This window comes from Sylvia atricapilla, chromosome 17 (genome assembly GCF_009819655.1).
Source record: "Sylvia atricapilla isolate bSylAtr1 chromosome 17, bSylAtr1.pri, whole genome shotgun sequence".
NCBI lineage: Eukaryota > Metazoa > Chordata > Aves > Passeriformes > Sylviidae > Sylvia > Sylvia atricapilla.
In genome coordinates this window covers 1,066,655-1,310,447 of record NC_089156.1, presented here as the reverse complement: position 1 = coordinate 1,310,447, position 243,793 = coordinate 1,066,655, and the positions used below count along the sequence as shown (strand labels likewise).

General features: G+C 56.7%; 16 protein-coding genes, 1 long non-coding RNA gene and 1 pseudogene across 21 annotated transcripts; 8 read left to right on the top strand and 10 right to left on the bottom strand.

The window, feature by feature from the left end:
* Positions 1-7,004: 7,004 nt before the first annotated feature.
* LIF (LIF interleukin 6 family cytokine) lies at positions 7,005-9,116 on the bottom strand. Its single transcript, XM_066331074.1, is given in 4 exon segments — positions 7,005-7,467; positions 7,608-7,786; positions 8,859-8,895; positions 8,897-9,116. Coding segments are annotated over 4 exon segments (801 nt in total). The 5' UTR covers positions 9,044-9,116; the 3' UTR covers positions 7,005-7,029.
* A 5,273-nt stretch (positions 9,117-14,389) lies between these two features.
* OSM (oncostatin M) lies at positions 14,390-15,285 on the bottom strand. Its single transcript, XM_066331793.1, has 2 exons — positions 14,948-15,285; positions 14,390-14,833 (listed from the first exon to the last, which is right to left on the bottom strand). Exons 1-2 carry the CDS (start codon positions 15,122-15,124, stop codon positions 14,390-14,392), a joined length of 621 nt encoding a protein of 206 aa, XP_066187890.1. The 5' UTR covers positions 15,125-15,285.
* Positions 15,286-18,118: 2,833 nt separating this feature from the next.
* Positions 18,119-23,482, bottom strand: CASTOR1 (cytosolic arginine sensor for mTORC1 subunit 1). 3 transcript variants are annotated; one of them, XM_066331129.1, is made up of 9 exons: positions 23,326-23,482; positions 23,158-23,228; positions 20,767-20,960; positions 20,533-20,665; positions 19,945-20,068; positions 19,286-19,399; positions 19,116-19,198; positions 18,904-18,994; positions 18,119-18,818 (listed from the first exon to the last, which is right to left on the bottom strand). In XM_066331129.1, the coding sequence occupies exons 1-9, from the start codon at positions 23,436-23,438 to the stop codon at positions 18,686-18,688; spliced, it is 1,056 nt and encodes a 351-aa protein (XP_066187226.1). In that variant the 5' UTR covers positions 23,439-23,482; the 3' UTR covers positions 18,119-18,685. The 3 variants fall into 3 exon arrangements, with proteins under 3 accessions (XP_066187226.1, XP_066187224.1, XP_066187225.1); XM_066331127.1 differs by having other exon boundaries at positions 18,900-18,994; positions 19,286-19,402; positions 23,326-23,480; XM_066331128.1 differs by having other exon boundaries at positions 18,900-18,994; positions 23,326-23,480.
* A 1,292-nt stretch (positions 23,483-24,774) lies between these two features.
* Positions 24,775-35,745, bottom strand: TBC1D10A (TBC1 domain family member 10A). The gene is made up of 9 exons (XM_066331126.1): positions 35,472-35,745; positions 32,230-32,329; positions 29,032-29,139; positions 28,780-28,886; positions 28,134-28,248; positions 27,855-27,920; positions 26,693-26,882; positions 26,265-26,419; positions 24,775-26,072 (listed from the first exon to the last, which is right to left on the bottom strand). Exons 1-9 carry the CDS (start codon positions 35,669-35,671, stop codon positions 25,680-25,682), a joined length of 1,434 nt encoding a protein of 477 aa, XP_066187223.1. The 5' UTR covers positions 35,672-35,745; the 3' UTR covers positions 24,775-25,679.
* A 2,323-nt stretch (positions 35,746-38,068) lies between these two features.
* Positions 38,069-51,073, bottom strand: SF3A1 (splicing factor 3a subunit 1). The gene is made up of 16 exons (XM_066331125.1): positions 50,886-51,073; positions 48,645-48,757; positions 47,340-47,544; positions 46,304-46,561; positions 45,814-45,888; positions 45,116-45,266; positions 44,463-44,656; positions 43,743-43,860; positions 43,462-43,647; positions 43,037-43,158; positions 42,609-42,851; positions 41,799-42,009; positions 40,924-41,078; positions 39,917-40,018; positions 39,737-39,808; positions 38,069-38,717 (listed from the first exon to the last, which is right to left on the bottom strand). The coding sequence occupies exons 1-16, from the start codon at positions 50,949-50,951 to the stop codon at positions 38,616-38,618; spliced, it is 2,373 nt and encodes a 790-aa protein (XP_066187222.1). The 5' UTR covers positions 50,952-51,073; the 3' UTR covers positions 38,069-38,615.
* A 435-nt stretch (positions 51,074-51,508) lies between these two features.
* LOC136368759 (coiled-coil domain-containing protein 157-like) lies at positions 51,509-51,761 on the top strand. The gene has a single exon (XM_066331123.1). The coding sequence runs from the start codon at positions 51,509-51,511 to the stop codon at positions 51,758-51,760; it is 252 nt and encodes an 83-aa protein (XP_066187220.1). The 3' UTR covers position 51,761.
* A 1,728-nt stretch (positions 51,762-53,489) lies between these two features.
* LOC136368760 (coiled-coil domain-containing protein 157-like) lies at positions 53,490-57,711 on the top strand (annotated as a pseudogene).
* Positions 57,712-58,183: 472 nt separating this feature from the next.
* On the bottom strand, positions 58,184-62,138 carry RNF215 (ring finger protein 215). Its single transcript, XM_066331122.1, has 10 exons — positions 61,847-62,138; positions 61,129-61,260; positions 60,792-60,863; positions 60,633-60,718; positions 59,966-60,020; positions 59,623-59,727; positions 59,428-59,544; positions 59,209-59,346; positions 58,968-59,070; positions 58,184-58,854 (listed from the first exon to the last, which is right to left on the bottom strand). The coding sequence occupies exons 1-10, from the start codon at positions 62,132-62,134 to the stop codon at positions 58,832-58,834; spliced, it is 1,119 nt and encodes a 372-aa protein (XP_066187219.1). The 5' UTR covers positions 62,135-62,138; the 3' UTR covers positions 58,184-58,831.
* Positions 62,139-65,230: 3,092 nt separating this feature from the next.
* On the top strand, positions 65,231-70,025 carry SEC14L2 (SEC14 like lipid binding 2). The gene is made up of 12 exons (XM_066331145.1): positions 65,231-65,310; positions 67,113-67,188; positions 67,272-67,315; positions 67,474-67,533; positions 67,635-67,823; positions 68,438-68,533; positions 68,693-68,753; positions 68,828-68,911; positions 69,034-69,140; positions 69,216-69,355; positions 69,440-69,609; positions 69,691-70,025. Exons 1-12 carry the CDS (start codon positions 65,257-65,259, stop codon positions 69,819-69,821), a joined length of 1,212 nt encoding a protein of 403 aa, XP_066187242.1. The 5' UTR covers positions 65,231-65,256; the 3' UTR covers positions 69,822-70,025.
* A 478-nt stretch (positions 70,026-70,503) lies between these two features.
* MTFP1 (mitochondrial fission process 1) lies at positions 70,504-72,642 on the top strand. Its single transcript, XM_066331073.1, has 4 exons — positions 70,504-70,590; positions 71,648-71,775; positions 71,848-72,071; positions 72,436-72,642. Exons 1-4 carry the CDS (start codon positions 70,539-70,541, stop codon positions 72,509-72,511), a joined length of 480 nt encoding a protein of 159 aa, XP_066187170.1. The 5' UTR covers positions 70,504-70,538; the 3' UTR covers positions 72,512-72,642.
* Positions 72,643-73,033: 391 nt separating this feature from the next.
* LOC136368707 (uncharacterized) lies at positions 73,034-75,853 on the bottom strand. Of its 3 annotated transcripts, none has more exons than XM_066331070.1 (8): positions 75,794-75,853; positions 75,117-75,263; positions 74,455-74,638; positions 74,208-74,322; positions 73,950-74,032; positions 73,571-73,674; positions 73,406-73,486; positions 73,034-73,308 (listed from the first exon to the last, which is right to left on the bottom strand). In XM_066331070.1, exons 1-8 carry the CDS (start codon positions 75,843-75,845, stop codon positions 73,049-73,051), a joined length of 1,026 nt encoding a protein of 341 aa, XP_066187167.1. In that variant the 5' UTR covers positions 75,846-75,853; the 3' UTR covers positions 73,034-73,048. The 3 variants fall into 3 exon arrangements, with proteins under 3 accessions (XP_066187167.1, XP_066187169.1, XP_066187168.1); XM_066331072.1 differs by having other exon boundaries at positions 73,580-73,674; XM_066331071.1 differs by having other exon boundaries at positions 73,950-74,029.
* A 1,908-nt stretch (positions 75,854-77,761) lies between these two features.
* GAL3ST1 (galactose-3-O-sulfotransferase 1) lies at positions 77,762-83,470 on the bottom strand. Its single transcript, XM_066331144.1, has 3 exons — positions 83,392-83,470; positions 80,441-80,574; positions 77,762-79,279 (listed from the first exon to the last, which is right to left on the bottom strand). Exons 2-3 carry the CDS (start codon positions 80,563-80,565, stop codon positions 78,130-78,132), a joined length of 1,275 nt encoding a protein of 424 aa, XP_066187241.1. The 5' UTR covers positions 80,566-80,574; positions 83,392-83,470; the 3' UTR covers positions 77,762-78,129.
* A 2,768-nt stretch (positions 83,471-86,238) lies between these two features.
* PES1 (pescadillo ribosomal biogenesis factor 1) lies at positions 86,239-93,590 on the bottom strand. The gene is made up of 15 exons (XM_066331119.1): positions 93,438-93,590; positions 92,950-93,029; positions 92,146-92,299; positions 91,963-92,072; positions 90,820-90,991; positions 90,542-90,631; positions 89,252-89,368; positions 89,040-89,117; positions 88,628-88,717; positions 88,339-88,469; positions 88,073-88,198; positions 87,794-87,978; positions 87,546-87,706; positions 87,003-87,170; positions 86,239-86,712 (listed from the first exon to the last, which is right to left on the bottom strand). Exons 1-15 carry the CDS (start codon positions 93,459-93,461, stop codon positions 86,626-86,628), a joined length of 1,773 nt encoding a protein of 590 aa, XP_066187216.1. The 5' UTR covers positions 93,462-93,590; the 3' UTR covers positions 86,239-86,625.
* A 154-nt stretch (positions 93,591-93,744) lies between these two features.
* On the top strand, positions 93,745-97,568 carry TCN2 (transcobalamin 2). The gene is made up of 10 exons (XM_066331120.1): positions 93,745-94,890; positions 95,395-95,584; positions 95,659-95,700; positions 95,781-95,914; positions 96,007-96,165; positions 96,242-96,417; positions 96,622-96,796; positions 96,887-97,079; positions 97,245-97,366; positions 97,463-97,568. The coding sequence occupies exons 1-10, from the start codon at positions 94,830-94,832 to the stop codon at positions 97,522-97,524; spliced, it is 1,314 nt and encodes a 437-aa protein (XP_066187217.1). The 5' UTR covers positions 93,745-94,829; the 3' UTR covers positions 97,525-97,568.
* Positions 97,569-97,681: 113 nt separating this feature from the next.
* Positions 97,682-101,812, top strand: SLC35E4 (solute carrier family 35 member E4). The gene is made up of 2 exons (XM_066331121.1): positions 97,682-99,068; positions 100,129-101,812. Exons 1-2 carry the CDS (start codon positions 98,468-98,470, stop codon positions 100,545-100,547), a joined length of 1,020 nt encoding a protein of 339 aa, XP_066187218.1. The 5' UTR covers positions 97,682-98,467; the 3' UTR covers positions 100,548-101,812.
* Positions 101,813-115,038: 13,226 nt separating this feature from the next.
* IQCD (IQ motif containing D) lies at positions 115,039-121,061 on the top strand. Its single transcript, XM_066331069.1, has 4 exons — positions 115,039-115,823; positions 117,014-117,247; positions 119,433-119,504; positions 120,401-121,061. The coding sequence occupies exons 1-4, from the start codon at positions 115,170-115,172 to the stop codon at positions 120,677-120,679; spliced, it is 1,239 nt and encodes a 412-aa protein (XP_066187166.1). The 5' UTR covers positions 115,039-115,169; the 3' UTR covers positions 120,680-121,061.
* LOC136368706 (uncharacterized) lies at positions 119,013-122,469 on the bottom strand. Its single transcript, XR_010744892.1, has 2 exons — positions 122,377-122,469; positions 119,013-119,172 (listed from the first exon to the last, which is right to left on the bottom strand). It is a non-coding gene; the product is annotated as an uncharacterized lncRNA (long non-coding RNA).
* A 214-nt stretch (positions 122,470-122,683) lies between these two features.
* OSBP2 (oxysterol binding protein 2) lies at positions 122,684-218,113 on the top strand. Its single transcript, XM_066331118.1, is given in 18 exon segments — positions 122,684-123,030; positions 130,402-130,479; positions 149,806-150,014; positions 188,701-188,951; positions 202,660-202,858; positions 205,135-205,255; positions 206,167-206,233; positions 206,570-206,737; positions 209,391-209,468; positions 209,470-209,517; positions 209,519-209,638; positions 211,668-211,788; positions 212,456-212,559; positions 212,838-212,933; positions 213,273-213,457; positions 214,591-214,790; positions 214,793-214,810; positions 215,220-218,113. Coding segments are annotated over 18 exon segments (2,472 nt in total). The 5' UTR covers positions 122,684-122,764; the 3' UTR covers positions 215,363-218,113.
* Positions 218,114-243,793: the final 25,680 nt, after the last annotated feature.

Here is a 243,793-nt window from a genome sequence, read left to right as displayed (position 1 = left end):
GCGGGGTAGGACCTGTCTTATCCCGGCTTTTCGCAGGTCGTGGTGCGGCAGGACGAGGCTGCCGCGCGGAGACTGCACCCTGCACCTCCATTCCATGAAGTGCAGCTTGTTCTGCCCCGGCTCCGGCACCGTGGGGCAGGTCCCTCCCGCTGCTCGGCCGAGACCTTCTGGGGGAAGAGCCCGGTCACAGTAGCTGTGAAGAGGCACAGCTGGGGCTTGTTTCCTCCCGGGCTTGGCTGCGAGGCGAGCATGCGAGGATGTGGATGCGCCCGGGGTCGGGGCTGTGGAGCTCTCCCCGCCGGCACTGGGAGCCGGGCTGGGTCATTCTGCCCAGGCGTGCTGGAGGGGGCAAAGGAAGCTTTAATATTGATTACAGCAGGGTTAGGAAAGGAGAGAGCATTCCAGTCTGTCACTAGGGATTGGTAAATCCTGAGGGGCTGCAGCTCCTGGTGCCCCGGAGACTGGTGGTGCTGGGGTGATGAGGGCCCATGGTACTGAGGTGATGGGGACCTGTGGTACTGGGGTGATGGGGACTGACCCTGGAGGTTGCTGGGATGATTTGGACCAGGTTGTCAGGGTGATGGGGGCCAGTGGTGACAGGATAATGGTGACCAATGGTGCTGGGGTGATAGGACTAAAGGGTGGCCTGTGAGCCCAGGGTGATGAACACCTCAGAGAGCCAGTGCTGGCCCACAGCAGGCTGATACACAGCAGCACCAAGGTGGAGTGTTTACCAGCACAATTTGGCAACACCAAGGTGAGGTGACCACAGCTTCCTCATGGAAAACCCCATCCCAGCACCTGGCAGGCATCTCACCAGGGCTGCCAGGAAGAGACAGACTTCGCCCACCCATTACTGTCCTTCCTGCCCAAAGAGCAAAGCCCATGAGGGAAATGCCAGGCTGGGAAAAAAGCAAGGAGAAATCTTTCTAGGAGCAGGTTTGTACCTCAGTGCCCGGCTGCAGGGGAGGAGAATCTCTGGTGGCTTTTAAGGGCTGGGTTCATGCTGCTGCCGCGGGGCCTCGTTTGGAGCTTGCTCCTCTCTTGCTCCTGTCTTCACAAGACGTGTAGGAACTTCCTATCTCTGGAGCCTCGGGCCCTTAGTCAAATTTGGTTGGCAGCCACAGGTGCGCACACGCTCGCCCGGCAGGATTGCACGCACACCTTGTCTTCTTAGGAAACTAGAGGGGAGCGTGACCCAGGCCGGGTAGCACTTCATTCTGCTGTAATAAATTAACTTGTCAATTGTTCTGGCCCTAAAACCTGTCACAGATGCAGTGAAAGCCAAGGGGGAAGCTTGGCATCCTGGTGGTGAGCCCAGCCAGGTGGGGGACATGCAGCCAAGTTTGGTGGGACACTCAAGGTGCCCATCGAGGCTCAGTCCCTGCCTTGCTGCGGGCATGGGCTGGGGGTCCTCAGCAAAGGGGTCCTGCTGGTGTTGGGTAAAGCCCTTAGCATGGAAATAAAGGGTGGGACATCCCTAGTTCTAACTGGAAGTGTCCCTCTCTTCCCCTGTGGTGCCCCTGGGCTGGAAGTGCTGCTGTTCCCTAGGGTGTGGGGACAGCAAAGAGCAGGGACAGACCCATCAGTCTCACTCAGGGCTGTTGTCCATTCCCTGTAATAGCGACAGTAACCTCTGCTTTCCTTTTCTCTTTTTCTCCAGGCATCTCCACTCCTTTTTGCTGACTCTCTGAATTACCCTTAGTGGGAAAAGGACAGCAGGAGCTCCTCTTCCCCCAGAGCTGCACTGGTGTGCAGCCAAAAGTGGCACAACCCCCTGTGCTCCACAGGGCCAGAGGCCACCAACTAGAGCAGCAGGAGGAGCACAGTGGCATGTGCACTCTCTGCAGCCCTGGCTCCAGGGACCCTGGGGACCTGCCACAGCTCCTGCTTAGTCCCAGGGCTGGTCCTTCCTGGCAGGTCTCTCCCAGTGTTGCCTTCTCTTCTGGAAGCCTGCTTAGGATTTGCTTCCAAACACTTTTCTTCACATCTCTTCCTCCTTGCCAGCCCTCTACCCCATCCCAAAGTGCTCTCTCCCTTTCCTTGGGTGAGATCTTTCCCTTGAACCCCGATTTTCCCCTCAGTGCCACGAATTATGTAGGTTCAGGCCATCTGAAACGCTTTGTTAAGCAGATGTGTCTCAAACAGCCTCACAGGTCCTGCTGAACTTTGGGCTTTGGGCTCAGTCTCCAAGGCAGATTCCACGTCCCGTGAGACCTGAGCAGGGGTAGAAGAGCCGGGATGTTCACTCTCTTTTGGACACTGATGGGTGCTCTGCATGCTGAGGATCTGGTCACTGAGCATTTATCGAGGTTCCTCCATCAGTGCCAAGGGCAGCCGGGGCTGCGGAAGTGTCCTGGTCTCTGTTGGAGGGCGTTAGCTGTGTCGAGATAACCCCGCTATCAGATCCTCGGGGCTGGCCCCGCCCGTCGCTCCAAGGCAGCCCAAAGCATCCCCTCCTCGAGGGAGAAGGGTCCCTAAGCCCCGTGCGGGGGTTCCCCGGCCAGCCCCAAGTTGGGGTGCACCAAGGAGAGGCCTCTCCAGCAGCTCCACAGGACTGGAGTTGACCCCGCTCCAAAGCTCACTCACTATGAGACTCAGCACTTGCTGAGCAAAGCTGCCGACAGGGGTCTCGGGGGACCACTGGGGATGTGTCATCCTGCTGCCGAGCCAGCCCCGTGCTCCAGCCGTGTCACACAGAGAGTGGCTCTGCCGGGGGGTCCGGATCCTGGCCCCTGCCCTCCCCCTGGCTCTTGCAGGCCTGTGCCAGGTCCCCCGCTGGGCACGGGGGCGGCTCTCGGAGCCGGCTCCTGCGGCAGAGGTTGCGTTCGTCCCGCCTCCAGCCCATTGTCTTGTTTATTTGTCACGGTTGATCCCCAATTAGGGGTTTGAGCCGTTTGGGACAAGCGCTGTTTCTTCCCATGTGAACGTGCGGTTCCCGCTCCGCCGGGCTGTGATGTGGCCGGCGACCCGCAGGAGCATCTGCTATTGCAGCAACAGTGCCCGAATGCGTTTCAGATGGGCTCGGCTCTGCTTTCCGTGCTCGGGCCGGCGGCCAGCCCGGGATGGAGCCTCCAGCCGGCCCTGGGGATGCGATGTTCCCGTCCTCAGGGACCCGGCCTGGGGACCTGCTGGGGAGATCGTCACCAGCCAAACGCGTCTGGCCAGTGCCCAGCCTTGGGGGGACCCTGGATGGGGAAGGCGCTCTGCCGTGGGCACCAGTGGGTCCGACCCCAGCCTGGGTACACCCCGGGGAAGGAAGGAAGGATGCTCCTCCTGGGATCTCTCAGGGAACGACCCCACCGCCACTCCCGGCTCTGCCGGTGACTCGGCCCCGCTAGGAATGGTCCCGCCGGCTCAGTGCCGGGGATGCGGCGCGGGTCACCCCGCGGAGGGGACGCGCAGCCGGCGGTGCCCCAGCCCCGCACCTGCCCCTGCGGACGGCAAGTCCCGTCTGGTCGGTGGCCCCGGGGCGGCGCAGGGCCCGTCCGGCCGGGTTCGCGCGGCGTCAGGCAGCACATGATCCGCGCCGCGGGGCCAAGGGCTGAGGTCAGTCAGTCACACCCAGGCAGCGGCACTGACTTCACCGCGGGCAGGAGCAGCTCCTCACGTATCCCGCTCCCCGAAGGCACCGCTGACCCGCCGCTCGGGGCCCATGGTCAGGCCGCTCCGTTATCGGGGCGCGGGCATCACTCCCATCGCAACGGATGGCTCCCCGGAGCTTCTCCTGGCTCCCGTCCCAGCCGGCATAGTTCCCCTGGTCCTGGGGCCGGAGGGCAGTCACTGACAGGGTCCTGCCGGTGCCGCTGGGGAAGCCGCAGCACCGGTTCCTTTGCGGTGCTCCCGGTGCGGCTCCCGGGGCTGGCCCGCTTCCCCGGGGCGCCGGCTGGGTGGGATCAGCCGCTGGCTGAGGTAATTGAAAGCCCTTTCCATCTCTCCCGAGTCTGGGATGAGCAGAGCAGCGCGTCCTGCCTCGCCGGGGCGATGGCACGAGCCGGGGGCCGCCGCCGGCCTCCACTCCAAAACCTCAGGGGAGGGTAGAGGAAGGGATTTGGGGAATTTTAGGGGCTTGTCCACGCTTTTCCAGGCAAGGAAGAGTTAATCCCCCGCCTGCTGCTAATGAGCCTTAACTGGGAATGACCCGACACAGGGGAGAAGTGAACCCATTGTCCTCGCCTGTGTTTGACTGTCTTCCAGGGAGACTCATGAAACGCAGAGCCGGGGCGTGAGTTCCCGATTTATGTCAGGAGGCTGTGATTTATTCTATTTATTTATTTTTGCCATCTGGTTGAGGAGGGATGTTGAACGCAAGCGTGAGAAATCCAGATGTGCACAGCTCCTCGCTCCCGCGCAGGACATGGTCCCCAGCCCAGCTCCCGGCCCCGCCGAGCCCGACCCTGCCCCCGGGCCCTGACAGCCCTCCAGCTGCCCGGGGCGGGTTGGTGGCACCCCATGGCACCTGCCACATCCTCGGCGGGGATGAACTGTGGGTGTTGACACAAGGAAGGGCTGAGTTTAGATGTCCAGCCCTGGACTTCCCAGCATATGAAATGTTGGCCATATAATGCCGTGGTAATAATAGCCAAGGGGACACTTTTGTGTCCCCGGCTGCAGGGTCAGGGTGAGCTTGGCAGCCATCAGGGTGCCATGGTGCCAAGTGCTGCAGGACCTGGCCCTGGGTCATAATGCCCATCCTAAGGTGATGATGCCCTGCACCATGCCTGTGTTTTTGGGGGAGTTGTTTTTGAGATACAATGCACTCAATTGCTTTGAGTGCATTGTCTCCCACAATGCAGGCAGGAAATGGGCCCCACAAATGGACTGCAACCCCAAAATGGGCATCCTCCAGGGCAGGGACACAGGGGACACCCTTGGGTCCCTTCCCTGCTGGCAGGCTGGATGATGGAAAAAAGCTATATGATGTGTGGGGACACACCATGGCATCCAGGGACATCCCTGGGTGCCTCAGCTGTGGTTCTGCAGGAGCCTGGCATTTGCTCCTTCCATGAAGGGGCAGCAGGGCCAGGCTGGAAATGGGCACTGCTGGCCCTGCTGTCACCACTGATGCAGCACGAGGCTGCCACTGGCACAAGGCAGTGCCAGTCTGGGTTCAAACCCATGCCATGAAACCTCCCATAGGAGCTGGGGGACACAACTGGGCAGCACAACCCTGCGGGGTAGAGGAAGGGGGCTTAGGGGGCAACTTCTGTGATGATCTTTAGGTTGGGGCTCCTCTGAGACACGAGAGATGATCACACAGGATCTTAGCTCATCCGCTTGCTGTCTCATGCCTGGGAGGTTTGGCCAGTGGCCCAAGGGCTCCGGAGGAGGAGGAAAATTTCATCATCCTGCTCCAACGTCTCCTGTATAATCAGCCTCTTGTTAACCGATACAGCCCCATGCGAGGCGCTTGCTGAGGACCGGGGCACTGCTGCAGCCTTAGGTGGTCTTGGCCCCGGCAGAGCTCTGCTGAGCCTCTCCCAGCACAGCCTGGGAAGCGGCTGTGATTTTATCTGCTGTGTCCCCTCCACCTCGCACATGCTCACTCAGCTCCCTCAGTCTCTTCCCAGCCTTTCCCAGTTTCCCCAGGAACTTCCAGGGTTGCCAGAGTGAGGCTCCCCACACCAGAGTGCTCCACGCCCTGGGATGGTCCCCTTACCACGATGCTCCCCATGCCAGGACAATCCCTGCACCACGATGGTCCCTGCACCACGGTGGGGCCCACATCATCCCAGCACTTTTGGGCACCTGGTGAGTGTCAATTTAAACATTCCCCTCTGGAAAAAATGTCAAAAATTATCGGAAAAATACATTTGCAATCAGCCGTCACATAGCAAGTGGGAAGGGAGGAAGGAGCAAGGTGACAGGGGACTGTGATCCACAGCGATGCCTTGAGTGGTTTTGGGGCAGCCCTGAAGGTTCTTTGGGGGAGCAGAGGTGACTGAGGGTAAGCACAAAAGGGACCAATGACGAGCAACCAAATACAGTCTGTTTCTATTGGTTTATTTTAAAAAAGTAGCCCAAGTAGTATAAAAAAAATAAATATTTAAATAAAACTTTTTTAATATATTACACAAATCTTATTAATAATTATTAATTATTATTACCAATAAAATTATTAAAAGTCAGCTCTCAATGAACTCTGGGCTTTCCACAGAGGCAATAAATAAGTCTCACATGCTGCTCTGGTGCCAGGAGCGAGCCAGCGCCACCTGCCACCGGCCTGGGGCCCATCCCTGTGTTCCCATGTCCCACATTCATATGTCTTCATGACCCTGTGTCCCATGTCCCCTTGTCCCTTGCCCCCATGCCAGGGCTGTGTTCAGCTGTGAAAAGCCCAGCTCTTGGCCGTTAGTACATTCAGAGCTTTTCCAATGGGAAAAGCACTTTCCCAAAGAAGAAGACATTCCGTGCCCCACCGTGCCTGCGGGGGGAATGATGCTCCACGGTGGGGTGACTGTCCCACACAGGTGGCCTTGTCCCAGACAGTGGGACCCAGCCCCAGCCACCAGTACCCTCAGTTTGGCTCCTTGCAGGCGAGCCCAGCCTTGAAATGTGCAGGGGGAGCGTGTCCCCATGTCCCCACATCCCTGCCAGCCACTGCATCCCAATGTCCTTCCTCACAGTCCTTTTTCCACGGAAGTGACAACTTTAGGATGGTGCTCAGGGGCATCTGTCCAGTTGCTCTCCGTGATGACCCTGTCTGGGAGGGACAGAGTCCGGCCCTGCCGCCAGCCCCCACAGCTCCTCTTACCCCGTGGGAGCACTGGGGTGGCAGAGGCACATCCCGGGACCAGCCCCATGCTCCAGCATCTCCTCAGGGATGCGCCGCCTCGTCCTGCTGGATGCTGGCTCTGCTCTGCCCACGACAGTCCAGTCTGCGACATTCAGCCCCTCAAGGGGCAATAAATCACTGGAGGGCAGTTGGGGCCAGCACAGGGTCCGGGTAATAAATAGGAAGGCGGAAATTCAGGAGGCAGCGGCGTGGGCCGGCCAGCAGCACAGAGGCAGAGTAGCTGGGGCGGACACTCATGAGGGGCTGAGATGAGGTAGGAGGACACGTGCCGCCTGGCCGATGACCTGCACGTACTTCCTGAGCACCTGGCAACCCTGCTGCTTCTTCTTGAAGGCGCTCTTGCCCTTGGAGCTGTCCCCATACCTGACGTCCACCTGGAAGATGTTGTAGTTCTTGCAGAGGAGGCAGGTGAGGTTGGAGATGAGGCCTCGGGTGGTCTTGGTAGTGTTGTGTAGCCGCTCGAGGAGCTCTTTGGCCATGGGGTTGAGCTCCTCCTGGTCGCGTGTGATGTTCCCCAGTGAGGTGTTGAGGAAGGCGAAGAGCTTGTACATGGCCACCATCACCTCCTTCCTCTCGCTCGTCCGGTTGACGCGGAAAGCGGGGAAGAAGATGCCAGCAGGGTTGCAGAGCTTGTCACTCTCGCTGCTGAACGGTTCTCCCTGGCACTTCAGCTGGGAGGAGAGGCGAGCGTCACCCCACATCCCCTGTGTCCCCCCTGCCGCCGTCCCCGCGGTGTCCCCAGCCCTCCCGATTCATGCACCCGTGGCTCACACTCCCCCGGGACCCCTGGCCGTCCCCAAGCACCACTTACGTAGAGGCTGAAGAGTTCCTGGGCGGTGGCGTTGAGCACGGCCACCTGCCTGCGGGTCTGCTCCAGCACGTTGGAGCGGCACAAGCCGTGGCCGGGGCAGCCGGAGCCGGTCACCAGCAGCGCCCGACCGGCCACCGGCCGTCGCTGCAGCAGGAGCAGGGCCACAAAGGGCACGACGCCTGTGTGGGGAGAGAGGCCGGGGTCACGGTGGGGACCGGGACGAGGCGGTGGTGGCCGATGCAGAGCATCCACCGAGGATGACCCCAGTTCCAGGCACCCGAAGGGAGGGAGTCCAGCTGGAGCGGGGACTCACCCCGCTTGGGTGTGTGTCCGGCTCAGCTGGAGCCCCCAGAGCCCCCACTCTGCCGTGCCGCCGCTCCCTCACCTGCCCTCCGGCAGGCGCTCCCCCGCCTCCCTTCCTGGCGGGGGCCCCCGCAGCATTCCCACATTTTGCAACCGGCCCGGTGGCGACCTGTCGGGTTTAATCACAACGTGCGAGACCCTTTTTTCTCTCTTGTCCTGGTCTAGTCCGGGCTCTTCGGGAGCAAGCCCCACCCCGGCCCGGCTGACTCAGCGGGGCTCCCGCAAGGAAACCTGCTCTCGGCGTGCCCTCCCCTTCTCCTTCCCGCCCCCGGCCCCACCGCCTGCCTCAGTTTCCCCGTCTGACAAGCGGGCGCAGCGCCGAGGAACCCTGGAGAGAGACGATGCAGCTGCCAGAGGCTCCAGCCAGGAAATCCCTGGACGCGGAACAAGGGGACCCTTGAGCCTCCGGCAGCTGGGTCGCCCCGGCATCCCCTCCTGAGAGAGGGGCGCTGCAGCTCCCGGTCCGCTGGGACTCCCCCAAACCGGGATCCATCCCTGCTCGGGGAGGCCAAACCGCCTCTGGAGCCCGCCACTGCGCTGGCATCCTCGGGGAGGGTGGCCCCGGTGTCACCGTTGCTGGGTGACCTGGATGCCACCAGCAGGGCCCCGTCAGGGTGGGGGTCCCGTTCCCCACCGCCGGCTGCTGCCAGGCGAAGTCCCCGGGCCGTGACGAGCGCCGAAATCACCCGCACTTGTCAGCGCCTCGGACGTGCCGGGTAATCCAAGCCTCGATTTATTCACCTCGCCCAGGTGGGACAGGACTTACCCGGGCGTGTTTCCGATCCCTGACCCGCCGCTCCCCTCCCGCACGGGCCGGGGGGACCCTGCCTCCCCTCGCCCCCGGGGCCCCGGCTGTTCCCACGGGATGCAGATTCCCTGACCCCTCACCAGCCCCTCTCGCTGTGTCCCCCCATCTCGCAGCTGGGCAGCGAGAGGCTCGGCCCCCACGTGTGCCACGGGCTGCGTGGGTGGGGGGTCCCAGGTAGGTGCTGGCCCGTGGGACCCCCCAGAACGCCTTCTGGGGTGGGGGCTGCTCCCTCCGACCCCCCTCCTGCACTTGGCAGCTTCTCCATCCTTGCAGCGCTCCCGACACGGCTGCGGCTCGCGGCATCGGGAGACCCAGAAGGAGGAAAAGCAGGAGGGGGGGAGGAAAAGTATTTAAAAGTACAAAAAAGAAAAAAAAAAATCCCCCCCTCCTTGAGGTTTTTTTTTTTTTTTTTTTCCCTTGGAAGCATTTCCAGTTATATAAGTGTCCAGATGTTGGCTGCATCGCGCCAGCGCCGCGCTCCGCTCCCGCTGCCAATTCCCAGAGATGCTCATCCCGGGGGGGACGCAGCGCGGCGGGAGCCCTCGCTCCGGCTCCAGCGGCGGCATCCAACCAGGACCCGCCTGCACCCGAGCATCACCGGCAAAAGGAGGGGAGGGGGAGGAAAAAAAGGGGAGGGGGAGAAGGGGAAATAGTATCTCCAAAGTCGATTTGTTGGTTTTTGGGGTTTTTTTTTACCTGCCGGCACGAACTTCATTGTGAGCCGCGTCCCGGGAGCCACTTAATAGGGATTGGTGTTGGCAGAGGAAGTTTTCAGAAATTCATGTTCATACGGGGGGACTTCTCGGGGTTTATATACAGGTCCGGCAGCCTATGTTGTAAGGAGAGGGAGGAGAGGGGGTGGGAGAGAATCACCCGCTATCGTTAGTTACTTCTATTGAATCTCGAGCCTGGAAATAAGGAAGTCGGGATCAGATGGTCAATGGTTCTTAGAAGTGAATTTCTGGATAAAAGTTGATGTCACTCAGGATAGTGTCGTCTTTTGTTCCACGTGCGGGCTTGGAGAAGTGGGTGGGCTGGGCACGATGAATTGAAGCCCCCCAAGGGAGATGCGCGGCCGCGCGTGGGGTTCGGGGGTGTCGAGGCGCGGTGGCGAACGCGCGGTGCTGAGTCAAGAGCAGGAAGGACTTTCATCCCCGGGTCCCCTCCCCGGGCCGGGGCTTTTATTGCCACAGCAGGCAATAAAACGGAGGAAGTAAAAAAATCAAGTTTGGGGTTTCTTGAGAGTTTTGGAGGGATGGAAAGCACAAGGAAGTGGTGGCGGGATACCGGACTCCTCGGTCACTGTGGGGTGGCCGCGGTGGCAGCGGTGTCCCCCAGCCCGCCGCAGGCGCATCCCTTCGGGCAAAAGTATTATCACTAAAGGGTGGGTTTTCTGCAAGAAAAAGGACAAACCCACCCGGGGGAGAGGCCGGACCGGCCCCCCCGGGTTAACCCTTCCCTCGGCGGGGCTGTCCCCTGCCCGGAGCGGGCAGAGGGTGCTGGAGCAGACAAGAGGGCCCTGGCTCTAGTGGGGATCCTACGGGATCAGAACTGCGGGACTGTTCGCTACCCGGTTTGGGTGAAAAGCAGGTTTAATGGATTTTTTTTTTCTTTTTTTGTCCTCCTCTGTATTTTTTTTCTCACCGGGGCCGAACTGAAACTTTAATCAGGTTTAGCAAGTTTGTGCCCCGGCAGGTGAACCAGCGGTGGCAGTCCGGGAACGATGACGCAAGAGCCACCACGACCCCGGGTGTCCTCCCTTGGCGAGTGGGACACGGAGAGGGGGGACACGAAGACTCCCCCTGTGCTGGCGGAGTTGGGCCATAGCTGCTGTGTGCCTCAGTTTCCCCACGCAAGGACCAGCCTGGTTTGCCGGTGGCATTGGTGCCCCAGCCCTGTTTAACCCAGTCTAGTCTAAGTGGGACATCAGCGATGAGCTGGGGACTGTGGAGGGCGGGGGCCATGAGCTCCATCTCCTGCCCTGCAGCCTCATCCCAAATCTTTTTGGGATATGGGGAGCAGCACATCACATATTGATGGACTTCTGATGGCCTGACGCACTTAACTAGCTGAGGAATTTATAGCACTTAATTATTAGCATAGGGACCGTCCTGGGGGGGTTGTGTGGCGGGGTTGGCATGGATTTGGCCTTTTCCTGGATTTCTCAGGAGCGACTGAGTTCAGGCTGGAGCTGAGCTGGCGTCCCCTGAGGGGTGTGGGACCCCTGCTCATGGTGGGATCATCAAGCTGTCACGGGTGTCCCCATCGGTGTCCCCACCAGCTCAGCCCTTCTGGCAAAAGCGTTAGAATTAAAGGGTGGGTTTTCTCTAGGGAAAAAAAGACAGAGCCTCCGGGAGACGCTGGACCTCAGCAAGGGGGGGGATGCTCCGGTGGGAAAACCCGAATTCCTGGTCCATACAGGCTGGATAGGGAGATGGCAGAATGGGAGATACCAGGGTGGGAGGTACCAGGACGGGAGGTGATGCCCGGGAATATTCCCTTTCCCAATCCCTTTGGTAGCAGGAATATCCCCGCACGGATCCTGTGCCGATGCCCCGTGGAGACGGGCAGCAGGAAGGGGGGTGCAGGAGCGTGAGGAGACGGGGACAGGGGCGGGGGTCCCGGCGTGTCCCAAGGAAGGAGCAGGAAGCGGGGACGGGAGAAGCCAGCCCTCCCTGTCACAAGAGACTGACGGTCCTTTGGGGTCTGGGGTCCCCAGGAGGAGCTGGGGCAGGTTGTGCCAGCTGTCCCCACTGTCCCCACTGTCCCCACTGTCCCCTCCATCCCCACCGCCGACCTGCCCAGGGTGTTCCAAGGCCACCGCTGCCATGCTGCTGCTCTGTGCCCCTCGAAGCGGTCCCCTCTGTGTATCCCTCAGCTCAGCTCCCGTAACTGTCCCCAGCTCCATCGCAGACACCGCACCCCGTCCCTGTCCCCGTCCCTGTCCCTGTCCCCTTCCCTGTCCTCATGATGCGTCTCTGCCGCATCCCTGTCCCCTGCTGTTCCCTCTTCCCTGTCCCCACGCTGTCCCCTCCTCATGCCTGTTCCGTGCCCGCTCATCCCTGTCCCATCCCGGTCCCCATCCCTGTCCCCGTGCTGCCCCCTGCTGCCCCAGCCCAGAACTGGCCTCTCCCCATCCCGTAATTGCCCCCGCCGCCCTGTCCCAACTCCGAACTGACCCATCCCCGTCCCTGCTCCGGAGTGTCCCCCTGCCCCTTCCCCATCCCAGAGCTCTCCTCTCCCAGCCAGCAACTGTCCCCTCCTGCCCTTCCCCATCCCATCATTGTCCCCTCTGTCCCAGCCCCTCTCAGAACTGCCCCAGATCCCCCCATTGCTGCCCCCCCACCCCCCCACAACTGTCCTCCCACGCCCCATCCTTACCCCCTCTGGCTCCCCTCCAGGACCCCATCCCGCGGTGTCCCCGTGCAGAGGGGACATGCAGATTCCAGGGTCACCAAAAGCTCCAGGTGTCCCCCAGATATGGAGCTGGGGCTGGGGTGGGATGGGCGTGCCCGGGGGCCATCCCGGGGGCTGAGCGAGGCTGGTGCTCCTGTCCCGGGGAAACCCGGAGACAAACAGTGGAGAGCACCGAATTCCCCTTTGAGTCATGGTGGGGCCTTGCTGCGGCTGCCTCATCCCATCCCTGCGCCCCACCGGTGTCACCCCACCAGTGCCACCCCACCGGTGTCACCCACAGGCTTTTCCCATAAGTGGGCACTGGGGTCCCCTTGGGTATCTCCTTGGGGACACCAGAGAAGCCACCACCCCTTGAGAGGCACTCAGCTGGCGTCACACCGTGTTTGGGGTCCTCAGCCCTCCCACAGTCCTGGGGGTCACGTACCTGTGCCCTGCCCTCTGAAGCCCTCTCCAGAGCTGGGTGGGCAGCTCGGTGGTGACACAGTCACGGTCACTGTCACGGACATCCACAGCATGCCAAGCTGGCCCAGGCTGCTTCATGGTGACATTGTCCCAGCACAAGTGTCCCCAGGCGGTGGCCGTCCTGGTGGCAGTGCTCCTGGGACTGAGTCAGTGCCGGCGGCAGAGCCGGGCAGTGCGGCGGCACCGCACACGGCACCCGGGGGGAACGAGTGACTCCGTGGGGACACATGACCGGGTCTTAGGATTTTTGACTCAGAGGGACTGGTGGCAGTGGGTGGCCCATGGTGGCCCTGGCCAGGCTGCAGGGCCCTGTGCTCGACGTGGCTGTGGCACCGGCCCAGGCAGAGCTGTGACATGTGGCACGTGGTGTCGTGTGGCCTGTGGCGCACCATGGCACGGCGCATTCCTGGCAGTGCCAGGCCCTGTCGTGTCACTTGCCCTGTGTCGCACTGTGTTGTGTGCCACATCCTGTGCCACACTCTGTGCCATGCCACGGGCTGCATCCCAGCATGTGCCATGCCATGTGTCACACCATGTTGTCCCAGATGCCCCCCTCCATGTCACATCCCATGTGACATCAGGCTCAATCTGGCCACCAGAATATCTGCCCACAGCCACCAGGACAGACACAGGGACAAAGAGACAACATCTCACTGGCCCATTGGCCAAGGTCAGCACTTTATTTCCTTCTGCCATTGTACAAAAATAAAGAAGTGCCACATGGGCAGGGGCACTGCCCTTCTATGTGTACCAAAAATATCAATATACATAAATAAATCCTTGTGATCTTCATAGTTTACACTGTACCAAAAATATAATAAAAATAGATATTTATATATTACCAATGTCCTTAAATACTTCTCAAGCTGCAGGGGTTAAATTAACCCAAATAATCAATAAATACAATAAACACACAAATATTAATGTATAAATTAGGGGGGAGGCAGTGGGGGCTGTCACCTACTGTCACAGTGCAGCGGCCAGAGCCGAGTCCCTGCTGGGCACAGTCAGGGTTGTGGTGGCCCCTGTCCTCTCCGTGTCCCCTCCTGGCCTGGGATGCTGGGAGTGTGGGAACATCCATTGTGCAGGACTGAGCTTGGGGACACTGAGAGCACAGGGACACCGAGCACAGGGGACACAGAGCATAAAGGGCTGAGGACAGGGATGTGCAAAGGGACCCTGAGCTTGGGGACACTAAGCACAGAGGGACACGGACTGTGCAGGGACACGGGATTCCACTCGCAGCTGCTCCCTGGGAGCAGAGCCGGCGCAGAGCAGGCACGGAGTGACAACAGCGGTGACAGTCTCCGGTGGCAGCAGCGCTCTCCTGGGCCCGGTGGCGAGTGCTGGGCGAGCAGCTCTTAGTCAGGCTGTGTCACCCGACCCATCGAATCACTGGAAAATCTGGCAGGGCTCGGGGACAGGGAACAGCACCAGGGGGACACCCGGCTCCACTGAGGCTACCTGGATCCACGGGGAAGTGGGACAGGATGTGGGAGAGCCAACCAGGGCTGTCCTGCAGCCGAGGGGTGGCACGGGGACAGCAGGGTGCCCACGAGGAGCCGAAAGCGGCGGGAGATGCTGTCAGTGCATCTGAGCCCTGGCCCCGGTGAGGTGAGAGGTGCGTCCTGGCCATCGGCTGCATGTCCATCTGGAATGGGGCCGGCATTGTGTCACATGGGGTGGAGATGATGGAGATGCAGGCGGGAGCTCCGGGGCCGGCGGGGTCGCCCTAAGGGCCCGAGTCCCGGGGCGATCCCCGGCGCGTCCGGCGGCTCCCGGCGCCCAGCTCCGCGCTGCGCTCGGCCATGAAGCGGGCGTAGCTCCAGAGGATCCGGCATCCCTGCAGCTTTTGTTGGAAGATGCTGAGGGATGCCGCGGGGCTGGGGAGGGGCCGGCGGCCGGGGCGGGGGCTGGGGGCCGAGAAGAGCCCCGCCAGGTTGTTGAGGAGCGCTCGCACGTTCAGCTGAGTCCTGTTCAAACGGCGAAGGATTTCGGCTTCGGCGTGGTGGAGGTCGCGCTGGTGACGGATGATGTCCTGCAGCGCCTGGTCCATGTGGATCATCGGCCTCCGCAGCCTCCGCAGCCCCCAGGGCCTTTTCCCCGGCCTCCGCAGCCACTCGGGGGTATTATTGGTGCGGCAGATGTTGTGGATGGTCAGGTGCTGCTCCTTCTCCTGCCCAGAGATTGCAGAGGAAGATCAGGGATGTGAAAGCAGCGCGGAGGCCGCCCCCCACCTGCCCCGTGGAGGGGACAGGCGTGAGCCCTTGTCCTGGGGAAGGGGACTCACGTAGAAGGTGAAGAGCTCCCGCGCGTCCTCGGCCATGAGCCTCACCAGCGCCTGGGTCTGGGGCACGGTGGGGGCCAGCGGGGACCTGCCCCCCTGGCCCGGCACTGCGCAGAGGATGAGGAGCCCTTTGGCGACAGCTGCGGAGGAAGAGGAGGGAGTCAGGGGCCATTGGGGCATCGCTGGGTGCAGGGACACAGCTCCCTCTCACAGGGTCACCACCCCCGTGCCAGAAACGCTGCCTGCACCACAGACCCTGTCCCCGCTCCAGGCATGACCCAGCCCCTGCGCCAAAATCCTGCTGGGCACCGGGCGGGGAGGAGGATGAGGGTGCTGGAGGTGCTGTGAGCAGCCAGGATGCGCACACCGACCACAGCAGCTGCTCCAGCAGCTCCCCCTGCCAGCGCGGGCCACCGCAAAGGAGGGGACAGCACGGACACTCCTGGATCCACCTCCAGGCAGTCACTGTCCCGGCCCCGCTGTCACCCACAGGACTTTGGATATGGCACTGGGCTGACACACAGCCTCTGCCCCTTAGGGCAGCTGACTCCTGACCTTCTGCCATTGGTCCCCAAACCGTCCCCTCCTGCCTACCCCTCCCAGCATCCCCTCTCCCCCAGGCTGCCCACTCCCAGTGCTCCCCATGTGCCACAGCGAGGAATGTCCCCGTCCCCGCCAGCTCCCGAGGGAGGCGACACTGCCGTGGCACAGCCTGGGTGTCATCTGCGCCGGCACCGCCATGGGCGGCCCGCGGCCGCGCTCCCTCCGCGGCTCCCGGCGGCACCGGGGCGAGCGCGAGGGGACACGGGGACACGGCACACACGTACCTGCCAGCACGCCCCAGGGCCGCCCGTCACACCGCATGGCCGGGGCAGGGTGTCCGCCCGGGGCCGCCGGGTGCGCAAACCACTTCCTTAACTGCTCGGCGATGGGGAAGCTCGGCTTTAAAAAGTGCACTGGGTCCACCCCCCCACCTCTGAAGGACCCAACGGAAGGCAGAGAGAAGTGAAGAGGCATGTCCCAGGGGCCAATGAGCAGGGTGACAGCAACGGTGGCAGAGGAAATAGGGCCGGGCGGGTGATGAGGATTTCTTCGAGTCAGTTCCTCGAGGGAGTCCGGGTAGGTCCAGACTGGAAGGCTGCGGTCCCGCAGCTCATCCCGTGGTAGGATCCCCGAGTTCTGGTTTCTCGGGAAAGAGACTTTTTGATTCACGCTGATGTCGCCGCTCAGGACCCAACAGGTTGAACTGAAACCGGCGCAGGCTGCCCCGAAACCCTAATGCAAAAGAGGGCAGTGGCGGCTGGCAGAGGAGACAGGGATGTCACCCATGCGCCACCACGGGGTGTTTTGCATCCCAAATCCAGCTGTGGAAGGCAAAAATCTACCCTGGCAAGGAAGGAGGTGGAAGCATGGGAAATGCCAGGCATCCCAGCGCTGCCTGATACTCTGAGGGATGCTCTATCCGCCTGCTCATTCTCACCCACAGCCCTCGGTGACAAATTTGGGTGCTGAACCAAGTGAGGGACACCAGGCTTAGCCTCTCTGCCTGGCAGCACCCATGGGAACACGCAGGGCGTCGGGTATTGCCAAATTCAGCGCTGCTGCCCGAGGCTTGGCATGGCCTTGGCATTGCCAGCAGCACCCAGGGCAGTCCCTCTTATCCCCCTTGTTCCTCTGGGCTCCCCTTCCTGGCAGGCGGCGCCGGCACCGACACGGGGTTTTCCCGTTCCTGAGAGGTGAATGTCCTCGATCAGCGTTTCCAGTGAGGTGTGTCGCAATCCCGTTGATTTTGACCCTCGCCAAATTTACGCATTTGGAGAGTTCGGTGATGGCGCAGGGGGACAACCCAGAAATTACAGCTCCTTCCAGGAGGAAGGATGCAGCGGTGACTCACTTCTACAAGTGTTTTCCCAAAATTTCTCTGCCCTGGCCGCGCCACGACCTGCACAATCTGCTTCCTCCACCAGCTGCCTCTGATGATGACTCCTCTTCCTCCTCCTCCTCCTCCTCGGGGCCTCCCCGGCTGGGGTGGGTTCCATGGGGTGGGTTCCATGGGGTGGGCAGGGCTGTGCCCAGGGCAGTCCTGGAGAGGTGGAGCAAGCAGGAGAAGATCTTGTTCACTCCACAGCAGTTGGTCCAGCCCTCAGGCTGCCTAGACAGGCTGTGCACCATCCATCCGACAATCCACTGTGTGTACATCCATCCACCTGCCTGTCCACTCGTCCATCCATCATCAGTGCACCCGTCCAAAAACTCCTCCACCTGTTCAGCTCTGCATTAACCTGTCCATCCATATGATCATCCATCCATCCATCCATCCATCCATCCATCCATCCATCCATCCATCCATGCCCTGCCATGAGGGTGATCAGGGCCCCCACCCTCAGCTCTCCCCTGGCCCCTCCATATGGCACCGTCACCCCCTGGGCTGGGTCAGTAGGACACCACAGCGGTGGCCACCCCACCATTGGCAAGTGGGTGGCCAGGGCTGTGCAATACCCAACAGGGACAAAAATAGTGCTGGTGATTGCATGGGCCAGTGGCAATTTCTTCATCCCCGGAGCACGTCACCGGTGTCCCATGACTCGGAGAAGGGACCGAGACAGGAAAGAGAGCACCCGGAGAGCTGGCAGGAAACTGGTGGCTGCAAGTGTGTGGGGCTGACGTGGGCAAGACTGAATGTGCCAGCACCAGGGCACAGTCCTGCTCGGAATGTGGGAGAGCAGGGGAGGGATTGTGGGGACAGGATGTGAGCAGAGGTTCCCACCACGCTCCTGCTGGGTCTGGCTGAGGACCAGGCAACCCCTGGGGCACCCACTGGCTGCAGCCCCCCAGGAGGCACAGCCCCCACCCCGTGCACCCCACTGGGCCACAGGATGCCACGCTGCCAGCAAGGGAAGAAGATGTGGGGACACAGTGTCAGTGTGACAGGGGCAGCCCCAAGCCCGGGGTCAAGTTCATGCCTCAGTTCCCCCGCAGCCTGACCCAGTGTGGGCCAGGGCACAAATGTGGGCCTGGCTTTCCCCAGGGCCGCAGCTTTAACCCATTTTTTCACCTCAAACACGGAGCAGAGAAAGTGGCCTTGTCCCAGTCACTCACAGCGGGACTCTGCCCCCTGTCCCATGCCAGCCTCTGCTACCAGCACAGGGGCAACCCCCCTGGGCTACACAGAAATACAAATAATAAGAATTTTATTGACTTATCAAAAACTATGTGAAAATACAACTTGTGAAGGGCTGTGTGCCACTGTCACCCCTCCATGACAAGCGACAGCCAGGGCTGGTGGTGAATCAGAGCCCCCCCACTGCCCCCTTGGAGATTTTTTGGGGTGCCAGGAGTAACCCCAGTTCCAGGAATGCTCTCCCCTCCGTTGGGCCGGTCCAGGGGTGTCCCTGAGCATCGTGCCCACACCTCCCTTCTCAAGAAGACACATCCCATCTGCCCCAGGCTGTCCCCTATAGCACCACGGTGGCACTTCACTGCTCTTTGGCATGTCCCCACTGCATCCCCTCCACCTGGACACATGCCCTCTCCCTGGGCACCGTCCTGGGCCACCCACCCCACACAGGCCAGGCTAGAGGGAGAGGATGGCACACACAGCATGGCAATACACCCGTCTCCTGTGGGCCAGTGCCCACTGCCACAAGGCCACAGTGTCCCCAAAGCCACCACATCCCCAGCACAGAGGGAGCAATGTTGTGCCCGCTCTGTGCCGTGCTGGGAAATCATTAAAATTAAAAATTAATGAACAGGGGTGGGGAGGAGGGGAGACACCACGCTGGGACAGTCAGGTGGGGACAGCCGGCCGCTATCTGCCACTCTCCTGCCGCTGCTGCAGCAGCTGGATGACCTCGGCGATGCCCTCCTCGGGGACCTGCCGGGGGACAGAGGGGGTGTCAGCCTCAGGGGACACCCCGGGGTGGGCAGAGGTCCCCGGGGAGGGCCAGGGGCTCACCAAGGCGTGATCAAAGTTGAAGGTGCTGATGTAATAGGCCGAGATGTCGGCGGCCGCCAGCGGCTCCGCGATCTGTGCCACAATGCCACACTCGTCTGGGGGGGAAAAGGAGGTCTCAGACCCCTGCCATGGGGACATATGGGGACAGCAGTGCCTCAGAGCACCCCTAGGTGGCAGTGGCACAAGAGGGGACACGGCCACCACGGCCACACTCACCGAAACCAAGGGGCTGTCCCCCAATCCGCACCATCCGCCACAGCTCCCCTGTCGAGCTGGTCAGCAGGAGGTCACTGGGGAAGCTGAAGGGGATGAAGCCAAGTGTCACTCCCTCCCTGAGTCCCCAGAGCCAGGGACAGAGGGACAGACAGCCCAGGGATGGCACCTACCGCTTCTGGGTCTCAGCATCCATCACGATGGAGATGTAGCCCTCGATGAGGGAGAAGGAAAAGAAGGTGATGGAGTCGAGGTCCTGGCTGCCAGTGCCTGCATCCCACGGGGGGCTGCTGAGGGGGAAGGGGACACAGAGAGGGGTCACAAGCCCCAAAATGGGGAGGAGGAGGGCTTGGTGGTGGCACTGGGTGTCTGAGCATCATGCTGGGGTGCTGCAGGGTGGAAGAAGAGGGGACAGGAGCAGGTGGTCCCCACAGGGTCTGCAGCTCACAGATGACACAAGTTTTGGGGCATTCTCAAAAGGCCACGGTCACTCTGGAGCAGGAGCATGCCACCAGAAGGGACCCCACCCCAGAGGACACGGGAGGACCGACCAGGAGCATTCCCTCCTCCCAGCACCATCCCCACTGCCTTTTCCAAACCCATCCCTCTCCTGCTTTACAGTCTCCCCCCTGGGATTTGGGGTGGCTTTGCCCCTTGTGTCACCTCGGGGTTCCTACCCCTCACAGTGCAGCTCCCGGGAAGGCAAAACCAGTTTGGAAAACACACCCAGAGTCTGAAAACCCACTGGCACCATTGGCTGGGACCAATGTCACCGCAGTTCAGGTGGCACCAGGCAAGAGGCCACCCCCATGTCCCCATCCCCAGGATTCACCTGTGGGAGTAGAAGAGGACGTCGATGAGCATGGTGGCGATGGCGGGCAGCGTGTCAGGGGCCACCGTCAGGACACAGAAGCGGGTCTGGGGGCTCTGCACCGGGTGCAGCATGGGGCTGGCAGCTGGCAGGGGAACGGCCGCGCGTCAGGCCTGGGGACAGCTCGGGGACAGTCCCGCAGTGCCACCCCGTGGCCACCGCCCAGAGTCTCTTAGGGAGCAGAAGGGTGGCCCGGGAGTCCCAAAGGATGTGGATACTGCAGCATCTCGGTGGGGACAGGGTGGGCCTGAGTGTCCCCAGATGGGCATCTCCAGTGGGAACATTTGGTGGGGTCCCCCAAATACCTAAATACCACTGGTGGCAGCAGGAACACCTTTGCAGGGACTTGGGTGATCCTGGGTGACCTTGGGGGTCCCCCAGGATGTGGGTTCCACTGGTGGGAACTGGATCATTTCGGTGGGGACTGGGTAGCCCTGGGACAGGGTGGCCCTGGAGGCCCCTCAAGGATATGGGTACCCACCAGCTGTAGCTGGAACACCTGGACGGGACTGAGTGGCCCCAGGGGACACAGAGTCCGGTGTCACTCACATGGCTTGGGCTTGAGGAAGCCGTTGCTCACATCATCACTGGTGACAGGGACACACTCGCCACCCTCCTCCTTGTAGATGTCAAACTCCCCGGCCAGCGTGTGGATCACCACGGGCAGGTCCCGCTCTCGCACCTGGCCCAGGGCACAGCGTGAGCACCCGCACTGCCACCCCTCCTGCAGGGCACAGAGGGGCCCTTGGACAGCCAGCCAGGCGCCCTCGTGCCGTCACTCACCAGGATGAAGTCGGTCTGGTACGTGGAGAGCATCAGCACCGAGACGTGGTGCTCGGCCAGCGGCGCGATGACCGACCGCGCGATCTTGGTGACACCGGTGGCCTGGCAGCCGGGTGGCTCCCGCCCGTTGGACACGACGTTGAGCACCAGCCACGTGGAATCTGCCACCTGCATGAACTCCGAGGGTGGCAGCTCTGCGAGGGACAAGGGACATGGAGGCAGGTGGCACCACAGGGCTCGGCACAGCCGGACACAGAGCCGGTGCCATCTGCAGCACTGCATGTCACGCTGTCCCCTGGGTGATGAGCAGACCCAAGACAGGATCAGCCCCAGGTGTGGGGACACAGGTTTGGGGGTGCAGATGAGCCCCATCCACAGGTGGAATGAGCCAGAGAGGGCTCAGCTGCTCCACACTGGGATTTGGCCATAGGGACGAGGGGGGCCAAGGCTACAGCCCCCCCAAATCCCAAGATGTGTCTCTACTCCCTGTGCCAGCACCCCAGGCTGGGTGCATGGAGCTGTTGGCATTGCACCCCAAAACCCAGCCACCAGGGCCCTGGGGCTGCCCAGCTCATCCTTTGTCCCCCAGGAGCCCCCAGCCCAGCTGGGGATGCTCAGGGATGCACAAAGGGCACTGGAAGGGACAAGGGGAGGGTCATCCCACTGTCCTGGGGGTCCCAGCACCCGGTGCCAGCCTGGTGGAGAGGGCCACAGCTGCGTCCCAAAAACCTGCTGGTGTTGGCAGGGTGGGCATATGCCAGCTGTTCCTGCCCAGGAGAGGGGCTGGCACTGCTGGGGCACCCCAGGACTCGGGCAGGCTGCCCCCTCTGCTCTGGGCATCCCTTCCAGCAAGAGACGGGCCAGGGCACCCAAGGGGTCTCCAATCCACTCCTCCCATCCAGCAGAGGTGGGAGTAGCTTCCACGGGAGATCACACAAGCCTGCAGCCTTTCGGTGGGCACCCAGTGCCCAAGGCCAGCTGAGACCCCAAACTCACCACACCAGTGGTGGAGGGCAGGTCGCATGGGGAGGGTCCAGCACCCGCTGAGGGGGACCCCATCAGGGGACAGGCTCTGTACCCCGCTCCCAAACTCGGCCCGGGGCAGGGCGGGAGCGGGGCCGGATCCAGAGCCTCGGCGGGTGTTCCCAGCGCCTGTTCCTGCACAGGAAGCGCCAGAACAGCCTCGGCTCCAGCCCAGGGCCCAGTGCTGGGAACAGAGGGGCGGGAGAGGGACTCCGGGACATGGGGACCTGTCCCAGAGCTCAGTGTTTAATTGCTTTTCAACACCACCCTGGGCAAGGCTAAATGCAAGGGGACCCCGCCGTCCCTGTGTCACCCACCCCAGGGCTTAATCCTGATCCCCAGGGGAAGGGGAGGGTGCAGCTCTCCTCTGCTGGGGGTCCCCTTCCAGCCCAGCAGCGGGGGGCCACTGGCAGCCCCCCAGCCAAGGGGGGTTCACGGGGCACTGCGGGGCCGCAGGACCATTGTTCAGCACTTCCCGCCCTCCCCTCGGGACTGAGGAACATTTGTCCGCAGCCCCGAAATAAAACAATACATGGGGAACAGCTCTGGCTCTGAGAGCGGGGAGAGCCCGGGACGCGGTCCCGTTCCACAGCAAAAGGAGGTGAGCCTGCGACCCGGCCGTGAGTGCCCGTGGCCGGAGCGCTGACCCTTGTTCCTTGGGTCACGGCCAAGGATCCGCTGCGCCCGGCTCCGGCAGGAAGGTTTGGGCGTGGGAAGCCGGGCCGGGATCCGGACCCTCTGGCTCAGCCCGTTGGGCCGGTACCCCCGGCAGGACCGGCGGTGAGGGTGATGCACGGCACGGGCCGGGTCACCAGCGCTGGGGACGTCACCAAATGGCACACCCCTGGGAGTGGGACTGGCTTGGAAGGGATCAAACCTCACCAGGACACCCTAAAAGCTGGACTCTGCTGCCGGACAGGGCTCACCCATGCCCGCCTGGGCCTGTGCTGTTCCCTCCTCTGCCAAAAGCTCCAGTTGGCGCTCGGCGGGCGGAGGGACGGGATGAAATTGGACACGAGAATGATGACAGTGCTGCCAGAGGCTGGAGCGCTGCCCGCGGGCATCTCGGGAGGTCTCTGGCCCTGCCGGGGGCACCCGGCCTTCGGGCTGCTCTCCGCGCAGCCTGGTGCCACCAGCCGGGTGGCGGCTGTGCCCGGGAGGAGCCGTCGGAGCGAGGGCAGCCACGCCGGGAGAGCCCCAGCCGGGCAAGCCGGTACATCCCCGGCGCAGGCGCCGAGGGCACGGGACGGGCACGTTCCGAGGGAGCCAAGCACAAGCCGGGACTCGCTCCCTGCGGCCCGGGCGTGGAGCCGGCTGCGGACGGCCCGCGGTGCCAGCCCGCCCCGCCGGGAGGTCACCGCTCCGTACCTTTGAAGCCCTCCTCGTCCAGCATGACCGTGTAGTCCTCGGGAGTCTCCGTCAGGCTGAAGAACTTGCATCTGAAGAAGAAATCGGTGCTGCTAATCCCAAACCCGTCGCCGTCTCCCCGGGGCCGGGGGAAGAAGAGGAGGGTAGTGGGGGGAGAAAGGCCGGTACCGGCAGCGCTGGGGCAGGAAGAGCAGCTTGAGCAGCGGGTGGGTGTAGAGCCAGAGCCCGCGACGGGCCAGGCTCAGCACCCGCACCCGGTGCTCCAGGATGTGCAGGTCCATGGCGGCCGCGCCGCCCCGGGAACCGCCGCCGCCGCCGCTATAAGGGCGGACACGGGACCGCCCCGGAACCGCCCCGCAGCGCCCCGGGACTGGCCCAGCACCGCCCCGGCACCGCCTCGCACCGGCCCGGAACCGCCCCGGGACCGCTCCGGAACCGCCCCGCATCGCTTCGTCAACGCCCCGTGCCCGCCCTCATCGCCCAGGGACCGATCCGGGAACGCTCTGCATCTCGCTGGGACCGCCCTGTGACCGCCTGCCTGGCCCCAGCCCAGACCAGCACCGCCCCGGGACAACCCGGGCACCGCCCGGCACCCCGAGAAAGGCAACGACCCGGGCCCGGAGCTCCAAGAGCGGCCGCAGTTCAGAGCCCCAGGGTGCCTGCACTGGAGACCCGGGATAGCCGCACCCGAGCCTCGGAACCAGCCTCAATACAGAGCTCCATGGTGCCCAAACCGGCCCAAATTCAGCGCCCCGGGGTACCTGGAGCAGCTTCAGCTCAGAGTCCTAGGGTACCCCCAAACTGCAGCCCTGGGGATGCCCGAACCAGCCTCAATTCAACAGCCCAGGGTGTCCAACCAAGGGAGACCCTCCGGGAGCCTCTTCCAACCCCACTCTACCCCAGCACCCAACCGGGTCCCACATGCTCAGCCCCAACACCAGGCCTGGAAGCAAGGATTCACCAAACCAGGGCCACCCTTGGAGAAAGGGGTTTCTGGAGGGAGGAATGGGGGTTTGGGCAGAATTCCTGCCTGTAGGAAGCAGGAGAAAGATGGCCCTGAGCACCATCGTAGGATGGGAAGCTGAGCTCTGAGTGTCATGGGATTAATTAGGGGTCCCCTGGCTCTGTTAAGCCACAGGAGCTGTGACAGTGGGAGAAGGAAAAGGCCTGCGTGCTGGGAGTGCAGCCCATGGCACCCACCAAGGCCTGGCAGCCACCACTATCACAAGCTGGGGCATGTCTCAGCCTCCTCCCATCCCACTTCAAACGGGCAGCCGCAAGGCTGGGTGTGACAGCGGGGCTGGGCCACCCTCTGTGGTGACAGAGCAGTGACAGAGCAGTGACAGCAGCATGGCCCTTCCCAGGACACTGCTCAACACCTGCCTCCCAGGACAAGGGCAGCCAGGGGAGATGGGACCAAGGGAAGGGTGCATGCCAGGGTCAGTGTCCAGTGTAAATGGGATGCAGGGAGTGCTCCCCAGGGACAGAGAACCATGGGTTGGGTCCAGGTCAGGGTGTCCCCCAAAGCCGGTACTGGTACAGCAAATGGAAGGTGACACCCTTGCCTCCTGCCACCCTCCACCCCCATCCCAGGCCAAAAGAGGAGGGAGCCACGGCTGCGCCTTTACACACTTGCTTTATTGACCCCTTTGTACAAAACTGCTTTTCCCGCTTTATTTTACAAACCCACCACCCGCCCTCGGGGAGGGCAGAGGGGGCAGAGGGGACCCCACAAACCAGGGAGCACCTGGCTGCTGCTCACCCACCCCGTCTCACCTGCACTGGGGCCTGGGGGGGGTGGCAGTGGTGGGGTGAGCCCTGGCAGGGTAAACACTCCCCCTGAGCTGTGGGGAGCTTGGGGATGGGATGGGGGGGGCTTTAGCCCCAAAACTCGGCATCAAATCCCGCTGCCTCTAGCGCATCCTGCCTCGGTCCCTGTCCTGCCTGGGAGGAATAATAAATAGGCTCAGTGAGTAGGTAAGTTGGGTACTACATATAGGGCTACAGCTTGATATATCCTCACTAGATGAGAGGGGGGCAAGGGGCGCCCCGGCTCCTCGCGTACCCCCAGTGCCCTGCGCCAAGTGCTCGGGAACCAGGGCTGGGGCTGCCCGGCTGGCACAGGGTGGGGGCTACAGGAGGGACACGGGGGGCGATGGGTCAAGGGGCTCTGGGACGGGGAGAAGGGCCCGAGGGGCAGCCCAGTCCCCCAGCGTGGGGAGGGAGGTCGGGTGGCTCAGCCACCCCCTGCCCGGGGGCTCCCACCGCTCGTGGTGCCAGCACCCTGCGGGGTGGGCACCCAGCGCAGACCCACGGTGTCCCCTTTGGTCACCACACCTGGCCAAGCCCCACGGATGCCCAGAGAGGGCCACGCTGTTCTCACGGAGCCGCACGGCCCCCTTGTCCCATCCCTCCAGCTCAGAGCCCCCAGCGCCGGGTGCCAGGGGTCCCCCTGGGTGTCCTCGCGCCCGGGTCCGTGCGCAGCCCCGCTGAGCCCGGCCGCCCGGGGTGTGGGCCGGGCCCTACAAGTACGTGTCCTCGCTCTCCCGGGAGCTCAGGCTCTCCTTGGATTGGTGGTGGGGGGAGACCTGGGGGTGCAGCAGCTCCCGGGTCGTGCCGGGCGCCCCGTTGCCCTCGGCCCCGGGGCCGTTGGCAGGACTGGCCGAGCCCTTTTCCCGGCTCTTCTCCTTGCTCTTGCGGGCCTTGGGCACGGGGGCGGGCCCGGGGGAGACGATGATGGAGGGGACGGGTTCCAGCGCCTTGCGCGGCGCGGGCTCCGCCTCGCTGATGGCCTTGGCGCCGTGCAGGCGCGGGGGGGACTTGCACTGCAGCTCCCCGTGCGTCTCCCGCCACTTCTTCAGCTGGATCAGGTGCTCCCGCTCGATCTGACGCTCCGTCACCGGCAGCTCGATGACCTACGGGGACACTTGTGCCATCAGCAACAGCGCCAGGGGGCTGGGTGTGGGATCCCCCTCAGGGCAGAGGACAGTGCTAACCAAGCTTTTAGGGGGCTGCTCCCCATGCTCTGCCCACCCAAGGACAGCCCAGTCTGGCAGTACTGGCCAGCTGGGTAGCACTGGGCCCCCAGACCGTCCCCAGCACCTCACCTCCTGCACCAGGAAGGCCTCTTGCATGATTTTGGGGCTGAGGGCCCTCAGCCTCTCCATGGTCTCATACTGGCCCTGACAGGATTTGAGCTTGTCCGAGGAGCCCAGGGTGTGTTTCAGCAGCACCAGGCCCACTCGGAAGATGATCTTCACTCCTGCAAGAGGAGATGTGAGGCAGTGAGTACCAGGCAGGACAGCGTGACACTACCACCATGTCCCTCAAATGCTGTGGGGCAGCAGATCCCAGTCCCAGTAACAGGACATGCAAGAGAGTGAATTTGGGATGTACATGCCTCCTAACCCTCAAGAAAACAGCCCATCTCCACCCCAGGCATGTGGCTGCCCCAAACCTGCCCTGCTACAGGTCCCATGGCTGTGGGGAGTGCAGTCACCCCAGGAGGAGGAGGAGGAGGGTGGGGAGCTCCTACCTTCACAGAAGAACATGTCCCAGACACGCAGGACGGAGCTCCAGGGCAGCGTGCGGGAGAAGGCGCACATGAACCACTCCGTCATGTACAGGATGGGGTCGATCTTCTGCTTGCTCAGGTGCTTGTAGGCCACAGGGGAGACCTTGTGCAGCAGTGAGAAGAGGATCTGTCCATCCAGCTGGATGGCTTCCTGCAGGGACAAGGACCAGCACCCCAGTGAATACCCCAGCCCTGGGATCAGCCCCCAGTGCCTGGCGCCAGCAGGGGCAGCCAACCCTCTACACCTGATATGAGAGCAGTGTCCCATGGATGCAACAGAGGCCCCCCAACCCTGAATGTGGAATGATTCTGGGAACTACACAACAACAGCGAGACTGTAGGAATACCCAGAACCTCCCCAGATCCCTTCTTTCCCCTGGGTGAGGAGCTGGACAAGTTTTTGGCCTGGAGATGCAGAATTGCGGAATGATTTGGGTTGGAAGGGACCTTAAAACTCACTCATTCCACTCCATAGCCATGTGGCACCTTCCACTGCCTAACCTGGCCTGAAACACTCCAGGGACAGGGTGGCAACAACTGCTCTGGGCAACCTCTGCCAGGGCCTCATCACCCTCACAGGGAAGATTCTTTTTCCAATATTGCGTCCATCCCTGCCCTCTGGCACTGGGAAGCCATTACCCCTTGTTCTGCCCCTCCATCCCTTGTCCCAAGTCCCTCTCCAGCTCTCCTGGAGCCCCTTTAGGCCCTGGAAGGGGCTGTGAGGTTTCCCTGGAGCCTTCTCCAGGTGAGCACTCCCAGCCTGGCTCCAGAGCAGAGGGCTCCACTGTCAGAGCAGCTCCATGGTTTCATGGTTGGCTCCAGCAGCTCCAGGTCCCTTCCTGGGACCCCAGGGCTGGTGCAGGTCTGTAGGTGGGATCTCACCTGAGTGGGGCAGAGTGGCAGAATCCCCCCTCCCCTGCTGCCCACGCTGGAGAATCAGCCCAGGACATATGGCCAGGGGATGGCCAACCCTCACCAACCAGCATCCCTGAGTCCTTCTCCCCAGGGCTGCTCCTGATCCCTTCAGCCCCAGCCCGGATTGATCCTGGCGGTTGCGCCAACCCACGTGCAGGACTTTGCAGGTCCCTGCCACTGCTGAAAGCACCATGAGCCCTTTACTCACCAGTTTCTCGCTGTAGTAGCCGGGGAGGTACTTCTCACAGATCTGCACCAGGCACCAGAACGCTTGCTGCAAGCCAAGGGACAGCAGGTGAGCACCCAGAAGACATCCCTGCAGCCCACTCCCTGCTCCCAGGGACCACGGGAGTGGGTGGGAAGCAGCAGAGCACCCCCGGGGCACCGTGAGTGGCCCTGAGGCGGGCACTCCACTCATCAGCACCCCCAAAGGGCCCCACAGCGTCGAGGAGGTGGCAGCTCTGTCCCCCGAGCCGCGTGCCCGTACCTCGGCTGGCATGTGCATGAGCAGGACGGCGGCGATGGGCGCCTGGGCCTGGCAGTAGCCCTCCTCCGGGCGGTACAGCGTGTACGCCTTCAGCACCCGGAACAGGTCCTGCTGCCTGCGGAGACACCCGGCACGCACAGCTGGGCACAGGGCACGGCTGTGGCCCTGCAGCCTTCCCCGTGCATCCCCGGCATGGTGAGCCTGGCTCAGTCCCCGGCAGGCATCCCTTTGCCACACAAACCCAGAGCTCTGGGAAGCTCGGCCCACAGAGGGCAGATCCTGCCTGGATCTGGGAAGGGAGGCATGGAGACAACCATCCGGCCCAGAGCGAGCCACAGACAGGCAGGGACCCAGCTGCAAGCACAGGGGCACAGATGCTCCCCAACACATTTGGGAGCAGCATTTTCCTGGTGAAACAGAGGCTGCAGGCTGCCACCTGCTCCCTCTGCCCTCCCGCCATGGCAATTCCCACCCCACTGGGTGTCTGAGCCATCCTGTTTTCAGTCAGTGGATGCTCTGTGACCGTGGGAATGTTGGAGGAATGGAGAGGACACTGGGGACATGAGTGTGGCTCCATGAGCTGGGATAGACAGTGCCCACCCCATCCACGGCTGCTGAGGGCTGGACACACAGTAGTTCCACATACCCATGGCCTCCACGTGAGACAAACATCTCATGGAAGGGGAACTGCCGGTGGAGATCCCGCTCGATCACATCCAGCCACTTCGGATCTCCTGTGAGGAGGTCCAGCTCCTGGACAGGGAAAGATTGGGGTGAGCAACATCCTTGACACCCTCACAAGGTGTCTGAAATCCCAACATACACCCAAGCCCGAGCAGGAGCCACCCCAGCACTGTCCCCTCCCTGGTGGTACAGCAGTGTCCCTGGCAGGACTCACATCAAACTTGCCCATGTTCTGCTCCAGCTTGACCTTGCTCCCAGAGAGGTACTGCCAGGCACGGCCCCGCAGCGAGGGCGGGATCCCCTTCTGGCACCGCAACCGGATCTGAGGGACAGACACAACCGTCACGGGAAAATCACGGAGCACTGGGAAACAAAGAGACTCCTGCGGCAAGGTGGGAGCCAGGCCAGCACCACGGCCACAGGCTGGTCTCCTGCTGCTTCTCAAACAAGCAAAATTGTCCCTGAGCTCCTGGGATGCAGGAATGCCAGTCAAGGCTGCACCAGCAGCATGGGGGAGCTGCCAGAAGCCCAGCAGAGGCTTTGTGGCTTGCAAACAGCTCCAAACAAGCCTGGCACTGCCTCAAAGCCAGATCCTGCTGGGAGCTGGAAAAGCAAACATTGGAGCCAAGGTGGGAAGCAGGTGGCTCTGTCCACATGGGAAACACTGAGAACACAGTGAAGGCTCCCCAGCCCCAGTCCAGCCCCCCACTCCCCCACGGGGACATGGAAAGCAGGGATGTGCACCCTGAAAAGTGTTTCAGCCTTTCCACCTGCCTATCGTGGGCAGAAGGGCAGGTCTGGTCCTATCTCCATGCATGGCCAGATCCTGAGGCCCCTGGGGCCAGCTCCATGCCCACAGTTTCCTGTGCCCCTGGTTTCCTTGGCTCTGGGCACCAGCCAGGACCAAAGTCCAGGCGAGGCAGTCAGTGCCTACCCTGTGTGGGGAGCTGAGCCAGCTTAGCTCTGGTGTCACCTGCACCAGCAGGGACCAAAACAGAGCCCCCAAATCCCACTCCAACTCCTCATCACAGTGGGCAGCTCCAAATCACAGAATGATGGAATGGTTTAGGTTGGCAGGGACATTAAAGATCATCTCATTCCATGGGCAGGGTCACCTCCCACTATCCCAGGCTGCTCCAAGCCCCGTCCAACTGCCAGGGATCCAGGGGCAGCCACAGCTGCTCTGGGCACCCTGTGCCAGGGCCTGCCCACCCTGCCAGGGAACAATTCCTGCCCAATATCCCATCCAGCCCTGCCCTCTGGCAGTGGGAAGCCATTCCCTGTGTCCTGTCCCTCCAGCCCTTGTCCCCAGTCCCTCTCCAGCTCTCCTGGAGCCCCTTTAGGCCCTGGAAGGGGCTCTGAGCTCTCCCTGGAGCCTTCTCCTCTCCAGGTGAGCACCCCCAGCTCTCCCAGCCTGGCTCCAGAGCAGAGGGGCTCCAGCCCTTGGAGCCTCCATGGCCTCCTGTGGACTTGCTCCAGCAGTTCCACATCCGTATGTGATCTTCTCCCCACAGTCCTCAGCCAGGGCATGCAGCAAGGTAGGCCCCACAAGCCTGGTGCTTTCAGCACAGTTACCCCCTACAATACCCTGAAAAACCCCAGCACAGCCTCCACTCCTCATGTCCCTGCTCAGATGGCACATATGCCAACTGTTCCAGGGCTCTGAGAGCAGTGGTCAGCAGCTCCCAAATCTTCCCCAGGCCTCTCCTGCCTGCCCGGGGCTGTGTTTCACTGTTTGCTGGAGGAACTGGGGAGCAGGTGGTTGTTTCCAAGCACAGTACCATCACCTCCCCAGGGGGTTTGCTGCTCCCTCACTGGTTGTTTACATGGTCCCTTTGTGCTGGCAGGAAACACAGTGGATGATGCCCAGGGCTGCTGTGGGCAGCTCCATGGCTGCTGAGAGCTCCCATTTCCAGCCAGCTCCCCTTCCTGCAGGAAGGAAACCGCCTCGCTGGGTTTTGGTTTGGCTGGGCCCAAGCAGCTTCTCCCCTTGGTCTCACATGGGCTCCTGCCATCACCCCACGATCCCACTGTGATCCTCCAGGGACTGGGAGTGTATCTGGGCTGAGGGATGCTGAAAACAAGGTGAAGTCAGAGTGCTGCCCACGCTGGGAGAGCAGTGGGAGCTGCCCACCTATTTCTGCCCTCCTTGCAGCACACGGTGCTGGCATGGCTCAGCACCATGAAGGATATGGGGTCAGGCTCCCCTGGGATCGGGGCCAGGCAGGGAGAGTTTTGGGATGCTGGAGTGGTGCAGGTGTGAGCAAGCCCGGCAGGAGCTGGCCCAGGGATCCCTGGGCTGCCTGCCAACCCTGGTGAGGCAGCCAGGAAAGTACTGGGGTTTTTCAGAGGCTCAGGAAGCTCCCCCAGAGCAGCAGGGACCTGCACCAAGCAGGCTCCTGCCAGACCAAGGATAGTTGACAGCATCCAAGGCCAGGCCTGGCAGCCTTCCCTGAGCAGCCCCAGGGATCCAGTCACAGAGCAGCAATCTGGAGCAGCCTCTCCAAAGCCTCAGGCATGGATTTTTGCTGCAGGACAGACTATACAGCACATCAGCCCCGTGGAGACTCCAAGAGGCTTGGACCAAGCACAAGGAAGCTGCTGTGGTAGGCGCAGAGCTGCTGGAGCACTCACCCCATCCTGGAGGGCACCCTGTGGCACACGGCTGGAGAGTGGCAGAAATTGCCCATGGAACAAAGTGCCTGCATGCCGTGGCCCAGAAAACTCTCAGAATTCCTTTAAGAGCAGCCAAGAAACAGATGAGGGATTCTGGTGTCGTTCACCAGGCACTGACTAGGGACTGCACTCTGGGCATGCTGAGGGGTGCCAGGAGACTCTGCCAGCGTGGGGAGGAGGAGAAGGCCCTTCGGACACTCTCTGGCACTGCTGTCCCATGCCAGCAGCCTCACTGCTCCCAGCAGACACACAGCAGCAGCCCTGGACTTGCTGCATCCCAATTCCCACCTCATCTGCAGGCTCAGGGGATCAAGGAGCACCAGCAAAGTAAGCCATGGAGCCAGCACACCAGGAGTCTCCCAGGAACCCCAGTTTGCAGACCAGTGTCACGCGCATCAGGCTCAAACATTTCCTACATGGAGCTTTTTTTGGTTTGCAAGACACTCAGAACAGAAGTTTCCATGAGCAAACAATTCCCATGGCTGCCTGCAGGCAGCCAAAGAAGCCCTAGGCAGGCTCCAGCCCGACAGGGAAAGGAGTTGAAGGCAGAAGTGGGCTGGCTTGGGACGACTCAGCCCCCCCAAGCTCCAGTTTACAAAGGGAATGAACAGCCCATTCAAGCCAACAGCATCATCCAAAGGCATACAGGGAGGGAAATCAGTCACACCAGGCTGCCCCAAAGGGACACCGCTGTGTCTGGCTGCCACCTCCCAGAGGGGACACAGATGTAACTTACCTTCTTGTGTTTCTTGGCCATCCACTTGTCCCAGTTGTTGAGCATATCCAGCCACTTGGACTCTCGCTGCCGGAGCACCTCCAAGGGCACCTCCTCCAGCCTGTGGGACCGGGAGGAGGAGGGTCAGTGGGTGCCTGGCCCTCTGTATGGTGCTGAGCCCCCTGGCCTCCCGGGCACCCTGGGTGCCCCCTATGGCAGGTGGCTGCACCCCTCAAGGCGCAGGGCTCAGGACATGCTCGGCAGCACCGGCGTTTCAGCAGCTGCCGGAAGCACTTGCCACTCGTGAGTGAAGTCACTGCACCAGCACAGCAGCTCAAACCCCTCCGGAGCAGCCTGCACTGCACACACCACGTGCTGCAGCATCCCCAGGGACATGCCAGGAAGGTGAGGGATGAGCAAGATCTGATCCCTGTGGCAGGGACTGGCAGTACATGGAGAGAGCCGGGGCCATAAGCATCATGTCATCCACACAGCTCCAGCCACACTGTGCTCCCAATGCCTGGCACTGCTCCAGGCCTGGCACCGAGCCCGGACCAGGGTCCTTTAGGAGGGAGGGGAGTGTTTTCCAGAAACGGCTCAGCCTAGCCAGGGAATCCAATTTAACCCTGCTGAGGCAGGGGGGATGCTGCTGAGATGCTGAAGCCGGCACCACAGCCTCTAACCCCCCATGGTACCACATCAGCGCAGAGATGGGTGACAGGCAGCTCAGACAGGCCCAGGCAGGGACACCCAAGGAGAGCAGACACTCCTTCAAGCCATCAGTGAAGACTCAAGGCCTTCCCAGTCTCTGCTCCACACTGTCCTGTGGCCACGCTAATCTCAGGAAGAGTCAGATCCTTCCTGAGGACCCGAGGACAGCGGCCTGGCGCTGAGCATCCTCCAGCAGCCAGCCCCACTACAGGACACGCAGGCCCTGCCTCCTCTCTCCACATTCTGAGCCGGAAAGCGAGCGGCACGGCGAGTCCAGGGCTGCATCCAGCTGGCAGCACTGCCCTGCGCCCTGCCCAGCCCTTCCCCGCCGAGTCCCACCCACCGCAGCGGGTCGGACGAGGCGAGCGCGATTGTTCTGAGAGCAAACCCGCTCCCAAAGGATCTGCTTTGCTTGGCTCCCCACCCTGCCCAGCACGGCCAGGCATGGTCGGCAGCTCCCCAGCCCGGCACGGGGATGGAGGCAGCGCGAGGCGTGGGAAGCTCGGGAGCGCGGGACGCTGGATACAGGAGCTGGCTGTGGGCCGGCTGGAGCCCTGCCAGCACAGACTGGAAGCTGTTCTCAGCTGATGGCTGCTTGGCAGCGGGCAGGGAGCGAGGACCGGCTGCACTGCATATGGCCCAGGCGGGAGGGTGGGGGCACTCCAGGCGGGGAAGTGACAGGATGCCCTATGCCAGGAATGCACTTCTCTGCATCCACACTGTAGGTGACAGCCCCACAGCTCGGCCCTTTGCAGTGCCCTCAGACCCTCCCTGGATGCTGGGATACCCTGCGTGCCCTTCCTGCGCTTCCCCTCCCTGCAAGACAATCCCAATTCCGCCAGACACAGCAGGAGGTCGTGTATTCCCCTTCATCTGCTCCTAAACAGACAGTGAGCCAGTAAACCCCTTGAGCAGGACACGACTGGGCCCCAGCACATCTGTGGGGTGCTGCAGGTGGCTCAGTCCCCAGTGACTGCAGCCACCACACTGTCAGCACCCTTGGGAGCAGCCACCAGCCTCCAGCACCACGACCTTCATCCAGAGTTGCTGCTGCTCACTGCAGGGCCAGGGACACCTACCCCAGGGACAGCCACAGGAACGACAGCCAGGACAAGTGTTCCCTAAATGTGGTGTGTGGCCAGGACAGGATGCAGCACCATGGGAAGGAGAGCTCACACCACTCCCACAGTGCCGAGGGACAAGGTTTATCACCCGGAGTGATGCACCTTGCCCAGCACCAACATTCCAACCTCCAGCACCTTTTCACCCCCAGACCCACCCAGGAACACCCACAGGCTATGGGGGATGAACTCTGCTCCTCACAGACAGGGAAACTGAGGCACAGCTGGTACCAGAGCAGCCAGGTGGGCAAAAGCCAGAGCTCGCCCCAGGCGATGTCCCAGCAGGAGAAGAGCTGGCTGCCACGCGCTGTCCCCACTGCCATCCGGACTTTCTCTGGGCGTTGCTGTGAAAGCAGGGCCAGGAAGGCAAACACCAAACACGCTGCCGAACCAGCTTGACAGCAACAGCACATTCCTGGGTGTCAGCACCGCCCTGGGGCCCAGCGCCTCGGGTTAGCCTCACTTCCTCCAAGGGTTTCCTCTGCAGAGCCGGTGACCACGGCACCTTTGCCAGCACTACCAACAAGGAGTCCTCGGCACGACACCACAGCCTGGCCTCCTTGGCTTGACAGAGGCCAAAAGTCCACTGGAATCAGCGCCTGGAGCTGACCAGACAGTGACCTCGGTGTGCTGGCAGCTCCCAGATCCCAAATGGCGTGGACACCACTTTGCAGCCATTCCTCCTCTTCAGAGGAAGATGGGAGAGCTGGAACAGTTTTTAGGGATCTTCATAGAGCCATCAAAACATCATGGAATGGTTTGGGGTGGAAGGCATCTTAAAGCTTATCTAGTGCCACTCCCTGCCATGGGAAGGGACACCTTCCACTATCCCAGGCAGTTCCAAGCCCTGTCCAGCCTGGCCTTGGACACTTCCAGGGATTCAGGGACAGCCACAGCTTCTCTGGGGGCACCCTGTGCCAGGGCCTCATCACCCTCACAGGAAACGACTTCTCCCCAATATCCCATCTACCCTGTCCTCGGACAGAAGGAAACCATTTCTCCTTATCCTGTCATTCCAGGTCCTTGTCCAAAGTCAGGAGTCCAGCTTCCCTTGCAGCCCCTTTTTGCACTAGAAGGGGCTCTAAGCTCTGCTGGGAGCCTCCTCTTCTCCAGACAGAAGCTCCCGCAGGTCTGCCATCCTTACTCCCTTGTTCACATCCCGGCCGCTGCGGCCTCCGCCGCGGGCACGAACGATGCCTGACAGCGGTCCCGGGCGGCCCCGCGCCCGTCCCGGGGGCGGCGGAGACAAACCCCCCGGGGCGGGGAGAGCCGCGGCCGGCCCGGCCCAGCCCCAGGCCCGGCCCTGCGGGGGCCGAGCGGCCGGAGCGGACTGGGCCGGGCCCGGGGCGGCTCCTCTGCGCCTCGGCGCCCCAGTCCCCCCCCGGCCCGTCACAGCCACGGCCCCGGGCCCCCCTCACGGCCCCCACTCACGTCCCCTCGGCGCCGCGGCTGCCCACGATGAAGCCGAACTTATCGACGCGCCGCTCCTCGGGGCCGCCGCCGTTGATCTCAGAGTCGGAGCCGAGCGAACTAAGCTCATCGCCGCCAGTGTCGGCGAGGCTCTCGCGGGTGCCCGCCAGGCTGCGCCCGCCGGGCGAGCTGGGCCCGCCGCCCCCGCGGCTCTTGGCCATGGCGGCGCCTCAGCGGCGGCGCGGCCGCTCCGCCATGCCGGGACACGGCGGCGGCCACGCCCCGCCCCGGCCACGCCCCCCTCTGCACTGCCATTGGGCGGGAGCAGGAACTCGGCCAATCAGCCTCCAGGATTGCGGAAAGGAGAGTCCGCCCCCGGAGCTGATTGGTCGAGAGGACGGGGGGAGCTGTCCGTCAAGTGCCGGCGGGTGTCGGTGAGGGGCGGGGCTCCGTGCGCCGGCAGTGGGGCAGCGCTGGGGTGGGAGCTGCTGGGACCAGTACGAGACATAACGGGATGGACTGGGGCCAGTACGGGACATAATGGGGCTGTACTGCGACCAGTACGAGACATAACGGAGTGGACTGAAACCATTATGAGACATAACGGGATGGACTGGGACCAGTACGAGATAGAAAGGGGCTGTAATATGTTCTCCATGAGCTATAACGAGCTCTTTTGGGGCCAGTATGAGCCATAATGAGCTGTGCTGGGCCCAGTACGGGCCATAACACGCTATACTGGGTTCTATATGAGATATAAGACAGCTGTTCTGGGATGTGGATGAGACATAATGGGGCTGTACTGGGACCAGTGTGAGATAAAATGAGCTATACTGGGAACAGTATGGGCCATAGCAGAGCTGTACTGGCACCTTTAAGGGGGCTGTATGGGACCAGATTGAGCCACGGTGGGGCTGTGCTGGGATGGCACTGGCATTCCAGAAAGGCTGGATACTGGGACTGCAGGAGGGTTGTGCTGGGAAGCACTGGGGTGTACACCAGGACAGGGCAGTGGTGGGATTTGTTTCCCTCTCCAAAGCCATCCCTGCCCTGCAGATCCCATAGCCAGACCACTGCTGCATCACCCCAACCCATCCACAGCACCTCAGACAGGTAAAACCAGCCTGGCTCTCCCAAAAATAAACACCAAAGGATCTGCAGGAGACTGGGATGTGCTGGGACCTGTCCCAGGTGAAGCCTTCCAGGGGCAGGTCCATCCCACCTCCAGACACTTCTTGAGAGCCCAGCTCTCCATTTCCTTCCTCCTACAGCACAGAACGGGGGGGTTATTGGAAGGATCCCTCTCAAGGTGGTACCGTGCCAAAGGAAGAGGGAATGAGGCTCCTTAAAATCAGCAACTCAACCTACTTCCAGATTTTTCTGGCAGCCGAGCCCTGCCAGTCCTTGCCACTGAAGTGGAAGGCTCCGATGGCACTTGTTTTGTACCAGATCTCCACACACACAGTCTGTTGCAGCATTCACCCCTTGGATTTAGATGGAAACAGGCTGGCAAGGCTCCACGCAACTGATTTCCAGGGGGAAGTTTTCTTGCTGGAGTGCCGGTAAAGGGACTTGGCTGAAAATGTTACCGAGGGAAAAGAGGGAAAAGCTCCCACTGGGAAGCTCCATGGGCACCACGCTCTGAGCACAGCGGGAGGAGGAACACAGGGTGACCTTCAGCACAGCCCAGCACAGGCGGGCCCAGCCCCGGATACAAACACAACTTCTCCATTTCTTGGCAGTTTTTTTCTATCCGCTCTGGAAAACCCCGCTCACTGCCTGTTTTCTCCAGGACTATACCTATTGTCTGGTTTTGAAGAGTAAAGGGAAGTGATTATCCCATCTTCCTGAAGGGCAGGAGCACCCTGCATCCACCATCCAGCCACACACTCCGGATTCCTGCAGCAGGGAGGGGAGCAGGCTGTGACAGGGACACGTGGGGACCTGTCAGGCAACAGCTGGACACTGGGCCAGGGAATACTGACCACCTGGGCTGGGCCAGTGCCAGCCACCTTCCTCACAGCCACAGGGCTTCCTCAGGCTCCCAGGGGAGCACACCAGAGGCAGGAGGATGCCAGCTCTTCCCTCCTGCTTCATCCCTCTCTCCTCTCCTACGTATGGAATAAGGTAAACAGGATGTTCCTACAATGCCTGACCATGACTAAAAATATATAGAATAATAAATCTATGGCTTTGGGTTACCCAAAAAACCAGAGGCACCCAAATCCCAGACACCTGCCTCTTCCTGGGCACCTAATTCCATGGATTAACTTTGCTGTGTTGTGTTCCTATCAAACTCTGACTGAAGGCCCAGGAATCATCTGTTTTCCAGCCAGGACCAAGAGATTCCAGCTGCAGGATATAATTGTAAACCATATTCTCCAATAAAGTTCTTGCTAAGTTCAGTGTATTTTCCACCCCTCCTCCCCCCAATAGACATAGGCATTCCTTCAGAAACGACTGAGGAGAACAAGGGAACTCCAACAAGCCCCTTTTCTTGTAGCTTTTCCCAGAAAATAAGAGGATTTCCTATTGTAAACTGCTTAATTACAAATCCTGATGGTATTTCCCCATCCGAGTGCTACGAAACCAGGCACATCTCCATTAAAAACCCCAAATCCAAGGAAAGAGAGTTGCATGTTTATTAAAACAAATCACAGTCTGTCCAAAGCAGACCCAGACCTCCTTTAACACAGGAACAGCAACACAGGCTCATGCTGAGGGAGGAAAAATCTCCAAGTCAGGGTCAGTACAAGATCCAAGACAGTGAAAGAACAAGAACAAGGAGGTTAATAAGTGTGTAGAGAAGAAGTTTTCAATTAGCAGAAGGTTAAATGAAGCAGTGAGTGCTGAGGGCAGACAGATGATGCTCCTGGCCACCATAAATCCCTCAAAGATGGATCTAAACTAAGCTGGGCATGACCTTGATGATGTCTTTTCCTGAGGGGATTCAAGGGGGAGCCTGCACTCTAGCAAAGCATTGATCACTACAGACTACTCACTACACTGACACATTTCTCCTCTCTCATCAGTGGGGGTCAGAGTCTCTGTTCAAACTACTGCTGGAGGGCAGTGGATGCAGCCACAAAAAGGCCAGAATGGAAATAGGATTGGGAGGGTTGGGGTTACAACACGGACACATTACGTCTCAGGGCTCCAAATCTCCTATTTCTTCCTGCCTCCTCTCTCTTTGAGGGCCAGGTGAATCAGAGAGCCACTTGTCATGTTGTAATAAGCCAGGGAGTTGGAATCCTTGATGAAGATGCCCTGAGGGGAGGAGAAAAGGAAAAAAAAAAACATGAAAGAGTGGTCAGAGCAGAAACTTTAGTGTTGCCTTCCCACAGAACCCACCCAGATCCCAACCCATCTGGCTGTACACTCAGAGCAGGGGGATGACAGAACACTGCAGGCTTTGAAGACTCCATAGATGCCAGTGTCCAAGATGGATACTGAGGGTGAGTACAGAATCCTAGAATGGTTTGGGTTCAAAGGGACCCTAAAGATCCCCCCATTCCACCCCCTTGCCTTGGGCAGGGACACTTTCCACTAGACCAGCCAGTATCATCAAAGTGGCTCCTACAACATACAGATAAAGAGTCACCACAAGGGGAGTTATTCAGGCTCCACTCTCCCCCACCTTTTTTTTTTTTTCCCCTTAAAAATAATCAGCTCAGCTCCCTTTCTCAGTAAGAGTTAACACAGTATCTGCCCACAGATGAACTCTGAGGAGATAAGTGCACAAAGTTCACTGCTTAGGCAGCAGGTTGTGCCTGCCTGGGCACATGCATGACTGGAAATAAGTCATTAAAAAGGAACGGGGCCTTTCTCACAGCTCTAACTTCGAGAGGAAGAGAGAAAACAGAGAGTAAGCTCTTCCCTCCCCTGCTCTGAAGAAAGCCTTCCCCGAGCTGCCAGGGCTCCAAAGCATGCTCGCCCACCTCGCGGAGCACACGGCAGAGCTGTGGGAGCAGGCTGCTGCAGTTAAATGTCAAAAAACCCCAAACTCTAATAAAACAAGAGGCTGATTTCACACAAAGCCGCATCAAGTTTGGAGGACTCATCTGCAGCAGCAACAATGTGAAAATCCACTGATTTAATCACCTACTAAAAGCCTGTCCTGCTGTAACAGAGGGCAGCTCCATCACAGCTGTGCAAGGAGGAAAAACATTCCCTTTGCTCTTCCAGTATCTCATTGTCATGAAATTATACATTATAATTTTTCTTTGTAAAAAAGTCATGTGAGACAACGCAGTGAAGAAACAACCATTTGAAGGGCTTATACCCACCTCATACTGCAGCTTCTGCTTCCCAGCTGGCATCCCTGTGGCCTCGTGGATCTTAACCTTTATAACAGACACCTGGGAGGATCAAAGGGTTCTTTCAGTGCTTTTGTCTCAGTCCTGCTCCCCAGCCCCGTGGAGCTGCAGTGCAGGGAGCAGGGCAGGACAGGAGGATGTGGTACATGCCTGGTCTGAGAGAGGCAGGGTGAACACCAGCACTTGGCCATTCAGCTTCCATTCCGTCTTGTCCTGCATGTTGGGAACCTGGACTTTGACCGTGACCGGGCCCTGTGGGAAACACAGATAAAGTCTCTCAGGGCTGTGATAATACAGCACTAGATGAAGTGTTTATTTCCATATCTTGGCTCCTCAGTAAACACCCTGAAATGTGTTTACCAGCTACTCCACTGCTCTGACAATAAAACATTTAGCTGGATTTCTCCTCCTTTTGTGTGCCATCTATCGAGCACTATGTGCACAGACTGTCACAGGGTGAAGGTGTGAAGCACTGAATGGAGGCAGCTTCTCTGTGCACATGAAATCACAGATTGGTTTGGGCTGGAAAGAACCTTAAAGTCCATCCAGTGCCACTCCCTGCCATGGGTAGGGACACCTCCTACTATCCCAGGCTGCTCCAAGCCCTGTCCAACCTGGCCTTGGACACTTCAAGGACAGAGCAGCCACAGCTTCTCTGGGCACCTTGTGCCAGGGCACCTCCACTCTCCCAGGGAACAACTCCTTCCCAGCATCCCATCTGAATCTCCTCCTGTACTTTAAATATTCCCACAAAAACCATCCAGCCCTTCCTAAGGATTTAAAACTCCTCCTGTGACACTGGCACTTCTCAGGAAGGAACTGAGGCTCACATTTAGCTCACCTTGTTATAGAATACACCACACTACGCTACTATCATGCTGGCATTGATACTCTAATCTCTTTGCATCTCCAGCTTAGCCCTCCTCTCCTTAAAAGCTCATTAGCAACTTTAGTTCTTCTCTGCATTATAACCTACCTCTCACTGCCCTTAATTAAGGAGAGACAACGGGAGTTTGTTCAGGAATGACAAAAGAAAGGAGAAACCTCAGGAAGTCCCTTTCTTGCTGGGGATTTTTGCCTGTCAGTGCAGGGATTTGGCTTTACAGCCCCTTTGGAGCTGGAGTGGAGCAGCCCAGGACTCTGACCCACACATGTACCTTGTTCCTGCGCAAAAATTCCTCCTCTGGAATCAGGCTGTCCTCGCTCTTCAGTTTCTTGGAGACTGGCTCATCCTCCATGGGTGGTGGGGGGTGAACAGGAGGCATCGGTGCCGGGGACGGGACCGGAGCCACGGGAGGAGCAGGGACAAAGGCTGGAATGGATAGGGGACACACAACACAACCCACAGTCACCCCCTGAGTGCATAGCAAACACCCCCTCACAACAAAAACGCTTTGAGCAGAGCAGCACAGGCCGAAAATTAATGCCACAATACATGGAGGAAGTTACAACCAACAGCAACATGCAAACTTCAAACATTCAGAGAGCTCTTATACTGGGAAGCATTCCAGGAAGAGATAACAAGGCATGAGAGCTTCCTGCAGATCTTGCAAAAAAAAGAACACGCTCTCAGTTTGGCAGGCAGCGGTGCCAGCTCCTCCAGTTAGGGAAGAAAAGAAGATGAAAAAAAGGAAGAATTGATTCTTACATCATGGTTTTTAACTTCAAAGCACCTAATGAGGAAAAGGGCCAGCAAACAGCTTTTCCTCCAGCAGCAGCAGCTTCTGTAAGGAGCTGCAACATCCACTGAGGTGCTGGCAGCTTCTCTTTACCCTGCATTCTTAATTCTCACCCGAGCAGGCTCCTGGGGCCACAGGATTCCTTGCATTTCATGGTGCAGGAAGAGCCTTGAGCCCAAAAGCATGACCAGATAAGCCACAACAAACACCCCCAAACTCTTAACAACACAACTTAGGACCTGCATTCCCAGTTACACACCAATACCAGGGCACAGGAGGAAAAAGACTCCAAGCTGAAGCCCACTATCAAGGAATTATCTGACCATTTCCCAGGGAAAGCTGCAGTCACTGACCTGTGGGGACTATCATGGGCGGCGGGCGGGGGCTCATGATGGGGGGAGCAGAGGGGGGCATGGGCACCACGTTGATCCGTGGGGTGTGGATGATGGGAGGCATGGGGGTGGCGATGACGGATCCCGGGGGCAGCCGCACCACAGAAGTCATGGGGGGACGAGGCATGACTGGAACTGCAGAAACCACAGCAGCACGGACCGGAGGAGGCATCTGGGGACAGAAGGGGAATTTCCTTAGCAGGAATGCCTAGGGCTGGCCACAATCCCGACTAAAAGAACAAGGAAACACAGAACCACGTGTTCTGCTGCCCAAAGACTCGCAGGGAGCCTTAGTGGCCCCACCATATGGGCAACCCAGGCTGCTCTGAACAGGCACAAAAGCCTGATTAACAGATTAAAGGGGTCCTCTTTCCCTCCCCACTTCAGGATCAGACCTCCAAGCACTTAGTTCCTTTGCTAAATTGCTCTTTAGGACTCACAGCAGATCCCTTCTTACCTTGGGCTGCTTTTGTTCAACATCACTCTACACCTACAACGGCCCCCAGACATCCCTTTCTCTGCCTCCAAGATCCCACTGTCCAGCTGATCCCAGTCTTTTTGATACCTCTAAGGTAAAAACTCCACCTAAGTATTGTATTCCATTTTTAACAGCAAGTTCAATAAGGTTCTTCAAATATTTCCAAACTACTCTTAACCCACAAGCTTCCCACAAAATCCTCTTCCATGAGGATCCACCTTTGCCCTCCCATCAGGACTCCTCCTAATTAACTACAGCCCCAGTAATTGGCTTCCGAGAGCCCAAACACTCACAGTGGGTGGACGAGGTACAGATGTGATGGGCTGGGCGCTGGCAGGCGGGTTGGAGGCTGAGGAAGGAGGGGGTGGCTGGGGTATCTCATTGGGTTTGCTGGGCCCAATCTTCTCCTTGCTGTCATCCTCTGGCACCAGTCCCTTGGCCTTGTGGATAGCTTCAATTTGCTCTTGCAGAGTGATATTGGCCTGAGCAGCCTGCTGTGTGCGGGCCATGCTGCCTGAGTGGCCATCCCAGGTCACCTGAGAGAGTAAAATACATCAGATTAAGCCAACCTGGGCAGACTGCAAAGAAATCCAGAGAGCAGCTTGATAGAAAGAAAAAAATTCAAGACTCTTACATCTCTGAGCATTCACAATGCTACAGGGACCTATTATAAAAAAAAAAAAACAACCAATCAAACAAAAATTCCCAATTTCTACTCTACCTTTTCCTCTGGTTTCTGTATCTCTTCTTCACCAATCTTTTTACCAATGGCAGTCTCTTCTACACCAAAGATATCAGTACGACGCTCTGCCAGCTGCTTCAGGCTGCTCTCAATATCCAAACCTGAGGGAAAAAGAGCAATTCTTATCTCAAGGAATATAACCAAGCCTCCTACTGATCTTTCTATTATTTGACACGTAGTGGCCGAGTGATGCTCTTTTACACAGAATACTCTCAGCTGGAAGGGACCACAAGGACCAAAGTCCAACTCCTGTCCCCTTTCTTTGCTTAAGAAAGAATACTGGCCAGCAACAGCTGACAAACATACCCATCTCATGATCACAGAAAGAGCATCACAGAGATACACTTCAGAGTGTCCTGATCAGTGGGGCAGTGAGGGGCTGTGCAATCAGTGCTCAGGCTGACCTGGGGCATAGACTTCGTCATCACTCTGCTTCTCCCGGATGGATCGATCCCGCTGCTCCAGCCACCGTGGATCCAGGAGCCCAATCCTCATGTGTTCCTGCATTTTACTGGCAGGGATCTTTTCTCCAGTGATGGGAGACACGAGGTACTCATCCGGAGCCGGGGCGGGTGGTAATGGTTTTGAGGCTAAGAGAAGAAAACCACAGTGTTGGTTCAGTCTAGAAACAAATGGTTTGGGATTCTTTAGGAAGAAATAAAGGTGGTTTTTAACTTCGATTTACCTTTGGGATCGTAATCTTTCCGCACAATGACCTGATCTGGTGTGGGAGGGAGTGGGGGTGGCATCGGGGTTTCTGGAGGAGGAGGAACCTTCTGACCTTCATCTTCATCATCTGACCCCTTATTGAAATGGAAACAAAAATCATAACCAAGTTCCAGCGGTCAAATTCCTTTGAGTGAGACATAATCCTACACAGTGCTGGAAGAACGGATTATGCAGTTCAAAGCAACAGAGCTGTTTTGGACACCTATGGCATAGTGGTTCCTCTGGACCATGATTCAGAAATTCAGCACCCCCAATAAGGAAGCAAATATTCCTCAGCTTCCACATTACAGCAGCCTTGCACACAGGAGCTTACAGTTAACCACATTCTTGTTCCCTGTTACCAAAAAAACAGCTTACAGTGGGCAGAGCCTAAGATGAGTCATCTTTCAGGGCTCCAGACTCTGGGCACAAAAAATGCCTGAAAGACTTAAAACCACAGAAATATAAAATCCACACCACTGGGTGCCAAAATTATTGGATTTCTCTCTTGGAACTTGTATTGTCATGGAAAACATTAATAAAAACAACCATATTGTAGCAGTAACAGGTTGTTTGGAGATTTCAGCAGAGGGAAATTTCATTTCCTCAAGAAACTGCAGAACTATTTACAGTGAAAGTGGGACCATCATAAACCACACGAACATTAGAGGAAAAAAAAATCCTATTGTCCAGTTACCTCATCCATATCCTGCACTTGTGTGTCCTGATCCAGCTGGGCAGGAGGCTCATCTGTTTTCTCTTGCTTTTCATCTTCCTCATCTGATTCCACCTCCATCTCCACCTCCTCACTTTCCCCAAACTTCTCGTAACGCTCCTGGATCAGGATTCGAGCTCCCAGCTCTTCTGGAGTGGTGGGAGGAGGGAAATTCCCTACAATGCAGAAAACAGAGCTTCTGTTTCTCTATCCCATTTCATTACTCAACACACACTGACAGAAACACCAATTCTTAAACAAAAAGCGGTGGCAACAAAATCCTTGGCAGCCAGAGGATATGGAAGGGAATGGATGGAGTCTATACAAACACCAGCATGATGCATGAAGATGAAGTGACTTATAAATGGAAGCACTGCTAGAAAGTGGGACAAACTCTGCTGTCCTGGTGGAAGTGGAAAAGTGGACACTACTGCAGTCCTGGACTTCCTTCAAGGACATCAGTGAGTCCAGAAAAACACAACAGCCCTGTAAAATGTCAGTGTAAGGCTCTTCCCTTGAACTCTGAAGGATAAAAGGCTTTAAACCCCAATGTCAGCCTAAAAATGGCACTTCAGGACACATTTTCTGCACAAAGGGGGAAGTTCCATAGAGGTGACAACATTTAACATCAGCACCTTGCTCGTTGGGCTGGAAGTCAACTGTTTCCACAACCACAAAGTCGTGCCAGTCAATCTGGGCATAAGCAACACGCTCCTTCTCCTTCTCCTCCTCTTCCTTCTTTCTCTCTCGCTCCTGGAACTTGGCCCACTCCACTCTGTAATAGACCTGCAGGAGCAGACAGAGAGCAGTGTCAGACAAGGAACAGCACCATCATCTCACTGCTGGTTTGCAAATGAAAGGAAGAACAGCTGGAGCTGGGCCAGGCTGGAGATCAGGAAAGGTCCTTCCCCCAGAGGGTGCTGGCACTGCCCAGGCTCCCCAGGGAATGGGCACGGCCCCGAGGCTGCCAGAGCTCCAGGAGCCTTTGGCCAGCGCTGCCAGGGGTGCCCAGGGTGGGATTGTTGGGGCTCTGGGCAGGGACAGGGGTGGGACTGGATGGTGGGAACTTTCCCACTCAGGATATTCCAGGACTCCACTTTGTAAGCACCTGGAAATGGCATTGTGCAGTATCTCTGTGCTGCCCCAAACTACTCCCAATAGGAACATCAGCTGCTGTTTAAAGCAACTTTGAGCCCCCTGTACTCGAGTGACAGCAAGTGACATATCCATTTTATTCTCAATTTGCTGCCAACAAGGCAAAATAATGCAAAGAAAAAAGATTCAAAACATAACCAAAACACTTCAGCATTTTTGCAAATTATTTCTGGAATACCTGATCCAGGACTTCCTTGGGATTTTCGGCCTCCTTCTTGAGCTTGAGGAGTAAGCCCTTTGGCGGGATCAAGATCTGTAACACATTTTGCATGACAGTTGGTAACAATTCTTTGTGCCAAAGCCTCTCTCAGAGCAATTATTCTCTTAGCACACTGCTAAAAATACCAGCAGACCTCCAGGGCTATATCCTAGTAATTCTACTGCAGCCCTCTCACTCCTTACTGCTCATCCCTGCACTTCAAAATATTCAGTTGTGGCCTTCCAATTATCCTCTGGATTAAAAGGAAACAAACCTTAACTGAGATTACAATAGTGTGCGATACATTTAGGTGACAGCCCACTGTGTTCAGCACAAGATCCACTCTTAAGGGCAGGATTTAAAGGATGGATTCCTGGGCCTAAACTTTCAGCCTGGCTGGTTTGTAGGGCTTCATCAGCCTTCCAAACCCATTCCTACTGTGGAAGAAATTACCCTGCCTGGAGAGTACCTTTGTGTACTGCTCCACCAGCTTGGTGAAGTAGTTGAACAGGCTGTGCTGGGGGCGAAGGAAATCAAACTGGTAATTCCTCTGCTCCTTCTGCATGAGCTGGGTGAGGAACTGCCTCCCGTTGCGGGCCACAAACTGTGCTGTGAGCTTCACCACGTCCAGGTCAAAGGCCGAGATGGACGGAGGGTCCGCGATGAACTCGAACTCGGGCGGCGGCTCCTTCGGAACCACGGTCTCCTGGATCACCTGGGCCTGCACCTGCAGGGAGAACGGACACAGCTCAGTGACTTCCTCCAAGGAACGGTCACCACACACTCAGGAGAATCGTTGTTTTCCTCCAGCTGCTGCGGGAAAGCAATGCCAGTTACCATTCTGGCAGGTGCAAGGATAAGAAACCATTTGGTATACCTTCATACTATTATGTTGCTCCAAAAGCAAACAAATCTGGAAAGCATCAGGACTTTGCTATAACCCTCCCAGGGCGACCAACACCACAGTGTGGCTGCTGGCCATGCCAAGCATGGAAAAGCCCTGGATTCCCTCCATGCCCTTTTCCCACCCAGTATGTTTAAAGGCACAGCTGAACAAGGTGAGCAGCATTTTGTACCCCATGTTTTAAAGGGGAAGCCAATCCTTCTGGGAGGAAATGTTTCTACAAAACAGTGCATGCAACAAGGCCAAACTGAACTCCAAGGGATTCCCAAGCCTTGCCTCTGCCACATCCAGTCCAACTGATCCCTAGTCAGTCATACTTTGTCAGTCAATACAAAGCTAAACTTAATTAAAATGGACCAATTAAACTGCATATTGGAACTTCCGAACAAACTCTGAGTTACCAGCACCTGGGAGATGTACATCTGCATCAAAACAAATCCCCAGACACTCAACTCCAAGCCTGTCACTGCTGGCATTTTGACAAATGTATAACTAACTACTCCTCCTTGACTTTTGAGCTTCCTTCCTTCTCAACCCCAGGCTGTGACACTGCTCCAAAGTGGCCAAATTCTTCCCCAAAGTGATGAAAAGGAACACTCACTTTCTGTGGGAGCTGCTGCTGGGCACTCTGCTGCTGCTGCATGACCTTGGGGATGGCAGCTGAGGGCTCCTGGGCTTTGCCCTCCTTGAACTCGCTGACCTTGTGCCGGTAGTAGGCATGGTAAGGGTCGTTTGGGTTCAGGAAGTTGAACTTGGGGTTATTTATTTCATTCTGACGAATCCGGGCTTCAAATTCAGGACCATTTCTGAGGAGCAGCAAGAAAAATTGTTTAGGTCATCAACTCAAGTGTAAATGTCTCAGACTAGGACATGCTGAGGCATCAGCCCCTTGGAAGATCATTTTCTCTCTCACATGGGAGGAGTTTCTCTCTCAGCAGCTCACACCCAGCTGGACACACATAAATTAGAGGCAATTGTCCCCCTAACTTTGTCTTTAAATGTCAATATTAAAAATTCCCACACACAAGAGTTCCACAGTCACATCTATCAGCACTCACAGGACATTTCCACCAGTGACTTAAGTTTATAGTTATGACGCATGAAGTTTACAAGTCACTTACTACATCAATTTTATCTGCTCTATTAACAAGTTTTCAAGACTACTTTCAGTTTCAGAACAATGATATAATGAAAAAAGCAGGTAACCATCAACCTGTGTAGGGACTGACCAGCCCAGAGTGCTGCATTTAGGAGCCTCAGTCCAAGTAACACCACCTCCTCCCACCTAAAGTCAGTTATTTCAGGGCAGTTTGACAAAATTCCCAGCTGCCACAGGGTGTTCCTCTTCATATTCTCTGGATATCTCCCAGTCTCATTTGAACATTCCACCTCCTCCAAAAGAGGAGGTCTCTACAATCCCAAAGGATAAACACAGTCCCTTCCTTATGCTCAGAAGCAGCCAACACTCCTTGGCAGCACTTTAAAGATGAGTTATACAATAAGGTTTTGAGTTGAGCAACATTTAGCAATTCTCTGAGACCAAGACCCACGACATCTTAGGACTAAAATACAACCATGACTCCTGTACCAAGGCTCCCTTTGCACCTGGAATTTGGTTTCCCCTTCAGACAATTCAGAACAGGCCCTGTTACCCGGTTCTTGCAGCACCCAATGCACATTTGAACAAGGACTTTATTTATTTACTACCAGTTCCTCTAGCAAAGGGTGTCTTACACCCTCTTCAGTAGAATAGTTGTTTCTTTTCCAGTCACAGTGGTACAGCCTCAATCCTTAAAATCCTTCATGCAAAACCACAAACCTGGGACCTTCTTCAGCTTCTAGAGCTGCACTGAACAGCACAAGCATGAAAATCCCAGGAAAAAGAGACACCACCAGTGTCACTTACCTGGCTACGAAGCTGGCAGTCTTGTCCACAATATTCCTGACCTCTGGAGGAGGGTAAATAATTCCCACCACAGGCTTGGCTGGTGCTGCTTCCTCTTTAGGCTCCTCTTCTGGCTGTAATAAAGTTTTGTTCCATTACAAAAGGTGAAGTGGTGTCAGGATTAGGCATTCCAAACACAATCCCAATGGCACACAGGAACATTTATCCATCCTCCTCCTCAGCCCCTCAATCACTGAACTGGTTGAACAATCCGGATGATCCATCCAACCAACTCCTTGGTTTCTCAGGGTGACACACAACTTTTTTTTCTGCCTCTCAGGGGCAGCTGCTGCAGGGTCAGGGACAGCAGGACAACAGGGAAGGTGCCTCAATGGGAATCAAAACAATTTTCACTGTATCAGCCTTGCCCCCAAGGATGTTTTTAAATGCTGAGCCAAGAGGCTCTAATAACATTTCCAGGAATAATTAATCATTCCTCACTAGGTGTGGAAGTTCTGAATGTTTCTAGGGGCCTGTGGGACCTGACTTATTAACTCCACATTAAACAAAACACAGCTTTTAATGCCATTGTAGTTACAACAGAAGCTGTTTTGAAGAGAAAATCTCCAACAGAGTTTTTTTCTCACTCAAGTTACAGGAGGATCCAAACTAAAATCCCAGAACCTTCCCTGTGGATGGCTCTGTATTCCAGTAAAACCAGAAGCTGTTTTTGCAGGATACTGAAGATGCTGTTTATCTTTCCTCACCATGCAGCTTCCAAGAAAAGCTTCCTGCTATAAACCAGGACATATCTGCTGGAAATGTTAATAATCCTAACAGGGACAGTCAGGGATAACTTAAAACCCAGGTAAAGCTTCTATTTCTGCCAAATCCATGGAGAATCCCAACGAGAAAATGTTCTCAAGTCAAACTGATCCCTGGCAGTGCCCAAGGCCAGGCTGGACAAGGCTTGGAGCACCCTGGGCCAGTGGAAGTTGCCCATGTCCATGGCAGGGGTGGGATGAGATGGGCTTTAAGGTCCCTTCCAATGCAAACCATTCCATAAAATACAACCCTAATAAAGTGTGTGAAGAGAAAGGCACCATGAACACTTTCAGGTTTAATTGCCACTCCCTCAGAACATCATCTTGAGGAGCTGAAGGATGAAGCAACACCACACTTGACATATTTTATACAATAGTGATGCTGAGTTGCCTTGGTAACATCTGTGCATGAAAGTCACTGGGTTTTTGGGAGGGAATCATAATTTTCCAAGGCTGTCAGTGAGATCAGCTCCCTGTCACCTCCAGGAGTGCTGATGGTGCTGTGTGAGAGTCAGGACAGCAGCTCCAGCTCTGTGGGAGCTGTATTCCCATCTCAGGAAGGCTGCAAAGAACACAAATATGGCCAAGAGAGAAAGGATCTGGGAGGGTACTGGGATACACAGTACCGCAACTGCCCTTAGACTTTTAATCATTCCACACATCATTCCTGAAGTCAGGGCAGCTCCTGGCAATCCCCCAAACTCACTGGAATCACAGCCCTGGGGCACTGCCAGGGAAGGCCTCGGCTCCTGCCCAGCCCCAGCAGGAAGCTGCTGCCTCGAAGGAATCCTGAAATGGTTTGGGCGGGAAGGAAACCTAAAGCTCATCTCATCCCGCCCCTGCCCTGGGCAGGGACACCCTTCCACTATCCCAGGCTGCTGATCTTGGGCACTGCCAGGGATCCAGGGGCAGCCCCAGCTGCTCTGGGCACCCTGTGCCGGGCCTGCCCACCCTGCCAGGGAACAATTCCTGCCCAATATCCCACCCAGCCCTGCCCTCTGGCACTGGGAAGCCATTCCCTGTGTCCTGTCCCTCCAGCCCTTGTCCCCAGTCCCTCTCCAGCTCTCCTGGAGCCCCTTTAGGCCCTGGAAGGGGCTCTGAGCTCTCCCTGGAGCCTTCTCCTCTCCAAGTGAGCACCCCCAGCTCTCCCAGCCTGGCTCCAGAGCAGAGGGGCTCCAGCCCTGGGACCATCTCTGAGGCCTCCTCTGGACTCTCTCCAGCAGCCCCAGGTCTCTCCTGTGCTGGCCCCAGTGCTGGGGCAGCTCTGCAGGTGGACTCTCACCTGGGCGGGCACAGGGGTCAATGCCGCGCAGCGAACGAAACTGCATCTCCCCCAAGCCCAGCCCGGTCCGTGAGGGTCACACTCCCAAACCCCCGCGGTTCGCGCCATTCCTCACTTCCCTCCCCTCCCTCACCGCCCCTCCTCCCCAGCCCGCACCGGTTTGCTCTCGGCGGGGGGCGCGGGCTGCGCCGGAGGCACAGCCTGCACGGGTCCGGCGGGCATGGCGCTGCCGGGGCCGGGGGATCCGCGCCGGGCGGGGCCGATCGAAGGGCGGGCGAGGCTCGGTCCGGACCAGACGCGGCGCCGGCACGGACTGGGGCGAAATGGCGGCAGCGGGCGCCGTGCCGCGCGTGCGCGCCGGAAGTGACGCCACGCCGACGGCGGCGCAGGCGCAGATTGCCGGGAAGCGGGCGCGCGCAGAGCGCGCGCGCCCGCTGTGGGATGTACCATTAGCGCCCCTCGCGGGGGGGACTCGAAGCGGGAATGCACCACTGCGGCGCGGGAGGGGCGCGGTTGCCGCGGTGACGCTGGGACGCCGAGGCCTAGCACAGAGCCCGGGCCCGGCGCTGCTTCTCCGCGGTTGCTGCTGATTCTTCCGATCCCTCCGGTTCCGTCCGGTTCCCCAGCACTCCTGGAGACCGCCGGGCCCGGGAGGGTACCGTGGCGGCCGCTCTCCAGCAGCCTGTCCCTGTAGGGCTTTCCCTCCATCCCAGGCTCGGTGACCCCATCGATCCCTGGCCTGGTGGCCCCGTTGTCCCCCGGCCTGTCCCACCCGCACCATGGCGCACCTCCTGGGCCACCGCGGCTGCATGGAGAGCCTGCGGGCCGACCTGCGGGACCTGCAGGCCGCCATCGCCGACGTGGGCTCCCGGGCCGGTGCCGTGCGCTTCCCCTCCTGGAAGTTCCCCGACAAGGTGTCCTGCGAACTGGACATACCGGTGCTGCTGCAGCGCTACAGGCACAGCGACAGCGAGCCCGAGTTCAGCCAGCACGCACATGTGGTGCTGCTGGAGCTGCTCATAGACAGGTGAGAGGCCCAGGCAGCCCCTGGGGAAGGGGAGCTGTGTGTCTGACGTGCTGAGTTTATCCAAGTCCTGGTGAAGGTTTTGGGCACCTCAGCACAGAAAGAACTTAAGGCTGTTAGAGAGCGTCCAAATGAGGGCTGAGAGGTGGTGAAGGGCTGAGGATGAGAATAGTTGGGTCTGTTCAACTGCAACAGAGAAGGCTGAGGTCAGACCTCACCGGGGCTGTAGCTCCTCCTGGGGGACAGCTCTGATGTCTGTGACCAGGGACGGGATTCAAAGGAATGGCTGGAACTGTGCCAGGGAGGTTTAGGCTGGATATCAGGAAAAGGTTCTTCCCCCAGAGAGTGCTCAGGCACTGAACAGTTTCCCCAGGGAACAATCAAAGGATCAGCTGGGTTGGAAAAGACCTCGGAGATCATCAAGTCCAACCTATGACATAACAACACCTTATCAATTAAACCATGGCACCAAGTGCCACATCATGGCCCCAGGACTGCCAGAGCTCCAGGAGCCTTTGGACAATGCTCTCATAGGCACAGGATGGGATTGTTGGGGTGTCTGTGCAGGGCCAGGAGTTGGACTGGATGATCCCCGAGTCTCTTCCAGCTCAGGATATCCCATGATTTTATGAAGTCTTTTGGATGCTTTGCTCCCCATGAATTTCCATGATGAGCAGTGCCAGCACCTCGGCCTCATGCCCTGCTGAGCTTTAAAGCCTAACTCCTTTCCCTGCTTAGAGCTCCCAGCACAAACTGGCCACAAAGAAGCAGAGCTGGACAGGAGCTGAGGTGGAGCAGATGGGACAGGCTTGTTTAACTGCCTCCCAAAACCTTGGAAACACTCGGACACAGCTGCATCAAGAGCCCTGGGAGGCCCAAAGCCCCTTTTGCAGTCTGGGTGAAATAAATACAGCTCTGGTTTTAAAAATAAGCCATTCCCACTGAGCTGTTGGCCCTAAAAGTCAGGATTTGCAGCAGCATGGGTGCCCCAAATCTTTGGGGGGAGCTTAATCACAGCCCCTTGGAAGTGGCTGCTCCATGAAGCGCTCCATGCCTGGGGAGCCCCGGGAGCACCAATCCCATCTGCCTTCATCACACCGCCTTTGTCTGGGTGATGGGAGGGGGCTGACCTCTCTGCCCCAGCTCGAATCCCCAGCTGCTGTTGCTCCAAGGCTCGTTTTCCCGTCGGGACAGGCTGCTGCTGCTGCTGCAGAGCTTCACGGGGTACGCGGAGACGGTGCTGAGCGGGCAGGCGGTGCCGCCGGCGCGGGGCACGGGGCCCTGCATGTCCGCGGGGCTCACGGCCAGGACCTTCTGGAGCACCATGCTGAAACTCGGGGCCTTCTGCCAGCACCTCCGGGACGAGGTGGGACCTTTGGGGATGTCCCATGAGCTGAGTCACTCCCCTCCTCCCTGGATTTGGATTGTGGTCCTTCTCAACACGCTGTGGCCACGCCAGATGTGCGTGCAGCCTTTGAGTGCTGGCCTCTGTGTCACACATCTGTGTCCTCCCAGCCCGAGTCCCTTCCCCACACCCCTCCCGGTAGTGCCATTGCATCCATCCTGCTCCAGGATCTCGAGATGAGTGAGCTGGGCTGCCTCTAGAGCTTGGAATATACTCTCCTTCTGCCAAAATGCTGCAGCTCTGCTGATCCCGCTCTGGATCTGAGCTGCCTCAAGACAGTAAAATAATTGGTGGTAAAAAACAACCTCTCCTGCATTTTATTTTCCCCAAAATGATCTTTCTCATTAAGAAGTCTCACAACAATCCATGTGGGAAAACCAGGAGGCAGTGCAGGGGGTGGGAAAGAAGGAATGGTGGGGTGTTGGGGAGTAGGTTTTGCTGCTGAGGCTCCCCCTTGGTCACTGTCCCTTGGCTGCATTGCTGTCCTATCTCCACACCTGATTTAGGCTTTTATGGGTCATTTCCACTTTGATCTGGGCACTGGTTTTGTTCTGTGCTGTCTCCCTCAGGAGGATTGCAGGTGGGAAATCCCCACACAGCAATCCACTCCCCCCTCTGCTCCCCAGGCTGAGAAATACCAGGAGCACCTGAAACGCTTCTTGCCGGATGTTTTGGAGTCAGGAACTGCCCCAGAGGCTGCTCAGTCCACTTCTGTGTGCTCGTGTCCAAGTGTCCATGTGCTGGGCAGCTCAGGCAGCTCCCAGCCCAGGGCTGGCCCCAGCCTGGCTCAGAGCACCAGCACTGTCTCCACACAGACGCCAGGGTCACCCCTGGGTTCCTGTGACACCTGTTCCAGTGCCCAGGCCAGCCTCCACGAGGTGGGCAGAGCCATCACCAGCATCTGTCAGAGCCAGAACATCCCTTCAGCTCTCAACAAATTCCAGGAGGTGCTGGAGGACAGCACAGGGAGAAGGAACCTCTCTGCAAAAGACATGAGCTACTGGGGATCGGAGCAGAGCAAGGACCTCTCCCGGATCAACAAACACCTCCAGGGGCTGCTGCAGCAGGTGAACCCCCTGAAGGCTGAGCTGGAAGAGAGAGGCAAACAGAACAAGAAGCTGCAGAAACAGGTTGAGGACTTTTCCAGGAAGCTGCAGGCAGAGAAGGATACCCAAGCAGAGCAGCAGAGGAAGGCTGAGCAGAACCTGAAAGCCAAGGACAAGGAGCATTCCGAGGCTGTGGCCAGGCTGGAGCAGGACAAGGATGACCTCCGGAGAGGTACAGAGCTGTTCCCAGCATCCCCTCCCAGGCCTGGGGGCATTTGCAGGAGGAGAAGAGAGTCCACGGCCAAATTCTGGCCCCAGCACAACCAGCAGGGCTTTTTGTAGGTGCTGGGGTATTTTCCCTGCTGTGAGGCTAATCATGGGCAGTGGGAGCTGGTTGTCTGTGTCCTATCACTGCCTCCTACACACACAATCACTGGATGAAAACACTTCAGTGTTGCACCTTGGTTTAGGGTTTTATTTTTAGGAGCTGATTATTGAGAGGGTTTTTGTGCTGTTTTAGGAGCTGCTCTGCTGGAGGAGCGACTCTTGGCCCTGAAGGAGGAGCTGGCAGTGAAGCAGGTGGCAGTGCAGGAGCTGGGTAAGGGGCTCACCCAACTCACACATCTCCACCTTCACCCTGACCTCCCGAGTGTTTCACACCCATGTAGCCCCCAGCACCCCCAGACTGGGCTGTGGAGCTGGTGGAGACGGGCAGAGGATGGGCCTCCCTCACAGCAGCACCCCAACATCACCCAGTGCCAGAGTGATGCTGGTGGAGATTTGGGGGGTCACAGGCCTCCTGTCAGATCTGCCTCCCTTTGCCAGGGCCTGTGGAGGGCATGGGGTGCCCCAGAACCAAAGAATCATGGACTGGTTTGGATGGGCAGAGACATTAAAGCCCATTCCATTTCACACCCTTCCCTGGGCAAGGACATCTTTCAATGTCCAACCCAGCCTTGGGCACTGCCAGGGATCCAGGGGCAGCCACAGCTGCTCTGGGCACCCTGTGCCAGGGCCTGCCCACCCTGCCAGGGAACAATTCCTGCCCAATATCCCACCCAGCCCTGCCTTCTGGTAGAGGAAATCAATTTCTCCTTTCTCTGTGACTCCACGCCCTTGTCCCAAGTCCCTCTCCAGCTCTTTTGGAGCCCCTCTAGGCACTGAAAAGAGTTCTTAAGTTTTCTCTGGAGCCTTCTCTTCTTCAGGCTGAATGTCCCCATCCCTCTCATCACCTCCATGGTCTTCCAGCTTCTTGCCCCTGTCCAGCCTGGGCCACGGTGGCTGTATCTTCACAGAGCTCTCCAAGACCACCTTGCTGAAGGAGATGACCACCATGGTGGCCCGGAGCCAGGTGCTGGAGTTGGAGGAGAAGGTGCAGGTGCTCACAGGCCAGAGGGACAGCCTGGACCAGGAGCTGAGTGCCACCAGCATGCAGCTGGAGAAGGAGAAGATCCGTGTGGAGAGCATGTCCCGGCACGAGGAGGTACGGCCGGCTCCGGAGCGGTGGGAAGGGCTGAGCTGCTGCCGGGTGTCAGGGCTGTGGGGAATGGGGGCACAGCCCCTCACAGGCTCACCCCCCACCACAGTCCCTGCAGGCTAAGCAGAGGACCCTGCTGCAGCAGCTGGACAGCCTGGACCAGGAGCGTGAGGAGCTGCAGGCCAGCCTGGGGGAGGCCGAGGAGGACAAGGCCCGGCTGGTGAAGCAGCTGGAGCAGAGCCAGGAGCAGAGTGGGAAACAGCTCCAGGCACAGCAGGTGAGTGCTGCTACCCAGGTAGGGGACACAGCCTGTGCCACAGGGCTGTCAGAGCCACACACTGCCCTGTCCCACCACCACAGGCAGTGTTTTCCAGGAAGGATACTCTGGGGCCTGCAGTGACACTGCCACATGGCCATGTCCTCAGGGGATTCCCTGGGGAAGAGCCCTCTCCCTCCACCCAGTGCCAGACAAGTCTCTGGTTGAGTCAGGCAAGAGGGGAGCAGCAGAAAGGGACATCTTGAGGTGCTTCCACATATTCAGTGTTCTTTTCTCAGACACCTGGACATGCTCCACACTTCACTTGGTGCTCCTGCTTCCAGCACACACAGGGATCTCAGAGCTAAAACCCTGCACATTGTCACTGTCCACTTCCCGCTGCCGTAGGACATCCTTGTCATCAGGGAAGGGTGGGAGCTTTCCATGAGGGGCTGAGTCCTCACTCGTGCAAACAGTCTCCTCCCCGCTGTGCCATGCAGGAGCTGCTGGACACACTGCAGCAGGAGAAGGTGAAACTGGAGCAATCCATTCTGGAGCTGCAAGCAAACATATCCCGGCTGGAGGAACAGGCACAGGAGCTGAGGGAGCGGGAAAGGCTCCTGGTATTCTTCCCTGATCTCCATGTCCCCGCTGAGATGCAGTTTGAGAGTAAGGGAGCAGGTGGAAGCACAGTGTCTTTGTGCCTTGGGGTCTCCAGAGCTCCCAGGGCATCCTGCTGACCCGACAGTTCGTCCCACTGATACCGAGGAAGGGGGAAACCTGTGACCATCCCAATGTGCTTCCCTGCACGGGCGCTGTGCATCCCATATCTGGGCCAGGATATACGGCAGGACCAGGACGTGGCAGAGCTTCCTTTGCCCACAGGGCTTGGGGTCCCGGCTTCCCAGGGCAGGCTCCTTTCCTTGGGAGGCAGGAGGGGTGCCCATGCCTCTGAGCAGGCAGGCGGCAGCAGCAGCCTGAGCTCTGTTGGATTTTGTTTGCAGGCAGCGGGAACTTGACGGAGGACATGGAGAGTCAGCTCCAGGCCAACACCATCCGGATCGAGGTGCTGCAGCGGGAGAATGTGCAGCTCCAGGCTCTGCTTGCCAAGGTGAAGGCAGCAGCTGAGCAGGGTGTGCTCAAGGTGAGCTGGGTGCCACGGGGTGGGTGCTGTGTACATCCTGTGGGGACCCCAGGAGGGCCAAGCCCAGGCTCCCCATGCTGCTGGGAGGTCGCTCTGGTTTAACTGGTGTTGCCTGAGGTGCCCAGGGCTGGTTCCAACTCCTTTCCTTCACTGTGGCCATTGTGCCACCAGCTGTGGTGGCCGAGGAATGTGACTGGACCTGAAGCTGGTGGAGGGAAGCTTGATCTCCTCTTCCCTTCCCCAGCTTGTCCCACAGGCCCAGCTGGGGTCCCAGCTCCACAGGGAGGCTGGCAGGCAGGACACTGGGTGAGTAGGAATCCAGAGAAAGGGGCTGAGGGCAGGTTCCCTGCTCTTCCTCCCCTTTAACTGCTCCCACCCCACAGGTGGCTCAGCAGTGGAAGCAGCAGGGACAGGACAGGGATGCTGGGATGCATTGACAAGGCCTGGCATGGAGCTCCCAGCAGCCAGCACTCCAAGCAGCTCCGGGCAGAGCCCACACTCCAGGCCAAACCCTGCCTAACGCTGCCAGTGCGACGCCTGGGGCTTGGCCTCCCCTCACACCATACCAGGGTTCACCGCAAATAAACACGCATCAGTCTGAATTTCCCAACAGAGAAATTGTGTTCCACCAGCAGCCACCTGCCCTGCTCTGCCCAGGGGACCTCATTACTGGTTCTTTGTGCGTCAGGAGGGGACATTCCCTTGGGAAACCTGGGCTCTGCCTGGTTCTTTGGGGAGCTGCTCCTGGGACCTTCCTGAGCACCGAAGCTCAGTCACCCATGGCTACGCTGCTGCTGGAATCCCCAGAAGAGCCCTGGGCTGATGTCAGGGCACAGCATGCGCTAACTTCTGCCAGGAACAGTTCCCAAGAGGAGGCTGGGATGTGGCCACACTTGGAAGAGGAAAGCAGAGCTGGCCTAGGATGAGACTAGTCCGAGCCGCCTTTAGCCCACCAGCACAGCCACAACCTGAGAAACTCACTCCCCCCTCCATGAGCACCCAGAGGGGCTGGGAAACACTGACTCACTGGTGGCCCTGACCTCTGAGCTACCTCCCCAGCATTATGAGCCCCATGCAAGCCCCACACAAACCACACAGCCAGTCCTTGCTCCATGTTTAATAGGAATAGACACGTGCCGTGTTGCAGCCCATGGGGCAGGACCTGGGCAGGGCTCACGGTGTGTCCCCAGTCACCGTGCTGGGTGAGCCAAGCCCTGTGTTGGCTCTGCAGCCTACTCATGTCATCCTTTCTAATAAGTTATTATAAATAAAGCGTCCGACCCCTGCCCTCCCACAGCAAGGCCGTGAGTCACCCCACAGCCCTGCCAGCCCCAGCCCTGGCAGGTCTGTCACCCACCTCTCGGAGGGGCTGGCACCACAGCCAGGCTCTGCCTACCCTGCCACGGCCACCGGCAAATAGACAAAAAACCCAAGTCTTAGAAAAATTGCTGTGAGCAGGGCAAGAGCACAGCAGGGCCAAGGCTCTCCCTGCCCCAGCCCCCACCCCGTTACACCCATGGGTGCCCCAAATCTTCCCTCCCCAACATTGCCCATCTGGAACCCCCACCCCTCTACTCATACCTGGCAGGAGAGCCCCAAGTCCTTCCCTCTCTGAAGTCTGGGCACTGTGACAGGCACAGCCACACCAACCCTGCTCCGGCAGCAAGTGCCGCTTGCCGGGCACCCCCTGCCCCCATCCCTGTCCCTGGAGTAGCCGTGGGTCTGTCCCTGGAGTGTGTCCTCGGGTCAGCTAGCTCTCCGTGCAGCAGTTCCCTGCAGAGGAGGACAGAGAGCCTTGGCACAGGGAGCCTGGCAGGCTCCAGGTCCTCACCAGCCCGTGCCCCAGGGTCAGCAGGGGCTCGGCTGGGTGCCAGGGCGGTTCTCACCCAAGATGTTGCGCTTGCAGAGAGGGCAGGTCTGCTGCAGCAGGAGCCAGGGATCCACACAGTCCCGGTGGAACTCATGGGAGCAGGGCAGCACCCGCAGCCACTGCCAGCAGGGAAGTGAGGGCACATGTGAGCGCAGCTGGGTGGCAGGGACACAGCCCAGACCCTGGCAGGGACACCCCGGCCCCGGCCAGCGACTGGAGGCTCAGCCCAGGGTGGGCTCCAGTCCTCCCAGTCCCACCTGGCTCTTGTGGAACTGGTCCAGGCAGACAGCACAGCTGTCGATCTCGCACGCCCGGCTCCGGGGTGCCTTCCTGGGATGGTAGCGCCGGGTTTTCAGCGCCAACAGCCGCCGCCGGGTGTGCTGCTTCAGGTCCAGCTGTGGGGGCAGAGCTGGGGGTCAGAGCCCACCCCACAACCCCTGTCACGGCAAACAGCAGAGACATTCCCACATTCCCACCTCGGCATCCTGCTCTGACAGGTCCTGCCGCGACTGGCGCTGGGCCTGCACCATGACACCGGTGCACAGCAGCAGGGAGATCAGCAGGATGGTGTTCCACAGCTGCTGCAGGTACTTCTGTGGGGACAGTGTGTGGGGATGGTAGGTCCCACTCCCAGCCCTGCTCCCAGCCCCAGCAGAGCCCCAGCACCGTACCTGGACCTGCGAGCTGCTCTCCCCGGGGCAGATGACCCCCTGCCACTCCCCATAGAGGCCCCCTCGGGACAGGCCACAGGTGGACCACAGCGTGAGGGTCACTCCCTGCAAGGCAGGACACAGCATTGCTGATGGCCACAGCAGGGTCCAGCAATGCGAGAACACGTGTCCCCTCCTCCCCCTCCACAGGAAAAGGAACAGTGCTCTCAGCTGCCCTGTTCCCACTGGATGCCTCCCCTGCTCCCTGCAGCTGCTTCCCATGGATCAGGGAAGTTTGGCTGGGTACAGTCATGTCCTGCTCTCCCACTGGCAGAAAGAGGAAGAGGAGAACAAACAAACGTACCAGGTTCTCCAGCAGCACTGCCTGGTACGTGATCTTTGCCGTAGCCCGGAGTCCACTGTGAGCAAAGAGAAAAGTGCCAATTCCGTGGACACAGCAGGATCCAAGCACAGCTCCCCAGTGCCACAGGGATGGGCAGTGGCCAAAGGGGACTCGAGGAACACAGAGGGGAGGTGACAGCAAGACACTTCCTCCCCAGCTGTGCCCAGCCCTCAGTGACCCTGCACAGGCCTCTTCCTCCCAACCTCGTGCCTCAGTTTTCCCATGTGTGACACTATGGCAGCAATCCCAACGTCCCACATGTCAGGAGGATTGACAGGGTCCCACTGCTGCTGGTGGTGAGAACAAACACCACAGAGGTTTGTGGGGATGCTGGTGCCATGATGAGAACCAACCAGTCTGGATAAATTCTACTGAAAGTCCTAAAGCTCTTGGCTGAGGCCAGTGTCACATCTGCTGCCACTTGGGAAGCCACGGAAGGGCTCCAGCCCTGGGGAAGGGTGGGATCTGACCCAGATCTCCCCTGGAAATGCATCTCAGCCCCAGCTAGCCTCGGCATGGTGGAATACCAGCCCAGCAAACATCATGGGCAGTCCCGGGGCGTCACAGCCTGCTGAGGGACCAGGCAGTGACAAGGCAGGTTCCAGCCCCCCCACAGCCCAGCCCGTACCGCAGCAGCGCTCCCAGCAGCCTGGTGACATTGTCCGAGGACTGGATGACGATGACGGGCTTGGCGAGCAGCTGCGACACGTCCAGCTGCAGCGGGAGGGAAGCGGAGCTGTCGGCGGGGCACGATCCCCGCCCGGCCCCACCGCCAGCACTGCCCTACCTCATGGATGGCGTTCTGGTTCAGCGCCAGGATGAGCAGCGCCGAGGCCCCCAGCACCAGGGCTCGCTTCATCTGCAGGGACAGCAGGGACACGGTCAGGGGACAGCGGGGCTGTGTCCCCAAGCTCCTGTCCTGCTGCAGGAAGCACTCAGCAACTCTTTGCCAGGGTGAAGGGTCACAAGGGACCCAAGAGGGGTCAGAAGCTGTCAGAAACCCCCTGGCCACCAAGCACAGACCAGGACCCCTGACATCTGGCCAGGAGATACCCCAGGAGATACCCCAGCAGGTTTGTGACCTGCAAACACCACGGCAGCCCTCGGGCCAGGCAGAGGATCACCTTGGTGACAACAGCAGTGGTGAAGGACTCTTCCTTGGCCCCCCGGGGACCCTCGGCCGGCTCCTCAGTGCCCACAGGCACCACCCCGATCCAGCTGTCGGCAGCACCCAGCTCCGGCTCCACGTCGCCCACCTGTGGACGTGGCAAGGAGAGGGAGAGCTAGGATGGACCGTAAGGTTCAGGGCACCCCCAAAGCACCCCAGTGCCCACAAGGGTCCTGGGGAGCCAGGCATTGTGTGGGGACAGCAGATAGGATAACACAGGGAACACGGCCTGGCGTCCACTGCCTCTGTGTCCCCGCCTGCACCTCCCCTCCGCTGCTGGCCACAACCAAGCAGTGGGCTACCCGCCCTGGTCAGTCCCGCAGTGCCTCCCAGGGCCCTGCAGTTTCCACTCCTCCCCTGCCTCATTTTTTCCCCAATGTCCAAGGACTCTACCCCGCACCCACTGGCGCAGAGTGCCCACTGACCCCCTCCTTCCCACACTGATCACTGCCCTGCCAATGCCCACTGGTGCCAGTTCTCACTGCTTCCCCCTCATCACTGCCACCCAGCACCCACGGCTCCAGCTCCACACCCGGTAGCTCCTCGATGTCTCCCAGTGCGCCCCAGTCCCCACTGTTCCCCTCCCTCCCAGTGTGCTCCCGTTCCCACTTCTCACCTCCCAGTCCCTCTCCAGCGCCATAGGCACCCCCCATTGCCCGTTTCCCCGCGCTCACCAGCACCAGGCGGCCTTGGATCTCCATCTCCTCCCGCTCCCCCCGCGGGCCGCCCCGGCCCGGCCCGGCCCGGCCGCCCCCCGCTCCCAGCACGGCCCCGCGCAGCGTGTACGAGCCGCCGGGCACCGCGGCCGCGCTGCCGGCCCCGCTGCCGGCCCCGTCTCCGTCCGGCCCCCGCCGCCCCGGCTCCGCCACCGCCACCTCGACCCGCGCGGGGGTCGCGGGGCCCGACCCGGCCCGGCCCAGCGCCAGCAGCGGGGCGAGCAGCGCCGCCCGCACCGCCGCCATGGCTGCGCGCCCCGCGCCCCGCAGCGCCCCCTGCCGCCGGGGAGGACCCGCTGCCGCCCCCACCGCCCGCAGGGGGAGCCCGAGAGCACGGAGCGGGACGGGCACCGGGACAGGGATCGGGACAACGGTCAGGATAAGGACAGGGACAGCGATCGGGATAAGGACAGGGACAGCGATCGGGGTGGGGACCGGGACAAGGGTCGGCATAAGGACAGGGACAGGAACCAGTGCTGAGATAGGGACAGGGACAGGGACAGGGACAGGGACAGGGACAGGGACAGGGACAGGGACAGGGACAGGGGCGGGGGGGTGGGGGTGGGGGTGGCGATGCAGACCAGGATGAGGACAGAGAGCAGGAGAGGTACAGTGACAGGGAGCGGGGACCAAGACTGAGACAGGGACAAGGACCATGACCAAGATGGACACTGGGACAGAGTAGGGGACAGGGACCAGGACAGGGACCAGGAAGAGGATGGGGACGAGGAGAGGGACAGGGACAGGATGGAGATCAAGACAGGGACAAGGGCTGAGACTAGGATGGGAAGCAGCACCGAGACAGGAATGAAGCAGGGACACGGACAAGGATGAGACCGGGATGGGAACAGAAGCAGGAACCAGGTGGAAAACAGGAACAAGGAGAGGCACCGGAAGAACAAGAGCGAGTGGGACCAACACAGGGACAAAGACTAGGACCGGGATGGGAACAGGGAAAGGGACCAGGAGGAGGGCAGGAATCAGGAGTGAAATGGGCAGGGACTGGGAGCAAGACAGGGACAAGGGCTGGGGCTGGAATGGGAAGCAGCAGCAGCAGCAGCAGAGACAGGGATGGATGCAGGGACCAGGAAACCAACTGTCACCAGGAGAGTGACAGACACAGGAACAGACATGGGGACACAGATACCACATCCACCACACCCCCATGTGTGGATACAGGGACACATGGGAACACGGAGACACGTGTGCTCTGGGGGAAGAGGGACATAGACACCCACAGCCATGGCACAGGCAGGGACATGGGCACACCCTCCCCCCAAGGTGACATGGACACACACCAACACCCAAGTACCCCAAAATCCAGCTGTCCCCCACACCAGACACCCCTCAACACCCCCAGCCTGGTGGGTGCCAGGCAGCCTCCAGTGCCAGATCCTGACCCCTGGGTGCCTCATCCCTACCCTTGGGTGCCACATCCCGGCCCTGCTCTGGCCACGTGTGCCCAGCACATGTGCCTCTGGGGGATTTGCTGCCTGGATTAGCCTCAGCATGGGCCCAGGCTGACCTGCTTTTGGCAGGGGCCACACTGGGGATGGGACTTGGAGTTGTGGAACCCAGTTCCCATGGCTGCAGGGGGCTGTGGGATGGGTCTGGGTGTGTCCCCATGTCCCTCGTGTCTCCATCCATGTTGTAAGTGTGGGGGTGTAATCACAGGGTGGGCAAAGTCCCTCCTCCCACGGCCGCAGCCAGAGCCGGTTTAACCACATGGCAAAACATCCTGATTGCAACGGGTCTGGATGTGCCATAAACAACAGCCAGGAGCACAGCTGGCTCAGGAACCAGCCTGGAATGGTGAGCATGGATGTGGGAGACTTTGTAGATTCAAGGAGGAACACCAAAATGGAGCCTGTGGATGGCTGCTGCCAGAGCTGCTCCACGGAGGTGACACACAAGGGGTGTGAATGGCTTTGTGGAGGATCCCCATAGGCTCATGAGATACAGATGGCTTCCTGAACACTTGCAGCTCCAGGGGACACTTATGGGTCCACAGAATGTGGATGGCTCCATGGGACATCTATGGGTCCCAGTTCCAAGGGACACTGGCACATAAATGGCTTCTTGGGACATGCACACATGGGACACAGATGGCTCTGTGAGACACCCACAGCCCCAAGAGACATGTATGGTTTCATGAGATGTTTCCATGGATAATCCATGGACATGTACAACTTCATAGGACACCCATGGGACATCCACAGCTCCATGAGACATCCACAGCTTCATGGGACAAATATGGTTCCATAGCACATGCAGAGCTCTCTAGGACAGCCATGTATCCACGTGAGGTGTGGGGCTCTGTGGGACATCCATGGCTCCATGGGACACACACAGCCCCACTGGCATCCTGCTCCTGATCCCCATCTTCCAATCATTGCACCTGAGCCCTCAATCTGTCCTGTCCCTTCTACCTGGCACCTTGCCCCAGTCCTTGTTCCCTCCACTCTCACCCTGTCCCTGCCCCACTTTTGATTCCTGTTCCCAGCTCTGTCCCCTGTCCTCACCTCCTATCCCTGTCACTGTCCTCACCACTGTCCCCTCTCCCTGACACCTGCCCCATATCACTATCTCCCACCCCATGGTGACATCTCCCTCCAGACCCCGATGTCCTCCCACACCCCCACTACCCCACTGCGTCCCCCAAACTCTCATAGGCCCCCCATCCTCCTGTATACCCCATAACCACCAGAGCCCCCTACACTCATCTCAGCCTTGTCCCCCAAAGCCTGATGTTCCCCATGCCCCCCAAGGTGGCCTATGCCCCCATACCCCCTACTCCCCATGTACCCCAGCCCCACATGTCCCCTATAGTCCCCAAATCCCCCTTGCCCCCATATCTCCCACATCCCCTCCCAAGTCCCTCATACTCCCCAAGCATCCTCATGCTCCCATATCCCCTATAGGCCCCATACCCTCCCAAGTCCTCCAAACTCCCCATATCACTTCGAGCCACACTCCCCTATAGTCCCCAAGCCCCCCTGTGCCTCCTCATGCCCTCATATCCCCTACAGTCCCCATACTCCTCCATGCCCCCCATATCCCCCATGGCTCCCTGCGCTCCCAAATTCCCCATAGCTCCCATAACCCCCCAAGTCTCCCAAACCCCCCTATAGTCCCCAAGCCCCTCTGTGCCCCCATAGCCCCTATGTCTCCATCACCCCACGCACCCCCCCAGTCCCGGGGCGGCGGCGGGCGCTGACCGGGCGGGCAGGGGTCGGGCAGGGTCCAAGGCCAGACGGGTGGGCGGGGGGCCGGGCCGGGCCGGGCCGGGCGGGGCGGAGGGCGGTCCCGGGGAGGTGCTCGGAGCCTTCCCGGCCGCCGGGAGCGGGCAGAGCCGCCCGCAGCGCACCATGAGCGGCCGCGTCGGGGACCTGAGCCCGCGGCAGGCGGAGGTGCTGGCCCAGGTGAGCTGGGACGGAGGGACCGGGCGGGGGCTGCGGGGGTACCGGGGCCAGGGCTGGGCTGTCCTCCCCGATGTGCGCCTACATCCGCCACGGGACCGGCATCACCCCCACCCCGCACCCCAAACCCACTGGCAGCACTTCTGTTTACGGCCCCGGGGGGCTCCCAGCTCTCCACCGCACCCCAAACCCACCGGCATCACCTCGCTCCCGGCCCCGGTGGGCTCCCACCGCTTCCTCCAGCCCCCCTCATACCGGACTCCAAACCCTCCGGCATCACCCCCGCTCCCGGCTCCGGAGGGCTCCGCACCCCAAACACACCGGCTTCACCCCGATTTCTGGCCGCGGGGACCTCCCATCGCCTTCAGCCTCCACCCCGCCCCCTAAATCCGGCCCCGGGAGGCTCCCGCTGCCTCCATCCCTCATCCCAGACCCCAAACACACGGGCCGAGCCCCACTGTGGCACTGCCCACCGGGGCAGGACCGGCCCGGGTGGGTCCTGGGAGTCCTGCGGCGTGGACCATCCCGATTCTGGGCCTGCATCCTTCTCCTATCCTCCCCGGGACTTGGGAACCTCCTGCCTCACTGCCGGGCCCTTGGGACGGTGGTTTTCTGCCACCTTCATCCCACCCTGTACCCCACGGCCCCGGGCTGAGACCCCCGTGGTGCTGCCCACCAGGAAAGGACCATGCCGGGTGTCCCAGCAGACTGGGCACCGCCGAGCCCCAGTATTCTTCTTCCACCCTTCCCATGGGACTGGAAAACTTCCTCCCGTCACCGCCGTGATTGCGGGCCCGGCGACACCCAGAACCGGTGATTGTCACCCATCACGGCCACCTCTGCCAGCCCCTCGTGTTTGGGTGCTAGCCGTTATCAGGGTTCAGTGCACCCCAACCACGAGGGCACCCCCGTGCCTTTATCTTATCGCTGCCTTTCAGACCCAGCCAAATTCCACGGGCGGGCGATGACCCCGCCGGGTGCCAGCGCGGGGTGGGGGGGGGCAGAGGCAGGCGTGGGGCACGGTGCCCAAACCGTGCCCGGTGCCAGCCGTGCCCGAGGTGGGTGAGGGAGGCGAGCGGCCGAACCCGTTTGTCCACCACCACCATCGGCTTTGTCCTAGGGTGAAGGAGCTAATCCCGGGTTTAATTACCCCTAAATTCAGCGGGAGATAAGCTAATCAGGCTCATTAAGGGGAGGGCCTCGGCTGGTACGGAGATTTGAGCCATAGCCGGGTTGGGGTGAGCGGGGCCATGTGGAGAGGGGACCCTGGGTGCCCCAAACCTCTCAGTCTTGCACCCCAATAGCCTCCTGCCTGTGCTAGCAGGCTGTGACCCACTGGGGGGGTCACAAACAGTGGGGGACACAGTGACCAGCTCCACCACAAAGGATGCCACTGGTGGGGATTGGTCTGCTTGGTCCCTCCCTGAGGGGACCCCAAATCCCCCAGTCCTGCACCCCGACACCCTCCTGCCTGTGCCGGGGGGCTGTGACCTGCTGGGGTGTCCTGGGTCACCCCAGGAGGAGCGGAGTGGTGGTAGCCCACACTCACACCTTACGCAAGAGCTTGGGGACACCCAGAGCATGGCAGCTGGCCTGGGGACAGTCTCCTGCCAGGTGACCGCTGATCCCAGCTAGCTGCACATGGGGCAGGGAAGAGGCACAGGATGACCCTTCTCCCCTGGGAGAATGTCCCAGTACTGATTGGCCTGTTTCTGAGGGGTAAAAGGAAGGGACAAACCTCCAGCCTTGAGTTTTTTGGGGAGGATCAGGAATCCCTTCACCAACTGTCCCTCTTGTCCCCACAGTTCCGGGAGAAGCTGCAGGACGTGCTGCCCTCCCTACCCTCCCAGGACGACTATTTCCTCCTGAAATGGCTTCGAGGTAACCCCAAAGTGGGAACAGCCCTGGCAGGGTGGGAGCCCCCATGGGGCTGGCAGGGGCCTGAGCTCTGTGCTCTCTTGCAGCGCGCTCCTTCGACCTGCCCAAGGCAGAGGCAATGCTCCGCAAGGTGAGAGGGGCGCCCTGCTTTTGGGGGGACCCCACTGTGCTGGAACATACATGACATGGGATGCCCTGCCATGGGCCGACAGCCCCAGCAGGGAGTGCCCGCCTATGGGGTTCACTTTGTCCCAAATCTCACCCTGACCTGTTCTGCCCCTGCTGCAGCACATCGAGGTCCGCAAGCACATGGATGCAGACAACATTATCGCCTGGGAGCCACCTGAGGCGAGTGTCCCTGGCCTCCCGGGGGTGGCCCTAGAGTGGACCGTCCCCCTGAGTCCCCTGGGGTGTGTGTGAGGTGCCCTGAACCCGCCGTGCTCCTGCAGGTGATTCGGAAGTACATGTCTGGCGGGCTGTGCGGCTACGACCGGGAGGGCAGCCCGGTGTGGTACGAGATCATCGGGCCGCTGGACGCCAAGGGGCTGCTGTTCTCCGCCTCCAAGCAGGACCTGATCAAGAACAAGTTCCGGGACTGTGAAGTGCTCCGGCGCGAGTGTGACCAGCAGAGTGAAAAGGTGGGAACCTGCCCACCCTTTGCTGGCCCTGTGGGACCATGTGGGACCATGGCCCTGCCAGCTCCACACCAGATGTGTGTCCACATCTGGGCTGCCTGTACCAGTCATCATCTTCCCCAGCCCTATAGGCCCTGTCCTGTCCATTCCCCTCTGTCCATGTTCCCTGCCAGCCCCATATGTGCATGTCCATTCCCACAACTCAAAGTCCTCTCCAGCCCCATTATCTCCCCAACTCCCCATCCTCTGGTCCATCCCTACCAGACAGTGTCCTCACTCGCCAGCCCTACAGGTCCGTGTCCAGTTCATCTCCCTCAGCCCCACAAGTCCATGTCCTGTCCACCCCACCATGGACCATGTCCCTGCCAACCCCATCTGTCCATCTCTGGTTCATCCCCCTACCCCACAACTCTGCACCCTACCAGTCCATGTTCCTGCTGTCCCTCAGCCCATGTCCCTCTCCCAGCTCCCATGATGTCCCTTCTCCCCATACCTAAACTTGGGAGGAGGATCTGGCTGGGGTGGCCAGCCTGCTGGGGCGGCCAGCCTGCTGGGGCCACCCAATCCCTGGACCTCCCTGTGAGCCCTGCCTGATCCTCCCCCTCCTCCCATCCCAGCTGGGCAAGAAGGTTGAGATGGTGATGATGGTGTACGACTGTGAGGGCCTGGGCCTGAAGCACCTCTGGAAGCCAGCTGTGGACACATATGGGGAGGTGAGGGCTCCTGCCCACCCCCCTTCCCGTTGGACCACAGGGGTCTGGGCTGATCCCTGGGATGATGCAGGAGCAGTGCCCTGCAGCCCCCTGCCATGTTCTGGGTGGGGTCCTGGTGGGCACATGGCACGGGTGACCTGAGCTCCCCCTGTCCTGCAGATCCTGGCCATGTTCGAGGAGAATTACCCTGAGTCCCTCAAACACCTCTTTATTGTGAAGGGTGAGTTTGGCCCCAGGGTCCTGCTCCCCTTATCCAGGTGCTGACTACCCCCTAATGCCCCACTCTGCCCCCAGCTCCCAAGATTTTCCCCGTGGCCTACAACCTGGTCAAGCACTTCCTGAGTGAGGACACACGCAAGAAGGTCGTGGTGCTGGGATGTGAGTCCTGATCTTCCCTGGGTTGTCCCAAATGGGGGTGACACATCCCCCCACCGCTGTTATTCCACCCAGGGGTGATACTCCATCTCACAGCCCCCCAAACCTGCTGTCCTCCCTCCCAGCCAACTGGAAGGAAGTCCTGCAGAAGTACATTGACCCCACACAGATCCCGGTGGAGTACGGGGGGACACTGACAGACCCTGACGGGGACCCCAAGTGTTCCAGCAAGGTAGGAGGAGCCCCTGCGGGGTTCTTTGGGGGTTCTGGGCAGTTCTCCCACCCCCACATCCTCCATCCCTTCCAGATAAACTATGGGGGGGACGTGCCCCAGCATTACTACGTGCGGGACCAGCTGGCGCAGAAGTACGAACACTCGGTCGTGGTCAACCGGGGCTCGTCCCACCAGGTCGAGTACGAGATCCTCTTCCCCGGCTGCGTCCTCAGGTGAGCGGCGGCTCCGTGCCGCGGGGAGCGGGTGACAGCCGCGGTGTCCCCACGCCGCCGCTGCACCGCCCCTCTGCCCTGCAGGTGGCAGTTCCGCTCCGAAGGCGCCGACATCGGCTTCGGGGTGTACCTGAAGACCAAAGTCGGGGAGCGGCAGCGGGCGGGCGACATGACCGAGGTGCTCCCCAACCAGCGCTACAACGCACACATGGTGCCCGAGGATGGCTCCCTCACCTGCTCCACAGCCGGCATTTGTGAGTGCCGAGCCCTCCCCGGGGGGCTGCGGGGACCCCCGGCGCGTCCCCCGCGTCCCTGACACCCGTGTACCCCCGCAGATGTCCTGCGCTTCGACAACACCTACAGCTTCCTCCACTCCAAGAAGGTGAGCTACAGCGTGGAGGTGCTGCTGCCCGACACCGCCTCTGCCCAGCAGATCCAGGGGGAGTCCCCGAACCACAGCCCCTGAGCTCCCCGGGCTGCCCCGCGCCCCCAGGATGGCCCCACGGGAAGATGGAGCCGGGGCTGAGCCCCGCAGCTGCCGGACTGAGGCGGGGGCCGAGTGGGGCCGGACGGGGCCAAGCGCCCGCAGCCCCCCAAACTCTGTGCCTTATGTGGGTCCTGCACCCACCGCTGCTGCTGCCTGGGGTGGGGAGTAAAGGGATGGACTGAGCGGGGTCTGCTCCGGTTTGTGGCTCCCCGGCGCCGGAACTGCCCCTGCTGCCCCCCCCTCACCCCTACCGCCGGCCCAGCTGCCCCCAGCCCCTGAAGTGCCCCCTCAGTCTCCTAACTGCTCCCCCCAGGCCCTGAACTGTGCCCCCAGTCCCAGAACTGCCCCAGCTGTCCCCTCAGCCCCATAACTGTCCCCAGCCACATCACTGTCTCCCCAGCCTCATAACTGCCACGCCAGCCACATAACTGCTCCTCCAAACCCGTAACTGTCCCCTCAGCCCCACAGCTGTCCCTCCGGACCCGTCAGTGTCCGCCCAGCCCCCGGGCTGCCCCGTGACCGCCGGTGACGCAACGCCGCGGGGTCACGTACGCGGCCAGGCCCCGCCCCCGCCGCCATGAGGGGCGGGGCAGACACGGTACACGGGGGCGGGGTCATGCAAATAAGCTCATGGAGAGGGCGTGGCTTTGTGACGCGCAGGGGGCGGGGCGTGCTGCGGGAGCGGTGGCGCGCGCCATGGGGCAGAAGGAGCCCGACCTGTACCGGGACACGTGGGTCCGATACCTGGGTGAGCACCGGGAACCGGGCACCGGGCACTGAGCGCTGACCCCGGGAACCGGGCGCTGGCACCGGGAAGCGGGTACCGGTACCGGGCACTGACATTGAGCGCTGACACCGGGGAGCGGGCATTGACATTGAGTGCAGAGCACTGACACCGGGTACCGGCGCCGGGAACTATGGGAGCGCCGGGAACCGGGTACCGACATCGAGTACCACACCGGGCATTGACGCTGGGCACAGGCACGGGGACCTGGGCATTGACATTAGGCACTAACATCAAATACCGCCTCCGGGACCCGGGCACTGACATCGGGTACCGGCTGCGCAGACGGGGCAGTGATACTGGGCACCAGCCCCTATCACAGGGTACCGACACCGGGAACTGGGCATTGACAGTGGGCACCAACCTCAGGAACTGGGCAGTGGTGTTGGGCACTGAGCACAGCACCAAACACTGGTACTGGGTACCGACATCAGGCACGCACCAGGAGCCAGGCACTGACACCCCGCACTGCTTTGGGAACATGACACCAGACACCGTGTCGGGTACTGGGCACCAACACCACGCACCGGGGCACTGCACATGGTACAGGGCACTGACATCCAGCATTGGTACCACAGAGTGCACTGGGCCCGTGGTACTGGGCACAGAGCACTGGCACCCGGCACTGATACAGGGTTCTGGTACCAGATATCAGCACCACACAGCAGGCCCTGGCACTGGGCATGGCACACAGGGTAACAGCACTGTGCACCAGCATAGTCACTGTCACCAGCAGCGGCACTGGCTAGTGGCATCATCCACCAGCACCATGCAAATAGATACCCAGACCAGTTATGGGCACTGGGCAGACACAGATACCAGGAGTGGTCACTGTCACTAGCACTGGGCAGTCACAGACACCAGCAATGGCACCAGTCTCCCCCAGCCCAGCTGTCCCAGTGGTGCTGGGACTGACCCAGGCACTCCAAACACCGGCTGTGCAAGATCCATCCAGTGACATTAGGACACCCCGGACAGATGACATGAGGACAATCGGTCCCTGACGCTAGCATCCCCTCAGGTTATGCCAACGAGGTGGGCGAGTCCTTCCGCCCACTGGTGCCAGTGCCGGTGGTGTGGGCCAGCTACGGCGTGGCCACCGCCTACGTGACCGCAGACGCTATCGACAAGGGTCGGAAAGCTGCCACCGTGAGTGCCACCCCCTCCTCACCCCCAGCCTCTCCATCCTCACCCTTCCACTGACCCCTGTGTCCCCCCCAGGCCCACCCACAGGACCCCACACGTGTGGGGGTGGCCGTGGTGGACACCTTCGTATGGCAGAGCCTGGCCTCGGTGGCCATCCCCGGCTTCACCATCAACCGGCTCTGTGCGGCCTCGCTGGCCCTGCTGGGCTCCCTCACTCGCTGGCCCTTGCCCGTGCGCCGCTGGACCACCACTGCCCTGGGGCTGGCTGCCATCCCCCTCATCATCACCCCCATTGACAGGTAACGGGACACCCCTGGGGCTGGGGGACACCAGTGTGCCACCGCCCCGTCCCCACAGCCCCGAGGGATGGAGCACATTTGTCTCCTTGGAGACCGCTCCCAGAATGGGCTTGGGGCTGGGAGCACAGGCTGCTGATGGGATGTCTCCACTCCAAAGGGGCTTTGCTGGGGTCCAGCCAGGACACGTCCCTGCCAGGGTGGGGATTATCTGGAGCTGAGCCGGGATTAGCACAGTGAGGCTGTGCTAAACCTGGTTTTGTGGTGCTGGTGTCTCAGGGGTATTGAGGACAGCCCCACCCACATCACATCCACTGCCCCAGAGACCCACCCCCCGGGACCCCGCTGACCCCCTCTCCTGCCGCAGGACTGTGGATTTCCTGATGGATTCCAGCCTCCGCAAGCTTTACAGGACACCAGGAGAGCCCCCGACATCCCACTGAGCCCCGCCCCGCGCGCTCCGGGGAAACTGAGGCATGCTGCTGTGACCCACCTACTGTGACCCCTCACTCTGGTGACCCCCAGAGTGGCCACCCTGCTCCACACTGGTCCTAATAAACCATTTCAAACACGACCCCTGATGGGTGGTGCTGAGGTGCCATCACGGCTAGGCAATGGCCTCTCTTGGTGGGCACATGGGTCTGGGTGGGTCCCAATCCCTCAGGGGTGTCCACCCAGGAGAGAGAGGTCTCTGCCTGGCCAGAGCAGCCCTGCAGTCCCCCACCCTGGAATCTCTCCATCTCCACAGCCTTATGGGACATCCTGGGGACTGTCCCCAAGGAGCTGCCACCATATCCACGGTCTCCAAGGACATGAAATCGACCCAGCCAGGAGCCACAGTCTCCAGCACCACAACACCTGCAAGCCACATCTCCAGCTACCTGGGGGATGCTGGAGCCAGTGTAGGTGCACATCTCCATCCCTTGGTGGCATCCACACACTACCAACCAGGAGAAGCTTTAGAGAAAGCAAAACCACATTTATTGGTGAGAAAGAGGCTCTGGTCCCATCTTGCCCTGTTTCTCTGTCTCCCTAAGGACCAGGGCCCCCACCACGCTCTGCAGCTCAGCCTGGAAGGGACATCTCTGCCTGGGTGGCTGCTGTCCCCGCCGGGGTCTGCCTGGGCGCCAGGGGGTCAGGGCCAGTGCCAGCAGCCCCCCCAGCACGGTGACCACCAGCACAGCACTGCCCACCAGGGCCAGCCCAGCCAGCAGGAGCCTCTTCACTGTCCGGCACAGTGCTGGGAAAGGCAAAAAACACACCTGGAGGTCAGAGGGGAATTCGGCACAAGGGGTGGGGGTTTTGGGGACAAGGGAGAGGGTTGGGGTGTCCCTCACCTTTGTACCATGGCACCTTCTCCTTTTGCACCAACACTGGTCCTGCTGTCTCACGGTGGAGAGACCCCTCTCCTGGGAATGCTATGGGAGGATATGTCCAATAGAGTCCAGCCCAGGTCCAGGAGCCCTCCCAAGACCCCAAAACATGGGGCCACACTGTCCCACCCTTGGTACCTGCCATGTCTCCACGGAGGGTGTCAGCAGCGGGGCAACCAGTGTCACAGCAGTGGCATGGGGTACTCTGGACAGGGTCCTCTGCATTGTGCCAGCTGGGAGAGAAGAGGACAGAACTGGGGGGCAGTTCTAGGGGTCCCCAGATTCCACCACAAGACCCACATGGTGCCACCCCAGAGGAGATGATGTCTCCGAGCACCTCCCCAAGACATCTGCAGCACGAGGGAGCTGGGACCTGTGGCAATGCCACCAACTACCATCAAAGAAGAGGTGACATCCAGACCACAGGGGGGTGACTTGGTCTTCCCAGAGGTGGGTTCTGCCCCCAACACACCTGTGGGGTGCTCGTGTCCCCAGACACCCAGCATACCTGGCCGTGGTGTGGCTGTAGAAGCAGGACCTGGTGTCACGTCCTCGTGCCCGTGCCATCAGCAGGCAGTGCACATAGACCTGCTGAGACACCACACCCTTCCTCAGGGACCCTGCTCTTCTTCCACATGACCTCATGGCCCTGAGGCCACCCCAGCAGGAGCACCATGTCTCAGGATGGACAATATTTTGGGACATCCACATTATCCCCCTCCCTGGCACCTCCATCCCACCACCAAGGGCGCCATCCCCACCTCACCTGCTCTTCCTCGGGCTCTCCCTCCAGCATGGGGGCCAAGATGGAGAGCTGGAGGACAGACCCCCCTCTCTGGTGCTGGACAGACACATTCTCCAACTTCTCCCCGTGCAGGCATCTGTGGCAGGAGTGACACAGGACATTCCAGGGCTGTCTCCAGGCTCTGGAAATCCCTTTCCATCAGGACATCCTTCAGGACCCCAGTGTGGCTGGAGAAGGAGCCCCTACTTCCTGCCCCACCAGCACTGACCCACGGCTGTTCACCACCATGAAGACCCTCCTGGAGTGTCCTGGCTGCTCCATGGTGGTTGTGTAGCACTGATCCACGTGGATCTTCATGGAGATGCTGGGACTGAAGTGGACACTGGCCTCCAGGTGGATCATAGAGCCGGGGCTGAACACTGGCAGCTTCTCTGGAGTGGCACTGGAATCCTCTGAGAAGTGTGGGTTCAGTGTGACATCCCCAAACCTATCCCACCAGAGATGGGGGCACATCCCAGACCACCATCCACCAGTGTCTTGGCCCTCATCCCTACAGCTTCCTCCTTTCAGAGCCCACCCACTGTCTTGGCTGTGCCCCCCAGGCCTGCCTTCCCTGCTCTCCAGAGCTACAGCACCTTCCTGGACCCCCCTGGAGCTGAGGGGGACCATGTCACCCATCAAGGGTAGAGCTGACCCCCAAACCCCGCTGTGGTATCAGGCACAGGACTGGGAACATCTCAAAGCCCTACACCCTCCACAAGGACAGGCAGAGAGTTCCTGCAGGGACAGCCACCTTTCCTGGTGGTCCTAGTGCTGGGGCCAGCCAGGAGAAGGTACTGACTGCTGCTGGTTAACCCCAAAGGTCTTGGCTGGACCCATCCCATGGTCTCACCCCCAGTGTTTTCCTGCAGCACCCCCCAGAACACTCACCATCCAGGAGCCTCAGGGTGAAGTTCATGATGGGCTCCTCAGAATGGGGGTGAGCAGGAACCCTCCCTGTCCTCATGCCTGAGGACATCACTGGAGCTGTCACCATGTGACCAGGAGGCTCTGAGGCAACAGGAACCATGGTGGTCCCTGCAAGGGAAGGGTTGAGCCAGCGGTAGCATGTCCCAGACACAGCAGAGACATCCAGGTCCTCAGGTGTCCCCAGGACTGGATGGTGACAGGCAGCATCAGCACAAAGGCAGGGACAGCACCCAGGAGCACATCCGAGGCTCTTCTATCCCCAGCCCCGCCCCAGCAGGAACTCACCTGCACTACAGGAATACACCACGAGCATTCCCAGCACCTTGACCCTTGTCCCCAGGGCTGGGGACAGACCAAGAGCTGCTCATGGGGTGGGACACGACCATCAGCAGCCACAGACCCCACCAATGCCTCTGATCCCCCCCACCCTGACAGGTCCCATCAGCCCTGCCGGGACCTTGGGGCAGCTCAAGGAAGCCCCTTGCCCAAATCCTCAGAGCTTGGGATAGTTTTAGGGAGGCTTCTCTCCCCCAGGAGACCATCAGGAACCAGCACTGGGAAAAGCAAGGGGCACCCACCACCCACCTCCACTGGAACAACCCACAAGAGGACTGAAGGGGGATCCCAGCCCCACTCACCTGCCACCTCCAGCACAGCCCCACACACCAGCACCAACAAGCACAGCTCCATCCCCAGGGAGCAGCATCCCCACTCCACCAGCTGGGGGTCTTTAAGGACTTGGGGCTGGGTGTCGATGGGTCCCAGCTGACACTGATGGGGTCAGGGGCTTTGCTTGGTCTGGCAGCCATTGGCAGCCCCACACCTGGGGCTGGTCTCACCCCTCCCTCACACCTTCCCAGTCCCACCACTAGAGCCTGTGCTCATCTTCCAGTCCCCATTCCATCTCACAGTCCCAGTGCCACCACTCAGACTGGTCCTGCAGGTGGTCCTCAGCGTGATCCCATACCCACCAGTTAGTCCTGGTTCCATACTCACCAATCAGTCCTGTTCCCAGGTGTGGTGCTGGGCCTCCCATGTCTCAGCAAAGTCCAGATTCCACCACAAGGTCTCATCCCCACCAGCTGGTCCTTGTCCTGTGCATGGTGCTGCTCCCACAATGTCATTTTATTCCTGCACATGGTCCTGATCCAACCAGTTTGCCCTGATCCCAGTCCACCACATGGCCTGGTCCCATCACTCAGCCTTGGTCCCTTGGATGTCCCTGGCCCTACCTCATGGCTCCTAAAAGCCCACCATTGTCATGATCCAATGGCTGATCCTGGTCCTACGAGAGAGTCCCAGTCCCCAGCACTCCTCGTTGTCCCATCATAGCTCTGCTTCCAGCTCTGCTAGAGAGGAAGACCACCCGGGAGCAGCAGTTTGGTCACAGCCAGGACAGAGACCTGGTGAAGTGTTTGTGTCCCTGGGTCCTGCCTGTCTCAGGTGCCCCCATCACAGCCCCAACACCCCACCACAGGCCTCCTCTGAGTGGACTGACCTGGTGGGCTGGGCACAGAGGGACAGGGAGCGTGGAGAAGTCTCAGTGCAAGTCTCATTGCCACCCCTGAAACGGGGTGCCCCACATCAGCAGCAGAGCTGGAACGTGGTGACATGAGTGGTTTGTGTCACCAGTGATGGCTGCTCCCATGGCTCTGGTGTCCCTGTGAAGCCAGCAGACCTTCCGGGGGGCACTTGCACACAGGAACACTGGGGGCACACCAGGTAGTCCACTTGCACTGAGAGTCTCATTCCTCAGCACTGTCTCGGGGACATGGGACCCCCAGCCTCAGGACTGATGGGGGCAGTTGTGCCAGGAGCAGGGAGTGGCTAAGCATCCTGCTGTGGCTGTAAGAACATCCTCACCCCATCCATCCCATCCTGGAGAAGTAGGAGATGGCTGGAGACTAGTTGGACGATCCTTATAACAAAAACTACCAAATACACAATCATATTACAAAAGTAAATGTTTTTTTTATTTCTGCTCTTTACAGAAGGAGCTGAACACAGGCAGGGGGACAAGGGGGTCCCTTTGCTGGCTGGGGTGGCTCAGCCACAGGTGCCACCTCTGTGCCCAGCCAAGGCTACTCTCAGTGGGACACAGCGTCACCGGTGTCATCCAGCCCAGCTGGGACGCACGAGGTTTGTCCCCAAGGCAGGGTGGGCCTGGGATGGCCCCTGCCCTCAGCATCCCCACCGTGCCCAGGATGGCATCATGGGGACAGTCCCACTGCACCCACCCCCATCTCCTCCCCATGCCAGTTGTCACCAGACCCAGTTGGCCTTTTGGGATGTCCCCTGTGGGGACCAGGGCCATGGGGCCCTCTGACTGGGATGACAGAGCGCAGGGAGGGGGTGCCCTTTGCCACAGGGACCTGTTGATAAAGGTTGGGGCTTTTGGGGTGGGTTTTCCAATCTCCAATCGGCTCCAGGTGGCTCTGGGTCACAGCCTGGCATGGAGTGATGGCTGTGGGCAGGCTGAGAACATGCTGCACTCATCACACCCATGGGCTGAGGCAGTGCAGGTTCTGACATTCCCACACCCCAAAACCAGGGCTCAGCAGCTTGATTTGAGAAGCCCTGGAGAGTTGGGTTCCAGCCTGGGCAAAGGGAGACCCTCTACCACTGCTGTCCCAGCACATCCCTGCCTGCACCCAGCAACCTAGTAATGGATGTCCTGCTCCTGCTGTGACGAGGCCACACTTCATAAATCCCTCCTCCAGTTTTTCCATGGGGAAGGAAGAAGTGGATCCTGCAGGAAAACACCACCCCTGAGCCCTCAGTCCTTGACCCTGCTGATGGAAGCAGAGTCTCCACTCTCCTGCCCAAGTTGGGGCTCTGCAGGAAGGTGATGGAGGATCCCCCCAAAAGTTCCTAGGCTCCAGAGCCTCCAGCCAGTTCCAAACCAAGAGAACCATGAGTAACAAAAACAAAAGCACCTGGTTCTTCCCCAGGGAAGCAGAGCACCTGCCAGCCCCTACCACTTGAGGAAGTCCCGCACGTAGCTCCACAGCTTGGTGATCCAGAGGTTGGCCCCCAGGTCAGTCAGGTACTGTATTTCAGGCGTCAGCATCTTGCGGCACAGCTTCTGGTGCTTCTTGCTGATCTTCTTCTTCAAGTTGTACCCCAGGATGGTCTTCTCCCCCAGGGGCTGCCAGGGCTGCATGGAGGACTCCTGGATGGCGCTGGCATCCACAGCGTGTCCCCCGTCGATGCAGATGCTGGTCATCTTCTCGTTCTCCCTCTGCAGCTCGGCCACGTCCCTGGCCATCCTCTCCCTCCCGTAGGCCTCCACCTTGCGCCAAAAGGTGGCATTGAAGTAGCGGTAGAGCTTGGCGTCGATGAGGTTCCAGGCAGTCGCCTGCTTGTACAACTCAGGGGTCAACCGGGACACGGTGGAGCCCTTGCGGGCGTTGAGCTTGAAGTAGAGGACGTCCTCCAGCTGCCAACACAGCAGGTCCTTGAGCAGCACCAGCGACTCATCAAAGTACTCGAGCAACATGACGAGGTGGAAGCGGCGGTCGATCTCCTGGATGTGCTCCTCCACCAGCGGGCTGTTGGCGTCCATGCTGCTGTCGTAGCCGAAGTCGAAGAACAGCAGGTTTTGGAGGTAGTGAGCGTTGAACCCGTTGGGGTCGTAGTAGTGCTGGGGGTCCCGGAGGAACTCGTCCAGCTTATCCTCCCCTGTGATCTTCCAGGTGAGGGGGATGATGGGCCCAAAGTAGTGGAAGGAGGACTCGAAGAGGTAGGCGGGGTCCCGCAGCACCGTCACGAAGGTGGTGTCGGGCGGCAGGAGCTTGCGCACCTCCTCGTAGTGGAAGCGCATGTGGTTGCAGATGATGTTGAAGCACACCCCGGGCCGGTAGTGCTGCACCTGGCTGCGCTCGAAGAAGGACGGGTAGTAGAAGTCATTGCGGCCGTTGGGGAAGGCGAATTTCAGGCGATGCTTCTCCCCGAAGCGGAAGAGGATGTTGAGGATGGTGCTGCTGGCCGTCTTGTGGGTCTTCATGAACATGACGTTGAGCTTGGGCCGGCAGCTCCAGCCCGAGGCACTGCCCGTGCTGTTGGACAGGGACGGAGCCTGGACGGGAGACAGGTGGGAGGAGCAGGAGAAGGGCACGGGGATCCTGGGTGACAGAAGAGGTGGAGCACCATGGTGAGAATGGCACTGTCATTTTGAAGGCTTAGGGATATTCTGTGCTGGAGAAGCTGGATCTGGGGATGGGTTCTGGACCTGGGAATAGGTGCTGGACCTTGGGAATACGTGCTGACCTGGGAATGGGTGTTGGATCTGGGGACAGGTGCTGGACCTTGGGAATGGGTTCTGGAAATGGGAATAGGTGCTAGAAATGGAAATAGAGCAGGAGGCCTCCATGCAGGAGGTCTCCATGGGCATGGCCATGGTGGTCCTGGTGGAGGTGATGCCAAAAAGTGCATTAAGGGGAGATCTCCATGGCCACAACTCCACTGAGAGGAGCTGATAACATTTTTATGGGGTATGAGAGCTCTCAACCCCTTGTAGGATTCATGGAGGGGGGGCAGGAAGCTCTCAATCCCTTGTAGGTTCCATGGAGGAGGTCAGGGACCTCTCAACCCCTTACAGGAGCCACAAACCTCTCATGGGATCTGTGGAGGTCTGGGAGCTCTGAACACCTTGTGCGATCCATGAAGGATCCAGTAAGGGAAATAATTCCAGAGCCTAGCCCCAGAGATGAGTTCATGGGCCCTGGAGGAGCACGTGAGGACACGTGGAACATTACTGGATCTACCTGGGACAGTGAGCAGAGCCCACAGACTGGAGTGACTTTGGACACATGTAATGAACTCGCCAAACTGATCCTTAATAAGGATCCCATCCAACAGCACCAGGCTTGTAAGGGTGGACCTTGTTTACAAGCTTGGAGGTTAATTTGATGAAAGGTGGCACGGCTGGGAGCTGAGCATTGTGGAGCTCCAGCAGTGAAAGAACCGGAGACTCAGAGTCCTGTCCCTGTCCCTGTCCCTGTCCCTGTCCCTGTCCCTGTCCCTGTCCCTGTCCCTCTCCTCCTTTCTCTTCCTCTTTCCACCAAGTGGCAGTGAGTACCCCAGGGTGTGTCTCCAGCCCTGCAGTGAATTGGGGGCTGTGGGACAGGGTTCAGCCTCCAGCAGGAAAGGGTCATCTTGGTGTGAGGCCACCAGGGCTTGGAAAGCCCCAGGGCCATCTCCACACCCCCAGCTCCAGTTGGGGGCTCCTGGTGTGGGACAGGGAGCCCGAGCTGTGGGGGGACATGCGGGGACCCCAGACTCACTCAGTGACGCTGACTTGCAGTGGGGGGACGACGTAGGAGTAGAGCAGCAACATAAAGCTGGTCAGGAGGGTCCCCAGGACCAGCCCCTTGCACATGGATTTCCAGGGCTTCCCATGCCACAGCATCCTGGTCACCTGCAGCCAGAGAGGAGAGACGTTTGTGCCGGGGACACGGGGGCTGGGGGGTGTGAGGCTTGGACGAGGCACGTGGACATTTCATGGGCATGGCAATTCCCAGGCAAGCATCTCACTGGGGCCTGGCATGACCCAGCCACGGGCACAGCAGATCCGTGGGCCAGGCCCAGCCAAGCCCTGCCCGCCCTGGGAAAACCGAGTGACTCCAGGGGTGACTCCCGGGCCCGGTGGGAGAGGCCCAGGGCTGGGACCGGGGGAAGGGGGAGCTGGGCCATGGACAGCGCAGGGGCTGAGAGGGCAGCTGAGGGGCAGGGTTCCATTCTCCATTCTCCACTGGGACACCACCAGCACCGGCAGGAGCTCCCTGAGGGCGCTGCGATCCATTTTCCCGGGAAAACGTGCAGGCCGGAGCAGCAGCTGCAGCAGATCGGGGTGGTTTGGGTGCTGCAGTACCCTCCCAGTGTGGCCTCTCCAGCCCTGCCAGCAGCACCGGGGGCTCGGGGGGCTCTGGCCGTGTCAGCTCGGGCTGGCCCAGCGTGGGGGCCAGGGACATGGAGCTGGGGACACGGGGCTGCAGGCAGGATGGCGTCCCCAAACACACAAAACACACAAAACACACAGGGGCACACACAGGGGCGCACACAGACACCCCCGTCCCCTCGTGTGCTCGTGTGTGCACCAGGACACGCACACATCAATGCATGTTCACACACACACACAAAATGTGCACACACAGTCCTGTTCACACACACGTGTGCACACACACACACACACAGACGCTGACAGAGCCCCTGTTCCCGCTGTCCTCTCCCCAGCGCTCCCCCCGTGGCCCCCATCCCTGTCCTCTCGCTCCTCCCGGGGTCACCCTCACTGTGACACCGCATTGCAGCACGGCCGTCCCCTGCGGCAGGACACGGCGACACGGGGACACGGGGACACGGGGACACGGGGACACGGGGACACGGCACCCGTGACCGCAGCCCTCCACAGCCGATCTCCCGGGAGCCCCCCGAGCTGGGGGCTGAGCCCCCCGGCCCTGCACTCCCGTTTAGCGGCGGGAGCAGCATCGCCTGTCTGCCCCAGCTCCCGCTGCTCCCGCTGCTCCCGCTGCTCCACATCCTTCGGCCAAGGCTGGCTACGCTCCCGCTGAATAAAACCCCCAGAAAAAAAACAACCCGGTCCCCCACCGCCGCCTCGCATCACCCCCTGAGCACCTCAGACCTTCCGGCGGGATGAAATCCCGCTGCGATGAGCAGCGGATCGGAGCCCGGCACATCCCACCCCCGAGCCCCCGGGCAAAGCCCCCCCGGTTCCCGGCTCACCCCCAGCGCCCGGCGGTCCGCCGCGGTCACCGGCGCCCAGCGATCCCGGGGTGCCGCTGCTGCCGCTGCTCCCCGCTCCGGCCCCCCCGGGTCGGATCGCCTCGTGCCGCCGAGATTTCCAGCTCGATGAATAATGAATGGAAAATGCAACCGGAGCCCCGGGCTGCGGCCGGGCGCTGGGCACAGCGCCGCGGACAGGGAGGGAGCCGGGAGAGGGGCGCCAGGAGCACCCGAAAAGCTCATCCAAGTCCCCCCTCTCCTTCCCCTGGAGCCAGGACCGCTGGATCAGGCAGGGCTGGTGCATCCAGCCTCTTCCCGAGTGGTTTTCATGGGGATGTGGGGGTGCACGGTTTCACCACGGGGGGAGCAGGTGGCTCAGACCATATCCCAAAACCACCGTGTGGGTGGGAATGCCAGAGGGCTTCATGTGCCCAGGAGCAGCAGGAGTCCAGTTTTACACGGTGGCTGTGATTCCATCACAGTCACTATCTGGCACCACCTCGAAAAGCCACTGGACCGGGCAGGGGAGACACCCATTTTTGTGGGTGCTGGCAGGCAAGAGCAGAGCTAGCACCAACTCCACTGGAGTGAGTGAAATGGCACCATGAACCCCTCTGATGAGTCCCAATGGATCCCAGCGAGTCCAGATGGGTCCCAGTGGATCCTGTTAGTTCCCTATGGGACCCTACCAGGCTCTCAGGACCACAGCACCCCATTCTGGAGCTCTGGGATGCCAAGGGGATGCCTTGCTCCACCCTGCCTGCCTCCCTGGGGTGGTTCTGGCAAACACTTCCCAGCCAAATACTCTATTGACTTTGCCTTCAGTGAGCAGCTTAATTATTAATAGCTTGTTAGGAGAAACGTGGTGTGCTGGGTGTTCTCCTGGGGCTCCCACGGGTAGGAGCTGGCCGCGGCGCCAGCCGGCTGAGATGCCCAGCCAGAGAACGCAGCTGCACCCACCATCTCCTCCCGAGTTCCCCCTGGGCCAGGCCAGGCCACGCAGCTCTGCAGCCCCATCTCCGTGTCCCAGCAGTTCCCCATCTCCGTGGGGGCATCCCAGAGTCTGCTTTTGGGTTTTCCCTACAGGATCACTTTTTTAGGGCCAAGCCCCTGACATACACAAGGCACATACACCTGCTTGCTCCTGATTCCACAAATCCATAGACATTCTGTTTTCCACAGGCTCCATCCCACATGTGCGTGATGCTTCCCTCCCCTCTGTCCCCTCTGTGCCCCATGCATACAAAATTCTCCCCACAGAGCTGCTTCCTGAGCATCTCATTGCCCCCCCCAGCATTCCAACACCCTTGAGGTATCTCAGCACTCCCTTAAACATCCCACTACCTCCTTATCATCCTGCTGCCTCCCCAGCACCCCCCTGCCTGCCAAGCTACCCAACAAGCATCCCGCTGCCCCCTTTCCATCCTGTCGCCTTCCAAGCACCCCACTACCTCCCCCAAGCATCTCGACCCCCCTGCCCCCCAGTATCCATCACCTTTTCCTCTGCCTGCAGCGCTGGCGCTGGGCCGTGCCTCTGCTCTCCTGTGCTGACCAGGGTGCCAGGGGAGCGGGCGGCACGGGGCGGGGGTGCCGATGCTGCTCCGACATGGAATAAGCTCTTCCCGGGCAGCTCGCCGCAAATGCCGGCTGTTCCAAAGCCTTCCCACTGCCCCGCGGTGTTTATGGCATCACCGGGATCGCGGCCCTGGGGAGGGGGAACGGGACAGGAGTGGGAGCGGCCGGCGGGGGGACGCGGGGCTGCGGCCGGGCACTGCCCGGCTCGCCAGGGCCGGCCCTGGGTGCCTGCGGCCACCCCGAGCCACCCGGCCCCCACTCACTGCCAGGGCACAGAGGAGCCATTCAGCCCGCGCCGGGAACAACGGGGACGTTTGTCTCCATCTGTGAGCGCGGCCTCAACGGGGACATTGTCCCCGCGGGCCCCACTGCCGGCCCCTGGGCTCCCCGCCACCAGCCTGCCTTGGCCCCACAGCCCCGGGTGACGACGGCTGCCCCTGGGCGGTGGCACCCACCTCTCGCCAGCCACCGTCCTCCCTCTCGCCCCCGGGGCCAGCTCATGGCCTGGCTGTCACCTCCTGCGGCTGGAGCTCACCTGGGTTTGGGGAGCTCGCTCCCGCACCCCGTCCCGGCCGCCTGCTCCCCGGGGCACCTTGGCCACGCATCATCGGCTCCTCTTCGCTCTCCCGTAGCCTCTCTGCCCTCCTTCCTCCCTCCCACTATGTTTCCATGGATTTATGGCCCTGATGACAGTAATATTCTGGCATCTCCAACATTGATGTGACAGCTATGGAGCGACCACGATGCTACCAGCCTTTCCACCCTCCTCTAGTCACACCAGCCGAGGGTGCTCTGGCCACGCCAGGAGGGCTCAGCCCTGTGCTCAGCCCCCCAGCACAGCGACCCTGTGGCAGGGTGAAAAAGGGGCTCTTGTGCTCCTGGATCCAGCCTCGGCTCTTCCTGCTGCCCCCAGATCCGGGTTTTCATCGCTAAAGGGTCGGCCTTGGGGCCCCAAGCAGGGGGTGACCACCTTGGCCATGGCTGTGACTCACCATCCCTGTTGGAGGTGTTTGGGGTTCAGAGCTTGCCCCTACAAGGTTTACGGGCATCACCTTGCAGTGAGCTGGCAGCTCTTGCCCCATTCCTGGCAGCTGCCCCATCTCGCCTGACCTCATCGGGACCAGTTCCCACACCAGAGTAACCTGCACAACCCTTCGTTTGTGGTGAGTTTTCATCATCATCATCACCACCATCATCCTTGCAAGAGGAAGGGTGAAGGCAAATGATCCCAGTCACAGGATTTGCTGTGGAATTGGTGGCGTGGGAGCAAGGAGCTGTCCTACTCCTCCGCTGCAGGACACCTCTCCCAATTCCAGGTTTCTCCCTCTTTTGGGGTGGGTCACAAAAGGATTCCAGGGTTCCCCCTTTTTGGGGGTGGGTTATGAAGGGATTCCAGGTTACCCCCACATTTTTGGGGGGGGGATGGATTGAAAAGGTTTTCCAGGTTCCCCTCCCCCCTTTTTTTTTTTCTTTTGGAACAGGTCACAGAGCACTTCCAGGTTTCCTGTTTTCCAGGGAATGGGTTGTAAAGGGTTTCCAGCCAGAAGAAAGCCGCAGCGGCCGGTATGTGGCAGCCCAGCCACGGAATGCTGGATGTGACCGAGCCGGGAAGCCACAACAGCCCATTTCTCAATCCCACAGGGGGTGACCAGGGGGGCTCCACCACCTCATCCCCACCCCTGTCCCCCCGATGTGGGGGTACAAAGCTGCACTCACTGAAAGCTGTGACGGCCAGAACCACGGGTCCTGAGGGGACGGCTGAGGAGGCCGAGGGGGTGCTAACACCGAGGGGTCACACTTGGCCTTTATGGGCCGGAGAGGCCCCAGGGGCCGGAGCTGTCTGCGGCCACCGGCACCGGCCCGGGCCTTGGGAGGGAGGCCTGGAGCCGGGGTTTGATTGTTTGGAGCCAGGGTTGGTTTAGAGCTGGGGTTGGTTTGTTTGGAGCCGGGGTTGGTTTGTTTGGAGCAGAGGCTGGTTTGTTTGGAGCAGAGGCTGGGTGGAAGCTGGTGGCTCCCAGGGGCTGTTCGGGGTCTCCTGCTCTGAGGGGAGCCGCAGCCCTGGGGCTGCTCCTGCTCCTCTTGGGAGAGGGGAAAGGAAGAGGAAAAACATAAAAGGGAAAGAAAAAGCCTTCCAACCCTCTGAAGCGGAAAAAAGAAAACAAAGAGAGGGAAAGAGGAAAATAAAAAGGGGAGGGGAAAAAAGAGGGAAACGAGTGAAGGGGAAAAAAAAATTAAAAGGAAACAAATTTAAAAAAGGGGAAAAAAGAAAAGGAAAAATAGAAAAAAAACACAAAAAAACCACACAAAGGGGGAGAATGGAAACAGTAAAAAGAAAAAAAGCCCTTAAACCAAATTGAAAATAAAAAAGAAAAAAATTGGAAAAAAACATCTAGGAAAAGTAACTAAATTGAAGGTCCCAGCTGTTCCCTGTCTGAGCTCACTCCCTTCCAAGGCCTGTTACTCCCTGGATCCTCTGTCCCCACAGCAGTGCCAGGAGTGTCCTCCAAAAATTCCTTGGAGTGAGACAGAGCCTTCATCACATTTGGGAGCAAAGGTGTGCTCATAAACCCCATGAGACTCCTTGTCCCTAGCTGTGGTATTTCAGGGGGAAAACCCAGGATTGACAGGTAACTGCTGATGCCAGGAGCACCTCCAGCAGGATCAGCAACCCTGGCACCAGCCCTGGATCTCCACATCCATCCACATCACCCTCTCAGGAGCCTCCCCAAGGCCCAGGCAAGAAGGGGCAGACAACAAACACCACCAGGAAAGCATCACCTTCTTTAATTAAAAATAAAAACACTCAGGAATATGGTTGTCTGTGTGGATATTGGGAAGCAGCTCTGGGCTCTGCACTGCCCTGCCCCAGGGAGCTCCTGGGAGCCAGGCTTCAGCAGCCAGGGCTGTACAAATTCACAGGGAATGAGCCCTGAGCTCTCCTTGGCCTCCTCTACCTCATGCAGAGGTGGCACCAACACAGAGAGGACAGTCCTTGTAACACCGATTCCGCAGATGGGACCAGGGGAAAGGCAGAGCAGCAGGTATATTTACAGATGGGAAACATTTCAAATACAGCCTTTCTGTCCTAGGAGCAAAGCCAAGGGTTTTCCACCCAAAAGCAACAGTGGAAAACACTCCAGGAGCCCTGGTCCCGTCACACTTGTCGCGCTTTCTTGCTCTTCTTCTTCTGCTCCTTGAGGGCTGCGTCATGGGCTTTCCTCTTCTCAGCCAGTTTGTTGGCCTGGGGAGAGAACCCCCGAGACCTCAGACAGAGCAGGACAGGGGCTGCAGCCCCATCCATCCCGGTCCTTGGGATGGACCCCACAGCACCGGGATCAGGGGTGGGATATGGAGAGCGGCCGCAGGAGACACAGCCCTGAGGGGGCACGGGGAGCTCTGCCCTGCCATGGGGCAGCCTGGGGACACTGGGAGGGACCTCAACACCTTCACCAGGGACAGGAGTATGGAAGGAGCACGTGGGTTTGGGAAGAGCCTGTCCCAAGATGCAGGTGAGGGGCCCAGTCTCCGTACCTCACGGATTTTGCGTTTCTTCCCAAACATGATCTTCTTGTAGAGGTACTTCTCCCTCTTCTTCATCATCATGATGGCCAAGCGCTTCTCCTCGCTCTGCTGCTCCTGCTCCAGGCGCTGTTTGTCCTCCACCCGCACCTTCCCTGCTGTCACCTTCACAGGAAGCACCTGTGGGGAGCCAGGGAGCTCAGGATACCGGGAACCCACCCTCCCTCCACAGGGATTGGCATTTCCAGCCCTTTCTCTGCGGGCCAGGGAGAGCCACAGCTCCCTCTGGACCTGCAGCAGGCCCTGACAGGGATGGGAGCTGCAGCTCATGGATGTGAGGCCAGCAGCACCCCTGGAAGGGTGCCAGGCCGGGCTTGGAGCAACCTGGAACAGTGGGAGGTGTCCCTGCCCATAGCAGAGGGTGGAACAAGATGAGCTTTAAGGCCCCTCCCAACCCAAACCATTCCATTACTGTTTGAGTATCCCAGTGGTCCCAGGACGGGGACACCCCTCAGCAGAGACAGTGACATCAGAGCTGCCTCCTTGGGCTCCCACCTTGTTGCTCCGAGTCTTCTGCTCTTCCATCTTCTGCTCTTCCATCTTCTGTAATTTCATCTCCTCTTCTTTTTCAGACTCATCTTCCTCTTCCTCCTCTTCTTTGTCATTGTCACCTTCCTCACCTTCTTCTTCCTCCTCCTCCTCTTCACTCTCTTCATCTACAAGGAGACACCACTGTTACCCTTGGGACGCTCTGGAACAGGCACACAGCCCAGCTCCCAAACTCTTCCAATGGCGCCCAGCACCTGGATTCTCTCCCCTCTGCAGGGCCAGCAGCTTCAGCTTCTCGGGAGGGACATAGTCACCCTCCTTCTCTGTCACGAAGGGCGAGAGGTGCGGGGGCAGCAGGAGCCCGGGGAAATAATCGGCCACAGGCAGACACAGCTTGGCGTTCACCGAGTCGAAAACCCACTGGGGCTGCAGGTAGTACCTGGGCAAGGCACAGGGGTCCCACCTCAGTCCCTGGAGGTCAGGAGACAGCTCTGGGATGGCTGTCCTGGGGAGGGCCCCCCTGCCTCACCCACCTGCCAACCACCTGCTTGTCCACGCGGGGCCGGTCAATGATGTGGTGGGTGATGGACGGGTCGGTGGCATCGTAGGTGGCACCGATGCACAGGGACTTGTCCCAGGACACCTGGCCACCAAAGCACCTGTGGGCAATGCCAGTGAGGAGGCAGGCAGGCGGGACCCTCAGGGCCACCCCACGCACAGGACATGGGGTGGGTTGGCCCCAGAAGTCCTGCCAGAGGGGGAGGCCAGGGCTGCCGAGGGTCTCCTGCCCACCACGCACCGGATGACGAAGGCCAGCGGCTCCCGGGGCACCTCCCTGTTGAGGAAGAAGCGCAGCCCCTCAAAGAGCTTCTTGTGCTTCTCCAGAGCCTCCTGCTCTTTCTTCTTGGCATCCATCAGCTCTGCTGTCTCCTGCTCAGAGCAAAGCCCTCAGCCTCCTCCCCTCACACAGCCCTGGCCAAGCCCCCCTTGGCAAAGAGGGGGTCTCAGGAGCTGTCCCCAAACTGCCAGCCTGGGCACAGGACAGGATCCCCCAAGGGCCAGGGATGAGTCCTCCACCAGATTCTTACCCCCTCCACCGGGAATTCATCCACTTCCACCTCATCCTCGTGGGTTGGAGCCACTGCCCGGGCCAGGCTGGCACTCAGAGCTGACAGCCTCTGCAGGGAGAGGACAACAGAGTCACATCCAGAAGGTGGGAAAAAGGGCAGCCCCATGGGGGGATTTCTCAGAGCAAGAGGCCAGAAGAGGCAGGGCCTGGACAGAATTCAGCCCCCCAGGCACTATCCCCAGCATGGGACTCTGGGGGGTCCCTGGCCATGCAGGAGGAGGCCAGTGGTGCCTGAGGCCGAGCCCAGCTCTGCCCTACAGGAACAGGGAATTTGGGATTAGCTGCCTCCACCCTGCAGGGTGCTGGCTCTGTCCTTCAGTGCCACACTAGGAGAGCTGTGGGCAGGACACGAAGGCCACAGTGTCCCTCACCTCCAGGTAGCTCTCTGAATCCATGGCGTATTCCTTGCCCTCTGCAGGCTTCAGCTCATCCTCAGCCTGGCTGTCAATCTGGGGAGGAAAAGGAGTGTGGAGGCAGCTGCCAAAACCAGATATCGCAAAAATCCCTCATTTCCACTCTCCCTCCCACCAATCTGGGTTGCCATCACCTAAGGGTGGGACACTGACCCGGGTGGTGGCCTCACCTTGGGGGGGTACAGCAGGTTGAGGGATTGGTAGAGGCGGAAGTTGACGAAGCCCAGGAGGGTGGTGTAGAACTCGGTGAAGGTGGCCATGACCCGGTAATCCACATCTGTGGGATGCTGCCAGCACACGGCATGGGGAGCACAGGGATAAAGATCACATAATATCCCATTTAGGAAGGGACCCACAGGGATCATCCAGCCCAGCCCCTGTCCCTGCCCAGAGCCCCAGCAATCCCACCCTGGGCACCCCTGGCAGCACTGGCCAAAGGCTCCTGGAGCTCTGGCAGCCTCGGGGCCGTGCCCATTCCCTGGGGAGCCTGGGCAGTGCCTGAACCCTCTGGGGGAAGGACCTTTTCCTAAAATCCAACGTAAATATGCCCCAATCACAGAGAAGTCGCAACCACCACCAGACCCTGGGCAGGGAGAACTCTGCAGGCTTCCCTCAAGGGTCCTGCTGCCACCCCTGCCTGCCTGGATAGATGGAATGCTTCATCCCATCATGGATGGGGACCTTGGGGTTTGGGCCAGGGACTCCGAACTCTTCAAGGTGAAAAGTGCACGGATGGCAGAGCTGGATAAGAGCAGGACAAGGACAAGTAACAATGGCTTCAGCCTGCCAGAAGGCAGGGATAGATGGGATATTGGGAAGGAATTCCTCCCCGTGAGGGTGAAGAGGCTCTGGCACAGGGTGCCCAGAGAAACTGTGGTTGTCCCATCCCTGAAGTGTTCAAGGCCAGGTTGGATGGGGCTTTGAGCCATCTGATCCAGCGGAAAGTGTCCCTGCCCATGGCAGGGGTGGAATGGGATGGACTTTAAGGTCCCTTCCAAATGAAAACATTACAAGATTCTATGATTCAGAACCACAAAACCACAAATGCTCAACCCAGCTGTGCCCAGCCCCGGAAATCCCAGGAGTGAATGGAGAGGGCCCTGCTGTGCATGTGACCTCCTGCCAAGGGTCAAGGGAAGCTGTCCCAGCACAATGGGGACCTTCCCTTGCCCTGCTGCCTGGGGAGACACAGCAGAATCCCCTTGGAGAGGCTGCAGGATCTGACTCATCCCATTCTTCCAATCCATCAGCCCTGCTCCTGCAGGTTAATCTTTTACGGCTGATAAAGGAACACATTAATAATTGAGGATACGAGGAACTGTGGAGACTGGTACAGGCAGCCTCGGGGAACCCTGAGGTGACAGAGGACTCTGTTCCCACATGCCTCTGCAGCAGATCTCACCACAGGCTGTTCCCTCAGCCCTCCCTGGTGATCCCCCGGGCTCTTCCCAGGTACTCACGTCATGGGCGAAGGTGTAGGGGGTGATCCAGGTGATGGGCTGCCCCAGCACCTCTGCCTGGTAGTAGATGCCCTTGATGGAGAGGAACACCTGGTGGGACAGGCAAAGGCTCAGCGGGAGGAAGGCTGCTGTGTCCCTGTCACTGCCACCCCCTCCCTCGGCAGGAGGCTCCTCAGGGAGCGTCAGATCCCAGTGGGATCCGTGATGTGACATCCCAGTGCCCAAACCCAGCACCCCAGAGGCCCAGGCGGGGGGCCCAGGCCCTGCCCAGCTCCCACCTTGCGCAGGGAGCGGGAGGCGATGACGTAGTTCTGGAACTCCACGGCCAGGCGCCGGCACAGCTGGATGGTCTGCACGTGGCACTTGCCCGTGCGGGGGAAGGTGGAGAACAGGAAGCACATGGACAGGGCATCGTCCAGGTCCCGCAGGGCGTCTATGAACGTGGGGTACCTGTGCCCAGTGGGGACAAGGGGGAGTCACACCCAGCCCCAGAGTCCTGCAAAAGGGGCTGGGGGACACCCCGAGTGAGAAGGGAATGGGAACTGTGGAGCATCAACCCGCACATCCCAGCAGAGCTGGTCAGAGAATGATGGAATATCCTGATTTAGGAAGGGACCCACAAGGATTGTGAGGTTTCCTCCCTCCTGTGTCCCCTCCTTGCTCACTGTCACCAAACCCACCAAAGCCTTGGTAGCATTAACCCTTCACCAGCCCTCCAAGGAAAACACCCCACAGAGAGAGCAGGGGAGTTCCCTGTGTAATCCTGAAGCTACCCAGGAGGCATTCCCTGCTCTCTCATTTCTTCTACTCCAGCCCAAAACCACAAAATCCCAGCAATAACTCCAGAAATTGCATGAGGTAGATTCTCAGAAAGAGATGGATGTAGTGAAAGATTAGAAAATCCCAGGGTAATTTAGGGTGGCAAAGACATGAAAGATCATCTCATTCCATGGGTAGGGTCATCTTCCACTACCCCAGGCTTCAAGTCCCATCCAACTTGGCCTTGGACACTTCCAGGAATCCAGGGGCAGCCACAGCTGCTCTGGGCACCCTGTGCCAGGGCCTGCCCACCCTGCCAGGGAACAATTCCTGCCCAATATCCCACCCAGCCCTGCCCTCTGGCACTGGGAAGCCATTCCCTGTGTCCTGTCCCTCCAGCCCTTGTCCCCAGTCCCTCTCCAGCTCTCCTGGAGCCCCTTTAGGCCCTGGAAGGGGCTCTGAGCTCTCCCTGGAGCCTTCTCCTCTCCAGGTGAGCACCCCCAGCTCTCCCAGCCTGGCTCCAGAGCAGAGGGGCTCCAGCCCTGGGAGCATCTCTGTGGACTCCAGAGAATCCTCTGGACTCTCTCCAGCAGCTCCAGGTCCCTCCTGTGCTGGAACCCCAGAAGTGGATGCTCCAGGTGGCTCTGCCAGGGCTGCCTCACCTCTCCTTGACGATGTGGTCGAGTTTGTAGGTGGGTTTGTTTTCCTTCAGCCGCTCTACAGTGCCCCACTCGCTCTTCCCGTACGCCTTCCGCAGCTTCCGGACAAACACCTGGGGGACAGGGGCACGTGAGCTCTCTGTGGCACGGGACGAGCCCCAGGGGCCCCTCGGGTGGGACAATCACCTTGTACTCCCGGAATTTGTTGACGATGGGTTCATGGAGCAGGAATTTGATGTCTTTGAGCAGGTAGAATGTCCTGGGGGCGGTGGAGCCCTTGTTCACCTTCTTCTTGTGCTTGGGCTCGTGAGGGTAAATCCCCTTGAGGATGCAGAGGCGCCTGGGGACAGGGACAGGGCTGGGACAGGGGGCTACGGCACCCCTGTGTCCCCTGGGAAACTCTAGGCCCTTCCTTTGGAGGGGGAACCCCAAACTCGGCAGCCTGAAACCCAGGACACACAGGACACTGCCCCACGACCCCGAGGGAAAGGGCCACCCCCTTGGAGAGGAGTTCAGGGTGTCCCACAGCCACCCCACACTGCCAGCACAGATCTCAGTCCCTTTGCTCCGCTGGGGGGTCGGGGGTTCCCAGGGGGGAGACCAGTGGGGTCTGGCTGGGCAGAGCTCAGGAGTTATGGGCTACCTCGGGGGAGACAGGAGGCCTGAGGGGTCTAAGGGCATTTCAGGGGTCCCCTGGGGGGTCCTGGGGATCGGGAGCAGGGGTGGGGTTTTTAGGCAGTTCCGGTGTGCCTGGAGGTTCCAGGGGGTCTGGTAGGGAGCTCAAAGGCACCGAGAATCCCGGGGGAGGGATTTCGGGGGGTCTGGAAGCACCCCACGCACCCAGCACGGGCTCCATCTCCCATTGCTCCCCTGGTTGGGGACTGGAGGTCCCAGGGGAGTTCAAAGGGACCGGAGAGCTCGGAGGGATGGGAGTTCAGGTGTAGGGGGCACCTGCAGGGGAAGGGAAGGTCCCGGGGGTCCCGGACACACCTGAAGTCGGGCAGGCTCAGCTGCAGCTTCTTCCGCGCCCGGTTCCGGGTGATGTAGTTGGTGGCGGCTCCGCGCTCGTACTAGGGAGAGACAGGGGCGTTGGGGGAAGCCTGGGGGTGCTGAGGGGACCCCCGCAACCGCCCCCGGGCCACCAGGACTGCTGGGAGTGGACAGGGAGGAGAAACGGGAACCGGGGCACGGGGGCTGGAGGAGAGCACCGGGCACGGCTAGCGCGGGGGGCAGGAGCGGAATCGGGCACCGGGAAAGGGGGCGAACACCGCTACCAGGGAGAGCTGCAGGGCCACGACACGGCAGGAGCGGTGTCACCGGCACCGGAACGGGGGGACGGCCACGGACCGACACCGGAGAGGGCAGGGAGAAGGGAGGGAAGAACGGCACAGGAACGGCACGGGAAGGCACCGGGCGGCGGGCACAGGCCCCGGGAGCGTCACCGCGGCGGAAAGGAGGGGTCGGGAAGGGCTCGGTACCTTCTTCTTCTCCAGCCCGCCCATGGTACCGCCGCCGCCGCCGCCACGTGCGACCGCTCAACGCAGGACCCCGCGCTGCCCCCGCCCCGCCTGCGCCCGGGCCGGGCCTGCACACACCGGAACGGCCCCGCGCTGGACAGACGGACACCGCGAACAGCGCGGGCAGAACGAGCGGCGCGGGCGGCCCGCCGGGCCCGGGCAGGCGGCAGAAGGGTGCTCAGTCAGGCGCGCCGCGGGCAGCCCAGAGCCCTAGCGGGGGGGTCCTGAGGCGCAGAGCACACCGGGATTTTACGGTGCCCCTTAGGGCATGATGGGATATTGCGGGCAGGAGCTGCGCAGAGCATGCCGGGATATAGCCAGGCAAAGATGATGCGAAGCACGTCGGTATACAGCGAGGCCTAGTAACGCAGGGATGCCGGGGTGCACTGGGGCGGGGCTGCGCAGGGCATGCTGGGACATAATGAGGCAGGGGTGGCGCAGAGCACGCCGGGATATAGCGAGGCAGAGATGGCGTGGAGCACGCCGGGATGTACCCTGCGCGGGAGCATGCTGGGATATAGCGAGGCAGGAGAGGCGGACGGCAGGGCGCGGCCTCTGTGCGGATGCCAGTTATACACGGGATGGCGGCCCCGGGTCTCTGTCTGGGCCCGCTGCCCTCCTGTGGTCCCTGGTGCTGCAGCACCTACCGCAGGCACCGGCCTGGGGGTGCCCGGCCTGCGGGGCCCACAGCGGGGCGGGTGTTTGGGGAACACCGGGGCACGGCGGGTCTCGGTGGCAGGGGGGTCCCCAGGCTGACGGGACCTGAGCCCCAGCGCTGCCCCGGGATCCCCTCCTGGGCTCGGGGGATTCGCTTTTGTGGCTCAGGTCTCTACGTCTCCTCGGCAAGGGAGGGTTTTATACCTCTTGGGGCTCAGGACCCACACCCCCCGGCTTTAGGGATTTTTTTGGGGGGTTCGTGCCCCCTCCCCGCCTGTCCCTGGGCTCCCGGGTGGAGCTGATCAATCTCCGTTTTCTCAATTAAATCGTAACTCGAGGCGAGCTTGGGAATTCTCGTTTCCAAAGGGGCCGGATTTGGCCGGCTTTCACCCCTGTCTATTTTCGGGCTGTGACCGCCGGTGTTGACCCGGGCAGCGGCACCTCGGGTCAGGCTGTCCCGGGCAGGGTGTCCCGGGCTGGCCGGGGCTGCCCCCGTTCCCCCCGGCCGCGCCTCAGCCAAAGTTCTGCCCCATTTGTGCTGACTCGGCCCCGGCGTGCGGAAACGGCCTCTCGCCACACCTTCCCCTGCTGTCCCCGGCCCGGCCCGGCTCATCCTGCCGCTGCCGGCTGTCCGGCGGGGCTGCGCCGAGCTGTGTCACCCCCGTGTCACCCCCGTGTCCCCTGTCCTGCTCCAGCATGGGGCTGCGGCTCGTCCTGCTGCTGTTGGTGCCCGCGGTCCTGCCCGCCCGGTGCTGCGGTGAGTGCGGCCCCGGCCCCAAACCTGCGGGACCCCCGGGCCGGGGGCTGGCCCTGAGCTCGGGGGTCCCAGGAGCGGGGCTGGGGGTGATGAGCCCCATCTCCGGACCCTCGGACGGCGACTCGTGGCAGCCCTCGGGGACAAACTCTCTGGGGCTCAGCTCCCCCAACCCGAACCCTGCAACCGCTTCCGCTGCCCGGAGCCAGCCCGTGGCCACCCGCCCCACGGGGCCCTGGGGACAGAGGTGTCACTCCAGCCCCCTAACACCCCCTCGGGTTCTCTGCACTTGCTGCATGTCACGTCTCTTTGTTTCTTCCTCTCTTTTGCGGTGGGCAGCCTGGAGGTTGTGGGATTTGGGGGGACGCGGAGGGTGTGGGGCGCACGGAGCGGGTGGGTGCCGGGGGTCCCTCCGCACCGCGGCCCCACACAGCTTTGGGGGGTGCCTGAGGGGGCTCTCGGCCCCCTGGTGCCCCTGACCCGCGCTGCCTCTCCCGGCCGCGGCAGAGCCGCCCGAGGGCTCGGCGGGCGCCGTGCGGGCGCTGAGTGCGCGGCTGCTGGGGCTGGCGGGGAGCCCCGGCCGGGCCCCCGACCCCGCCGTGTACCTGGCGCTGCGCCTGGCCCGCGAGCACCACCCGCGCCTGGAGCAGCGCTACCTGGAGCGGCTGCAGCACGCCTTCCGGCACCCCTACGGCAGGTGGGTGCCCGGGGGTCCCCCGGGGGCCTTGGGGGCCGCCCCTGTTCGCCCGTGCTGATTCCTGTCCCCCGCAGGAGCCTGCAGCACTACGGCCGCTGGGACGCTGAGCGCAGCATGTACGTGTGGGTGTCCCGGGGTCCCCTCGGGGCAGGTGACGCCTCAGGCGGTGTCCTGGGAGGTGACGGGTGCCTTGCAGGAGCGCGGCGGAGCCCCCGCACACGGGGCGGCTGGCACTGTACCTGCTGGGGCTGCGGGCCACCTGCCCCACGCCCCGTCCCCATCGCTCGCTGGTGACATGGCTCAAGTACTACCTGGAGGAAGACTGGACAGGTGAGAGGGTCCCTGCCAGGTGCCCACCTGGCATTTACACCTCCAGCTGTGAGGCACTGGCTCTCCCTGGTGACACCACACGTTGTCCCCAGGCTCCCGGCGGCACGGCCACCCCCTCACCAATTACTACCAGTACGGGCTGGGCGTGCTGGCGCTGTGTGTGCACCACAAGCGGGTGCGGGAGGAGGTGGTCCAGCGGCTCCTCACAGCCCAGCACCACGGAAGGCTCAGGCACGGTGGCAACGCTGTGGGTAAGGACCTGTGGGCACAGGCGGTGGCAGCCCGGCAGGTGTGTGACTCCAGCGTGACACTGGGGTGTCCCTGCAGACACCGAGGCTGTGGTGGCACTGGCCTTCACCTGCCTGGAGCAGAAGAGGTTGGTGGGGACAGAGCTGGCAGCCGAGCTCCGGGCGGCCGTGCACAGGGCCAGCAGTAGCATGGCCGAGGCCCAGGAACCCGACGGTGTCATTGGCAACATCTACAGCACCCCGTGGGCCCTGCAGGTGGGTGTCACCTGTGGGGACATGTGGGCTGGCACTGAGAATGGGCGTGGGGGTGAGAGGGGCTGCAGCTGTGGGGTGCAGGTGCAGATGTGGGTGCCCAGGCAGGGGCAGCTGTTCCAGGGCTGGTGGTGCTCAGCAGTGCAGTGCCCAGGTACCCAACCCTCCTTCCTCTTCCCACCACCTCCGTCCCTCTCCGTGTCCCAGGTGTTCCTGGCCACGGGCATGTGCCAGACAGAGCCAGCATTTGGCCAGGCCATGGCTGCACTGCTGGAGAACCTGGAAGCCTTCAGCACTGCTGCCACCATGGCCCAGGTGCTGCCGGTCCTGCATGGCCACTCCTACCTGGACGTCACCTCCATGCACTGCCAGGAGGAGCCAGGTAGGAGCCAGGGGCAAAGGGATTGGGGTCAGCACTGGTGTCCCCACAGGGATGGCTGGGTATCATTAGTGCTGTGGTGGCTTCTCACAGACACGCTGACACCTCTGAACATGGCACCCCTGGCTGAGGTGCCGGGGAACAAGACGGTGCAGCTGGTGGTGGAGTGTCCCCTGCCCTGGTGCTACGATCTCAAGCTCTATGACCACCTCGTGCCTGTGCCCGCTTCTGCCTCCCTCCTGGATGTGCTCCAGGCAGCTGCTGAGCTGGAACCCCGTGACTTCAGGTATGTGGGGGTCATGCTGTGGTGGCCCAGTGTCCTGCACCTATGTCCTATGCCGGGCTCACTCCAGTTCCCAGCACGCAGCTCCCTTGGGAGCAGCTCTGTAGCAGCGCCGGCAGTGCCGAGGCCAGACCCTCACCCCCCTGACCCTGCTGTCCCAACCCCCAGGTTCCACACCCAGGAGACCTCCCAGGGCCCCTTCCTGAGCCAGGTGCTGGGGCTGGAGGCCCGGCAGGAGAAGCGGAACTACTGGCAGCTCCTGAGCGCACCCGATAGCCCCCTGGAGATGGGTGAGTGGTGGGTGGGCATCCCTGGGGAGGTGGCAGGGGTCCCCCACAGCCCCAGGGCTGCTGTCTCACCCCAAACCGTTGTCCCTTTCTCCACAGGTATTGCTGACTACAGACCCAGGGATGAGGAGATCCTCATCCTGCGCCTCAGCGAGTGGTAGAGGGTGGGGATGGTAGCAATGAAACCCCCAGTGTGGGCACAGGACCTGCCGGCTCCCTGCCTCCTCCTTTCCGTGGGCCAGCACCCCAAATCTGCCAGGGGCAGCCGGAGGGGACACACATGATGCCGTGTGCATGGGAGCACGCAAACCAGCAGCTCCTCCAGTCCTGGTCCCACTCGGAAATGGGTCAGGTGGCCGCTGGGAGCAGCTGTTTTTGGGGTGTCCAGAGCATTTTTGGGATGGGCAAAGATTCGGGGAGCCCGAGTTAGCACTGTTCATCCTCAGCCAGGTGCCAGCTGGGGATCCTCCTCCTCTGTAACCCTCTGGGGAGTACTGAGCCCCCATTGTCTCAGTGCTCGGGGACCGCGGTGCCCGGGGGTGACTCCTGGGTGTGCCCAAATCCGCGTGATTTCCCCGGGAGTTTAATCCAGAGCCCGAAAACACCGGGCGGCGGCGGTTTGGGGGCGATGGCGCCGGGGGCCGGGCGGGGGCTTGGAGGCGGCCCCGCGGTCCCCACGGCGCCACCGCACGGTGACGGGGCCGGGGCGGGCGGGCGGCACCGCCGGCCGTGTCCCCGGTGCCCGTGCCGCCGCGCCCCGCCCGCCCGGCAGTGACGCGCGGGCCTCGCGGGGAGGAGCGTCCGCCCTCCGCTCCCGCCATCGCCAAACTTTGCCCCGGCCCCGGCCGCCGCCGGCGCCTCTCGGCACATGGCACCGCCGGCCCGGCGCTGAGCCCCGCCAGCACCTCCGGCCGGGCAGCGCCGCCGCCGGGAGCGGGGACAGCGCGGCCGCCGCCGCCGGGAGCGGGGACAGCGCGGCCGCCGCCGCAGGGAGCGGGGACAGCGCGGCCGCCGCCGCCCAGCGCCGCCGCCACCCACCGCGGGGCTCCCGGGAGGACGGGGCAGAGCGGCGAGGGCCGGCCGGAGGCAGCGGAGCCGGCGCCCATGTGCCCGCGGTCGCGGCGGGGCGATGAAGGCGCGATGAGCGCGGCGGGCGGCGGCTCCCTGCGGCCCTGGAAGCCCGACCCGGGGCCGGCGGACGGGGGGCGACCGCCGGGGCCGGCGCTGCCGCTGACCCTCAGCGTGCTGGCCTGGCTGGGCACCGGCACCACCATGGCCGGCCTCAACAAGTGGATCTTCGCGGCGCACGGGTTCCGCTACCCGCTGCTGCTCTCGGCGCTGCACATGCTGTCCGGCGTGGCCGTGGGCTACCCGCTGGGCTGGGCGCGGGCACCGGGCCCCCGGCCCCGCGCCAGGATCTACCTGCTCAGCCTCACCTTCTGCACCAGCGTGGCCCTGGGCAACCTGGGCCTGAGCTACGTGCAGCTGGACGTGGCCCAGGCCGTGGCCACCACCACGCCGCTGGTGACGCTGGTGCTGGGGGTGCTGGGCGGCCGGCGGCCGCACCCGCTGCAGTTCTGGGCCATGGGGCCGGTGTGTGCCGGGGCCGCCTGCAGCATCGCCGGAGGGCTCTGCTTCTCCCAGCCCGGCTGCGGCTTCCTCCTGGCCGCCACCGTGCTCCGCGCCCTCAAGTCCATCCAGCAGAGTAAGTGCCACCTGTCCCTGTCCTGCATGTCCGCCCGCCCCCGGCACGGCCGCTCCTTTCCCACTCTGTTCCTGGTGCCACCCCAGAACCACCCTTGCCCCTCTCCGGGCTGTGTTGTGCTTGTGACCCTGAGGTGACATGACTTTAGTTTGTCACTAATGACACTGTCAGTGTCCCCGTGGTGCCCTTGGGCCATGGGGGGTGGAGGTGCCCGAGGCTGGCACAGGGTTACCCAGCCTGTCCCGTCCCTGTGGGCTGCTGGACTTCCTGCGAGTTCCCCCTTCCCGGGGACTGGAGTGGCCGTGGTGTCCTTGGCAGATGGCAGTGAGGAGCCAGCTGCAATGTTTTTGGCTGGGAAGGCAGTGTTTCCTCTGGAGCCTGTGACTCGGGGCACCGTGGGGACAGGCTCTGGCATGGCGCCTTGTGCCCACCCCAAGGTCTCCATGGCTCTACTGAGGTGCTGTGGCCCCCCAAGGGACCCCACTGGTTATAGTGCCACTGCCCTGTCACCTTTTCACACCCAGTGCGACATGGACAGTGGCCCTGGAGAGGGTAGGGGCACGTCTGTGTGTGGCAGCCAGCTCTTCTGTGCCTCCTGTCCCTACTGTCCTCGGATGACCTGGAGAGGGGAACATGGGGACAAATGCTGTGAAATGGGCTGGGAAAGCTGCCCTGTCTAACTGTCCCTGTGGCACTGTGACTTCAAACACGGGCACCCTTGAAAGCAGACGCTCTCTGAATCAGGGCATCCCCAGAGTGGGACACTCCCTGAACCAGGGCTCCCTAAACCAAGGAATCCCAGAAATGAAAGACCTCTGAACTCCTGAATAGAGACACACCCAAACCAGAAAACCTCTAAACTCGGATCCCCCCCCAAACCAGGACACTCCCAGCCCATGGAAGGAACTGACCCCCCTCATTTTCCCCCTTCCCAGTGACATTTGGGATTTCTTTACTGCTTGGTCTGGTCTCGGTGTGTGTCTCCTGTGGGTGCTGGGTGTCCCTGCGGCAGGTGGGTATTCCCGTGGGATGTCCCACTGACTGTCCCCTGTCCCCCCAGGTGTGCTGCTGCAGGAGGACCGTCTGGATGCGCTGTCCCTGCTCGGCCTGACGTCCCTGCCCAGCTTTGTGCTGCTGTTTGGAGCGGCCGTGGCGCTGGAGCTGGGCCCCTCGTGGCAGGGTGTCCTTCGCCCTGACGCCGGGCTCTGGGGCTGCGTCCTGCTCAGCTGCCTGGGCTCCGTCCTCTACAACCTGGCCACCTCCTGCCTGCTGTCCCTCACCTCGGCCCTCACGCTGCACCTCCTGGGCAGCCTCACCGTGGTGGGCAACTTGCTGCTGTCGTGGCTGCTGTTCGGCACGCGGCTGGGCGCGCTGGGCTACGCCGGCGTGGCGCTGACGCTGGCCGGGATGGTGCTGTACCACCAGCCCCGGCTCCTGGCCGCCTGCTGGGGCCTGCGGGGGCACCCGCGCCACGAGTAGGGACCCACGGGGGGATTGGGGCCGGGAGGGCTCTGGGGGAGAGCTGTGCACGTGTGTGCCAGGGTGTGTGACTCTGTGCACGTGTGTGCCAGGGTGTGTGTGAGTCCACACATGCTGTGCCTGTGTGTGCCAGTGTGCAGTGCTCTGTGCGCACACACAGGTGCTGAGGTGCACGTGTGTTTTCTGGTGTGCCCAGATGTGAGTGTACACGTCCTGCTTTGCAGAGTGTACATGTGTGCTGGTGTGCACATGGATGCGTGCACAGCTGTGAGCACGTTATGTTGAACTGTACACTCAGGTGTGAGTGGGTCTGTGCACAGCTCTGTGCTTGTGGGTGTGCACAGGCTCTGCAGGTGTGAGCATGGCTCTGTGGGATGTGCGTGTGTTGATGACCCTGCACACGTTGGTGTGCACAGCTCTGTATGCACGTGTTGGTGTGCACAGGCTCTACAAGCAGGTCTCGTCCTTGTGGGCACGTGTGCATTGGTACAGACTGTATGTTGGGTGAGTGTCTGTGTGGCACACGTGTGCTGGTGTGCACAGGTTGGGTGTGCACAGCTCCGTGTGTGTGTGCAGGTGTGTGCTGCTGGCAGGTACCGCTGTGCACAGGGGCTCTGTGCAGGTGAGCAGGTACCTGTGTGTGTGCACTGGCTCTGCACGTGTCCCTGTGTGCACACACGGGCTGGGCACACCTAGGGACATGGCTCTGGATACATGGCTCTAGATATACACTTCTGTGCATCCAGCTGCTGTCTCACCTGGGAAAACAGATGTGTGTATGTGTGTGTGTGTCACTACTGAGCTCTGCTGGCTGGAGTGGCCCCTGGTTCTTTTGGCCAAACCAAACACCCAGGACAGGGCAGGTGTGTGTCCCCTCTCCTGTCCCCATCCCCACCGTCTCGTGACAATCCCACAGGGTTGCCGGTGGTGCTGCCAGTGTTGTCTTTGTCCCCACCACACCCCTGAGCCCCCACAGCTGTCCCCACCCCTCCCAGCTCGCTGCAGACTGGCATCCGTGGCAGAGATGGTGAGAGCCCAGCCGAGGGGATGGAGCGGCCTGGACCACTGCCATTGCTCCAGGACAGTGCTGGGCTGTGACACAGCACACGCTCACCATGGCAAAGGGATAAGCCAGTGTGTGTGCCTGGCACCGCTGCTGGGGTCTGTGGTGGCCATTGCCACACCTGTATCTCCATGCTGGGGCCAAAGGACCCAGCTCCGATTGCACTTGTCCCGAAATAAAGCTCTATTTTTGTTGTACTCCACCCTTGGCTCCTAGTGATCTCCTGGCCAAGAAGGAAGGAAGGGAGGGACACTCAGTGCAGGGATAGGAAACTGAGGCACAGAAATGCCTCAGGATGTTCTAGCTCCTGGGAAGCTGTGTCTAGCATCTCCAGCTCCAGCAGGGACAGCTGCGGTTTGGCAGTCCCAGGGCTGGCACTGGGACACCCCACAGGACATGGGAGGGATGCAGTGACAGGGAGAGCAGTCACTGACCACAAGTGTCTGAAAAAGGGCTGGGAACTTTGCCCTGCCCTGGGGTGGCATGACGCTGGAGCATCCTGAGTCATGGAATCATGGAATATCGTGGGTTGGAAAGGACCCACAAGGATCATCGATTCCAGCTCCCTGCCCTGCATAGGACAGCCCCAAAAGTCACACCATGTGTTGCTTGTCCAGCCCCTCTCCAGCCTGGTGACTCACTTGAAACACAAGCACAACCCCACTTCCCCTGGAAAATCCCCACTGGTTCCCCACCCTCTTTCCCAAACAGCGATTTTTTTTCCATTATTAGGGCAGTGATTTGAGGCTGCTCCAGCAGCACCTGAGGAATGGTTCCATCCCAGCACCCAGGTGAGGGGTGGGCAGCTCTCTGGGGCATGCCCAGCATGCCACTGCTGCTGCCGCCTTTGCCACGGTGCCCCAGGCATGGCTGGAGTGGTGCCCAGCCCAAAAAGGACACAAAGGGACACAGTTATCAGCACACGGCCCCTGCTCTGGCCAGGTGCTTGTTTGCTTTCTGGGCTCACATTCCAGAGGCTTTTTCATAGTGAGGAGTGTTGGAAGGGAGGAGTGAGACCTGCAAACCTTCCACCTGCAGCATTGCTGGCTCAGGAGCCCTCCCCAGGGACTCTCTGCCTATCCCAACCCCCTGACTCATTTGCTGGCACTGGGGTGTGCCTGGATCCTGGCTCCATCCATGGCTTTGCCTTTTCCACATTGGATTCAGTGCCTTGTGGTGCTCCCGGTGCCCTACAGCTCTAGAGAGCATGGATGGCTGTGGCCGTGTGTGTCCCTGCGCAGTGGTGACAGTAGCTGGGCTGGTCATGGGGGTCCCAAGGGCAGCATTCCTACTGGGATTGGGTTGTGTTGCCCATGGAAAGCCCAGCAGTGGCAGGAGGGTTGGTTTGGGGTGGTGACCCTCTCTCTGGGTATTCCAGGCCATGATCTCAGCCTGGTGTTATCCCTCTGCTCCGGCCCCAGGAAGGATTGGGTTTCCCAGCACGCTGACAGCTGCCCATGTGCTGAGTCCAGTGCTGCTCCAGCCAAGCTGGAGGACGGAAAGGCATCCGAGCCCTGGGGTTTTTCGGGAGGGGAGCAGATGGGACACCTTTCTGGTGAGCAGCCTGTGGCACAGGGCAGGACCAGCCCAGCTGGAGCAGGGAACAAGGGGCACAGCTCTCACATGGGCATGGAGAGGGGTGGCCCCTTGTGAGGAGGGGTCACAGCCCTGAGGGATGGGCGGCATCTCCATACGCCTGGAGGTGCTGGCTGACAAAGAATCACAGAATCACCATCACAGGAGACAAACCATCACAGATGGTTTGAGTTGGAAGGGAACTTAAAGACCATCTCATCTCACCTCATCCCCTGCCATGGGCAGGGACACCTTCCACTAGCCCAGGTTGCTCCAAGCTCCATCCATCCTGGCCTTGGGCACTGCCAGGGATCCAGGGGCAGCCACAGCTGCTCTGGGCACCCTGTGCCAGGGCCTCACTACTCTCCCAGGGAACAATTCCTTCCCAATATCCCATCTATCCCTGGCCTCTGGCACTGGGAAGTCATTCCCTGTGTCGTGTCCCTCCACACCCTTGCTCAAAGTCCCTCTCCATCAAGGAGCTCCAGGTGAAGTGTGAAAGTCCAAGGTGGGAGAAATAAACGTGTGTCCAGTGGGACAGTGTAGTTAATGACATTGGGCCAGGCAGTTTTTCATGGATCTGCTGCTGAAGCACTGCTGAACCCTTCCTCGGAAGTGGCGATGGAACGTGCTGGGATGGCACTGGAGCAGCAGCAGCATGTGCCCACGCAGGGGAGAGGAAATCCAGGGTGGATTTACTGTGTACCCGGGAGCACAGGGTGGAAATGATCTCTGTTTCAGGACAGGGATTAACTGTTGCCCTGGGGCTCGTCGGGAGCTCACTGCACTGGCACAGCAGGATTTGGGATCTGCAGCAGGGGTAAACACTTGCTAAGCTGGGAAGCCTGAGCCAGGAAATTATATCTTTCTGGGATAGGCTGGGCTGTGCTCTCAAACCTACCACATCCCAGTCCTCAAATAGTGTCAAGGACTGTCCTGGGTATGGAGCTGGAATTATGGCAAAGCCTTTTTTAGGGTACCTTTAGGAAGATTACATTTTTCCTTGTAAGACAGCCTAGCCCAGACAGCTGAGGGCATCTGAAGCTGCCCAAATGAGACTGGAGGCCAGGAGATGGACAGGATGACCCCTCAGACTCCCTTCAGCCCCACAGCCTCTGCTCCAGCACTCAAAAATCCCCTCCAGGCTTTGTCCTTAACCTGGTGGCTTTGCTGCTGGTTTCACTGCTCTGTGTCACAGGCTCCTGCCCCACACTGAGCAGGCTCTTGGCTGAGTAGCTGAGTTTCTAAAAGATGAAATCACAGGAGCTTAGAGACATTTTAAAAGTCTTAGAATCAGAGGAAGATGGAGTGGTTAAGGTTGGATACGCTCTCTAAGATCACCAAGTCCAGCTGTTCCCCCTGCACTGTCAAGGTCAGCACTAACACATGTCCCCAAGTGCCACATACTCACATTTTTTGAACATTTACAGGGATGGGGACTTCACCACAGCCTTGGGCAGCCTGTTCCAATGCCTTACCACCCTTTCTGTGAAGATTTTTTTCCCTAATATCCAATGTAAACCTCCCTTGGTGCAACTTGAAGCCGTCTCCCTTGTCCTGTCTCTTGTTCCCTCGGAAGGGAGCCTGACCCCACCTGGCTCCAAATCCTCCTGTCTCTTGGGGCTGTGGGACCCCACCAAGGAATGGGGTTCTTCACAATCATGGAGCAGCTTGCTCAAATCATAAGACATGGGATGATTTGGGTTGGAAGGGACCTTTAAAGTTCATCTCATTCCAATGTCCTGCCACAGGCAGGGACAATAACCATGGATCTCCCAAGGCATCTCCTGAAAGAGTTGTGGCAATAAAGTGGGGGAAGAGAAAGGGCTGGGACATCCTTGGGTCTCTCCCAACCAGAGATGCTGGAGTCTGTGCTCTTCCTTCCCTCTCTGGAAGGCAGCAGATGATGGGACTTTGAGTTGCTGTCTCAAAACCCAAAGCTGTATCCCAGTTAGGAAAAACAAGTGTTGGTGATGTTCCAAGTCTCCTGACTCACAGCAAATTGCCGTCCTGCCTCAGCAGCACATTTTGTGCTGGAATAAAACAACACTCCCTGAGCACGTGGTGGTCTTGGAGTCCCTGTCAAGGCCCTGGTACAAATGAGAGGTAAAAACTATGCTGATTTTATTAATAGTAAAATTCACTACTCGCTGGGGTATCTCAAATCCTCTGTACTTTCAGAAGCACAGACCACGTCCTAGCTCTTCAGATGTGAGTTTATTTTCAGCGCTCCAGCATGGATCTGGAAGAATTGTTGCTGGCTTTCCTTGGATTTCTTGCCAAGAGATTGCAACAGCTCACTTGTACTCAGAGCGGCAGAGTTTCTCCTACTTCATTTCCATGAACATGGGGCACCATCCCGACTGGAGAGCTGAACATCTGGACCTGCTGATGCTGAACTCTGCACCGGCCTGACCCTGCTGTCGGGAGCTGTTGGGCTCTCTGCTGGGATGGCAGGATGTGACCTTGGAGAAAGTCACTTTGAGCTGGGCTGATCCCCCAGTGTGGCCAGCAGGGGAGGGGGGATTCTGCACCTCTGCCCCACACAGGTGAGACCCCACCAGCCCTGGGGCCCAGCACAGGAAGGACATGGAGCTGCTGGAGCAAGTCCAGAAGAGGCACCAAGATGATCAGAGGGATGGAGCAGTTTTGCTGTGAAGAAAAGCTGAGATAATTGGGATAGCTTGGCCTGGAGAAGAAAAAGGCTTTAGGGTGGCCTAATTACAGCCTTCCAGTATCTGGAGGGAGCCATCAAGAAAGATGGAGAGAAAGGAAGATAGAGAGAGATTTTGGACAAGGGTCTGGAGGAACAGGACAAGGAGGATTGGCTTCAAACTGAAGGAGAGTAGGTTTAGACTGCATATTTTGTAGAAACTGTTCTCTGTGGGGGTGGGCAGGCCCTGGCACAGGGTGCTCAGAGCAGCTGTGGCTGCCCCGTGCCTGAAAGTGTCCAAGACCAGGCTGGATGGGGCTTGGAGCAGCCTGGGATAGTGGAAGGTGTCCCTGCCAAAGGCAGAGGGTTGGAACAAGATGAGCTTTAAAGTCCCTTCCAACCCTTCCAAACGATTCCATGATTCCATGACTCCATGATTCCATGATTCCATGACTCTATGGTTCTGTTCCTGCAGGGGACATGGAGTGGTGCTCCATCAGGCCAAGCAGACAGTGGGGACTGACTCACCCTTGTGTGTCCACACACTGTGGATCTTGGCTGTCATTGAGGCCAGCAGCTGGAGATGCAGGCGGTGGGAGTGTCCATCATAGGGACACACAGGTGCTCCATGTCACGACAGAGCCTGGTCACTACTCCGGGCAGACATCGAGGATAGTGCTGGTGCAGTGGGTGAAGGCAGGAGAAGCTATTGGGAGGGACCATTGTGTCACTGAGGTAGAGTTCAGAGGTGACTCCTGACAGGCTGCCTGTTAAGGTCACCATGACAACAACTGACCACCAACAGCAAAGACAGGAGGCCATGGAGGAGCAGGGCCACACACGGCCTCGTGTCACCTTCTTTGCACCACCCCAGAGCCAGATCTGCAGGCCCCGGTGCAGAGCTGGGGGACCCTCTACACACTGTCCTGGGGCTGGGGAACCCTCTCACCATCCTGGGAATAGGGGACCCTCACACCATCCTGGGAATGGGGGACCCTCACACTGTCCTGGGGAACCCTCACACTGGGCTGGGAAATACACTGGGCTGGGGAACCCTCACACTCTGGGAGCAAGTCCATGGGTCTGTGACACAAAGCCCTTTCTCACCCAGAGCAGCCCTGCAGATTGGGACCTTGACTTGGACTACCCCCTGCCCACCTCCAGCGGCCCCACCAGTGCCCATGAGCTGCAACTCCTGGAGGAGCAGGTGGGGTCTTCTCGTCCCTGGGACAAAGCTCATGGCCCCCTGTGGCACAAGGAGGTCTTTAGGTCTTCAGCCTGCTGGATCAGGAGGGGGTACCAAGGCTCTCTGAAATGCTTGGGAGAAGCAGTTGCATTTGGGCCACCTTTGACATGAGGGGTTGTGCCTCTATCCTAACCTCAGGACACAGCTGTCATATCCTATCTCCAAGTCCTCTGTGGTTTGGAATAAGCTACAGGCATCATCGGCCATGGACTTAACCTGGACTCAGACATTGTTCCAATGATACGCTGGAAGAAAATAAGTTTAGATGGGATATTGGGAAGACATTCTTCCCTGTGAGGGTGGTGAGGCCCTGGCACAGGGTGCCCAGAACTGTGGGTGCCCCTGGATCCCTGGAAGTGTTCCAGGCCAGATTGGGTGGGGGCTTGGAGCAACTTGGTCTGGTGGAAGGTGTCCCTGTGGATTGAAGCAAGATGAGCTTTAAGGTCCCTTCCAGCCCAAACTATTCCATGATTCTGTGATGATGCATATTGGAGCTTTTAGCTTGGAAATCACTTTGGTCATAGGGAGGGATGTGGTGGGGTCTGTCTCTTCTTGAAGACAAGCACCACTTTGGCATTCTTTATTCCATGGTAGGAGAGTGGCAATAAGGTCTCATGTTTGCTCTCACAAAGGTAAAAAGATTTGACAAGGCGAAAAAGAAAACTCATCATCTCCACAAACAATTACGGCAGCAGTTTTTGAAAGAACAGGAGAGAAAGATGGCATGGAGGAAGAAGACAGCCGAACAGTTTAAAAAATCCTTGGAAGTGTTCGATCGCAGGAGTGGGAAGGTGCCAGGTCCCTCCTCCCGTTTGCCCGCGGACGAAGCGCAGCCCTCGGAAGAGGCAGGAGCTGCCGACGAAAAAGCAGCCGAGTGACACGTCCAGAGAGCTCCTCCTGCAGGCCGTGTCCCGGCTCCGGTCACGGCTTCCAGCACACAGATATTGTAGGAAGTCAACGCTTCTTTTTACAGCAATAAACCAGGGCAATCACTCTGGTGTTGCTGACCTTTTGGATCGATGGGAATGGGGCTGGGAGGGAGGAGTGAGGCAGCTGCAGGACGGAAACACCTCTTCAAGGGACTGCTTTCCTGCGAGGGAGTGGGAGAGTGGTGTGAGAGGGATGGAGCTTTTCCTTGGCTCATGCTCTGATGGGGACCGGGCACTGCCCAGGCTCCCAGGGAATGGGCACGGCCCCGAGGCTGCCAGAGCTCCAGGAGCCTTTGGCCAGCGCTGCCAGGGGTGCCCAGGGTGGCATTGTTGGGGCTCTGGGCAGGGACAGGGGCTGGGCTGGATGACCTTTGTGGGTCCCTTCTAACTCAGGATATTCCACGACTCTCTGTCCTGGTTTTCCAGTCACCATCGCAGTGTTTGGATTTCATAACGTAAACCTTTCCTGATTGAAATGAAGCTGCTTATTCTTTATGCTTCCCAGTGACCTCGAGGGAATAATTGGACCTTGGAAGATTGCTTCCACATCCACAATCATGTCACATCCTCAATCAAGTGTTTCCTTCACTGGATTGAAAAATGCTCAGTACCTTCAAGCTGTGCCCCTCAGCTGGGATTTCTGAAGGGAATTCTCAAAACTGATGGGAGAGGCATAGCTCAGACACCAGGACAGCACAGGCAAGTCACACCTCAGTGCTCAAAAAGCAGGCGCCATCAGGCCTTGGCAATAAATTATTTTTTTTATTATTTATTTACTTTTAAAACTGTTATTTAAAGAAGAACAAAGCTTTCCTCTAACCTCGCCATAGACATAATTCAGGTGCTGCAAGACACTAAAAACATTGCATGGAAAATCAGGCTTTGGCACCTGAATTTGCTTCAAACCACAGATCTATCAAGTCTTGCTTTTCCAGAGTATTTAAGGTACATTCTTATCTTTCCTCCTCGCACCTGTGATAAATATGCCCTGCAGTGATAAATATGCCCTGCATCCTTTCTTCTCAATGGACAGACCCTTCCTTCTTGATCTCAGTTTTTGCCTGCTGGGTTTGTCCAGGAAAATGTTCACCAGATAAACTGAATGATCTTTAAGGTCCCTTCCAACCCAAACCATTCCAGGATTCATTGTGACAGCTGCTGGACAGGACAGACAGGGAGCACCTCTGGTCATACAGGCATCAGTGCCAGGCTGGTGTCCACCTACACCAGCTATCTTGGTGACTGAAACTAAGAGATGAATAAAAACGAAATGCCAAAAAGCAAACAATGTCAGAAGTTTTTAGAGAGGAGGCTGGAGTTTGTCACCTAGGGGTTGTCCATGCTGGCCACCCCTGGGGTTATCCTCGTGGGAAGATGCTGTGGGAAAAGGAGTGGTTTAGAAGCCAACAGCACCCACCCTGCACACTAAGAGGGCGGTTCCCAAGTGGTTCCTGGCACGCAGCAGCACCCAGGGCCATCGGGGGACGTGTGCCCCTCCTTGCCGTGGAAGCAGAGGGGCTGCAGGGCTCTAACAGAGCTCCTCTGTGTGGACCTTCGAGATCTCAGCCCCTCTGAGCCCCGCCGTGCTGGGAGGAGCCTGACACCCGTTTCTTCAGTCCCCAAGCTCGGTGCTGTCCTTCGTGCCAGCATTCCCATGGCAGCCAGGCCTGGCACACAGCAGCACCCCCGGGATGAACCCCCCAGGCCTGTCCCCCTTTCCCTCTCCTCGCCCCCTCCCCAGCCCCATGGCCTCGAAGCCTCTGGGGCTGCTGGGGCTGGATGTCCCCCCGGGCAGGCTGGGGGTGTTGGCACCCCCTGGGCCTGGCTCTGCAGGGGCTGGGTGTCCGTGCCGAATGAGCCCTGCGTGTTCCCAACCAGCAGGGACAGTGAGCAGCTGCCTTTTGCCTGGAAGATGGAGGTTGTGACTTGCTGCAGACTTGTGGAATGACAGAATCATTAAAGTTGGAAAAACCCTCTGAGAGTATCAAGTCCGACGATTCTCCCAGCACTGCCAAGGCCACCACTGACCAACGTCCCCAAGTGCCACATCCACATGGCTGTTAAATCCCTCCAGGGACGGGGACTCCCACTGCCCTGGGCAGCTGTGCCAGGGCCCAACCACTCTTTCAGTGAAGAAATTTTCCTAATATCCACCCTGAGCCTCCCCTGGCCCAGCCTGAGGCCGTTCCCTCTCCTCCTGTCCCTGTGCCCTGGGAGCAGAGCCCGACCCCCCCGGCTGTCCCCTCCTGGCAGGGAGTTGTGCAGAGCCACAAGGGCCCCCTGAGGCTCCTTTTCTCCAGGCTGAGCCCCTTTCCCAGCTCCCTCAGCCTCTCCTGGGGCTCCAGTCCCTTCCCCAGCTCCGTTCCCTGCCCTGGACATGCTCCAGCCCCTCCAGGTCTCTCTTGTCATAAAGGGCCCAGAACTGGAGACAGGATTTGAGGTTTGGTCTCAGCAGACAGATTAGGACCAAATTCACACACTCTGGTCTCAGTTCTCTGACAGCTCCAGGAACATTTTCCTGTGCCACAGCTGGGTCTGTCCCTCTGTACTACTGCTCCTGCCATCCAGCTCCAGCCTCGTGCCCTCAGAGCCAACCCAGCACCTCCAGCTCTCCCGTTTTCCCTGTTGTTCCCGTTTTCCCATTTCCCTTTAGCTCAGAGCTTTCACCAACCCCAGTACACTCATTCCTTCAGCAAACACTGCAGGGACTCCCCGGTTTCTCTGTGCCCTGTCTGGGCCTTCCTGGCAGGCTCTGGGGGCCAGGGAAGTGCAAACTCCTTCCCACCTGTTCAGGATATGGATGCTGTCATCCCACTGACAGCATGACACGGGTATGAGGGAACAGCAGCCAAAGTTGCAGGAGGGATGTGGTCAGGGATCAGTTGGCCCTGTGGAGTCCTCCAGGGCTTGGTGTGGTGCCAGAGCTCCATGTTCCCAGCAGAGCACAATGTAAGGCTGCAGCCAAAGGACCGAGGCAGGAGGAGACTGTCTCTCAAGTGACAGGCTGGGGTGCTGTTGCCTGCAGCAAGGCTTCATTGTGTGCTTCTGCTCTTTCACCATAATTTCACAATCAGTTCAAATCATACCCCTCTCTGATGTCCCTCCTCAGGTCCCACGCAGGGGTGGGTGGTAGCAGGAACAGGGAAATTATTTGGGCAGACCAGGCTGGGGTGGATCATGGTTTTCCAAGCAGATCGGCCAGCCAGCTCCCATGCTCTGAGCTGTGCTTCCCTTGGCTCAGAGGAGCAGGATTCAGCACCTGGAGAGGGGTTTGGGTGGTGGGTGAAGCCAGCTGAGCCAGAAAAGTCTCTGGCCTTCAGGTATCTGTGACAGGGTCCTGCTGTTGGAACACAGCTGGACTCACACTGTGGGGGACAGTGTGCTCAGGCTGTACCAGGAGCTCCCAGCTCTTCCTTCCCTGCTCGGACATGCCCCACATACTTTGGATTCTTGTGCACCTGTGGCTCAGGCAGTGATGCAATCTGGTGGGTTTGGGTGCAGAGAATTGTTTGAGGACATATCTGAGGCTTTTCTACATCCTGCATGAGGTGAGATTGACGCAGGTTCGGTGATGTTTCATCCACCTCCCAAACTGACCTGGTTTACTTCCTGGTTGAAGAGCTGCTGCTGTCTTGGAGCAGTGTGTGCAGCTGCAGGACGAGTCAGAGCTGCTCTGGACATGTGTCATCACCCCCATCTCCTCCTGCAAGATGGGAATGTCTGTAATTATCCAGGTCCAGGAGGGAGCAGCAGTGATCCACAGTCTTCCCTTCTTTAGAGGAGGTTTGCATGTGACCCACAGCTCCACCCTTTTCCTTCCTCTTTCCCTGGATGTCACAAGGACTTGCTGTCCCTTGCTGCAAGCAGGTTGTGCACACCAGGACACAAGGGACTCTGGTGACAGTCACTGGCCAGTTGATGCCATGTCCAGGTCATGGCTTACAGGATGTCCAAGTCTGCACTTCTTGGAGAGCAGTGGCACATTTCAAACAAAGCGATCGGGACACTCCTCCACTTTGGAAAGACATTCTTTTCATGATGGATTTCATTCCAAAATATCTGCAGGGCATGTGGCAGCATTTCAGGGTCCTCAGGGATCCCTTCTGGAATACTTGTCAAGAAAAGCAGCAGCTCTCCAAGTCTCAAGGGCTGTTCTCTGTTATGTGATGAGCTCTGTGAGGACACATCCAACTGACAGCACATCTCTCTGCAGCCTCTGCTGTGCTTTTGATTATAGTGCAGCCAGGAAATCACAGATCTTCTGGATTGAGATCCAGTGTGATCCCAGTTGCCAAATTAGAGCCTGAGAAGGTGTTCCTGGGCAGGTCAGTGCTTTCCCTGGAGGCTACACGACAGCCTGGCCCAGACTTGCAGTTCCAGCTGCCCTTTCTTCCCATAGCAGGCTGGGCATGTCCCAGCTTGGGGTGCACCCAAACCCAGACTCACGGTCACACTTAGTCCCATTCTTGATTTGAATCGGTCCTTTGGCTGAGCCACTCAGGGCAGGAGAGAACCCACACGGAGGTCACTGCTCCAGGTAATAAGCCTGGAGGAAAATGACGTGGGTGTGCTGGAGATGGTGAGACATTAATTTTGAAGAATAGAGGACTTTAGTTAAACTAGATATTGCTGAGGTAGACTTCCTTTTGCTAACTAGACATTGTTGAGGTAAACTTGCCTTTTTTTTAACATAAGCCGGATTTAAGGAACTGATAAATCAGGAGATCTGTCAACTTAATCAATAGACTCCAAGAACACAATGTGATCATAAATCAGATAGTCTCGAGAAAACAGGATCCAGGTGTCACCAACACTAAAAGGTTAAAAAGTCAAAGTGAGGAAGACCCATCTTACTTCATCGTTTTGAGACCCCACCCCATAAAAAGGACCACTGACCCATTTCAAAGAACAGACTACACATGCTTAATTGCTTTTTGGCTAATTACCATACAAAGCGGGGAATGGGATGGACCAGAGTCATGAATATGCATTTGTGTTTTGGGTATTGAACAGTCTTGTACATAAAAAAGACCCTGTGATCATCTGTAAATTGCGGTGTGTATTTGGGAGCTATCCCACACGCTGCCCGGCGTCGTAATAAACATACACTTTCTAACTTCAAACTGTTAGAGACTCTTTGTCCGTCATAGTTGGATATCGGTATTAGACCAATATCCATATTTTTTTAATAAATCAATGGTACCAGATATACCCAGGCAGGAAGGAGGGCCAAGTGTCCCCTCATCCATCCTCAGCAGTGCCACACCTGAAAGCCCAGCTCAACCTGGTGGTCGCACTACATCTCCCACCTCCAGCTCCTCATTTGCTTTGTGTAGGGAAGCAGTTGGGAATAGGTGAGCAGTGGGCACTGCAGATTTATTAATGGACTTGGCTGCTCCCTGCACAGAAATACAGGAGCTGCTCAGGCCGGGTAAGGCTGGGAGCCAGGACAAGGCTGCCCATGAGGCCACGGCCACTCCACCACTGTGCTGTGGCAGCTCTTGTGAGGGACAGAGCATCACTGTGAGCATGGCCTGGAATTCAGCGTTTTGCCATGTTTCCTGCTGGAAACCAAATCCTGCTCTCCCGAAGGCGTCCGTGTCACTGCCTGGGCAGAGGCTGAGGGCACGGTTGCACTCTAGTGTTCAAGGGCCATCATCTTTGCTGATGTCAGCTCACAGGTAACCAGTTAACTCAGCCTGTACAACATCAGCATCTTCATCAGCTGAGGTTCGTTATCACTTTTATGGCCCGTAAAATCAGTCTGGTTAACAGCGCCGCTTAAGGGAACTCTCCAGTGTTCTGTTTCCAAACAGCCCGCTCGGGGCTCCTGGACACCCACTGGGCTCACCCGCGCCTGGCAGGTGTGACCTCGGGGGGATAAAGTTTATTCTTCGAGTTACTTGTCGTGCTGTTACGAATCCAACTCTGAGCAGCCCAGAGAGAACGAGACCCCTCTTCCCCCTCACCCGTCACCGCCCCCGCGGGCGCCATGATGCAACCTGCCCCTGGCAGTGGCCGCCGCGGGACTTCTCATTGGACAGCAGCACTGCCAATCAATCCATAGGGGCGGGGCCAGCACCGCTGTCCCTTAACGGCTGGGAAGGCCCCGCCCCCTCGGGTCGCCTGGCAACGGGAGGTGCTGGCGGCGGGACCGGGGCCGGGATCGGGATCGGGACCGGGGCCGGGATCGGGATCGGGGCCGGGATCGGGATCGGGATCGGGATCGGGATCGGGATCGGGATCGGGATCGGGATCGGGATTGGAACTAAGTGCCGCTGCAGGGTGTGGAGGCTGCCTGGGGTCGGCAGCCCCCAGTAACCGACTCCTGAGACACCCCGTCCTACCCCCGGGATGCCCCAGGGCCGCTGGTCCCACAGACCTCCCTGGATCCTCCCGCACCGGCCCCCCAGCCACCCGCCCGCCCGTGGAGGTCCTCCCGAGCCAGAATCCCCCCGGACCTCTGAGTGTTACCCAGTCCCTGGGCCCTCCTGCTGTCCCAAACCCTCACCAAGGGGACCCTTCACTCCCTGGCGGCCCCCGCGCTACGGCTGTCCCCATCCCCTCCCTCTCTCCTCCTCCCGGCCCTGTCCCTGCCAGATCCCCTCTCCCACCTCCTCCCTCTGACAGGGACAGGCCTGGAAGGGTAGCGGTTTCCCGTAGCGTTTTCCCATTGGGAACCCTACCCTTCCCTCCAGGGTGGCCCCAGGGGTCTCCAAGTTCCTCTCCATAGCCCTGTGGGGACTGCAGAGCTGCAGTTTGTGCTGCTCTACCTCAGCAGCTACTCAGAAGCCGATGGGAGCTTCCTCCCCACCACCCTTCAAAGCCAGGAGTCCATCACCCCCTTCCCATGGGTGTTTGACAGCTGCTCTGGGGCGGAGACCAGCTCTAATCCACAAGCTCATGTCCTGACCCCCCTGCCCAGATTCAGAGAGAACTCCGGGATAATCTCAGACTCTCATGTTCTCCTAAATTACACTGTTTCTCTAAAGCTGTCGCCGTGTTTTCCTTTTAGAGAGAAAATCCAAGAAGGGAGATTTTGTGACAGGAACAGCACAGGGACCTTGATTTTCTTCCAGAGTCTCACCTTGTATAAGAGCTGCCGTGTCCTTTCTAGACCTCAAACCATCCAGGCCACTGGTGTTTAACTGAATCCATGGCAACAGGGGATCCAGCTGCACTCCAAGCATCCTCATTGGAGCAAAGAACCTTTGTGAAGGGCATAGCAGCTCCAGGGAGGGCAGGGATCCCATTAGGAGTCATGAAGGTGTTAGATCCACGCCAGTTAAAGCCTGATATCACGGAGACAGAAAGAATCCTAACTGTCTTGGATGAGACCATTGTCAAACTGGAGATCACCAGGTTGATCCCACGGGTTATTGGCTCCTTGGAGAGGTATGCTAGGATGCTGGGACCTGAGATCACAAGCAGCCTTCGGGAACATCAGAAGCTTTCAGTGGAAATACAGCACCTGCTTGCCAGCCCTGGAGATGAGGAGAGCAAGAGGGATGTGGAGCAACGCCTGAAATGTTCCCTGAGAAACATCCTGAGGCTCTTCCTGGCCAACCCTTTGCTTTACCATGGACTGAAATACAAAGTTCGGGTGAGAGAGTCGCCAGCTGATGTGTTTATCAAAGCCTTTATGGAGTTCCGGGATTTCATGCTCGAGAGGCTCCTGACCAGTCCTGATGAAGAGAAGGAAAAGATGCAATTCATGAAAGACATTTCCCTCCGGGTTGAGAAAAACACGGAAACGATCTCAGCTCTGCAGGAAGAGCTGGCAGTAGTCATCCAGACTCGAGATGAGGAGGTATGATCTTGTGTGAATGTGTTTTCCAACCAAGTGTTACTGGAACAAAACGTTGGTAACTATAAACAGATCTCTTTATTGCAGTTCCTAAAGAGCAAGTTCTGGAAATCCTTCCTAAACCAAATCTAAAACTTAAAAATAATATTTTCAGTGTAGAACATAATGAAAAATGCTTATTGCATGCTTGATTTTGTTTAAAATTCGAATTTGGCATGTTTTGAATCTGTTGTCACTGGCCAATTTAAACAACATAAGTCCCTGAGTTGCAGAGGAGTGGCAGGACAGGCACAAACTGCTGTGGTGGTATCCTGGCAGGGTGACAGTGCCAGCTGCTTCATTCCCTACTGCTGAAAGAATGAAAAATCATTACAGGCAGAGATTGCTCTGACTAAAATTCATTTTTAATATCTGCTCTGTCTTCACTCTTGCTTAAAACCAACATTTGTGTGACTCCCAACTCTAACAGCTGCCTTGGAGCATTTGTGATTAATCAGTGATTATACAAATTACATGAATCTTTAATTTTATCTGCAGCTGAGGTGCAGATAATTGACCAGGCACTTCCCAGGCACTTTTCCAGCCTGTGTGCCAAGCCCAGAGCTCCTGACAACAATCCTTTGTTTTCTACCTGTGCTTCTCTTTCTCCTCCCTGCAAGAGGGGTTGGCTGAGAAGGTGCTGACTGCTGGCAGAGGCAAGGGCCTGCTTTCCCCTTTCCCTCTGCTCCGTGGAGTTCTGGGAATCAAGACTTTTCTGTGCAATTTGGCAGCTTGTCCAGGACACGGTGAATAAATGTGTTTCACTGATCCCAGCTGGGGATTTCCCTCCCTGAGCTGTGTCCCCCAGACAGTCACTTGGAGCCTGATCCAGCCCTTGAGGGAGCCACGAGGCTACTCCAGGGAATCTGTTTTGGCTGCTCCTCAGGTGGCAGTGCCAGTGAGGCTTGGGATGGTTTGCTTGCTCTGTGCCTTTACTAACCCATTCCCAGAGGAGCCAAGGGAAAGTTTCCAAAGCTCCTGTGGAAATCTAACTCTTCCCTCAGCTGGCAGTAGCAGGTCCCTGGTGCTACTTGAGCCAGCTTCTGAGGGTCCTTTCTTGGATCTCGTCCACCTTTGCAATGTTTTTTCTTCTCCTGCCCACCTTATGCCTCAGGGGCATTTCCTAAAGACAGTCCTCTTGTTTTCTGGTCTAGCTTAACAGGAAGGACAAAATGATCGAAAACCTCAAAACCAGCATGGAAGATCTGGCCAAGGACTGCAAGGCTGAAATCCAACACATCATGGAGGAAGGGGAAAATCAGCAAAAAGAGGATGAGAAAGCCTCCAAGTACAAGTGTGCCAGGCTGAAACAGGAGATTCAGCTCCTGGGAGCACGGTTCAATGCACTGGTGCTGGAGCATCGAGCCTCAGAGCTGGTTCTCAGGAAGGTAAAGGGGAGGAGAGTTCTGGGACAGGAGGTTTAGGCCTGTTTGCAGAGCTGTCAGCTCCGGCTGCTGCCTGCTGCAAGGAGTTCCTTGGGCCCTGCTCGTTCCTGGCAGGATGCACATGGTGTTTGTCAGAGCACACCCGCCCTGTCCTCATGCTCTGGTGATTCCAGTGGAAAGCAGCCCTGCAGCGACAGCAGGGACAGAGCCTGTCACAGGTCCTGCTCCTGCCGCCTGCCTCGGCTCTGGGAACACCTTCACACTGTGCTGTGACACTGGGCAGAGCTCAGAGCAGCAAGGCTGGGGCAGGACAGGTGCGGGATGAGTGAGAAACCAGGGATCTGCTGTAGGGGGAGCAGAGCAAACGATATTGGCTTGGTAGAAGGCATCTTTTAGGGCTGATTTAGTGTTCAAGGTGATATAGGGCTGATGCTGAGGGCTCAGAAGGTCCTGCTCTGCCCATCTTGGCAGAACAGACAAGCCAAGGAGTCAGGCTGGGCTGAATGAGGGGGAAATGTGATTTCATAAAAGCATCTCAGAATAGTTTGGGTGGGAAGGTACTTTTAAGCCCATCAGTCCTACCACTGCCATGGGCAGGGACATCTTCCACCGTTCCAGGCTGCTCCAAGCCCTGTCCAGCCTGGCCTTGGGCACTGCCAGGGATCCAGGGGCAGCCACAGCTGCTCTGGGCACCCTGTGCCAGGGCCTGCCCACCCTGCCAGGGAACAATTCCTGCCCAATCTCCCACCCAGCCCTGCCCTCTGGCAGTGGGAAGCCATTCCCTGTGTCCTGTCCCTCCAGCCCTTGTCCCCAGTCCCTCTCCAGCTCTCCTGGAGCCCCTTTAGGCCCTGGCAGGGGCTCTGAGCTCTCCCTGGAGCCTTCTCCTCTCCAGGTGAGCACCCCCAGCTCTCCCAGCCTGGCTCCAGAGCAGAGGGGCTCCAGCCCTTGGAGCATCTCTATAGACTCTCTCCAGCAGCTCCAGATCCTTCCTGTGCTGGCCCCAGGGCTGGAGGCAGCTCTGCAGGTGGGGCAAAGGGGCAGAATCTCCCCCTCCCCTGCTGCCCACACTGGGGGCTCAGCCAGGGCATGGGGGGGTTCAGGGCTGGGGTAGGTCCAGCCCTCACCCAGCAGCACCCCAAAGTCCTTGTCCCCAGGCTGAGCAGATACAAAAGGAGGAATGAGACCAGCAGGCAGGCTCAGGCCCCTGTAGCAACAGCTCTGCCCTGAGCAGAACACACTGGAGACACAGAATTGAGAACTGGAAAAAAGGCATTTTCCTTCTCATTTTGCTCATCCTGAGTATTCTCTCCAAACTAGCACAGCCTCCCATGGGCAGGAAGCTCACATGGTGATGGGGCATCCGTCACTCTTGCTTTGGGTGGTGCAGCATGAAGGGCTGGACACTGACAAAACATCAAACTCAAGTTAGAGCTGCAGTACAACCCCCAAAATCTTTGGCAGAGTGGCTGTGTCAGGCAGTTTCTGCTGCAGTTCCTGCCACAGTAGGCTGCCTGTGGAGAGCTCAGCTTATTCCAGCACCCCAGCAGATGCATTTACTGACCACAGAGGCCTCCTTTCCTCAGCAAGTACAAGTTGTACTTGTGGTCTAAATAGCTCAGGTGGTACCTCGTGATGTCCTGGGAGCCCTTGGGACATCCTGGGGCAGTGCCACACAGGAAATGGAGCAGGAATGATTGCACAGAGCACACATCCAAAGCTGGAGGTAAACTGCCCCAGGTTGTACAGCAATACAGCCACTGCTAAACTGTTTTACAGCCAGAAAGATCTCTTTATTTTAAAAGGCACCAGCTTCTGAGTACTTTCTGTCCCACATTCATGTTTTGCAGTTCTCTCTTGCTTCAGTTTCAGGCTGCTTGCCTCAGTTTGTCAATGACTTGCCACATTCCATCAGACACGTTCATTTCCTCCTGCAGAAAGCAACTTCCAGGATCTGTTCAGCTCCCTAGGTCCATGCTGCAAACCAAATAAAGCCCTTTGGGAATGTCCCAGGAGAATCCTCAAACCAGGGCAAACCACAAATGTGTCAGCTGAGGAAAGCTTGTCCCAGAGAGGAGGTGAAACATTCAGATATAATGATGCTGTGGCTCAAAATTTCCCTATTTTCTCACTCAGGACACTTCTTACCAGGCCTCAGATGTCTGCAAGGATCTGATCTTTTGTGTTTCAGGAAAAGTGCAAAGCAGAAATGGAAATTCAGAAATGGGTCCAGAAATATGACATAGACATGACAGAAAAACAGGTATTGGCTTTAAGTGCTTTGCTCTGCCATGAAGTGATTTGCTCAGGTAGATTCCTGTCCAAAGGGGCACATGGCTCTTAACCAGGAGGCCACTGAAGTGAGAGGTAGTTCTGCATCCAGGTGAACTACAGGAAAGGGATCTTTGTCCTGCCTGTGTGTCCAGGAGTCCTCTGCTGCTTTGGCTTTAGGAAAAGTTACATCCCCTGCTAAATCCCACAGTGTCTGGGGGCAAATGGGTCTGTCTGGGATGTCCACCTGATGCCAGGAAACAAGGCTTTTAGTTTTGCTCCAATCCTCAATCCTCGTGGCCTTACCTGATGTCCAAAACCTGCTCCTGTTCCTGCTGATGTTCTGTGTGTTAAGAAACTCAACAGCTTGCCCCCAGTTGAGCCACAACAGGCTGAGGGCCACATCAGCACCCCCAAAACTTGCCTCTGGAAAGGCCCTGAGGGCTTTCCTGTTCTTGCAGTATTTTTGGGGTTGGATAAAAGCTGTTGGATTCCTTACAGAGCAAAATGCAGGGTGGGGCCTGAAAACTGCTGCTAATTGTAAGGAATGATCCCGTCAGATGTTTAATAATGGGATTATTTTGGTTTCCTGTCCGTGGAGAGGCAGGAGCCCCATGTTTGGGGCAGAATTTGTCAAGGCAGACCCACCCCCACACTGCTGGTTCTCCAAACCTTCCATTGTGGGAGCATTTTTCATAGGAGCATCAAGGGACCCACCATCTCATGAAACTCCCTGGGTACTGGGAACATGCCTTCCTTCTGAATCCCTTTGGAAAGGCTCCAGCCAGCTGAGGTTCCATGGCTTTGGGATGGATTTCAGGACCCTCACCTGGGGATGTGGGGAGGAGCTGCTGGAGCAGCTGTCCCTGATCCCTGCTGTCCTGCCAGGCCACATATGACGGGCTCCAGGCTGCCTACAATGACGAGAAGGACCAGTTGTCCCTGCTGATGGAGAAACACGCGCTGCTGCTCCAGGAGTACACCGAGATTGAGGAGGAGCGCAGGAGGCTCAAGGAGAAGGAGGAGGAAGCTGCACGGATAGAGGCCAGGAGGAACGATGCTGCCACCTGCATCCAGGCCTTCTGGAAAGGCTACTTGGTGCGGTCCGTCTACAAGTCAAAACTGAAGAAGGGCAAAGGCAAGGGCAGGGGCAAGGGCAAGAAATAAAGGCCCAGATCCCATTTCCCTCCCTGGCAAAGCTGCTGTGTCTGAGCTCTTCCAGATAAAAGCATTGAATTGTTAAGGTTGGAAAAGAGTTTTAAGATCATCAAGTCAAGCCAGTACCACCATGTTCACCAGTAATCCATATCCTCAAGTGCCACATTCACATGTTTTATGAATACTTTCAGGGCTGGTGTCTCTACCACTTCCCTTGGCAGTCTGTCCCAGGGCTTTAGGACCCTTTCCATGAAAACAAATTATGTTAATATTTAATATAAACATCCCCTGACACAACTTGAGGCCATTTCCCCTCATGTACCTCATAATACCTGTGGCAATGACATGACCTTATGTTTCTTATGTCATTTAACAGAATACAAGGAACCATATTTAGATTTAGTCTAAATCATTATTATTATGGAATTGAAGAAAGCACAATTCACAGAAAGACTCAAATAATACAGTTTACCAACTGGAATATTCCTGGTTAAACCACTTAACATTTTATGCTACCACTGCAGAATTTTGCCTGTTTTAGCCAATTTTAAAATCTTGTCACATCCTGCTTGTGTGGATTTGACAGCCCACTCCCGACTTTAGGGCCCTTCCTTGCAGCCTCCCTTCTCTTCTTTCAGGAGAGAGCAGTGGCACTGGTGAGGCTCCTCTCTCCTCAGACATGGCCAAGGAAGGTGTGTTCTCTTCTTGGCAGCCACAAGAGATACTGGCATCCATGAGACTTTGAGAAGTTGATACCCATGTGGATAGTTTGGGGTGTAGTTACATCGAGAAGGACATTTCCTGTCCAGATAGGCTTCAGTTCACAAACACCAACAGCCTCTAGGGAGACCTTAAAGCCCCTTCCAGTGCCTAAAGAGGGCCTTGGGAAAAGGGGACATGGCTTCCCAGTGCCAGAGGGCAGGGACTGATGGGATACTGGGAAGGAATTGTTCCCTGGCAGGGTGGGCAGCCCTGGCACAGGGTGCCCAGAGCAGCTGTGGCTGCCCCTGGATCCCTGGCAGTGCCCAAGGCCAGGCTGGACACTGGGGCTTGGAGCAGCCTGGGACAGTGGGAGGTGTCCCTGCCCATGGCAGGGGGTGGCACTGGATGGGATTAAAGTTTCCTTCCCACCCCAACCCATTCCATGGCTCTCTGAACAGCAGCCTTTGGAGTCCAAAGCACTCTCAGGTTGTTGCAGACCCGGGAGTGGCACCCCAGGCTGCCTCAGTGTCCCTATTGCTCCTGGCTGAAGGACTCTCCAGGGAAGAATCATTCACCCAGCTCCAGAGAGGCAGGAGCTCAGCCCAGAGCAGCGCATGGAGTGTCCTTCACTCTTGGAGCTGCCTAGCTCGGATCCTGAGGCTTGGAGCCCTGTGCCCCCTCTGGAGAATTCCCAGGGCTGGGGGAGCCTCTGGAGCCCCCGGCACGGCTGGGACAGTATGTGTAGGTGATGGGTGAGGATAATGGGATCAGGGGGATCAGAGGGGATCAGGCAGATGAGTGAGACGTGATCTGTGATGAGCGGGCTGAGAATGAATGGGAGAGGATAAAAGGGGAGGAAGGAAGAGGAAAGGGAAAAAGGGAAGAGAGAACAAGGAAGGGAAAAAAAAGGCTGGGAAGAGAAAGGGAAATGGAGAAAGGGAATAACCCTCGGCAGACGTGAGGACACCTGCCACAGGCCTCCACTCTGCCCTGTGAACACACACCTCCTCAGGCACAAAATCCAGGCCCGTGTGCTGCTGGAGGGAGCAGGGAAGCGAGACAGTAGGCTGGGGCTTCTCCTCCCAGGAGGGCAGGCAGCACCCAGGAGGAGATTTTTGCGGGAAGATTTATATGGAACAATTTTCAACCTGCCCCAGCCCCCGGCACGAAATGGCGGCGGGGGGTCAAAATGGCGGGGGAGGGGTGAGGGCGGGGGCGGTGTGCGCTGTTCCCGCCCCGCCGCCGGGGGGCGCCCGTCTCCCGTCCCCTCCCCTTCTCCCCCTCCCCTCCCGGCCCCGGCGGTCACGTGGCGGCGGCGCCGCCCCCGGTCGGTGCGGACGGGCCGGGGCCGCCCCGGGAGCGGCGGAGCCTCGGCCGGGCCCCGCGGGGTCTATGGGGAAGGCGGCCGCGCTCTGCGGCGGCGGCACCCGCGGGCTGGTCTCGCTCCTCAGCGCCGTCCCTTGCCTGGCCTGCCACGAGCTGCCGGCCATGAGCGCCGAGCCGGGCGGCCGCGGCGGCGGGGGCCCGGCGGGGGGAGCTCCCGCCGCCCCCCCGGGCTCCGACACCTACAAGGGGTGGCTCTTCAAGTGGACCAACTACCTGAAGGGCTACCAGCGGCGCTGGTTCGTGCTCAGCAATGGGCTGCTCAGCTACTACAGGTACTGGGGACCGGGCAGGGGGCGCCGGGAGCGGGGGACGGACCGCGGGAGCTGCGCTGTTGTACAGCGAAAAGCGCCTCGCATTGCTTAGTCTGGGCTTTTTTTCCTCTTCTAAAGCCAAACTCGGGTTTTGGTCCTGCGGGGCAGCGGGCTGATGGAACGCCCTGGATCTCCCATCCTTCTCTCTCTCTCTCCATCCCTCCGCTCCCGCTGCAGCAGCTCCGGCTGCCCAAATCAGAGCCTTCCTGCCGAGCCCCCCAAGCCCTCCTCCTTTAGCGTGTGACAGCTCCTGCCGTGCCCTGCCGAGCCCTGGCAGTCCTGCCCCCAGCAGTGCCGCTGGCTGCGGGCGCGGCGGTGGAAGGACGGCCGGGGATGCTGCGCTGGGAATGTCGCGCTTGGGAAGTGAGCGCAGGCTGGGGATGGAGGGAAGCTCCGGCAGCGATGGCGAGCCGTGCCTGGCTCCCTGCGCTGTCTGGCGCGGTGGGTTTGTGCAGACGGGCTGTGGGCTCAGCGTGTCAGACAGCCCCAGGCTGCGAGGCTGGATCCAGAGCGGTGTCATCTTTGTAGCTTCTCTTGTGCTGCTTGTCTCATTTGAGTGCTGAAAATACAAACGTGGATGCTGGTGTTTTTATCCTCCAGGAAGGTGACCGTGTGTATGGCAGAGGGATGGAACCAGAGGAGCTTTAAGTCCTTTCCCACCCAGACCATTCAGAGGTTCTGTGATTTGTATCATGTTTATTCTTGGCCCTCGGAACACAAGCGTTCTGTCGCCCTCAGTGTTGTGCAGCCCGTGTTGGTTGTACTTCAGGACACAGAAACAATCCTGGATATTAGAGATGGTTGGGCTTTATAAAATAGTAAGTCTTTAAAGCGCCAAACCCCCTGAGAGAGGAATTCTCTGTAAAGGTTATGCCAGAGCTGTTTTTCCTCTCAACATAAAGTTCATCAGCTGATTTCCTCTCAGCTCCAGTTGCTGACACATAGCCTGAAGCAGATTGCAGAGCTCCAGCTCCCTGTCAGATGTGAATATAAACTCTTCCAGCTCTAAGAGAGACCTGGGTCCCGGGGTTGGACCACTGCAGGTAACAGTGCAGAAGGTAAACGATGTGTTTATCTACTTGGAGTTGTTGAAAACCCTCAAAGAACTTAAGCCAAACTACCTAGCCCCCAAAAAATGTAATTACCTCTCAGTAATTCAGCTAATTTACTGTAATCCTTTCTGGAATGCCTTAACTCCTCTCAAAAAGGCTGTTGGAGTTTAACAGCCCACTTGTAACCATGTCAGAATATTATTTTTACATATTGATGCCAAGTCTGTCATGAGCGAACAAGTAGTTTTCTTCAACAATTATTTTAGATGGGAACAACCAGGTTTATTTTAAGACCATTTCATCTGTTTTAGGCTGAAACAACAAACAGAAACACCCAAGAAAATTATTCTGAGCAGCGTTTGAAGGAGTTGAAACTTTATGAAGCTTTCAGGCAGTGCAGACCCTCAGCAGCTGCTTGGGAAAAAGGATGCTGGTGGGTTTTGTGCTTCTTTTCATCACTGAGCTTGATGACAACTGAATTAATTTGGTTGTGAGTCAGGAATACAAAAATACAGTGCAGAACACGTGGTGAAATCTTTCTTAAGTGGAGAAAAGCCTCCATGATACTCTTTAAAACCAGCCCTCTGAAGTAGTGGCTGTGTCAGCTTGAATTGCTCATCTGGGAACGCTCCTGGGAGACAGTCTGGGGTAAAAACTGGCAGTTCTGTTTTGATATGAATTCTAGCTCCATGACAGGAGCCAGGCAGGTGTCAGGCTGCTGCCTGTTCACTGATAAAGAGCATATATCTATATTTGTCTATCTATATACATTCTATAGAGGTCTCTGACATTCTGAGAGTCACGGGTCTTGCTTTCTGCTGGCTCTTTGTGCTCATCCCAGCTCAGCAGGTCCATGCTAGAAGTCTCCTTCCCTGCCCTTGTGGGTGAGCTGCTGTGCTCTCCTGTTGTCACCTTTGTAGCTGCACAGCCCACCTGATTTAGCTTTGTAGGAACTTCGTTTTGCTTGTCTGCTAAAATCATCTAAACTGGGAAAGCTGCCCCGTGGTGCCCAAGCCGCCTCCTTGCGTGGATTGATTTCGTTCCAGGTTGAAGCTTTTTGTTCCATTTGGATTTCCTGCCCCTTGCTCTTTATCTTTAAACCCCAGCCTGTCACGTTGCCTGGGAGGATTTTGGTTTGCAGAGCTGAGCTGCTGAAATCCCGGGTGTCCCCTTGGTGTCCCTGGTGGTGCTGCTGTGTGGGTGGGTGCTGTGCCATCCCTCGGAGCTGTTCTGAGGGGTTTGCTCCAGCAGCCAAGTGTGCTGCTTGTTTGCTGCCCAGTTGGTTTCACAGGGACGGTTTGCTGAATTAAAGCTTCTAATTGCAGTATTTTTTCCCCAAATGGAACATTTAAAGCCTCCTGTAGCTTTGCTACATTGATGAAGACATCAAGTCCTGCTGCCAGGGAAACTTCATGTGCCTTTGCTTTGTATTCCCTGTTCCGAACCTGTGAAAAATAACGACTGCTGAGGAATTCTTGAGGAGTTCCTGTGCAGTACCGTCCTCTGGAGTGAAGTGTGTGGGTTTAGAAAGTTCCTAAATCCACAGCAATATGGTTGGACCATTTTACTTGCCCTTGATTGTTCCTCCTGGGTTGTTTTTGACCAAGTTTTTTGGCTGATTCAGTGATGCCGGCGTGGGAAGGCAGTTTGGGGATGCAGGACTAGTCTGCTTGACTTGCTAATGATCCAAACTCTCTCTCTGAACTCCTCTTGCAGGCTGCCACTCAGATTTATCATAATCTATAATTAGCGGCTCTGTATGGGAGAATCTAATCACCTTGAACAGATAAGTGTTTTCAAGGAGATTAGAGAGGATCTTCACGTGAGTATTAATTCATTGAAGATTGGCGTTGGCTCATGACACCATGGATGCTCCAAGAGTGTTGTGTTCTCCAGGCAGTTCCTTGACCTTTCTAAGAGCTCTGGGATGTGTTGACTCTTCTGTGGGATGGGCTGGAGCTGGGTACCTGTGGGTTGGGTGTCTGGACAGCCTTCAGCAGTGCTTTGTGTGGGCACGGGGTGTAATCATGACAGCAATGGCAGATGGAGAGAGGAAAACCATTGTTGGGAAGGGAAAGGCTTCTCCATCAAGCAGCATTAACTGCCCTCTTAAAGCAGTGATGAGTGCCTGGGGCACTTTAACTATCTTGCCTGGGTCATCCTGCAGCTCATTTCCTTGGAAAAGCCTTGTTTCACAGAGCAGCATTCTTCCCCAGCTCTGTTATCCAGCAGTTAACTCTTAGTTGGCATCTTAAGGACTCAAGCACAACTCAGAGGTTTTTTTTCCCCCTGTTTCTTGTGCTGTGACTCCACTGAAAGCTGAGGAGGGGAGTTCAGGAAGGAGTTTGAAAACCACTGCTGGTGGTAGAGATGTGGAGGATTGAGGGAGCCTGGGAGGGACCTCTGGGAGCCTCTGATGCAAGTGTTCCCCCAGCACTGCCCAGGCCACCACTGCCCCATGTCCCCAAGTGCCACATCTACACCCCTCCAGAGATGGGGACTCCCACTGCCCTCGGCAGCTCTGCCATCCTGACCACCCTCTCAGTTAAGAAATTTTCCCAATATCCAACCTGAACTTCCCCTGGCACAACTTGAGGCCATTCCCTTTCCTCCTGTCCCTGTTCCCTGGCAGCAGAGCCTGACCCCTGGGCTGTCCCCTCCTGTCAAGGAGTTGTGCAGAGCCACAAGATCTCCCCTGAGCCCTTCCAGCTCCCTCAGTCGCTCCTCATCACACTTGTGCTCCAGCCCCTGAAACCTCCAAGGGAAGGTGTGAGCTTGCAGAGCCTCTCCAGGCTCCTCTTCCAGTGTTGGACCACCCTTGGAGGGGAAATCTTTTCCTTACACTTAGCTCGTACATTATAGAATGAGGCAACATGCTCTCCTGGAATGATTTTTGTGACACCCTGGCCCTCTGCAGACAAACCCTGGAGTGTTTGTCTCTCTTTGGGTGCTGGAGCGTGCAGGTTTCCAGGGCAGCTCTGCAGCTCCTGGTGACTTTGAGCTACTTGTTTTTAAACAGTGATGAATAATTGGTGTTCCCAGTCAGCTTGTTTTCCCATGGCACTCTCTGGATCCATATGGTGCTTTGCTGTTCCTCCTTGTTATTTGCCCATTCTGGAGGCAGCTCCTCACTGTGATTTGTCCCTAGGGACATGGTGCTGCCACAGCTCCGTGGGGACACTGCATGTCCATGTGACATTTTGAGGGGTGCCGTGGGGTGGGGGGAATGATGCTCTTTAGGCTGCTGGTTCCAGGCTGGATTGCTCTGTTCCCACTTTAGTGCTGTGGAGGAGGTTGGGCTTGCTTGAGTCCAAACAGCAACTGCTACTGACTCTGCAGGAGGGTGTGAGACACGGATCTTATCCTTAAGGATGGTCCCATCATGGCTTGGTTATTAGTGCTGGGTGAGGGGATTGCCTTGTTCTATTTGCTGGTTGCAAACAGTGACAAGAGCCATGAACTGTCTTTCTGCTTTAATTCTATCCATATTGTCTTCATTTGGCTAGATGGGATTGATGTCATCCCTCACCCCATCCCTGCAGTGTTCCAGGCCAAGCTGGACAGGGCTTGGAGCAGCTTGATCTTGTGGAAGGTGTCTCTGTCCATGGTGGGGGAGTGGAATCTTTAAGGTCCCTTCCCACCCAAACCATTCCATGATTCTATACTGGCCAAATACTCAATTTGATGTAACTGTAGAAGAAATAACTGGTTTGTCCTGTGCAGAGCTAAACTTGGAGGGAGCAGAGCTCTCTGGATTTGTGTGGAAGCACAGCAGCCTGTGCTGCCGTCTCGATATTGGTCACATGAGGATCCCTCAGGTAGCTTGGCTCACATGGCAGTTTTCACTCCTGGAGCTGTTTGCAGGTGTGGAGAGTGTTTATGGGCTCAGCTGCCTGGGTCCTTACCTGAGTGAGGTGCCTGTTACCCCTGTCTGGTGTCCTCTGGTCCAGCTTCCATTGCTGGAACACACGCTGGTGTAGGTCTGCTTTGCTGTCCCAGGCAAGGGCAGGGGGCCACTGTCCAGCCCTGCATCTCTCCCACACACAGTGCTGGAGCTCCCTCAGCTCTGCTGGAGTGGGACAGTAGGGGCTGTGCTGACCTTTGGGAGCAGAGGTTGGTGTGGACTGGCTCCTGCTGCAGAGCATCCACGGCTGTGCTCGCCCCTGGAAAAGCCTTGGCAGCCCTTGGTCCGTCTGCTGTCCTTTGCCTGCAGAGGTGACTGGCATCGCCTGCCTCTTCCTGCAGCTCCCTTGCCCGTCTTTTTCTAGGGAAATATGTATTCAGCTCTGACTTGGCTTGCTCCAATTACAGGTTTAAGTTGGTGCTTGTATGGCCTGTCATCCTCTGTAACCCACAGTGACTCACTGGGGAAGGAGCTGATCCTTCTTGTCAGGAGTATTGTGAGGAACCTGCTGTGCTTTTCCTCACAGTGTCCCTTGTATCCTGTGTTTTTTCCCCTGAAAAGGAGTTTCCAATCAGTGCAAAGTGCTCTGAACTCACCTCTGAACGACGATGGCGTTCATTATCTGTAGGTTGAGTTATGCTGCAGCAGGTCAAACTGCTGAGCTTCTCTGTATTTCATGCTTGTGTATCAGTTGCTGTAGCTGGGTAACTCAGCCTGGTAATTTTAGGTCCCTGAAGTGTTATCAGTGATATCAGAGCCCTCTGTTCCCTGTAGGTCTGTTCAGCTGATGGCCAACAGCTCAGGTTGTCACCCTGAAATGTGAGTTGTCCCAGCCTGCTGTTAGGAGGGCAGGCAGCGTCCTGGAGATTTATCCCTAAATAAGATAGTGCTCCCAAACCTGAGCTAACTGGAGGTGTTAAATATCCCTTCAGGTCTTCATTATACTGTTCAATTATTGTAGCAGTTCCTACAGCACCGTGTCGGGGATCTTTCTACGCTTTGCATCAGGCTTTGTTTGGTTTCGATCAAAAAGCTTGTTTAATAATTAATGACATAATATTCTCTGCAGGCTGGGCAGGCAGAGCTGAAGCTGGAGGAAAACAGAGCTGGATGTGTGTGTGGTGCCGGGGCAGTGGCTGCTGACTCACAGCCGTGTGTGCAGAGCCTCGGGCTGCAAACGGATCAACGGCTGGAATTAAACATGCAGATGGGAAGCGTGGGACTGCGTGTTCGTGGAGCTCTGCGATGAAAGCAGAACAAATGGGAGCAAATCTCCTCTTTGGTCCCCTTCCAGACACTTGGGATTCGCTTCCTCCTCTGCAAGGCAGGGCTCCTGGCAGGGCTGTTTTGTACCTGGCCTGTGCTGTCCCCAGGTGATGCTGCTCCTCGCTGTGAGCATCGCTCTGGGGTTGGAGCTGCTCACAGGTTACATGTTGTGACACGGGCACTGATGGAGCTGGTGCTGTGTCAGCACTGTTGACAGTGGCCAAACCCGTTGTCACTTGTGTTTTCCCTGCCCTTCCTTTCACACTAGGCTGTGTTAGTATCTACTTTCCTGGCTTTTTTTTTTATCTACCGCTTCAAGGGTATTTCTGCTTTGAATCACGACTGGATAGATATATGTCCCTGCAGTGACTCAGGGGGAGGTGCTTCACTCCCTAAAAATAGTCTTAATTCTCCAAATCTTTCTGGATGAGAACACTGTCTGGGCACGCGTGGCTGTTTAAAGCAGCTTCTGCAATGCATTTGGGGGAAAATATGGTGAAGTGGGAGTCAGTGCCTTTCTCTTTCCCTTCTTTAACACAAAGCAGTGATTCTTAATCTGTTGTTAATAGCTAGAGCAGGTTTCTTCTAGGAACTTTATTAGAAACAGAGCAGGAAAATGTTGTTCTTGGGGCCTGCTGGTTGTATATTGCTATTGTGAGTAAGATCTTCTCACTTCAGGCTGGTTGGTTGGACAGACACCTAAACTCTGAGGCTGAGTGGGCTCTCAAAGAACAGTGAACTCTCCTTCCTGTGGCGCAGCCATGGATGTGACAGCAGGGCTGGGTAGCCTGGATGGGAACACAGCTCCTTTGGGGAGTCACTTGGCCTCCTGGTGCTGGTGATGTTCAGGTCCCTGGCTTAGCTCCCTCAGGGATGCTCACACAGACGTGGGATTGTGTGTGCTGTGTTCCAGCCGCGCCGTGTTGCTGTTCCCAGCTGACTTGGTGCTTTGTGCCTGTCACTCACCCCAGCACAGAATTAGAGTATTTGTCACAGCAGCAAATATCCATGGCAACTAATTCCCTAGCTCTGGAAATCTTCACGATTTTTGAAGTTTCTCTCTTTTCCTGTGAAATGCACAGGGGTGGTTCCACAAACTTTTTTTTTCAGGTCTTCTGCAACTGTCAGGAGTGGTCGCTCTTCTTGGAAGCGCTTGAAAAATACAGCGGTCCCAGTTCGGAAGATGGGGTGAGTTTGGGTGGATTTGGCTGGAGCATGGACATGGGTGACTGGGATGTGCACTGGGATACAGACATGCCCCTCCTCCCCAGGACTGTGCTGGAGTGGAGTCCACAAGATTAAAGCAGCAGACTTTTGTCTTCGAGATGTGGAGATGCTGTGCAGCATGTGGGGGTGGCAGCACAGCTCGTGAGGTGTCAATGAAGTTGCATCAGGGAGGTTTAGGTTGGATTTTAGGAAAAGCTTCTCCCCCCAGAGGGTGCTGGGCACTGCCCAGGCTCCCCAGGGAATGGGCACGGCCCCGAGGCTGCCAGAGCTCCAGGAGCCTTTGGCCAGCGCTGCCAGGGGTGCCCAGGGTGGGATTGTTGGGGCTCTGGGCAGGGACAGGAGCCAGGCTGGATGATCCCTGTGGGTGCCTTCCAGCTCAGGAGATTCCATGATTCTGTGTTAAATTTCAGCCTTTGGTTTGAAGCCTTTTCTGAAGGGCTCAGTCTGGGAGCACTTGGATGGTGCCTGGTATTGGAGTTGTGTTCTCCAGCAGCCCCATTTGTTCTTGGAGGACTGAGACCTTCCATCTTTTCTGTTTCCAAGCATGCACGTTCCTGTGACTGATGCTGGATGCTGTTTATCCACTGTTTATTATTCCCAAATTGCTGCTGCAGTGTTTCCCAGCAGGGTTTGTGGAGCAGAAGGCACTGCAGGTTTATAGTGTGTGGTCAGGTGGAACTCCTCCATGGCTTTATTTTATCTCAGCAGAGTTTTCTATTCCTTGTCAACTGGGTCGCTGTGGTCTGTGCTGGGGAGAGTCTGCTTGAGGCTCCCTGGCTTTGCATCTCTGCTGGGATGGAATTTTTATAAGCAGGAGGAAGAGACTGCTCAAGCTAAAAGTCATTTTGTAATGGTACAAAGGTGACAACCATCTTAATACTGCATAATTTATATTTGGCACACATACCACACTATCAGCTCCCACTTGGAATTGTACACAACATGCAGGACTCCCTTTGGGAGCTGGGATGATGGTGGTGCTCTGGTTAGCTGTATCCTCTCAGACATTGATTAGGAGGACACATAATTTGATTGGTTTTGGGTAGCTGTGATAAGATCACAGTTCATTAGTTGCAGTATTTGCTGTGTAATGTGGTTATTAACGGGTGAGTGCCCTCGCTGCCGGGCTGTGGGTGGTGCCAAGTGGAGCAGAGAGGTCACAGGTCTGGATTTCAGAGGGACCATGACAGGCTGGAGCAACAGGGTGGTGGGAACCCTGTGATGTTCAGCAGAGACAAACACAGCCCTGCCCTGGGGTCGCTGCTTTGTAGAGGAGCCCCTGGGGACAAGAAGGTGACCAGGAGTGACCAGAGGTCAGTGGTGCCTTTGGCTGTGTTAGCAGAAGTGTGGTGGGAGCGGGCTCAGCAGAGGAGTGCCCTGGGGTGCACTGTCTGAGCCATCAGTGTGGTTTGGGGCCTGCCAGGATGAGGCTGGAGCAGAGGAGACAGGGAGACCCACAGCTCCATGGTGCAGGGTGTGAGGGAGAGGGCAGAGCCTGGTTCTACTCGTGGCAGGGTGAGCACAGGGCTGGGAGAGCACATGGGAAACCCTCCATGGACACATGGAAGTGTGTTGACTGGGGAGTGAGGACTGAACACTGGGATGGGGATCTGGAGAGGTGCAGGGAGTTCATGGCTGTTCCAGCTGTGGATGGGCAGGGTCCTGAGTGACCTTGTCTGGATGCAGATGCTCAGAGCAGGAGAATGGACCTGAGGCCTCCTCGAGTGCCTTCCAGACACATTTCGTGGACCATTCTATTTCTGATTATTTCTGACACTTTTGGTGAGTTTGCCTTCAGCTCTCTGGATGCTAATAGGGGATGAGGAAAAGCCTTGTCCTGTCAGTGCCAGGGGAGCCCTGGTGATTTCTGTGTCTGAACTCTTCAGGCTGTTTCACAGACCATCCTCCACTTCCATGGCACTCTGAATTGAGGGAGCAGCTGCCTGACACTGGGACAGCCTGAGGATTGGCAAGGCAAATTTATGGGATTAAGCTCTGCTTTACTCCTCGATCAGGCTTTTATCTGTTAAAGCTTATAATAAAGAAAAGTGTTTTGCTGGAACACTGGGAGAAGCAAAGAGTCAGTGATGTTTCTGATCCTTTTAGGAGTAGGATTGGCTTAGGAGCTGATGGACAGGAACTTTCCTATTTTTTTGCCTGTGCAGTCTCTGGGATGTCCCAGCTGGGTGCTGCTCTGGAACTGTTTTCCCAGGAACCTGCATTTTTTTGTGGATAAACATTGAGTATGCGCTGGGTGAAGCATCTGCCTCTTCCTCTCTGTTCCCTTCCTTTTCACCACAAAGAAAGAAGTAAAAATTTCTGCTTCAAAGTGGAAAAACCGATGGATGCAAACTTCTTGGAAATTTGATTTTAAATTTGGAAGTTGACTTGTAGAGGTCTGGAAATTTCTGCTTTGTTGCTCTGTAGCAAGTCCATTTTCCCCTCCTTACAGTTGCAGACATCCAGCCTGGAATTGTCACTTGTAAGTACCTTGAGCGGCTGCAGCTCTGTATCCCAGCACAGATAAGGTCTGTAATTACTGGATTGGATTGAGTTCTGCTGCACAACTGCAGCTCTAAGGTGCCTTTGGAGTGCAGGAATGAAACCTCTGGCTGCGCACAGCTGATATTCCCCATTTTTGCAATGTTGTAGGTTAATTTAAGCACCGAGCACACGCTGTGAGGGCAGGATTGATCCCATCAGGATTTGTACAATTGATTTCCAAGTGCACAATAGCTGAACAGGGTTAATGGTTGTGAGAATCACATTCTGCAGGCAGTGGAGACGGAGAGCTTTACGGAGGAATCCCTGTGGATGCTGCAGGGAGGCAGTGACGCATTTGTAGGAAGCACTGGGATCATGGCAGGGAGCTTCTCTCTGTCATGAGGCTGCAGTGCCAGGCCTGGGGTGTCACAGAGTCAGGCTGGGGGGGAACAAAATCTTTATCATAGAATCGTGGAATGGTCTGGGGTGGAAGGGACCTTAAAATCCATCCAGTCCCCACCCCTGCCCTGGGCAGGGACACCTTCCACTATCCCAGGCTATTCCAAGACCCATCCAACCTGGCCTTGGACATTCCCAGGGATCCAAGGGCAGCCACAGCTTCTCTGGGCACCCTGTGCCCACCCTCACAGGGTGGAATTTCTTCACACCATCCTGTCTAACCCTGCCCTCCAGCAGTGGGACGCCATTCCCTCTGTCCTGTCCCTCCAGGCCTGTGTCCCAAGCTCCTCTGCAGATCTTTTGAAGCCTCTTTAGGCACTGGAAGGGGCTCTGAGGTCTCCCTGGAGTCTTCTCTCCTTCAGGCTGAACAATCCTAATTCTTTCAGCTTTAATGTAGTGAGGTTAATGTTGGCAATTTGGTCCAAAGTGTTTCCATGAGGTTTTACAATGTCCATAGTTTTAGGAAGGATGAATTTTTAAAGTAGCTAAAACACCAATATTAAGTCAGGCATTACCCTGAAGTGAGGCATCCTCATGGGTACAGAGGGAATTAGAGTTTTGCTTGACATCCTCCAAATATTTCTGCAGTTTTTCATTTGCCTTGTAAAGAAATAAGTAGTGAGCCCTTTGTTCCACGGGGCAGGTACAGAAACTACACTATTTTCATTAGATGTAGCTTTAATTTCCATGTTCAAAATATGTCATTGCCATTCTACCATATAACAGACCATTATACATTGGTCTGTAAATACCAAAACAGACCATTATATATAGGTGTGGTCTAAGTTTACAGACTGCTGGTTTGATGTAAACCCAGCAGAGGTGCTTGAAATCCCTGTGGGGGATTAGTGCAGTCCTGTGATGGCAGTTTGTGGGGACACATCCTGCTGCTCCACCTTTATCCCTTAACACAACCTCACGGGAAGTGTTTGTGCCGTGCCAGGTCGCTATAAAAAGAATCTGCTCCCATGTGCAAGTGTTGGAGTCGAAACAGCTTAGCTTCAGTGAGTCTGGATGTGATGTGATCCTGCTCCCTCACTTGGGAAAAGGGCATTGTGCTGCTTTTCACTGCTCCGTGCTCCTTAATATCCTAGAGGCATGCAATATCCACAGGGATCATCGAAGTCCAGCTCCTGGAACATGTTCCTGTGGGAGAATTCCCTACGGTGGCCTGGCTTCTGTCCCCTCTTACACCACTTCTTAAATTCTCTGATAACATAAAAATAGATACAAAATTGAAGGTTTAAACCTGTTTTTCTTCTTGCAGAAGATTAAAGAAATAAAAATGGGTAGAGAAGGTGAAAAAAGGTTTTCAAGTAGTTTGGTGGGTCCTTGGAAGAAAGAAGGAGGATGGTCACAGCTTTATTTGTCCCCGGCATAGAGTCCTGCTTGGGAAAGCAGCTGAGCACTGGGCTGTGTTCCTCTGCAGCTCAGCTGACCTCTTCCTTCTCTCTTGGGACACTTCCCATGTTCTCGCTCATGTGCTTTGGGCTCCTTTGCTGGAATCCTTCCAGCTGCTGAACCTGCCGGAGTGAGACCCTCAGGGCTGAGGGTCCTGCTGGAGAGATGGGTCATGAGCCACTTCTTGGAGCCATTCAAGGAGCACGTGGATGCAGAGAGAGGCTTCTAGGCCAACCTTGGCCTTTGATCTGTTCAAAAATTTGTATAAAGAGGTGCTCTTCACCGCATGGGAGTTTAAAATTGGAGAGCAACATTCATCTCGCTGCTGTTGGCTGGAGGAGATGAAAAGCTCTGGAGAGCTGGATTGCTTGTGGTGCTGGCTGCACTTGTATTTGTTGTCTCACACCTCACTGGGAGTGTGGATCACTGCACGGATCCTGCTGGGACATGTGGCAGACGTCTCTCTGCTTCTCCCATTTTCCCTGTTTTCCTGCACTGGCAGAGCACCCAGCCTGTGTGTGGTACCTCTCTGCTTCCTTCCTCAGGTGGAATTTGTCCTGGAGAGCAGCCAGAATCCTGCATTCTGTCCCAGCAGTCTGGTTTTGCAGTTGTTGGAGAGGCAGGGCAGGAGGTGTTCTGTGGAAGGGAGCACTGGATGCAGCTCCTACGGAAATGAAAGATGCTGAGGGCTAAAAATAAACCATTCTCAGTCCTGTCCCTGTGATAGGAACTGCTGGACACGAGCTCTTGGGGACAGAGGCTTTTAATGTCCTCTGTGAAGCACCAGGGCCTGGGCTGCAGTGGGATTTTGGGACCTCCTGGCACAATCCTGTTTCTTCCTGGGAGCCTGAGCGGCTGAGGGAGTCGTGGAGTTGTCTGGCCAAGCAACGTGTAAAATTGGGATTTTTCTCATGAAAAAACAACAGCTAAAGGGGCTCCAAAAGAGCTGGAGAGGGAGTTCACACAAGGGCCTGGAGTGACAGGACAAGGGGGAATGGCTTAAAGCTGAAAGAGGGTAGATCTAGATTGGATATTAAAAGGAAGTTTTTCCCTGGGAGGGTGGGGAGGCCCTGGCACAGGGTGCCTAGAGAAACTGTGGATGCCCCTGGATCCCTGGAAGTGTTCCAGACCCGGTTAGACAGGGCTTGGAGCACCCTGAGATAGTGAAAGATGACCCTGTCCATGGCAGGGCTGGAACTGGATGAGTTTTAAGGTCCCTTCCAACCCATTCCATTGGGATTCTCTGGGTTGCTTGTTTGCCTTTGTGTGTACAGCAGGCTGCTGTGGGAGCCCCTTGGATTCCCAGGGGGTTGCTGGAATGGGAAGGAGTGACATTAGATAAGGTGCTGGTGGTGCTTTTGTGGATGTGAACCTTTCCTGCGTGGAGCAGAGGGGTGGGATGGCAGCTGGTGTTCTGGGAGGTTTGAAGGTGTCCTGTGCAGGGAGATGATGGCCAGGCTTGGCTGCAGCCGGGGAGCACCAAGGGCTGAGAGTGAAGGGCAGGACTTGGATTGTGCTGAAACAACTGAAATGTTTCTGCATTAAAACCACTGAGTGTTTATTGCACCACACAAGTTGTCTTGCAACACAGTGCACTGAAATAACACAGAGAGTCTGGTCTGAGCAGTTGGGAAATTGGCTGAAAGCTGCAATTCATCCTTGTCTATGTGTGAGAGCTGTTCCTTTTGGAGGTCAATGACTTTGCCTTCCCTCTTGGCTGTTCCTGGTAACCCACAGTCAATATCTGTAGGGGTTTTGCAGAAAATTTGCAGTCCTGAACACTGATCCCAGAACGTGTCTTGGATTACAGGTTTATGGAGTGGTTTAGACAGGAAGGGAATCGGAATAACATCTTGTCCACTCCTGCCATGGGCAGGGACACCTCCCACTGTCCCAGGCTGCTCCAAGCCCCAGTGTCCAGCCTGGCCTTGGGCACTGCCAGGGATCCAGGGGCAGCCACAGCTGCTCTGGGCACCCTGTGCCAGGGCCTGCCCACCCTGCCAGGGAACAATTCCTGCCCAATCTCCCATCCAGCCCTGCCCTCTGGCACTGGGAAGCCATTCCCTCTGGTGCTGGCACTGAGACTTAATGCAGAAGGATGATGTGTCTCACAGTGAAGCAGCTGGGATGTGCCAGGCCTGTCCCCAAGTTGTTGGCCAAGGTCACTTGGGCACCTCCAAGGTTTGATCCAAAAGCACCCTTAGTCCCAACCATGGTCCAGTAAGTGGTTAACTCGATTTCGGTTTTAAATAAAACTCTTGGCATCTCCAGCATCTGGAATGCCAGCTGCCAACATTGTTTTTATTTTATGGGTGGTGTTGTAAGGGATGGGAAAGGTCTTGCACTGTGCCACACTGCCCCTTGCACTCACACTGCTGCCAGGGTTTGCTGCTCTGCTTGCATTTCCCTCAGTTGTTAGAGGAAACCTGCTCGTCCCAGGATTGCTGACCTCTACACGCCACAGGAGTGTGTCCTGCAAGGATCAGCTGATCGTTTCCTGGGTAGTGGAGGTCATGGAAGTGCTTTGTATGCAATGCTCAAGGTCGTGCTCTCTCCTTCTGCTCTCAAGTACGGATTTCCTGCTCACTGGAATCTGTTCTGGAAGCAGGCAGCTGCCACCACTGCCCCAGGGGTGACTGCTCCCAGAAGTAGGATATGCTGATTGTAGAGCTGAGCATGCATTTGTCACAGGATAAAGTTCTGGGTGGTCACAGGAGGCTGCAGAAGTTTCTGCTGTTGGCTGACATTGGGTGTTTGCCTTGAGGAGAGGCAGCTGTGTGTCCTGGTCAGGGAGAAGATGGAACTGAAGGAACCTGTCCCCATGGCTGCACAGGACACACACCTGATACCTGTCTCCACAGAAACGTGTAGGAAAGTGGTTGTTGAACTGAGGATTTCATAGTCAAGGGCTGAGAAGCAACAGTTCAGCTTTAAAATACGAAGTTTTATCGTTCTTCTCATGCCTTAAAATAGAGGAAAAAATATATTTATGCAACCGTGTGGGCTTTGCATCCTGATATCTGTCCTTAAGGAATATTTCATCCAGAGTCTAGATATCTATCCCTAAGAAATATCCACACGGAGATCCTGGGCTATAATTGAGCCTGGTTTGAAAGCTGGCAAGAAGTCAGGAGTGTGATGATTTTAGAGTGGTGTTTGAGGTCACAGACTGTAATTCGTGTGCTGTCTCTGAGGGAAATTTATTGGGTACTGAAAACGTTAACATTGATGGTAACTTGCAGAAAGGAGAGATGCTTGCAGTGTTGTAGGCGAGTCCGCGGCTGGGACAAGGAATTCTGCTGACCTGTATATTCTAGAACATGTGGGTTTATTGCAAGTATTGTGGGTAAAAGGGCCTTGCCTTCAGCCACCAGCCTGGGCTGAAGGGAAGTCCTAAAGAGAGAGGGAAAAAGAACAGGAGGATGTGGGCTAAGTGAGCAGGGAGCGAGAGAGCAAAGTGGCAGGGGGGGAGACAGCAGGAGAGAGCGAGAGTAGGGGGAAGAGGAAGGGTAAGAGCGAGCAAAGAGCAGCGGGAAGGAGAGGAGGAAGAGGTAAGAAGTAAGAGGTAAGATGTAAGAGAGCGAGGTCCTTGTTACAATCCATTATATCTCCTTTTGTGATGAATATTCTAATTTTCAGTGACCAACCAACACAAGACACAAAATCCTATAGAATCTACATACAGCCTATAAGAACTACTATATCACCATACTGTGTTATATTTTAAACTCTAAAAACTACTTTTTAAACTTCTGTTTTGCTACATTGACCTTTGGATCCCTTAGCCAGCAGAAAGGGTTCTGCTGAATCAGAAGGGATTCTCCTTCAGCTAGCTAGACCATTGTTTTCAGGTTATATAGTAACTAAAACTTAGTATCCTACAGCTCAAAGTAAGCTTTCATTTCTATCCCAATTATAGGTTTCATATTTTCAAAATCTTTTGCTAAGCAATCATATTTATAAGGTTTCCCTGATTCATCCTCCCCAACACAGTGTGGAAAAAATCTTGGAGCTCTTCTACCCATGGTCAGTCTCGGAAAGATGGGATAAGTCTTGAAGCAAACACATCTCTAAAGTCTGTAGTGTGGAAAACCAGGATTTTTTTAAACAGGCTGAATATTGTAGATGAGAGAGAAATTGATGGGATAGGAATAAAAATTGCATTTTAATGTTGACTGTGTGTGCCCTATGTGCTATTACGTCCTTGGCTGTGGTGGTGAGAAAAGATAAACACAAGTTGACTGTGGCTGATCTTTATGCTGATCATTTAACACAATTTGCAAGAGCTGAAGCACCAGCTGAAACTTGAAAGCAGAAGCTATAATGAGAAAAATGACTGCTTGAGGCTCTCATCTGCTGCACTGCATTTATTTCTTGTGTAGTAAAGAGCATTTGTCAAAGGAAGCTTGTATGTGGTCACTACTTGTTCATTCTTGCTTGGAAATGAGCCACCAAGCTCATGAGTCAGGCCTGGCCCAGGACTTGGATTATCCTGCTAGCTGTGCAGGTGATGGGGTCTGGACCAGACCTTCCAGGACTGATGAGAGATCCCAGATGTGATAAAATCAGCAGCAGCTCAAAGTCTTTGGTAGGCTTTTGTGCTCAGGTCTTGGTGGGATTTTCCATCTCTGGATCTTTGGCATTTTAGCTTGGAAACTAAAGAAAACGGCTAACTGGAGTGTCTACTGGAGGGCTTCCTCTGGCATTTTTGGAAGCTCCCTGCCCAGAGCCTGGCTCCCCATGGCCATTCCCAGCTCCATACCCAGAGCCTGGCTCCCCATGGCCATTCCCAGCTCCATACCCAGAGCCTGGCTCCCCATGGCCATTCCCAGCTCCATACCCAGAGCCTGACTCCCACAGCCATTCCCAGCTCCATACCCAGAGCCTGGCTCCCCATGGCCATTCCCAGCTCCCTGCCCAGAGCCTGGCTCCCCATGGCCATTCCCAGCTCCATACCCAGAGCCTGGCTCCCCATGGCCATTCCCAGCTCCATACCCAGAGCCTGGCTCCCCATGGCCATTCCCAGCTCCATACCCAGAGCCTGGCTCCCCATGGCCATTCCCAGCTCCATACCCAGAGCCTGGCTCCCCATGGCCATTCCCAGCTCCGTGCCCAGAGCCTGGCTCCCCATGGCCATTCCCAGCTCCATACCCAGAGCCTGGCTCCCCATGGCCATTCCCAGCTCCCTGCCCAGAGCCTGGCTCCCCATGGCCATTCCCAGCTCCCTGCCCAGACCCTGGCTCCCCACGGCCATTCCCAGCTCTGAGAGCAGAGCCTGGCTCCCCATGGCCATTCCCAGCTCTGAGAGCAGAGCCTGGCTCCCCATGGCCATTCCCAGCTCCATACCCAGAGCCTGGCTCCCCATGGCCATTCCCAGCTCCATACCCAGAGCCTGGCTCCCCATGGCCATTCCCAGCTCCCTGCCCAGAGCCTGGCTCCCCATGGCCATTCCCAGCTCCATACCCAGAGCCTGGCTCCCCATGGCCATTCCCAGCTCTGAGTGCAGTGCCTGGCTCCCCATGGCCATTCCCAGCTCCATACCCAGAGCCTGGCTCCCCATGGCCATTCCCAGCTCCGTGCCCAGAGCCTGGCTCCCCATGGCCATTCCCAGCTCTGAGAGCAGAGCCTGGCTCCCCGTGGCCATTCCCAGCTCTGAGAGCAGAGCCTGGCTCCCCATGGCCATTCCCAGCTCTGAGAGCAGAGCCTGGCTCCCCATGGCCATTCCCAGCTCCATACCCAGAGCCTGGCTCCCCATGGCCATTCCCAGCTCCGTGCCCAGAGCCTGGCTCCCCATGGCCATTCCCAGCTCTGAGAGCAGAGCCTGGCTCCCCATGGCCATTCCCAGCTCCGTGCCCAGAGCCTGGCTCCCCATGGCCATTCCCAGCTCCATACCCAGAGCCTGGCTCCCCATGGCCATTCCCAGCTCTGAGAGCAGAGCCTGGCTCCCCATGGCCATTCCCAGCTCCATACCCAGAGCCTGGCTCCCCATGGCCATTCCCAGCTCCATACCCAGAGCCTGGCTCCCCATGGCCATTCCCAGCTCCATGCCCAGAGCCTGGCTCCCCGTGGCCATTCCCAGCTCCCTGCCCAGAGCCTGGCTCCCCATGGCCATTCCCAGCTCCATACCCAGAGCCTGGCTCCCCATGGCCATTCCCAGCTCTGAGAGCAGAGCCTGGCTCCCCATGGTCATTCCCACAAGCTTTGCTGGATCTCCTGAGCTGGTGGTTTGGTTTCTGGGCTGTGAGGGACGCCAGTGTCCCTGTGCTGGGTCATCTGCAGGCCAGCTGCCACCAGGGACACGCTCTTAGAGTGTTTCCTTCTGGTCACATATGAGATACTTTCCTCATACTGAGTTCCTTTAATTCTGCTCTTGGAGGAAGGGAAGGAGTGAAAGCCATTTTTGAGGAGCTGCAGTGATGTTGGGTGGGAGTGACGCTGGGGTTGTTCTGTTTCACACCAGCTCAGGGAGCTGCCCCTGCCCTGCAGAGCTGGGGGATGGTGGAGCAGGTGAAGCCCCAAACCAGTGCCTCCAGCAGCTTCTTGGGTGCCCGTGTTTGCAGGGCTGATATCCTTATCAGGCAGGGCCACACCGGCCTCTCCAGAGGTGCACAGGAGATAGCATGACTTGCTCGGAGGTGTGGAAGTGCTTGCTAGTAATTTTTTTAACATTGGGTTGTTTTTGTTTTGGTTTGGTTTGGTTTTTTTTTCCATAAAAACTTCAACACAAAGTCTCTTTGCCAACCATATCAGCTGATATCTGCACTATGGCTTAGATCATCTCCTGGCCACTGCTGAGGTGTCCTGGCAGAAAACCTGCACCATGCACACGAGGGAGGAAGGCAATCCCAGAGGTGTGCAGCAGGATGGGCTGACTTCAGAGTATCTAATATTTGGGGTGGGAGTCTTGTCAGTGGGAGCACTGCAGAAACAACATTGAAGAATGAGGGGAAGGGAACTGTGCCTTTTGCTGTGATTCTGATTTTGGCAGGGAAGGCATTTTGAGGTCTGAGTGCATTTTTGCAGGTTGTACACAGTTTTTCAGGGAACGAGCCCCTGTCCTTGGCACCCACCTCAGCTGTGTTGTGTACTGGGAGGAGCTTGCACTGTGCTCCTCAGCCACCCAGCAGCCCAACCTCGATTTTATTTAGGAAAAGAGGTGAGGGGTAGCCTGGGTGTTGTTTTCAGAGTCCTTTCATCTTGGCAGTGTTGGTTTTCCTGTCCTGAGCATGTCTAACACCCGTATACTTCCCCAGCAAGGAGTGTTCTGATGGAACTCTCTCACTTTGGGGATGCTTCCAAGCAGAAAGTGCTGGCATTGGCAAAATGTCCCATCTTCCTGGGATGTTGTGTGGAACCTTCCTGGCAGGCAGTGTCAGGTCCTGCACTGTGACTCTGAGGGAATTTGTGTGACAAATTGCCTGTCCTGAGATCCTCTGGAGGTTTTTTCCCCTCTCTGAAGCACAGAGAGTCAAGGGCTGTTTCTGAATGATCTGGAGGAAGAAGACATCTTCCAGGTTTTTCCTTGTCTCTTGGCTGGGATGGGTATTGCAGCCAAATTCAAGTGGAAAAGCACTAGAGAAAGGAGTGTGAATTCCAGATTGCTGTGCTTATTGTTTGCTTACAGAAGAGCTGTACAGCCGAATCTTCCTTAAATCCATGCTTTGGTGGTGTTGCTGAGGCTCTTTGGTGTTCAGTCCCAGTGTGGGTGGGGGTTTGTCTCAGAAAATGGCTTGGGGGGCTGCTGGAGAGGTTGTGAGGGAATATTCCCATGGTCTGTGGAGGTGGTGAGTCCCCGAGCTGCAGACATCCCTCTGGCTGACAGGGATTGCAGCCAGGATTGCATCCCTCTGGCTGACAGGGATTGCAGCCAGGATTGCATCCCTCAGGCTGGGGAGGATTGCAGCCAGGATTGCAGGCTTTCCCTTAACCCTGATCATTCCCAATCCATGTCTATCCTGACTGCAGCCAGTTGCAGATTAGTTGGCCTTTAAATAGATCGAAATTGTGTGTTTTTGCAGCCCAACACTTGGCATGTGCGTGTTTGGGGTTGGTTTGTGCTTCCTTGGTTTTGAAGAAGGCAAAAGAGGAAGCAGAGGGAGAATCTGAGCTGTTTGTCACATGGAGTTTGTGGTTTGTGAGAGCCCTGCTGGCCCAGCTGTGGTGTGCTGAACTCACTGGGAAAAGACCTCTGGAGCCACGCTTCTGCATTCCCTTGGGTATTTGAGTTCTGGGATTGAGTTGTCATGAATTCCCTTGTTCCTTGAACCCAGGGAGAGTAATAACCCCAAGAGGGTTGGTTTCAATGCTCAATGCCCTGACTTCAGGCATGAGAGCTCAAATTCAAGTGCTTTTTGGCATTTCTCATGCCTAAAAGCGAAGCAGAGATTTCACTGCCTTTATACCCCCCAAAACTGAACGCAGGACATGGGAAATCTCATTTTATTGCGAAATGTGCCTTGGAGCACTTGTGCAGGTGAGCTTCTAGTGTCTAACATTTCAGGTGTGGGGTGGGGGTGACAGGGAATTCAAACAGCAGATCTGGGCACAGATGCTCTGGAAGTGGGAGCTGAGCCACGAGGGAGCTGCTGTCTGGCACGGGTGACACCGGGAGGGGGTGGTGGCACAACAGCCTTTTGTTGGCAGTGAGCAATGGGGAGTGCAGCTCCTCTCCCTGCACCCTTTGGGAATGCTGTGAGGAATGGGAGAGCTCGGCCTAAGCCAGGCAGCTGTGGTGGACTCTGGGTTCTGCGTGGAAATCCTTGTGCTGCATCCTGTGGGAAGAGCGAGCTGTGCTGCTCAGGCACAGCAGGGATCAGGGCTGTGGCATCTCTTGTGCTGCCTCTCACTCTTGGGAAGAAAATAAAACACTGTCCCCAGCTATTGAATTGTCCAATTCTGCCGTGTTTGTTCCCTGTCCTTGATTTCTCCCCTTCCCTCTGCCTGCAGCAGTCCTTGCACCTGACTCCAAAGGGCATTTCCCAGTTGGCCACAGGTATAAATATTCCTCTGTGGTTGCAGAGCCCTTAATGTTACAATATTTTCCAGTATTATGAAGAAATGAATTGTGTAAGCTGGTTTCTACTTAATCCATATAAAAACCAGTAGAAAAACCAGGTCTTAATCTCTGAGTCTGGAGAGATCAGTGGTGTAAGAAGCAGCGAGGGTGTCACAGAATCATGGAATAGATTGGGGTGGATGGGACTTTAAATATAATCTTGTTCCAAGCCCACGCTGCTCCAAGCCCCTCCAGCCTGGCCTTGGACACTTCCAGGGATCCAGGGACAGCCACAGCTGCTCTGGGCACCCTGTGCCAGGGCCTCCCCAGCCTCACAGGAGAGAATTTCTTTCCAAAATCCCATCTAATCCTGTCCATGGGAAGCCATTCCCCTTTGTCCCTCTGGGCCCTTGTCCAAAGCCACTCTCTGTCTGTTTTTTGAAGCTGTTTGGTTTGTGCTGTGGGGGAGTGTGTTTGCTCCTGGCTGTGTTAGATTTGGTTTTGGGTGTGATCTGCAGCAGCTCAGGAGCCTGGATTTGTAATTCTGTTGAGATCTGACAGGCAAAAAGTGTTTTTGAGCTCCAAATACAGTGTGGTGGTGGAGCTGACTGGGAAAGTCCTCAATGTGTCCCATCTGCCAGCCCCAGGGATGAACCTGGGATTGGTGTCCATCTCTGTTCCACATGTGTAGTGAGAAATGATGCTGTGAGGTCTCTGTACCTCACAACCAGAGACTCAAAACCCATTCCCACCACAAACAGTTTCACTCTCTTCCTGACAGTTTGTGCCTTTTCCTTTTCAAACTCTTCAGATGTTTCTTATTTTCTCCTTGAATCCTGCCTGAGGGAAGAGGAGCTGGGAGCATCCCTGCTGGCCCCTGTGCTGTGTTGCCCACCCAGCTGAAGTGTGGCACCTGCAGGAACCTGTCTGGTCGTGCAAGGGAGGCTGTTGCTGGATCTACACACACCCCCCAAACCTGGACAGCAAAACTTCCTTGGGAAACAACTTGAATAGTAATGTAAGGCAAGGAAAAACCCCCAAGACTGTGCAGCAACAGCAGGTTTTTCTGTAAATGCTGCTTAAACTAGGAAATACTTGCTGGGTAAGCAGCGTCCAGGGAGCTGAGTGGTGCCCTGCAAATGGTCTGGTGTGGCTGCTGGTGCCTCCTGCTTGTTCCAGAGCTCCCAGCAGGTCCCTGTTGGAGCACTTGGTGCTGTTTTTCCAAGAGAAGACTGAGCCAGAGGCTGCTCATGAGCTGTTCTGGCTCTTCCTGAGCTGTGCTGGCTCCTGGATATTGCTGGGGTGAAGTCCCTGGAGTGTGTGATCTGAGGCTGGGGGTTCAGATGCCTCCTCTGAACCCCTCAGTGCCCAGATTTCACTGGTTGTGATGTAACAGCAGGGAGTGAAAGCCCGGGGTGAAGGAGACATTGGGATAAGGAAGACAAAACCTCCTGAGTCTTTAGGAGTCTCTCCTGCCCATCTTGTGCTTCTCTGAACCTGTCCTGGGGAGGTGACTGAGTGTGAACCCTGCAGTGACCTACACTGACACCAGGAAACAGTGATAAGATGGGAATTCAGTGTTTGAGATGCTGTGGACAGGCTGGGAGAGCTGGAGGTGTTGGAAAAGAGAAGGCTCCAGGGAGAGCTCAGAGCCCCTTCCAGGGCCTAAAGGGGCTCCAGGAGAGCTGGAGAGGGACTGGGGACAAGGGCTGGAGGGACAGGACACAGGGAATGGCTTCCCAGTGCCAGAGGGCAGGGCTGGATGGGATATTGGGCAGGAATTGTTCCCTGGCAGGGTGGGCAGGCCCTGGCACAGGGTGCCCAGAGCAGCTGTGGCTGCCCCTGGATCCCTGGCAGTGCCCAAGGCCAGGCTGGACATTGGGGCTTGGAGCAGCCTGGGACAGTGGGAGGTGTCCCTGCCCATGGCAAGGGGTGGAACTGGATGAGGTTCCTTCCAAACCAAACCATTCCATGATGTAAAATCAGGTGTGCTGATTTCTGAGGCTGACAGCAAAGCAGTGGTTTTGAGATAATCAGGGAAATCTGTAGGATGAGAGTGTGAATGTATTTCAGGATATAACTTGGATAACTATATTTGGATTTCCCTGTGGAGGTGTCTCAGAACATGGGTGATACTGGAGACTGGCCTTACCAGCTTTGAAGGGGACCCTCAGCTCAGTGTTTGCGTGGCTTCTTGCTGGGTTTCAGGTGGATAATCCAGTTTGAAGACCTGTCACTCACTGTCCCTGAGTGTTTCTGGCCCCCTCATGATGCCAGATGCTCCCAGCCAGGACAGAATGTCACAAGGTCCCTCCAGGTGTCACTCCTGCCCTGCTTGGCTGAACTGGGGCAGCTGTTGCGCTGCCAGGATTGCAGGAATGCTCTGGTCCCAGGTTTGGGCTGTTGGGAGCTCCCAGACCTCCTGTGGATTCTCAGGCTGGAATTCTGCTGTGCCTGGGACATGGGGACAGTCTCGGTTCCCTGCTGGGTTCCTCTGCCTCATGCTGTCAGAGCTGTCAGACAAGGAGTTGAGTTTTGGGAGGGACAGGGGTACCCAGAATGGTGCAGAGCCTTGCTGGTGGAAAGAAAATTCTAAGAGAAATTCCATGGGCATCCCTTGTGCTTGTTAAGTGTTGGGAGCAGAGTGTGAGCTGGGCTTGTTCATTCCTTGCTGTGTCCTGTTAACTTCCAGCAGAGCCACACAGTCATAATTACAGATTCTGTGTAAGCAGCATCTATCCAGCATCCAGAGCTTAATCTTTGGCTGTTGGGATATCACCAAAACCACAGCTGTGGAGCTGGCAGGCAAAAACCATTTTATTATCTCATTTTTCTCTTCTTCTTTTTGCTCTGTAGATAAACCTGTCCTGTGAGCCCTAACAGGGAGATTTGTTGTTTATATCCAGGGAGATTTGGTACAGTCGTTAAAAATTGGGAGCATCTTTCTCTTGCACAGCAGTGGCATGCTGAGCAGTCTCCTGCAGCTCAAATGTCCCTTCAGAAGTAGGAAGCAGGTCTTTAAATTATAATTTGCTGCTCTTTTATGGCACTGCAGTGTGTAGCTGCTCTGTCAGGCTGTAGAATCCGAGTCACTGAAAATCAGACTCCAGGAGTTTTAGTCTGAAGCCCTTTTAAGGAACTGATGCTGGAAATTGTCTTGTCAAGCTCTCTGTGTTTAGATTTGTGGTGGTAAGGAGCTGTAGCAGCTTTTTCAGTCAAAAAAAAGGGAAAATGCTATAAATGATATTTTAAAAAGAAAAGCTTTCAAGATTTTTTACAAAACCTGTCATTGTGAGTGGCTGGGATACAAGAGCTGTGCTGGGCTGGTGGGTAGGGGTGGGTGATGGAGATGCCAGAATTTTCACGAGTCTGAAATTTCTATGGTTCTGTTGAAATAAAAAAGGAAAGTATATATTCAGAGCAGCAACATCTGCTGGCTTGGAAAAATCCATGTGGGAACTGCGACCTGTGCATCCAGAGGAGGTTGGACAGCTGAAATTGGGTCTTGGCGGCATCATGGTAAAAGATATCAATGGTTTTAGAGTAAGGAATCTCCTCTCTGATGATCTTAGCACAGCCATAACAGAACTGGTCTTGCCACAAGCCTGATTTTGGGGATAAGCCACGGCATCTGTCTGTGGTTCCTGCCCTTGTGTCTGGAGCTGTGTGCCTGGGCTGGGCAGTGTTGCCTTGGGCTCATCACTCAGGGTTTCCATGGAGCCTGTCCTGGTGCTTTGGGATCTTGCTGCTGGGAAAAGGGACATATTGATGTTGATATGATGATGTTTGCTGTCCCCTGGCTGGGTGGGTGGGTGCTTTAGTCCTCCTTGTGGTATTTTGGGGTATTTTTTCTCTCTGCTGTGTCCTGGCCAAGACTCTCTCCAAGGCTGTCATTCCCTCCCAGCCTCCCATGCACAGCTCTAATTCTGGCTCTCCGAGGGCGAATCCTGGCGGTTTTTGCTCCTTTGCAGAGCTAAAAAATCCCAGAGGCTCAGCTGCCTCCACCTCTGTGTGCTCCATGTCCACATTTAACCTCCCTCAGCCAGGTGCTGTCCAGCTGCAGCGCTCCGGTTGCCGCGGGAAGGGAGCCCCGGGAAATGTGCCGGGGTCGCGTTATGCAAGAGCCGAGGGCGAGCCGTGAATAAGCACATCCAGCTGACCGTGAGGGCTCTGAAGGGCACCTCTGCTTCTTTCCCCGTGTGTGGACACTGGAGATTGCTGTTGGCTCCAGGCTGGGTCAGGTGCCTGCCTCGTGTGTGGGTGCTGATTGATAGGAATTGATTTCCCATGCAGATTGGCGCGGGGAGAGAGCTAGGAGAGCGACATCTCGGTTTCCTTGGGTGGGAGAGCGAGGCTCTTTGAATGTCTGCATTTGATTTAGTGCAGTCACCTTGGAGACCTTTGCTTTGTGGAGAAGAGAAAATGATTTTAGCAGCTCTTTGAAGGTGGGAAGGGATCCCTCCTGGGAACACAGTATGTGCTGTAGTTTGAAGGGATGACTTGGGAATGAAAATTGGTGCTTGATTCCTTAGGGGCCAGTTCACCCCCACAAAAAGTGTAACCCCACTGTGCACTGGGTCTGAACTTACCCTGTGGTGCTGAGAGACATGAACTGTAAGTCTGTAGGAGGCACCAGGAGGATTTAATGTCCTCATGTCAAGCTTGGATATGGCTCTGGGATAAAAGCAGTGTTGGGGCTGAGCAGGTGAGAGATGTCCTTGAGATGTTTGGGGGGTTTGGGGATTCGAGTTCCTGGTAAGGAAGAGTGGCTTCCTTCTGTGTAACAAGCAACCTCGGGAATGAGGCTGGCAGTGGGTATCCCTGGATTGCTGCCCGTATTTCCCTGGGAGGGACTGGATCTCCATCCCATAGTGAACTTCGTCACCAGCACTTTCTGAGAGCAGCTCTAGGCTGTGCTGTAAAACCTCCCTCCTCTGATGTTCTTGTGGAATCACAGAGTCATTGAGGTTGGAAAAACCCTCTGAGATCGTTGAGGTCAACTGTTAATTGCCACTGGCAAGGCCACCATTAATCCATGTCCCCAAGTGCCACATCCACATGGCTGTTAAATCCCTCCAGGGATGGGAACTCCAGCCCTGCCCTGGGCAGCTGTGCCAGGGCCTCACCTACCTTTCCATGAAGGATTATTCCCCAAATTCCACCCTGAGCCTCCCCTGGCCCAGCCTGAGGCCGTTCCCTCTCCTCCTGTCCCTGTTCCCTGGGAGCAGAGCCCGACCCCCCCGGCTGTCCCCTCCTGGCAGGGAGTTGTGCAGAGCCACAAGGGCCCCCTGAGGCTCCTTTTCTCCAGGCTCAGCCCCTTTCCCAGCTCCCTCAGCCTCTCCTGGGGCTCCAGTCCCTTCCCCAGCTCCGTTCCCTGCCCTGGACACGCTCCAGCCCCTCCAGGTCTCTCTGGCCAGGAGGGTCCCAGAGCTGCCCCAGCACTGGAGGTGGCCCAGCAGTGCCAGCCCAGGGGACAGGCACTGCCCTGCTCCTGCTGCCACCCCAGGGCTGGGACATACGAGGTCTAAGTACACTCGGACAAAAACAGTGATGGAAGGGAGAGGGTATAAAGAGCCACAAAATGCTGGATTCTGGAGGTAGGGCCACTGGGAGAAGGGAGAAAAGCAGCAGTGGAAGTGAGATGAGAAAGCCAGTGTTGTGTAGTTGGTAACTTTGCAGCCAGAAGCAGCGGACACAATGGACACAGTGGGATGTGCATGTGTAAGGAATGATGTGGTGCTGCTCCTCCAAGGGAACAAGCTCCATCTAAACACCTCAGCCCGTCCTTGTTTCTCTGCGGACCTTTCCCAGCTTTAGTGGATTGGGTGCGAATGCTGCGAGCTCAGGATGTCTCCACAGGTCTGTGCTGTGCAGGAGAGTGCCTTGGAGGTGTTGTGGGGTCAGGTGGAGGGGCACTGACACCTCCTTGTCCCTCTGTTCCCGTACAGGACACAGGCAGAGATGGCCCACACGTGCCGGGGCACCATCAACCTGTCCACGGCCCACATCGACACGGAGGACTCGTGCAACATCGTGCTGTCCAACGGGGGCAGGACCTACCACCTGAAGGCCAACTCGGAGGTGGAGAGGCAGCGCTGGGTCACGGCCCTGGAGCTGGCCAAGGCCAAGGCCATCCGCATGCGGAACAACCAGTCAGGTATGGGGCATCCCGTGGGGCCAGAGCCTTCCAGCTCCTGCTCCCCCAGCTCTCTGCGCTCGGCTCATGGTGCACAACACACCCACACACGGTGTCATTTCTCATGGTCTCCCAGGGACACAAAGGGTTGGACACAGCCGTGCTGCACCCCTTGTCTCAGGTGCCTGGGCAGCTCTGAGCAGGTCATTAAAGCCGTGGGAATGGCTGTAAATTGTGGAGAGGCAGTAACAATGAGCTAATGATGCTGCTTCTGGAAGGCAGAATGAGGTGTCTTTCTCCTGGAGACTTTGTGCTGGGAATGCTGTAAATGCCGTGGTCAGAGGCCTGGGCACCACATGGGTGGTGTTCCATGGCATGGGGAGGTTTGGGGCATGAATGAAACAGATATTTAATTGAGCTGTTTCTGTGTGCATCTCCCCTTTTGCCCCTTTGTTGTGGTGTTTATTGAAGTAGGTTTGGGACAGCTACACTTTGTAAAGCTGTCAGAGCCCCGGTCCCCAGCTCCTCCCCAGGGTGACATTGTTCTGCTCTGTAATGGGTCAGTCAGACTTGACAAACAGAATGTTTCAAAAATATTTCAATGATTCTGTGAGTTGGTATTTCAATGTTTATAAATCTTCTGGGGTTAACACTGGATTTTCTTCTACAAGCAAGCACTGCTTCAAGCTGCAGTAAACAAACTTCAGAAATGGAAAAGAGAAGGCTCCGGGGAGACCTTAGAGCACCTTCCAGGGCCTAAAGGAGCTCCAAGAGAGATGGAGAGAGACTTGGGACAGAAGTGCCAGGACAGGGAATGGCTTCCCAGTGCCAGAGGGCAGGGCTGGATGGGATATTGGGCAGGAATTGTTCCCTGGCAGGGTGGGCAGGCCCTGGCACAGGGTGCCCAGAGCAGCTGTGGCTGCCCCTGGATCCCTGGCAGTGCCCAAGGCCAGGCTGGACACTGGGGCTTGGAGCAGCCTGGGACAGTGGGAGGTGTCCCTGCCCATGGCAGGGGGTTAGACTACTTGGTATTTAAAGTCCCAACCCAAACCATTCTGTGATTTTAAGTGCTGTGAAATTTCTGTCCCTTAAAAGCTCTGGAATATGCAGGTACTGGCAGAGAGCCCAGCTGATCCAGGAGAAGGGGGAGGTTTTGGGGCATGCTTGTTTGCCGGGCAGGGTGGGATGCTGTGCTGGTCTTGGCTGCACTGAGGTGACTGTGGGGGCTGTTGAGTCCCTCAGCTGGGTGGGTGTGTGGGAAAGGATCTCCTGGACAGGAAAGGATGTCCTGGAGAAGTTGTGTGTGGCTTTACCTTCCCTTTGGGACCGTGGGACTGTGGCAGTGCTGGGTCAGGCTGGAGCAGTCACAGGGGCTGTCAGCCACGCTGCCTGCCCGAGCCAGGCACAGCTATTTTGGTTTGTGTCTGCCCATAAAAATAGCAAATGCAGACTGGCTGTGCTGAGCTGTGGCAGTGCTGAGCTCTGGCTCCAGGCTCTCTGGGCTGAGGGCAGTGCTCTGGATGTGGCTGTGCTGCCCCGTGGCTCTGCTGACTCAGCTCTGATCCAGGCCATGGAGCTGATGGGAGAGAAAATCCACACCAGATCCCTGCTTTCCCAAGCTTTCCTGGTCTGATCAGAGGGGATAAGACACTCTGTAAATGGGTGCTGAATGCTTGTGCTGTGGAGGTAGAGCTGAGCACAGCAGTGAATTGCTTTATGCCTTCATGTTCACCTGGCTGATGATTTGTCCCAATTAGAGATCTTTTAATTATAGTGAAGAGTGACTCTGTGTTTGGCTTGAATCAAAATAGAATTGCTGATGTTGTGCCCCTATGAGCAATGGGGTGGATGTTTACAAGTAAAGGGAAGAGGTTCTGGATTTGCTCTAGAAGTCTCCAGTCCTTCTGATTTGCTCATGTGCAGAATTGTCTCAGTTGACTCCTCTTATCCTGAGGGATCCCCAAAACCTGTGTGTTCCCAAGGGCTGCTGTGCAGGGCGCAGGGGTGTACCAGTGAGTGCACAGGGTGGTGAGCAGCTGAAAGGATTTGTGTCCTCAAGGAGCATCTGTGGCACTGGGAGGCCAGAAGGTGAGGTGAGGGTGCAGAGGGGGCAGGTAAGGTGGGCAGAGGAGCAGGTTTGTGTCTGATGCTGTCTGTCCTTCCGGGAAGGGACACAAAGAGCGTTCTTGTGGCCATCTGTGCTCATGGGCACTGCCTGCTGCCCTGCCTGCTTCAGAGGCCATGGCTTCCCCACCCTGCCAGGGAACAATTCCCACCCAATATCCCATCCAGCCCTGCCCTCTGGCACTGGGAAGCCATTCCCTGTGTCCTGTCCCTCCAGCCCTTGTCCCCAGTCCCTCTGCAGCTCTCCTGGAGCCCCTTTAGGCCCTGGAAGGGGCTCTGAGCTCTCCCTGGAGCCTTCTCCTCTCCAGGTGAGCACCCCCAGCTCTCCCAGCCTGGCTCCAGAGCAGAGGGGCTCCAGCCCTGGGAGCATCTCTGTGGACTCCAGAGAGTCCTCTGGACTCTCTGCAGCAGCTCCAGATCCTTCCTGTGCTGGCCCCAGGGCTGGAGGCAGCTCTGCAGGTGGGACAGAGGGGCAGAATCTCCCCCTCCCCTGCTGCCCACACTGGGGGCTCAGCCAGGGCATGGCCAGTCCTCACCCAGCAGCACCCCAAAGTCCTTGTCCCCAGGGCTGCTGTCCAGGAATTCCTCTTGCAGTCTGTGCTCCCAGCTGGGATTGCCCTGATCTGGATGCAGGACCTGGCACTTGGATTTGTTGAGCCGTGTGAGGTTCTCCTGGGCCCTCTCCAGCTTTCCACCCCCCTGGATGTCCCCATCCTTCTGTTGTGTCGACTGCACTGCTCAGCCCTGAATCACCCACAAACCTGCTGGAGCCTGGGCTGGGATTCCATTCACTGTTTCTGCAGGAATCAGTGATCCCTCAGCGCTATCAGGGTGTTTGAGATTTGATGGGAATTTTGATAGGTAGAATGGCTGTCAAATTGCTGCTCACATCTTCACTGCTGGGTGACCATTTTGGGGTGGATGAGAAGGGTCTTTTCCCCAGGAGTTCTCCTGAATTGAACAGCTGTGGAAGTGTTTTAACTTGGCTGCTGGCTGGAGCTGTGCACCCACAAGGGGCCATTTCACAGGGCTGCTTTTCCTGCCTGTTTTTAACAGCAAAACCTGTCCCCAAAGCAAATATGGGATGGGAGACTTTGCTGTTTTGTGCATGGGGGTACTCTGGTTTCCCCTCTGCCCACTGTGGAGTCAGGAGTATTTTGTTAACGAGCTGTGACCTGGGACATTGGTTCTGGGAGATGTGAGCTGAGCTCCCTGTCCTCATCCTGCTTCCCAGGGAGAAACCTGCCCAGGGATTCCGGGGGATTAGCGGCAGAAAGTGAGAGCGGAGCTGAGCTGCTGGCTTAGCTCTCTCCTCAATTACCGCGTGTGCTTAATTCCTCTAAAACACATGTAGAGTGTGACAGGAGGACAGGGCAGTCCCACACCAAGCTCTGCTCAGCCAAACCTGGCATTCCTGTTTCTAGGTGGGATTGCAAAGTGTTGGTGAGGTTGTAGTAAACCCACTTTGTCCTCATCCAGCTCCATCACGTGCTTTTATCAGTACTGGCTGTGGCCCTGTGCTGTTACCTGGCCTGAAAACGAGTTTTCTGTATTCACCCTCTATATTTGGTGACTGTGGGGGCTGGATTTTCTTTAAACAAATACAAAAGTAGATACAGAACTATCCTTTCTTTTTAGAGCAGTATTGTGACATCCAGGAATTGTATGAGTGCTGAATATATGAGGATTGTTTTCTTGGCTCTGTAATGAGGGGGAATAGTGTGCAAGAGAAGGGTAGAAATCTGTTCTAGTATTTTAAACACTAGGAAAACTCCCCAAAATGGACTTGGGCTGCTTGGAGAGGGAGCTGGTGACTCCTTTTGGTTCTCTGCTCAGGGATCCCGGGCAGGAGAGAGGGTGAAAGCTGTTGTGATTCCGGTGCTGCCTGATCCGGAGCAGATCCCAGGCTGACAGAAAGTGATTTTGGTGTTCATGGTGCTGAAATCCAGGAGTTCACTGGACAGGTCAGTGCTGGTGTCTGTTCCAAGAGCAGCTCACGTACCAACCACTCTGAGAGGCATCTGGTTCCTTTGGCTGAGGCTGGAGTCAGTGCAGCAGAAAAACTGGGAATTGATCATCAGAGTGGAAAAGAAGGAATGCAGTTTTGCTCTGTGTGCTGCTGTGATCCCTTCCCTGGAGAAGCCCTGTCTCTCCCCACAATGACTTACAGGGTTTTCAGCAGAAGTTGAAAAGAAAACCCAAACAACCAAACAGGTACAAGATTAACCAGAGAAATAAAGTCTCCTCTGACAAAGGAAGGAGGATTATGGAGAGTAAATATTTCATCTAGGAGAAGGACAGCTGAAGAGCTGAAGGTGCTACATGGATGATGGTCAGTGGTGCAGGAAATGTGCTGGAGCCCCAGGAGAGGCTGAGGGAGCTGGGAAAGGGGCTGAGCCTGGAGAAAAGGAGCCTCAGGGGGCCCTTGTGGCTCTGCACAACTCCCTGACAGGAGGGGACAGCCGGGGGGGTCGGGCTCTGCTCCCAGGGAACAGGGACAGGAGGAGAGGGAACGGCCTCAGGCTGGGCCAGGGGAGGCTCAGGGTGGATATTAGGGAAGATTTCCTCATGGAAAGGGTTGCCCAGCCCTCACAGCTGCTCAGGGCAGTGCTGGTGTCCCCATCCCTAGAGGGATTTAACAGCCATGTGGATGTGGCACTTGGGGACACTGGTCAGTGGTGGCCTTGGTAGTGCTGAGTTAATGGTTAGACTTGATCTTAAAGATCTTTTCCAACCTCAACAATTCTGTGATTGTTTGAGTCTAGGAGAAGTTGGGGACAAGTGCTTGTAACAATAGAAAGGAGGGAATTATCAGGTCATAAATGGAGCAGGAATAATTAATATTTTATACAAGATCCAGTTCAATGGTGCCACTTGCTGCTGAGAGCCAGAAAACTCCAGGGAGACTCAGCACATTTGGGCACAATTTCATCCCTTGGGGTACAAGCTGTAACTGGCTGTGTATGGAATGTGACCTGGGGGCTCCTTGTGCAGCACAGCTCTGCCAGTGGAGGATCAGTGCCCAGAGGAACCACTGCCTGTGGCCTGTCCCAGTGTCCTGTTTCCAAAATACCAGCTGCAGTTTGCTTGCTGAGGAGGAGATGGAATTTCCTGGGCTTTTGGGCTCACCTTGTGCGACCATCCTGGGGAGGATTCACTTCGAACCCAACACCCTGTGCTGTGGGTCAGTGATCTGGGGTAATTGGGGGTTGATTACTTGGGTTACCTGGTTATTCCTCCTGCCTTAATCCATTGTTTTCTTCCTGAAAAACAGAGAGGGATTGCTTTTGGGGGCTTTCTGTGGACTGCCGGAGGCTGGGAGCTTCGAGCAGGGGGGAGGAAGAGGGTTGGTTGTGCTGGTGATGCCCTCTGCTCTGGTCCTGGAGTGAATTCCTGTTGCAGTAGAGTGGAAAGGGAAAATCCAGCTCTGGAGAGGGACACTGGAGCCATAGGGATCTCACTGCAGGGTTGGGGTGCACTTGGGTGGTTAGAAGCTAAGGAGCTGCTCAAGCCAGCAAGGAGTTCCCCTTCAGAGTCCCAGATCCAGCCTTTATGGCAGCATTAAAAATAACTATAATTAATTATTCTTCAGCTTTCCCTTTAGTCACTCCACTGATAATATCACTTTTGTTGCTGTACTGATTTTGGCTGGTTTTTGTCCTTTTTCCAAGGCAGGGGTTTGTTTGCAAAAGCCGTTTTGAGTTGGGCCTGTGACACTGCAAAGCATCTGGCCCCTTCCCTGTCCCATTCCATGAATTATCCCCTTGTTGCTCCCCCCACCCTCACAGAAGCTCCTGGCCAGGTGGCCTTGGCTTGTGGCTCTGCTGGGGTTGTGGCAGGACAGGACAATCCCTGTCATTGTTGTCCCAGTCGTCTCTGGCTGTAACAGTTCAGCTATTCCCGGCTCTTTTGACAACAGCTTTCCCTTTTCCCCTCCTCCCTGTGAGTTTCCCCATCACTGTGAGCTGTTTTCCCTGTGCTGGAGGGCTCGTGCCTGGAGGCACTGGCTGCCAGTGCTGTCACCTTGCTGTTCTAGTTGTCTTTTTATCCTTGGAGTCTTGATTTTCTCAGGATAGCCAGTTGTTGTTAACTATGCCAGGAGCTGCTGCCGTGGGAAATAGAATTGACAGTGCTGCTGATGGAGTTGTTTGCTTGGATTTCCCATTCCTAATGATTCCTGTCTCCTCTCAGTGCCTTCTGCTCTCACTTGTGTTCCCTCCTGCAGCTGGCAGGCTGCTCTGGCTCCCCAGTTTCCTGCTGGATTGGGGTGGATTGGTGCATCTCAGCCACCTGCAGTGAGCTGCAGCCAGCACTTCAGCTCCTCCTGCCACAGCCACAGGGATGCTGGAGGGCAGGAAAGGTTTGCAGAGGGGTCTGGAACCTGTGCCAGGGAGAGGGACTTCGGACAAAAGCCTGGAATGACAGGTTAGATGGGATACTGGGAAGGAATTGCTCCCTGTAAGTGTGCTGAGGCCTTGGCACAGGGTGCCCAGAGAAGCTGTGGCTGCCCCTGGCAGTGCCCAAGGCCAGGTTGAATGGGGCTTGGAGCAGCCTGGGACAGTGGAAGGTGTCCCTGCCAATGGCAGGGGTTGCACTGGATGGGCTTTAAGGTCCCTTGCCACCCCAAACCAGTGTAGGGTCCTCTTACCTACACAGCCTCCAACTGCTCCCTTCTCCTGGCTGCTGCCTGGTGCTGCAAACACGAGGAGGATGGGAGGAATCTTTGGATTTTTCTATTTCACAAGCCAGGAACCACTTCCCTCCCCTCCCTCCCCCGCCTTGTTATTTTTCTAATCTGTTTTTAATTCCCTTGCTGCTGTTTTGCACTCCACTTGCATGTGGGGATGGAGTAACCCCTGGACTGAGTGTCCCTCCTCGCTGTGGTGCCGCTCTTCCTGTGATTCCCAGGTAGCACACCACGTTTGCTGTGGTTGTTTTGCAGATGTAATCCGTGATAATCATTCCCAGTGAAGGAGCCCAGAAAACAGTACTTACATAACAGCATGAATTAAACATTCCAGCAGGAGCTCAGAGCAGCCAGCAGTATTTAGGCCATTCCTACTGCTCCTGCCTCATCCTCCAGAGTGAAGGAGTTGTGGCTGCTCCTCAGCACTGGATGGTGTCCATGGCCCAGGGGAAGCTGCCGCTGCCCATGGCAGGGGTTGGAATAAGATGAGCTTTAAGGTCCAAAGCTAAACTATTCCATGGTTCTATGATAGGACACAGGGAATGGCTTCCCAGTGCCAGAGGGCAGGGCTGGATGGGATATTGGGCAGGAATTGTTCCCTGGCAGGGTGGGCAGGCCCTGGCACAGGGTGCCCAGAGCAGCTGTGGCTGCCCCTGGATCCCTGGCAGTGCCCAAGGCCAGGCTGGACACTGGGGCTTGGAGCAGCCTGGGACAGTGGGAGGTGTCCCTGCCATGGCAGGGGAACTGGATGAGCTTTAAGTTCCCTTCCCACCTAAACCATTCTGGGATTCTGTGTTTCGGAAGTGGGATGGGAATTGATGTCACAGCTCCTGCTGCTCTCCTGTGCTGCTCTTACCCCTGCCCGGAGGCACAACCTCCCTGCCTCCCCTGTCCTGTGCCACTGCCCAGGGAATCCTCATGCTCCATTCTCTGGGCAGTCACCCTGTCCTTTAACCCTCTTGGCAGCTTCTTGGAATGTTTTAGGGCTCCCAAAATCCCTGAGCATGGCTGGCATTCAGCTGTGTGTGGTGAGCCAGGCCCTGTGGCAGTTGCTCCGTGGAGCTTTTTGGGCTCCGGTGTTTTCAGCATTCCAGGTGAGGCTGCAGCAATAACCCCCTGGAATAAACAGAGGAACGTGACAGAGCAGAGGAGTGGTGGGGGTGAGGCTCTGGGAAGGGCTGGTGCAGCAGGAGCACAGCAGGGGTGGGCAGGAGGCTCCGTGCCCACGCCGGAGTTTGGGAAAACACTCCTGCCAGAGGAGGGGGTGGGATGTGCAGCACGAGGATTCTGGGGGAGGTTTACATTGGAAGCTGGGGAAAATTCCTTCATGAAAAGGGTGGTCAGGCTTTGGAACAGGCTGCCCAGGTGGCGGAGTCCCCGTTCCTGGGGGATTAAACAGCCATGTGGATGTGGCACTTGGGTACGTGGGTGGCCTTGGCAGTGCTGGGGAACAGTTGGGCTCCGTGATCTCAGAGGGCTTTTCCAACCTGAGTGATTCCACGGTTCTCTGAACTCTGCTGGCACACCTGGCCCCTTCTTTCCTCACCAGGGCGACCTGGGACAGCTGTGGTGAAGGAAAAGGCCCCTTTTTGGCTGAGCTGATGCAGAAGGAGTTTGGTGCAGGAGCACTGGGAAGAGAAATCCTTCTAGGTCCTTGCTCAGTCCTGCCTGGTGCCTGTGGGAGCTGGGAGTATGGGCAAAACCCAGGGGTAAAGTATCCTGTTGTACCCATAAGGCTCAGTTCACTCCGTGGCAAGTTGGAGAGCAGATTCTTCTCCAGCAAAAGTGAGAGGGAGAGGTTTAAATTCCTATGGTGAGGATTGTGCTACTCCTGGAATTGATAAGTAGCCGGGGAAAACTGGTTATAAATTGATAAAGTGATAAATACCAGGGCAGAATGGTCTCTGCTGTGCCAGGTTTGTAGGTACCACAAATCTATTCTTATTTCCAAAAATGCTGTGGATTGTGTTACCGGTTTGTGTTTCTCCCATGCCCATCTCCTGTGTTCCTTTAAATCTGGTTTTTCCCCTCTGTTCATTATTTATGGCCCTTTCCTCCTGTGCCCTGGACAAACACTGTGAGTACGTGTCCTGAGAAAGGGGATTTCCATCATTCCGTATTTTCCAGCTGTTTATAAGTCAGTTTGCTTTCTCTCATTCTCAGCCTGTCTTTTTTTGTTGCTTCCACACATTCTCCTCCCTTTCACACATCTTTTTGACAGAACTTCCCAAGGCCACTTGGCAAAGCTGCAAAACTCAGACCAGTGACCCCTGGGCAGCTGTGCCCACATTTCACCTTAACTCAGGGCTAATTGTTTCCCTTGGGCAATTGTAAGTGGCTCTTTGTGACTTCCGGCCTTTGCAGGGTCATAGAATCATGGAATGGTTCGGGTTGAAGGGACCTTAAAGCTCATCCTGTGCCACCCCTGCCCTGGACAAGGACAGCTTTATCCCGTGGCAGAGCTTTCCCATTCCCAGTGCCCGGCTGGGGCCCAGCCAGGAGGGACCATCTGCTGAGTTCACCCCAACTCAAGTGAAAAGTTCCCAAAACGACAAACCCAGTCAATATTAGTGAGTGCAGCAGGGAAGGAACAGCAAGGATCATCTTCCCACTTCTGCACCCACGCAGGAAGGGGGATTTTTAAGATCCCAGGGAATACACAGTGCTTGCCTGGCAAGGAACCAGGAGAGACTCACCCTTGGTGACAAGGCTTTGGTGTTTGAGCATGAAAACACTTTTATATACTACAAACTTGTTATTTTTCACAGCAAGTGAAAAAAAAAGTGGTTTCCCTAAGTACCAGTGACATACCAGGTTTAGCTTGGGGAGGCTTTAAAAAAAATTTGTGCTAAAAATAATATCAAAACTTTCAAGCACTTCTAATGCTGTCTAAAATGAGAGCATGCATTGTATTTATGTGCTGGAAAACCTTATTCCCAAACTAAGATTCACAGGTTTCTGGAAAAACGACACATGAAAGGGGACTGGACACACAGATAAAGCAAAACTTTATCCACTGGGAGAAGCAAAGGATGAGAGTACCTGAAGGCAGCCTACGAGAAAAATGGACTTGGAACAAGGGCTGGAGGGACAGGACACGGGGAATGGCTTCCCAGTGCCAGAGGGCAGGGCTGGATGGGATATTGGGCAGGAATTGTTCCCTGGCAGGGTGGGCAGGCCCTGGCACAGGGTGCCCAGAGCAGCTGTGGCTGCCCCTGGATCCCTGGCAGTGCCCAAGGCCAGGCTGGACACTGGGGCTTGGAGCAGCCTGGGACAGTGGGAGGTGTCCCTGCCCATGGGCTGAACAATTCCAGCCTAGAGGGTTCCTGCTGTGGTGAGGGGCTGCAGGAAGGGGACAGAGTCCCTGCTCACCGTGGCTCTTGTGCCCTGAACTCTCAGTGCTGGGAACAGACTCTGGTTACTGATTTTTAAGGCAAATTTCACCTGTAAGTAGTTTTTAATGCCACGTTCAGCAACACAACAGGGATTTTCATACAGTTGGGAGCACCAAGGGGGAGATTCCCAGCTCAGGGAATCAGTTCAGTATCTCACTGGTATTGTCAGTCATTCAGAATTCCCACGGGATTTTTTCTTTACCTGGCACAGAAAAAGGCTGTTGAAGGTAAATCAAGCTTGAACTCTGGAAACAATAACATCCTTGCTAATTAGAAATGAGTCACTGCGTGAAAACTGATCCTTCAGTGGGTCCGAAGGCATCTCGGCAGGGTTGGGCTGGGGCAGAGGGGGAGGTGGCAGAGCTGTTGGACACACAGGAATGAAGGACTGGCAGGAAACCTTGTGGTGTTTGTGTGTAATGAAGCCCAACAGCTCCTGCTCCTGGGCACAGAAGGGAAAATGGGATTTGGATTGGTGGTGGGATACAAGAGCTCTGTGCAACCCTGGCAGGACACAGGGAGTCCCTCAGGGCTCTCCCTGCACATGAAAGAATTGGAGTTGGATGTTCATTTGTTACTCTGGTCTCAGGGAAATGCTGGGACTCACAGCTTGAGGGAAGAGCACCTGCAGAGCCATGTGTGGCTTCCACACCCATGGGATTTCTGACATCCTCTGGACAAGGTACATGGGATAGCTGAGCGTGCTGCAGTCACAGAATCACAGAATTGTTTAGGTTGGGAAAGCCCTTAAAGATCACCCAAATCCCTCCATTCCCCAGCACTGCCAAGGCCACCAGTGACCAATGTCCCCAAGTGCCACATCCACATGGCTGTTAAATCCCTCCAGGGATGGGGACTCCAGCACTGCCCTGGGCAGGACATCTCTTTCCATGAAGAATTTTTCCCAAATTCCACCCTGAGCCTCCCCTGGCCCAGCCTGAGGCCGTTCCCTCTCCTCCTGTCCCTGTTCCCTGGGAGCAGAGCCCGACCCCCCCGGCTGTCCCCTCCTGGCAGGGAGTTGTGCAGAGCCACAAGGGCCCCCTGAGGCTCCTTTTCTCCAGGCTCAGCCCCTTTCCCAGCTCCCTCAGCCTCTCCTGGGGCTCCAGTCCCTTCCCCAGCTCCGTTCCCTGCCCTGGACACGCTCCAGCCCCTGCAGGTCTCTCTGGCCAGGAGGGTCCCAGAGCTGCCCCAGCACTGGAGGTGTCCCAGCAGTGCCAGCCCAGGGGACAGGCACTGCCCTGCTCCTGCTGCCACCCCAGGGCTGGCACAGCCCAGGAGCCCTTGGCCTCTTGGCCACCTGGGCACACCTGGGCTCGTGTCCAGACACTGTCACCAGCACCCCCGGGGCTTTTCCTGCTGGGCACTCTCCAGCCGTGCTGTTTGCTCCCTGCTCCCATCGCAGGCCGTGCAGCAGGAGCAGGTTGCCCTCTCCTGGCTCGCCGCTTCCATAGATTCCTGGCTGCCCGTGGAGCTCCGTGTGCTGTGAGGTTCCCCAGCTCTGGTGTAAGCCCTGTCCCTGCCCAGAGCCCGGCCTTGGAAGTGCCAAGATTATTTGCTGCCTGTGCTTTACTTTGCAACTGGCCTTTAATGGATGTCTTGGAAAAGAGGGATGTGCCAGCCAGCCCTTGCTTGGACACTCCAGTAGGGCAGGAGAGCTGGCTGTTCCTTGGGGAAGAGCTGCTCCTCCTCTGCCAGCACTCCAGCCCCAGCCAGAGCCCTCAGGCTGCTCACAGCATGTGGGGACCCCCAAATTCCCCCTGCACAGACACTCCGGGCTGGAAGTGCCTCATCCAGCTGGGTTGTGCTGGCACCTTGTGGTGCCTGTGCTCCTGCAGCGCCTCGGCTCCTCCCAGCGCTGGAATCTGCTGCCAGCAGAGGCTCCTTTGGGGTGTTTCCCCCATCCACCTGGGAAATTGAGGATTCTTGTGGAGTTTTAGGAGTCTTTAAGCTAAAATTATCACTCGAGGGAGTGAAGATCAACTTGCAGAGGATATAATGCCACTTCTATTCTGCTCAGCTTTTTATTTTATTTGAGGAAAATCTCTCTTGTGTAATAAGCTGGACCCTCCACCATTGGCGAGGGGTGGGATGGGATTCATGGAATGCTGCTTCTGCTGGGAGGTGTGCTGGGGGTCTTGGCCCTGCTGAGCTGAGGGCCTTTGGTGCCGTGGGTGGGCTCAGCAGCCTCTCCTGCAGGAGCCCTGCCCTGGGACGAGTGTGAGCAGGGATCCTGCTCCAGCTTCCCCAGGGTGGCCCTGCTGCAGCTGGAACACAAACCCAGCGTGGAGCCACCTCTCCACGGATGGATGCAGCACCAGAGCCTGCCTTTTCCTATGGAAAATGACTTCTTGTGGTGCTCTGATGGCATCACGTTGGCAGGGATGCTGCTCCTGGAGGTGGATAACCAGGGAGATTTGACCTCGGTTATTAGATTTGTAGCTTCAACTAGAAATTTAGCTCTAAGGAGTGTTTCCAATTTAAAATGAGTTTCCTCAGGGAGCAGCACTCCCTCTGGCAGTAACTCATTCTCGAGGAACTCAAATATTCATTTACAGTTAAAGCTGGGCAAGGGAAGGGAAAACAAAGAGGACTGAAAGCATGACAAGATGATAAACACCCAATTTGGGATTCTCCCTGAAATGTGCTGGTAGGAGCGTAAACTGCTGCCAGAGCCTCCCTGAGGGGTGTGGTGGGTGTTGAAATTAGGAGCTCAGTGATGGCAGTGGCACACAGCTCCTGGCAGCATGGAGGGAGGAAGGGCTGAACCCTTGGATGCAGACAGCAGCAGCAAGAAGGATCTGATGATGTAAGGTGCTGACAATGACTTGGGAGAGGATGGAAGGATACAAAAGCTGTTAATCCTTTTTAAACAGGGTTCCAGGTGCTGCAGGTGGATGTTTTCCAGCCGTGGAGGTTGATTTATGAGGAGAAAGTTCAGGCTGAACATGAGGAAAAAATTCTTTCATTGGAAGTGTTGTTAAACACTGGAAAGGTCTGCCCAGGGAGGTTTGGAGTCCCCATTTGGAGTGTCCAAGGAGCGACTGGAGGCGGCACTCAGTGCTCTGGGCTGGTGACAAGGTGGGCATTGGGCACAGCCTGGACTCAATGGCCTGGGAGGGCTTTTCCAGCCTCAGAGATCCTGGGATTGTGTGGTGGTGAGGAGGTTGGTGCTCCCAGTGCTGCCAGGGTCAGAGCTGTGACCTGCAGCCAGCCCATGAGCACTGCCAGACTGTTCCCTCTTCCCAGAAATGGTGCAGGCTGTGCTTGTTCCTGGCAGGATTCCCTGCTGGAGGAGTACAGCTCCTTCCCATGGAGAGCAGTGCTGCCAGCCCAGGGCACTCACTTACCTGGATGCTGCACGGGGAGTGTTGGAAGAGGGCTCCTGCCTGAATGTAATAGCTGCAGACTGCAGGGAAGGATGGACTCCCTGGATCTCTGTGTGACTGGCTCTGGAATTCCCAGCTAAGGCACTTCTCTTTCTCCTTCTGTGGCTCTGTCGTTTTAAGGCAGCTCAAGTGGCCCCTCCCTTCCCTCTCTGCCCTGGGGAGCCTGACCCAGAGGAACGTTTTCCTGCTCCCTTTCCCTCCTTGGCATCTTGTCAGTAAGCAGGGCAGAAGAAATGTGCTGGAGGGAGAATGTCTGGCTTTAAACAAGGAAAGGAGTAAAAAACCTCAAATTCCCTCGAGGTTCTGCCTCTGCTCTCCAGGCCCCTGGCTGCAGGATGGAGCTCCTGGATGAACCAAATTTCTCCAGCAGTCTGGGAGCAGAACTCTTGGAGTGTGATGGAAAACTCACGTGTGAGCTCTTCTAGCTGCCTGTTTACACTAAAACAAGGATATTTTGGTTATTGCACTGATTTCCTTCTCAAGGGTTGATTGTGTAACTGAAGAATCCAAGATTTCCAAAGCACACAAACCCACCATGGGATTCAGTGTCACCAAGGTGGGGCAGGTGGGAGTTTCCTGCAGTCCAGCAGCAGAGAGGAATAAAATAAATGGAGTCAGGAGCAAACTGTTGAAAAAAGCCAGTTGTTGGGAAAAGTTGTTGAAGAGCCTTCAGAGAGCTGTTCCTCTAGAGACAACCTTTGTGGTTAGCCTTGGACCACTCTGGACCCTGGGTTGACGTTTGCAGCCTGGAGATGGGGCTTCTCAGGACCTGCAGTGGTGTGTCCTGGTGATACCCAGGTGCTGGAGTTCTTCTCAGTCAGGAAAGAAAATCTCCCCCAGTACAACTGGTAGGTTTTTTTCTTTACTTTTTACTCTGAAAATAATTCTTTGATTCACAAAGAGCAAGAGAGAAGATTCAGTGTTATCTCCTTGCCCAGAGAAGGTTTAAAGTGCTGAATGTGTTTCCTTTTGGAAGTCCTAAAAGTTTTGTGACAGTGTAGGCATGGAGAGAGTGGCTTTTCCTATCAGGGAGGAGAGGACCAGGAAGGGTTGGAGAAGAGGCCCTGGCACAGGTTGCCCAGGGAGTTTGTGGATTCATTCCCCTGGATACCCAGAAGTGTCCAAGGCCAAGCTGGACAGGGCTTGGAGCAGCCTGGGACAGTGGGATGAGCTTTAAGGTCCCTTCCAAACCCAACCCATTCCATGGTTCTGTGATATTTAAGACACATCATTCCTGTGTGTGTGAATTTATGTGGAGTAGTTTTGGGCCTCATACTTTAAACAGACAGAAGGAATCTGGGGAGCTGAGGGACACCCACCCCTCTAGAAAACACTAAAAAGAATCAATTTTTATTAAAAGCTCCAAAAGCAGCAGAGGATGAAGGTGTGTCGAATGTTTTCCAATACAATGAAAGGTTTTGCAGAGGGAAGTGGCCACTTCTCCTTTGTGTCTGCAGGGGGCAGAGACAATCCCTGCAGTTGGAGCAGGGAGATAATTTGAGGGTTGGGAATAACTCTGCCTACAAAACACAACAATTCTAAAGCAGGAACACCTGAAATCAGGGCAGTTGTTTTATTTTGGGGCATTTCTGGAAAGAGTATTTCAAGGCAATCTTGGAAAGAGTATTTCAAGGCAATATTAGATTATATACAGTAAATAACTATATTTAATATCTTATATTTAGTGTATTATAAGGTATTTCAGTGCAGGCACAAATCCCCAGAATTATTTTTAGGTGTTATATTTTATCACCATAAGATTTGAAGCAAGGACTTGAAATTGGGCAAGGAATGTCTGTCTCCCTTGACGTGCAGCTCTCCCCTGATGTGCTCCAGAAGAGACCCCAGAAAGGGGCTGGTTTGGGGCTTTTCCACTGGAAACTTGTCAAAGATGAAGTTTTTTTCTGAGCCCGTTTTCCATGTGCTGGGGCAGCGCAGCTGCTGTGAGTGAGGTGCAGGAGAGGGAGGAGGAGGAGGAGGAGGAGGGAGAGGAAGAGAAGGAGGAGGAGGAGGCACTGCCAGCCCTACGCCCGGGGAATGCGGAGAGGGGAAGGGAAGAGATGAGGATATGGAGCCTGCGGAGAGCGTCCCGGGGGAAGGCTGGGCTGGAGCCATCCTGCACTGACCCCAGGGCTCCTGTCCCTGCCTCCCCTCCGGAGCACTGGATGAGGAAGAGGTGCTGTGGGAAACGCAGTATGTAATTCCCTGACTCCAGGCTGCGGGAGGAGGGCTGAGCTCACTGGGTGCAGTGTGTGGGGCCAGGCTCCTTTTGGGGGTGCAGAGGGTTTGGGAGTGTGGGGGAGAGCCCCTGGAGTTGGGCAGACACTTGGAGTGGCTCTAAATGGATAAAGTGAGGGGTGTTCCCATATGTGAGGGGTCTCCAGAGGGTCTTCCTCCCACCCTGCCCCGTGCTCAGGCTGGATGGGGCTCAGAGCAACCCCATGGGGCTGGAACGAGATGGGATTTAAGGTCTTTTCCCACCTGACCCATTCCATGATTCTGCCCGGTGCAAGGAACCTCTGAATCAGGGAGAAGTTACTGTAACTGCTCCAGATAAAGCATTTCCAATCGATTTTAATGGATGAGCTGGAGTTCGAGGTGGTTTGGTCCCACTAATCCTGGTAGGGCTTTTGTAACAATCACCTGATGTTTTTATCGGTTGGTTTGGGAGGTGGATGTGGCAGAGCTGTAAAGATACTAGAAAATTAGGATGCTTTCAAGATTAACTGGATAATGATAAAGGAGATGTCAGGCTGAAGAGTGCAGTGACTGCAGCTGGGAGTGTTGTTGGGAATGCCTGGGAATGGGAAAATAGAATTCTTGAAGTTCTCCAGTTTGTTTTGGAATTTTGTCAAACTTGGAAAAGTAGTCGGACTGAACCCAGACTGCAGCCATCCTCTGACCTACCCACCTTGTTTTCTTCCATGCAAAATACTTGGAAGGTAGAAGCTGCATTTTTAAATGGCTATCTAAATTTGATACACTCTCTGGAAGGTGAATGTTCTGGTGTTGCTGGGAGTATCCATGGATTAGGGGTGTGTTGTGGGATGCCGTGTGTGCCATGAGGAGATGGATGGTCTCCTCCTGGTTCCCCTCATTCACAGTGTTTCTCCCAGCCTTTCCCTGGCCCCTGATCCAGCCCTGGGTGTTTCACAGCCTCACCCCTGTTCCCACTCCTGAGTTTCAGTTGCTCAGCAAGAAGTAACATCACGATTCCAGCATTTGCCATGGAAAGACAGGAGAAGGCTCATCCTGACACAGAGCAGCAGGGCAGGGAGCCTTTCCCAGGCACCTTCTGCTCTTCCTGGGACCCAGGTAACTCTTGATTTGCAGCAGAACGAGCTAAATCCAGGGATAAACCTGCAATCTTTTCATAAACGGGGAAGTTGAGGACTGATTTCCAGATGTTCAGATGAGTGGCTGGAGGTGTGACTATAATATTGGCAGGAGGAGGCTGAGGGCAGCTGGCAGGAAAGATGCAGAGCTGTGGCAGTTTGGGAATGTGATCCTTATGGAGAGGATCTTAGTTGTTTGGGTTTTTTTTCCCATGATCCTGCCTTGATTTCCTGCAGCAGGAGTGGAGCTGTGTCTCCTCCATCCTTGCTGCTCAGGGGTAGGGAATGAGGATATAATACAGAATATAAATGTGTGTGTCTGTGTGTGCATAGCCCTGTACAGGTATTAACTATACCTAGACAAAACCCAGATCCTGCCTCCTGCTGTCCTCTGATATCAGAGCTGGAAATGCTTGTTTTGAGCTAAATCCCATCAAGACCTCCCTCTCCTCTCCAATTAAAAATCTAATCTCTTGTGATGGTCATTTTTCCTTAAGAACTGCCAATTTTTACCCAAACCATCAATAAATATGCCAGTAATTTCGTAAAATCTTTGTGCGTATGTGCACTGCCAGCATTAGTTTCCCTGGCTTGAATGCACAGAGTAAAGATAGTGTCATCTGGCCGAATTTCTCCTTTTTCCACCCAGAATTCTTGCACAGTCCCTACCTCTGTATTTAAATGTGTCCACAGAAAGTGGTTCCAACTTAAAAGCTGGAATACAAATGTTTCCTTCTTGCTGTAAAATCCTTGTAATCCAGCTGGAGTGGGAAAAAAAATGATCAAATGCAAACTCTTAATCCATGTGGGTCCTGGAGATTCCCAATTCCTGCTCCATGCTCTGGATCCCACTGCACACACACAGCAGGTCTCAGCTGCAGCTGCTGGGCTCTGAATTGGGATTGATGCCGCATTTTTCCTCAGGAGTTACTCATTCCCTCGAGACTGGGAAAATTAAAGCTGGGAAAATCCAATGGTTTCGGAATGGAGGGGCGAGAAAACGGATCTCAAGGAGGACAGGGCTGGAGGAGCCTCCGGGGGTTTGTTACAGAGCTGTTGGGATGTGAAACGTGGCCGAGCGACTGAAATTGGATAATGGACTTTCTGATAAAAAAGAAAGGAATTCTGATCTTTATTTTAAGCCAACGTCCTAAAAATAACCTCCAGCAGCATTTAAAGGGACAAGCTTCCAAATCTCCCTCTCCCTCCCCAAAAAAGCAGCATCCCTCTGAGTTTGGGGCTGGATATTTAACAGCCCCGCTCCTGAGGCAGCCCCAGCTGAACCTGCCCGGGCTGGGGCTGCTGGTGGCATTCTCCATCCCGGTTTTTTGGCAGGATGAGGCGGTTTCCTGGCAGGGATGGAGTTAAAGGCTGCTCCGTGGTGCATGCTGGTACGAGGCTGGTTTGATGATGGAGCCGTAGTGCCCCGCTACCGGCATGTGCCGGGGATGGACGATGGGAAGTGTGGCCCTGGCATAAGGACATTTCCCTTGGCCGTTCTCTCTTCGTTGCTGTGGGTTTTCCTCCCTCCTAAGGCTGGCAGCCATGTAGGAGGCAGCCTCGGCCAGAGCGAGCCCGCGGTGGGGATGAAGGGTAGGGGCTGCTGGGAGACAGGATCGCTGCGCTCCTTCTGCAACGCCGGCTGTCTGAATAAATTCCACAAGGGTTAGTGGCCTTCCCCACCTTCTGGATGGATCCCTGGGGCTTCCCTGCTCTGCTGGGGAGCGATGGAGGGGCTGCTCTACTGCGGTGTCTGCCCAGGGTGGGGAGGGGGTGTTTGACCCCACAGCCGAGGAATATTAGCAATATTAGTGTGGAATTTCCCCTGCAGGCATCATGTGCTACAGCTCTGCTGGGTTTGGTTGGAGAAGGACAGACTGTGGGGCTCCTGCTTTATCAGATGTTTAAAAAATCCAGATTGACTCAGTTTTAATACAAAAACCCCTTAATTTTGCTGATAATTTGTTCTTTTGGGGCACCTTTAATTGCACAGGGTATTAGTGTGTTTGTCATGGGTAAATCAGTCCCTGTGTTGGTGTCAGGATGTATTTTTTTAGTTCTAAGCCAAATTCTTTTGGAGTTGAGATGGAATGAGAGCATTGCTGTGTCGGTCTGCGCTGCTCCCTGCCCATGCCATGGTGAGGGGCAGAGATGTTCTTCAGGAGCACTGAGCTGTGATTTGAGGTGTGCACTAAGATGTCCCATCCCTTACTGCCCTCTGTATTATTCCGGGTGTTTCCCAGTCGAGCTCAATGTCGGGTGTGCAGGAGCAATGTCCTTTATGGGATAAAGGATGCTCTGCCCAAATCTGCGTTGGTTTGGGGCAGAAATTCCCATTTTGGTGGTTTTTTCGTGAGTGGAATGAAGCAGGAAAAGGCTGGGGGTGGGTCTTGCCTTTTGGTTCAACTTTTGTGTTGCTTCATGACAACACAACAATTCATGGGAGTGTTCCAGGCCAGGTTGGACCGGGCTTGGAGCACCCTGGGATAATGGAAGGTGTCCCTCCTCATGGCAAGGGGTGGGACTGGATGAGCTTTAAGGTCATTCCTAACCCAACTCATTCCATCATTCATCAGTGGATGGCCTGAGTAAAATCCTGCATCTCACAGTGAGGGTTGATGGTGAGAAATGAGGATTTGCAGGATGTTCTTTGCTTTTCTTTCAGACCAGAGACAGTTCCCCTGATCCTGGGCGCTGGCTGCTCATCACATCCTGTGTTTTATTTCTCTCCTTGCTGAGTTCCAAGGGTCTGCCTGCAGGGACCTGGGAACACCTGCTGATTCACACCTGTCCTTGTGATGATCAAATCCAAATGTTGCTTCTTTCATGTAGTTGGAGATAATGGCAGGACACAGGGAATGGCTTCTCACTGCCAGAGGGCAGGGTTAGATGGGATATTGGGCAGGAACTGTTCCCTGGCAGGGTGGGCAGGCCCTGGCACAGGGTGCCCAGAGCAGCTGTGGCTGCCCCTGGATCCCTGGCAGTGCCCAAGGCCCGGCTGGACACTGGGGCTTGGAGCAGCCTGGGACAGTGGGAGGTGTCCCTGCCATGGCAGGAGTGGGACTGGATGGGCCTTTAAGTCCCTTCCCACCCAACTCATTCCATGATCCCATGGTTCTGTGTCACTCTGCTCCCTCCTGTGGTCCCGTCCTGCTCTCAAGCATCACTTCACAAATAAATTATTTTATCTAAATGCAATTTCCTTCCCCCAGAAAAGAGCGAGGAAAGGAGGAATGCAAATAGGTCAAATCAAAATTCAAGCAATTGAGAATTTACAGCTGGCTTCAGATGACCAAAAAAAAAAAAATCTTTTTTATCAAGTCCAGATTGTCCCCTTCCCTTTGCTTTCCTTCTTGAGCTGTTTTTCCAGCTGGGTGACGTAAGGACATGCGTGTTCCAGGAGTTCTGCACAGAGCTTTACATAACGAGGCTTCAGTGGAGAATAAAATGCCCCAAACCAGAATTATTCTCATCAAAAGCTGAAACCAGCCTTGTGTGAAAATTCGGGGGAAGGTGAGTGGTGAGCACTGGAGAAATGGGGAGTGGGCTTGGGAACTGCAGGGAAGAACCTGGGCAGATGTTTCCAAGGGTGTCTGAGGTGAGACTGGGGTATTTCCATGGCTGGCCTGGTCTCTTTCTGCCCCCAAAAGCATCTTTCCTACATTTTATGGTGGTATTTTGGGAAAGCTTTGCAGTGACATGGAAAAATTTTCCCTCTCTGGTGAGGGAACATCCCTTTCACACATGTGGAACAAATTTAACAAACCCAGAGGCTTTGTCCCTGGGACACGACAGACAAATATTTGTCATGTTTTAACAGCAAACTGAACCCCAAAGCTGGGAAAATGTTGGCTTTTAAAACCAATTTACTGTAAAAACTGTGATGTGCAAAGTGTGTCGCTCTGGTAAGCACATTCCCCATTGGAAATTCAGTATTTTGGAAAATATATCTCACGGAGGCTTTGCTTTTCGTTTGGAAATCCTCATGCTGTGATTTTTTTTCCCCCTACCAAAATTTTGTCCTTAAATCCACTTATCTACTCAAAAGGAGCTGTCTGAAGTGTGTTTAAAATGCTGATGACTTTTAATGAGCAGCCCAGGGAAAAGCTGGGCCTGGCTCTGCTCAGCAGGAGATTCCTTGGGAACAGAAGAGCTCAGCCTGGAGGCTTTGGGTGGCTTTAGGAGTTCCTTTTGTGCTTGTAAGATAAAACCAATTATTGAATCTTGGGGTTGAATGATTCAATATTCCAGAATGATTGAGTTGGGAGGGTCCTTAAAGCTTCTCCAGTGTCACCTGTGCCATGGGCAGGGACACTGTCCCAGGCTGCTCCAAGCCCCCTCCAGCCTGGCCTTGGACACCTCCAGGGATGGGGATGGCACAAATTGTGCCAGTGCTGTTTTGATTATACAGAGACAAAGGAAGGTGAAGATGCGTTTAAGGAGATGCTTTGTTCTGTGTTTGTGTGTTAAGGGGCTGATCTGGTTCACTCAGAGCCGACAGGATCTTTGGATTTTGGGTTTGTGGCCAAATTAAGGAGGAAGGACTGAGGTGCTGAAGTCGTTAGAGAAAGAGGAATGCAGACACTTCACTTGCTGTGCACAGAAAGGTCGTGGGTAGCTAACAGATAAAGATAATTAGCTTACTGTTAGTTAATTTTGAGGATCTCAAAGCTCTTGCCAGTAGAAGCAGTGCTGTTCCTGCTTTCAGAGGGCATTTCCACCAGGAGTTTCCCTCTCCAGCTCCACGCTGTGTTTGGTGCTGGGTTTCTTGCCATGCCCAAATGCAGTCTGTCATTAATATTTGGTGGTGACATGGATGATTATCCTCAAAGGAATGTCAGATCCTGGGCTGTGCCTGGCCCACAGCTTCAGCACACAGAAGGGACCTCAAAACAGATGGAAAAATGCATTTCTCTCCCTATAGCCTCGCAGTGTGTATTTATTTCATGACCCAGGTAGGAATCATTTAAATTAGTGTTTAAAGTCTGTTCAGGAATCAACTGGATTGAATTTCCAGGAGGACCAAGCACATGTGGCTGCTGGAGTGCTGATGGTGGACAGGCTGGATCCTGCTCCCAAAGCAGATATGTTCAGCCTTTCTCCAGATTTATTTAGAAATTTCTTGAGGTAGGGGGCTCTTTCCTGAGAGCTGTGGCCTGTGGAGGTGCTGAATCTATTGGCTGCATCCTGGTTGTTCTGCTCCTGGGTTAAGAGTCTGGAGTTTGGGTTGGAGCTGTGCCTGGCTCAAGCTGCAGGGAAGTGGAGGTGTTTTGTTGCAGCTTTAGCAGTTGTGGCTGCTGATTTATTTGTGAAAAGCACTTAAAAGCTCTAATCAGGGCTGGTGGATTCACCTCATTTAAAATAAAGCCTGGATGCTCCAGGCTGAGTCATGGGTCACACAGGGTGCATTGACATGGGGCCCTGCCTGGTTTCCTTTGTTGTGGATGGTTTTTCCAGGTGAAATAATGATGTAGGAATATCCATGGAGATGTTTGGAGATGTTTGATGTTGTGGAATCCTTTCATTTCAAGAAGTGGGAGCTCAGGGAGCTCAATGTAAGCTGGGATGTCCAGGTCAGAAGTGGCAGGAAACCCTCTCCCCATGACTGCCTTTGACCCCCAGGGCTGGGGGAGGTGGATGTGGAGGTGTCTGTGTGCACTGGGCTCTGCCAGGGGGGATTCAGGCTGGAGAGCAGGGAACGTCCTTCCCCCAGAGGGTTCAGGCACTGCCCAGGCTCCCCAGGGAATGGGCACGGCCCCGAGGCTGCCAGAGCTCCAGGAGCCTTTGGCCAGCGCTGCCAGGGGTGCCCAGGGTGGGATTGCTGGGGCTCTGGGCAGGAACAGGGGCTGGATCAATGATCCCTGTGAGTCAGCTCAGGATATTCCATGCTTCTATTCCATGATTCTCGCTGGGATGAGCTCATAGGGCAGCGAGTGTCTGTGGGGCCATCAGGGAATGTCACAGTGCCCAGAGCTGGCCAAGCCCATCCTTTGCAGCAGGGAGCCCTCAACACTCAGCAAAGCAGCAGATCATGTGCTGAGGGCAGGGAATGTTCATTTTCTTTCCAAATGATGCCCTCTCTGCCCTGTTCCCTTTCATTTTTAGCAACTGTGAAGGTGGATATCTGCCCACGAGCACATGTGGCTTGGCTGGGAAGAGGATGCATCCCAAGGATGTGCAGGTGCCATGGAAATGGTTCAGGGACACAGTTTATGGTTGGGCCTGGAGGTGTTGGAGGTTAATGGTTGGAGCCCTTAAAGAGCTTTTCCAAGCCCAGTAATTGGGATGGGATTCTGTGACATGGACACACTGCCTGGGAACTCCGGGTGCAGGCACAAGGCAGGAGCTGCTCTGCACCTCGAGCTGATCAGCAGCAATCACTAATAACAGGAGTTTATTAGCTGTATCTTAATTACAAAGCACAGTAATTAGGGAGGAAGTGGCCATCTTGACAGCCTGATGGTGTTAATTAGAGACCAGGAATGCTCTTACAGAATTGGGAGGAGATGAACTCCCAGCTCCATCAAACGGTTTTGCAAATAGAGGCCCTGGCTGCAGCAGGAGTGGATTTCTTTATTTCTTTTCTCTCTTTTTACTGATCTGTCTGCACTGACAGCCAGCACAACACTTCCTGGGGAGACTGTGCAGCATGGAGTGTCCTTCTCACTCTCTGTGCCAAGTGCTGAGAGATTCCAGGGGTGGATTGGTTGTTCCGAGGAGCTTTTGGCAGTAAATCTCTGACAGGACCTGCTGTGCAGGGAACAGAGCATGGCCCAGCCTCAGCCCTTCCTGCTCTGTGTCCTGCTGCTGGAGCAGCTGTCAGTGCAGCCAGTGCTGCTGTGCTGGTGCTTCCTGCAGGGATCAGACCTGGAGCTCCGTGTGCTCCCACAGCAGGAGCTCAGCCTGCCCGGGAAGGGGCCCGGGGTTGTCCTGGCTGTAAAGGAGGTGGGTGCCAGGCATAGGGCCCATGGGGGATGGTCTATGGCTCACCACAGGCGGTGGAACCGTGACTTTGTGCTCTAACCTGGGACATGTGACAGTGCCCTGGCCTTGGGGACAGGTCTGTTATCCTGTGACAGTCCTCGCAGGGGAGGTGACCTGGGGACAGAGGGGCTGGAAAGCTGCTGGTGGGAAAAGCCCTGGGAGAGCTGGTGACAGTGTCTGGACATGAGCCCAGGTGTGCCCAGGTGGCCAAGAGGCCAAGGGCTCCTGGGCTGTGCCAGCCCTGGGGTGGCAGCAGGAGCAGGGCAGTGCCTGTCCCCTGGGCTGGCACTGCTGGGACACCTCCAGTGCTGGGGCAGCTCTGGGACCCTCCTGGCCAGAGAGACCTGGAGGGGCTGGAGCGTGTCCAGGGCAGGGAACGGAGCTGGGGAAGGGACTGGAGCCCCAGGAGAGGCTGAGGGAGCTGGGAAAGGGGCTGAGCCTGGAGAAAAGGAGCCTCAGGGGGCCCTTGTGGCTCTGCACAACTCCCTGCCAGGAGGGGACAGCCGGGGGGGTCGGGCTCTGCTCCCAGGGAACAGGGACAGGAGGAGAGGGAACGGCCTCAGGCTGGGCCAGGGGAGGCTCAGGGCGGAATTTGGGGAAAATTCTTCATGGAGAGGGCAGTCAGGCATTGAAAGGGGCTGCCCAGGGAGGTTTGGAGCACCCATCCTCTGGAGATGTCCAGGGAAGGCCTGGATGGGGCATTCAGTGCTCTGGGCTGGGGACAAGGTGGGCATTGGGCACAGCTTGGACTTGATGCCCTTGGAGGCTTTCCTTGCCTGTGGGTTCTGAGGGAGCAGGGTTGAAATCCAAAGGCAGAAGGGTTCTAAGCTGGACGCTATTTTTGGGCTGCTGCTGCCCCACTGCCATCCTCCCCGAGGCTGAGGCTCTCGGCAGAGCAGGGGGCTGGGAGACTCCCAGGTGCTGAACGTGTCTGCCGTGCCTTTGGCATGTCCTGACCTTGGGGAATTGGAGGACGGTGGATAACTGACACCCCTGGATCTTCTTTCCCCGGGTAAGCTGAGCCCTGGCAGCTCAGGAGGGGTTCAGTGCCCATCAGGACGTGTCTCCATCTCTGTGTCTGCACTGCAGCTCTGCCTGCATGCTTCTCCAGAGCCTGGGATGGGCTGAGCTTGGGGCTGGCAGGGATGTGCTGAGCCCTGATCCCGAGGCAAGGGACACAATAGCTGCTGGATTTGGGAGAAGGGAGGCTCAGGTGCTCTCCCTGAGCTGCTCTGGGTGGCACAGCAGCAGTTTGGGTTGGGCCCCGTGTCCCAGCACACCATCCCTGCTGCTGTCCTGGTGCTGCTGGGTTTTGCTGTTCCCCTGTGACCCTGCACAGCCGTGGGTGTGACAGGGACAGGGCCATCACAGCTTTGTCCCTTTCCTGTCTCCCTCTCCCTCTGCTCCCCCTCCCTGGGAGTGAAGGCCCTTGTCATCTCCTTCTTGTTCACAGGGTTAGTGAGCAAGGAGAGAGCTGACAGGAGAGTAGGAGTGTCCTTTGCACATCTCCCACTGCTTTCCATGAGCAGGAGGAAGCTTGGGGCAGGATGTGTGTTCCCTGCTGATGGGAGACTTCCAGGGAAAAAAGAAGCTCCTGGTAAAAAAACATAAAATAAAAAAAATCCTGGTCTAGATTCACTGTGGTGAACTCCTGGGAATGGTCCTGGGTACACCAGGGATGACATTATCCTCAGGAATGGGAGCTCCTGGGAGCTCTCCACAGCCATCGGCTTCCCAAGTCTCCTTCCCTGATGGATGTCAGGGGGAGAGGCCAGCCCATCTGCGAGCTCCCCTCCTCACCCTGCTGACATTGGAGATGGACCTGGGGCTGGAAAATGTTTAAGCATCATAAAAAATGGATGTTCAGTGATGCAGGAGGAGACATCCAAGACCTGCAATGGTTTTGGTAGCAGCGTGCCAGGGTTTGCTGTTGTCTAGGGAAGAACAGGGTGTCACCCCCCAGCTGTGGCAGTGCTCACTTCTGTGAGTTTCTGCTCTGAAAAAAACCTCATTTCCTCCAAAATATTTGAATTTTAGTTATTTCTGCCACTTTCTGATATTATTCCTGGCTAAGGAAGCTTCTTGTGCCTGGCTTGGTCTCCTCCTCCTGCCTGTCACCCCTTCAGGGACTCGGGGACTTCTTGTCCCCAAGCTCATGGTGCCACCAGATTGTGGCAGCTGCTCCATTTCAGTGTAGGGGAGTGATGCAAATCCGTAGTAATCACTGGATACTGAAGGATTCAGTGACTAAACGAACAGAAGCAAGTAATTAACAAGTTTTGTACATTTTCTGACGTGCTTTGGACAAGAACGAGTGACTGAATTATTTATGATGCCGCCTGTGTCCATGGGCTAAGTATTCTCTTGGACATGGTCCTGGAGCTGCAGGCGGGGCAAGTCCTCCCTGCTGGGATCAGGTGTGGGCTGTGAATTCAGAGGGCACAGAGAAATAGGAGCAGGGGTGGAGGGTGAAGGGCAAATGGGAAATGCTCCAGCTGGATGTGGATCGTTCAGAGGCTGAGAAAGGGACACAGAGGTCTTTGCCTCTGTCCTGCTGATATGGATCTATGCAGGGATGAGAAACGCTTTCACAGGCAGCTTTTGGGGGGGCTGCTGGGGAGGGTAACTGGATATCCAGGCTGACTGCAGGCCTTAGGAGTGATGGGGCCTCCTGCAAGGTCAGCATAGCTCCGGGAGTCATGGAATGGGTTGGATGGGAAGGGACCTTAAAGCTCATCCATTCCCACCCCTGCCATGGCAGGGACACCTCCCACTGTCCCAGGCTGCTCCAAGCCCCAGTGTCCAGCCTGGCCTTGGGCACTGCCAGGGATCCAGGGGCAGCCACAGCTGCTCTGGGCACCCTGTGCCAGGGCCTGCCCACCCTGCCAGGGAACAATTCCTGCCCAATATCCCATCCAGCCCTGCCCTCTGGCACTGGGAAGCCATTCCCTGTGTCCTGTCCCTCCCCAGCTCTCCTGGAGTCCCTTTGGGCCCTGGCAGGTCCTGCTGGGGTCCCTGGACACTTCCTGGGCTTGCAGAGGGAATGAGGAGCTGCAGCTGATGCTGCAGGCACTGGGGCTGTGTGCTCGCCTCCTGCCAGTGGGGCCAGTCCCGGCTCCTCCCGCAGGGATTTCTGGCAGGGAGGCATTTTCCAGGTGTGACGAGGGGCAGTCACTGTCCCTGGCCCCAGCCCTGCACCCAAACTGCTCCTGGAGTTCAGCACTTCATGTGTCGCTGCTGTTGCGAGTTGGAGAATGAAAAAGTTTCTATTTTTATCAAGCCATTATTTTAAACCTTTTTGATTTCCTTTCCTGGCAATGAGCTGTGCTGCTGAGCCCCCAATTATCTGCTAATGAGCCGTTATTTCCCTGTAATCACACCTTCCCCTCCGTGGTTTTGCTCATTGCTATTCACAAGTGCCCACAAGGGACAGGAGGGACATTTGGCCGTGTCCAGCAGGACTAGCTGTGACTCTCCACAAAAGCATCAGCTGGGTTCATTTTATCTCCTCTCGTGTTCCCTGCCAGCTCAGCCCTCAGTCTCTGAGATTCCTGTTCAGGAGATTGCAGGGCTGGATCCACACTTTTCCATAGGGCTTCCCAACTTCTTACTTATCCTGGTGGAAATAGGGAACGGAGTATTGTAGTCAAAAGGCAGAGCAAAAAAACAACCACCAATCCTCCACCTCCTCCAAAAGCCAGCAAAGTGGCCTCTTGCAAAGCTCTCTTGGCTCCTCCTGAGAAGAGTTTTGGAAAGATTGTGGAGAAATCCAAGGGAAAGAAAGACTTGTGAAAGCAGCACTGATGCCTGCCTGTGTTTCAGCCCACATACATGTACATACATAGACACACACACATATATATATGTATATATATATATTCCTGTGTATTTATAGAATCACAGAATAGTTTTTAGGTTGGAAAAACCCCTTGAGAGCATCAAGTCCAGCTGTTCCCCAGCACTGCTGAGGCCACCACTGCCCCATGTCCCCAGGTGCCACATCCACATGGCTGGTAAATCCCTCCAGGGATGGGGGCTCCAGCACTGCCCTGGGCAGCTGTGCCAGGGCCTGACCACCCTCTCCGTGCAGAAATATTCCCAAATTCCACCCTGCTCCTCCCCTGGCCCAGGCTGAGGCCGTTCCCTCTCCTCCTGTCCCTGTTCCCTGGGAGCAGAGCCCGACCCCCCCGGCTGTCCCCTCCTGGCAGGGAGTTGTGCAGAGCCACAAGGGCCCCCTGAGGCTCCTTTTCTCCAGGCTCAGCCCCTTTCCCAGCTCCCTCAGCCTCTCCTGGGGCTCCAGCCCCTTCCCCAGCTCCGTTCCCTGCCCTGGACATGCTCCAGCCCCTCCAGGTCTCCCCTGCACTGAGGGACACCTCTCTTCACTCTCAGGGCTCCATGTGTCACAGCTGCCCCTCTGTAGCTGTCCTGTTTTCCAGCTTTGCTTCCTGAATATCTCAAGTTGTTCCTTGTGGATTGTCAAAATGTCTTCAGTTGACTTCTCCCACTTCTGCTCAACCCTGTCCTTCCAGTCACTGTCCCTCTGGGATGTGTTTCCCAGTGCCGTCAGGGCTGTCCTTTCCTGGGACACTCTGGGAGCGCAGGATCTCAAACTGGCCATGGGCTGGTGAGGACTTCTCAGAAATCAACTCCTGTCTCAAATTTGCCTTCTCTGTTCCTATAACCCTGAATCATCTGCTCTTTTAGCTTACTTTTAAAAGTTCCATTGGAATTTGTGTGGATTTAGAAGTTGCCATGACCACTGGCTCCCAGGGCTGCCTGTTTGGTTAGGTCTTTCCACTGCTGCCACGTGGAGTCTTGAGTTGATCACATGCTGCATTTCATCTCCATTTCTTCAGTGTGTCCATCTGGTTTGTACTTTAAACCCTGCCTTTTGGTGTGTTTTAAACTCAATCTGTGATTCTGTAGCCTGAACTTCAACTTATTGGAGTTGTTCAGGTGTTTGGGTGTTGTGACAATCCCATTTATGCCGGGAAGTGCATGACTGCAGTCCAGACAAAGTGCAGCCTGTGCTGCTCAGGATTATTGACCAGGAACATCATCATCTTGTAATTGCAGCAATAAAATGTTCAATAGCCAGGCTGGGAATGCTGCAGTGATGGGAATGGAGATGCTTTGTGCTTTCCCACTCCTGATTTTTGTATCCTCATTATTTTCATAGAATCCTGGAAAGGTTTGGGCTGGATGGGCTTTAAGCCCATCTTCTTCCACCCATGAGCAGGGACACCTTCCACTGTCCCAGGCTGCTCCAAGCCCTGTCCAGCCTGGCCTTGGGCACTGCCAGGGATCCAGGGGCAGCCACAGCTGCTCTGGGCACCCTGTGCCAGGGCCTGCCCACCCTGCCAGGGAACAATTCCTGCCCAATATCCCATCCAGCCCTGCCCTCTGGCACTGGGAAGCCATTCCCTGTGTCCTGTCCCTCCAGCCCTTGTCCCCAGTCCCTCTCCAGCTCTCCTGGAGCCCCTTTAGGCCCTGGAAGGGGCTCTGAGCTCTCCCTGGAGCCTTCTCCTCTCCAGGTGAACACCCCTAGGAGCAGTGGCCTTTGATCTCTGGGTTTGGTCTGTTGAGCCCCATCAGCTGGTGGACCCTCCCCACCTACTCTCACTGAATGTGGCTTCAGGATATGTCCCAGCTTGTCATGAGCAGCCAATTTTCCCTATTTTTAGGCTCCCATTTGCCTGTGCAGCTTTCCCTTTGCATTAGCAGGGAGAGGCAAGAGCCCTGCCAGGTTGGTGGTAATTGCTGAGCGATCGCCCGGATTTGGAATGATTTATGAATGATTATTTTCCCTACTATTTTGATGATTAATTCTCAGTGTAATTCTTTCTAACCACCAAAATTCCGCCTGTTCCTGCATCTGCAGCTGCTCTAAACCTCATCCATCTCCCTGGCAGCCGGGCCAGGCTATTAAATATAGATCCCTGCTCCATTTAATATTCATAGCGATTAAAAGTGATGAAAGCAGCTGTGTCTGCCAGAGCCAGGCTGGAAATTGCTCTGCTTCAGGAGTGACGGGTGAGCAGCGTATCCCTGAGATCTGGATAATTCCACCCAGGAAGGACTGGTGATTCTGAATCATACCCTGCCTTGGTGTTGGGATAAACGAGGAGTCTGGAAAGGAGGTGGGGTTGGTTTCTGTGGATTTATTGGGAGGAGAAAGAGCTTGGAGTCTCACCTGGGATGGCTGCAGGATTTGCTGCTGGCTGATCCTCATGGACATCCTCCACTCTGTCTGTGGGCAGGGAAAAGGCTTTTCCCAGTCAGCGGGATACTTTTCATACTTTTAGATCCAAAACTCGCAGACAAGTGTGGGAAAAGGCAGGAGAAAGTGCAAAAGAGTTGGAACTGAGAATGGAGTCATAATCCATGCTGTGCTGGTGGTTGGACCATCCAGGCACCTGAAGGCAGCTTGTTCCAGGGATTGGGAACAGCCAGGGCTGGGACTCTGATGCTTCCAAGCTCAGCTTCTCCTGGCAGATATGCAGGTCCTGCTGCTGATGGGGAAATCAGCTGCTGAGACTGTCACTGCTGTGGTCTCTGGTGGCTCTGGGGCAACCCAGGAATGCTGTTTGAATTGAAGTCATCAGCATTCCTTCTATCCCATCAGAGCCTTCCCTGTGGACAGCACTCAGAGACCTCTGCTCTGGCTCGACTTCACTCCTGCACTATTGATCCCGCACTTCCAACCCCCATCAGCTCATTCCAGCTGCCTTCAGGAGAAAGCTGGGTTTAATTTCCAGCCCAGGGCCAGTCCTGCCTTTGGGAGGCTCTGATGGAGTGGTAGGAAGGCAGCTCAGGCTTGCAGGAGGACTGGGAAGAGATTCAAGGTGATGTAGGAAGGACAAGGACTGTTGCTGAAAATGGGGATACTTGGGAAGGGAAAGTTTTCCACTCACAGGGAGGAGGAAGGTGAGGGATGGAGGAAGGTGAGGGATGTAGGGTGAGGAGAGCTGGGCTGGGCTTGGAGAGGAGGATAAGCAGGGATGAACTGCCTGCCCCAGCCATGGTGTGGGGCTGAGGAGCTGTCATGCTTCGGGCTGGAGACATCACAGCGAGGCTCTGGAGGGAGTTTGGGAATTTTGGAATGAAAGGTCTAATGCTGAACCCTTCAATCCCTTCTCCTCCTGGTTTATCCCTGAAAAGGCTCTTCCCAGCTCTGCTCATCCATGGGCAGCACTGGAACAGCCCAGCTGTGAGCAGCAGCTCCCTGGGATTGCTCCCTGGTGCTTTTGGGGTGGGAGCTGAGCGTGGCAGTGCCTCCCATGGGATCCCTGTCCCTGGGGTCCCCATGGACTACACTGCAAAGCCCCAGTGTGTCCCCAGAGCATGGGGACGCTGGTGTTGTGCCTCCAGCCAGCAGCTTTCCCACCAGCTCTGGAAAAATTGCAGGCAACGGCAAACATTTATCTGAGGGAAGAGTTCAAGATGGAAAAAGGGGGTGGAAGGGGAACTCTGCCTTGGGATACTGCTCCAGGCACTGAGGTTTGTGTTCTCTGGGCTGAGAAACAAGCCTGAGGAGGCTTATGGCCGATGGCTGCCGATCCATTTTCCATAGATTAAATTGCATCACAGCTCCAAAAATAATCTGTGCAGCTTACGGTGAGGCTCCTGTTCCTATAGCAACACTGCGTGCTGTGCCCTACAAACCAAACCCAGCCCGGGCCGCCAGAGCTGCTCCCGACTCCAAACAGAGCATCAGGGCCTCGGGAGCACTTGGGCTGGGGGATGGAGGTGTAAAATACGAGCCTGGAGTGTTCCTGGAGAAGGGATTTCTGAGGAGCTGCTGTGGTTTGTGTCTCTGGGATTTGAGCCTGTGCTTGCAGAGTTCCCGAGTGCATCGTGAGGAGAGCGGGAAGCAGCAGCTGCATTTGTGAAGCCTTCCAGGAGTGAGGGGGGGAAGGAGGAGGTGGGTGTTATGTGGGTTACTGCAGTGCCTGGGGCCAGCCCTGCTGTGCCACACTTGTGTGGTGGCACAGGGAGAGGGATGGGGTTGGAGTTGGGTGGCGACGGCCGCTCACACTCTTCTCAGCCAAAATCCACTGCTCCAGCCCAGGGTCCTGGAGGTGTTGGCACCCAGCCCTGCACAAGGCCAGGGCAAAGCTCGGCTGCAGGATGGACAGGGGGATGAATTCAAATCATGGATAGTCTCTCTGTGCCACTGGCCAGCACAGGGAAATCTCCAGAGCGCACTGGGAATGCAGGAATCCTTAGGAAGATGCTGTAGAGGCTGGGCTGCCTCATCCACAGCAGAGGAGCCAGAGGAACCTGGCAATTTGTTGTCACATTTTTCCTGCCAGCCTTTCATGTTTGTTTTCTTGAGGAGCTTTTGTTCCTTGGGGAAGAGCAGCAGCAATTCCTGCTGAATGTCTGCCTTTCATTCCGAGCACGAGGAGGAGCAGGGTGAACTGGGGTGAAGCTCCTGAGCTAGGGATGTGCTGCTTCCCGAGGGGATCCAGGGCCACCTGCATCCCATGGGATGGGACTGGGAGCCCCCCTGCCACCCCCTGAGGGTTTGCTGCTCTGGGGAGGATCTTTATTCCATGGAGAGCAGATGGCAGAGCTGGAGAACCAGGAGGGAGGAGGGTCAGGTGGGAGAACTGCTGTTGTCCTGCATGGAAAGAGGGGATCTCTCACTGAGCCCTTCCCTCTGCAGGGACAGGATGTGCTGGGGGCTGGAAACCATGGATTAAAGCACTCTCTGTGTCCTTGGAGGATCTCCTTGTGTGGAGGAGCAGGGAGGCCTTCCTGGCTCCTGCAGGGCCTCCAGGCTGTCTGCTGGTCCTGGACATGGTCCCAGTCTGCTTTGGCTGTGCCCAGCTGGAGGGTGTTGGTTTGAGGTTTAATGGGATTTAGGAGCTGCTGGGAGCTTAGGATCCAAAAGGACCAAACTGGGGGAAAGGAGTGAGAGCAGCATCCAGAGAAAAGAAGCACAGAGCATTGGAATAGAATCCCAGAATCATTAAGGTTGGAAAAATTCTGTGAGATCATCGAGTCCAACCATTCCCCAGCACTGCCCAGGCTGCCATTGCTCCCAGTCCCCAACTGCTACATGCACACGGCTGGTAAATCCCTCCAGGGCTGGGGACTCCAGCACTGCCCTGGGCAGCTGTGCCAGGGCCTGACCTCCCTTTCAGTGAAAGTTTTCCCCAGATCCCACCCTGAGCCTCCCCTGGCCCAGCCTGAGGCCGTTCCCTCTCCTCCTGTCCCTGTTCCCTGGGAGCAGAGCCCGACCCCCCCGGCTGTCCCCTCCTGGCAGGGAGTTGTGCAGAGCCACAAGGGCCCCCTGAGGCTCCTTTTCTCCAGGCTCAGCCCCTTTCCCAGCTCCCTCAGCCTCTCCTGGGGCTCCAGCCCCTTCCCCAGCTCCGTTCCCTGCCCTGGACACGCTCCAGCCCCTGAGCATCCTGCACCTCAGCCAGTTCTCACTTCTGTTCTGGGTCCTCCTCATTCCCTGCGTGTTTGGAATCCCTTTCAAAGCCATCACTGAAACTCCTGTCTGGGCTGTGCTGGAACATGTTTCAAATGGATTCTGCTGAGTGTCCCTCACCACCACCCTGTAGGAGTCATGTTTCCCCTCTCCCCTTCTCCTCTCTCCCAGATTCTCCCAAGTATTTAGGAATCTGTGTTTTAGCAGCTTCCAAGAGGTTCTGTGACCCTGAGTGGGTGCAGTCAGGAACCCCAGTTCGGGTTGAAGTCCCCGTGCTTTGATCTTGCTGGGCCTGCTGCTCTTTGGCTTCTGCAAATCCCCTGTGGTCCATCCTCGAATGAGGAGCTCTGGATAAACTCTGTCTGTGGGTATTTCCTGACCTTCAGGGTGTTTTCCCAGCCTTAGCAAAGCCAAATCATTTTTTTCCCTGTCTGAGCTTATACAAAAGCTGGAATAAGGGCAGGATCCTCAGAGCTGTGGTGTTTGGCTGGGCTCCAAGCAAAGACCTCCAGGCAGAGGCTTGCTGCTCTTCCACCTTTCTGGATGAGTGAATCCTTCATCCTCAGCAACAGGAGAAATATTTCTGCAGCTCTCTCCTGCAGCCCTTCATGATGAGCCTCAGCTGTAACTACAGAAATTGGTGTGCCACGTGCAAAGGTTGGTCAAAGGTTGTACGTGATGGTCTTGGAGGTCTTTCCAGCCTTAAATGATCCTGTGATTCAAAGCAGCTTCCCTGAGACCAGCCCTGATGGGGGAATGAGGGGATGCCAGAGCCAGAGCTCCTGTCCTATGCTGTGTCACAGCATTCCCATGGCAGTTTGTCCTGCTGGGACCAGCAGCAGCTGGAGAGCTGGTGGGGATGGCCTGGTGGGAGCAGGGCTCCTCTGCTGGCATCTGGGGCTGTTGCAGGAAACAGAAGGATTCATGTTCCTGTGGAGTTGGGCTTTGGTCAGCTTTCCTGGAGAAAGATGGAAGCACCTTCAGAGCCAGTGTCAGAGCTCCATGTTGGGAATGGCAGTGAGGAGGTTTGGGTGCTCTGTGTGGTCATTTCTGCTTTCAGTGACTCTGATGTATTTGAGTGTAGCTGTGACATTGGATTTCCTTCTTCCCATGCTTTGATTTAATTGCAACAAATTATGTTGCTTGAGATATTTTTATATATATAATATAATTCATTTATATATATATATATTATTATTAATTGGTTCCTGCTCTAGTGGAAGATGTCCCTGCCCATGTCAAGAAGATGGAAGGGGGTGAGTTTTAAGGTCCCAACTCAAACCATTCTATAATTCTATGATTGCAGTTGCCCAGGCAGGAGGAGGAAGGGGAGATCCTGTTGCCCACCCTGGCAGCATTCCAGCATCCCACAGCAGCAGCTTTGGCATAGCAGGAGCTGGTGAGGGATGCTCAGCTCAGCTGGAATGAGCAGCGTCACTGGGCTGACCCAGGTTCCTTCCCCCTTTTCCTGAGCTTTGAGGCGTTTATGTAATTGTGCACAGCGATAAAAAATTGGGCCACGCTGTGTTCCTGCCTCAAGCTGAGCACTCGGGCAGGGATTGTTCCCACAGCCTCGATCAATGGGCAGGAAATAATGTCCTGGCAAAGTGCAGAGCCTGTCCCTCTCCATGCTGTGCCATCCCTGTGCTGGCACTGCCCAGGCTCCCCAGGGAATGGGCACGGCCCCGAGGCTGCCAGAGCTCCAGGAGCCTTTGGACAGCGCTGCCAGGGGTGCCCAGGGTGGCATTGTTGGGGCTCTGGGTGATCCCTGTGGGTCCTTCCCAACTCGGGGCATTCTGTGATTCTGTGAAAAATCCCCAGGCTGTGATCTGGGATTGCACCTGGGCAAGGTGATCCAGGCTTTGCTCTGGAAATCCCAGAGCACTGACAAGCTCTCGGGAGCCAGGACTTTGGGGCAGCATTTTGTGTAAGGCAGGATGGGGGGGAAATTAAAGGGGGTTCAATGCTGCATGGGGATGGGCAGAGAGGCACTTTCTCTTGCTTGGCACAATTTTTGCAGCACTTGTAAGCAGATAAAACTGTGTATTATTTTTGATGTCTGCAAACAGCAAATTGGGAAATTCAGATTGTCCCCTGGAGTCCCTCAGAGGTGGGTTTTGCCATGTTCAGGCTCTTGGTGGCAATGACAGCTGAGCCAGCAGGGTTGGCCTCTGCCCCTGGGAGCTTTATAAAACATGGGACTTTTTTGTAAATTGGCTATTAAAGTCCAGCCTCATTAGTGATGAGATCCCAGAGCTGTGGAGAAGAGGTTCTGCCTTCTGGAGTGCAGGCAGCTGGCACAGCCTGCAGAGGCTGCTGGGATGCTGGTGGGAAGAGCAGTTTCTCACTCACCTGGAGAGAGGGATGGTGAGACTCCCTGGAAAGCCCCAGGGACACAGCTCAGGGCAGCAGGAGCAGCCTGGTGTCCCTGTCCCAGTGAGTGTCTGGGGTATAGAATCCTCTGTCCTTGGAAACACCGGCTCAGGACACGTGCAGAGACAATATCCAAGGCCAGGGAATGTGCCCACACTGCTGGAGACCCTTTGTGTGCCCCAGTGGGGAAGGCACCGTGGGGATACTGGAAACTTTTGAGTCAGAAAATGGACTTTGAGGAGGTTTTGGTTATTTTCTGTGCTGGTAGAAAAGTGGCTTCAGTTTTCTTACCAGGTCTTTTGGAGTTGGCCTGTGGTATTGATGCCTTGAGAGGCTACCTGGAACAGAAGCTGGACATGTTAAAGGATTAAAGTAGATATTTATTAAAAATGTCTTTCAAGGATACACTTTGGGCAGTACAAGAGCCCAGTCGTGGCTCCACCCAAGATGGACACTTGTTCATGAGTTTTTACACTTTTGTAAGTTTTGGTCCATTTCCATCTTGGGGTTAATTGTCCAGTTACAGCTTCAGGTGATGAAGTCCCATCCTCCCAGATTGCTCTCCTCAGTTCACTGTTGTTTGCACTTTCTGGGCCCAACGCTGCAGTGGTGCCCTTGGTTCTGGGGCTGGAAAAGGACTGTTTTGTCTGACTAAACCGTGAGGAGAACTTGCTAACCTTTTATATGGAGCTCAGAGTTACAAACTAATACAGTACAGAATCTGGAAAATATGAAAGCTAAAACCTAAGGCATCAGTGTGAGCCTGTGCCATCACTGTGTCTGTGCACTGTGTCTGCCTGTTCCTATTCCCCTTCCCCTACCAGCTGTTCTGGAGACTTCCCTGGTTCTGGGTGTGTTTCCAAACACAGCAGCCTGTCTGTGGGAGCTGCCCAGCTCCCAAACACCTCAGCTGGCAGCTCACCTTCCTTGGGAAGTCTCACATGGTTTCCCCTGGATGCTCTGGTTGTCCTTGGTGGCCTTTCCTGGCTCCAACAGCTACTGCTCGTGTTTTTCAGCTGGGTTGCAGAGGGACCAAGTGGTGACATTAGAAGATGCTGTCCTGGTGCTTCATGAGCCACATGGGATTTTCTCCCACTATTCTTGGGCAGTGAGGTTGGTCCTGCTGTGGAGGATCAGCGCTGTCCCTGAGCTGTGCCACCACATCCATTCTGGGGAGGTTCACCATGAGTCCTGGTGTGACACTGTGCTGTACTCTGCTCCTACTTCCACTCTGGGTGGGTGATCTGTCTCACTTATCTAGATCCTTGCCTTTGCATCACAGTAATTGAAGGGTGCTCTTCCTCTGGTTTCCTTACTGTGGATTCAATCTGAGTGAGCAGTGCCTGAACAGCTCTCCCAGTACCCACAGCATTTCCAGAGTTCCTATCACTGAGCCAGGAATAGCAGCCAAACACCCACCTACCAGGGAATCACGGGTTTCCTTCTTTCCTTGCAGCCCTGAGAGGGAACGTGCTGCTCCCCCATTACACCAGAGCCAGCCCTGAGCTCTGTGCCTGGATTGTTTGGAGAATGTTCTCACTCCCCCAACTCCCCCAGACTTGGCAGAGAAGCTGCAACAGGGTTTTGCTGGCGCCCATCTCTCTAAAATCCAGAAACAGAAGATTGAGGAAGGGGATCTAGAGGAGCAGGTCTCTGCTCTGCTGCCTCAGTGGGTTTTGGCAGCGCCTGGAAAACCCTCAGCTAAACTTTGGAGCATAGGGATGGGGCACAGGACCTGCTTCTCTCTTTGTATTTGCTTTGGGTGCTGGCGCCTCTCGGGGCCGCTCAGCTCCCTGCTGGGGGAGCGGTGGGGTGCTCAGAAATGCTGTGTTACCCCACTGTAAGAGCCTCATTCAGAGATACAGGACTCCAGGCGGCTCTTGAAGGGTGATGTTTATTTCATTGATTGAAGTCACAGCAGTCCTGGGTCGTGGGTAACAGAGCCAAACCTAAAAGCTGTCAGCATCAGCTTATGGGTGACGCCTGAAGCCCCTTCAGTTCTCCTTACCAAGCATTGTATATTTTTCTTTACAGAGCATCTTAATACATACAACCAATCAGCATCATACACAAAACCTTTACCATTTACCTATAGCCTGTCACAACTACTGTCATTACCATATTATGGTTAGTACTGTTCAATTACAAAAGTTAGTATGTTACAGTTTAAGCTTAAAGTTGTTTTTCTGTTTTCTTGCAGTGGAAAATTCCTAAATCTTTTCTCTACTTGCTACATCAGCATGTCTGTTTACCTGTGGTATCTTCTGCTTTTCTTGGGAATTGTCTTTGTTTGTGGTCAAACATACCTTTGCTCAAGCTGAAAGACCTTCTTTGCTTAACCTTTGCTTTCTTGGTTTACTTCATAACCCAAGTAACTGGATAACTCCAGTTACTCCAGCAGTTTCTAGCTTGAAGCTTCTTTTATTATTCTGTGTCAAAACTTTAGCTTTCATTTCTAAAGAGCCTTGTGCTAAGCTTTGGTTCTGTAAAACTTCCCTGTTCAACTTCCATCCTCTCCAGCACCCCACTGAGTGGATTTGGGTTAGTTTCCTGGTTTTAAGTGTTCTGGAGTTGCAGGAATTTTCGCTGTAGCCGAGGTGCTGATCGTAGAGTTTTCTGCCCTCTGAGGACGTGGTGGTGGTTTTGGGCAGTGTCACTTTCCTCGGTGTCTCTGTGACCTTTCCCTCAGGTGACACAGTTCAGCCTGGCCCAAGCAGAGCTGGCAGAGCCCCAGTGCAGGGTGGATCGACCCCAGTGAGCCTGGGAAGGGCAGGTTGTGTGTGTGGCACCCAGCCCTGACGCAGATCTCGGTGACAGCCATAGCAGCGGCTGCTCAGGGCTCTGGGTGCCACCGTCACCCCGCTGTGCTCGGGGGGACCGCGGTGGCCACGACCCCCAGCCCTGCGCGGGCGGGAGGTGGCCGGTCCCTGCCCGCGGGGGTAACCATGGAAACGCTCTTCTCTCCATCCCTCCCTGTGCAGATGACTCGGGTGACGAGGAGCCCGCCTCGCAGTCAGACAAGAGCGAGCTGCACGGCCCCCTGAAGACGCTGTCGAGTAAGCTGGAGGACCTGAGCACCTGCAATGAGCTGATCGCCAAGCACGGCGCGGCCCTGCAGCGCTCGCTCAGCGAGCTGGAGAGCCTGCGCCTGCCCGCCGACAGCGGAGAGAAGATCAAGGCGGTGAACGAGCGCGCCACGCTCTTCCGCATCACCTCCAATGCTATGATCAACGTGAGTGCTGCTTCTCCTGCCCCTCCTCCTCCATCCCCCTGCCCTCCCTCTCGGCTCCCCGTGGCTCGGCTCGTGTCACCGCGGGGCTCCGCGCGGCTGGGGTTCGGCGCCGCGGTGAGGGCATGGGAAGTTGGGAGGATGCGGCTGGGAAGAGGGCATGGATATGGACCCCACCATCCTTACAGCCCGCTCCGGGTAATAGGCGGTTTTTGTCAAGCTGGGAAATGTGGATGTTGGGAATGCTGAGGGGCTTTCTCCTGCTCCATGGGGGGAATTCTACTTGGCACAGCACTTCAGTGCCCACTGCCTGCTACAGGTTGAGACCCACATCCCTCACATGCTGATTGCTTCCCTAAAGCTGCTGGTGTTCCCCATGGCTGTGGGGTTTAACCCCCTCGAGGTCTCATGCTGCCTTTGCTCTCCCAGCCGGGTTGTCGGGGGTCAGGGAGCGGTGCCGGCACTGCTGCTGCTGCTCCTGCCCGGGGCAGCCTCACGGTGCTTTCCAGTTGCTTTTTGGACACGGCTCGTGTTTGGAGTGTGGCTCTGCCTCCATCGCAGTGAGACAGCCCTTCCTGGGGAGCCTGGTTTACCCCGGGGAGCTCTGAGAGAGAGCAAAACGGAATAAAATATTTAAAGAAAATTAAAAAAGAAAATCCCAAAGCTTCACTGGGCTGCAATAATGTATGAAGGCAGAGCTCAGGGAATTGTGAATGGAGCAGTGCTGTTGCTGTGCTGTCCCAGCCCTGAGCAGAAGGAGGTTGGGTGGTGTTTGATGTGGGCTTAAAAAATAACAATAATTCCCAGCAGGAACTGGAGGGCACTCAGGGCCCCATGGTCACAGCATCCTCCCCATCCCTCTCCCAGGATTCTGTAGCCACGGGGGGAAAGGGCTTCCTGAGTCTCTCTTTTGTGTTTCAGAGCCGTTTGGGGATGCTTGTGCAGCGCTCTCCCCACAGAGTTTGTCCAAGTTATGGGAATGGGCTTGGCAGCGTGGTGGGAGGTGCCAGCAGCCCCTTGGTGCTGCCCAGGTTTGCTGTCAGGAGGCGGAACAGCAACGGGATGTGGGCAGGGAATTGCCAGGGAGGGGATTCTCCGGCAGCCTTTGAAGGGATGAGCAGAGCAGTATTTGCTGTGTCCAGCCCAGAGAGGAGGAGGAGGTTGTGCTGTTTGCAAAGTGATAAAAGCTTGAGCAGGACTGGAGGGTGGGAAATTCCACAAAACCCATTGTGCCAGGATAAAGCAGCAGGAACGTGGCTTGTCCAAAATCCCAAGCAGGTAAGAGGGGCAGGGGGTGGCAGGGCACGTTCTCACGTGGATACTGTGGATCTGTTTCCAGCAGCATCCTTTGGTACCTTGGCTCTGGATGGGCATCCTGAGGAGATGCCCAAGGGAAAGGTTGTGCCCTGGAAGGGGCAGGACTGGAAGGAGCAGGGTGGGAGAAGTGTGGCAGCTCCGGGAGGAGGTTGTGGCTCTCCGAGATCCCTGCTGGGCTGGTTGTTTTGGGAGGAGGTGACAGAGCTCTGGGTAAGGGAACACTTTGAGGGGCTGGATTAGAAAGACAGGAGAGGGACAAGCAGTGAAAGGGGGACCATGAGGGAGGGGTACCAGCCTGACACCTCTGTCACAAGGACTGGTGGCTCCCGGCCACACTGTCACCTTTTCCAGCATGGATCCCTTTCTGTGCCTTGATTTCTCCTTTTAGATGGGCTGATGCCTTCTGGAGCTACCGGGAGCCTCTCATGGCAGGTGTGGGGAGCTCTGTGCAGTGCAAAGGTCCCAAAATCTTCTGTATAGAACATGAAACATTGCTCCAGGGAAGCACGTGGAGCTCCCTGATAAAAATACACCGTGCTTGTGCGCACCTCCATCCCCAAGCACGTATCCCATGGCAGCACAGGGTGCTTCTGCCAGGCCAGGAGTTCCTTGCAGGAGAAATTAAAGTGTCCTTGCTTGCCAGGTTTTTCCTGGAGTGATCCCAGCCAGCAGCACTGGGCTGGTGCTGGCACGTGGACGGTCTGTGTCAGGCTCTGCCCTGGCTGCAGCACCAAACATCATGGATCTGCTTCGTGGAAGTGGATACGGATCTGTGGGGTTTGGTGCTGTGGCTGTGAGCAGAAGGGGCGGGTGCTCCTGGGAAGAAGGGATAAGTGCTCTGGGGAGGGCTGGATGCTCCAGGGAAGGATTGAGTGTTTCAGGGAAGAAAGGATGGGTGCTCCAGTGAAGGCATGGGTGCTGTAGGGTTCTCCTGGGAAGAAGGGATTAGATGCTCCAGGAGAGGAATGAGTGCTCCAGGGAAGGAAGGGGTGCTCCAGTGAGGGAATGGGTGCTCCAGGGAAGGAATGGGTGCTCCAGGGAAGGGAAAGGTGCTCCTGGGAGGAAGGGCTGGGAGCTCTGGGGCCGGCGCGTGCAGTTCCTGTGCAGCTGCCTCTGATCCGATTATGTAAATGGCCCCGGAGCCGCGGGGAGCGCAGCGAGCACGGGAAATAAATAAACAGAGATGGAAATGCAAGAGCTTTGCTGTGGAGGTGACCTTCCCCCTGTGCTCTGGGTGCTGCCATGGCCAGCACCGGGTGCTCCTCTCCAGAGCTGGGGAGCATCACCTGGGCAGGAGTGATGGGGAAGGGTTTGGGCAGAGGCAGGAGCGGGATGTGCCGGGCTGTTGTGTTACAGGTGAGAGTTTCGGATGTGCTGGATTTCAGACTGGCTGTTGCAGGGCTTAAACTGAAGCCCAGAGCTCTGTGAGCCTCCTGTTGGCTCTGTTCCTTGTTGGAATCTCACCAGGCAGAGTCCAGGCTCGCTGGGATGGAGGAGCCCCGTGTCAGCAGGGCTGGGCAACAGACATGGAAAACCAAGGCACAATCTGCCACGGGGGAGGAGTGGGAGGTGTGTGGAAATAAGAAGCAACAAATTACCGGGATGAGAGGCCCAGAGGATCCGGAGCAGTGCGCCGAGTTGTGTAGACTCATCCAAGAGTGGGGAATGCTCCATCTCATCATTCAGCAGGAGACAGCAGGCAGGAGGGATGTGTGGATGCACTGAGGAAGCCAGTTTGGGCGTTGGGAAGAGCTCACAGGGCTGTGGGTGGTGATGGAAATAGGTTTTTAATGGGAATGGGGATGCTACGGTGCTTTGTGCTTCCTCAAGGACATGGGTGTGGAGAGCAGCAAGGTTTGGGCTTGCCTGTGTCATTCCTGGGTTAGTTGGTGTTTTCCTTTGAGATTTTGGAGGAGAAGGGGTGCAGGAAGGCTCTGCCAGGCCAGTGCAGCCCAGACAAGGAAGGGTGAGAGGAGCCAGGGGCGTGGTGCTGGGTGGGAGATGCTGCTCCATCACTGAGAATGACCCCCCTGGAGCAGGCAGTCCCAGGAACAAAGGACTCACCCGCCCTTGAGGGGCACTGCTGGCCACCCCAGCCTGTCCTGCAGGGATGCCAGCAGCTGCTTTGAGGCAGGCTGATTTCCCACCCAGCTTTTTCTTTTCAATGGGAATGAATCTGCCTGGAGCAGCAGCACCTGAAACATCAGCACAGAGCACCCTCCATCCTTCAGACCTGCCAGGAGGGCTTCCAAGAGCATGAAATGTGGAGCTGGACTCAGGGAGAGGTGGACAACAGCATGTGCTGCCTCTCCTCCAGGAAAGTGCCCCTGGGCTGTCAGTTTAAGCCCCTCCAGGACTTAAAGGACTTAAGCATCCCAGAGGCTGCATCCTCCGGTCCCAGCAGGATTTCTCCCTGTGGATCCCTCCAGGGCTGTGCTCCGGCTCAGCAGCAGTTTTAGAGTGGCCCTGTGCCTTGTGCCAGTGGCTCAAGGAACCTCTGGCCTCTCCCTGCAGCCACACTGGGCTCCTGGGGACTCTGAGTGGCATCTGCCTGGTGGAGTTGGTTTATTTGGGGCCCTTTGGGTGCCTGTGCTGGAATGAGCTGCCTGGGCACAAGATATGCTTCCCCAGAGCTGCTCTTCTTCCTCCAGCTTCCCTGTGGAGCACTGAGCCCCCTCTGCCCCATGGGAATGCTGCTGATTGATCCATACTCCCCAAACTGGTTCCATATTAACTCAGATGATGCTGAGCACCTGCTCTGAGCAGCCTCAGGTTGCCCAGCACAGTCTGCAGCCTGGTGTGTGAGTTCTGGGTTTATCCAGTGGTAGATGGTGGATACACCCCTGTGAGTGTGTCTGTGTCTGCTTGGAAAACTGCTCAAAGCTGGGAGGCAGCAGAGTCCCTGGGGTCACCTCCCTGGAGTGACCGTGGGGCTGGCTGATGCTGTTGGCCCATACCTCGGGCATATCCCTGTGCTGAACTGGTTCATGGTGTGGATGGACATGTGGTCTGTCCCTTGGGGTCCCCAAACCCATCATGGCACAAGCAGGAACATGGAACTGACATCCTCCATCTGGGCAGCAGGGGGGAACCAGCAGTCTGCTGGGCTGCTCCCGGTTCACCCCAGTACAGGCTGGAGGAGCTTTCCCTGTGCATTCAGGGGTTAATTCCAGCACTGCAGTGAGAAAACTCCAGCTCTAGCCGCTGGATTTGCTTCCTGAGGACAGGGATTCCCTCTGTGACCCGGGGCAGCTGCTGTGGTGCCCAGAAGCCCAGCCAAACCCCCCAGGGGGCCAGGCCTTGTCCCCCGTGCCCGGGCTGGGCTGGTGGCGCAGGAGCTCTCGCTGCCATGTGGCACAGGCTGTGTTAATTATCCGGGCTGCGCTAACGACGCGCACTAATCAGCGCCTCGCAAACCATGTCACCGACCCAGAAAAGCCCCGGCAGTGGGATTAAATCCCTAACCCAGCCCTAATCCCCCTCGGATGAGAGGGCTGCAGCGAGGGCTCCGGGTGTTCCTGCTGTGGAGGCGCTGACCAGGAAATAACTGGTGGGTGCTTTGCTCTTACTGAGGGGAGGGAGGGTGACAGTGGCACCCTGGGGTCTGTCCCTGCCTGAGTGGGGTGGGGGAGTGGAAATGGGCAGATGAGGAAATGAGGAAATGTGATGTGCAGCTTGGCCCCTGCTCTCGGAGCTGTTGTGCCTTTCCCAGAGCACCCTGTGATGCTTTTAAATGTAGAGGGGTGAGGGTATCTCTGATCAGATCTGTTCAGACAGGCAGTGCCTTCCTCCCACTCCCTCCTCATCATCATTCCCTGAGTGATTCCAACTGGATTTTATCAGGCTTGTGGGTACTCAACCCTCATGTGTGGCTGTGGGGCCTCCATGCTGGCTGGGGCTTTCAGGGGGTGCCCTGCTCACCGTGCTGTGAGGGTTTTCACCTTTCTGCCCCCTCTTCTGTCTCCTCCTCTTCTGTCCATCTGACCCCCAGGAGGTTTCAGACTGTCCCGAGGCTCCCCTCAGAACCTCGTGCAAGAAGAGGGAGGACGAATCTATCCCCAGCACCTGAGGGTGCCTCTTGCAGCTCTTCTCTCCTGAATGTTTTTGGCTGGGAGGGATGACTTTTCCGCTGAGGAGAGCTGGGAGCGTTTGTGCTGTGCTGCTGGGTCAGCAGGGCTGTGTTGGTGGGCCCAGCACAGCTCTGCACTGTCAGCAGTGCCTGGGCTTGAGCAGCAGCTCTGCTGAGCTGGGAGCCAGCCCAGCCAGGCATCACCTCTGCCATTAACCTGTGCCCAGGGATCCTCCTGCGATGCTCCCCCCTGCCTGGAGGCTGGGGCAGGATGGGGCCCTGGGGAGAGCAAATATCAAAGCATTCCTGGGTGAATCCCCTCGGGGTCACAAGGATTGTGTTTGCCTCTTCCCTGGGCTGCTGCCCCCGCGATGTTTCACTCTGGCTCCTTCCTCCAGTATCGAAGGGAAAGGCACTGCAATGGCAGCTCTGCTCTCCCGTGGATTTACGCAGGAAGAAGTTATGGCACTGGGAGATGAGGGGATTGTGGGGGGTGCTCCTGCAGCCCCTCTCACACCGTGGGGAGGTTGGCACGAGGCTGAATGCACGGGATGATCCGAGGCAGCTTCCTGCAGCTCCCGGGGTCAGAGCTGCCTGCAGGCAGTGCCAGCTGCTCCTGCCGCCCAGTGCTTGGACAGATGCTCCTCCAGCCTGGAATCTGTTCCATCAGGGGATGAGGAAGGCAGCCAGCAAGAGCCTCAGGAGGTCTGTCATCCTGGGAGCCGTCGGCAGGACGGAGCTCTCCGGGCACACCAGCACTGGGATCGGGGCCTGAAGTGGAGACTGGCTGCTCTCCTCATGGTGGCTCTGTGCAGACCCTGGGAGGGTCCCCCACTGCTGGGGTGGGTTTGGGGGCTTGGGCAAGTGAGGGAGAATGAAGAATGTACAGCAGCCACCTGGAGGTACCTCCCTGCAGGGAAGGAGCAAGTGCTTGGAGCTTCCCAGGGAGGGGATTTTCGGCACAAGTGGCAGTGGGGAGGCCCCACTGCTGTGCAGGCAGGTGAGCACCAAGAACAGCCTGAGACTTTCCATGGCTGGAGGGGAGCAGGGAAGCCCTGCAGGGACACAGTTTTGGGGTGGCCACTGCAGCAGGAGGACCCAAGCACAGTCTCAGCTCCCAGGATATCTTCTGTACTGGTCCCAGCATGTCCTTGGCACCCTCTGGCATGGCCAGTGGAGGCTGCTGGGTGCTGCTCAGTGAGGTTTGGGGTGGGAGATTTGGCACCCTGGAATATCCAGCCAATTTCTTAGTTGTTTTCCCACCGGAAACCAGACCCAGGTCCTTCCTGTGGCACAGCTCCAGGTTGGCATTGCCTTGATCTCTGACCCTGAGCAGCATTGGCTCGTTCCCCTTCCCAGAACCACACTGAACATGACCTTCTCTCCTGCTGAGTGCCGTGATTCCGGATGGCTCCATGATTCCTCCTCCAGGGAGGCTCAGTGGGGTTGGGATTAGAGCCTCTTAGCACAGCTGGCCCGGTGGATTTGCCACCGTTTCCCACTAATCCCCTCTTTATTGCTTGGGGTGGGCTCCACGGTGCGACAGCACCACAGGCAGGGTCTGGATGCTGTGCCAGCCCCGGTGCCTCGGGGTGAGCTTTGGGATGAGCTTGGCTCTGAGGAAGCCCTGGGCAGGATGGATCTGGTTGGAACACTGGTGTGTCCATGGCTTTCAAGCAAGTGGCCCACAATAACATGGTAAGGTGGAAAAATTCCCAGATTCACAACCAGGAGACAAGACCTGACCCCACCACAGTGTGGATGTCTCCATCTTGGACATACCTATCCCAGACTTCTCAGTCTCGGACTTCTCTGTCTTGGACATCTCCATCCTGGACATTTCTGTCTCCCAGGGAATCACAAACCCCAGAGAGAAGCAGGCACTGCTGGGGCACAAGGTGCCCCGTGGAATGGGACAATCAGGGATTTTGGGAGCACCTTGTTCAAGCACTGGTGTCAGGCCGAGGTGCTGACAGTGGCATCAAGGGATGGGCTGGAGCCTCCCCCAGTGTCTTCCCTCTTCCTGTTGGGTCGCTAAGGATCTTTTCCATGTCTGTGCTTTTTTGTAGCCCCTCTGTCCCCTGGATGCAGAAGGAGCGAGATGATTTTCCATGTTGAACTCACAGGGTTTTATGCAATGTCACCTTGGTTTCTCAGGGTGTCATGACGAGCTGAGGCTCAGCCCAGCTCTCTCCACCAGCCCTGCCTCAGGGAGGAGCAGTTCCTGGTGTTCCTACACCCTGTTTCAGACAGCTGGGATGCTGGCTGAGGGTCACTTCAAGGATCTGGGACAGATTTGCTGTTATTTAAGCAGGCTGTGTTGATGTGGTGCAGAGCAGCAGCCTGGCCTTGGGCCCCGGCACAGCCGCGGGTGCCATCGCTGTCAAGCAGATGACCACACTCCAGACCATGTCTTGTTGCCATCTGACTGTGTGTGGGATGATTTGGGATTCAGGTTGGCTCTGTCCTTACATTTCCTCTTTGCTGGCTGCTCTCAGAGGGTTTTTAGGAGGAGGAAGACAAATTAACCCTCTCTGGGTGCAGTGGCAGATTGTGACTCTGTATCTCATCGCTCTGAACCCAAATGGCTTCAGCCCTGGAAGTGTTCAAGGTTGGACAGGGCTCAGAGCAGCCTAGTGGAAAGTCCCCCTGCCCATGGAGGGGGTGGAACGAGAAAACTCCAAGGTCCCTTCCCACCCAACCCATGATCCTGTGATGCTCTGGTTTCATGCTGTGTCTCGCTGTGTTCAGAGCCGAACAGAGGCTCTGCAATCGCCCTTCCCTGGGGGGGTTGTTCTGCAGCAAGCAGCAGCCAGCTGTGTCCCAGGGTTTTGATGACTCCAGGAAGGAAGGGAGCACTTATCTCCCAGGCACTCGGAATGGCAGAGCTCTGTCCCCGCTGAGTGCAGTGACGGCTCCTGCTCTCTGATTCACCCAAGAAAAAGAGATGATTGAATGCATCTGGCACTTGCCTCCTCTCGTGTCACTCCTGGCCCATGGAGTGGTCCTTGTCCCATGCTTGAGGAGCAGGAGGTGTTGATCCCACAGCAGCAGGCACTTCCTTGCTGGATTTTTCCTGCCCAAAGGTTGGGTTTGTGTGGCTGATCCTCTGGGATGCTGGGACAGGTGGGATTGCGGGTGGTGAGCGCGTTCCCTCGGCATCCATCAGTGTTGTGCTGGAGATGGGGAATGCTCACCTCTGCGGGGGTTGTCCCCGAGGTTGTCACCCTGTCATGACCTCAGGCAGGAATTGTTCCCTGGCAGGGTGGGCAGGCCCTGGCACAGGGTGCCCAGAGCAGCTGTGGCTGCCCCTGGATCCCTGGAATTGTCCAGAGCCAGGCTGGACAGAGCTTGGAATAGCCTGGGATAACGGGAGGTATCCCTGCCCAGGGATGGGAGATGAGACAAAATGAGCTTTAAGGTCCCTTCCAGCCAAGCCATTCCATGATTCTATGAAGTCTGGCAGGCCTTGCTGTGATCATTTACCCTTTCAAGCTAATTAACCTCATCTCTTTGTTCCTTCCATCCGATTTTGACTGTTTGCTCCACTGAGGAAGCAGAGATCCCCGCGGGTGTGTGACACCACCACCTTGGCAGGACATGGGTGACCTCGGGTGGTTGTTTCCTGTTGCCTGAATAAGCCCGGGGCTGTTAACGACGTTCCCATTAGCCAGCAACAAGCTGTGAAATCGGGATATTTGCCGTGACAAATGTGTGAAAGGTGCTAAATGTGCCCTTGGTGCAGCAGCTGCTGGGCAGAGGGATGGCACAGAGCTGATGGCACCAAGTCTTGCCTCCTGCTCCCCGGCAGGATCTCGATGGCGCTTTGCCTCTTTTTCTCCACGGGAATTTGCAGGAGCCTCGGTGGTATTTTTCCATGTCTTTTGGCCACCTTGGCTATGCCTCCCTGTCTTGGCTGGGATTTACAGTTTCACTGGCCAGTGCTGGATTAGGACCTGCCACAACTTTTTCCAGCCATGAGAGGATGAGAAACCACCTCTGTCCCTCCTGCCACATGGTTGCAGGTAACACTGGGGTTCCCTGAGATCAGGGACTGCAGATGGATGGAGCTTGCTTTTATCTCTGGTCACTGGTGACTTGTCAGCCTGGCTGCTGCTCTCCAACCCCGCCTGTGCCGTGATGATGCTGGGGCAGAACAGCCTTTGGAACTTTAGGATTTGATCCAGCTCTGGCCCTGGGGCAAAATCCAGGTGATCTTCTGTCACCTTCTGTACCTGCCGCCCCTCTGTGAGTGGGAGGCAGCAGTTTGGATGCTGTGAAGTATAAACCCAGTGTCCTGATGGGCACGTGGGGATGGGCACAGCATCCTCTGCCCTTTCCCCTTCTCATTCTCCAGAGGGTGGATTGTGGGAGAGCTTTGAGAAGGGTGGTGCCTCTCAAGGCTGTATCTTCATGGCCTCGACTCCTCAGCCCTGCACCTCACTGGGGAATCACTTTTTCCTGCATTTTCATCCTTCAGCCTGGGCTCTGTGCTCTCATTTGGGTGCATTCCTCAGGAAGCCTCTTTCTGCTCTGCTGTGTCCCTGTGCCAGCCTCGTGTGGATTTGTGGCAGAGTCTTTCTTACATCCCCCAGCAAGCTCAGCTGGAACTAAATTTAGCCACCTCTCCATGAGAATTTTGTAAGCTGGATTTCGAGGTGTTGCTCCTGCTCAGTGACTGGGATTGTTTGTACCTTGGGAACACCAAGGCAGGGGATTAATACTGGGAATGAGTGATGAGCTGGGATATTTGTGTCTGAGCTCCTCACCCCAATGCCCTGCAGCCCTTGTTCCGTACAGGGATGAGTTCTGGCTCAGGACTGAGCTCAGTTAACAGACCCTATGAAAAAATATCCCCTGATCCCTGTTTAGTGCTGCTCCCACCTCCAGTGAGCATCCCTGTGGAACTTGGCACTGTCTGGCTGTAGGGGGTGTAAACCCAAATTAATCACTTCAATTTGCTTGGCTGCTGGTGGCAGCAGTGTGGGCTGAGTTTGGCAGATCGCTCTTGCAGGATGGTCTTGCCTCTCCACCCCTGGCATCACTTCTCTCCCCAGGAGCAAACATGATCCTTGTTTGCGTTGATCTGGATCCTTTGATCCAGGCTTGGATCAAGCCATTGTCTGAATTACAGAGGAAGAGGCTGCAGAGAGGGGCTCCTACAGCCTCTCAGAACCAGGGAATAATCCCTCTATGTATCCCAGCTCCTGAATCTACATGGACACCGTTGTGGGATGCAGTGTGGACTGTGCATTGTCCTGCTCTGCTCCATGGAAGTTCTACAGCTCGTGCTGGGATCTGTGGCCTCGTGAGGACTGTTCTGCTCATCTTTCCAAAACCTCCCCACGCTCTGCAATGCTGAGAACCATTCTGCATCACTTGGATTTTTTTTTTTATATAGCTGTAAATGAAGCCCAGTGGTGGAGATTTCCCTTTGAGATACAGCATGGAATCCTCCTTGAAGCTTTGGGATGGGAGATTCCGAGGTGTTACCTGCTGTTTTTCATTAGGATGTTGATTCCCATCAACTGCTGGAGCAAGTTCTCCTCCCAGCTCCCAGCCTTTCCTCCCCCTGGCTCCTCAGTAATTACCTCCTTTCCCCCTAATTCCCTGTTACACCTTCCAGCCCATGGTTAATTGTAGTAGGATAATTACAGGTGATCTCATTTTAAAGTGCTCAGCCCCTGAGCTGGGAGCAGCCGGCAATTCCCAGCCTCGGTGCCAAACTGGGCATTTCTCTGCCTGCTGTCTGTGGAGCTGCACCTTTGGGGCAGATAATGAGCTTTGCTGGGGTGGGAAGGTCATGGCCATATCCCATTACTTGCCCTGGTCTCATCCTCTTAGCCCAGTGCATCCGTGGGACACACAGAGCCAGCGGCTGGCCCGGGATGGTGTCACTGGGATGGGCCAGGGCAGGTCCCTGTGGGCTTTGGGCCACGAGTGGCTCCCAGAAGGATTTTGGGATGGGGAGGAGCTGAATTGTTTCCAGAGGAGGAGGTGAAAACACAGAACTGAGAATGTGGAGTCTGGTCTGGCCCTCTGAGACCATCAAGTCCAGCTGGTCCCCAAGGCCACCACTGCCCCCAGTCCCCAAGTGCCACATCCACATGGCCTTTACATCCCTCCAGGGATGGGACTCCAGCACTGCCCTGGGCAGCTGGACCAGTGTCTGATCATCCTTTTCGTGAAGGAGTTTCCCTCAAATTCCACCCTGAGCCTCCCCTGGCCCAGCCTGAGGCCGTTCCCTCTCCTCCTGTCCCTGTTCCCTGGGAGCAGAGCCCGACCCCCCCGGCTGTCCCCTCCTGGCAGGGAGTTGTGCAGAGCCACAAGGGCCCCCTGAGGCTCCTTTTCTCCAGGCTCAGCCCCTTTCCCAGCTCCCTCAGCCTCTCCTGGGGCTCCAGTCCCTTCCCAGCTCCGTTCCCTGCCCTGGACACGCTCCAGCCCCTCCAGGTCTCTCTGGCCAGGAGGGTCCCAGAGCTGATCCTGGTTTTGCACACATGTGAGATGGAAGCACAGCCAGGAATTTGTGGGGACAGGACCCTGAGCCCTCCCAGCCTTCAGTGGGAAAAGCATCAAAGGTGTGATGGAGGGGACACATGTAGGGTCTGGTCCCTCCATGCTCCAGGTGTATGTGAAGCAAAACCTTCAAGGAAAAGCTTTCCCTGGATAAGTCTCAAATCCTGCTCCTGTCCAAAGGAAAGGTTTAATGAAGAACAGATGAATTGGAGCTTTTCTTGGACAAATCCTGGTAAATCAGAGCAAGTCGTGGAAGCTGAAACCCTGAATCTTCTCCTTGACCAAGAATTAACTCAATCCTCAGGTGCCACCTGCAGCCCAAATGCTGACTAACCAAGGCAAGAGCTGGATGAATCATCTGTGCACTCCAAATAGCTGGAAACAGAAAATAACCAAGTCCTGGGAATGTTGGAAGTCTTCAGACATCCAGAGCTCTGCTTTTAGTACTTCTAAATAGGTTTGAATTTTTCAGCCAGCGTTTATCCATTGGACTTCCTTGGTATGACAAGGAATTGCAGAAGCACAGTAATTTCCTTTCGTGCTGCCAGCTCCTGGAGAATTTCCATAAAAATCGTATTTTCCTACTTTGAACCATAAGAAGTTCAGTGTGTGGCATCTGGCAGAGATTTGGGGCAGGAGGAGCAGCCCTGCCTCTGTGCTCAGCTGCACGTGGGGCTGATGGCAAAGGAAGCGGTGAGGCCACGGAACTCAGGGCTTCATCCAAGATGGAAAAGAACCTAAAAATAGAGCTATGAGGGCTGGGCTGTCCTGTGAGGCCATTGTCTGGGATGAGGCAGTGTGGGACAGCCAGCAGTGTCCCGGCCTGGGCGGATGTCCTGCTCACAGAAATCTCCTGCTGGGACTCCGGCACGGCTGGGGCTGGGTGATGCCAGTCCTGGGGGGCTTTGGGAGGGGGGTTGGTGCCAAGGGGTTCTCCTGCCAGCCTGGATTGTGTTGTCCCAGCTGTCCCCTGCCTGGTGGCACAGGATGGGGATGCTGTGTGTACTGCAAGGCTTGGCTTGGAGCACTCCTTGAGCCTTCCTTCCCTGCGCCCAGCGTGTCTGCAGGGTCCTCATGGCTGGGGGTCCCCTGGGCTCACTGGGGAGGGGAATGGGGGGTTCTGGCCATGGTGGGTGTGTTGAGGGGGCCAGGCCAGGCCCTGGGCTGTGTCCTGGGCTGTGCAGCTCCAGGGAGGAGCTGGGCATCCTTCTTCTCTGCCTCCCTGGAGCACAGGGATTGCTGGCTCCTGGCTTGAGTAGCTCAGAGCAGCTGTGGCTGCCCCTGGATCCCTGGAAGTGTCCAAAACCAGGTTGGATGGGGCTTGGAGCAACCTGGGATAGTGGAAGGTGTCCCTGCCCATGGAACTGGATGATCTTTAGATACCTTCCAGCCCAAACCATTCCATGATTCTACGATCCTATGATCCTCTCCTGTCTATGGCTGTCACCCCAGGAACCAGTCCAATCCAGCTTCTCCTTATTTGCTGAATTTGGGAATGAAGGTGCCACTCAGGACCTCTGCGCTTGGCTGAGGGCTGTGAGAGCCCAGCCTGGGCTCCTGAGGACTGCAGCGGGGTCAGGGATGGGGACAGGGACAGGCTGTGGGCAGGCTCGTGGACAGATGTCCGTGTTGTAGCCACCTCAGCTTTGGATGGCCGGAGCTGAGCCGTGGTTGTGGGGAATGAGCAAAGCTCTGGGAGGTGGTAAAACCACACTCCTGGGAGAGGAGCAGGAGGGGATACTGGGGCACCAGCCCCGGTGTCACTATGTGCCGTGACAGCCCCAGCTGAGCTGTCCCTTCCTGCCACAGGCCTGCCGCGATTTCCTGGACTTAGCCGAGAGCCACAGCCGGAAATGGCAGCGGCTGCTGCAGCATGAGCGGGAGCAGCGGATCCGCCTGGAGGAGACCATCGAGCAGTTAGCCAAGCAGCACAACAGCTTGGAGCGCGCCTGCCGCGGGGCGCCCGGCCTGGCCTCGGGCACTGCCAGCATCTCCAGCACCGCCAAGGGTGAGCCAGGCCGGGCTGCTCGGGGACCAGGATGGGACAGGGCAGCTCGGGACCCCCGGGATGGGACAGGGCTGCTCGGGGACCAGGATGGGACAGGGCAGCTCGGGACCCCCGGGATGGGACAGAGCAGCTCGGGATCCCCGGGATGGGACAGGGCAGTTCAGGATCCCCAGGATGGGACAGGGCAGCTCGGGATCCCTGGGATGGGACAGGGCAGTTCAGGATCCCTGGGATGGGACAGGGCAGTTCAGGATCCCCAGGATGGGACAGGGCAGTTCGGGATCCCTGGGATGGGACAGGGCAGCTCAGGATCCCTGGGATGGGACAGGGCAGTTCAGGATCCCTGGGATGGGACAGGGCAGTTCAGGATCCCTGGGATGGGACAGGGCAGCTCAGGATCCCTGGGATGGGACAGGGCAGCTCGGGATCCCTGGGATGGGACAGGGCAGCTTGGGATCCCTGGGATGGGACAGGGCAGCTCGGGATCCCTGGGATGGGACAGGGCAGTTTGGGATCCCCGGGATGGGACAGGGCAGCTCGGGCTCCCCGGCATGGGACAGGGCAGCTCGGGATCCCTGGGATGGGACAGGGCAGCTCAGGGACCAGGATGGGACAGGGCAGCTCAGGATCCCTGGGATGGGACAGGGCAGTTCAGGATCTCTGGGATGGGACAGCGCTGCTCGGGTTCCCCAGGATGGGACAGGGCAGTTCAGGATCCCTGGGATGGGACAGGGCAGCTCAGGATCCCTGGGATGGGACAGGGCTCCTCGCGGACCAGGATGGGACAGGGCTGCTGAAGGACTCCCAGGATGGACCAGGGCTGCTCGGGGACCCCTGGGATGGAGCTGCTCAGGGACTCTCGGCATGAACTGGGGTGTTCCACTCAGGGACCCTCAGGATGGGACACAGCTGTTTGGGGTCCCCTGGGATGGCACAGGGCTGTTCAGGCACCTCTGGGATGGATCAGGGCATTCTGCCTGGCTGCCCGCTGTGAGCTGCCAGCAGTGGGAAGGATGCCCAAGGCAATGCCCTGTATCCCCACGGTATTTTTTAAATGGATCCCATTATGCCATAATTCTTCCTAATTGGTCTTGCTCAGGGGTGTGGATGTCCCCAAGATTCAGATGCGAGTGAGGGCTGTCCCTAGCTCGCTGATGCTATTCCAGGCTATTTTGGGAGCGTTAACCCTTACTGCTGGCGTATCTCTGTGTGCTGGAGGGCAGCCATGGCACTGGGAAAAGGCTCAGGGTCCCCTGGCATTGCTGAGTTGGCTGCTTGGGGTGGCAGTGGAACAGCCAGGGCTCGTTTGCAATAAGATCCAAGAGCTTTGCAGATTCCTGCCAAATGTCCTTCCCCCAGGGAAGCATTAGTTACAGCCACAAAAACTGCTAATTGTGCCGGGTCTTACTTCTAAAGGAAAAACAGACCCGAGGGAGAGAACAGTGGCTGCTGGAGGGGGGCTGATGTTGGTGCCAGGCACTGCCCTCTGTGGCCTCAGGGGAAGTTTGGTTTGGATATTGGGGAATATTTCCTCATGGAAAAGGTTGTCCAGCCATGTCCCCATCCCTGGAGGGATTTAACAGCTGTTATGGAGGCGGTACCTGGGGACACGGGTCTGGGCAATGTTCTCAGAGGGCTTTTCCAGCCCGAACAATTCTGAGGTGCAGCTGGGGAGGGCAGGGTGGAAATCGCTGCAGGGACAGGCACAAATCCGCCTGAGGTGGTGCCCCTGCTCCTCTGGAGAGTGAGGCAGGGAATGGGATTGGCCGGGGTGGGGCAGGAGCAGGGAAGCTGCACCGGGGCTCCGCAGGCAGCGCCTGCTCCAGGCGTGGCAGCCATCCATCCCTGCCACCGAAGCGGAGGAATGTTTGGAAATGCGGGGCTGGGAAACCTCTCCGAGCATCACCTGAAACACGTGACTTTTTTTCCCTGCTTAATCCAAACCGGATTTCCCGGCGGACGGGGCGGTGCTGGAGCGGAGCCACATCAGACGCGGGTTGGGCACGCCCGTGTCACCCTCAGGCAGCCTGGGGGGCATTTTCAGGGGTGCTCCCGAGAATGGCAGGGTCACCTTGTGTGCCTGGGATGGGGAGCAGGGCACATTCTTGCTTTTAGGAGCTGGAAATCGGTACAGCATCCTGGGGGTGTGGGCGGGATGCACAGGAGGGGGCAGGCTGTGCAGGAAGCCGGTGGGGAGGGGACACAGCGGGGACAGATCCTGCACGGTGGGCTCTGGAGGGGACCAGCACAGGGATGTCTCACAGCCTCTGCTCCAGCAGGGAGTGTGCAGTCTGCCAAAGGAGAGGCCAGTGATGAAGATGAGGAGACGGAATACTTCGATGCCATGGAGGACGCACCAGCTTTTATCACTGTAACTGCAGACCCCAAGCACCACAGGTACCACCCCTGGCCTGCCTGGGGATTCGGGAAGGGCTGGGAAGGGCCGGTTTTCCTGCAGCAGCTCCTCCCACGGGTCACTCTGTGGGCATGTCCTTCCCCAGCCTCTGTCCAGGGGTCCATCCTGCATCCAGCTGCTCCTGCATTCCTGGAGCAAAGCTGGGGATGGCCCCCAGTTGTAGTGAAGCAGGTGAGGAAGGGCAGGTGTCACCTGGTGCTGTGGGAGAGCTGAGTCCTCTGCCCCACACTGATGGGAGCAGAGACTTGGAGGGAAATCCCTTGGAGTGTTGGGCAGAGGTAGGGAGCACTGTGCCTTGACAGAATCATGGAATCATGGGATGGGTAGGGCTGGAAGGGGCCTTAAAGCTCCTCTCATTTCACCCCCTGCCAGGAGGACAGGGACATGGACAGGGACACCTTCCACTATCCCAGACTGCTCCAAGCCCTGTCCAGCCTGGTCTTGGACACTTCCAGGGATCCAGGAACAGCCACAGCTACTCTGGGCAGCCTGTACCAGGGTCTCCCCACCTTTCCAAGGAACAGTTCCTTCCCAATATCCCATCCATCCCTGCCCTCTGTCTGCTATCACCTCTGTCTGCTCTTACTCTTCCATGGACATCTGGGCTGGAGGAACCTGTGGTCTGACCCATGGTCACATCACTGGGCTTGGTGACAAATGCAGAACCTCTGTGCCCCCAGGGCTGGGGCTGAGAATCCCTTCTTGATCATCCTGTCCTTAGAATCCCGTCCTAACAGCTGTGCACAGCCTCTGTCACCCCTCATCCTTCCTGGCAGTCCCCTGGGGTGGCACAGGGAGGTGCTCTGGGTGATGCTGCACCAGCCCTGGGTGTTTTCTGCCCTGACCTGTGCTCACACAGGTAAACCATTGAACTACTGTTTCCTTCCTGCAGGCGTTCGGGCAGCAACCTGAGCGGGGCCAGCGAGGGCCACCCCGAGGACTGGAACCTGGAGGACAGTGTGAGTTGGCTGGGCAGAGTGAGGGGGTGGTCCTGGTGGGGTGAAGCCAGGGGAGAGGGGATGGTTGTGGAGGGAACCTCTGTCTGGATCCAGATGCTCTGTGGTGGTTCCTCTTGAGTCATGGGTGGGGATAGATGTCAACACTCAGCAGCATCCTAAACATTCTCCTGAGGGAAGCAGGAAGGTGTTGGGCAACAATTGTGCCCATATTTCCCTGGAGAACAGACTTCCAGCAATGCTTCTCAGGTGTCTCCTGAGCTGTGGTTGCTGTTTCTGGGAGTTGCTGGGTCTGGTTGTATCCAGCTTGAACCTGAGTTCCTTCTGTTCCTTCCACAGGTCTTTGAGAGCTCAAATCAAAGCAGCTACAATGAGTCCACGGGCAAAGATCTCCTGCCGAGGAAAAGGAGGCGGTCCCGCATTCCCGACAAGCCCAACTACAGCCTTAACCTCTGGAGCATCATGAAGAACTGCATTGGCAAAGAGCTCTCCAAGATCCCCATGCCCGTGAGTCCCAGTGTCCCCAGCAGCCAGGGCTGCCTCTGGGCTCTGCAGAGAGTTTGGTGTGGTTTGGTTTGGTCCTGCTGGTGCTGTGGTGGCACAGCAGCCCCAAGCAGGGACAGGAGATTTTCTCCAGGGACTGCATTTTGTGCTGGCAGAGCCCTCTGCAACTGCTGCATGCTTATCATGGAATGGTTTGGGTGGGAAGGGACCTTAAATCCCATCCAGTCCCACCCCTGCCATGTCAGGAATACCTTTTACTATCGCAGGCTGCTCCAAGCCCTGTCCTGCCTGCCCTTGGGCACAGCTGCTCTGGGCACCCTGTGCCAGGCCCTGCCCACCCTGCCAGGGAACAATTCCTGCCCAATATCCCATCCAGCCCTGCCCTCTGGCACTGGGAAGCCATTCCCTGTGTCCTGTCCCTCCAGCCCTTGTCCCCAGTCCCTCTCCAGCTCTCCTGGAGCCCCTTTAGGCCCTGGAAGGGGCTCTGAGCTCTCCCTGGAGCCTTCTCCTCTCCAGGTGAGCACCCCCAGCTCTCCCAGCCTGGCTCCAGCCCTCAGAGCATCTCCATGGCCTCCCCTGGACTTGCTCCAGCACATCCTTGCTCCAGGGGAGGCTGGAGCAGAGGGGACATTGCCTGAGTGTCCTCTGCAAATCCAGCTGTTGCAGAGGCATGGAGGGAAGCAGGACACTGTGAATCCCTGAGGATTCATGAAGAAGGGACCTTGTTGCTGGTGATGTTTTCCCCAGTGACAGGACACTCAGGGCTCAGCCCCACCTGCACCAACCACGGCAGGATTGGGTTCCACCCCAGGGGCTCAGAGAGCCTGGTTTTCCTTACAGAGGGCAGTTTTTCAGTGAAGGAAGTGCTGGGGGCAGATTTGGGGGGCTGCTGGTTCAGCCCTGGGGGCAAAGGCTCCCTGTGACAGCCAGGAAGGGTTTGCTGAGGGGCCTGTGTGGAACAGCCCCTCACATGGGCTGCACAGAGCTGTATTCATGGTCCATCCTCTGTTGGGTAAAGAGCAAGGAGCACATTCCAGAGGCTGGGATGCTGAATTGGCTGTGTTTTGTCTCTGCAAACAGAGCCTGAGTGAGAGCTCAGAGCTCTGGCTGATAGTGATGAGCTGTCACTTCCCTGTGCTATTTCCAGCTGGGATGGACAGCCCAGCACCATCCAGTTCTGCAGCAGCAGCAGATCAGGGTGTGATGGACATAGGAATAAGCTCAGGATGTGAAATCCCAGCAGCTGCTGGTTGCCTGGAGAGAGAAATTCCTACTTCTCCTATCAATCAAATCATCTTGGGAGCTGCTCAAGTCCAAACCTGAGGGCAGTGTGGAAGAGAGGAGGTTTGGATTAAATGTAAGAAAGAATTGTTCCCCATGAGGATCTGAGGCCCTGGCACAGGGTGCCCAGAGCAGCTGTGGCTGCCCCTGGATCCCTGGCAGTGCCCAAGGCCAGGCTGGACACTGGGGCTTGGAGCAGCCTGGGACAGTGGGAGGTGTCCCTGCCCATGGCAGGGTGACACTGGATGAGCTTTAATGTCCCTTCCTATCCAAATCATTCTGGGATTCTGTGAAGTCTGAAGGATCCCACAGTCACTAGGAAATGAGAAGGAAGGTCCTGCAAGAAATGCCCCAGGATCGACTCCACAAGCTCAGCTGCATGTGGACATTTTTGGGGAGATTCCTGATGAATTAAGAGCATTCCTGACATTCTCTGAGGTCTCCTGAGATCCATCCCCTTGCTGGGGATGTGATGGGCTGAGCAACCTCTCGTGCAAAGAGCTCCTTGATTTTCCCTCTGAATGAACAAACCTGCAGCACTGAAAAGGAGGAAAAGAGTCGTAGGAATCTGGAATTTGGGTGGATTCATTTTCTTCCCCACAAAAGGGTTTTGCTCCCTGTTGCCTGAGCAGTGCTGGGGATGCAGCTGTTGGCTTTGTTCTCTGCATCTCTCTGAGAATTATCCCAAGTGATTTGCTCGTTATGTGGATTTGATGCTGCTCTTTCTCCCCAGCTCTCTTTCTCTGATGCTTTAAGATCCCTGCCACTTTACAGGCTAAATCCCTGAGTGGAGAATCTAAAAAAAGCTAAATCCTGGAATCTGGAGTTTGTTTTTCTACTATGAAATATTTAACTTGGCTTACAGAAGTGGTTCTTCAGCCATCTGCTCCTCTTAAAATACATTTCTTTGTTTGAACAGAATCTAAAAAGGCAGAAGACCTTTCGTGCCTCTGTCTTGCTTTCAATTATTTTTTAATTTCAGTATTTTCAAAGAGAAAATAGGGGTGTTCTGGGACAGGGAGATCCCCAAATGAGGCTTTTCCAGGTTTTCTGGGCAGCTGGCTCACCTGGCACAGGGATAGCTTTCCCAGGATGTGATGAAGGCAGGCTGGGGAGCAGCACATCCCTGTCCTGTGGCCGGTGGGATGCTGGCTAGGAGGCAGCAGGGGGCTGATCTTGTTGTTGAGGCTCATTTTGGGCTCAGGGTGATAACCTGGGGTGATCCCTGATGATCCCACAGCGCCGTTGGGTACCCCGAACCTTGGTGCTGCCTGGCACGGATCAGGGAGCAAAGCACATCCTGCCTTTCCTTTGGGCTCAGTGGTGCCTCTTGGGGATCTCTCCTGCTTCTTAACCCTGCCTTGTTCCCCTGCAGGGTAAACTTCAACGGCCCCTGTCCATGCTGCAGCGGCTCACGGAGGACCTGGAGTACCACGAGCTGCTGGACAAGGCGGGTGAAGTGTGAGAGCTCCACGGAGCAGATGTGCTTTGTGGCCGCCTTCCTCCGTGTCCTCCTACTCCACCACTGTCCACCGCACTGCAAAGCCATTCAACCCCCTCCTGGGGGAGACCTACGAGCTGGACCGCCTGGAGGAGCTGGGGTTCCGCTCCCTCTGCGAGCAGGTGGGGCTCCCTGTGCTCATCCTGGGCTCCTGTCCTGCCGGGGGCAGCCAGCACCTCCCTGAGCCTCACGTGGGGCTCTTCTCCAGAAATGGCTGTGAGGACGAGGTGGTGGAGTCCCCAGCCCTGGAGGTGGCCAAGGAAGGACTGGACGTGGCCCTCCAGTGCTCTGGGCTGGGTGACAGGGTGGGGTTGGGTCACAGGCTTGACTGGGCTGGCTTGGCCCGTTTGTCCACAGGTTTGGAGCAGTTGCTGCAGGGGTGCCAGGCTCTGCCACCAGCTCCTTGTGGGACACCCAGGAGCAGGGAAAGCCCTCCTGGCAGTGGGTGCCCAAACTTGTCAGACACCTGTGGAGTGCTGGCTTGAGGCAGGATGGCACCTCCTGTCAAATCCCATCCCAGTTCTCTTGGCCATGCTGCTCTGGGCAGTGACAGGGAGCAGGCTGTGTGGGGTCTTCTGGAAGTGTGACACAAGGAAGGTCCTGCAATAGATAATCCTCAAAATTCCTGGCTCTGCTGTCCCTCCACACCCCCCAGTGCTAGGTTCCCGATGTCTGCACATCCCCAGCTGGTCCATCCCAGCCTGGGAGCCCTCCCAGTGCCCGTGGCTGCAGTGAGGTGGGACACTGTCAGCCACAGCCTGGGCCCTGGTGCAGCCCTCCTGCCTGCCAGGGTCACAGGTGGCCTCATCCCTCAGCCACTGTGGCTGTCAACAGAGCTCAGGTTCTCCCACCTCAGCAGTGTCACACCTTCACCTCCCCTTGCCTGGCAGCAGTTCCTGGTCTGTCCCCTGGTTTAGCCTGGAAGTGAATGATTCCTGGCCAGGATCCATCCCTTAGCCAGCTGCCACCCTCACTTTCCTGGGGTACAGTTGGAACTCCTGGGTGGATCTATCTGCCCCATCCCAGCTGTGGTGCCACGCCCAGGGCTGCCTGTCCCTCCTGGATGCTTCTGACCACAATCTGTCCCAATCCCTGTCTGTTAGTGCTGGACACCCCTGAGTGCATCATTCTCAAACATTGTCATCCCTGTTCTCATTCTTTCACCTCCTTTTTTCCACACTCTTTCTCCATCCGTGTTCCCTCCCAAATAAATAATGTGCCTGCAATGACTTTCTCCGGTTGGTCCCAGTTTTCCTCTGTTTGTACCCAGATTTGATATTCCTGACCAATTCCAGATACTTTTCCCACTGCTCTGAATTTTCCCAAGATGCTGCCTGTGCTGCTCAGCCTGTCAACACGCCCAGCCAAGCAGTGATAATCCAGTGCCTGAAATCCAGTTATCCAAATAGGATTTCCTGCTGCTGGTGACTGGGATTTAATGGCAAGGCCTTGGCCTTGCCTGTGTGTGTAATCCAGAGCTCAGGGTGCTCAGCCTGTAATTACAGCAGGGAAATCATCCTGGAGCTCTGGGCATCAGTGTCTGCTGGTGCTAGGTGCCTGTGCCAGAGCCTGCCTGAGGACAGATCCCTCTGCCTGGGATATTCCTGCTCCTATTTTTGTTTTGGGCAGAGTTTTTCCCAGGGTAGGGCGATGTGAGCAGCATCCTCTAACAAGTCACTCTCAGGACTGAGGATGCTGTGCCTGCTTTTCCAGCCTGTGAGGGAAAAGCCAGAGACTTGCTGTGTGTTCTGGATAACTTGTGGGCCTGTGTCCTCTGGGATTTCCCAGGTGCTGTTCCACAGGGATTACTGGGGTGCCAGCACATCCATGGTTCTCAGCCAGCATCCCAGGAAAGCAGGGCCGTGTCCTGAGATCATGAAACAACAGGATCTCACAGCGATGGTTGTTCAAGTGAAGATTTCATGGATCATGCTTTGAAATGAGCCTTAGCAATCTTGGCAGGATCCTGGTGTGTCTCCCTTTGCTGCCAGGGCACTGCATGGGGGTCCCCCTAATGCCCAGGAGGAGACTGGGGTGTCCGGGGCCTGGAGTGTCCTTAGAGCTGAGCTGGTGTGGAGCTGTCACCTCTCCTTGCACTCAGCTGGGCTCTCTGGTGGCCCTGTCCTCACGGGCTGTGTCTCCTGTCCCCAGGTGAGCCACCACCCCCCGGCAGCCGCCCACCACGTGTACTCCAGGAGAGGGTGGACGTTGTGGCAGGAGATCACCATCGCCAGCAAGTTCAGGGGCAAATACCTCTCCATCATGCCACTGGGTAGGTGGTGGGTTCTGGAATTATCTGGGATTGATGGGCCTTGCACTGCTCATGCAAAACCCAGCAGTTAAAGAAACTGCTTCCTTAGCCTGTAGAAGTTCCTTGGGCTCACCTGGGGCTCAGTGAATTCCACCCCAAGTAATTAAGGAGCCCAGATTAGTGCTCCTGATCCAATGATCCAACAATAACATGTCTGCTCTGGAAGTGGAAATGATGCCAGCTGCAAAGCCTCCTTTGCTTTGGAAATAACCTGCTTGCCCAGGAATTGATTTCTCCTTCCATGATATTTAAAGATAACTTGCTGCCTGTTTTAACCCTCTCCCTGCCAGTCAAGTGCAATAAGCTGCCTCTTCCAGCAGTTTATTTTCCTTTTGCCTGTCCCTGGGCTGGGCAGCATTCCCAGAGTGGTGCCAGTGTCTGAATCAACCAGGCAGCACATTTCTTGACCTGCTTTTAACATGACTATTTTTGGCAGAGGGCAGAGGGCCTTGGAGGAGCTGTAACCTCCCTCCCTGGAGCAGACTGAGGGAGGGATGAATCCAGAGCCAGGCCTGCCTGGGGGATGCAGGGAGAGGGGTGGCCCTGAGGATGAGCACAGTGCTGGGCTGGTGGTGGGCTCTGGGGAACATCTGTCCCTGCTGAGCTCAGATCGTTCCTCTCTCCACAGGCGCCATCCACCTGGAGTTCCACTCCAGTGGGAATCACTATGTCTGGAGGAAAGTCACCTCCACTGTGCACAACATCATCGTGGGCAAGCTCTGGATCGACCAGGTGGGTGAAGGGACAGGTCCTGCCTGGCTCTGGGGGCCTGGAGGAGCATTGCCCTCCTAGGGTATATGCTTCTGCCACCATGGGAAGCTGTGCTTTCCTGCAGGGATGGGAAAGGCTTCCTGCAGCCTTCCCTGGCTCTCCCTGGGGCCAGCAGGTGATGGGGGTGGCTGCTGTGGGGGAGCAGCCATTGGTGCTGCTGTGCCCAGTGGGGATTGGTACCTGAACACAACTAACCTTCCTCTGTCTCTCCCTGCTGTGGTTCTGTGTCTTTTATCCAGTCTGGTGAAATAGAGATTGTTAACCATAAGTCCAAAGATAAATGCCAGCTGAAATTTACCCCCTACAGCTACTTCTCCAGGGATGTCCCCCGCAAGGTGAGTATACAGCAGGGCTCTGCTCCTTCAGGGGTCAGAGCTGGCTCTTCCAGGCTTCTTGTACCACTGGGATGACCCCCAGCACGGGGCTGAGGGGCTGGCCAGGCACCTCCAACGGGGCTCACCAGGGAGGGCTGGGTGGCACCTCCTTGTCCCGTGGTTTGGCATTGATGTGCTGGAGCTGCAGCACAGACCTGGGAGGTGTTGGGTGGGTTGGACACCCACCTGCACGGTCAGGGATGTCCGGGAGACACAGCTCCACATCCAGCTGGGCACCTGGAGGCTGTGGGGTCCTTCTGGGCGTTCCCAAAGGCCACCAGAGCCATGTCCCCCTGCCAGGTGACAGGAGTGGTGAGCGACGCCGATGGCAAAGCCCACTACGTCATGTCGGGCACGTGGGATGAGAAGATGGAGTGCTCCAAGATCGTCCACAGCAGCCATGGCAGCACCAGCACCGAGGGCAAGCAGAAAACTGTCTACCAGACACTGTCCCCAAAGGTCCTGTGGAGGAAGTACCCGCTCCCGTGAGTCTCCTGGGACGGCAGGATTGGGATGGGGATGGCATTTCCCAGAGCCTTGTGCAATGGGAGGCTCCTGTGCTCAGGCCTGAGAACATGTGGGACTTTGGGGGGCTGAGTGGTTTTTTCTGAGGTGGGAGAATAGGTCCCTGCAAGGGGAGGATGGCTTTGGGGACTCGTATTGGGTGGGTTTGGGGCACTTGTAGGGGGTGGTTGGGTTTTTGGGGCTGTGGGCTCTGGTAGGGAGGGCTGTTGGCTGTTTTGCCTTGCTGGCTATTGTGTCCCTGGCCATCATGTCCCACTTTGTCCCTCTGGAGACCAGTCCTCCCTTGGCCCTCATCACCACAGCAGGGCTGGGCTCTGGGAGCACCAACAGACAGTCCCTGCTTTGGGGATATTCTCTGCTTAGGGACTGCCCTGGGCAGCCAGTTCTGATGCCTGACCACCCTTTCCAGGAAGAAATTTTCCCTAATACCCAATCCAAAACTGCTGTGGTGCAACATGAGGCCATTTCCACTCATCCCATCCCTTGTTCCCTGGGAGCAGAGCCCGACCCCCCCGGCTGTCCCCTCCTGGCAGGGAGTTGTGCAGAGCCACAAGGGCCCCCTGAGGCTCCTTTTCTCCAGGCTCAGCCCCTTTCCCAGCTCCCTCAGCCTCTCCTGGGGCTCCAGTCCCTTCCCCAGCTCCGTTCCCTGCCCTGGACACGCTCCAGCCCCTCCAGGTCTCTCTGGCCAGGAGGGTCCCAGAGCTGCCCCAGCACTGGAGGTGGCCCAGCAGTGCCAGCCCAGGGGACAGGCACTGCCCTGCTCCTGCTGCCACCCCAGGGCTGGCACAGCCCAGGAGCCCTTGGCCTCTTGGCCACCTGGGCACACCTGGGCTCATGTCCAGACACTGTCACCAGCACTCTCAGGGCTTTTCCCACCAGCAGCTTTCCAGCCCCTCTGTCCCCAGGTCCCCTCCCCTTCAGGGACTGTCACAGGATAACAGACCTGTCCCCAAGGCCAGGGCACTGTCACATGTCCCAGGTTAGAGCACAAAGTCACAGTTCCACCGCCTGTGGTGGAGAGGATCAGTGGTGCTGGGGGGCTGTGCCTGAGGTGTCCCCCAGCCCCCATCCTGACCAGGCTGTCTGGATGCAGGGAGAATGCAGAGAACATGTATTTCTTCTCGGAGCTGGCGCTGACGCTGAACGAGCCCGAGGAGCGCGTGGCGCCCACGGACAGCCGCCTGCGCCCCGACCAGCGGCTCATGGAGAGCGGCCGCTGGGACGAGGCCAACGTGGAGAAGCAGAGGCTGGAGGAGAAGCAGAGAGCCGTGCGCCGGCGCAGGGAGGCCGAGGCCGGGAGGCCCTGGAGGAAGGTGAGGCGCTGGGGGATGGTTCGGGATGCAGGGACTGTGCTGCCCCTGCTGTGGGATGGTTGTGGAGGACAGACCCTGCAAGGGGAGAGCAGCTCTGGGGGACCCTTGTGGGTGGGTTTGGGACACTTGTGGGGGCTGGTTGAGTTTTTGGGGCTGTGGGCTCTGGCAGGGAGGGTTGTTGGCTGCTTTGTCTTGCTGGTTATCGTGTTTCTGGCCATCATGTCCCACCAGTCACTTTGTCACTCTAGAGACCGCTCCTCCCTTGGCCCTCGTGGCCACAGCAGGGCTAGGCTCAAATCAGTCTGAGCCCTGGGAGCACCAGCAGACAGACAGTCCTGGCTCTTGGGGCAGCTGTGGGGCTGTGGGGTTCTGGGTGGAGAAGCCCCTGACCCCCGTTGTGCCCGGCCAGGGAAGGAATACGAGGGGTACATCCCGCTGTGGTTCGAGCGCAAGGTGGACGCCGTCACCGGGGAGCTGATCTGCGTCTACAAGGGCGGCTACTGGGAGGCCAAGGACAAGCAGGACTGGAGCGTGTGCCCCGACATCTTCTGAGCCCCCCAGTGAGCCCTGGGACACGGGCACAGCCCGAGGGACAGCCAGGACACGCCGGCAGCATCCCGCCAGGCCGACAGAGTCAATACATGCAGAGATCCAAACAGGGATTCCAAACCTATTTTTTTATGCACTAATAAATAGCATCCTTTTTTTTTTTTTTTTTTTTTTTTTAATGATGGCTTTTCCAGTGACTGCTTAGGAGTGAGGACACGTGGAGCTGGGTTGGGTTTAGGATGTTCATTGCTGTCAGGAGTTGCTGCCTATATCCTCCAGCGCCTCGGCTCCGGCGGCCGAGACGTCGACTTCCAAAGATGCCTGGGGTGTGGGAATGCCGTGCTTGTGTGAGCTCTTCTCTTTGCCATTTTTTTTTTTTTTTTTGGGACCCCATTTCTGTGTGGACTTCGTGGAATTATTTTTTTAAAAAAACAAATCCTGCTCCTGGTTCAGGTTTCCTTCAAAGATGGACATGAACAACTCTTCTTGGAAAGCTGTCCCCAGGAGCCGTGGCGCTTGATTCTGGAGGCTCTTGGTGGTTCCACAGTGCCCAGTCATCCCAGTAACGCCAAGTGGGATGTTTCAGCTGGTGACTTTGGGGTATTTGACCTGGATTTTGTTTTTTTCAAGAGCGTTGGAGGTGCTTCCTCACAGTCTAATGTGTTCAGGCAAAGCTTGGGCCTGTCTTTGTCGTGTGAGAGTGGTTTGAGTGAGGTTTGCTTTGGTTTTCCTGCAATCACATCTGAAGGGTGAGACAGCCTCAGCGAGGCTGGGAATGCCAGGCCCATGCAGTGAAGAGTTTTATCCCAGTGATGCTCCTGGCTCCGTGTCCCTGCTCCATATCCCTGCACATGGGGGCTGGCTCTCAATGCCAGCTTTTCCTCGGTGTTTCCCTGCTGAGCTGTGCCTGATGCTGGCTGGGAGAGGAGGGGAGTGGTGCCACTGGGATGGAGCCTTGGTCCTGCATCTCCCACCCTGTTCAGTCAGACTGGCCTGGCCACAGGCTGAGGGTGGTGGGTCCCTGCATCCCAGCACCTGCTCCCAGCTCCCATCCCTCTCCTCCCTCATCCTGGGCTCTCCCTGCAGCAGCTCCAGTTTGTCAGGGCAGGGAACCCCTTGTCCCCCTGACCCCTCCTGGGTGTCATCATCCTGCCTGGCCCTGGATGCACTGGGAGAGGCGGAGCGAGCGCTGCTGGTGACAGGTGAGGACCAGGGCTACCGAGGGGAAGCAGGAGGTGGCAGCATCGCAGAGATGGGATCTGCTGGGCCAGGCAGTAGCAGGAACATCCGGAGACCTGCACTGGCCCTGCTGGATCCCATTTTTGCTGTCTCCTTCTCTGGCTCTCCATCATATCACACTGACCCTGCCTCTGGGGCCGCCCCGAGCCAGGCCTGTCACACCCACGTGGAAGTTAATTAGCAATAACGAACCTTGAGGCAATGGTAACTGGAATATCCAGGCTGCACACGGGACACTTATGCAATCAGGTTCCTCATCCATCAGTCTCCTGATCAGCTTCCAGCACTTCCATCCCTGTGATCAGTGTACAGTCCCCACGGCCCCGGACGGCGTCACAGTGGTGCAGGGCAGCCCCTGCTGCTCTCAGTGCACCCTTTAATCTTATTTATTTGCTTCTAATTTATACATATATATATATATAAAAATATATATAAATTATTTTGCTTAAATTTCTATGGTACACAATAGATGAAAAATGATGAAGACAGAGGTGTCTGTCTGAGTTTTTACAGCTCGAGTACGATTCCCCTCAGCTCGTCCCCGAGCTCGGGTGATAGTGATGGAATGATTCCCATTGCAGGGAAGCAACGGTTTGCTCCAAGCTGGTTCCTGTAGCATGGCAAAGGTGTTCCAGAGGACATTCCCATGTGGAAAGGATGTGTTTGGGCTTGGAGGAGCGGCACTAGGGATCCCTGGGAGTGGGATGCTCCGAGCTGCTTCCCAGTGTCCCCAGAGTTGCAGCAGCTGCTCCGGAATGTTCACTCCTTCTGGAGCTTTGCCCTGGCTCGGGAAAGCTGATCTTAAATGATCCAGCCTGGGATTCAGCCTGTGGAGAGCTGCCCGTGTCCCAGGTGTCCTGCCTGGGAGAGGGAGGATGCTCCCCACTGATCCCCAGTGCCGCTGCCTTGGGTTGTGGCAGCACAAAATGTCCCGGGGGTTTGTCCCACTGGGGGCCTGAGTCTGTAAAAGCGGGCTGAAATGGAGCTCTTCAGAATGCCTTATTTTCCTTTCTGCTGTGTCAATGCAAGTGTCACCCGGGAGCTTGGAGCAGGGAGAAGCTCCAGCACAGGCCAAGGGGCATTGGGGTGTTCCCGAGCAGAGCAGAGCAGGGAGCAGGATGTTGCTCCCTAAGTGCCGGTTCTGCTGGGCTTTGGGGCCCCAAGGGGTCCCCTCTGCTGTGCCCCCATCGCCTCATCCATCTGGGAACCCCCATCACAGACCCTGCACAGCTCCATGGAGCGTGGGGGAGCGCGAGGAGCACCCCAACCCAGAAATCCCCTGGATTTTAGGCTAACGGAAAAAATTGCCTCCATCTTCCAGAGATCAATCTTATCAGCAGCACTTAACCAGAGCACCATCTCCTGGTCCTTCTGTTCCTCCTCGAGGATTTTAATGTCATTCCACTGTAAATGCTGTTGAATGTACTTTTTTTTTTTTTTTTTGAACAATAATATATTGTGAGTGATCCCTCTTCTCCTACACGGAAATAAAACTTGGATTCGGGAGTTTTAAAAGCCGTGGTGCCGAGATGGTCACTGGCTCCCCAGGGCTGCAGGTCCTGGAAGAGCTCTGGGTGTGAGAGGGGACGTGGACACAGGGTAGAGGATGGGGAGAGATCCTGGAAGGTGGCACAGGAAGGAGAAGATCCAGGGAATGTTGCTCAAAAGCAGGAGGTTGCCCAAAGGACACGGAGGTCCAGGGAAGTGGTGGTTCAGGAAGGAGGAGGATCTGAGGGAGAAGTTGCCAAGGGGAGGAGATGGTCCAGGCTTGAGGGGCAGGAGGGGAGGTGACCCAGGGGAAGTTATCCAAGGCAGGAGGTCCAGGGAAGCAGGAGCAGGGAAGATTATCTGGGACCAGCAGCTTGAAGGAGAAGAACCAGGGCAGGGGTTGCCCTGGGAGGGCCATGGGCCGGGAGAGATCATGGGAGCGGTGATGTCCCAGGGAGCCTGGCCAAGGGGGGAGATGGTGGCCCAGAGGAGGAACGAGGAATGAGGAACAGCAAATGGGGCTCAGGGGAGGTACCCAGGCACGGAGATTCCCTGAGGATGGCGGGGACGAGCTGCCCCAGGGGACGCTGTGCGGGGCAGGAGCTGGCCCGGGGGAGCTGGAGGAGGGTCCGGGCAGGCTGAGACCGGTCCCTGCGGGATGTTGCCAGGAGACAGGGACACAGAGCCCTGCCCGTGCCGCTCCTGCCTCCTCTCTGCCGGCCCCAGGTGAGTCGGGGCTGCGCTGGGGGGACCCCGGCACTGTGACCCTCCCTGCGCTGCCGTGGCCGTGGCCCCCGGGGGACCTGCAGCTCCAGGGCCGATGTCCTGATTTTAAGGAAAAAACGACCCCCGGCCCCCATCACCCGCTGCCACCGCAGCTCCGGAGGCGGCCGGGCCGGGCCCGGGCTGTGTCACTCAGCTCCGTCACTGAGCCCCGGGCCAGCACGTCTGGACCAGCACATCTGGACCAGCACACCTGGGCCAGCACATCTGGACCAGCTCAGCTTTGCTCCAGCACCGCCCTGCCCATCCCCTCCCAGGGTGATCCTGCCCTGCCTGGCCCACTGGAGAACCCCCCGGGGGATTTCTGGCCCAACCCCAAGTGCTTTGAGAGCCTCAGCGTTTCTTTCCCCCTCTCTGCAGCCCTGGGTTTTCAGGATCCTGGATCTGGACCCTGCTGATGCCCGGCAAATCCAGGTGTGGGGTGTGGGAGGGGGGTTCCTTTGGGGCTCCTTTGTGGGGGTGCAGATGCAGCACCAGCGCTGGGATGCTCCTGCCTTGTCCCCACGGTGAACATATCTGGCAGTGCCCCCATTCCCTGCTCCATTCCCTGTTCCTCTCCCTGCAGCACCCAGGCGTGGCTGTGCCGAGCACTGGTGGCAGCAGGACGGTGACATCCTCCCAGCAGTGTCGTGGCATGGCCGGTGAGTGAGGACAGGGCACCTCCGGAGCCTTCTCAGCTCTGCCTGATCCTCCAGCCCCCTCTGCCAGCTCCGCGGAGCAATGCCTGCGAATGATGATGGAGCAGAGAGGTTCAGGGAGCTGGGGAAGGGGCTGGAGCCCCAGGAGAGGCTGAGGGAGCTGGGAAAGGGGCTGAGCCTGGAGAAAAGGAGCCTCAGGGGGCCCTTGTGGCTCTGCACAACTCCCTGCCAGGAGGGGACAGCCGGGGGGGGTCGGGCTCTGCTCCCAGGGAACAGGGACAGGACAAGGGGAAACTGCCTAAAGTTATGCTGGGGAGGTTTTGACTGGATATTAGGGAAAATTTCTTCCTGGGAAGAGCTGGCAGCATCCCTGCCCCATCCTGGGTGCTGCCAGCCCTCCCTGGCACTGCCCCCTGCCAAGGTGTGCCCTGGGAGCATCAAGGTCAAAGATTACCCTGGTTTAAAATGAAAATAAGGATAATATTGTAGCTTTCCTACTGGAAGCAGTTGAGGATCTTACAGAAGAGGGTGGGTTGTGTTCAGTGTCGGTGCTTTGGTGCTCCCTGGGAAGAACAGGAATTCTCAGCCCCTGCAAGATGGTTTAAATCCACCAGGATGGGATGGCTCCTTCCCGCTGGGGTGGTCTCATGGCTCTGCTGTCCCCCACAGAGCTGGCAGGATGTGGTGACAGCCCTGTCCCACAGGAAGAGGAGCATTCCTGGGCTCAGCTCCGGGCTCCCAGCCCAGCCCAGCCCACGGCAGCAGCTCCAGCTCCATCTGCACCGAGGACTTTGCTGCCAGCTTTTGGGAGGGGATGGTGGAGCCGCTGCTGTGCCAGCAGGAGCCTGTTGGGGACGTCCCCCAGGGAAGGAGCTCGTCCTGGGCAGGATGAGTCCTTATCCCCCACAGGGAGAAGCCTGGACCTGCGGCCACAGCTGCCCATGGAGCTGGGCAGGGCCCCCGGGCAGGGCAGGTCTCCATCCCGGAGCAGGAGTGAGAGCCTGGAGTCTCTGGGAGCGAGGATCTCCCGCCTGAGCCAGAGCCATGTCGGGGTGTCCCGGGGGGTCCCCTGGGCATCCCCCTCTGCCCAGCCAGCCCTGGGCCTCAGGGACCCTCCCCGTGGGGACCTGCTGGCCATGGCCTTGCCTGGGCATTCCTGGAGACCTCCAGGGATCTCTGCTGGCAGGAGCAGGGCTGGGGCAGGGACAGGCTCTCCTGGGGGCAGTTTTCCCAGGGCCAGCAGTGCCAGAACCAGGGGACATCCTGCCCTGGGCATGAGGCGACAGGAGCCACCAGCTCTCCGGGGACGTGCAGGGAATGTCACCTTGGCTGTGGATGACAGGAACAGGGAAGGAGCAGACAGCAGCAGGAGTGAGTCCGGGCTGGCCTGGGGCACTGGGAGCTGCTGGGGGAGGGTGCAGGGCTGGGACAAGCAGGGGAAGGGACATGGCAGGGCAGGGACACGGTGGCAGGGGCCAGCCCCAGTTGCCTGTGGGGTTTCTGTGGGTTTGTGGGGTCCCTTCCCCCAATGCCATTTTCCCCCCAGGTGCTGGCACAGCCGTGGCAGCCCCCGGGCAGTGGGGGTCACCTGTGTCCCCAGGGCTGCATGGGGACCAGAAAGGGGACCTGCCCTGCAAGGTAGGGGCCCGGGCTGTGGGCTCTGGGCTCTGGCACGGGCACAGCCCCGGCTCGGATGGGATGCATTGGCGGGGGCAGGGAGGGATGCAGGGATTCCCTTGGCTCTGCCTCCTGCTGGGCTCCGGGGAGCAGCGGGATGTGGCCAGGACACCACACTTGGCCCTGGTCCTTGTGTCCCACGTGGTGACCATGGAAATGCAGGAGGAAATGCAATGGAAAAGGGGCAAATGTGTTGTGACCCAAATCCTGCATGTCAGGGGACAGCGGGGCAGCTGCACTGGTCCCTGTGGGGAGGAGCCAGGAGGGGACACGAGAGCTGGGACCTGTGGCCAGGCCTTGGAGCCAAGGGGACAGAGCCAGGTATGGGGGCTCCAGGGATGGGTCCTGCCCCGGGGCTGGAGCAGAAGGTGGCACCGGGAGCCCAGGAGGGTAATGGGCACCCTGAGGGCAGAGCTGGGCTGTGGTGTGATGTGTCCCTGGCACAGGACTGGCCTGGCACTGCTGGGACACACCTGGGACACCCATCGCCGGTGCCACACGGACCTGCAGAGGACGGTGAGGTGACCTCGAGGTGCCCAAGCAGGGGTTGGCCTGGCACTGCTGCAGGTGGCAGGGACAGGCTGGGGGGACCGTGCTGGCCATGGCACGGCTCTGCTCTGCTGCTCCTGGGTGTGAGGGGAGGGCCTGGCCAGTCCTAGAGGAGGCAAAAATGTGGGAATGGGACAGGAGGGGTTTTTCCAGTCTGGCAGGGGCAGGGAGCCTGTGTGAGCCAGGAGTGGCTGGAGAAGGAGAAAAGGAAAACAGCAACTCCACAAGAAGAGAAACTGGAGCTGCTGGAGGTCAGAGCACTCCCGGTTTTCCGGAGGGGCCAAGATCCCACCGGCGGGGGCCCTGGGGAGGAGCACACACATCACACCTCTGTCGGCAGCCCAGCCCCTTTTCCAGCCACCCACATCCCACGGGAAACATTCTGTGCCGCCCAAATCCCTAAGGGGCCAAACTGGATTCACCCGCAGGGAGGTTTTACTGAGGGACTGAGGCTTTTAGGAGAAGAATTTTTTGGGAAAACCACCCCTGTGGCTGGGGGCAGACTGGGGTGACTCTCTGCAGGTCAGCAGAGCCCCGGAGAGCCCGGCAGAGGCGGGGAGAGCTGGAATCTTGGGAAGGGCTGGGATTGAGGCCGGGGTGACAATTCCTGGGCACTGACCCCCCAAACCTCAGCTCTTTCCCAAAGGACATCAAGGCTGCGGTGGTGCCGTCCTGGCCGGGAGGGACCTGCCGGACACCGTCCTTGGGAGCTGGGGGTGCCCTGGCAGTGACGGGAGCCCGGTTCCCCTGCAGAGGCTGCGGGAGCTGCAGCGGGGCAGCCGGGCCCTCCTGCAGCAGCGGCTGGACGTGCTGCAGCGGCTGCAGCGGCTGCTCCAGCGGGACAGGGCGGACACCGTGCGGCAGCTGCGGGAGGCCCTGCGGCAGGTCCGGGAACGGAACGGTGGGATGTGCGGCAGGGGCGGGGATGGGGGAGCAGCCGCAGGCACAGCAGCCCAGATGTGCTGCTGCTCTGAGGCCGCCCGGAGTTTTGTCCCCGCCAGGAGGGGGACAGTGGTGTGGGGACATGGACTGTGTGGAGGTGGCTCGGGGGACAGAGGAGGGCCCCCGGGTGTTCCTGTGTTTGTTCTGCTCCAGGAGCTCCCTGGCAGCTGTGACCTGGCCCCGAAGCCCTCCCAGGAGAGGCTGGCCGGGCTCGGGGGCAGAGCTGAGCCCTCTCTCCTGCTCCTCCAGGCCGTGGCCGGCGGCAGCGCCCTGCGGCACGCGCGTCCCGCGGGCTGTGGCGGTGCCGGGGCGGCCTGAGGGCTCCCGGGCCCCGCGGGGACACCGGCGGCGGCCCGGGGCCCGGCCCCTCGGCGGCAGGAGGTGCCCGGGGACACACGGCGGTGCCGGCCTCCCCCCGTGTCCCCTCCAGCCCGTCCCCGGCCTCCCCCGGCCGCGCTCTCCTCCTCCTGCGCCGGCTCCGGCAGCGGATCCAGCGGCGCCTCGGGCACTGGCAGCGGCTTGCAGGCGGCCCTGGGAGCCGCCGGCCACGGCCGGGGGGCTGACTGCGGCTCGGGAGGACGGACACCGAGCCCCCGGCGGCGTCAGCCCTCGGGGGAGCCCGCACTACTCATTCCCGGAGCCTTCAGCTGGCCGTCGGCCGCTCTCCGGCCGCTCTCCGGTGACGGGCAGCGGGCCGGGCCGGGCGCTGTCCCCGCAGGCCAGAGCAGGCCCCGGGAGCCCCCCCGGGCAGCCCCTGACCCCGGTGAGTTGCCCGGCTCCTGCTCCAGGCCCCGGGCGGGTTGGGGGGCTCAGAGAGCCTGGGGACACCCCGGTCACCTCCAGAGGCTCGTGTCCGGCGCCCTGTGGTGAATGTCCAGCAGGTGACACGCAGGGGGTGTTTGCTGCCCCGTGGCTGATCTCCGAGCCAAGAGGAGGCAGGAATGGGTGGGCAGGATCCTCCTGGAGCTTCCAAACCGGGGCTGAGCTGAGCTTTCCTTCTCTTGTGCCAGAGTCACAGGGGAACATCCCCATCCCGCCTCCTCCGGGCCCTGAGCTCCAGTCCCGGGCTGCTGCGGGCCCCTCCAGCGCCGCTTCCAGGAGCTGCAGCTGGAGCGGACACAGAGCACCGGGAACCCGAGTGTCCTGCGGGGACAGCTGGGCACCGGGGTCAGGGGACAGCGCCGGGGACCTCGCCTCCGCCACAGCCCCGCTGCTGATCCCGGCGAAGTGTGCTAAATGTCAATGTGTAAATTCGTGTATCAAAGATTTTGGTTTATTAAAAGCTACTCCGCGGCATCTCTGAGATTCCAAGACCTGTGGTGCAAGCTGTGAAAACACAACATTTGCGACAGAAATGACATAGCCAGACTGGAGATGCCCATTCATCAATGATGGGCCTCCACTTCACAGCTGCTCGACATCTGATATCAATCTTGATAGAGGATCCTGGGGGATGACCAAATTCACCACCCCAAAGACAGATCCCGAAGACTATCAAGTCTTCTCACACTTACGGGAACCTCTGACAAGACCTCGCTTGGAAATAAAGAGATACACCAATATTTGGACTTTCAATGGACTTAGCCTCAGGACAAATAAACTGTATAAAAACCCTTACACCAGGACATAGAGTGTGTGGTTGAGGTTGGACGGTACCGTGTTACTGTCACTCTGCCCACCCAACATTCGATCGATGTTGTCCAATTTATTGTGGCTTTTTAATGTTTTTTAAATTGGTTTTTTAATTTGTTAAATAAATTCTGTTATTTTTAATTGGCGTCTTCTCATTTATAACAGAAGGAAGAGGGGCAGAGCACAATTCCTGCCGGGAACAGCCTGCACTGGGGTTGTGACCTCAGGCAGCTCCCACCACCACCAATCCACGGCTCCAGTGACCGCAGGTCGTTGTTTGATCCTGAGGGAATCAGGTGGGATGGCCCAAGGAATCACTCTCCAGAGCCGCCTGGATCAGGCACAGGGTCTCCCACAGCCTTTTCCCACCCTGCAGCTCCTCCCCTGTGCAGTCTCCCAGCTCCCACTCTGGGATGGAGCTGGGGGCAGGTTGGATGGTGAATTTCCTTTTCTACTCTGCCATGCGGGCAGTGGTTGGATGTCTGGGAAAAATTCCAAGCTGAAAAGGTGATTAAACACAGGCTGCCTGGGGCAGTGCTGGAATCACTATCCCTGGAAGTGTCCAAAAAGGGGTCCATGTGGCACTTTGGGATGGGCTTTAGTGGGATTTGGTCAAAAGTTTGACTTGATGATCTTGGAGATCTTTTCCAACTTTAATGATTCCATGATTCTGAGTTTTCTCCCTGGACTCTGAAGTCCCTGTTATGGAATTAGAGCAGGCAGAACAAAACTCCTGCAAATTCCTTGAAAAGCACCACGAGGTTGGGACAGATCGTGGAGCTGCCAAGTGCCCTTGGACAAGTGGGATCTGCCCATGGAGCCAGGCTGGGACCACTGACCCTGGGACAGAGAGGTTTCATGGAAAAAAACCCAGGGAATGGTTCTGTTTGGATGCTTTGATTTAATTTGGAAAAGGAGAAACTCATTTCTCACTCTCGGCACTTCTCCTTGGGAAATGCCGGTTTTAATTTGCAGGAGAACATCCAGGGAAAGTTTCTCCATGTGAAAAGGGGAAAATGGGAGCTTCTTGCAGGATTTTATTGCTGTGCCTTGTTCCAGGGGGAGGGAAGGGATGAGGATTGAAATATCTCTGTGCCTTTTTTCCAGTGAAAATAAAAGTGGGGTTTATTATGTTTCTCTGCAATGTGGGATCAGGGAAATCATCCCTCAGGAGGCTTGGCTGGTCCCTGGCTGAAGTTCAGGATTTATGATTTTTTTTAGTTTCACAACCAGATCAGCACCACAAACACATTTTTATACAGGTCTTTTAATCAAACTCCAAATGTTTGCCAGGCTCTGTGAATGTCTCAGGGTTCCTGGACATGTGGGTGACACCAAGGGACACCAAACTGATCCTTCAGCAGAGGGTTTGTGGAGAAATGTCTCCCAAATCGCTGAATGGTCACAGCCAGGATTTCATCCTGGGGGATTTTTTGCCTTGTCCAAGTCCAAGGTGTTCCCTTGTGATGTCACAGATCCAGGGAATGCCTCTGGGGCAATCCCGGGGGCACCTCTGGGGGCACAGCCTGGGGAGGTGGGGCAGTGACCCAGGGCAGGGGTGCAGGGTCCCAAACAGTGCAGGATCCAAGTGTTGGGCTGCAGGGTCCCAGTTTGGGCCTCAGTGTAGGGATACAGGGTTCCAGGGTTGGGATGCAGGGTCCCACTTAGGGTTGGGTGCCCAATTTTAGGGTGCAGGGTCCTGGTGCTGGTGCCATGTGCAGGGTCCTGGATCCTTTGGAGCATTCCCACTGTCACAAGAACCTGAAATTATTCCCCAGGGGAAAAAAAAGGGAATAAAAGAACGTGATTTAATGGAGGTCTTTGGTTTGGTTTGATTCTGGAACGGGATGTGTCCTTTCCAGTGGGAAGTGAGCTGGGAATGGTCTTGGGATGGAGTTTTACAGCCCTGTGGTGCTGCTGGGATTTCGGAATCAATTGAACACTTTCCTGTGAGGAACCTCTAAAGGAGCTGTGAGGCAGCAGATGGAGTCAGGCTTTTAAAAGTATCCATTAATTCATTTTTTTTCCCATTTTTGACCTTTTTTTCCATGCTGGGCTGCAGCTGGAATGTGCTCAGCACGGACACCTGCAGCCACTGCCCTGCTCTGGAGCCACCCAGGGGATCCCAGGGGGTGCTTTGCTCCCTGGCCAAGGGAAAGGTTGCTGATGCTGTTAAAGGGTCTGAAGTGCAAAACAGCTGGGAATTCCTCATCCTCTGCTCTGGAGCCAGGCTGGGAGAGCTGGGGGTGCTCACCTGGAGAGGAGAAGGCTCCAGGGAGAGCTCAGAGCCCCTTCCAGGGCCTAAAGGGGCTCCAGGAGAGCTGGAGAGGGACTGGGGACAAGGGCTGGAGGGACAGGACACAGGGAATGGCTTCCCAGTGCCAGAGGGCAGGGCTGGATGGGATACTGGGCAGGAATTGTTCCCTGGCAGGGTGGGCAGGCCCTGGCACAGGGTGCCCAGAGCAGCTGTGGCTGCCCCTGGATCCCTGGCAGTGCCCAAGGCCAGGCTGGACACTGGGGCTTGGAGCAGCTTCATCAGCCTCAAATGAAAAGGAACCTCCCTAATTCCCTGGGCAATTCCCTGGATCCCTGGGCAATCCTGGTTCATCACCTCGGTTCCTTGGATGGTGATGAGCAGCTCCAGCCATGCCACAGGGAACGGGATGGGTTTAGGGAGGGACATTCACCACCTGCTGATTGATTTCTGCTATTCCAAGGCAGTATCAGCCTGGAAAAGAGGTTTTTATTCTCCTGGTTAATTATTGCCCACAGTAATGAGGGTGCAGCAGTGCTGAACTAAAGGTGCATTTGCTGTTTTCCTAATTCCAGGAATTCCTGTAGGGCCCTGCTCCAGCCTTATTCTCATTTTAAGACATTTTGTAACTAACAGCCACCAGTGGCAAAATGAGTGTTTTACTCCTGAGGGTAGCTCTGCTTGGAAGGGGCTTTAGGTGGTCCCACAGCAGAAATTCCCAGCCAGCCTGGAGACTTCCCCTCCTCAGGCTGCCCACCCCAGAGCGTTGCTCCAGCAGGGTGCTTTGTTGAAATCCCATCATTTCCATGGAACGCCTGGGGTTGCTGTTCACTCCTCGTCCCTTATTGCCCATTAAGCAGGGCCAATTAATCCCCGTAGTTTCGGTGTAATTAAATTTATTGGATGCATTTTGCACTCACACCAAACAAGCCCCGTTATCACTGATGGCTCTGGCAGCCAATTCTTGGGGTTTTCCTCTCCTTCCCATCCTCTGCGGATGCTCCCAGCTGATTATGGTGAGAAATTCCCACTTTTCTTGGGAAACTTGGAGCAATGAGGGTGGAAAAGGAGGAAATTTGCCATTGGCTGATTCTGGAAGTGCTGCCCATCCCTGGAAGTGCCCAAGGCCAGCTTGGATTTGGCTTGGAGCAACCTGGGACAGTGGGATGGGATTTAGGGCCTCTCCTCAGGACTGTTCTTTCATCATTGTGAAATGAGAATAAGAGAAAAAAAACCCCAAACAAACCCACCCACCCATGCAAGAGGGAGCAAAGAAAATCTTTTTCCACATGGGTGATGTGAGAAACTGGATGGAAAATGGAATGGAAAAAGGGAATAAAAACAAAAGGAAGCCGCTGAAATCACATGGAAAAAAAAAAAAAAGATGGAAAATGATGGCAAAGAAATGAGAAAAACGAAAAGCAATATCTGCCACCATTTTGTCAGGGGATAAATGATAAGAAAGGAGATGAAAGTTTTGCTGCCCTGCTGGGATTAAGGATTTTGACAGCCAGGGAGCAGCAGAGCAGGGAAATTGCCCCACTTCCCAATCCCAGGGGGAAGGAATAAGGGGAAAATCCCTTCACTTTTCCCCCAGGAAAAAGTAAAGCAAAAAAGAGGGTAAAATCTGGTGAAAAAAACCCCTTTTCCACACTTTACTGAAAAAAGGGAGAAAGTCTGAATAAGATGAGGGAAAAAAAGGGAGAATCGATTAGAAAAACTGTGGAAATAAGAGAAATTAATTTCATGGAACTTGGAGAGTAAGATCTCCCTTACAGCAACACTGACCGAAACCAGGAAACACGGCTGGCTTTGAGCAGGACTGGGAGAAATCTGGGAATTAGGAATGGAAAAGCCAAGCAGAGAGGGGCTGGGAGAGTGGAAGGTGCTTGGAGCCAACAAATGGAGCACTTTAGGAGATCCTGGTGCCTTTCCCTTCCCAAACCAGGGCCTTACACGGTTTACAATGAGCTGATCCACCTTTATCTCCCTTCCATTGAAAGGGATTTAGGATTCTGCAAGATCCTGAGCTGTTTTGTGGTGATGGAACTTCTACCTGTGCCTCAGTTTCCCCATCCCAAGGCCCCGAGCTGGGAACGTTGGCACACGGAGCTGGTTCCAAGTACAAGGAATAATCCAAGGGAAAAGAGTTCAATTCTACACATGTCTTTTCTAATTTATTTATTCCTAATTCTTCCTTATTTTCTTTCTCCTCTTGCTCACCTGGAGAGGAGAAGGCTCCAGGGAGAGCTCAGAGCCCCTTCCAGGGCCTAAAGGGGCTCCAGGAGAGCTGGAGAGGGACTGGGGCCAAGGGCTGGAGGGACAGGACACAGGGAATGGCTTCCCAGTGCCAGAGGGCAGGGCTGGATGGGATATTGGGCAGGAATTGTTCCCTGGCAGGGTGGGCAGGCCCTGGCACAGGGTGCCCAGAGCAGCTGTGGCTGCCCCTGGATCCCTGGCAGTGCCCAAGGCCAGGCTGGACACTGGGGCTTGGAGCAGCCTGGGACAGTGGGAGGTGTCCCTGCCCATGGCAAGGGGTGGGATGGGATGGGATTTAAGGTCTCTTCCCACCAAAACCATTCCATGATTCCATGAATCCCTGGAGAACTCCTGGCGCTTACTAGATGAAGGTCAGCAAACTGTAGCATCTGCCAAACCTTTTCAAAATGTGGGATGCTCACAGAAGGCAGAGCCATGGAATTGCCATCAGGAATTGCAGCCTGAGCACCTTTGGGGGTGTTTGGGGGAATGTGGGGGTGTTTGGGAGGGGACCCCACCCTAAGGCTCAGGGGAGCACCCTTTGTGTGCCTCTGATTTGTAGGAGCTGCCATTTGTAGGGGGAAATGGTTTATTACTTTTTTTTCTTTTTCAAATCCAGTTCCCTGCAGGAGCTCCATCCAATGGGTGTTGGAATTATGCAGAGCTCCTGTTTTAATTAGAACCCTGGAAAACGTGGCAATTAGGGAAGGAGTCAGAACAGCTCTGCAAGTCACTGAATGCTGCACTGGAGCTGCAGCCACAGAGTGCAAACCAAGCGCCAGCCAGGCAGAAAATTCCCGGAACAACATCCTGTGGCCTTTTCCTTCCCATGGCCACACACACAGGATCCATCCTGCCTAAAATTAGCGGGATAAAAAGCGAGTGTGGGGCTAAAAGCAAGGTCGGGGTGAAAGCCGGGTGTTGCATCTCTCCACGGTTGCAGCTGGAGGCCGGTGGCGGCCCGTGCGAGGCTCCGCGCTCATCCCGGGGTCAAGTGGAAGCTTTTCCCGGCGGGTGGTTCCCCGTGGGGATGAGTGCCGGCGGGTTCGGGGAGCAGGAGCGGCTCTGCAGGGATGCTCGGTCCCGCTAGATGGCAACTTCGCTCCGCACAACGCGCTCCGCTCCCGGCGCTCGGCGAACCGCAAACGGGATAAAACATCCAGCAGCTGCCGCTTCCCCGGAGACTTGGAGGGGTTTTCTCCTCGGAAAGCAGCGGGATCCAGATGTGCAGGGCGCAGGGGCACCTCTGGATGCAGCAGGACGGCTTTGGGCCACAGCTGGGGCTGCAGGAGGTCGGAGCCCGTCCCAGATCCAGCCCCTCTCCCCTCGTGGAAACTGCTCTTCCCAAACGTGCCTTTGGGATTTCTGCCAGCCTCAGCCCGGGGCTCTGCCAGAGTGTGCAGGGGAGAAATGGCCCCTGCCGGGGCTCAGATCCACAGCATCCTTCCCGCACTCCGTGTCTGAGATCCAGGATGAAACACCCTGAAGACAAAGCCTGGGCCTGGGCGTGTCGAATCATGGAATATCCCGAGTTGGAAAAGACCCCCAGGGATCATCCAGCCCCTGTCCCTGCCCAGAGCCCCAACAATCCCACCCTGGGCACCCCTGGCAGCGCTGGCCAAAGGCTCCTGGAGCTCTGGCATTCCCTGGGGAGCCTGGGCAGTGCCCAGCACTGGACATCTGTGACCCACAAAGGAGGATAAGGAGCAGTTTTCCCTTTTTCTGGTGTTTCTTGGTCTCTCCCCATTCACCACTCCCAACAGGGCAGCTCTGCCGCACTCTCAGTTGGGTTTGAGCAGAGCAGAACTATCCCAGAGCACATCCTCCATCCCAGGGAAACTCCACATGGATTTTCCCCACACAGCCAAAGCAACGTGATGAAAAATCTCCTCCATAATCCAGGAGGTCTCCATGTCCAGCCTCACTGGGAATTTTAGAGCAGGACACATTGCTGTCCTTCATGCTCATCCCTGTTGGCACCTCTTGGACCACTCCTGCTGGACAGAGGCTGTTTTGACCCAGCTCAATCCTGCTTGGAGTCAAAGGCAGCAGCAGGAAGAGGGAATTGTACCTGACCCTCCTTGATCCTTGTTCCTACAACACACGGAAGGTGTTTCCCTGGGGTGTTTCCTCTTGCAGAGGCACAGGACGTTGCTGGCTCCTGTGCACCTGGAAAAAGGGGAAAATGGGACTGGAAAAGAGTTAAACACTCCAGGTACAAATCCTGATCCTCACTGGCTTGGAGCCCAAGGAGAAACCCGAGGCTGCTCCGTCCTCCAGAGCAGGGGGAGGGAAGCACAGAAGGAGCAGTGGCACCTGCAGTGACGGTGACACAGTGACCGGAATGTTAATGCTGGCACAGCTCCCTCTCCCAGCCAGGAAGGGCTGCTAACAGCACGGCAAATCCAATCTGTGCTGGAGACAAATTCCACCAAACAGCCAAAGCCTCGCTGAAATGCTCAACAAGGCTGGAATTGAATTGGAGCTGTGGGAGACAGGGAGCAGCTCCAGGCTGGGAGGGGCTGGGGGGAATGTGAGCTTGGGACAGGGACAGGGAGATTTTGGGAGCACAGCTGAGGCTCTGGAAGGAGAAGAGGATGGAGGAGAATATGGATCTGTCTGGGGGAGAGCAAGGGGATGTGGGGGAAGTGAGGCCTGGGAATGCCTCATCCCTGGAAGTGGCCAAGGCCAGGGGTCATTTGGCCACTGCTGCCTCCTGCCTCCAGCCTTGCCTGGTGAGCAGCACATGGAATCATAGAAACATGGAATGGTTTGGGTTAGGAGGGACCCTAAAACCCATCCAGTGCCACCCCCTGCCATGGCAGGGACACCTCCCACTGTCCCAGGCTGCTCCAAGCCCCAGTGTCCAGCCTGGCCTTGGGCACTGCCAGGGATCCAGGGGCAGCCACAGCTGCTCTGGGCACCCTGGGCCAGGGCCTGCCCACCTGCCAGGGAACAATTCCTGCCCAATATCCCATCTGACTCTCTCCTCTTTCAGTTTAAAACTTATCTATCCCTCTCTGCCCATGTAAAAATGACTCCTTCATGAAGATCTGGCTGCTGCACCTACAGGATCTGAGTTACTCTAGAGTTTATCTAGTGTTTATCTGGGGAAAAGGAGGCAGCAGAGGAAGGAGGACTGGATCAACACAGTTCCAAGTCCTGGATCCTCCATAGGACCCTGCATCCCTCCAGTGCCCACTGAAGTTCAGGCCTTGCCTTCCAAGAGTATTCCTTTCCCAAACACATGAGCAGGAAGCTGGAATAATCCAAAGCAAGGAATGAAGAGGATCAAACTGCAGCAGAGAACCAACCGCAGGCTTCCAGGAAAAAGGAGTTTCCAGGGATCCTCAGTCTGGTTACCTTGATTGGGGACAAGTCAGAAAATGTGGCTGAAGCAATGTCTTGGTGGAGGAAATCATAAAACAACCTGACAAAATAAACTGTAACACTCGAGTGGTGCCGGCTGCTTCTCATTCCAGAGCTCCCAAGGAATTCAAGGATGAAATAGCTGAGCTATTAACAGCATTAACTCTGCTGTGAAAGCTCTCACTTAACATTTCCTCACCATCAGAGGGAAAGAAAGCAGCGAGACTTTGATTGGAAAAAATGCTGCTGAGCAGCTCCAGAAACGGCAGATTATTAAAAGTGATGTTCAAATGAGGTAGAACTGCACTAAGGAGGGGAATTAGGGAGCACGGGAGACCAGCTCCTGGGAAATTCAACCAGGCTTTTGTCCTGGAGTTTCTGAGGGAGGCAGCAAGGGAGGAGATCAAGTGCTCCAGAGATCCAATGGACATAATCTACTTGACCTTCCGAAAGATTTTTACCAAGTTCTCTAATCGAAGGACCTGTAATACCTTCACAGACAAATTGTCACAAAGGCATGGAGTGACCAGGACAAGGGGGATGGATTAAAGGTGAAGGAAGGTTTAGATTGAATGTTGGGGAAATCCCTCCCTGGCAGGGTGGGCAGGCCCTGGCACAGGGTGCCCAGAGCAGCTGTGGCTGCCCCTGGATCCCTGGCAGTGCCCAAGGCCAGGCTGGACACTGGGGCTTGGAGCAGCCTGGGACAGTGGGAGGTGTCCCTGCCCATGGCAGGGGTGGAACGGGATGAACTTTAAGGTCCTTTCCAATCCAAACCATTCTGGGGTTCAGTGAAATCTTGAAGAATCCCAAAGTCCCTATGAAAGAGAAGGAAAGCTCTGCCAGAGGTGATCAGGGTAAAGACTGGGAAGCAGAGGAGAAGAGAAAGAGTTGAGGCTCCACAGGGATGAGCTCCACAAGACTTGACCTTCCTGATATCTGAAACTCGGAGCTCCAGACTGAGCCCACAACTGAGACATGAGCAAAGATGAAAACAGAGCCCAAGTGTCCTTGGACAGAAGACACAATGAATTCTGAGTGAGTGCCTGTGAGAAAGAGCAGGACAGCCTCAGCCAAGGATGGAGATGAGACACCAGGGCCAGGCCTGGAATGAGAGCTCCTGGACCTGGATCCTCCAAGGTCTCTGCACTCCTCTGGCTCCTGGATTATCCCAAACATAAAATATCCCACAGAATATCCCAAACATGTCACAAACAAACTGCCCTGGACCTCATTCCCTGAAGCAGCAATAACCACAGTGGTCAGTGGTTGGGGAAATCTTGGAGAGCAGCTGCAGCCTGCAGAGATGGGAATTCCTTGGCTCCAGCTGCCTGTGCCTTTGGGATTCCCTTTTGGCCTCTCTTTAATAGTTCTGTCCCCAACAATGTCTGCTTTTTCTCCTTCTTGCTCCTCTCAGTAAATCCTCTGGCCTGTGCCTCTGGAAGTTTGGATGAGGTCAGGGAAGACTCCCAACTTCTTGCTTGCAGCTGAACCTCTGTGTTTTACCAGGATGGTTCCTTTTCATTCCCTGCCTGTCCCCACCATTCAATTTTCCCATTTTTCTGACCCCTGCAAAGAGCTGTGCTGACATTTCCTCCCAAATGTCCCTCATAACTCCAGCCCTCCTTCCTGACTGGGGATTTTTCAGAGCCCATTATGGTCCATTTGGAGTCAGGGTTTGTTTTCTCTGTGTGCATCCATTTCCATTTGTCTCCACTGAATTCAGCTGCCGTCCCTGTCACCCCTCTCACATCACCATTAGGAGCTCCTCCGGGAATTCTCTGCAGCAGCCCCTGCCTTTTCCACCTTCATTAACTCAGGCCCTGCAAATCTGGTCGTGATTCCATCCTTTCCTTCACAGACCATGGAGAAGTGTCCTGCCTTTAGCAGAGATCCCCTCACAATCCACCTCCCTGCACTCCAGGAACCAGAACTTACTCCTGTCCCTTTGCTTCCTGCTTTTTGGACATTTTTTTAGCATTTTTAGACTTGTTTTAAGCCATTTTAGACATTTATATCTATGAGGACCTTCTCTTATATCTCAGATCATCTTTGGGGAGACCTCGTTCCAGCTCCAGCAGCAGATTCCTGAGCCTGATAAAGTGTTCAGCACCCTTGGTGCATCTTTCCCAAATCCTCTGCAACTTTTCCTGTGGGCCCATGCAGGATTTCAGTTTTCCTTGGCAAGGAGCTGAGCAAATCCAATTCCTGTTGCATGAAGAAAGAGGGTTTCTGTTTGTTTTGACCTCGATTCCTGCTTGTTTCCCCTTTTCCTTCTGCAGGAAGAGAATCAAAAGCCAAGTCCTTGATGTCCTCCATCATGATTTGTTGACTTCTCCAGAGCTTTGTTACAGCAAATCCCTTTTCCTCTGCTGGAGAATCTCATCCTCCAGTTTTCCTCACACAAAACCATTCCAACCTGTGACTACCTCCTTGTGCTCTGGTTTTCCTGGCTCTGCTGTATCATGGCATGGGGTAAAAAGGGATCCTAAAAACCATCTTGTTCCATGGGTCTGAGGTGAGGAGGTGACAAACGGCACCAGAGGCCAAGGACATGGCCCAGCCATGATTTCTATGGCACTGGAAGTGCATTTCCAGGATCAGATCATTTTCAGGGGTCAGACCATTTCCCAGAGATCATCACCATTCCTTGCAAGGTTCTCCAGGAGCCACCACTGGTTGTGTTGCCATCCCTGCTGTCTGATCTGATGCTGGAGATGCTCCCTGACAAAGGATCTCCCTCCTCCCTCAGGGAATTCTGGCTCCTCTTGTCACCCTGAGCCACCATCAGCACTTCTCTCCCTGCCCTGCCCGAGATTCCATCCTGGGATTTACAGAGCTCCTTGTTCCTCTCTGTGCCCAGAGCTCTGCTCTGACTCCTTCCCCCATCATTTACAGCTTTTGGGCTCCCATTTCTTTTCCCAGGCTCATCTGCAGCATTTTCCACTGTGCTGCTTTGCTCCCTGCTGGGGAAGAAGGCATCGATTTCATTATGACTTTTGTCACTTTTTAAAAAGGATGTGAAGCCCTAAATCACATCCCAGTCACAAGAGAGAGTGACGCCCTCAAGTTGTGTTCTGGCTCAGGTCATCTTTCAGAGGACACTCCATGCTGCATTATTTGGTGCCTGATGGGGTTCCACAGCCTCTTTAGAACATCTCAGTGGCCATTTGCTGCAGAAATTGTCCCTCACAGGAGGCTGGAGGAGATTTGTGCCGGGCACTTGGCTCTGAGCATGAGCAGGGAGATGCAGTCAGGGATAGCTCCAATACCTGATGTTACAAGAGCTAAAAAGCATCTCTGGGGCTGTTTGGCTCAGCTGCCACCCTTATGAAGTGGATGCAAACCTCTTTTTCCATCCTCAGGGCGGTTTGTTTTTTTCCCTGTTGAGCTGGTAATGGCTCCTTTGGAACCTTGGAATGGAGGTTCCTTACCAAGTGACCTGTGAAATATTTCACTGAAAGCTCCTCCCAGAGCCAGAGAATTGATTTTCAGATGTCTCAGCAATTCCTCCAAGGGAGCAGCGCCCCAGGACTCCTTGTATTGAGCTATTCCAACACGGAGATGACAAGGGAAGGCACCTTGCCCATGGAGATGGAGCTTGGCCGCAATATCCTGATAACCTCATTCCATCAGGACCCAGATTGCTCCCTGCTGACCCCCTTTGTGTCACCCCTCAGGGGTCAGAGCACAGCAGGAAGGGAGGGGACCCTTCAGACCCTTTATGTATCAACTCCTGGTCCATCATGAAGGAATATTTGAAAAAAACTCATGGAACACAATGTGGCCACTGTTCAAAGCACTCCTGTAGAGGAGAAATTGCTGATATGTACAAAATCCAGGTGGGGAACAGAGACCCAAAGGATCCTGAAGGCCCAGAACCCAGGGCTTGCAGTTATTGAAATTGTTTTGCCTATGGATGCAGCCTCCTGCTTTCAAAGTCAAGGATGTTCCCAAACCAAGCCCTGTGGCTCTGAGCTGCCTGCAGGAGTGTTTGATTTCTGGAGCCCCGTGTGAAATGCTGACAGGGAACCCCTTTAGCCCGACCACATGGGGCCTTTCCTGAGACGTGATCAGAAATTCACGTTTGACCCTGTGCACTCCCCCATCTCCTCATTACTGACTGGAGCAGGCAGAGCCTCGGTGCTGACTTGGGGCTGAGGTTTTGCTCTTTGCTCCTCAAGCTCATGAGGTGTCTGAACTGCTCAGAGCTGCAGTTTGTTCTTGTCTTTGCCCCTCACAAAGTCTCACACAAAGAGAGGTTGGGATTTGACCGCAGCACATCTGCAGCTGTTCGTGTTCAAGCTCATCCCACCTGCTCAGGGCTGGTGTTTTGTGGGAATACTCCGAGGAAACTCCTCTGCCCAAGGGAAAGGTCCAGGGGAGCCAGGACAGCTCTCGCTGGCCAAAGTCCTGTGTGAGAGCCACAAACTGATGTAAAACCTTCTCCCAGCATTGGAGCTCCTGCGGAAACCCTTCAGGGTCTGTTCTGTGTCCAGGGTCCTTCCCCAGCAGGAGTGAAGGCAGTGCTCTTCCCACGGAGTCATGGAATCACAGAGCTCTTTGGGTTGGGAAACTCTCTGAGATCATCAATCCAACCATGAACTAAACACCACAGTGTCCCCACTGCCCCTTGTCCCCAAGTGCCACATCCACATGGCTGTTAAATCCCTCCAGGGATGGGACTCCAGCTCTGCCCTGGGCAGCTGCACCAGGGCTGGACAGCTCTTTCCATGAAGAAATACTCCCTAATATCCACCCTGAGCTCCCCTGGCCCAGCCTGAGGCCGTTCCCTCTCCTCCTGTCCCCTGTTCCCTGGGAGCAGAGCCCGACCCCCCCGGCTGTCCCTCCTGGCAGGGAGTTGTGCAGAGCCACAAGGGCCCCCTGAGGCTCCTTTTCTCCAGGCTGAGCCCCTTTCCCAGCTCCCTCAGCCTCTCCTGGGGCTCCAGCCCCTTCCCAGCTCCGTTCCCTGCCCTGGACACGCTCCAGCCCCTCCAGGTCTCTCTGGCCAGGAGGGTCCCAGAGCTGCCCCAGCACTGGAGGTGCCCAGCAGTGCCAGCCCAGGGGACAGGCACTGCCCTGCTCCTGCTGCCACCCCAGGGCTGGAGCCGTCCCTCTGCAGAGCACAGGGCCACCAGAGGCAGCATTAGGGACCAGTGTCACTTTGCAAGTTAAATCAGGGAGAGATTCCAATGTTTCTGAAGGGTCTGTAGAGCTCCTTCTCTCTTTAACGATGTAAATCCTTGTACTGGTAACTTAATTCCAACTAATGGGGGAGATGGTGTCAAAACATGTGGAATTTGCCCATTTTGGGGGAAAAATGATAACTTTGAGAAGTGCAAAACTTGGAAACAATATGGAAAAAAAATTGTATTCAAACACAAGCACAGAAAACACAACCAGGCACACCTCAGGTTTCCCCTGTAGCTCTGAGGGATGCTCTGAACGTGTCCCCTGCCCTGGCAGTGCTCCTGCACCACGGGGGGATGCTCTGGATCCTGTGGATCCACACAGTGGGGCTCTTATCCCACCTCGAGGAAGGATCCTCCAGGAGCCGGAGCTGAGCCTGGCTGGGCCCTTCCTGCAGCTGCATTTTGGGGTGAACACCTCCTGATCTGCAGCTCTTTTTGACTCCCTTGAGGTGTGCAGAGGCTCTGGCTGGTTTTCCCACTGAATTCCCTGGCTGCCCCTTTGGCTGGAGCCAGGAGCTGAGGTTTTCCTTCTGCTCAGCCCCATCTCTGAAGGAGAAGCTAAGCCTATTTTTGGGGGTCTGATTTTGGAAGGTGGCCTCAATGAGGAGCATCTTCCCAGTGCCTTGAGATGGTCCCTGTCACTGATTTGGGCTCACATGGATCCCAGCTCCGGGTGTTTATTGGGATGGCACCTGTGCCCTGCCCTGCAAGATCCTGCTTCTCCCTGCTCTCTCCTCTCTTCCCAGCTTTATGGAATTCCAGCAGCATCCTGAGCTGGATCATCCCACACCGGCATGGTTTTGGGACACAGCAGCTTGGAGTGAGGCAGGGCCAGAATTCTGGAATGATTCAGGTGCTCAGGTGACCTAAACCTTTCCTCTGCTCCCTCCCTCCCACTGCCTGTGCAGTGCTGGGGATGTGCTTCCAGAGGCAATTCCTTCATGCAGGAGGGATGTCACCAGCCTTGAGTGTGTCCCACCACTCTGTCACCGTGTGGGCAGCTGTTTCTCCCTCTCTGGCACAGGGAACTGCGGGGAGACAACTCTGTTTTCCCTGTTCTCCTGCTAAGGGTTAATTCCCCTTACAGTGCCACACCAGGAGATATTTCCAGGAGCAGCACCCATGCCATATGCCCAGGATTTAGCTTTATAATCATCCTGGCTTTAGCAGCAAAGCTGGAAAGAGAAGCATTTTTGTGTTTATTAGACATAAGAAGATCTTGGTGGTTAAGAATCCACGGGGCTGAAAAAGAAGAAGGAAAAAAAAAAAGCAACAAACTCTTTGATAAGCCTGAAAGATTTAAGAGATGAATCTGCATCTGTGTTGCCCAAAATATCTTGGCTAAAGCTGCTGGGATGGGGGAGCCATGTGAGCTGTGCCACCCCACTGGTCCTGCCCAGCAGCACCAATCCCATCATCCTGCCAGGATCGCTTTCAAGTGGATTCTAAGCCCAGGCTGTTTGTTTTCACTCTGTTTCCTTCCCTAAATGAATCCTGCTTTTCCTCAGGGAGAATCCCCAGCAGGTGTCCAGAGCGTGCAGGAGCCTCTCCTTTTTCCATGTTGAGGAAACGAATTTTGTGTTTTATTATTCCCAAACCCACACGTCCATTGCAAACAGCACAGAGTGGGTGTCCCCTTCCCCATCCCACCCCAAAACCAGGAATTCCAGAATCATGGAATGGTTTGGGTGGAAGGGATCTTAAAACCCACCCAGTGCCACCCCTGCCATGGGCAGGGACACTTCCCACTGTCCCAGGCTGCTCCAAGCCCCACTGTCCAGCCTGGGACACTGCCAGGGATCCAGGGGCAGCCACAGCTGCTCTGGGACATCCTGGGATGTCCCTGCTCCATCAGCCTGAAGTGCTGTTTGCTGTTTCCCTCTGCTGGAGAATCCAGGGATCCCAGATAAATCCCAGATCCCATTTATCCAAATTGGTGTCATCAAAACTAAGGGCTGCAAACGAGAATAAACTCATCAAACTCTAATGGCATTTTCATAGCTGTGCTTGAAGAATTGTCCCTCTCGTCCAGGGGATCCTCCTGCTTACTTCAGCACATCCCTGGGTGCTGGCACAGAGTGACCTGGCAGCTTCTGCAAGCAAATATCCAGAAAAAAACTGTAAAAAACCCCAGACTCCACTGTAGGCTTTGTGTAAAACTCTTCTGACATGACCTGGCTCCAGCAATGGCCTCATTTTTCTTTTCCACACTCTCTCTTCTGCTGCTCTGCCAGAAGATTTGTCTTTTAAAGGTTCATCCGGGCTCAGATGTGGCCTCAGGCCAAGGCTGGGGCAAGTTTTAGGTGTTCTGGCTGCTTTAATAACTCAAACTGGGCCAAAGCTCAAGGGTAAGGGCACAATGCTTCCTGGGAATCGGCTCCCTCTGGAATTGGCCACCCCCAAATCAGGAATTGTGGAATTACACAGCAATAACCAAAGCTTTGAGCTGCTTCTCTGGGTTGTGGTGAAGGAGAAACCGAGGGGTAGAAATTGGCCCTTAACCTCGTGTCCATTCCCTTCAGGGTTTCACACTTCCAAAGCTCCTTTTTCACTCATGAGATTATTTTGGGCCAGTCCCTCCCAGTTTTTGCTGTCCTGTCACTGTCACACGCTCTGGGACACGGGTGGTGAGAGCCCCAGAGAGCTGGGAATTATTTTTCCAGGTGATGAGGTTTGATGTCACAAATTGTAGCCCTTCTTAAAAATATCGATAAGCATTTTAAGCCCTCAGACAATGTTTTTATGGACAGTCACACACTTTTCCTTTGGAAACCCCTCTGAAACACAGTCCCAGTGTTTTCCAGGAGGACCTGGCTGTGTCATAGATCCCTGGGCCACCCAAGCCTTTGGTCACCTGTGCCAGCAGCCCCAGTCCCTGCCAGCACTGAGGGATCATGCTGGGAATGGGGCAGGGAGCTGATGGAGACAGGCCCTGGATGTGCTATTATTTTTCAGGAATATTGAGTTAAAATAAACCTTTAATGAATATTCTACGCCAATGTCCAATAAAATTTGGGAACAGGATCTTCCTGTTAAATTTTTCAGCCTTCTCCTTTCATTTAAGGCAGAGGACAGTTTAAAATGTTTATTAATTGTAATGTCCTTTCCTTTTTTTCCCCACTGTCTTCAACAAAGTCATGGACTTGGAGTTAGAATTTTCCTGTTTTATATTCAAATGGATAAATCTTCTCCCATGGATCCACCCAAGCTGAGTTCTTCCCACTGAGCCAAATTTTCCCCTCCATCATCCCGTTTCTCCATCCCTGGGGAGGCAGTGGGGCTTTGCTTGGGAGGAATCCATGCCTTTGGGGTGAAAATACTCCCAGTGGATGCTTCTCCTGCAGTCCCATCCCTGTCCATGCCCGTGGTTATCCCTGCTGCACATCCCAGTTGCAGCTGGGAGATGCCAAAGTGCAAACAAAGAACACTAGTGTGGGGAAAAGGCTTTGGAAACACCCCCCACCTGCCTGGGATTCCAGGATCTCTCTCCTTCACACCCAAATCCCACAGTGTCCACACTGAAGGAGGCAGATTCCAGAGTGGAATTCAGGAAAGTTTATCTGGACACAGGCTGGGCATCTGTGTTTTGTTCTAAAGCAAAACTCCTGAACCAAAAAATTAATTCTTTCCATATCACATTTATTATCCCCTCCTGTATTTTTACATAAATTCCATATTATGGTCAAGCTTGGATTCTCCACACTGGTTGCATTGCCTCGCTCTCCATTTATCACTGGGCTGTACAGGATAAATTTTAAGTGTCATTGCTTCAGAATATTCTTGGGTGTTTCACTGGGGGCGGCTTCTCTCCCCTTTTTGGGTCCCTCACTTTTGCTGGGCAGGAGTGACAGAAACAATTCCCATGGTGAGGGTGGGTAAACCTTTCCCAAACTGAGTTTCTCTCTCTTTTCTGCCTGATTTGATCTACAGTCCTTGGACATCTCTGGTTCCCCTCGCTGGAATAGTTTGCTGGGGATGGAATGTCCCCAAAAGGTCACGGAGTTGTGCAGAGTTGCCACAAGTCCCTGGGAGGCTGCAGGGAAAATCTGAATCCTCCTCAGCCATCCTGAGCCTGCTGTGCCTTAAATCATGCCATGGATTGTGCAGGTGACACAAACTGGTGCTCAGGGCCAAGGAGGTTTTTACAGAAATTGGAATTATGTGACAAAAGGGGCCACGGAGAACATGGAATTTAATCTTGGTAAGTGCAGGTAAGGCTTTTGTGATCTTTAGAGAATGAAGTTTGTCCTTGGGAAGGAGGGGCTGAGCCCTGTGGAGAAAAAACCTGGGAGAGGTCTGAGGGTGCTGAGGTCCAAAAGATGTGCAGTGCAGGGGCTGCAGAGCTGACCTGGTCCATGACAATGCAGGTGCAGGTGGTGATCAGCAATGAGGGAGAAAGGATGGGAAAAGGGACAGGGAAATACAACAATGGTCTTGTACAGAAAATGTTACAGAAATTTTCCGTTATCGTTGGCAGCAGATGGGTGCCCTCAACCCACAACTGGAAATAAATTGCTGAGAAGTGGAAGATCATGAAATCACAGAATTACAGATTGGTTTGGGTTGGAAGGGACCTTAAAGCTCATCCCATTCCACCCCTGCCATGGGCAGGGACACCTCCCACTGTCCCAGGCTGCTCCAAGCCCTGTCCAGCCTGGCCTTGGGCACGGCCAGGGTCTTCCCACTCCCCCAGGGCTGGTGAGGGGCAGGCAGGGCTTGGCTGAGACAGGAGGAGAGGAAACCTCGTCAGGAAGCCACTCCTGCAACCTTGGCCCCAGAAAATGTTTCCCAGAGCAGCTGTGGTCTCCCCTGGATCTGAGAATTGTCCATGGATGGGGCTTGGAGCATCCTGGGATGGTGGCAGGTGGCCCTGCCCATGGCAGGGGGTGGCACTGGGTGGGATTTAAGGTCCCTTCCCACCCAAACCATTCCATGACTCTGAGTGGTGACTGAAACAGGGAGAAATGCAAGTCCTGGATGAAAGGAGCATTTCCTGCCCTGTTCTGGGCAGGGTGAGCGAGTGCAGAGCTGCAGGTGAATCCAGCACGGGCCCTGGGCTCAGTCACAGCCCTGGGGCTCCAGCACTGGCTGTCCCTGGGCTGCTGCAGCACCTCTGGCTCCCACAGGGAACATCCAACACATCCACCCCCGAGCCCCCATGGGCAGGGCTGCCTGCTCTCCCTCTGCAAACCCTCAGACATCTCCTGCCTGCTGCTTTCTCCTCCTGGCACATCCCTGCGCCTGTCCCTGCCCAGCCCTGGCCCTGAGCTGCTCTGCATTCATTCCCACAGATCCCAATCTACACACGGCAGGAGGGGGGGAGGGTTGTGTGTGGAAAAATCAGCTCAGATTTGCACATCAAAAGGAGGCCACGTCTGCTATCAGAAAAATTAATAAGAATTAGGAGCCTTTCAAGAGCTGCTCAGCCCAGGTTTTGAAATGGAACCAATTAAAAAAATTCTGGAGCTGGGAAGGCTCTCGTGGGCTCGGTCCAGGCTGAAGAGGCCTTTCATTGATGAAAGGAGCTCTTCCCTCTGCTCAGACAACAGGAAAATATCCAAGCCCCCGTTCTGAGGGAAGAACAGACATGAATTTCTGCCTGGGAGCATGCTTCCCAGGGGCTGCAGAGAATCTCGGCTAAGAGAATAATGAGGAGACAATTGCAGGCACCAGCATGCGACAAATTAAGAAAACAATTTGTTTATAGGGTGAAAGAGCAGGAAGATGATCCTTTGTGATAGGGCTTGGAGTAGGGAAAAAAGGGAATATCTGTCAGTCTGTGAGAGCAGAGAATTGGCTAGAAACAAGAATATTCTGGGAAATGTTCCAGCCTGTTTATTATTATTATTATTATTATTATTATTATTATTATTATTATTATTATTATTGTAATAATAATAATCTGTTAGAAAATCTGAACTGGTTGCTAAAGCTGCAGATTCCAAGATCTCTGTTTTTTTCTGGGAGAGGCAGGAATGTCTGGAAGCAGTGGGATTGATGTGGAAAGGATCTGGGGAAGAAGGAAGACACAGAGCCCTGGAGCTGCACTGACATTTCTGGGTTCTCGTTCTTCCCTCAGCTGGGCTCAGCTCAGTGGTTGGTGCTGCACATCCTTAATTTGGGACTTGGACGGCTGGGTATGGAATTCTGGGGTCTGTTTTAGGGGTGTCTGTGTCGGAGCAGACCCTCCTGGGGCTCCTCATGGGCAGTGGCACCTCTGGGGCTGCACCTGGGGGAGTTTGGCTCAGCTGAGATGGGGAAGATGGGCTGGGCTGGGCAGCGCTGCCCGACCTCTCCATCTCCATCAGGAACCAGGTGCTGGGCACGGATTGACCACATTGGAGACACCTTCAGGCACCTGGAGAGACTCTGCTGCTGGACTGGGACTCCTGCTGGGGCCCTTGCTGCACCAAAG

What these genes read in the sequence shown, in the direction of transcription:
- LOC136368759 (XM_066331123.1), top strand. Translation starts at nt 51,509, where the DNA reads ATGGCGCACCTCCTGGGCCACCGCGGCTGCATGGAGAGCCTGCGGGCC.
- TBC1D10A (XM_066331126.1), bottom strand. Translation starts at nt 35,671, where the DNA reads ATGGCCAAGAGCCGCGGGGGCGGCGGGCCCAGCTCGCCCGGCGGGCGC. An exon ending in AGCCGCGGCGCCGAGGGGAC is followed by an intron (nt 32,330 to 35,471) that starts GTGAGTGGGGGC and finishes CCGGTCCCACAG; the next exon opens with GCTGGAGGAGGTGCCCTTGG. An exon ending in GTCTCACGTGGAGGCCATGG is followed by an intron (nt 28,249 to 28,779) that starts GTATGTGGAACT and finishes GTGTCTCCGCAG; the next exon opens with GCAGCAGGACCTGTTCCGGG.
- LOC136368707 (XM_066331070.1), bottom strand. Translation starts at nt 75,845, where the DNA reads ATGGAGCTGTGCTTGTTGGTGCTGGTGTGTGGGGCTGTGCTGGAGGTG. An exon ending in GAGAGCCCGAGGAAGAGCAG is followed by an intron (nt 74,033 to 74,207) that starts GTGAGGTGGGGA and finishes GTGGTGTCTCAG; the next exon opens with CAGGTCTATGTGCACTGCCT. An exon ending in AGACATGGCAGGTACCAAGG is followed by an intron (nt 73,487 to 73,570) that starts GTGGGACAGTGT and finishes ATCCTCCCATAG; the next exon opens with CATTCCCAGGAGAGGGGTCT.
- TCN2 (XM_066331120.1), top strand. Translation starts at nt 94,830, where the DNA reads ATGGGGCTGCGGCTCGTCCTGCTGCTGTTGGTGCCCGCGGTCCTGCCC. An exon ending in CCTGGAGGAAGACTGGACAG is followed by an intron (nt 95,915 to 96,006) that starts GTGAGAGGGTCC and finishes CGTTGTCCCCAG; the next exon opens with GCTCCCGGCGGCACGGCCAC. An exon ending in CGATAGCCCCCTGGAGATGG is followed by an intron (nt 97,367 to 97,462) that starts GTGAGTGGTGGG and finishes CTTTCTCCACAG; the next exon opens with GTATTGCTGACTACAGACCC.
- GAL3ST1 (XM_066331144.1), bottom strand. Translation starts at nt 80,565, where the DNA reads ATGCTGTGGCATGGGAAGCCCTGGAAATCCATGTGCAAGGGGCTGGTC. An exon ending in CTGCAAGTCAGCGTCACTGA is followed by an intron (nt 79,280 to 80,440) that starts GTGAGTCTGGGG and finishes TCTGTCACCCAG; the next exon opens with GATCCCCGTGCCCTTCTCCT.
- OSM (XM_066331793.1), bottom strand. Translation starts at nt 15,124, where the DNA reads ATGCCCCAATGGCCCCTGACTCCCTCCTCTTCCTCCGCAGCTGTCGCC. An exon ending in GGGAGCTCTTCACCTTCTAC is followed by an intron (nt 14,834 to 14,947) that starts GTGAGTCCCCTT and finishes ATCTCTGGGCAG; the next exon opens with GAGAAGGAGCAGCACCTGAC.
- SLC35E4 (XM_066331121.1), top strand. Translation starts at nt 98,468, where the DNA reads ATGTGCCCGCGGTCGCGGCGGGGCGATGAAGGCGCGATGAGCGCGGCG. An exon ending in CCTCAAGTCCATCCAGCAGA is followed by an intron (nt 99,069 to 100,128) that starts GTAAGTGCCACC and finishes CTGTCCCCCCAG; the next exon opens with GTGTGCTGCTGCAGGAGGAC.
- PES1 (XM_066331119.1), bottom strand. Translation starts at nt 93,461, where the DNA reads ATGGGCGGGCTGGAGAAGAAGAAG. An exon ending in ACCTGCTGTACCCCCCCAAG is followed by an intron (nt 89,118 to 89,251) that starts GTGAGGCCACCA and finishes TTTCCTCCCCAG; the next exon opens with ATTGACAGCCAGGCTGAGGA. An exon ending in ATTCAGAGAGCTACCTGGAG is followed by an intron (nt 88,718 to 89,039) that starts GTGAGGGACACT and finishes CTCTCCCTGCAG; the next exon opens with AGGCTGTCAGCTCTGAGTGC.
- SF3A1 (XM_066331125.1), bottom strand. Translation starts at nt 50,951, where the DNA reads ATGCCCGCCGGACCCGTGCAGGCTGTGCCTCCGGCGCAGCCCGCGCCC. An exon ending in CCCCCGCCGAGAGCAAACCG is followed by an intron (nt 48,758 to 50,885) that starts GTGCGGGCTGGG and finishes ACTTTATTACAG; the next exon opens with CCAGAAGAGGAGCCTAAAGA. An exon ending in CTTCCAGCCCAACGAGCAAG is followed by an intron (nt 44,657 to 45,115) that starts GTGCTGATGTTA and finishes TCTGCATTGTAG; the next exon opens with GGAATTTCCCTCCTCCCACC.
- RNF215 (XM_066331122.1), bottom strand. Translation starts at nt 62,134, where the DNA reads ATGGCGGCGGTGCGGGCGGCGCTGCTCGCCCCGCTGCTGGCGCTGGGC. An exon ending in CCACTGCTGTTGTCACCAAG is followed by an intron (nt 60,864 to 61,128) that starts GTGATCCTCTGC and finishes CTGTCCCTGCAG; the next exon opens with ATGAAGCGAGCCCTGGTGCT. An exon ending in AGAGCAGCTCGCAGGTCCAG is followed by an intron (nt 59,545 to 59,622) that starts GTACGGTGCTGG and finishes CTGTCCCCACAG; the next exon opens with AAGTACCTGCAGCAGCTGTG.
- CASTOR1 (XM_066331129.1), bottom strand. Translation starts at nt 23,438, where the DNA reads ATGGACCTGCACATCCTGGAGCACCGGGTGCGGGTGCTGAGCCTGGCC. An exon ending in CTTCCTCAAGCCCAAGCCAT is followed by an intron (nt 20,069 to 20,532) that starts GTGAGTGACACC and finishes TTCCCCTGCCAG; the next exon opens with CTGCCAGCCCCATGCTGCAC. An exon ending in GTCCTCTTCTACTCCCACAG is followed by an intron (nt 19,400 to 19,944) that starts GTGAATCCTGGG and finishes CCCCCTCAGCAG; the next exon opens with CCCCCCGTGGGATGCAGGCA.
- IQCD (XM_066331069.1), top strand. Translation starts at nt 115,170, where the DNA reads ATGGCAACAGGGGATCCAGCTGCACTCCAAGCATCCTCATTGGAGCAA. An exon ending in TCCAGACTCGAGATGAGGAG is followed by an intron (nt 115,824 to 117,013) that starts GTATGATCTTGT and finishes TTTCTGGTCTAG; the next exon opens with CTTAACAGGAAGGACAAAAT. An exon ending in TAGACATGACAGAAAAACAG is followed by an intron (nt 119,505 to 120,400) that starts GTATTGGCTTTA and finishes CTGTCCTGCCAG; the next exon opens with GCCACATATGACGGGCTCCA.
- SEC14L2 (XM_066331145.1), top strand. Translation starts at nt 65,257, where the DNA reads ATGAGCGGCCGCGTCGGGGACCTGAGCCCGCGGCAGGCGGAGGTGCTG. An exon ending in GTGACCAGCAGAGTGAAAAG is followed by an intron (nt 67,824 to 68,437) that starts GTGGGAACCTGC and finishes CTCCCATCCCAG; the next exon opens with CTGGGCAAGAAGGTTGAGAT. An exon ending in TTCCCCGGCTGCGTCCTCAG is followed by an intron (nt 69,356 to 69,439) that starts GTGAGCGGCGGC and finishes TCTGCCCTGCAG; the next exon opens with GTGGCAGTTCCGCTCCGAAG.
- MTFP1 (XM_066331073.1), top strand. Translation starts at nt 70,539, where the DNA reads ATGGGGCAGAAGGAGCCCGACCTGTACCGGGACACGTGGGTCCGATAC. An exon ending in CACGTGGGTCCGATACCTGG is followed by an intron (nt 70,591 to 71,647) that starts GTGAGCACCGGG and finishes GCATCCCCTCAG; the next exon opens with GTTATGCCAACGAGGTGGGC. An exon ending in AGGGTCGGAAAGCTGCCACC is followed by an intron (nt 71,776 to 71,847) that starts GTGAGTGCCACC and finishes TGTCCCCCCCAG; the next exon opens with GCCCACCCACAGGACCCCAC.